The following is a 238,015-nucleotide window of genomic DNA, read 5'->3' as shown; positions in this document are numbered from 1 at the left end:
CCTTTCAAATCATTCCATTGTCAAATCATTCCATTTATTCTTTGGTTGTAATCCTCTCTTCAACATCACCAAAAAAAAATTACCATGATGGCTTTTGGTATTATTAATATTCTGGTTAGAGCAAGATGTTTTTTGGTCCCCTGGAAAATGTCTGTCTGGGTTTGGGGAGGGGGCAGGTTGTTTGTCTTTGGTTTGACATGATTTTCCAAAAGTCACAATGGCTCACAATCAAGGCCAAAGCATATAACTTATCCTTGTGTCAGGAAGCCACTTTTTTTTTAATTTAATTATTCAGTGCATGAAAGAAATTGTACAGCTGGAGGAACTTAGGGACAAAAATAAAGCCAACAAGCCTGGGAAAGTTTCACTTTCCTTCTGATAATGAGAACCTGGAAGAGAATAGAATGATCCCTCTAAATTCCTTCTCGAGGGAGACAAGTCTGCCTGGCATTGTCAATTATAGCGCTCTGCACCTGCCCCCCTGGCTCCTTTGTCTGTTCTCTATTTCTTGCTCCTGTCTCTAGATACCACCTGCTCAGAGGGCCTTGGCCCCTCCTTCAGACCCTCCAGGATCCCACGAGCCACCGAGCCTTCCCCAACTTCCCCGTTCACAATTCCAAATAATTCCACTCCTTAAACCAAAGGGAGATTGTTCTGTAAAAGAAATGCCAGAAGATTCATCTTGCAATTGAGGAACTTGATTCTTGTAATCCAGGAGACTGTTTCGCCAGTAGAAACTTGCAACAGAAAAAAAAATTCGAACAGTTTGCTAAAGAATGGGTTTAAAAGTTACCTCTTAATAGTTTGCTTCATGCTCCGAAGAACAGAACCCAAAGGATAAAGCACACATTATTTTGAAGAAAGAGTCTCTTGGATGAAGAAAACAGTCCTTGTGGAAAATTTTCTGAATACAACTTTTCTCATCAAGACTAGATTATTTTCAGTTAGATATACAGTTCATTTGTTATGTCCGAAATGATTTTATTACATTAAGAATCTAAGTAATCTGGCCGGGTGTGGTGGCACATGCCTGTAATCCCAGCGGTTTGGGAGGCTGAGGCAGGAGATCATGAGTTCAAAGCCAGCCTCAGCAAAAGCAAGGTGCTAAGCAACTCAGTGAGACCCTGTCTCTAAATAAAATACAAATAGGGCTGGGGATGTGGCTCAGTGGACGAGGGCCCCTAATTTTTTTATGTATATAATCTGAAGAGTTAATTGGGCCACTGCAGAAGAATTTGGTACTTTCCTAGTGGCTCATTCATTTCCTAACCCATGGAAGAAGGGAAGTGTGAATCACCACTTCAGGTAATGGATCTAATCAAGTCAGAAATATAATCGGCTATGAAAATTTATATTCTCCATTCAAAAACAGTCTCACAGAAAAAAAAATCCAGGAAGACACCCCCGACACACATACACTCCTTACCTTTCATCAACTACAAATAAACATATTTTCAGAATAAGGAGTTACTGACCGTTTACCTAGAGCCACCCTAACAGGCCTGCACCACCACTGCCCACCCAGTTTTCACACAGCCTGGGCAACAAGCACAGAGCCCACCACCCTCGTCTCTGAGTCCCCCTTGAGTCTCTGCTTCTGTGCTCATTGCCTTCTGTTGTAACATTTGATTTGCATTCAGCAAAACAGCATCTTCCTAGAGGTTATAGAAGAAACCAGAGAAAAATTCTAATCCTCATAGAACAACCCAACCTTGCCTTGAGCCACCTCCAGGAAGGACTGAAGAAATGCTGATCAATGGTGTGAGATCCTCGAACATCAATACATTCCAAGACTTCTCCAAGCAGGAATGACTTGGAAGAAGCATTCCAAAAAACCCATCAGGCTGTAGTGGAAAAGGTTCGGTTCTTGGTCAGAGAAACCTGACATGTGCTAGTGTTTAGCTGTGTTACTTTGAGCAAGTTACTTGACCTCTCTGGGCTTTGGTTTCATCCTCCATAAAATGGTAAATAAAATAACAGTGTTTACTAGTATGGTTGACAGAGAATAAAGAAGAATTAGTATAAAGGGTCCTGCTTACAGTAGGGGTTCCATAAATAATAATGATATTTATATCTTTATTTTCCAGTGCTTTGCACAAAATTAGACTTAATAAATATTTGCAGAAATGAGAGGAAGTTGTAGAAGGGAAAGCAGAAAGAAGAAACAAAGAGGGAAGAAGGCCTTTGAAAGACATTCAAGTCTAGCACTCATATATATCCTGACAGATATTTTCCTCTTTTTTCATTAATAACTTTTCTGGTTACGAAGCATATTTACTATCAAAGTTTTTTGAATGGCACAGACTAGGAGCACCACGGACCACACAGCCTGCAGGTCACAGAGCTCTGGTTTGCATTGTAGCCCTGCTGCCTGCTACAGCAATTAGGTCCACTTTGCCTCCTACAGCCACTTGTCACCCGTGGTCTCTGCTATCCCAGAACCCCATCACCTCTGCCCACACCAGGAAGCCCAGTTCCCTAGCAGCTTCCCCAGCACCAGCCCCAGGCTACAGAGAAGAGCCACCAGGGGACTGCCCTCCAATGCAGCGCCCCCGCTGGGACGTTCCTTCTGTTCTACTGAAGGGCGAGTTCTCTGAACCTTCCTGGTGAACATGGCCAGCTGCAGTAAATCCATTCCAGCAGACACCCTTCTGTTCCCCAATACTCTTCCAGGACAGTTCAGACATCCTCATTAATGCCAGCCACCATTTCCCCAGGCTTGAAGGACCCATCCCAATGGCACATTGGGACGAGATACTGCAACCTTCCAATGATGGGAAATGCTGAGGGCACCCCCATACGGGTAAACTCCTCTCATCCAGCCACATACTGTGTCACCTCCTCCTCAGTCCCCATGGTGCACTCTCAAGATCCAAGACCAAGGACATCGGCCAATTCCTCCTGGTTACACTGTGACATCCTGATGCTCCTTCTGTGGAGAAGCTCCTTCTTTCCTCACAAGGCGAGCCTTTCCCCAGCCCAATCGTCCTGAGACTAGACGCTAATTATTCATCTGGAACAGCGGGGACCGTAGACAGTTTTTGAGAAGGGCAGGCATCACCTCCTAAAACATCTTCCTCAGATGGGGGACCCTTATGGTCTCCAAGGAAGAGCAGGTGAGCCCCTTCCACAAGGAAACCTCAACACATCCACCTAGCTGTCCCCATTCCAGGTCTCTGGGCACCTTTCCTTCCCTACTAGGACCATGTGATAAGTGCAGGAGATCTTCCAGGGTGGCAGATTCAGTCTTTTTAATAAATGAGCCATAATAATGAAGGATACAAATAATAAATGCTGGTGAGGTTGTAGGAGAAAACAAGCTTACACACTGTTAGTGGGACTGTAAGTTAATACAACCACTAAGGAAATCAGTATGGAGGGTCCTCAAAAGACAAGGCATGAAACCGCCGTATGATCCAGCTTTACTACTCCTTAGTATTAATCCAAAAGAATTAAAATCAGTATATTATAGCAATGTATACATATGTCCATTTATAGCTGTGCAGTTCACAATAGCCAAACTATGAAACCAACCTAGACATCCATCAACAGATGAATGCAAAAGAAAATGTGGGATACATACACAAAACTTACGTAGACCTAAAAAAGAACAAAATTATGTCATTTGCAGGAAAGTGGATGGAATGGAAGAGGATTATGTTAAGCAAATAAGTTAGACTCAGGAATTCAAGGGTCATATGCTTTCTCTTATATGGGATGGCACCACTCAAGTTCAACCCATCTCTAGGAACCTTCTTTCGGATTTTCTGAGGCTGTTCAGAATTTGAGAAAAGATGCTTCCACTGGAGAGAAAAAGGGGAATAAAAGGGACCTCAGGAAAATATAAAAGAGATAAGTAGAGTCCAGGAAGGAATGGGGGTGGGGAAAGTAGGGAAAGGGGGTAGCATTTGAGAAGGGCAAATGTCATCATGAAAAACATCCTCCTCAGATAGGGGCCCTTTATGGTCCCCAAGCAAGGTGAGTCTGCAATGACCTGCAATTGTCTTGTGTACATGGACACACAGGCCACAACGAGTCTCACTATTTTGTATAATCAGAGTGCACCAATAAAAAATAGAAAACCAAAAAAAAAAAAAGTCTCATATTATATCAGGGGTCCCTCTCTGTCATTCTCCCTAGAGTATGATCACCGCTCCTTCTCTCATTCCTTCAGCCTAGGGTTTCCCAGTGCTTCCAAGCCACAAGTGCCTTGCCCTGCTGTGGTTCCCTTACTCTGCCCACACACTGATAAACAGCCTCTTCATTAAATTCTCCTACACATCCCATGCATATGTCCTCCAGGACACTCACCGATGCTGCAATCATCTTTTCTCAATTTCTGACAAGATTCAGAAAATCCTAAAGGAGGTTCCGAGAGATGGATTGAAAACACTTGAATGGTGCCATCCCATGTTGCTCCAATCATCACCCATGGTCCCAGCAAAGACCACAGCACTCGACTCCCTTTTATGGCAGGGGACCGTGGGGGACGGATACCAGGGATTGAACTCGGGGCACTCAACCACTGAGCCACATCTCCAGCCCTTTTTTGTATTTTACTTAGAGACAGGGTCTCACTTTTTTTGTATTTTACTTAGTTGTTTAGGGCCTCCCTAAGTTGCTGAGGCTGGCTTTGAACTTGTGATCCTCCTGCCCCAGCCTCCTGAGTTGCTGGGATTACAGGTGTGCACCACCGCACCCGGCTGGACTCCTCTTTATGTAGTGACTTCCTTTCCTACCAAAAAGGGTTGGGGTGAATTGTGCATGAGCCCTTTGTTCTCAGACGTTCACTCCCACATCCTGGTGCTTGACCATCAATCTCAACATTTGCTCCACTGTTTTTCATGGGGATTCATTGGTTCTTCTTTCGAGAAGACTCATGGCTTAAAGGGCTACAATGGAAACCAGAGCACTGTGTTCCAGGGCTGCATATTATACTACCTTTGGCATACCCAGAGTCATCTCTCTGTGCCCCTAACTGACCATGAAATCCGAAATTAACACTTCAGTGAAAAACCTCATAGTTCCTTCGAAGCATTCTTTGTAATGTTAGAGCAAGCAGAGTTAAGACTAAAAAGACTTTTACTGAAAATTTGTATGAATTCAAAAGACAGAGAATGCACTTTATTGGCATTAATATCGATTTTCTCAGCATATTATGAAAAGTGAACAAGGTTAAATTCAACCCCCAAAATGACAGAATGAAAGACATTTGAATAAAATTGGAGTTTAAGAAAAGTCACAGAACCAGCTGCATTAAGATTTTAGTGAAGGCAAGAGCTAGACAATCACAGACTTTTCTCGTCTGAGCCCACAGTGCAGTTTTTACCCCTACAAATGTAAAATTTCTGAATTTAATAAGTTACAATTTAAATTTAAAATGTGCTAAGGAAGGAAGAATATTTGTAAATGACCATTTCACCACAGCTTTGGGAAAACATCACATCCAAAAACATGAGTTTCAGAAGTTCTTATACCTAAATGATAGCTTCTAGCTACATATTTTTCTAGATTTTTTTTAAATCACAAAGTAGGCTCTTTATAGTAAGGATCTTACAGGAACTTAAGGAATGTTGCTGGGGAAAAGAATAAGCCAAATCCAACCTTCTTTGAGCTCTTCTCTTGATCAATTCCCTGCTATTTATCAATCTGAGCAGTCTGTTTCCTGGGTAGATACTTGCTCATTTAAAAATGAATTGGAACATTTTTCTCTAAGGAAACTTTCTTTTTGGGTAGTGAAGACTAGTGAGTGCATTGGTTTTGATAACTTCTAGCCCTTTCTTCCTAAATCTAGTCAAAGGTCAGTGGTTAAACAGAACATAAGACTTTTAAAAGACTTTACAGCCCCATTTCCCAATTCTATCCAATGCATTTAAGTCAATGCCATGTTATCAGCCCAAATTGGAAGATGATTGTGATATACAAACTATGTTCCAAGACTCAAGGCAAAGAAAAACTAATTTGTAGGTATATGAACTAGAGAAATCAATTCTGGTAAAGGAACAAATATTGTTTTGCATTTTCAATGTAAGTATACTGCATCCAGGCCTTGTGCCTAAGCTAAGGGAGACAGGTGACCACCTCCACAGGTATGGTCAGATTAAACAGTCCTTGAATGAAGCCAGGGGTAGAGCTGCCTGGGTCACCCATGCAGGTAGGTCTGTGAGGCTTGAGGCCACCAGCTGCGTCCTGCAGACCTCGTAGCTTCAGATGGTCTCACACTCCGTGGTGGCAGTGGAGCAGGCCCCGCAGTCACAGCGGACGGCCACAGGGTAGGTGTAGAAGGGGTCAACTCCAGGGGCACAGTTAGGCAGCTTGACGGTCACCTGCTTGGTCTCGTTGTAGGTACAGACGCGATGATAGGCTTCAATGTAGGGGGGTTCCAGAATGGGTTTCTGTCCCCATAGGGAGAAAAGAGAGAACCCATAAACATACCATCCTATTTCATTTCCTGTCATTACCAGACATCAGCTTGGTTTTTATTTGTTTACTTATTGCTCTCCCTCCTCCCCGTACAAAGAAAACTCCTGAAAGCAGGAAGCCGATTTTGTTCACTGCCATATCCTGAGCTCCTGGAAGAATCTACAGCACACAGGAAGTGCTAGGTGAATATTTAGCAAATGAATACTCTTGGTCAATGTATACCTGCTAACAAAGTGTCCCTTCTTCCACATAACCCTGTAACAGCACCCAAGTGATCCTCCTGAAACATCACACATGGCCTCACACCCCACACCCGCCCACTCAAAGCCCCACTCACTTCCCATCTCAGTTAGTAAAAGCCAGAGAACTGTGATCTCCTGCCAGCTCCTACATCAGTCTTCCCTGCACCTTCTGTGACAGGCCCACCTTGCTGGCTTCCTCACTAGGCTCCAGCCACAGGGGGCTCTATCATTCCCCAATCCAACCAGGAACAGTCCCAGTGAGGGTCTTTGCATTTGCTCTTCCCTCTGTCTGGAACATTCTGCCATAGGATTTGCTCCTTGGGGTTTTGTTCAAATGCCACCCTCTCAGGGAAGCCTTTCCTGACCATGCTATTTAAAACTGTAACATCCCCCCTCCACACCCTAGAGCTTCCTCTTCCCCTTCCTGCTTTTTCTCCTTACATGACATCTCAGGTATTTTATTCCTTTGTGTGACATTTCTCCTGCTCTAGAGAGTAGGCTCTCTTAGGATAGGTATTCCTGCCTATTTGCTCCCTATGGTACGTAGGCAGGTACCTGGGAGGTTCTCCTAACTGTTATAGAGTCAGCAAAAGAAGAATGCCAGGCAGTTTCCTGAATGTTCTCTGGGCCACTCTGATAAGCAAAGGACTCACTTCCTTCCTTCACCTTGTATTAACCTTGAATTCAAAGACAATTTTGATCAACAGAGCATATGGGCCAGAGAAAACTCAATACAAGGTAGTAGTTAAAAATCTCCAACCCTTACATCGTGTGCACGGTACAAATATGTAACAAGTAGTAGCACTATTATGTATAGTTATAATTATAATACACCAAAACCAAATATGGTCCTCTTCTATTCAAGAAGCTAAAGCAGGAAGATCAAAAGTTCAAGGCTAACGCAGGCAATTTAGCGATACCTCCTATTCCAAAATAAAACAAAAAGGGCTAGGGGTGTGGCTCAGTGGTAGAGTGCATGTGTAGCATGCACAAGGCCCAGGGTTCAATCCCCAGTGTCACAGGATGAAAATGTGTGTGTATGTGTGTGTGTGTATGGGTGTGTGTGTGTATGTGTGTGTGTGTGTATGCATGGGGAAAAAAAAGTCAAGGGGAAAAAATCTTGAGTCATGTAGGCAGACCTGTCAAGCTTGATTGCCAGATCTACAACTTGTTGGAGACCTTGAGAAATCAACTAAACTCCTTGAAGTCCCAGCGTTTCTATCTGTGAAACAAGACATCCGCCTCATGGGACTGTTGTAGAGATAAGGTGAGATGATATGTACCTAGCACAGATAAGTGTTCCATAAATGCACTCTGTCATTAGAAGTCATGGCAAAAATGATAACAATCTGTCAAAGGACAGTGTCTTCACTTGTTCTAGGCAAAAAAGGTAAGTGAATGGATGAATGGATGGATAGATGGATGAGTATATAGATTGATGATGGATACACAGATGATAGATACCCAAGATGAAGTCCTTGCATGATGATGAAAATAACAACCTTGCCTTCAACAATGATCATGTAGAAGAGCTAAATTTGTCCTGGGCCATTTTCTCCTACCTTCTTCCATTTACTCTGTGTCCTCTTACCCTCAGTATTCTAGGAACATGGGCAGACCAGACACTCAGCTACATTTGTATATCAGATAATTAATACTTTAGTATAAATCTTCCCAAGCAATATTTGGGACAAACTTATGCTAAAAATAGTATTTGTTGTTTTATCTGAAATTCAAATGTATCTGGGTTTCCTGGTTTTTTTTTGTTGTTGTTGTTGTTTGTTTGGTTGGTTTCACTCTGGGGTTTGGGGATTGTTTTGGGGGTGGGTAGAAATCGGTGAGTATTTTGGTTTAGTTGATTCATTTTTTGGATTTTGGTTTTGTTTTGCTTTCCTTTTGCTAAATCGGGCAATTCTAAACCCAGGTCAAAAGAAATCACTATTTGCAGCAATAGCTTCACTTCAAAAGCAAGTTCAGTCACTTTGCTATCATGAACATCCTTAAATTCAGACATGTTCCCAATACGGCTATTAAAAACCAAACAACAAACAAACAGTGCTTTTAATCTCAGAAACCTCCGGTTGCTAGGAAAATGAATCTCATATCTGTATTTATTTCCCTAGGTAACCTCCATTTTCCTAACACAGTAAAGGCACAAACAAAAGTTAGCTAAAATTAGGGACACTCTCCTTTCTTTGTCTTGGTGCTTCCATTTCTCCAGTGAGAGCACAGTCCCCGACCTCCTGGGGGTGACCATGATCCAGCTAAAGACAGTTGCCAACATGTGAGAGAAGAGAAGATGGGTTGAATGCAGAGAAACAGGAGTCTGAGGATATGGTACACAAAGAGCTGCCACTAGCCCAGGGACAAGCAGTGATCCAAAGGTGGCACTGTCAGGCCAAGCCCTGCACATGAGAAGGTGCCCAAGTTCCCTGAGTTCATTTGATGGCAACAGTTACTAAGAAAAACTGAGTTTCACTTGGCTATTAGGTCTTAAGCTCCTGAATGATGTAAAGATGAAACCAATTTGATGGGGTAGTTTCATTTAATTTGTAGATTTCTGCATCATAACCTGATTCCATTCAAAGGGTCATAATTTTATTTAAGCAATAGCAGTTTGCTCTCTGAATCCCTGAAAAATGCCTGTTTTTTCCTAAAGGAAGAGTCCTTGGGTGGTGCTCACATGCTTCAAAGCTGACTTCCATTAGACCAGAGGACAGACACCTCTAGGAAGAGGTCAGTCCTTTCTGATCAAGAAATATTTATTGAATACCTCACCCATGCATGGTACTTTGGCAAAGCTATGAAAGTTGCAACCATGAACTTCTGTCCTCAAAAACACTTAAAATCATGTGTGTGGTGGGGGAGGAAGTCAAACAAAAGGTAGAATATAGTCAAGGAATTGCCACGGAGCCAGACAAGGCTCAGAGAAGAAGTTGGCACTAGAGTTCAGCACTGAGGAATAAATATGATAATATGACAGTTGGAAATGAGATGGGATATGAGAAAAAGATCAAGATGAGATTTTATGAGGGTTGTTTAATAAAACATTTAAAAATCAGCCTGACAAAGCCAAACCTAAGAATACATGAAGTCTCTGGGAAAGCAAGCAGATGCCATATTGCTGGACCTTGAAAGTTGGTGACTGAATTGACAGCAGGGGGTGGTCATTAAAGCTTCAGAGCTGGGGGTGACAAGATCAGAGCTGGTACTCCTTCAGTTGCCAACGTGGGCCTTGTTTAGAAGAGTCAGCTAATCACTGTGTGGTGTGATTTGGTGGGTGCTCGATAGCTCTCTTCTCTTCATCCCTTTAACCAGCTCCTCGTCTGAGTCCAGTAGGATTTTAACTTTGTTTGAGATTTTTATCCCCATTTGAATTGAAAGGCCAGTTCTAATTGAATATAAAGGGGCTTCATAGATGTGTCTATGATGATCCCTGAGGGCCCCAGGGAACTGAGGGGAGCAGGGCTACAGAGGCAGCACTGAAGGAGAGGCCTAGGACCAGCCCTCACCTGCCCCACAGCTTAGGGCCTCTTTCGTGGCAAATGGCTGATTTTATCATAAATGAAGGAATACAGGAAGGAGACTGGGTCACAGGCTGGAGACAAGAATTTATTCCCAACCTGCGGTGACTCTCCTCATGACTTCGGAGCCTCTCATCCCTTCAATCCTTCCTTGTGATTTGTAAAATGGGTGAAATAGGAGCACATTTTTACTTCCCTGAGACCACAAATAAAGCTATGAATCTTATCAATGCTGTGTTACGGGGGCGACATCATGCTTTCCTGATCAGCTTTACAAGATGCTGTAAGGAGAGGGCAGATGACCCGGTTCTACCTCCAATTACTGAAACGGGGAACACTGTTTTAGAATCGGGCCTGAGCGGTCACTAGCTGAGCCACCTACCTCCCAGGTCTCACAGCGACCCCAGCAGGCATCCGTGGTGATCCGAAGGCCCCTGCAGCCCGGCTTCTTGGCCAGGAAAGTAAATTCCCTCACAGCACAGCCCACAAAGGTACGCAGGTCCCCACTGGAGGTGCTGAGGACAGAGCCACAGCCACAGAGGAGCAGGAGGGCTGTGGCACCAAGGAACAGGTATGCCAGCTTCATGCTGTTCCTCCCGAGAGGAAAAGAAATCAAGTTTAACAAATCCAGCTGCCCTCCGAGGGGTAGTCACAAACTCGTTGGCTGCTATCAAAGGGACCTTGCTCTTAGCATTTCAGGGAAAATGGGCCAAGAAATAGTAAGTACCTACAGACTCCAAGACAGGTGCCCAGAGTTCTCTGTAACAGAGTCAGTATAGATTCCCTGGACCTTTCTGGATATCCAATCCTAGACATGCATTCTAAGACTTTTCCTTACTGCAACCCAAGTGCTGGAGTTGACTTGTATGTTAAAGAAATTTGTTTCTTCAAAATGAACACCAAACATGAATAACAACAAAGGAATTGCGTATCTTGACATAATACATGAATACATGTAAGTTATTTTTATGATGGTCCAGGGTATTTGGGTCCCATGCTATATGCTTTGATCAAAATTTTAATTTTGGTGTCATGCATGGGGAATGATTGGGAAATAGATAAGTAATAAAAGTAGGCCCTGCACATGTTGTTACTAACTCAACCCATCACACAACGTGGATATGCAGAAGATTTTATGAAACCAGGCACCTGTCTTGATAAAAATAAAATAAAAACATAAAAATGTGTCCTACTTGGCAACAAATTGCCTCTACTCTATGCTTCTGCTCTAATAAGCACCTCATTGTGGTTCAAATTAATTCAAATGCAGAAAGCATTGGAGTATTTAAAAATGATCCCAATCTGCTGTCAAGTCTATCCTCTCTGGATAGGATATCTGAATGATCCTCTAGGATAGACTAGGATAGCTTCCTGTGGTCTAGTAACCAGAAGGGGCCCTTCATGCTTGGCCCATAAGACAGAACCTATGTGGATGTTAAACTGAGGGTAGAAAAGCCATTTACAGAATTCCCCCACGTCCTATTGCTTAAAATGGACTGCATTTCCAAATCTGTTCTTCCAGATCCCACCTGTCACCATGTAGTTTCTCTAGGCTTCCCGTTGGGAGGAATGAAGTCTCAAAGTGGAGAGGCCCTTACCTGATCTTGCTGGAGCCAACTCTTCTGACACTTAGAGGTGACACTTGTACCCAAGGTTTTAGAAAGTCGTAATGAGTGGTGAAGTTAGCTCTGGGTAAATGTCTCTCCCCTCTGTTACTGGGCTGCTCAGTGGCTCATATATATAGGAAAGGTCTTGTCAATCACAACAAAAGAGAGGCAGATCCTTACAGGAACTACTAAGCACATCAAAGCCATGGAATATAAAGCCAGTCTCTATTTTCCAAAACTGATTAACTTAAAGGGTGTTGTTTTGTTTCTTCACATCACCTACTGAAACAGAAAGTTGCCCTGGTGGGTGACATAATCCTAGGGAAAGAGTCAGAGGTAGTTCACCTGGTTTTGAGAGAACAAATGCAGCGGGACATGATGGATTAACTTTCCCTTCATGGTAACTTTTCAAAGTTTCCTTTAAAGCAGGGAGAAATTACCAGCAGCTCATGGCAAACTTTTTCCTTGAATTTACCATGTGCTTCAATACTTTGAAAAATAACAAAACATTAATGCTTTCTGGAAAGAACATGGGAACCTAACTGGAAGATGAAAATCACAGTGAGAACAATTTTTGAAAGCCTTAAAATTAGTTAAGTAGTAGATATTATTAATAACATTTTTAAATGACTCATATAGGAAAAAATATGAATTTTCATTTTTTTCCATATGCTTTTTAGTAGTTTTCACATTTTCTACATTGGCAAGATTTTTACTATAGAAAATCAATTAGTATTAATATTTTTAACTTAAAATAAAGCAATGTTTATGTGTTTGTACTGTACGTATTGCTCTACTAGAAATGTGCCATTAGATTTCTGGTCTTAAAAGGTTAAAATAAGAATGGAATGATTTTTGTGAGTATAGAACGTAGTTTATATTCCAATCTGCAACAAAAACATGCAAATGGATTAAAAATCTACTTGTTTGTGGCATTTTTCTGGTTGCTCTAAAAAGTCAATGAAGCAGACATCATCTATGTCCTTAGGAGTTTTCATATCATAGTAAATCATGACATAGCCAAAGACATTTAATATGCATATTAAATAACTAATGAAACTAAACATAGAAGTTAAAGCATCTCTATTTTTTGCAAAGAAAGTTATTCCTTAAGTAAATGTATTCATATAAGTTTTGGATTTTCAAAACATATAGCAACACTCAGTGAGTTCATCAATGTACCGCCCTGTCTCCAGAATCTGATTACCATATGTATTTTAAAAACGGTGGAATTAGGCTTGAAATAAAGGACTTTCTGTGAGTAGCATACATGGGGCACCATGGGGACAGACTGCTGCATGGTGTGATCTCCCTGTCTTGCTAGGCAAAGAGTTAGCTGCACATTGAGAACGATTTCTGAAGAGAGCTACTCAAGCCTCTTAGACCTGAAACATATGTACTTAGGTCTGCATATCACAAAATAAAGACAGGCAACAAAGAGAGGTCAAGAGCAGCTTCCTTTCACCATTCCCAGCCGCCTTACAAAGCAGAGCTCTGGCATCCTTGCCTTCTGCCCCATCAGCATTAACCTTACAATAATGAGCATCTGTTCCCTACCAGGCACCAGCAGTCTGCTGTGCTCTTATACACGGTATCTCTACACCTTCCAAAAATTTGTGTAAGTCAATTATCATTTCTCCTTTTTACATTGGGAGAAGTAGAGACTCGGTCATCTTGTAACCTGCCTACTTCCAAAGCCTTCAACAACACTGGGGAAAGCAACTGGGTTTATTTCATCTCTGTAACCAACTACTGTCGTCAATCCAAGTATCTGTCTGGAGCACTGCATCAAGAAGGTGACTGAAATCATTCTGCAGGCAGAGAACAGTGGCTTCTCAGACGCATTATGGCTGCAGAAAAGGGCAGTGGTGTATGGATGCCACCTTTTGCAATCCTTGCCCTCTGCCGTGCCATGCACCCCTCCACAGGCAAAGTGAGAGGTGGCAGCATGACTGCAAAGGCTTCTTAGGGCCCTGATTCCTACAGGATATCTCGGTACCATGGTCTGTGCACCTGCCACCTTTCCAGTTATACTAAGCTTTTTGCTTTCTTGAGGTAGCAAAGATATAACATCTCCAAGCACAGGCTGGGGAGAAGCTTCCCTCACTGAGCTCCATGATCATCTTCACATGGATTCATTATCACCTTGGAGGACAAATCAGAAGACACAAGTTAACTAGGGGTAAAGAAAGGGAAGAAGTGGTACTATGGCTTGGATATAGTTTGAATATGGCCCCCACTAGTTCAGGCATTAAAATGTAATACCCATTGTGAGATATTAAGAAGGTAAAAACTTAATCTGACTCAAGTGTTTAGAGATGAGGCCTTCAGGAGGTGATCGGATGAGATATGAGTGGAGCCCCCATGATTGAATTCTAGTGGCTTAATGAGAGAGAGAGAAACCAGAGGACACACATCTGCATGTACATTCCCCATCTCTTGTCATGTGATGTCCTGTGTTACCATGGGATTCTGACAAAAAGAAGACCATTACCAGACGCAGCCTCTTGAATTTGTATCTCCAGAACTGTAAGCCAAAGTATTATTATTATTATTATTATTATTATTTTAATAATTCACTTACCCTATGGTATTGTGTTATTGGCAACAAGAAATGGATTAATAGAGAGGGGTTGTTGTAAGCAATCATCTTGAGGTCTGGGGGAACAGGACAACAGAGGAGGAATGAGCAGAGTGTCAGAAGGAGTGGCTGAGCACCTGAGCCTGGTCCCCAGGGGCCTCACTGTGTCCTGGGGATGGAGGCATTGAAAGAGCTTGAAAATCTCCTGTTCCTGGCCCAGCCGTGCTGATTCTCAGTGGCACGACTTCCTTTACCTTTGGTGAGTTGCTTCTCTCAGCCTCACTTTCCTCATCTGTAACATGGCTGGTTGAACCCTACGACTTATAAGGTGCTTCCCAGCCCCCAAATTTAAGGATTTGTAAACTCTTTTATGAACAGAACAAGCTGAGGGCAAATCAGATGGAAAATCTGAGGGGTCATTTGACTACAATAAAGTCATCCAATTTGGGTTCAAATCTTGACTCTGCCAATTACCAACTTGCTATCTTAGACAAGTCTTGTAACCTTTCTGAGCCTCAGCTTCCCACACATTAAAACACCTCCTTGGCAGGGGTCACGTGCACATCCCAGTGCTCGATAAGTAGTACACAGGTGCGTCTCTTTCCTTCCCAGGAACTGCACCACCATTATAAGAAATCAAAAGCTGCCAAGAGAAAGTTTGATCACACCAACAGTTATTACCCTGATTTCAATGGTATTAGATGTGGGGAGAAATGTAAGTCTGAGAATAGAGGACACAAAGTGTTTGGGGACTGTAAGACCTCAGCAGCACTCCAAAACAAGGCCAAGGGTGTCCCAACTTGCTTCCCCCACTCAATCTGTGGTGCTTTGATCTGACACTAAAATTAACATGATTTTTGGTAGGAGAAAAAGCTTGAAGGATTAGATTTAATTTTTAAGGTCCAAATTTTTTATACTTTGGGGGTGGGGTGCAAATTTATCATAGTTGCAAAATTCAATATATTAATAAATCTTCACAAATACTAACAAAGAATTTCAGTTTTGACTAAATATGGGGTCCAACTGACTAAGCCACCAACACTTACTGAGCACTCCACCCCATGTTCTGCAGGCACCAAGGGAAGGCCCAGAGGAAATAAGTTGTTTGCTGCTTCCCTTAAAATGGTCCCTTAAGAGCACAGAAAGCTGCTCCTGCTCCAAGGTAGCTTTCCCCATTTTCCTCTCAGAAAGCCCAATGCTCTGCCCAAGGGTAAAATTCATTACCATTATGCCTCCTGTGGGTGAATTAAAAGCCACAAGCAAAGCTACAAGTTTCAAGGAACTAATAGAATTAATGATTTTCTTCAAACAGGTACAAGAAAGGTCAGCCTTGGATCTTGCAGAGTTGTACATTGCTTTTAATATCTCTTATTTACAGGGGAAGAAAACTTCCGGGTTTGCAAATGAAGATGAATGGTGAAGACGCAAAAGAAATTAATCTTATTGGAAAGCCATTTCTTCCTCTGAAAGCACTAGGTATTTGTGGCTCAGTTCCTCGTGTTATTGACTTAAAGAGATAACATTTGCCCTAGATGATGGTGTTGTTTCCATGGTAACATTTTTTCAACGAGACTAAAAATAATGAAGCCTGTGTCTGATTTACTAGGACAAGTCAAGCCTTTCTCCACGAGTGTCTGAAAGAAGTATCTGTCGGTTGTCACAGATTTATTGCAAATTAAAGGGCACATGGTTTAGGCGCTGAAGTGAAATGTTTTTATTTCCGCCTGACTCTTCCACTTTGGAGTGTCATAGATTTGCAGGGCATGGCAGACACATGCCTAATAGAGAAGAACAGAGAGGAGTTTAATGAGTCACAAAGAAGCATTCTTCATTTCAAGTGCATCCTGTATTCTCATTGGAATGCGTCTGCAAAGCTGCTGGGTCCCCAAACCCCTCATTTGTAACTCCCCAAGTAGTCACACAGACAAGGCCAAAGTTGTTGTTAGCAAGCTTTGAAGCAACAGCACTCCATATGTTAGCTATTGAGTTTGTTCCCGAAAAGTCCTGGGATCGAGGCACCAGAGTATGCATACGTGTCTGTTTGTGCCCATTGCTGAGCACAGGTGATGGAGTAGGGTGGTGGGAAGAGGGAGAAGAGGAAAGAAGAGCTGGTCCACTCTCCAGAGTATTCGTTACATCATTTAATAAATACATATTAAGCAACTACTGTGTGCAAGGCACTGTATTGTTCTAGGGTCAATGGGTTCATAAGAAAAAATTGAAAGATAATGATGTTGGACAGCTTGAGGGTGGGAAGAGCTAATGAACAGTAATCATAGATTTTGTTTCTTTCTCTCTTCTTCCTTCCTTTTTTCCATCCTTCCATATATTATTGATCATTTCATTGAGTCTTTCCATATGCCACATACATAACAATTAGATATGATGTAAATATGCATAGAGCTAAGAACCCAACCTCAAAGAGCCAATACCTAGTAAAGATGATAAATAAATCAGCATGCATATGACTAAGAAATTGTATTCTTGGTCATTTATCCCAGAGAAATGGAAACTTAGGTCCACATGAAGAAAAAAAAAAAAAAAAAGAACACCTCTCCTCATTCAAAGCAACTTTATTCATAAAAGCCCAAACCTAGATACTGCTCAGGTATCCTTCAGCAGGTGAATGGTTAAGCAAACTGTGGTGTACCCATGCCATGGGACACTACTCACCAATAAAAGGGAAAGAACACACAACAATTTAGATGAACGTGGACTGTGGGTTTAGCCCAATGGTAGAACCCTTGCCTAGCATGCACAGGTCCTGAGTTCAATCCCCAGTTATCACCAAAGGAAAAAAAAAATAGATGAATGTCTCAGGAGTTATGCTGAGTTTAAAAAACTAATCCTGAAAGGTTACATACTATGTGACTCCATTATTGTAAATTCTTGAAATGACAAACAAATGAAGAACAAACTAGTGTTTGCTCAGGATTAAGGAGGGCTGGAGTCCGGAGGGATGGGGCATGGTTATGAAAGGGCAACATGAGGATTTTTGTGATGATGGAAGTGTTCTCCGGACTATGGTGATGGATACATGAAGGAAACATAAAACAAAAATGTACAGAGATAAATGTACACACACAAATACAAGTAAAACAGGACATCTGAAAAAGACCAGAAATTGTATCAATGTCAAGAGCTTGGTTGTGATATTGTACTATAGTTTACAAGATGTTATCATTAAGGAAAACTGGATGCTGGGTACATGACTCTCTGTGTTATCTCTTAAAACTGCATTACCTCAAATGATTTGATTTTAAAATATCAACACAATGTAAAATGTGATAAATGCTATGATGAAAATGAAAATAGGATCTATGGACGCTCAAGCAGAGGGTGGGAAGATATGTTGTCAGGAGAAATTTCCTAGAGAGGTGACTCTGAAGGAAAGTGAGAAGATATTCATTCCAAGCAGAGGAACCCACTATAGATCAGGGCCTTTGTCTTGTCCACTGCTACTTCCCCAATGGCTAGAACACCGCCTGGCTGACAGTTAAGTATCAAAAACCATTTGTTGAATGAATCACTGAAGACACAGTGAGTTCTCAGTTCATAATGGTGCAGCATGGTGTGAGCTCAGGAAGAGTCAGGGAAGAGGAGGGCAGCCACTGGTGGAATGCAGATTGGGAACTGTGGGAGAACCTGTGGCCTCAGAGGGGCGAGAGACTGGAGCAGAGACCAGCTAAGGAGAGCCTTTGACCCAAGCTGTGAATGTTAGACACCCTTCAGGATAATCCCACATTGACCGCAGAGGCAGCACTCAAGCCATAAAGGGAGTATTAAATTTTCCAGTAGCCACATTAAAAAGGAAACATGAAACAGGTGAGATGCATTTCAATACTTAATCCCAGTGTGATCAAAATAAAATTGATCTTATTTAACCCAACATTCTCCAAAATGTTCACATTTTAACATGTAATTAATATAAACAGCTACTGGTGAACTATTTTATACCCTTGACATCCTTTGTGTTATGTACCAAGCCTCTGGAGTCTGAGGTGCATTAACAGCACATATAATCAGCAGCACACCTCATTCACAGTAGTTGCATTCAAGTGATCAAGAGCTATGCATCGTGGCTGTCATGGTGGACAGTGTTATGCTCAGCAAAATTCCTTCCACCCTTTTCATATGGCATATTTATTAATTTTTCCACAACAAAATCCTATAAAGTATTAATACCTACCCTTCATGATGAGGAAACTGAGGCCCAGAGAGGTTAAGCAAATTCTCCACACCTCCCAGCTAGTAGGTGATGGAACTAGGATTCAAACTCAGCTTGGACTGCCTGATTTTGGCTGTATCTGGCAGCTTCAGACACTTTGTTCCAACGAGAAACCCATAAGGGGATTATTAGGTCAGCCTTACAGAAATATCTGAACCCACGCCAGCTGAGCCCAGGCCGCTGTGCACGTAAAGTTTCAAAGCTTAAAGCAGCAAGGAGTCCATGAAACAGAATGTTTTTCAGAATGTATCAAAATGCTTATTTATCCAGAACGATGATTTCTGATCTGCTGAGCCTGATGACTTCCTTGAAACTCTCCATCTTTGGAAACATGCCCGTTTGCCTGACTGAATCACTGCTTCTTACCTTAACATAGCTGAAGAGGCTGCATCCAATTGAATCAGAGAGATTCCTCCCAAGTAGAGAGGGCCCTCACATTTAGTGAGCAATGAGGCCAGAATAATAATCAGGTCCAGAGAAGGGAAACTAATATAATCAAAAAGATGGAGTGATTTCATCAGAAAGGATAGAATTTGGGGGAAAAAATTATCACCCAAGCTGGACAGGCAAAGGCTGAGGAGAAGGAAAATACCAAAAGAGGCCCTAAAGCCATGAGAGGGGTGAGTATATTGAACAGCAGCATTTTTAAGACTGATCTGAGGTCCAGTTCTGCCTACCGCTGTGGCTCTGGGGTCCTGGAATCATTGTCTGTTGAAATCAGTCACCCTCCTTTGTAATGATGGCCAAGATTAAAGAGAGGTAGGTGGAGACTTAAGAGCCGAGCAATGTAAAAGCCTCAACCCCATGTCTGAGTTAACAAGCCCGGATGGAAAACCAACAAAGGCCCAAACACACAGCCTAAGCCCCCAGTGGGAAGCATTTCAACATCCAGTACCATTCATTGATGTCCTCACCATCCACTTCTGCTCCTTACTCGGAGGTCACAGAAACACCCCGATGTCCTTATGTTCCAAACAAAGCCCACTGTCTTTCTCTTCAGACCCCTTCCTGACCCCTTCATCTTGCATTTTCCATCTCTATAAATGATACCACTGGATTCATTCTAGACACGGTCCTGTGACATATCCTGCACCCAGACACACACACACACACACACACACACACACACACACAGCTCGTCAGTTCTTTTTCCTGAACACCTTGAGGCTCAGTCTCCCTAATTCAGAAACACTGAAGACCCTTCTTACTGATACCTCTGACTCCTTGTCTCAGTCCCCTAGAGCTAGAATCTTCTTTTGTAAACGTGACGCTGACCCTAGTCGGTAAGTTCTGGCTGAAACTCTTCACTGTCCCTGGGCACTCAGGATAAAAGAGGCTCCTCAGCCTCTCCCCACCTCTCCCCCAGCTCATCACCCTCTCACCTCTGGCCTTGACACCTGCCCTTTCCTTGTCACAACTCCTTCCTCTATATCACCCCCACCTATCATCTGGGACCTGGCTTAGCACTGCCTCCCTTGGAAAGTCCCTCTGATCCTCCAAGTCTGAACTGGGTGCCCGTGCCACCTGTGATCCCGAGCGCCTCTCCTATCATGTCTCCTTCACATCACCTCATCACCAATGCTCACTTGTCTCTGAATCTACTGGACCACTGGCTCCACGTAGCTGTGTGTGACTTTCCTGCTCACCCTATGTCCCCAGTGCCTGCCCACAGTGAGCAATCAACATCTAAGTAAACAAACAAATAACTCAAATGACTGTGGACAACACCAAACATTTTTCTCCTGATTTAAAACTTTGTCAGTCTCCGTGAAAGTTTGACATCAATTTCCAGAAGAGTGAACCGTTAGTCTGACAAGATTTGTCTCCCCAGATCTAAATGAGAACCTAGTGGGCCAGTATGGGTGTCACCATGGAATGGCTGGCGCTATAAGGTAGTGCAGCATTTGTACAGCATTTGTACAACTCACCCAGACAGCAGGGACCCTGGAAGCCCTGGCCCAGGCAGCTAGGTCAGCACCCTCTCCCCCTCACCTCCTTTCCCACACAGGACATTAAACCTGGTCACTTCCACCCACACCAATGTGAACAGATTCGCCTGTGTGGACACTCATCTGCCTCTTGGCACTTGTTGGTACCTTGCTCAATTTGGTTGGGTTTTGTTACTAATGTCCATTACTTAGGGAGATAAAAACTAAGCATTTTTCCCTCTTTGCAACTTGAACTATCTCATCAAGGAAATGCAGAGAGTATGGAAATTAGATTTGATTGACAGACAGCTATTTGCTTCCATCACGTTGCTATTCTGTAGCTCTGTTGGGATTTAAAAAAAAAAAAAAAAGAGTTTGGGCTTTTCTGACAGCCTGATGAGCAATAACATAATTGTCATAATCCTCTACCCTCAGGGGCAAAAGTAAAGAAGGAAACTTCATAATGAAATTACTGTGCCTCAAAGATGTCGCCACTAGATTCATCCTTTTTGCATTGTTCTTATCCAGGGCTCTGGAAACAAAATGCCTATTTCAGGCATGCCTGGCACTCTTGTTAATGCTCTGTTTTCTGAATTGCCTTGAAGATGGACGAGGCCTGTGGCAGCCTGAGCCCAAAGTGTGAAGCTTTAGGAATACCAGCAGAATACACGCACACACAGGCTCGGTTCAACTCTATTTACCAGACAAAAATATAGATCTAAGACTTGATTTTTTAAAAACTGTAGTGCTCTTTTAGATGCTCATCTTTTCCTTCCAGTGTTATGATCAGGCTTGGTGGGGGAACAGGAGACTTATCTCCATACTCATTTTTCCCCAACAGGCAAAAGAAACAAAGAGGGACTATTTGGCCTCTGTCTCTCTGCTCCACACTCCTACCTTAGTTTCCTACCTGATTGATGAGGTTGGGGGAATGAAAATGGTCACAGTGGTTCAGCATCCCACAGTCTGGTCTACGTTGGGATGGATTGGGCTGCAAGGTACAAGTACCAGCCACTGAAGGTGGCGTGCTATTTTTAAGTTTAAATAACAAGAAGCCCAGAGTCGGGAAGATGGAGTATGGTGTTGCTGCTTGACAACATCATCCAGACCCAGGTGCTTCCCTGTTTTCTGCTCTGCCACCCACAAGTGTTGACAAGCCTCCCAGCTCAGACTTGGTGTCCTGAAGCCACAATGTCCAAAAACAGAAATGAAAGAGAATAAAGGGAAGATAGCATCTTGTCACAAGCATCTCTCTTTTAAGAAAGAAAAGATCTAACAGAAGTTTCCTGCAGATTTTTTTTCTTTAATAACTTTTACTGTTTAATGCAGATTTTCTCATTAATCACATTGGGCAGGGTCAGGTCACCTAGTGGTGACCTGCTGTCAGAGAGGCTAAGAATGAGAGAGACCACAAGCATTTCAGCCTGGAGAGTTGGGGACCAGTGCTGCTGGCCAGGGAGCAAGGCAGGGAACTTCTGTAGGGTAGACAACCACCAGCATCTATAAATTATGCAGGTTCAACTCAGGGCAAAGGCCAATCTGACTGCCTATCAAGCTGTACTCTCTAATTTGACTTCACTCAATAAGAAAGTCAATATTTTTTTCTTCTCCTGTCAGATCCTCACATCTCACTTTCTTGTTTCCAAGCTCTGAGCAAGCAGAAGAACAGGACTACTTATCATCCCCAAATACCAACAATTACTGCCAGGAGCACTGTTGATGGCAGAAAATCCACCAACCATTTTGAGTCTCATCTTCTTTATCTAGAAAGCACCTTTGCTTTTTGGCTTTTTTGTTGGAGGAGAGCATTTCCAAGCCCCTTCCAGTCCAGATAGTCTGTAATCCCTTGACATTCAAATGTCTCCAAGCAGAAAATCAAATCACAAGTAACCTAAGAAGTGTTGAGAAAGGAACAAATTTGACTCGCATTGGCCTTGGGGATTCAACTTTGCACTCTGAACTTTGAAGGCAGAATCAATAAAATTAAGAACCAGCAAATGCGCTCCAGAATGTTATTGAGTCTAACCATATAATGGACTTACAAGAGTTTAGGAAATGCTGTCCTCTTTGGAAATTATTATTTCTCTGTAGAATAATCTCTAATGTCTACAGAGTATAGCCCTAACACCACCTTGACATAACTTATAAAAAGTCTTTCCCAGCTAAGCTTCAGTCTATGTCCATACACACTCAACGATAATAATAACAGCTAATATTTTTAAAGTTGTGCTCTGTGTTCAATACAGATAAAGCTTTATATTGTATCATCTCTCTTAATCCTCATAACAATAATGTTACAATGTCGTCTCAATTTTAAATACAAAGAAACTGAAGTCAAATAACTTGCCAAGATCTTACTGCTGAAAGTGTTGGAGCCAGAATTTGAACTTAAAGACTATGTATTCAGAGCTTGTGCCCTTAGCCACTATGTTATATTGCTCTTGTAGTATTTAAATATTATTTTAAAATGTTTATATTTCTATTTCTGCCATTAATCCAGATGGGGAAATTTTCTCTCTATTCCCTAGTAATTATACCTAATGTCTAATAGACACTTGATATGTGAATGAATGAATGACTTGTTGCATGGATTTCTCTGTTCTTTGAGTTCACTCTGCTCTGTTACACCACTGTGCCCTGGCTTATACTGCTCTGTCCAAAAGATTCCTACTTATCCTTCATGAACATGTCCAAATGTCATACCCCTGCTGTGTTCCTCATATGGAAAAGGAACTTGAGTGAGAACGGCAGAGGACTTATTCATGAATTAGGATCAGCTAAAAACAGCCCTAAAATATCAACAATTTAACACAGTAAAATGGCTCACGGTTAGCAGAAGCCATGAATAAGACTCTGCAATCACTTAGGGAGAGAGGAGCCAGCTAATGGTGTCACCATCTTGGAGATGTGGCCTGCATCACCGTGGAAGGGGATGAGAACTATTATAGAATTGTGTAAGCCTCGAACTAGCACAGAGCTTCTACCCACATTCCATTGGCCAAAACTCAGTCTCATGGCCTTGATCTAACTGAAAACAAGGCCAAAGAGTGAGGTTGGCCTGTATACCCGAGAAGATGGAATACAATTAGTGAACACAGTATGTTCCCACCATTGTTCCCTTCACTGTAATCCTGATTAATACCTTCCAAGGTTCTAATGGAAACTGTTTTTACCTTAGAATTCTATACCCAGCCAAACTTTCAGTTGAGTGTGAGAGTACAATAAAGAATTATTTGCCAGGCACAGTGGCACATGACTGTAATCCCAGTGGCTCAGGAGGACTGCAAGATCAAGGCCAGCCTTAGCAAGTTAGAGAGGCCCTAAGCAATTCAGTGAGACCCTGTCTCTAAATGAAATAGAAAAAAGGACTGAGGATGTGGCTCCATGGTTGAGTGCCCCTGGGTTCAATCCCCTTTACCAAAAGAAAAGAAATATTTAACAAGAAAAATCTCAAAAATTGTATTCTCAACATACCTTTTCTCTTACATTATGCCAAATAGTGTAAACAAGGAAGGAAGTAAATAAGAGAAGAAGAAAACATTTAATCTAGGAATCTGGACTTTAAGACTGGAGAAAGTTGAAGAGAAGTCCAGAAATAATAGGTGTACAGCAGGCCTAGAGAGCAACAAATCCAAACTGGGGAAGAAGTATACCTGCATTTGAAGGATGGAAAAGGAGAAATGGACTGCTGACCTATTAAACCACCAAACCCTGGCTTATCCTGCTCCCTCAACATCCATCAAATGGAATAGATAATGTCTAAAATTTATACATCTACAAATAAGAGTACATGAATATTTGAATATGGAGAAGTAAATTACAAGAGAAACAGCCAAAAAGAGTTGAAGATATTTTTGCCCCTGGATAGCTGATCTTGGAGGTGGGGTAGAATAGAGACAGAGAATGTTATGCTTTGTTTTAATTCTTGGTATAGCACTTGAATTTTTAACCATGTAACATATTTCTTTGCTAAAAGAGAACACAGCAAATATGCAACATATTCTCTGAATCCCTAACAAAGTAGTTTCCATTCATTCAACTCTTTTTAAAAATACTTGTTAATGACTCTAACTTCCTGAGGAGATTCAAAGGAAGAAGGGAAGGTGTGGAAAGAACAGATTGAGGGGCTGGGGTTGTGGCTTAGTGGTAGAGCACTCGCCTTGCATGTGCAAGACCCCGGTTTCGATCCTCAGCACCACATAAAAATAAATAAGTGAAATAAAGGTATTGTGTCTAACTACAACTAAAAAAAAAATCAATATTTTTTTTTTTAAAAAAAAGAACAGATTGGGCCACAAACAGAGCTCCTGGAATATCAAATACCTACCACATATGTTGGCACTCTTACATTATGCCAAAAAAGGTATTGTTGGACATTTTACACATTTTTCTGAACTCAAGATGCACTAAATCCTTCTCATTTAATGGCTGCATACACTTCTCAGAAATATTTTTGAGGGCACAGTGGCATGAACCTGTATTCCCAGCTACTTGAGAGGCTGAAGTGGGAGGATTGAAAGTTCGAGGCCCACCTGGACAACAGTGAGACCCCATCTTTTCTTTTCTTTCTTTTTTTAATTATATTTTTAATTGTAGATGAACACAATACCTTTATTTTATTTATTTATATGTGGTATAGAGGATCAGATCAAGTGCCTCACATGTTCTAGGCAAGCACTTTACCACTGAGCTATCACCCCAGCCCGAGACCCCATCTCTTAAAACAATAAAATATAGGGCTGGGGCTGGGGCTCAGTGGTAGAGCACTTGCCTGGCATGCATGAGGGGGTTTGATCCTCAGCACTACATAAAAACAAAATAAAGGTATTGTGTCCACCTATAACTAAATACACACACACACACACACACACACACACACACACATATTTTAAAATAAATAAATAAATATAATATAATATAAAAATGTTTTAAAACTTTTTGAGTTCAACATGACTTTTTGGTGAGCTCATGTTGACTGTCAAAGAGTATTGCCTCCCTAACTACTCATGCTCACATCAAGATTACCTTTCTAATTTCAATAACTCATCTTCTGATGTTTTTTAAAAATTTGGGCAGCATTTGTTGATCTCTTGGTTCCCTTGCTGCCCTATCTCAAAAATTCACTAGCAATAGTTCTGCAGAAAGTTCTTAAGCCCTATTAGAAGGCCATTTGCCTGGTCTAGATCCATGAACATATTCACTGCATGTGGGGTTTCACTGTCTCTTTCAACAATATCACCCTGAGGTTATCTACTGAGCACCATTGTAGTGACTGGTACAGTCCCTACCATTGAGGAGCTCTTAGTCTACAGGAGCAGATAAGCCAAAAATTACAACAGTGATAAACACCGTGACAGAAACGTGCAAAGGGGACTGTGGATTTGGAGAGGCACCTAACCTAGTCAGGGGAGGGAGAGAAGGCACATCTTCTGAGCAAGCGAAGAACTAGGATTGAATGTGCACAGAGAATAAAAAAGGCATTCTGGGCAAAGCATATTTAAGGACTCAAAAGTGAAGAAAACTCAGGGAATTGAAAGTCATTCAGGTAGGGCAACGTGACAGGAGATGGAGGGTACACCCAGAGGCAAGCAAGGGCAAGGATCCACTAGGAACACACTAGAGGATTTCATTCAGAGAAGTAATGTGATCAGATGAGAGTTATAAGTAGATCCTTCCAACCAGAGGGCTGAAGCATGTGTGGTAGATGATGGAGGGTGAGATTGGTGGGTAAAAGGGGAGGGAGCAACCAAAATCTAACAGGGAGGTGGACTCAATAGGATACAGTTATAAAGGAAGAAGAAGGAGCAGCTATCTCAGGCAGCCCATCGGGTATTGACAGCTAGGTAGGCAGCTGCACCACTGTCTAGCAGGGAACCTGGGGGGAACTGGTTTGGGGATAGCGGAGTTTACTTGTGCTAACTTTGAGATATCTGTCAGACACTGGAATAGACATACCTCTTCATGGGAACATGCAGGTCTGCCATCCAGAGAGAGGTCGGGGTGAGAAGACAACCGTGCCATTTGCATGTGGAGGTTGTAGAGTCCTTGGGGATGAATAGGATCTCCCAGGGAAGATGTGCAGTAAAGAAAAGGGACAAGAAGTTGAATGAGGAGCCCAACAGCTTAGCACCCAGCTAACCCTGGCCCAAGTGTTTATCCCCTTAGGATCCCACCATTCCACCACCCAAAAAAACTAATTTTTCAGTCCATGTATTATTGCCCCACATTAGACATAATTGATTTGAAGGTGGAGACCAAATTTTATTTGATTTATTATCCACAGGTTCAAGTGCACAACTAAAAATATTTATATGCTTAATACATGCTGACTAAATAATGATTGCATATTCTATAATTTCTTGAAGAGGCAGAAAAATAGCAAGTCTAACATGCTTCAAATTAACAAAGTATGAGTCTTAGCACATGATTCAAGAATTTTTAATCTAAGAAAAAACACACCTCTTGTCTCTGCCCCTCTTTCTCTTATTTCAGAGCAGAAATCTGGTTTTCTACAGAATAGGGCTTAGCAGAGCCTATGAAGGGAATCGGGGGAGAAGAGATGGAATAAGGATGGTTACTGGATGCAGGAGATACAGCTGAATAGGAGGAATAACTTAGTGTTCTATGGAACAGTAAAAAAACTATGGTTAACAACTATTGATTGTATTTTTCAAAAGGGCGAGTAAGAAGACTTTGAGCCAGGCATAGTGGTGTATGCCTATAATCCCAGCAGTTCGGGAGGCTAAAGCAGGAGGATTGCAAGTTCAAAGCTAGCCTCAGCAACGTCAAGGCTCAGTGAGACCCTGTCTCTAAATAAAATACAAAATAGGGGTGGGGATGTGGCTCTGTGGTTGAGTGGCCCTGAGTTCAATCCCTAGTACTTCCCCACAAAAAGAAGACTTTGAATATTATCAACACAAAGAAATAAGAAATGTTTGAGGTGATAAGGGATGCCGGTTGCCATAATCTGATCATTGTACATTGCATACCTGTATTGAATGCCACAATGGACCCCATAAATATGTATAGTTACTATGTATCAATCAAAATAATTAAAATCTGGTTTCTAGACTTTATCATGTGCTTCCCTTCCTCATTATGAAAACAGGAATATTTTCAGCTTCTGGATTTCCCTGGTTCACCTGAACTAAACATTAGAACCACAGGCATGGTCTTGACCAGTTTCTGCTCTCCCATGGATCCTCCTCCACCCTCCCTGGAGCAATTGCCTATCGATCACCCCTGCTAGAAGAGAGTTTATAAAGCTGTGGCTATTTCAGATGAACCTCTTCCTGGGGACAATTTACTGACGGGTTACAAAGTACTTTGATTTCATGGGCTGGGGATGTGGCTCAAGCGGTAGCATGCTCGCCTGGCATGCGTGCAGCCCAGTTTCGATCCTCAGCACCACATACAAACAAAGATGTTGTGTCCGCCAAAAACTAAAAAATAAATATTAAAAATTCTCTCTCTCTCTCTCTCTCTCTCTCTCTTTAAAAAAAAAAGTACTTTGATTTCACAAAAAATAAGTGGTCTTCTTTGCAAAGGCAGCAAGTGGTATTTTGTTTTTTGACAGATTCACCAGGCAAGAACCACAAGCTCAGTGACAGAGAGCCAAGGTTTTTCTCCTTTCCCTTAAGCCAGCTACTCAGAAGATAGTGATCTGTATTTACAGTCATGAAACTGGAGAGTTGGAAAGGAAATAAAGAATAAGGCATTTTGTCCTTGAAAGGAGGGTGCCAGGCAGGGCAGGCTCTTGCTCCTTTGGCCTACAAATCTCCCATTCCCTGGCCAGCCCACCTTGCTGGGTAACTAACTCAAAGCCAATGCAGTCGGGGGTCTGTGCTTTGCCTGTTACAAGAGCTCAATCAACACTAACTAAAGAGTAAAACAAAACAAACAGGGATGAGTTAGGGCTTTGGCTTCAGCTAGTAGGACAAAGCAGACTTGGGTCAGGGGCTTCATTTAAAACTCAGGACTCTGAGAACACCTGAGAAATGACAGCAACTAAATCAACCCTGGACTCTCCATGGGATGGTCAGGGTCTTAAGGAAAGCCCTCCCTTCATCACCCTCCCTTCCCCAAGTTGGGCAATAGATGTTCATGGTGCCATTGTACACTTAATAACAGAATATATATATCATTTGCCCATAGGTCTCAAAAGTCATAGAAAGTCTTCTACTCTCCCATTCCTGACCATTACTCTAAAGGAAGAGAACCTAAAATGAGAATAGTCTTTAGTACCACAAAATAAAAAAATAAATAGCATACATCTTATGCAGAATATATTTATCACAGTATGATTTTACAAAAATAGCAAAAGGAAATATCCTACCTACTTGGGCAAAGATAGGAAACTACGGTATGGTCCCTCCACACGATCGATAGAACAGTATTCCTCAATTAAAATTATAAGAACAGTAGAATACGGAAGAGCATTTGATATAAGGTTAAGGGGAAAAAATCAGAATGCAAAACCATACATAACAAATGGTGTAACTACCTCTGTTTAACAATTATGCAAGCCTGTAGACAAAACCTGGAAAATTGTATGAAAAATTATCATTGATTTTTTTAAAGGTAAGTAGATTGTGTTAACCACAAAAACTGAATTATCTCAAACCTCCAGGAAAAGAAAATTATGACACTAAACAATCCCAGAGAGGAAAACATCCCAATTCTGTTTACAAAGACACTATACTAAACCAGATTTTAAAACCCCAGATAAGAAAGCTATAATCTTATTTTTCTTATGAAGACTGACGTAAAAATGCTAAATAAAATATTAACAAATTGAATTCAGCAATATATTAAACAAATGATATATTATGGCCAATTTGGGTTTATTCCAGAAGTGCAAGGATGATTCAATGACAGGAAATATGTTCATATAATGATCCATATTAATGCATCAAAAGAAGAAAAACACATGATGTCATCTCAGCACAGGCTGCAGAAGCATGTGATTAAATGAATACAAGTTATTCCTGAAAAATTCTTTCTCAAAGTCATGTATATATACACACATATGTAACTACATATGTAGTTATACTGAGTTTTGATTATTCAAAACTATAAAAACTCAGCAACAGGTAGTTGGTGTGATGAGTCCTTTGGAGACTAAATGGATATAATGACCAATGAAGGCTTGAAACAATCTATGCTACCAAGAGATTATGTGGTTTTCACAGATTTTTGTCTTCAGATTTAACCTGCTTTATTTCTGTACTGTTTTTGGATGCCCTGGGCCACAAATAACTTCTATTCTCAAAATTCCCCCTTAGTTTCCCAGCACATAGACAATTCCTAGTCCCTACTCTGTCCTCCAAGGACCTATGTATGCTCACAGTTGCTTTCTTCTTACCACCAACCTCCTGGATGTTTCTAAAACATGCCAAGGACATTCCTGCCTTGGAACCCCTAAGCTGGGAACTTGAAAACTTTGAACCTGTCTGGCAAGTTCTTTCCTCAAGTGCTACAATGGCTCCCTCTCTCACTTTATTTGCTTATGTGACCATACTGTCTCAAAGAGCATGCTTATCACACATTGGACCCCCCAGCGCTCTACCTTCTCACCTTTCTTTATGACTTGACATATTATATATTTATACACGTATTGTTTTCTCTGCTACCAGAAAGTAAGTTTCATGAGATTAAATGCTTTTTACAATACAGTTCGCTGCTGCACGCTCCAGAACCTGAGATGGCACCTGGCAGGTAGTAGGAATAGGTTAAATGTGTGGTTGAAGCAAGAGAAAGCTTGACACTAGATTTAAACAATTAGGAAATTCATTGTCTTGCATAGCAAAATCTCAGTAGGCTTCAGCAAAAAGCAAGGCTTTGGCTTTTCTTCTCAGTTCTTCCCTCTTGCACGTATCAATTTGCCTTCACACAGAGGATGCCCTTAAGGTCACAAAATAGCTGCAGCAACAACTGGAGCCACAGAGTTCCAGAGAGAAAGAATCTCTTTAGAATGAGATGTCATTCCCTACAATCTGATTGGTTACCCTTAGTTCATAGGCCTGCTCCTGAACCAATCACTGGCAAGCAAGATAGTATCCCATGATTGGATCACATCAAACAGGCCTCACCACCAGAGAAGGGCATCAGGGTTGTGTAAGAAGTAGGAACTAGAGGAAATGGAGTCTGGACAGAGAGGGAAAACATGATCACTACAGTTTTCAGACTCCAAAGAAACTCCTCAAGTCCCAGGAAACTTCTTTGTTTCCTTCCTTTCCTTTTTCTTTAACTTTCCTTTCCCTATTCTTTCTTTCCTTCTTTTTTTTACTTTTCTTTCAGTACTAGGGATTGAACCCAGGACTCTATGCCACTGAATTACATCCCCAGACCTGTTATTTTTTATTTTGAGATAGTCTGGTTAAATTGCTGTGGCTGGCCTCAAACTTAAAATCCTCCTGTCTGTATTTGGGGTAAAATTGGGAGTTCATAACCAACTTGAATCTAATGTATGAAATATGATATGTCAAGAGCTTTATAATGTTTTGAACAACCAATAAAAAAAAAAAATCCTCCTGTCTCAACCTCCAGAGTCACTGGGATTACAGGCATGCACAACCATGTCAGGCCCAGGGAAATCTTTCTGATAGAGTAATCTTTCCAGTGGCCTCTCAGGATCTCAAAACACAATCATTTTGGGGGGACAGTTCTTGAGTCAAACACCACACTTCAATGAGGGAGTTTCCTCAAAATGTTTCCTCCCAGGAAAGCCTGAGCCCTGGGAGAAAGAAAGCTAAACACACCTTTTCCTTGGGAGAAGGAAATGAAAACAGCAAAACACACTTCAGATACAGTAGGATTCTTGAGCTGGTATCAAAACACAAAAACATCTAGAAAGCCAAATATTCCTACAAAGAACTAAAGGTTGTTAATTCATGTTCCAGCAATATGAATAAATAGCAATTCAATGCAGGAGAAAATATTTTGTCTGCAAAATGAGCAAGGTTGTAAATTTCTGAAAACTCTCTACCAGGCAGATACCCCAAACTGTGAAACTAATGGTTTGATTAAAAGCTTGCTCCATTACAACTCTTGCATCAAGGTAATTTCTGAGGAAATAGAGCCATATGGAAAAATTGAAAAGCCTCCAAAATATTGTCTTTCATCTGAATAATATTATAATATCTTATTTCACTTTTTGCAAAAACAGAAGCTGACTTCTAACAAATGGTCCCTGAGAGAGATTTGATCATTTTGTTCCATTGTGACTCCTTCACTTCGATGCTTTAAATCCCTCGTGATTTACTTTCTTTGTAATTAGCAGTTGAGGCAACCCCACTGGTCTTCCCATGCTGGAGGATGGAACACCACCCAGAGCAAATACAAGCCTTTTGTTTCTAACAGAAAAGATAAAACTTTAAGTCTGTTTTGTTGTTGTTGTTGTTGTCTTCTAATTGCCCTGCAAGAGTGTCTTCTTCAAATGACTTTGATATTCCCATGACATGAAGCCCAATGTTACTCAGCATTTATAAGATATTTCATGAAAAACAAGTTACTGATTTTGCCATGAATGAGAAGGAAGGGTAGACTCAAAGATGCACAATACTAGATTACTAGCCATGGAACTAGATTAACACACCAGCCGCAAGGGGCAGAGCTGGGAGCAGACTCTAGGTACCAGACTTCCAGCCCCTGGCTCCCTTTGCCTCAAAAATGCTCCTTTGGTTCTTCCTGAACCAAATTGCCAGATCCCTTTCTGGAATGTGTTCCTGTGTATATAGTTGACATGTGCATATATTGATACCTGCTCGCAAGCTACAATAAAGTGCAAATTTAACTTTGAGATTCCTTTTATCCAAAACAAAGTTCTGGTGAAGACTTAAATATCCATAAAGAGGTGATAGATGGATAGATAGACAGACAATAGATAATAAATGATAGATGAAATAGATACATTTTCATGTAATATATATGACATTAAGTTGCTCAAAATAATCATAGCTGTTCCTAACACTAAGAGACTTCCCTCATTTTCCCTCATTAAGTGTGTGATGTAGTGAACTGTGATTCTCACATCATCTCCTTAGAAAAAATCTAAGTACTGAGCCAGGTGTGGTAGCACACTCCTGTAATTCCAACTGCTCAGGAGGCTGAGACAGGAGGATCTCAAGTTCAAGTCCAGCCTCAGCCTATTAAGTGAGACCCCATCTCAAAATAAAAAGAACTTAAGATGTAGCTTAGTGGTAGAGCACCCCTGGGGTCAATCCCTAGTAGCAAAAGAAGAAGAAAAGCTTAAGCACTTAGGTTGTACCTCATGTTGTTCCTTATTGAAGGTCAATGATGTGGTACCAAAATAGAGTCCAATAAAAGAGCAAGTGGATTTTCCAATGAGGGACCAACAAGAAGTTTAGGAATTATGCATTTCTTTTTGTTTTTTTTTTTTTTTGTTTTTTTTTTTTTTTTTTTTTGTTTTTTTTAATTTTTTATTGTTGGCTGTTCAAAACATTACATAGTTCTTGATATATCATATTTCACAATTTGATTCAAGTGGGTTATGAGCTCCCATTTTTACCCCATATACAGATTGCAGAATCACGTCAGTTACACATCCATTGATTTACATATTGCCATACTAGTGTCTGTTGTATTCTGCTGTCTTTCCTATCCTCTACTATCCCCCCTCCCCTCCCCTCCCCTCCCCTCCCCTCTTCTCTCTCTGCCCCCTTTACTGACATTCGTTTGTCCCCCTTGTATTATTTTTCCCCTTCCCCTCACTTCCTCTTGTATGTACTTTTGTATACCTCTGAGGGTCTCCTTCCATTTCCATGCATTTTCCCTTCTCTCTCCCTTTCCCTCCCACCTCTCATCCCTGTTTAATGTTAATCTTCTTCTCATGCTCTTCGACCCTACTCTGTTCTTAGCTACTCTCCTTATATCAAAGAAGACATTTGACATTTGTTTTTTAGGGATTGGCTAGCTTCACTTAGCATAATCTGCTCTAATGCCATCCATTTCCCTGTAAATTCTATGATTTTGTCATTTTTTAATGCAGAGTAATACTCCATTGTGTATAAATGCCACATTTTTTTTATCCATTCATCCATTGAAGGGCATCTAGGTTGGTTCCACAGTCTAGCTATTGTGAATTGTGCTGCTATGAACATCCATGTAGCAGTGTCCCTGTAGCATGCTCTTTTTAGGTCTTTAGGGAATAGACCGAGAAGGGGAATAGCTGGGTCAAATGGTGGCTCCATTCCCAGCTTTCCAAGAAATCTCCATACTGCTTTCCAAATTGGCTGCACCAATTTGCAGTCCCACCAGCAATGTACAAGTGTACCCTTTTCCCCACATCCTCGCCAGCACTTGTTGTTGTTTGACTTCATAATGGCTGCCAATCTAACTGGAGTGAGATGGTATCTTAGGGTGGTTTTGATTTGCATTTCTCTGACTGCTAGAGATGGTGAGCATTTTTTCATGTACTTGTTGATTGACTGTATGTCCTCCTCTGAGAAGTGTCTGTTCAGGTCCTTGGCCCATTTGTTGATTGGGTTGTTTGTTCTCTTATTGTCTAATTTTTTGAGCTCTTTGTATACTCTGGATATTAGGGCTCTATCTGAAGTGTGAGGAGTAAAGATTTGTTCCCAGGATGTAGGCTCTCTATTTACCTCTCTTATTGTATCTTTTGCTGAGAAAAAACTTTTTAGTTTGAGTAAGTCCCATTTGTTGATTCTAGTTATTAACTTTTGTGCTATGGGTGTCCTATTGAGGAATTTGGAGCCCGACCCCACCGACTGTAGATCGTAGCCAACTTTTTCTTCTATCAGACGGCGTGTCTCTGCTTTGATATCAAGCTCCTTGATCCATTTTGAATTAACTTTTGTGCATGGCGAGAGAAAGGGATTCAGTTTCATTTTGTTGCATATGGATTTCCAGTTTTCCCAGCACCATTTGTTGAAGATGCTATCCTTCCTCCAATGCATGCTTTTAGACCCTTTATCAAATATAAGATAGTTGTAGTTTTGTGGATTGGTTTCTGTGTCCTCTATTCTGTACCATTGGTCCACCCGCCTGTTTTGGTACCAGTACCATGCTGTTTTTGTTACTATTGCTCTGTAATATAGTTTGAAGTCTGGTATCGCTATACCGCCTGATTCACACTTCCTGCTTAGCATTGTTTTTGCTATTCTGGGTCTTTTATTTTTCCATATGAATTTCATGATTGCTTTCTCTATTTCTACAAGAAATGCCGTTGGGATTTTGATTGGCATTGCATTAAACCTATAGAGAACTTTTGGTAATATCGCCATTTTGATGATGTTAGTTCTGCCTATCCATGAACAGGGTATATTTTTCCATCTTCTAAGATCTTCTTCTATTTCTCTCTTTAGGGTTCTGTAGTTTTCATTGTATAAGTCTTTCACCTCTTTTGTTAGGTTGATTCCCAAGTATTTTATTTTTTTTGAAGATATTGTGAATGGAGTGGTTGTCCTCATTTCCATTTCAGAGGATTTGTCGCTGATATACAGGAATGCCTTTGATTTATGCGTGTTGATTTTATATCCTGCCACTTTGCTGAATTCATTTATTAGCTCTAATAGTTTCTTTGTAGACCCTTTTGGGTCTGCTAGGTATAGAATCATGTCATCTGCAAATAGTGATAATTTAAGTTCTTCTTTTCCTATTTTGATGCCTTTAATTTCTTTCGTCTGTCTAATTGCTCTGGCCAGTGTTTCGAGAACTATGTTGAACAGAAGTGGTGAGAGAGGGCATCCCTGTCTTGTTCCAGATTTTAGAGGGAATGCCTTCAATTTTTCTCCATTCAGAATGATGCTAGCCTGAGGCTTAGCATAGATAGCTTTTACAATATTGAGGTATATTCCTGTTATCCCTAGTTTTTCTAGAGTTTTGAACATAAAGGGATGCTGTACTTTGTCGAATGCTTTTTCCGCATCTATCGAGATGATCATATGGTTCTTATTTTTAAGTCTATTGATGTGGTGAATAACATTTATTGATTTCCTTATATTGAACCAGCCTTGCATCCCAGGGATGAATCCTACTTGATCATGGTGCACAATTTTTTTGATGTGCCTTTGTATCCGAGTGGCCAGAATTTTATTGAGGATTTTTGCATCTAGGTTCATTAGAGATATTGGTCTGTAGTTTTCTTTCTTTGAAGTGTCTTTGTCTGGTTTAGGTATCAGGGTGATGTTGGCCTCGTAGAATGAATTTGGAAGTTCTCCCTCTTTTTCTATTTCCCGAAGTAGCTTGAAAAGTATTGGTATTAGTTCCTCTTTAAAGGTTTTGTAAAACTCTGCTGTATACCCATCCGGTCCTGGGCTTTTCTTAGTTGGTAGTCTTTTGATGGTTTCTTCTATTTCCTCAATTGATATTGGTCTGTTTAGGTTGTCTATATCCTCCTGACTCAATCTGGGCAGATCATATGACTTAAGAAATTTATCTATGCCTTCACTATCTTCTAATTTATTGGAGTATAAGGATTCAAAATAATTTTTGATTATCTTCTGTATTTCTGAAGTGTCTGTTGTGATATTGCCTCTTTCATCCCGTATGTTAGTGATTTGAGTTCTCTCTCTTCTTCTCTTCGCTAGCATGGCTAAGGGTCTGTCGATTTTGTTTATTTTTTCAAAGAACCAACTTTTAGTTTTGTCAATTTTTTCAATTGTTTCTTTTGTTTCGATTTCATTGATTTCAGCTCTGATTTTAATTATTTCTTGCCTTCTACTTCTTTTGCTGTTGTTTTGCTCTTCTTTTTCTAGGATTTTGAGATGAAGTATGAGATCATTTATTTGTTGGTTTTTTCTTTTTTTAAGGAATGAACTCCAAGCAATGAATTTTCCTCTTAGAACTGCTTTCAATGTGTCCCATAGATTCCGATATGTTGTGTCTGTGTTTTCATTAATCTCTAAGAATTTTTTAATTTCCTCCTTGATGTCTTCTATAACCCATTGATCATTCAGTAACCTATTGTTCATTCTCCAAGTGATATATTCTTTTTCCTTCCTTCTTTTATCGTTGATTTTCAGTTCCATTCCATTATGATCAGATAGGATGCATGGTATTATCTCTACTCCTTTGTATTGTCTAAGAGTTTCCCTGTGACATAATATATGATCTATTTTTGAGAAGGATCCATGTGCTGCTGAGAAAAAAGTGTAACTGTTTGATGTTGGGTGGTATATTCTATATATGTCAATTAAATCTAGGTTATTAATTGTGTTATTGAGTTCTATAGTTTCCTTATTCAACTTTTGTTTGGAAGATCTGTCCAGTGGTGAGAGAGGTGTGTTGAAGTCTCCCATGATTATTGTATGGTGGTCTATTAGACTCTTGAACTTGAGAAGAGTTTGTTTGATGAACATAGCTGCACCATTGTTTGGGGCATATATATTTATGATTGTTATGTCTTGTTGGTGTATGGTTCCCTTGAGCAGTATGTAGTGTCCCTCTTTATCCCTTTTGATTAACTTTGGCTTAAAATCTATTTTATTTGATATGAGTATGGATACTCCTGCTTGTTTCCGAAGTCCATATGAGTGATATGATTTTTCCCAACCTTTCACCTTCAGCCTATGTATGTCTTTTCCTATCAAATGCGTCTCCTGTAGGCAGCATATTGTTGGGTCTTGTTTTGTGATCCATTCTACTAGCCTGTGTCTCTTAATTGGTGAGTTTAAGCCATTAACATTTAGGGTTATTATTGAGATATGGGTTGTTCTTCCAGCCATATTTGTTTATTTATGTTACTAAACATGGTTTGTTTTCCACTTTGATTATTTTCCCCCCTTTAGTGTCCTACCTCCCACTGTTGGTTTTCATTGTTATTTTCCATTTCCTCTTCCTGTAATGTTTTGCCAAGGATGTTTTGAAGAGATGGTTTTCTAGCTGCAAATTCTTTTAACTTTTGTTTATCGTGGAAGGTTTTAATTTCATCTTCCATCCTGAAGCTTAATTTCGCTGGAAACACAATTCTTGGTTGGAACCCATTTTCTTTCAGTGTTTGAAATATGTTATTCCAGGATCTTCTAGCTTTCAGAGTCTGTGTTGAAAGATCAGCTGTTATCCTGATTGGCTTACCCCTAAATGTGATCTGCTTCCTTTCTCTTGTAGCTTTTAAAATTCTCTCCTTGTTCTGTATGTTGGGCATCTTCATTATAATGTGTCTAGGTGTGGGTCTCTTATGATTTTGCACATTCGGCGTCCTGTAGGCTTCTAGGATTTGGGGTTCTGTCTCATTCTTCAAATCTGGGAAGTTTTCTCGAATTATTTCATTGAATAGATTGCTCATTCCTTTGGTTTGAAACTCTGTTCCTTCCTGTATCCCAATGACTCTTAAATTTGGTCTCTTGATGTTATCCCATATTTCTTGGATGTTCTGCTCATGGTTTCTTAACAGTCTTGCTGAGCTGTCTATGTTCTTTTCAAGTTGATATACTTTATCTTCATTGTCTGATGTTCTGTCTTCTAAGTGTTCTACTCTGCTGGTAGTATTCTCAATTGAGTTTTTAAGTTGGCTTATTGCTTCCTGCATTTCTAGGATTTCTGTTTGTTTGTTTTTTATAACCTCTATTTCCCTGTATAGTTGATCTTTTGCTTCTTGGATTTGTTTATGTAATTCATTGTTGAAGTGATCTTTCATTGTCTGATTTTGCTGTCTGATGTCTTCCTTGAGACTCCAGATCATCTGAAGCATGTATATCCTGAATTCTTTATCTGACATTCCATCAGCTGCAGCTATTACCTCTTCTAAAGTTGAGTTGACCTGCAATGCTTGTGGTCCTTTCTTTCCTTGTCTCTTCATACTGTTCGCGTTCCTTTCTTCTTGGTGAAACTGTTGTGCTATTGAATTTTCCCCCTATATATTTATATTGGTCTTGTATAGTTGCAAAGTCTCCCTCGCAGGCACGGGCGGCGGCTCTGCCCCTCCGCCAATTGGGGCAATGTGCCTACCACGCCGGCAGGCCGCTGGGCCTGCTCTGCCAGTCGGTAGCAGGTCCGCCGTCCTTGCAGGCGCGGGCGGCGGCTCTGTCCCTCTGCGGGCCGCTAGGCTTGTTCTGTCGGTGGTCGCAGTTCTGCCTACTTTGCAGGCGCAGGCAGCGGCACTGCCCCTCTGCAGGCCTCTGGGGCTGTACTGCCAGTGGGTCGCAGGTCCGCCTACTTTGCAGGCGTGTGGGGGGGGGGCGGCTCTACCCTTCCTCAGGCCACTGGGCCTGTTCTGTCTCTCGGTTGCAGGTCTGACCTGTTCTGATGGTGGTCTCAGTTCCGACTACCTTGCAGGCGCGGGGGGGAGGGGGCGGCTCTGCCTCCCAGCAGGCCGCTGCTCCTCTTCTGCCGGTGGGTCGCAGGCCCGCCTACCTTGCAGGAGTGATTGGAAGCTCTGTCCCGCCGCGGGCCACTGGGCCTTTTCTGTCGGTGGTCACCCTTCCCCTACCTGGCAGGCGAGGGGGGTGGGGGGCGGCTCTGCCCCTCAGCAGGCCGCTGGGCCTGCTCTGTGTTTGGTCCCAGTTCCCTCTACTATGCCGGCGCAGGGGGAGGGGGCGGCTCAGCCTCTCAGCAGGCGGCTGCTCCTCTTCTGCCAGTGGGTCGCAGGCCCGCCTACCTTGCAGGAGTGATTGGAAGCTCTGTCCCGCCCTGGGCCACTGGGCCTTTTCTGTCGGTGGTCACCCTTCCCCTACCTGGCAGGCGAGGGGGGTGGGGGGCGGCTCTGCCCCTCAGCAGGCCGCTGGGCCTGCTCTGTCTTTGGTCCCAGTTCCCTCTACTATGCCGGCGCAGGGGGAGGGGGCGGCTCAACCTCTCAGCAGGCGACTGCTCCTCTTCTGCCGGTGGGTCGCAGGCCTGCCTACCTTGCAGGAGTGATTGGAAGCTCTGTCCCGCCCTGGGCCACTGGGCCTTTTCTGTCGGTGGTCACCCTTCCCCTACCTGGCAGGCGAGGGGGGTGGGGGGCGGCTCTGCCCCTCAGCAGGCCGCTGGGCCTGCTCTGTCTTCGGTCCCAGTTCCCTCTACTATGCCGGCGCAGGGGGAGGGGGCGGCTCAGCCTCTCAGCAGGCGACTGCTCCTCTTCTGCCGGTGGGTCGCAGGCCCGCCTACCTTGCAGGAGTGATTGGAAGCTCTGTCCCGCCCTGGGCCACTGGGCCTTTTCTGTCGGTGGTCACCCTTCCCCTACCTGGCAGGCGAGGGGGGTGGGGGGCGGCTCTGCCCCTCAGCAGGCCGCTGGGCCTGCTCTGTCTTTGTTCCCAGTTCCCTCTACTATGCCGGCGCAGGGGGAGGGGGCGGCTCAGCCTCTCAGCAGGCGACTGCTCCTCTTCTGCCGGTGGGTCGCAGGCCCGCCTACCTTGCAGGAGTGATTGGAAGCTCTGTCCCGCCCTGGGCCACTGGGCCTTTTCTGTCGGTGGTCACCCTTCCCCTACCTGGCAGGCGAGGGGGGTGGGGGGCGGCTCTGCCCCTCAGCAGGCCGCTGGGCCTGCTCTGTCTTTGGTCCCAGTTCCCTCTACTATGCTGGCGCAGGGGGAGGGGGCGGCTCAGCCTCTCAGCAGGCGGCTGCTCCTCTTCTGCCCGTGGGTCGCAGGCCCGCCTACCTTGCAGGAGTGATTGGAAGCTCTGTCCCGACGCGGGCCACTGGGCCTTTTCTGTCGGTGGTCACCCTTCCCCTACCTGGCAGGCGAGGGGGGTGGGGGGCGGCTCTGCCCCTCAGCAGGCCGCTGGGCCTGCTCTGTCTTTGGTCCCAGTTCCCTCTACTATGCCGGCACAGGGGGAGGGGGCGGCTCAGCCTCTCAGCAGGCGACTGCTCCTCTTCTGCCGGTGGGTCGCAGGCCCGCCTACCTTGCAGGAGTGATTGGAAGCTCTGTCCCGCCCTGGGCCACTGGGCCTTTTCTGTCGGTGGTCACCCTTCCCCTACCTGGCAGGCGAGGGGGGTGGGGGGCGGCTCTGCCCCTCAGCAGGCCGCTGGGCCTGCTCTGTCTTTGGTCCCAGTTCCCTCTACTATCGGAATTATGCATTTCATGGTGTAAATTTTTTTTCTCTAAATTGGAAAGCAATCCAGAGAGAGGATGGACATATACTGGGAGTTCACAGAAAATGAGTAAGTTTTAATACACTCACCTAAGACACTGAGGGCTTGAATTGAGTGTAGATAGCCAAACTGCAAAAAGACTCAGACAAGCCTGAAGCTATACTTCTGCAGAGACACTGGTTCCCAGGTCTACAAGAGTGTTCAGAAGCTGTCAGTGGCCCAGGTCAGCAAGAGTGCAGAAAGAATAGTGTCAAACTGAGCCCAGATTAGGAGGCTTTCAGGCCGGCTGGAACACTGGAGGCTTGAGAACACCCTTGCCCTCAATGTGGGAAGAAAATGAGACAGGCGTGTGAATCAGACAGATGAGGCAGCAAGGGACAGGAGAGGGCTGACAGCCCACAGGGTTCTTGCATCAAGGGATATGTCACATTCATCTTTGAATCCCCAGCACCAGCATAGTAGATGCTCAATATTATTGACTTCATGTATAAATGAATGAAATGGATGAATTCACACACCACCATGGGTACACATGCAAGCATGCACATGCAAGCATGTGTACCAGGGCCATAATTAGGTAAAATTCACATCATTCATCTTTGTTACCTATTTGGGTTCTTCATTGTTTCCTTTGCTCCATCCTTTAAAATCTAAAACTTTGACTCATGCTCTTCATACAGAGAATTCAAGCAAAGACAGGGCTGTCTCCTGGGAGACTTCTAGAAAAGTGTTTCCTTTCTGATGAAAAGAGACCTACAGGTTCTCTTCCTTCACAATTCAGTAGGATGAGGGCATGATGCCAGGATCTATGGCAGCCATCTTGCATGCAGGAGGGGACAAGCCTGTGAATGAAAGTCAGTGTGATAAGGACAGGGGAGTGGTGAGAATAAAGTCCCTGGGTCTCACTGATGCACTAAATTAACCAGTCCTCAGATGCCTAAATTTATAAACGTTCTCATTTGTAAGTTATTGTTCCCTGTTAGTTGCAGCCCCATCCCTTTTGATATGATAAGACCAACAGGAAGGAATTCCTTACCTGCAGCCTCTCATCACAGTCCACTGCTGTGACAAGGAGCGAGTATGTCATTGATTAAAACTGAAATATTCATGTCTTTATGTTAGAAAGTTCAGAAGCACAATCACTGGGAGTTGGTTCATGAGGAAATCCCTGATAAACAAATTCAGGAGAGATAGATGGAAACATAAAATCTAAGCCTCATTTTAGTCAATTATTCAAACCCAGACAACAAAACAAATTCACATGAAATGGTTTACGATTCATATTTGTTAGTCTTACTTTGTACCAGGAACCATGCTGGACACTTTGCACATATTATCTGTTTTAAACCTCAGGACGATCCTGTGGAGTAGGGAATACTAAATTCCCATCTTATAACCAAGAAAAGTCGAGTTAACAATAACCATCAGACTCTCGCTTGCTGTGAGTTTCTTCTGTGTTGTCTTCATCCTTTTGGTGTTAATGAAATAGGCAAATCTCAGGAAGTAAGAGAAAGAAGACAAAAAAGGAAGACTCCCCCAATAATCCTGCTACAATAAATCCAACCAGTGCCTGGATAAAGCCAATTTAAGAGACTAAGATAATATGGAAAAGTTGACCTTTAGGTAAGTTTCTCCCAAGTCCATTATTCAGTTTTTCTCCAGCAGACTAGGGGGTGGGGTGGGGTGGGGGCAGTTCTCATCCACTTCCATGGCTGGATCCTGGGAAAGTCTCCTTAAGGATATTTATATATTAATGGAACATTCTCCAGCTATTCCCAAAGTATCTCTTAGATAATTAGCTTTCTACCAATTCATGTTCATAAGCTGTCAATTAAATGTCATCATTAAAACATTAAACTTTGAAAAAACGCCTGTTTCAAAAAATCACAGACAACAGAGAGACATGTTTACTTGCTTCAGAGTTAACAAGGTAACTCTATGCTGTTTGGTCAACTCTTCAGCTAAACCAGGATTTCTATTATTCATAAACATGACATTTGATCAAAGGAGCAGACATGTGGCTCATCTTTCTGCACTCTTTTCCCTGGTAGTTAAGCCAAACACAAATTTCATGATCTGGTTTCTAGTCACAATAATGAGCCACAGACTGTTCCAAAATCTGACATCAAAGCTAAGAATCTTTGAGCGAGGTTGTAGATGAATCTGAAAAGAACAGAAAATAGTAGTAATAGTAGGAATCATGTGTCAAGTAAAGGAAAAAAGAAAGGTTGTGAATAGGGATTTCTCAATGCACTAAAAGACTTCTATAATCTCTCCCATTAGGAAAGTGTCACTCAAATTCACTGAGGTTCCAAGATAGTTTTAGGATAATGTGGTATCATGAAGGGTTTTCCAGCCCTCCCTAAGAAACATTCTGTAACAGGCTTTATTACTTTTTTCTTTTTTCCAAAAGCAACAACAGTGATTACTCAGGGATTGCAAGTTCGACTCATTCTTCTCATGGAGCATGAGGAAAAATGTCTAAAAATACTCCGTACATGAAATTTTTATTTGATGAGGAGGAGGAAAGCTGAAGGACTCTGCAACCATATAGGCAAGTGTTAGCAAAGCCATCAGAGAGGAATAGAACCCCCAGCTAAGCCAACATGTTCACTTGAAAAATAATAAATCAAAGCCACTGAGGGACAAGTGAAGCCATGTGTTTTACATATGCCATCTACTCCCTGTAACCTCAGGAGTTTGTAATATTAACCCCACTTTATAGGAAAAGGGAATATTATACTATTAAGAGAAATATTTAAAACTTTAAATGTCTAGATCATTCTTTGTCCTATATACATATTAGCTTAGGCTTCACTTCAACTGAGAATTTTTAAAGACTTTATTACATGAAATTACTCAGTATAATAGAAATCCTGCATTACACATGAATGAACACAAGCTTTTTGGTGAAGTTTCTCAAACTCCTTGGTCATAGGATCCCATTATTCTCTTTAAAATTATTGAGACTTCCAAAAGTTTTTGAGGATCCCAAGAGTTTTTTCTCAATATTTACCATAGTGGAAATTAATCCTTGAGAATTTTATAAAGCATGGAACTACTAGTTCATTTTAAAGGAACAATAATAAACTCATTACATGTCAACTTCAGTATATTCCAACTTGTCCTCTATTGCTTCCTTGTCTTTAATCTTCTGTTACCACAAAGCACACTGCAATGAATAACAAACTACACTGCTTTTAAACCTCATCTTTCACCTCCTGATCAGGATGAAATGTGAGCGTGCTTGTATTCTAACCCCACAGTCAGCCACTTGAGTCCTTCAGCTTCCAATCTTTCATTCTAGAACTCCAAGAAACTTAATCTTATAGTATTATTTACACAAAATTAGACAGTTGTATAAACAACAGAAACCAACATTGCCAGACTTAAGAGAAATGAGGGGGAAAGCTGGAGAATAGGCTGTCATTAGCAGAGCTAGGCTGACCTGCTCCAGATGACACTAGTTGGCCCTGGATAGACCAGGTCACCATCATCCTGGACAGGTCTAGCATCATCACCACCTGATACCAATCTGCTCTGCTTGTACCTTCTCCAGTGGACATCCAAGCTCCTGGCAGAACCTCCATCACAGTATGATGAAGGGATTTGAAAGCCTAGGAAAGGGGTAGGAGATTAGATCTGGATTTTCCCAAGGGTAGGAATGGGGTTCTGGTATTTTGGACAATTGAAATAACCTAATAATGGTACCAAACAAATTAGTAGTACAGCTGAAATTGGGACCCAGTCTCATGGCCATGAGTCTGGGCTTGTTATCCTTTGCTTCTAGTAAACTATTCTAGCTCAGAGAAGACAACACAGCTATGAGCTTGTCTGGGGCTAGAACTCAGATCTTCTGGCCCCTCCAGAAGCTCTGCCAATATCATTAGGAAAGTCCATAGATTCTCCATCATGGCTGACCAGGAATTAAGATCAGCCATTTTTTTCTCCTCTATTAACTATTTCCAAATATTTTTCCCTGAAGGGATCAGGATGTGCCTGTACTTTTAGAGGACTCTAGATGGTGAAATATCAAATAATTCAGAAGCAGGAATGTAGCTCAAAGGCAGAGCACTTGCTTAGCATGCACCAAGTCCTGGTTCAATCCCCCAATACAATAATAGTAATAATAATATTAATTAATTAATAATCATCTAGCTCCTAACTTCTATTTCACAAAGTTATAGCAACTTGGGGGCTAAGAGGAACCCTGCCAAAGCATTAGATCAATGATTCTTTTTTTTTTTTAAAGAGAGAGAGACAATTTTTTTTTAATATTTATTTTTCAATTTTCGGTGGACACAACATCTTTGTATGTGGTGCTGAGGATCGAACCCGGACCGCACACATGCCAGGCGAGCGCGCTACCACTTGAGCCACATCCCCAGCCCAAGATCAATGATTCTTAATGCTAATATTTCCAGAATGGGCCTGGGTAACTCTGTTCTGACTGGCATTACTTGTACAATTTTTTTATGGCCCCCAAGGGGGAAAAGTATATATTCCAATTCTCCAAATGAGTGGAAAATGGTAGTTTCCAATTCTCTCCACCAGCAATGGTTGTAATTGTGTTCCCTCCAAATTATCTAAGGACAAATAAATCTTGTCCCAGCAGCATGGACTCATCTCTCCTCAGAGAAGCATATTCCTCTGGTCATATTTCAAGCAAATACCTGATATTATTGGGTCAAAGCAGCCTTCGGCCCATCTTGGCTTCCTTTGGTTTCAAAGGCCTTATAATAGCCACTCTGGGCCCCTGAAACCAGTTCTAGATAAGTCTTGTCTGATCTCCAGTCCTTTTCCTTGAAGGGAACAAAGATCATACCAGATGATATTGCAAATACCAACACTTCACATCTCTGCCTCATGCCTTGTTCATTTGTTTTCTAGAACTGTCATAACAAATGATCACAACCATAATTTATTCTCTCAGAGTCCTGGAGGTTAGAAGTCCAAAAGCAAGGTGTCTGCCAGGTTGGTTTCTTCTGGAGCCCATGAGAAAGAATCTGTTTTGTCCTTTCTCTTAGCTTCTGAAAGTGGCTGGCAACCCTTGGCATTCCTTCACAACTCCATTCTTTGTCTCTGTCTTCAGAGCACCTTCTCTTCTCTGTGTTTCTTCCTCTTTCTCTTACAAGGGTACCTTTCATGGAATTTAAGCCCACTCTAAAACCAGGATGATCTCAAAACCATTAATTTAAGTACATCTGCAATGACCCATTCCAAACAAGGTCATGTTCACAGGTTCTTTGTGGCCACATCTGTTGGAGGACCAATATTCAACCCACTGCTCCAGAAGAATAGAGGAGAGTACAGCTGCTCATGGAGGAGACAAGCAGAGACAAACAGTAAGCTTGCCTCTGCTAAGCTCGTCCAGGCTGGATGATCAGAAATAATAAGATGTCATTTTACCTGAATATGAACCCACTCTTAAAAAGTGAATAAAATAATTAAGTGGCTTTCTGAATCTTCCTTTAACGAAGTTGAATTTTCTACTTAGCCTGATACTTCATGACTGCCTATGTGTCACATCACCTAAAAAATATTGTTACCCATATAACTTTGTCCCTGGGATTTCTCTTTCCTATTCACCCCCAAAAGGAAAACAGTTAACAGGTTTTAATTTAGTTGATTATGATGTTGGACAAAGGCTTCCAAGAGGTAAATACAAGGAAGGGATACCATGATTGAAAGAACCTCTCTAAGAGATGAGAGAAGTATGAATCCTTCAAAAGAGGAAGAAAATACATTCACATTAACAGTAGAGGTCAGGATCTTGGCTAGATCTAAGAAATATATTTACCTGAATGAAACAGAAACTTCTATAAAAATGGACGTTGCTCATGCAATAGCAATTTCCCATGCAGAATGATTCAGTCAGTCAACCGAGATGCAAGGACACCAAGATATAAGGACATGCCCATGGCATTCATGACATCATGCTGAATTAAGCTTGTGAGATACATACCAAGTTTGACAAGCATGATCCTCAGGGAACTGGAATGCCTATGGATTTGTCATTTTAGTATGTGCTATAGAGAAATATCTCAGATTAGTAGGGGCCAAGTATGAATGTCAAGCAGCACTCCTGAGCTGTGGGAGGCCCCCGGCTGGGATCTCAAGGCTTCTCTTCAGGATTCAACCCCAGGAGTGGACATAAGCCATGGTACCCACTGACAACACTGCTTTTTAGAAGCTATAGTGTTGCCAGGAGGGTTTGCCAGCCTAAAGCTTCTTTATCATGTGTCAGGATGTTTGTGCCCTGGCTACCACTCCAGGGGACAGGCATCACAGGAACTGCTCATCCTGCTTTAAGGTCAGACTGCTGGAGGTCCCAGGGCCTGCTGGGTAGTCCACATCTCCAGATGGGTTGGAATCATGAAGCACAAGCCCATCTCCAAATGTTCCATCCCTAATCCCCCCTAAGCCACTCTCACCCAATTGTGTCTTCCTTGATGCTAATATTTCCCAATAGCCCCAGAATCTATATCCAGTGGCTTGGCTTCAAGGGAATTCAATTCATCCTACTTACTCACCAGGGATACTGAAAAAATGCATATAAATGTGCAGGGAAAATAAACCTGTCTGTGGTGATGGAATAACAAGTTCAGGACATCAGCATCATCCTTGCCCCCAAAAATAACTATCACCAAATAGCTTTTCTTACACCTGACACCCTGTTGGGAGAACAGTAAGTTTTCACTCAATGCTTTGAGAATCAAGGTGAACCAAATGTTAACTTCCCTTACCCCAGCTTCGTGAGTAGCCTGCACAGGCCTATCAATAGAGAGTGCCCCCAAAAGTGAGAATGGCTATGAGATTGGGCAGAGGCTACAAAAGTTTTGAGTTGTATAGTAGAAAATAAACCTAGATTGGCTCAGAAAGAGTGCTAACAGAAAGAGTGCTATGAGGAGGCTGCTTGTGAAGGCTTAGAGGGAAGCGAGAAAGAAATAAAGAACAAGTTCTTGCAAGAGAGAGGGAAATGCTTGCTGTGCAGTGGCAGAAACTTAGCAAAGTTGTATCCTGTGGTTTTACAGAAAGCAAAACATTAAGGAATGACCTTCATCACTTAGTGAAAGCAATTTCCAATCAAAGTGAAGAAAGTACTCCCTAGTATCTCCTTGTTGCTTGTAGTATATGAGGAGACATAAATTAAGGGAAACCAGGTGAACAACCAAAAAAACAAGACTTAATTACTTTGAAAGTTATTAAACTTTCCAGATGGCAAAAGATGCTAATATTATTAATTTTAGTTTCTTATTACCACTCTCAGGAAAATATAGCATGGAGAAAAATCCAAGAGTGAGACTACATAGCCTGTCATTAAAATCTCAAGACAGGGGGCTGGGGTTGTGGCTCAGCGGAAAGCGCTCATCTAGCACATGCGAGGCCCTGAGTTCAATCCTCAGCACCACATAAAAATAAATAAAATAAAGGTATTGTGCCCAACTACAACTAAAAAATAAAAATATTAAAAAAAATTCAAGACAGATTAGAGGATCAGAGCCATTTTCAGGCACACAAAGAAGCCTTTCAAGACATTAAATGTGTGCCTCACAGATCCTCTTAATCATGTCAGAGGGACAGTAGGAAACTTCGAACCCTTGTCCCTCAGCCACCTCAGCAAGAGCACAAGGTAGAAAGGGTTATCTCAAAAAGATCTGGAGGCATGGCTTTTTTTGAGTGATGGGAGCCCCCATGAAATACACAGAAACCTACAATGTTTTGAAGAAAGTCATGTCAGCAAAAACAATGCCATCTTGGACTGAAAGGGAACAGAGATACTACAAACTAAAAGAGGCATGTGGAGCCCCCAGCTCCTCCTTCAGGAAGCAAGTTGATAAGTCTATCAAGCTGTATGTGTGTGCTAGCTGGTATATAAAAAAGGGTGAATGGTCCAGAGGGTGGAACCACCACCTCAAGAGGACAAAGCCAAGAGCCAAAGAGAATTATTCCCAGAACTCCTTTGTACCTCCCATCTCCTACGGTTCTTATCCTATGACTAGTACAAAATTGCATGCTGGGGAACAGGGTGATAACTTGTTTCTCTAGTTTCGAAAACTCAAAGAGTCAGGGATACTTCACCCAGAGTGAGGTTCCTGATTTATACAAATGAGATTCTAGACTTTGAACAGAAGCTGTAATGGAATGAGACACTTGGCCCTGGGAGGAATATGGGAAAAACATGCAGAAGAAATTGAATCATTAAAAGTCAGAGAGCAGAGTATGGGGGACAGATTCCAAGATGGCCCACAATGATCCCCACTTCTTGTATTCAGACTCTTGTGTAATTCCCTCCCTTTGATTTCAGCCCGGACTTATGGCTGAAAGTGATGATCTGTCACTTCTGGGATTACATCACATAACATGGCAATGACCATCTTGCTAGTGAACTCCTAGCTTCCTTCATGTAGCAGGCAGCCATGCTGGGAAGGTCCACCAGCAAGAAACTAACAAAAGCCTTTGGCCAACAACCGGTCAGAGGCTGAGAATAACACTCAGCTAATGGCCAGCCAGAAACCAAGGTCCTCCATCTTATAATTGCAAGGAACTAAATTCTGCCAATAATTACGAGAACTTAGAAGCAGAGCCTTCCTGTTAGTCCTTGTAGACAAAAACCTTGGTTTCCTTGACGGCAACCTCATGATAGGTCCCAAGAAGCAGATCCAGCTAAGCCATGCCTAGACTCCTAATCCACAGAAAGTATAAGAAAATAAATGTGTTTTAAGTTGCCAAGTTTGTGGTAAATGATTATGCAGCAATAGTTAACTAATCAAGAATTTAATAACCTGGTGGTGGGCTTTCCAGGAGTCTGAAAGTAGCGTATTCGACCTCTTCAAGGACCCATGGGGGCTTCCAAAGGAGAAAGATGCGGGCTCACCTTGAAAATACCTCAGCCTAGTATATGTTTATTATGCATACCATTTAATTCTTGCATACTAAGTAAGGACATGCTTACTAAGCACCAACCATGTACAAGGCATTATTATTTTAGGGGCTGGGTTACAGCCCTGAGTAAGAAAGTCAGTCTTGGCCTTATAGAGTTGATGTTCTAGAAAGGGGAGGTAGTCAAGAGGAAAGTGAGCAAATAAGCAAATAAATAAAAGGTAGTTCAAGCTGTGATAAGCTATTTAGGCAATAAATAAGATGGTGAGATGGGATTGATCTGGGAGAAGAGATTCTGTTTTAGATAGGTCAGAGTCATGCACTGAAGAGGACAGCTAAGCAAAAGAAAGAAAAAAGTGAAAGGCTAACCACACAAAATGGCTAGAGCAGAGGAAACAATAAGTACAAGGGCCTGGAGGCATGGTCAAGGAACAGGATTGGGCCAGCAAGACCTGGACAAGTGAATAAGGAAACACCTTGGACAGCACCAAATAACTTGTCACCAGGTAACTTGGCACCAGGAAGACTGGTAGAGAATATGGTTTTATTCCTTGTGTATCAGGTAGTCATGGAAAGGCCTTAGAAAGGGAGTCAGATGATCTGGCATTTAGAACAATTCACTGCCTTTTCTTCAGGCTTTCTTTCACTTGTCTGAATCAGTAATGAATGATGGGATGGAAATAAACCAAGTTTCCTGGAAAAAAACATAGTAAGGTCTTTATACTTATTCCTTACTTTAATAATTGGGCCCGAAGAACTTCTCTAGCGTTCCCAGGTGTGGCTTGGTGCAACCTCACAATTGGCCAGGATGTCAGGCACTGTGGGCATAACCACAGGGGGTCACGCCCAAGGAAATCCCTAATAGTCCTAGTAGTAGAGAAGATTCCAGGGAGATGCAGCCACAGTTGGCCATCAGGCACACCCTGGAACATGGCAGTCTTCTGTCACTAGATGGTGACAGTGCAGAATATAGTCTTTCCTAACCTGTATTGTAGACACTCTGGTTTCCTGTTTTTATCTTTATAAAGAAATCAATAAAAATTCAGCAAGCTGTTCATGTATGACACATGCACTTTTTTTTTTTGCTAGGATATCTACATTTCAATCAACAGTAAGAATGAAAGAATGCACACTTTCTTAATGAAAATAAAGCCTCCTAAATTGTATGTGCTTTAAAAATGATTCTCCCCAGCACAGCCCTCCCCTTCCCCACTGACTGTAATTTACCTAAACTGTTCATGGATCTTCAGAGGTTTCTCTTTGATAATTCCTCATCCAATTGCCATTAAGAGGGATGTGTTCTGAGACCCCACAAGGATGCCTAGTGACCTTTGGCTTTTAGGTTTACAGTATGCAGAAGCAATGAAGCTCCTCTACCGCCCTTGGTGGCCCTCTCTCAGGCACTTCTCAAGGCCCCTTCCCAGACATAGACATTCCTCCTGGAGCCAGCACTGGGTTTTCTCAAGAAACAGTGCTGGAGTTCTTACAAAGAAACTGGCCTTCCTCTGCGATTCCACAAGCTCAATTTGCTCCATCATCATCCCTTGACACCTCAGAACCCTCTCTGGTTATGTGAAGGCACTATTGTCTGAGACACTCAAGGTGCTAAAGTGCAATGGGGACGGTGATAATATCCCTTTTGTGTCACTGAACTTGCTTGTCAGCTCCTAACTTATTAACTTGATTTGATGTTCACTTTTCTTCATTCAGGCAAGCTAGGAGGTTGTTTGTGCCAGGTTTCTTTTAACCTACAATATAATCAACACAATTGCACAGCTCAATTTTTGACCCCCTGCATTCTCAAAAGCTGAAAAAACAACAACAAAACTAGTTATAAATTGAGGTAGGGCCAAACCCATTATATCTTGACACTTGACCTGGATCTGCCTTGTCCTTATAGATGTAATCATGCTAGCCTCGGAGAAAACCCTTTACATCAACAGGCATGTCTCAACCTGCTGTTGAGGTCATATAAGGACTGCTACACTGAGCTTTGAAAAAAAGAATGCATATCATTTATTTAACCTATTTTTTAGGTATTGAGATTTTAGTAAAAGATAATATGCCTCCTTAGTGTGATCCTGTGTTTTCTCCCCTTTTGACTACTTTTAACTAATTTTAACTTAAGCTGTGAGCAATTACTCCATTTCCAATTTGCTTATATTGCTATTTCTTGATTTAGCAACTCTACAGACATTATCTATTAATTTAGCTCACTTGTACCTCCTACCTCTCCTTTCTCATCTTAATACAGTTATTGCACCAATTTTAATTAAATCAGTAATCAGTTTGTGGTAATGTGACTGTGTAAATATTCTCCTGTCAGTCCAGTAATATACTGTGATTACATTTTCTCCCTTTAAAGCTGTTCATTCCCCAGAAGTCTCTAATTAGCTCTCCTTTTCTCTTACCCTATCTGCCATCTATATGTCATTAATCCTTTCCATATGTTACATCACTTTTTCTACCAAGTCCCTCTCACCATTTTTTCTTGACTTCCAGAGTCTGTTCTTCCCCTGCTCCAGTCTGTGCTACTGCTCTCCAGGCCTGCTCGACAACAATTCAGTTTACCTTTGTTCCACTGTTTCCTGGATCCTGTTTCTTCTGCTTTCTTGTTTTACTTTTTGTTTTGCTGGAATAGATCCTCAAGCAGTTTTGAACCGAAGTAAAATGCATAAGAATGATATGGGCCAAATTATATTGTTACATTGTGTGCATGTACAAATACGTAACAACAAATCCCTTCATTTCCAAAAATATGGAAAAAATGCATGAGAAGTAAATTTTCTGAATACTCTTATGTCTAAAATCTCTTACATTTGGTTTGTCATTCTGATTCTTAATTTCTTAAATATGATGCTTTTACCTCCCAGTTAAAGTTTTTAAAATGTCTTCTTATTCCTCATGTTTTGAACATTTCACAAGCACCTACCTTAATGAGAATCTTTTCATTCATTCTGATGGACACTCAGAGGTGATCTGGGTATCTATCAAAGGTATCTATCAAAGAGCAGGAAAAAAAACAAAAACTTGGGTTTCACACAGTGGCCCACATTGTTTATAGTAGCTTTACTCATAATACCAAAAGTTGGAAACAATGCAGATGCCCCTTAATTGGCAAGTAGACAATGACTGTTCATCAATAAAGGAATAAACTGCTAACTTATTAAAGAACTGGTTAATCCAGAGGTTCAGGCAGGGAAAATACAGAATGAGCCTAAAGCATTTTGTGGTGCCAAAAGAAATAAAGTGCTTAAAAGAGGAGGTGGAGGGAGCACATCAAAACATCATAGGAGTCAACCTAAAAACTCCCAATGGCCAAGGTTGGAACTTGAAAAAACAAAATGGTGACAGTACTAGATTATAACCCAAAAGACAAAATATTCATAAGTCCATATAGATATAAATAAATGTGAATAAATAAGGAAGAAGCAACTAGTCTTCTTTATAGAAAAACTACAATTAATAAATTTATTAGAAATGAGAGAAATAGAAAAATCACCATTTAGAACACTATACTAAAGGTTAGTGGACAACAGCTTAAACAGATATTTGCATGGTCATAAAGTATTTCACCCTAATTATTTAGTAATCATAAAAGGAAACAGTAATTTTACAGTGAAAAAAGTCCTGTCTTTAGAACTTTAGCAAATGACTAAGGTTAAAATCCCCAGTAATTTACAGGGACATCATGTATTTACTCCCTGATATCATGCACTGAGAAGCACATCACATCTGAAACATCCTTCCAAATAATGCATAACTTCAATCTAATCACAAGAAAACATCAGAAAAGCCCAATTTGAGAAACTTCCTAAGAAACAACTGAAACTTGAACTAAAGAAAAGTTCAAAAGTGACAGGTGGGAAAGATGAGACTGAGGAACCTCACAGAGTGAAGAGACTGAGGGAGACATAAGAACTAAATATAGTCTCAACTGGAATCTGGAAGAGAAGAGGCACATCAATGGAAAGACTGGTGAAACAAGAATAAGTTCTGTATGTTAGTTAATAGCACTGTATCTAAGATAGCTGTACCAAGGAATAATGTCCTATTGGCTGTAGATGTTAACATAAGGGGAAGCTGGGGGAATGGTACCTATGAATTCACCAGGAGAGCAGTCAGAGGCATAGTCTGGAGGAAAATCTATTCCAGAAGGAAGTCAACTCTTAGAAGAAAGGGTGATACTGGTTTTCTATTTTTATGGGCTCTAGGCTGAGGGTCAACCTTATGTGAAGCAGAATATCAACAGAAAACCAGTCCATCTGATCTGAAGAAGCAAACAATAGAGTTCAGTACAACCACAGCCACTGGAAAGTAAGAGAGGGGGGTCCTCCCAAGAAAGACAGAATCCAGAGGAAGAACCCAGGATTTTTGTATAACAGCCCAAATCTAAGGCTAACTCCTGATCTCTGCATGCATGGAACAAACTCTGAAGAAGGATCAAGAACTGAGGTGGGAGCTGCAGCCCCAGAGGAGTTTGCATTTTGAATGCTTCTAAGTTAACTGTTTGCTAAAGCAAAATAATCAATATTCTTCAAAGAAATATATAAAATCCAGAGTTTCCATGGTATAATATTCAAGATCACCAAGATAAAATCCAAAATTGCTCAACACATGAAGAACTAGGAAAATGTGACAAATTCCCAAGAAAAAGACTATTAAAAACAGACATACCCTGAGATGACAATGTCAGAATTTGAAAATAAGAATTTTTATGAGTTACTACTTAGTGATGTTTAGAAAAACATACAGCAAATGAAGAGATACACAGTCTTAACTGAGAAACAGAAACTAAAGATGACAAGATGGGTAATTAAGAATCAACAAAAATACCAGTAGAAAGAACTTTACTACATATTAATAAATAAAATAAAGGTATTTGGTCCACCTACAACTAAAAACAATTTTTAAAAAATCAGTGCACAGGGAGGGGTCTGGGGTTGTGGCTCAGCAGCAGAGCACTTGCCTAGCACATGTGAGGCCCTGGGTTCGATCCTCAGCACCACATAAAAATAAATAAATAAAATAAAGTTATTGACAACTACAACTAAAAAATAAATATTAAAAAAAAATTAGTGCACAGATGTGGAGAAGTTAGAACCCTTCTGCAGGCCAGAATGTAAAACAGGGCAGCTGCTATAGAAAAAGCATGGCAATTCCTCAAAAGGTTAAACAGCAATTTCACGCCTACAAAAAACACCCAGAATTAAAAAGAAGTATTCATAAACAATGAATGTTCATGGCAGCACTATTCACAGTAGCTGTAAGGTAGAAATGATCAAAATGTCCATCAGCTGGTGGGATGAATAAACAAATATGGGATTATCCACACAATGGAATATGATTCAGCCATATGAAATAATGAAGTATCAATTCATGCTACAACATGAATGAACTTCAAAACATTACCCTAAGTGAAAGAAGCTAGACACAAAAAGGTCACATATTGTATGATTCCATTTATATGAATTAAAAGACAGAAAGCAGATTAATGGTTACCCAGGACTGAGGGAAGAACAGGGAATGACTGTTTATGGTACTGAGTTTCCTTTGGGGGCTGATAGAAGTATTTTGGCACTAGACAGAAATGATGACTGCAACCATATGACATTTTTAAGTGTTATTAAAGTAATAATTAAGTATTATTGAAGTAATAAAGTATTAAATAATTTAGCAAGGTTTGACAATGTCAGTTAATATACAAAATCATCTGTATTGTTACATAACAGCAGCAAACAATTGAAAAATAAAATTAAAAACCAATTTCATTGATACATTCAAAAAAGATATATAAGACCTCTACACTGAAGGTAGCAATATTGCTGAGAATACTGCTGAGAAAAAAATAAAAGACTCAATAAATGAAGATATACCATGCTCATTATGTCATATGTTGTCACAGTACACCCTAGGTAATTTATGAAGAGAAGAAATTTATTTCTCACAGTTCCGGAGACTGGAAAACCCAATTTCAAGGTGCTTGCATCTGGCGAGGGCCTTCATGCTGCATCATCCCATGACAGAAAACAAGAGGGTGAGAGAGGGAACAAGAGAGAAAGAGAAGGGGACTGAACTGGCCCTTTTATAATGAATTCACTCCTGTGATAATAGCATTAATCCATTTGTGAGTGTGAAGTCCTCATGTCTGAGTGCCTCCCATTGGGCCCCACCCTCCAAATTTGTTTGGGATTGTTTCCAACACATTCTTTTGGGGGGACACATTCAAACAAATGCAGATTTTAAGACTCAGTATTATCAAAATGTCAATTCTTCCCAAAATTGTAGATTTGATGTAATCCCAATTCCAATGGCATTTATTTTCTTTATAGAAGTTGGTACCCTGCTTCTAAATGGTAGAAATACAAAGGACCTAAAACATTGAGAGTAATCTTGAAAGACAAAATAGAAGGGGCATAGATAACATGATTTAAGAGCAAGCTATGGTAATCATGACGGTGTGATTCTGGAATAAGGATCAACAAATCAACCACTGGAGCACAGAAAACCCAGATTTAGATTCACACTTTCATAGGAGCTTTTATACCATAATCAGGGAAAAAATAAAACTTTAATTCCCCTTAGCTAATCCATACCTTAGTTTGCTTTTTTTAAAAAGTGCCTAAAGTGAAATAATCTATTAGAAACCTCTAGTATACACACTTATGTAAAAATCTGGGAATCAGGAATTGAACAGTGAATTTACTTTGCCTCCATTTTGGTAATTATTTACAGGCAGGAGGAGACATCATGCAATGGATCTGTTGAAGTTGTCTCTTAAAACTCTGAATTCTAAAATATTTTGGTACAAGTTTCTTCTTTTGAATTGCCAAGAAGTTGATCTTCAGATCCTACAAAAGGTTATGCTTTGAAATACAAAACTGCTTGAAACTTTTAAGAGCTTTTCCCTCCTCTTCCCAGACTGAATATGAAACATTAACTGTTTTAACTCCACATGGTTCCAAACTTGATATGATTTAATTAGGAGAATATATCACACCTAAATCAAATGCTTTACATATAATCTATTCTATGATAAAGATGCCTGCAAAATATTTCACACCCTCTCAAGGATTCACAGTGAGTCTGTGTCCCCACCACTTGACTCAGGCTGTGACTGATGGAATATGATGGAGGTGAAGATTTGTCTGGGACAAGGCCTCAAAGCATGGCAGCTTGTGAGTTTAACACCCAGCTGCCATACTGAGGAAGCCCAATAATGAAGTACTGTAAGGGGGACCTGAGACTGACCACTGGTAAACTCTTAGCCAAGTCAGCACCAACTTACCAGCCATCTGAGTGAGCCATGTTGGTACTGAAAATAAATTCTTCTGCCCCATTTGAGACACCCAGATGATACTGAGGATCAGAGACAAGACCTGCTTGCCTAGTCATTGCCAAACTATAGATTAGTGAACAGAATAAGTAATTGTCATTGTTTGAAGCCACTCTTTTGGAGTGTTTAATACACAGCAAAAGACTGGACCATTCCCCATTGTTACATACCCCTTGTCATGAACTGATTTTCTCAAAATGAAAGCCTGAATGCACCAAACCCAGTGACTTAAAGTTCACCAAATCCATCTCATCTATATGACTTCAGAAACAAACAGAAACAGCCAGGCACCTGGAAACTCTTCACTGCTGCTTTATTGTGATGCACCCACAGTACAGAACCTCTCACACAGCTGTGAAAGGGGAAGTTACATTGCTTTTTGGGAGCACCTTCGTTTTTTGTTTCTATTACCACTATGAAGGAAGTAAATCATTTCCAAAGAACATTTTAAATTCCAAGTGTTTAAAGACAGCTTGCATTTCATCATGTTTGGAAAAAAAAGTAGCATGTTTTAGCCAGAGCTGGAAAATTTTTTTGTAGCCTTGTTTTCCCTTTGATGTGGATCAGAAGTCTTCACTGTCTGATTGAACCAGTCTATAATTTTCATATGTAACTTTTCATATCAAAAATGTTTCATTTTTACATCTACCTACAAACAGATGCTGTTTAAAAAAAAAAAAAAAAAATACATACACACTCACAACTAAGTTTAAAACCAATCAAGAACAACAGCATTACTAACAGAGAAAATGAACTTTTGCTGCCCTCTCCTGCTAAAACAATGAAGTACTAAAATACCAAAGATTTATGAAGCTGAAGCAAAATCCTCAAACTAAAAGCAATGGACATATCATTCTCTTATACTTCATTCAAAAATCAGACCACAACCAGAAGATGTATTGTTAATATTTATATTTGAAAGTTCCCCATTGATACATGAGGTTTGGATTACAACTTATTTACAATAAGTGATTTCAAAAAATAAAAATAAAAGTAAAGAAAGGGAAGGGGAGAAGGGCTAAGAGAGACGAAAGAAATAGAAGGAGATACAGGGGAGGGAGGAGAGCAAGGAGGAAGGAGAAAGGTGGAAGGGGGAGAGAAAGAAAGAGGGAGAGAAGAAAAGGAAACCTATATTCATAGACATCATAATATGGGATGTTCATTTCCAAGAGAGATACTACTGCTGCTATCGTGCACAAGAAGCAGCACAAATTAACATTCCACTAGATCAAAGTTTACTCAACTTTCTCTCAAGATGCACAATCCTTCTTTTAGATTTTCAAAATTAAATATAGAGGAATATAAAATGCATTGCCAATATACCTTTTACAAAAATCCTTTGTGGCTCATCCCTTAACTCCACTCAGAGAAGCAGCTGAGCCAGAATACAAAAATAAAAATATTCATGTGCAAATAAAACATCACTGATCATGTCTGGTGCCACCTTTTTGCTACAGGTGACTGTCACTTTGTGATAACATTGGTAACAGCATCAAAGAGAGAATCTCTTCATTTCCTGGGCAAGGTCAGTGCATCCAATTAATGGGGGGAAAACAGGAACATTAACAACAAAACAAAACCCTGAAACACTTAAAAATGCCAATAACATCCTAACATCCATACATCCCTTTCCCACCCCACCCCTATCCCCACAAAAAAATAAAAAAGCTTTTAAAGCTCTAAATATACTTTTTTTTTTCTTTCCATAGTGTGATTGAGCCTAGGGCTATACATTTAGGTATAGCAGGTGCAACTACAAGCAATTCCTGGCTCTGCACCCTGGAATGCCCCACGCATAGGAGGAGGTACAAAATCAATGAAATCCTTCCATTTAGGCAAAGAAGCCCAAGATGAAGGAGCTTAACCCTGCTTGTGAGTATCCAGCGGCATCAAGGGTATTATTTATTTTTTTAATTTTTTTCTTTTATTAAAAAACAGATGTTAGGGAGAGCAAAATATAACAAACTTGAAAAGGACAAAAACTAAACACTGAAGGCAAACAACTGGGGACACTTGTACAATAAGAAAAAGGAATGCATGCTTGATTCAAAGGAGATGGGTCACTTCACTCACATAATTGTTCTGGGCCCACAGCCTAAGGCCTCAGCATCATTCTAAACCACAGGGTTGTGTGTATATTTTTTCTTCCAAGGACACTCTTACTCCTACCCCTGAAACCAATATGGTAGGGATAAGGTTGGAGTGATCATCACTCACTAACGACAAATATTTGCTATTTAAAAAATATATTTATATATAGTTCTGAAAACTATGAAGCAAACAAAATATAACACAAAGATGCATTTGTCACAATTAACTCAAGTTGCAGCAACAGCAGAATTGCGGGAAGGGACAGAGAGAGGGCTGCTGCAAATGCAGCAAGTACGTCCTTAAATATGTCACATAGTGCAACAGTCAGATTACCTAAATTACTCCGTGTCACCGCACACAACATGACAAATGTCACATTGTCACTTTCAGTTTAAAAAAAAAAAAAGACAGTGTTTCTTCTCAGAAGTTGCCCTATTAATTTTCAACAGGTAGCTCTAATTGCTTCTTTATATATGTCTAAAACTTGGCTTTATTCTTCTCATTTTGGAATGATCAACATACAAAACTGACACCAAGGATAGCTGGGTCATATTCACCTCAACTCTGAGGGCAGGGTAAGGTGCAAAAAGGAAAACTAGGCTTTCTCATTTCATTCTGATGGGCAGAGATTCTTCATAAACCTGTGATTTTAATGCCTTCCATCTAAAAGATGAATTAATGGCAAATAAAAGTTTACACGTAAAAAATAACTGTAATGCAGAGTCAAAACTGGGAAGGGCTAAAACCAAAAGGGCTAAAGAAAAGATTTGTTATAAATTTATTTTTATAATTAGTATTTGAACTTGCACCTTTGTTCCAACACTGTTGAAGCAAGTTGTTTCATTTTGGGCAGCCTCTGCCAACATTATACTGAATCCCCATCAATGTTCCTTTTTGTTTGTTTAAAAAAAAATTTAAAAACTATCCATTCCATTAAACCATGTTGTGTTGGTGATGCATATGACTTTTTTTTTTTTTTACTGCTGTTTGTTTTTAGGAATAACAATGCCAAATTTTGTTTTTGATTCACTTTTTTTTTTACAATTACCTAGATGATAATATTCATAATCAGCTGACTTTTATGTACACACAATGACCTAATAATCTGGAAACATTTCATAGGGGAGAAAGGTCAGCGGCTATTTTTTTCCCTTTTTCTTAGAAACAATAAAACTGTATATTCTACTTTATATTTCAATGGAAGGAAGAAAATATACAAGCCCATATTTATATTGTATTTCTACTGAGAGCAACAATAGTTCATATGTTCGTGTTTGCTACTATCACAACTTAACATATGAACAGAGGATGAGCTCTGTATCATGAACACTGCTGGAAATGATGATTTAAGATTATCAACTCACTGCTGCCATGTCCATAAAAAGCAAAAGCATCCTAGAAACGAATCATAAAACATATCTTTTCATATATAATAATGCAACCACATTAGGTAAGCACATGATGTACACAAGTTTTATCAGCAATTTACCTACCCAAGTTGTAAGATTCTTCTTTTAATACAAAGCAGAGAGCCAATAAGATCTATCTATAATACAGCCCTAGATTTTGTTTTTTGTTTTTTTCTCAAACAATTTGGTCACGATGCACCTTTGATATAAAAGCATTTTTAAACTTTATTATTAATACTCAGGACATTAGGAATTTCCAGCTTTTTTTCAGTAGCATTTGTAGAACCACTTTTGGTAACAAATACAGTAGTTAGGAATAAGCATCCAATTCAGAATGCATAATGTTTATCCTGAATCCTTTCCGGCTAAAAACAGGGCTGGCGCTGTGATGAGATATAGAACGAGAATCTACAAAAAACACTGTAACATGTTTGTTTTTTTTCCAGAGGCTACATCCTCTTTTGCTGGAATACTTTATAAATACATATTAAAAAGTAAGGCAACAACTCCAAACAGTCCAAGCTGTTTGCTCAACTCTTTTCCCAATTAGATTCGCAATCCTGGCGATCAATTTCATGGTTTTATTGTTTAGTGTTTGTCTTTATTTCATATGGTCCAAAAAGGATGTCTTTCTGACATTTCTAAAATGTCTCTGGTATATTATGTTCAATGATGTATACAACTAATACTGGTCAGGTACTGAAGCCTGTGATGTCCCAGTGCCTGTTTTCAAAGGATTCAAGACATTGATTTGGATTCACCATAAACTGATGCATGAATCCAAAATTCCCTTCCCTACTATCTTTATCACCTCTTCTCTTTTTACTCCTAATTTTAAAACTAAAGGAGTACCAGGACTACCTGGTTACTGGAAAGATGTTCACCCCAGCAGACAAAACTTTCATCTGGGACCTTTAAAATTCAGGATCCCATTTCACATGGACATTCAACTCATGAAGATGTGCAAAAGGAAAAATGTCAAATTACAGTCAAGTTATCCAGAGGAAGATGTTATACAAACTTATAAGGAAATGACAGTCTTTTTTTTTTCTTCCTTTACTATAAATACATTTAACAGCTTAGCAGAAAGACAAGCTAAATTTAAGATTGTTCACATTTGAAAATTGTATCATACTCTCTGCTAGTGATAAATAAGAACTCCTGATAATGGAATTTTAACATAGCAATTTCATCAACAGATCTTTAAAGACTGCTTTTTTTTTTTTTTTATAAGAGGGTTAGAACAATGATTATGTTTGCAAAGTTCTGAGAAGTCCATCTACTGTCCAAACTTTGGATTGAAGTCCTTATTTTTTTCCTTTACTTACAGACAGGTATATACAGTGCTGTTGTAATAATGAAACAAATGTGAAATCTACTGTAAAGTTGCACAATACAGAAAACTGTTGCTCCATCTTCTACTACATAAATGTGACTCCACAGGTTAGTAATGTTGCTGTCATATTTTTGTTAAGTTGGAATTATCCCATCACGTCTAAGACCTCTCTTTAACTCCAGATCCTCCAATTTTTTCCATAATTCTTCACGCTCTTTTTCTTTCTTTTTCTCACTGGGAAAGAAACAAAACACAATGTAAACAGCTGAGAAGGTTTAAAGAGATTGTTCAATAATAACTGCCCCTTCACATATTATCACATATTATCCCTAAGGTATGTTGTAAATGTCTTTGAAAAGTTTGACGTTAAGTTTGTAGGCTTTACTTTTTGGTTTGTCTTTCTAATAGGGTTTTTTTTATGACATTTAAAAATATATATACACAACAGTAGTACTAATGAAAAGAACTGAAAAAGACTATTTTAGGGCTGGGGTTTTGGTTCAGAGATAGAGAGCTTGCCTAGTATGTGTGAGGCACTGAGTTCCATTCTCAGCATGACATATAAATAAATAAATAGATAGATGGATGTCCATGATCAACTAAAAAAAAAAAAAAGACTAAGATTTCAAAAAAATTTCCCATTTTATTTAGCTTAATACAGAAAATTAACTTCAAATCACTGAGAAACAAAAATCAGGATGATTTATGTATATCCGTTATTCTAAAACCAAGGACACTGAGTGATTTTAACATGGGGCCTAGGGAATCTAACTTTCTCTTTGTCCACAAATACATTCTCAAAAAGGATGCTGGTATGGTACATGCCTGTAATCCCAGTGGCTCAGGAGGCTGAGGCGGGAGGATCTAGAGTTCAAAGTTAGATTCAGCAAAAGCGAGGTGCTAAAAAACTCAGTGAGACCCTGTCTCTAAATAAAATATAACATAGGATATAGGGGATGTGGCTCAGTGGTCCAGTGCCCCTGAGTTCAATCTCCATTACCCCTCCCCCACAGAAATAATACCAGAAATGACACTCATACAAGGTGAAGAAAATATATTCTCTGTTCTTCATATCAATTTTTCCTAGGCCATGTATATTCAAATTCTTTGGCAGTGTCTAAAAACTTGTGATTTTAGTTTTAATTATTGATCTGGATGGAACTTTGTTCATATATATATAGTTGTTATTTTAAATTACTGAGACTTCAAATTTGGTTCAATACCAATTTTACTAGTGATTTCCAGACTTCTAGACTTTCATTGTTTGGGAAATTTTACCAAAAAACAGGCAACACAAAATAGGGTCAATAAATTTTACATTGCCAAAGGCATTTTAAACTAACATATATTTAAAAATAAGGAAAGATGTTTTAAATATCAACCAAGTGGGGGGTACATAATCAAAGAACATGACTATCTTATAAATTTTATATAAATTCATATGTATTAAAAATAATTCAGTCAGGCACACTGGCTGATGCCTATAATCCCAGTGCTTTGGAAGGCTGAAGCAGGAGTATTATAAGTTTAAAGCCAGCCTCAGCAACTTAGCCAGGTCCTAAGCAGCTCAGTGAGAACCTGTCTCTAAAAAACATACAAAAAAGAGCTGGGGATGTGGCTCTGCAGTTAAGCACCCCTGGGTTCAAACCCTGCTGGGGAAAAAAAAAAAAAAAATCATTACACTAATCCCTAGTTTTCTCATGTTGCAGTGAGCCAATAAAAAGCATGTGAATTCCATGAATTCAAATAATTTCTGAAAATGGTAGCTCTGCCATCTCAGGCATGGGAGAATTGATCTCTCTATACAATCTAATTTTGCAAAGATTTAACTTCAGCCACAGCACAATTTTTTACTAAAAGAGAAATTCATATAGGTTAAGTGAAATTTCCACATAATTCCAATGCCTCACACTTTTTATGTTATCACCAAAATTTTGGAAAAGTCATTACTTCTATAGCAACAGATATTTATCTTCACCCTCTACTCCCCCCAAAAAAAATCCTCTAGAGAAACCTAAGTAATTATATGTTCTCATTCCACTGAATCTTGCAAAAATATTAAATTACACAATAAGATAGATAAAATCTGTTTCATAATTGCTATTTTGATAACTTAGGCCTTGTTTACTATTGATTTCAGCTATCTCAAATGCAATTTGCATAATATGAATTTCAGTGGACACAATCATTTTCAAAGAGTTATCTAGTTCTTAATTTTAACCCTGAAAAATTGCCTTTACAGAGTAATAAGGAGCAAGATGAGATAATCCTCCAATCATTCAGATTCTTCACTATAAGCAAACTCTCTTGCAAATTATCACTTTCTGTTTCTCAATACAGTTTTTGAATAATATTAATCTAAATAAATGTTCTCAGGGGCCAATTTGAGCACATATAAATTAATCTATAGATCCTACTGAGTTTTAATGCATTTTACCTCTTTTATAAAGAAGGAAAAGGGGATGGTAAGCAAGGGCCTGGGAATGTTATTGAACTGAAAAACAGATCAACATATGTCAGGTTCACATCACCCTAACTTGCAGTTTAAACTACATATTGACAACACTTTTCTCATCTTACTGAAATACTTCACTCATGTTTTGATCAGCACTTTTAAGGCATTCAGTCCAATTTGTCTTGTGGGCTTTTTTCCCAGATGAAATTTATGCTGAGTTATAATAAAGTCTTCATACTGACAACTTTAGCTTCAAAAATTGTAAATACAAACATATTTACTGTCACCCTTATTCTTCCCCACTTTCTCCCACCTATCACTATAGGTGGGAATTTCAAAATCTAACCACACTGTCATGTTGGAGATATTGTCAAATTTTCTTCCAACTTCAATTTTACATAGAACCAATGTTGGCATATGTATCTAACGATGTTAAATACTTATTCTCCCCACCATTTTTAGATTTCTAATAATTAAAAATATGTTCTGAACTGAAACCATTAACTTCTTGGCCATCCACAGTGAAATCTTTCATTTAGTTCTTCTTTGACACTACCAAATAAATCTCTTCATTCTCTTTTCCTATTCCCAAATCTATGGAGAGACAAATGTGTTCATTTGTTTTGTATAATGGCTTATAGCTCATTTGACCAAGATATTGCTCTTCCTTTAAAATAATCTTTCTGCTCCATGCTTGTGTACCCATCCATCTTACAGACTGAGGGAGGCTCTTGTGGTGGGGCTCCTGTCTATGTGGTGGAGGGCTGCTGGAACCAGGTTTGGAGTTTCTCAGTGCAACAATTTTATAAATAAAAGCACCATGTAAGTGAAAATCTCTCCCCACTTCCATGCTAGAGGATGCCAAGGAAAGAGAACTGCTATAGGCCTTCTCTGTGAGCCCAGGAAGAGTGGATGGTCATCCAGAAGCTTAAGTTCAGGGCGCAGAATGCAGAGGTTTTTCTTGTGGGTCACCAGATAGAGCTGTGGACACAGCACAAGGTCACCCCAGCACCCTCCACCTCACCAAACACCCTATGTGGGAAGCAGACGGAATCCATTTTGGAAAATGTTACTCGCCATCTATCGGTAGGCGTGGCAACCAGCGCGGTTCTGCAGCTGACCAGAGAGATTTTGGAACTATCAAAAGCAATATAAATATATAGGGGGAAAACATTAATACAACAGTCACACAGAGCTGGAAAGAAACGTGAGCAGTATTAAAAGACAAGGAAAGAAAGGATCACAAACGATACAGGACAATTCAACATTAGAAGAGGTAACATCTGCAGCAGAAGGAATGTTAGATAAAGATTTGAGGATTGACCAGGAATTACATAAACAAATCCAAGAAGCAAAAGATCAACTCTACAGGGAGATACAGGTTATAAAAAAAAAAAAAAAAAAACAACACAACAACAACAAACAGAAATCCTGGAAATGAAGGAAATAATAAACCAAATTAAAAATTCAAATGAGAGTATCACCAGCAGAGTAGAACACTTAGAAGATAGAACATCAGACAATGAAGACAAAGTATATCATCTCGAAAGGAGTGTAGATAGCACAGCGAGACTGATAAGAAACCACAAGCAGAACATCCAAGAAATATGGGATAGCATGAAGAGACCAAATTTAAGAGTTATTGGGATACAGGAAGGTATAGATGTCCAAACCAAAGGAATGAGCAATCTGTTCAATGAAATAATATTAGAAAACTTTCGAGACATGAAGAATGAAACAGAAATCCAAATCCTAGAAGCCCACAGGACGCCGAATGTGCAAAAATCACAATAGACCCACATCAAGACACATTATAATGAAGATGCCCAACATACGGAACAAGGAGAGAATTTTAAAAGCCACAAGAAAAAGGAAGCAGATTACATTTAGGGGTAAACCAATTAGGTTAATGGCTGATCTTTCAACACAGACTCTGAAAGCTAGAAGATCCTGGAACAACATATTTCAAACGCTGAAAGATAATGGGTTCCAACCAAGAATCTTGTATCCAGCAAAATTAAGCTTCAGGTTTGAAGATGAAATAAAAACCTTTCATGATAAACAAAAGTTAAAAGAATTTGCAGCTAGAAACCCGGCGCTTCAAAACATCCTTGGCAAAACATTACATGAAGAGAAAATGAAAAATAACAATGAAAACCAACAGTGGGAAGTAGTACAGTAAAGGAAAAACTAATCAAAGAGTAAAAACAAATCAAGTTAAATAACAAAAATAAACAAATATGGCTGGAAATACAAACCATATCTCAATAGTAACCCTAAATGTTAATGGCTTAAACTCACCAATCAAAAGACATAGGCTAGTAGACTGGATTTAAAAAAAAAGATCCAACAATATGCTGCCTACAGGAGACTCATCTGATAGGAAAAGGACCTTGGAAGCAAGATATCAAATAAAACAGACTTCAAGCCAAAGTTAATCAAAAGGGATAAAGAAGGACACTACATACTGCTCAAAGGAACCATACACCAACAAGACATAACAATCATTAATATATATGCCCCAAACAATGGTGAAGCTATGTTCATCAAACAAACTCAAATAGACCACAACACAATAATCATGGGTGATTTTAACACACCTCTCTCACCACTGGACAGATCTTCCAAACAAAAGTTGAATAAAGCAACTATAGAACTCAATAACATAATTAATAACTTAGACTTAATCGAATATATCAACCAACATCAAGCAGATACACTTTTTTCTCAGCAGCACATGGATCCTTCTCAAAAATAGGCCATATATTAAGTCACAGGGCAACTCTTAGCAAATACAAAGGAGTAGAGATACTACCATGCATTTTATCCAATCATAATGGAATGAAATTGGAAATCAACGATAAAATAAGGAAGAAAAATTCCTACATCACACAGAGAATGAACAATATGCTACTGAATAAACAATGGGTTATAGAAGACATCAAGGAGAAAATTAAAAAATTCTTAGAGGTAAATGAAAACTCAGACACAACATATCGAAATCTCTGGACTCTGAAAGCAGTACTAAGAGGGAAAATTCATTGCATGGAGTTCATTCCTTAAAAGAAGAAAAAGCCAACAAATAAATGACCTCACACTACATCTCAAAGCCCTAGAAAAAAGAAGAACAAATCAGCAAATGCAGTAGAAGGCAAGAAATAATTAAAATCAGAGCTGAAATCAATGAAATCGAAACAAAAGAAACAACTGAAAAAATTGACAAAACTAAAAGTTGGTTCTTTGAAAAAATAAATAAGATTGACAGACCCTTAGCCATGCTAACGAAGAGAAGAGAACCAAAATTACTAGCATACGTGATGAAAAAGGCAATATCACAACAGACACTACAGAAACACAGAAGATAATTAGAAATTATTTTGAAACCTTATACTCTAATAAAATAGAAGATGTCACTAAGTCATATGATCTGCCCAGATTGAGTCAGGAAGATATATACAACTTAAACAGACCAATATCAAGTGAGGAAATAGAAGAAGCCATCAAAAGATTACCAACCAAGAAAAGCCCAGGACCAGAAGGATATAAAGCCAAGTTTTACAAAACCTTTAAAGAAGAACTAATTCCAATACTCTACAATCTATTTCAGGAAATAGAAAAAGAGGGAGTACTTCCAAATTCATTCTACGGGGCCAATATCACCCTGATTCCAAAACCGACAAAGACACCTCAAAGAAAGAAAACTTCAGACCAATATCTCTAATGAATATAGATGCAAAAATCCTCAATAAAATTCTGGCAAATCGGATACAAAAACATATCAAAAAGATCGTGCCCTATGATCAAGTGGATTCATCCCAGCCATTAACATTATAAATGCTATCTACGCTAAACCTCAGGCCAGCATCATTCTAAACGGAGAAAAACTGAAGGCATTCCTTCTAAAATCTGGAACAAGACAGGGATGCCCTCTCTCACCACTTCTATTCAACATAGTTCTTGAAATACTGGCCAGAGCAATTAGACAGATGAAAGAAATTAAAGGAATATCTATAGGAAAAGAAGAACTTTAAACTAGCACTATTTGCTGATGATATGATTCTATACCTAGAAGACCCAAAAAACTCTACCAAGAAACTTTACTAGAACTAGTAAATGACTTCAGCAAAGTGGCAGGATATAAAATCAACATCCATAAATCAAAGGCATTTCTGTGTATCAGTAACCAATCCTCTAAAAAGGAAATGAGGAAAACTATCCCATTCACAATATCCTCAAAAAGAATAAAATACTTGGGAATCAACTAACAAAAGAGGTGAAAGATCTTTACAATGAAAACTATAGAACCCTAAAGAGAGAAATAGAAGAAGACCTTAGAAGATGGAAAGATCTACCTTGCTCATGGATAGGCAGAATTAATATTATTAAAATGACCATACTACCAAAAGCACTATACAGGTTTAACACAATTCCAATCAAAATCCCAATGGCATTCCTCATAGAAATAGAAAAAGCAATCATGAAATTCATCTGGAAAAATAAGAGACCCAGAATAGCTAAAGCAATTCTAAGCTGGAAGAGTGAAAGAGGTGATATCGTTATACCAGATCTTAAACTACACTACAGAGCAAGAGTAACAAAAACAGCATGGTACTGGCATCAAAACAGGCTGGCGGACCAATGGTACAGGATAGAGGACACAGAGACTAACCCACAAAACTACAACTACCTTATATTAGACAAAGGTGCCAAAAGCATGCACTGGAGAAAGGATAGCATCTTCAACAAATGGTGTTGGGAAAACTGGAAATCCATATGCAACAAAATGAAATTGAATCCCTCTCTCTCACCATGCACAAAAGTTAAATCAAAATGGATCAAGGATCTAGGAATTAAACCAGAGACTCTGCGTCTAACAGAAGAAAAAGTAGGCCCTAATCTCCATCACGTGGGGCTAGGCCCCAATTTCCTTAATAAGACACTGATAGCACAAGAATTAAAACCAAGAATCAACAAATGTGATGAATTCAAAGTAAAAAGTGTTTTATCAGCAAGAGAAATAATATGTGAGGTGAATAGGGAGCTTACATCCTGGGAACAAATTTTTACCCCTCACACAACAGATAGCGCTCTAATCTCTAGGGTATACAAAGAACTTCAAAGGTTAAACACCAAAAAATCAAATAACCCAATCAACAAATGGGCCAAGGACCTGAACAGACACTTCTCAGAAGAGGATATACAATCAATCAACAAATATACAAAAAAATGCCCATCATCTCTAGCAATCAGAGAAATGCAAATTAAAACTACTCTAAGATACCACCTCACTCCAGTAAGAGTGGCAGCCATTATGAAGACAAACAACAAGTGCTGGCGAGGATGCAGGAAAAAGGTACACTCATATGCTGCTGGTGGGACTGCAAATTGGTGCAGTATGGAAATTCCTTGGAAAATTGGGAATGGAACCACCATTTAACCCAGCTATTCCTCTTCTCGGACTATACCCAAAGGACCTAAAAACAGCATATTACAGGGACACAGCCACATCAATGTTTATAGTAGCACAATTCACAATAGCTAAACTGTGGAGCCAACCTAGATGTCCTTCAGTGGATGAATGGGTTTAAAAAATGTGGCATTTATACACAATAAAATATTACTCAGCAATAAAAAAGAATAAGATCATGGCATTTTCAGGGAAATGGATGGCATTAGAGAAGATTATGCTAAATGAAGTTAGCCAATCCCAAAAAACCAAATGCCGAATGTCTTCTCTGATATAAGGGAGGTGACTCAAAATGGGGTTGGGAGGGAGAGCAAAGGAGGAAGGGGAATAGCATGGATGGTGAAAGGAGACCCTCATCATTATACAAAATACATGTATAAAGATGTGAATTTGATGTTAACATACCTTATATATAATCAGAGATATGATAAATTATGGTATAATGTTGTATTAAGAATTGTAATGCAAAAATAAATAAATAAATTTTTAAAAATGCAAAAAAAATAATAATAATCTTTCTCAGACAGGTGCAGTGGCACATGCCTATAATCCCAGGAGCTCCGGAGAGAATAGCAAGTTCAAAGCCAGCCTCAGCAACTTATCAAGGCCCTAAGCAACTCAGTAAGACCCTGTCTCTAAATAAATGATTAAAAAGGGGACTGGGGGTGTTGCTCAGTGGTTAAGCACCCCTGGGTTCTTAAGTACCAAAAATATAAGTAAGTAAGTAAATAAATAATCTTTCTCTCTTATAAGTAAGTAAATAAATAATCTTTCTCTCATTAAGAAAGTCTACTCACTATAAAAAAAAAATTCACTTTGTTATGCCAGGTTATCAAAATTTATCTATTCTTGCTCCCCTTGGTTAATCCTTATCTTTTAAAGAGATTTGACTATTTAGTTTAGCTCATAAGTGGTAATGAAAGTTTCATTATTCATTCAATATGAGCCAATTAATTTTAATATTTTAGAAATAAGTTCTTCAATACCTTTTTTTTTCATTTGGCATGCTGGAATTGAATACATTGTGTTGCACATGCTAGGCAAGTGTTCTACTACTGAGCTACACCCTCAGCCCTTTCAATATTATTGATAGGATTATATAGATTTAATCATTATTCAAGTAGGATGATAATAACGAGCTTTCTGTTGCTCTAAAAGTCAAATGCTATGCGCTACACACTCTTTAATGTTGTATCATAGTATTAAAATGTTCCCTTAGCTAACATTTTTAAAAGATTTCAATTTATGTTTGGGGCATGGAGAGTCATTAAAAATTTAATGATTTGCAACAACTGCTAATAGAGCGAATTTCAAGTTATTTCGTATATAAATATGAAACAACAAATCTCCTACTGTGTATAATTATAATGCACCAATGAAAAAGGGAAAAAGTTATTTACATTACAAGTGTGGCACGACATATCCTATAAATGATATCTATCCCAATATTGTGGTAAAAAAAATCTCAGACTCTGCTTGTTGCTAATACTTGCCACATTCTAAAATAAACTTGTTTTTCATAAGCCCCATCCCTGGAGATTTAAAAAAAATATATCAATACAATGGTCCTTTGCCCTCTGCCACCAAATCTTTCCCCTCACTGCTCTTTTTATCAATAAAACACATGTAATACATTCAAAATCAGGCAAAGCAAAAAAGCAAGGAAATGCAGGCTTTTATCCAGGAGGTTCAGTAAGGTCCTGGCTATGAACATTCACACGCACCTCTGAAATCCATGGTTTTGTGATCTAGAAAGCTTACATTTGCTTCTTGGTGGTCAAAGTCAAATCAGAGGCCTAAACTACTAAGAGTTCTCCAGACTCCTTAATTTTCCTATTTATGTCTTTTGGAAAGTTGGACATATTGGACAACAAATAACAAAACAGGAGAATTGTGTAAAGGAAGTCAAGAAAGGCTTTACTAAGCCATAAGCATCTACTATAGAGGTGTCCACTAATTTTTCTCCCTTATGGTCTCAAACATATTAAGATTCATCTAATACAGATTATGAACCTTCACATTCTTCTCACTGCCTTTAAATTGTAATGAATTTGTTGAATTCTAGAATAGAGGTAAGATCTGCACCAAAAAACTAGATGATGGTGCTTCATCCTTCCTGCTGCTGGAGTGAAATACAATATCAGCCGAATTCTAGTCCAAGCAAGTTAGGAATGGGAGTGAATCCAGATGGCAAACTACCTGATGGTCTCCTTATGTGGGCCTGAAATACCAGTTATGTGCCAGGCTCTTAACCCTGAGGCAGAACTGAAATAAAGGAAGGGAGGAAAGCAGGCTTTATCAAAATGAAACTTTCAGAAAGCTTTATTATTCAATGGCACACTAATAATGACACAGCTAATGAGCATGCAAAAATGAAAATCTAAATAAACGAAAGTGTGCTGGCTATGATTTGGGTACAACTAGGCAACTTCAGTAAAGAACAAGGAAAGAACTCAATAGTTTAATGCACTACAGACAAAAAAGCTTTAAAAAGTTACCGCTGACGATCTGACTTGTATGTGGCTGTCAGCTCATCAAACATGGTGCTGTTCATTTCCATAAATGCCTTCAACACATTGTACACTAACGCCACAATAGCCCTATGAATCAGAGAAAAGGGAACACATTGGTTAGTCTTACATAATGGGATGCTGAATGAAGAAAACGAAAGCACAACTTTTGTCTGAATGAGCTCAACTGCAAACTGTTTTCATCCCTGTATAGTTGGAACAACTAGAAGTGACCTATAGTTCACTTCCACATAAAGGGATTTAAATTCTTTACTGTTCAAGGCAAGATCTTTCTGAGGGGGATGGAAAAAGTGGGGGGGGGGGGGAATCTAATTTTACCCTTCTAATTACTGGTACCCAGAATAGATTTCCCAGGGCCACCTGATAACTTTGTTTCACCAAAAGGCAACTTCAGCCGGGAGCAGTGGTGCACACCTGTAATCCCAGCAGTTCGGGAAGCTGAGGCAAGAGGATCACAAGTTCAAAGCCAGCCTCAGCACAAGTTAGGCACTAAGCAACTCAGCGCTGTCTCTGAATAAAATACAAAATAGGGCTGGAAGTCAAGTGCCCCTGAGTTCAATCCCCAGTACCCAAAATAAATAAAATACAGCAACTTCACCCTAAAAATAAACACCTATGGTAGGACTAACCTTAGAGACCTGAAGCTACAAAAAATTTTAAAGAATTAATATACATAAAATCAAAATCAGAAGCTGTTCCCATGAAAACAAATCATATACACAGATATACGCAAACATCTATGTATATACGTAACATACACACACATTCATACTCAATGTTCATTTTTTTTCCCAGTTGTGATTTGCATCAATAATCCATCTACTCTGCTCAGCTCCTTTGCTGATCCAATACTGATGCTGACAAGACAGATAACTGGCAAGCTGGTGGTGATGGTCATTGTTAGTTATATAACATATAAAACAAAATTCTGACCCATCCTTTTTTAACAAAATGCCTTTATTTTTATGTGGTGCTGAGAATCGAACCCGGGTCCCACACGTGCTAGGCGAGCACTCTACGGCTGAGCCACAATCCCAGCCCATGACCCATTCTTATTAATGGAAGAATAAGCTCTTGGACAATGTGAGAACTATGTCATGATGGGTTTGACAGCCTCATACTAGAATCTAAATAGCTTTACCCTTCACAAAAATATACAATGTTATTTCCACCTTGCAACAAATGTGCTCTCAATACTACTAAGATGACATTGGTAAAATTAATATATTAAAAAACCATAAGTCTGATTTTTTTCAAAACATTTATAAGAAAGTAGTTGCTGAGTAGTGTCTGTCCTGTATCCATTAAAAGGAAAACTTACGGTCATTTCTGTTAAGGTTCCAGATTGACCTTCCTCTCAAGGGGAGTGGTGGAGAAGCACCAAATGCTGAGCAGTAATAGACATTCCCAAACACTACTCTCCAGGTCCTCAAGATATAATAAGACTTAACTGTTTACCATTCCTTTATTTTTGCAAGTACTATTTTCAAATTTGACAAGTTTGAAAATGAAGAAATGTGATATTTTACAATAACATGCAAATTTTTTAAAAACGCACAAATACATCTATTAATTCTTTAATTCTATATTAAATTTTCCTTCTGTTCTATATAAAATAAGTAAAGCAATTCAAATAGAGAATGCTTTAACGTTCATAGGGCTGGATTAAATTTCTTGAGGATTCTAAAGTCCCCCCCCCATAGAATATGTCTAATAATTGAGTTGTTTAAAAATAGACCTTGCTATAAAATGCAAATCTACTCAGACGACTTCCCTCTTTGAAACCCTCAGTATCTCCTTATCAACTATTTAGTTAGGATTCATGTAGGCCTAATTCCTCTTTCTTTCTTTTTTTCTGGGAGTGGGGTGGGGTACTGGAGATTGAACCCAGGGGTGCTTAACCACTGAGCCACATCCCGGCCCTCTGTATATTTTTATTTTGACACAGGATCTTGCTAAGTTTCTTAGAACCTTGCTAAGTAGCTGAGGCTGGCCTTGAACTTGTGATCCTCTGCCTCAGCCTCCTGAGTTGCTGGGATTACAGGCGTATGACACCACAGCCCCCACCCTAACTCCCTTTTCTAACCTCATCTTCCAGCACCCTGGCCCAAAGACACTGAGCCTTAATCCTCCCAACTTCACAGGTCTCAGAACTTGACAGGTGCTTTTACATCTATGTGTCTTCTTATGTGATGGATGGGCCCCTGTCTGAAAGGGATTTTCCCATCCCAAATTTTTGGAAGATTTATGGACTGCTACCCATCACCCACTCTGAAATCTCTCAGTTTCAGAGTATCCCCAAAATATATACCTTCACAGACAGGTCACAAAGACTTACAAGTAAAAACAGTGCCATTTTGTTAAAATATCTATTTACCTCAGAGTCTCCCAACCAGTCCACAAATTCCTAAAAGTAGGAATTTTATCTTTTCATATAACTGTCTTTAGCAACAAGTACATCATTTGGCACACAGTGAGCATTCAAGACATTTTATTATGCAAAAGAGGAAGAAGCAAGGAGGGGGGAGAAAGAAATCAAAAACCTACGGATTCCAATGTTCTTTCGAAATCCTATAAAGACTGGAAAACATGATGGGAAGGATGACATTAGAGTTTTCTTCTATCAAACTCATGATGTATTCATTATTCCAATAATAGAGTGCCCTTTCTGCCACCTTTGGGAAAAGAAAAAGATAACGATATAATAAGTTATAATCTTTCCAAACAAAAATATTTTAAAATCATTCAATCAAAAGTAAAAATTAAATGTTAATCACATTTTACATTTTTGTGGATTTAAAATCTCTAAAAGTTGTAAAGTAGTTCATCAATTAAGAGAAGGCAAAAAATACTGTTTTTCCTGTTATTTATATTCTCCTTTAATTTTACCCATCTCATCTGACTCCACATTTTCCCCTACACAGCTCTCACATTCCAAATATCTTTACACTACCTTTGCATACTGCACTATTTTCCCATCACTTGACCCCATCTTAGAGATCCCCTTTCCCGGCTCACCTCTCTCGTCCCACATACTTCAGAGCAACCACATGGCCTAGCATATGGTTGGTATTCAGCAACAGATGCACAGGAAAATCCACAGGTGCCCATCCCTGTAGAGCCACCATGTTCACTAAGCACCTCCTGTGGCCAGACAATGAGCCTGCACTGCAGGTACAATGTACTATCCTCACCAACATCCAAGAAGTAGGTTTCAAGAGGTTTACAGAGATCAGGTAATCTATCCAAAATCATACTGCTAGTAAATGCTTAAAGCTGTGGATGCTTAATGCTTAAAGATGGCTGCTTAGTTTCTGGACTCAGAGGCACTGGCTGCACCAACATTAGCTTGCTTTCTTAGATTTCTATTCTCTGCCCACCACATTACCAATTTATTCTTATTTGGTCTGTTGGGCCTGAGTTGCTCATCTTAGATTTTATGAATTCATACAGATTAAGAAATTATGTCTTACAAGAGACAAAAATGGTACAAGATGACCCTACTAATAGACTGAAAAATCAGAACCTTTCCATTTGGATTATTTCACTTGGTCCAAGAAAATTGCTAGGATTCACTAGATGCTAAACCCTAAGAATACAGAGAAAGCAATCATTATTGAATGTTTCTATATGCCAGTTACTGCGTTAAGTGTTCCACTCCTTTTAAACTTTACAACCAACAGAGTTGGTACCATTATTTCTATTTTGCAGATGAGGAAACTAAGACTTGGAGAAGATAAGCCATTAGCTCAGGGGCATATGGCTAGCAAGTAACAGGATCCGAAGTCTCTGCTCTTAACTTTCTTACTTTGTTATCCCTAAGGTGTTGATAGCCTGGTAGGGGAAGGAGGCATCTATGATCCTATCCAATATAAACTGTGACAGAGGCTATATCAGATACCATTTTTAAAACTACCAGAAGAGCGAGCAGAATAAATAGTCTGCAGTGAATGAATTATCTATCTATATATACCAAACAAAGGCCATGTGAGGACAGAGTAAGGAGGCAATGTGCATGCCAGAAAGCAGGACTTCACCAGAAACCAACCATGCTAGCACTCTGATTTCAGCTTTCCAGCCTCCAGAACTATGAGAAAATGAATCTGTGTTTAAGCCACTTAATCGGTGCTATTTTGTTATGGCAGCATGTGCTACCTAGACATTATCTCTTCTTTCTAAGCTTCTGAGCATCATTTAAACCTCCCCAGTGATACCCATTTAAAAGAAAACCTGGCTCCTTGACCTCTTTTACACCGAACATCCTGATGAAAAGGAAAAAACAAGGTGAATAATCCAGATGTTTGAGCATTACAGGTGCAATATGCAAATCATCTATATACTGTTCTGCAGTTTTCTATTTTTATCCAGATATGTATTATGTCACCTCAATAGTTCATGTAATGGTCTCTACTTGTTTTCTTCCACTTTCTTTGTAGCACAAACATTAGATTCTTATAAGATTGCTGCTTTGACAAAATGATACATCTCTACGTCAAAAATTAAAACAACAGGGCTGGAGTTGTGGCTCAGTGGTAGAGCACTTGCCTAGCATGTGTGAGGCACTGAGTTTGATTCTTAGTACCACATAAAAATAAGTAAATAAAATAAAAGCATTGTGTTCATCTACAGCTAAAAAAAAAAAAAAAAATTAAAACAGCAAGAGCCAATCTCTCTGCCTCTGCTGGATAATGACAACTAAAGGGAAAGTTCCCATCAAATGACTCCATTTGAAAGGTGCTTTTGTGCTGCAAACCACAATCTGAACAATCTCTTCAAAGTGACAAGCAGTCAATCCTCTAGGTTTGTGAGATGGATCTTCAATGAGACAGCAAGGGGATTAAAAAAAAACATGTTTTCAACCCTGATTCCCATTTCTTTTCTCCTATGTGGGTTCCATAGCACTGCAGCAAGGGCTCCACCATTGAAAACAGATGTCAAGGTCGGCCTCCCCCGTGTTCTCCCTGAGTGGCCACAAGGAGGCAGAGCAGGCCATGTGAAGGTCATGGGCTTCAGCAAGAAGCTACAGTTAAGATCAAAATTTAACTCCATGCCCTATTAATTTGGAACTTCGTGCAAAGCATTCTCTGAGCCTCATCCAAAAAATGGAAAAGAGCCTCAGAGGATAATGTAAAGTTCATTAATAATGTACATAAAGCATTTAGCACAGTACAGAAAGAATGTTAGGGTCATTTTTTTTCTCCTAAGTACTATTTAGTCTTCTAATAATAATTAATAATATTAACTATTAATAATAATTATTATTAATTATTTTTAATAATTAATATTATTAAAAAATAATTAATAATAACCCAACCAGCCCACTTCGTACTCAGTAATTTCCCTGAGATAAGTTATTCCTACCTGTAAATCTGTTTAAAAAAACAAACAAACAAACGAACAAAAAACAGAATGCCTTCCTTGCAGGGTATTCAGGAATTCAACAAGGCACCATTACAGTAGCCATTAGGCAACAGGTGCTCAAGATAGGGTGGCTGTTAAGAACTGTTATGTGAGGAAATTCAAATAAAAAGCAGCAAATAAAACAACAAAAAAATAATTTTTTTTTTAAAGCAGCTGTCATTCATTACATCTCCTTCAAGACAAGTGAAATCAAACCAAAACAATTCATGTTCTACAGGACACTCTGGCTCATGTCCTCTTTACTACCAACCTGAAAATGGGGACTAGATACACACTTGGCAATTTGTTTAAACAAAGGTTCTTGAATTTTAACAAATTGTGAAGGTTCAATCACATCCAAAATTTCTTCCAGCTCCCCAAGGAACATGACCTATAAGTAGAAGCAAAACATAAATGAGAGGCACTTATTTTAAAAATCAACATGATTGTTGATGATTAATGATAGTTCACCCCACTTTAAGAAAAACATACACATAAAACCAAACAAACATGCATTATCCCATTTTACAAAGAATTCATACCATAGGATATACGTCAAAAGTTCCCTACAACACTGAAAACAGAATCCAACCTAGTTTGAAAAAAGCAGTCTACTCCTACACATGCCAGGGAATAAGGAGCACTCACATACTACACCTGGCCTCTGGGAAACAGGACTCTCCCAGCAGGCTTTCCTCTCTACTGCTAGCAACCTAGCTATCTCCACCTCTCTTACCCCACCTCTTTTCAAACAATGTGGGGGGGGGGGGGGGCTATGGTATGGACAAGTAGAAATACACAGTGGTGCAGGCAGTCATCTGCCAAGCGAATGTGGTCTCCGCTACTGCAGTAAGTACTCCTATAGGATACACCAATTAACAGAATAGAAAAAAGTCATATGAACAACACAAATGAGCTAACTCACCCACATGAAGGTATCACATAAACTTGTCAACAAACACTGACCCCATTCTATGTACTTGCACACATACACATAAGCTCTCTAGAGAGCACAGTGAATCTCATGGCTTCAGCACTATGTGCCTAGAGACCAGCACTATTAGGTTATAAGATGGAACAGGAATAATAGTTGATTTGGTCAATTATATTAAATATAATGAAAAAAATGATAGAAATAAAAAACAGTTGTCACCTATTTAACCACAGAAAATAACTGGAGAAAAAAGTATGCAATTAAAACATGAGATAAGAAACTGCTGGCATATCTTGCAATGCTCTAGGTAGCAATGCACAGTTTAATTTTACCTAACAGATATCAAGAAATTAGATGACTTTTTGAAATTGCATAAAGCAGGGCTTGAACCCCTGCCATTTGTCAAGACACACATAAAAGTTTACCTAAAATTCTCACAAAATATAAAACTAACAGCTGAATTTGGTTTCTAGACCAGGTTCCACGTAGTTTTAACCTTTCAGCAGAGTGACTAAAGATCTGGGGCAGATTCAGTTAGGCTCACCTCTAAGCTGCATGCTTGAGGATTCACTTCCCAAAACCTCACACTGTGTGTGTTCCTGCTTAGGTCTCAGCAAAGATGCAAATGACTGTAGGTCAGAACCTTCTAGAGCTACTTGTGAATGAAACTAAAGGCTATTATATAATTTAAGATTATACATATTAAGATCCCATCCATACTGTGTTTTAAGAAGCATGTGAGAAGTTTGCTATAGCATCTATAGTGACAGCAAAATTTACATACTACGAAGGGAATGACTAGGAAGAGAACAACAGAATTGACAACTGAACATATAAACGGGACCTCATCTGGGGTTACCTGAGACCGAGCAACACAGTGGATAAAAGCCTCATGATCAGGAGTTAGGGAGGTGGTTTCTGATCAACTTACCTGTTCTTAGTGTGCTTGAGTGAGCTACTTCCTTCCCCTCTAAGCTTCAATTTCATTATTAATGAAAGGAGATGGACAGTCCTGCCTCATAGAGCTACAAATGAGCTTTGGATGATGTATATTTACATATTTAGCTCAATGCCTGGCACTTGGCAAAGCACTTAGTAAGCTATTGTTACTCCTTGACACTAAGCACTTACCTCTTTTTGACTGCATGTTTTAGGCCAAAATTTCATTAATCCCCTAATAACCTAATAAGAAAGGAGAAAAAAAACATGTGGCATTTAATTTTTCCTACTACTTTCAGGAAAAGTTATTTTTCTTAAAGTTAAGTTCTGAATTGAGAGGAAAAAACCATTACTTACTGGTTCTGTGAGTGAAGGATCTTTCTCCAGAAACTGGACTATACAATATGCCAACTGAAGAAACAAAATATGAAAGACAAAATTGTGAACTGTTTATACTAATGGCTCAAAAAATAGAGTATTAAAACTTCCTAAAATGTCTCCAGACTCTGGTCTTAACTGCACTATGAACTCATTTTAACTATCATAAAAATAAAATATATCAAGCAAAATATAAAGCTCTTTTTCAAAAAAAGACAAGGTCTGGCTACGCTGTGTTGCCCAGGTTGGTCTTGAATTTCTGGGTTCAAGTGATCCTCCTTCCTCAGCCTTCTGAGTAGGGACTACAGGAGCACGACATAATACCCAGCTAAAAGCTACTTTTTCTAGCCAAAGACAAACACTAAAAAGGTTCCAAAAGAATTTTTTTTTTTTTAAGAGTATTGAGACATGAAGCATCTGCAGCTAATGAAAAGCAGAAGTGAAACATTACATTCAGTATATTCTGAAAATATCATATTTACATACTATTAGGGCTTATCTCATGGGCTTTCTTTCTCTTTTTGCTAACATCAATAGTACTAGGTTTTACTGTGCTTTTCAGAAGAATCCTACAGGGGAGGTAGGCACTTTCTCAAGACCCAGCTGGTTGCCTGCAATGGCAAGCACAAACTAACAATTTCACAAAGAGATAAAAGGCTGTACCTGTCACAGTTAAGAACCTAGAGAAATGCAGAGTCCCAATCTGATACTAATATATCTAAGAAAAAATTCTTTTAAATGATCACAAAATGTGATAGCCCATTACAAAAATAAATGGCAATATGTGTGAAGGGCTTGTCAAGATTCTTAAGCAAGAAATCCACCCTCACAAACACCAACATTTTGATAGTATTCTAAATTAGAAATATAATGGATTAGTTTTTCATCAAATCACATTTTCACATTTAAAGAGAAACATTATGAACAAAATTGCTACATTTTTATGCAAACTAATAGCATTTCCACTGGAAGGAGAAGGGAATCAGAGGTTTGAAATACTAAAATTAAAAATACCCCTAGATCATCTGCCTTCTAGTGACATGCTTACCATGCAAGGTAGTGTTCACACAGAAACTAGAATGGGGACAAGACGGGATATGCTTTCTAAAGTAATGAAGGTTTTTAAAAAAAAAAAAAGTAAAAATTTTGAAAACTTGTTTACTTGTGAAAATGTTCATTTCTGTGTGCAAAGTGAAAAAAAGAAATGGTGAATGAAGTAGAAGAGGGGACAAAAGGGCAACTAATGAACCAATGCAAAGTAAGGTAGAACAAAATATTCAAGAACATTAAAAAAATTATTACACAATGTCCAAAGATCTGAATCTGAAGAGCCCACATACATTCTATTGTAGGCAATATGTTCAATATCTGTGTGAACTTGGGAAAATCATCAACAAAAAAAACAAGACTGAACACCAGCTGTTCCCACCTTATAAATATTCCCACAGTTCTTCTGTAAACAGAAAAAATCATTTATACATTCTAATTATCATCAGGGAGTATTTTTAAACTTTAATGAGACTTGTTTTTTTTTAATAAAGGTAATATCAATATCAAAACCACTGAGTTTGCAAACTTTTTATCTTGCTTCAAAAGTAATTGCACTTTAAAATTCTACCTGGGCATGGAAGAGTGATAAGCTCCTGACAGTGTGTAAAGGGATCAACACTTTCACCAGAAACTGTTTGTGTTCTGCCTTAAGAGGTAAAGCAAAGCCATTGATAATACTAGGAAAAAGAAAAGAGACACAAATTAGCAATGTTACCACAACACTTAAGACCAAAAGAAAGTGTTCTGTGAGCCTGGTTAAGTATTAATCAGTTGTTTGTCCAGAACCATAACCAAAACCAACCCGAGTGGCATTCAAGACTTTTTAGTTACTTCAAAGAGTTCATTTAAGTAGGAAGGAAGTTTAAGAGAAGTGAATTTGCTTATGATCACCCAACAAAGGCTCCAGTGCTCTTAAAACTAGTCCAATGGTTTCCAAAAGATTTTTATAAAAAGCCCTAACTTTTTCCTTCCTCCTTCTTTATCTTCCCCATATGATGGCTGCTTTGCTAACTTCCTCCTTTAATATATCTCTTTCCTTTTCCAGATATTATTCCTTCTCATTCCTGAAATCTCTGGCCAACCTTGGGAGGTCAATGGGAGAAAATTGGGTGAGTTTCATTTTCTTTTTCTCCTCGTATCAAGAGGAAAAACTAAGTCCGGCAACATTAGGCTGTGTCTTTTCAATTTGTTCCACTATGCCAGGCAGCAGCTGTTCCAGAACTACACCTGGGTACATAGTTCCACTGAAAATGGCCAATTTTCCCAATCTATTATAAACTTGCTTTCAACAGATATGGCAAAGGAGGGGTAGCCTAGAAACTATGCTTATAGAATAGAATGTTTTGGTGTGACTGGCCTGACTACAATTAGATATATTATCTCTATAGTAATAAATGAACTTTTGGCTTTTTCAGTCATTCCAGAGGAATGAGCAATGCATAATTATGGAACAAGAGGAAGAGGAAATAGTGTCTTGTGGAGTCAGTTGGGAAACATGCTAGGCACAAAAGAGAGAGACCCAGGGTATACACAGTAAGAGACCTAGATCAGCATTTCTCTGTGCCACCTGAACCCAATCTTCAGAATAATATTCACCTGAGATAAGTAATTACATAGAAAGAGCTTACCTTCCTAATATTTCCAGAAGTTCAGCTACACCATTGAAGTGTTCTGTTTCATAAACAAACCTTAAAACAGAAGAGAGAGGAGAGGGCAGGAAAGGAAGGAGGAAGGGAAGGAAGTGAGTTGGAATAGTCAGTATACTATGTTCAAATATTGGAGGCTTATTTAGTATTTCTATAAAAACATCAACTTTGCATCTCCCGATCCCCCACACTCCACTTACCTTAGAAAAATATTGTTAATCTGTTTTCGGATAAATGCTCTAAGACCAAGAAACTTGCCATAAATTCTGTGTAGAACTGTTTTTAAGTAGTCTCGTTCCCGAGGGTCTTCACTGTCAAATAGCTCCAAAAGCTGTGGGAAATGAAAGACAGTACAGCTGTCAAAAGCTGCTTCAGGAAAGAATTTAGGCATATGATCATTCATTATTTAAAATCCCTCCCTTCATTTCTTCCTTCCTCAACAAAAGTATTTACTATCTATTATGCGCCAAGCACTGTGTTAATCCAGGAATATAGTGATAAACAAGTCAGACAAAGGGCTTCTATTGCAGTGAACAGAAATACAATAATAACAATAACATTAATAATAATAGCCAACACACATAGCATTTACTATAATATAATCATCAGGCACTTTTCTAAGCAATCTACACATCTGAATTCTCCCAATGAAGTAGTTTTTATATGTCAGTCTTACAGACAAGAAAACTGAGGTATAGAAAGGTTAAGTAACTTCCCCATGGTATCAGAGATAATAAGTAGTAGAGTTAGGATCAGAACCTACCTCAAGGCCTGAAGTCCATAACCTTAAACAGTGTTTATGCTACCTACTAATCTTATGTTCCAAATATACGGTTAGGATAAACTTTCAGCTCTACCAGAACATAAGGTAAAATATCGAAAGTCCCCAGTGAGGGCTGGGGATACAGCTCAGTTGGTAGAATGCTTGCTTTGCAGGCACAAGGCTTTGGGTTCTAATATTTCATTGTGTATATATACCACATTTTCTTTATCCATTCATCTGTTGAAGGGCCCAGTTATTCTTTTAGGAAGAATGCCATTTGGTAAACTGTCTAAAATGCTCTTCAGTTTTTCATATTAAATTTGAGACTGAACTAGACAGTTCAATCCCACAAAGAAAGGGGAAAAAAAGGCCCCAGTGATACTTGTATAATATTCTTTTTAGATCTGGGTTCTTGTTACATGAGTATGGCTCATTATAAAACCGGTTCATAACCCACTTGAATCAAATGTATGAAATATGATATGTCAAGAACTATGTAATGTTTTGAACAACTAATAATAAAAATTTTTAAAAAGAAAAAAAAACAATTCATCAGAATGAATATTTATTGTTTTAGTATATATGTTATAAGTGAATAACATATTTATGTTCTCAATCCTTTATAATCTTAAGTTAATAATAGAATCCTGATAATATCACATCCACATACTCATAATGAGATCCATGCCTTCAAGACATAGCCCAAAAGAGAAAATGAGCTAAGGCTCAGGTCAAATGACAGTGTACACTACAGATTCAACTCATTCCCTGTCAAATGCTTTGACTTTACAGAAATCGACTAGTTGATCCTGTAATTTATGTGAAAATACCCAGGAGAACCAAAACAATCTTATGAGGGAAACTTTTCAATTTCAAAACTTAGTGTAAAGCTTCCAGTAACTGACAGAGAGTGATACTGTCAGGACAGACAGGCAGATCACAGAATAGAACTGAGGATCCCAAAATAATCCCTCAAATTTACAGTCAAACAATTTTCAGTGAGGATGCCAAGATAACTCAATGCAGAAAGAATAGTCTTTTCAACCAGTAGTGCTGATAACAATTGGATTTCCACACACAAAAGAATAAACCTAGATCCCTACCCCACACCATATAGTCAACTCAAAATGGATAATTAAACCTAAAGATGTGAGTTCAATGCAAAAAAGGAAAAAGGACAGTTTTTGAATAGACAAATCACAAAGAATGTATACAAATGGCTAAAAGACACATGAAACAGTTATATATTTCACTAATCACTACAGAAATGCAAAAGAAGAAGATACAACTTATTTGACAGCTCTAATTAAAAAGGGGGGGTGATAAAGAGTCTTGGCAAACAAAGAAACAATATGTAAGGGATCCAATTTGTTCATAAGAATGTAAAATGGTAATAGGCATTTTGGAAAACAGTGTGACAGTTCCTCAAAATTTCTAGTTGCTATATGATGAAACAACATCACTCCTAGGTGTACAATCAAAAGAACTGAAATCAGATATATTCATACAAAAACTTTTGTTCATAGTAGCAATATTGAAACAGTCAAAAGATGAAACAACCCCAATGTCCATCAACTGATAAAGAGACAGATAATATGTGATACAATGGAATACTATTCAGTCATAAAAGGAAAAGAAGTAGTGTGTATCATGGATGAACCTTCCAAACATCATGCTTAGGAAAAGGAGCCAACACAAAAGCCATATCATGTATGATTCCATTTATATGAAATACCCAGAATAGGCAAATCTGTAGACAAAGAAGTACAATGGGAAGTGACTACTAATGGGTACAGGTTTGTTTGGGGGATATCTACAATTATATGGTGGTAACAGCTGCACAACTCTGTAAATATACTAAAAACCAATGAACTGTAAACTGTAAAATGGTGACTTTATGTCATGTAAACTATAACTCAATAACCTGTTTCTTTTTAAAATGACAGTGGGCAAGTCCCTCTGGCTAAAGAACAAACTTAGAAACTGATCTGAGTTTTTAAATACATTCATTACCATTGCTTTAAAAGAAAAGTAATATCTTTTATAGCAAAACATTTCAAGAACATATAGGCAGCACACAAATGAAAGCAGACTAACATCTGTATCAAAAACTATCAAGACATGCATAAGCACAATTCAAGTGGTTAAAATATGAGGCTGAGATTGACAGCAAAAGCATAACTAAGTGGGTGGTAATAAAGTGAATGTGCTTCAGTATGATGCTTTTCTTCAAATGAAAAAACTGTAAAAATGATCCTTCAAATATGGCAGGAAGCACAAACTGAAGGGCAGTCTTCCCCAAAATGGGAAGTAAAATGGGACATCATTTTTGGTTCTACAGTGCCATCCATTTGTTTAAAATAAAATGAGTATTTCAGGTAAATATGTATTGGCAGCCAATGGCCAAGGAGCCAGGGATACAATAATGGTTTAGATTAGATACAATCTGCTTTTGCAGAGCCTAATCTAATGAGGGACACAGGTGAATAAACAGCACAAATAGTTCGGTAAGCTATATGATTGCATAAGAGACCTAACTACTCTATTTGGAAGAAGTGCAGTGACAGGGAAGGCTTCTAGAGGAAATGATATCCAGGCTGACCCAAGAGTGGAGTAGGGCAAGAGTGTTTGTATTTATCAATTCTTCATCACTATAATAAAATACTCAACACAGGATACTAAGAGGAAAAGGTTTATTTAGCTCACAGTTTTAGAGGCTAAAAGGCCAAACAGCATATAGCACAAGACTCTATGACCAGGGCCACCCCTTGATGGCATCACCTCATGGTGTAGGTATCAATTATGTGGGAGCAAGTATATGATTAAATCTCTAACCAGAGAAGAGGGAGAGACTGGTGTCCCATAATCCCTTCCAAAAGCACATCTCAAATGACTTACAGACATTCTACTAGGCTATACCCAGGGAACCAAGCCTTGAGGGGCACACAAAACTATAGCAATGTTCATGAAAGATTCAATAGTACACACCCTCACCAGCAACCTATCTGAATAGAAGATGCTGTTAATAACACCTGTCATCTTTCTGACCCCTTAGTAGTGTTCTTTCCACATGCCAGGGATGGTTCTTGTTGCTGGGCACACACAAAGTGTTGAACGAACTTGGAGCTCACTATAAGAGGCAATGAGCAAGTTAAAACATTTCATGTATAAAAGAGAGGCCTAGAATCCCACAGCCTCCCCACCCAACCCTTACTCAAAAAAAAAAAAAAACCCAGAAGACCCAGATGGACTCAGTATATCTTTATCTATGAACTTTCTCAAATTGACAAAAGGTATCTGACCCACCCCGTTTCATTCCTTATTAATAGAAATGATTAACTTTTCAAGTCCTATTTTTTCATTTGGTTTCTGTTTTTAAGTGTTGCAAGAGGGCTTAATGACTAATTTGTAGCCAACATAAGAGAAGGTTTGAGGGGGTGTAATCTTAGTAAAACTTGAATCAACTATGCTTATGAAGTTAATCTTAAGAGTTTAATAAACATATCATTAAATAAAAATTATTTAACTAAAGTTTTCATTAAGTTCTTGTAATGGTTAGGACTTTAACCTCATCACTGAATTAGTCCATTATGGATTCAGAGCTCAATGGACAACTGAGAGAGGATGGAAACAGGAGGAGGTGGAACCTAGTTCAAGGGAGCTAGTTCTGGGGGTATGTCCTAATGGTCCCTGGTTGCTGGCTTGTGCTCTCACTCAAGCTCTTAAGCATTCTCATGCTCTCTCACCTTCCCAGCAGACATGAAGGGAGCAGCTCTGCTCTGCTACATGCTCCCCATCATAATGTTGTGCCACAAAATAGGTCCACAGTGACAAAAAAGCTAAGACAGTTCTCAAAGTATCACCAGGTCTCAAATTAGTCATTTACAAGGCACAAATATTAATTGTATCCTGTTCTATGAGAAAGGAAGATGAACTACAATATTAAACTACTTTTCTCGTGCTCTATAGAACATAATTTTGATGATTTTATGATGTATAAGACAAAAGAGAAAGTATAATAAGCATAGATACAAAAGTGGATTTCTGTAATAAAACACAAATGTAACAGAAAAACCAATAAGAAATATTAACTTGACATTTATAAATGCCTAGGTGAACTGTGCCATCCACAATATAACAGGCAATTTGTTGTCAAAAGAAAAACAAGAGTTCCAAGGTGATTAAAGAGCAAAGACAGAGCTGTCAACATGCTGACTTCAAAATTAAAAAGAAAAAAAGCACCTTTCCTGAAGCTAACAAGGATGAATTGCATAGTGTTTTAGACAAAGAATCCTTATTTGAATGTCATAATAAACCTATAGTGAAATGAGGAGGACCGTGCCTTCCAGTTAGACATGGGGAACTGAAACTTTCCTCATAAAACCTCCCTGAAATGACACTGAAAGAAAAACAATGGAATAAACCCAAAGAGCAGAGAAGACCAGAGGACAGCAGATCAGACATGCTTGCAGATTTTTCACAGATTGGAAGTCGATGACAAGAGGTAACCATCTTAGGATTTCTGTCACACCATTCTGCTAAGTGTTTTTCCATTTTGTAGGAAGGAAGGAAAGCTAACAATGAGCATGCCAATTTACATCAGAGATTCTTAAAGGCTTAAGAATTGAAGGCATGCAGATATATTTGACAATCAGTATATGAGAAATATAAAAACAGGAGGACTGGTTGAAAGTCTCTAGAAGGAGACACGAGCCCCCTGGATCTCTGTCCCATGCAGCATTACAAAGACCTCCATTTAAGTCTAGAAAGAATAAATGACCAAGTATCTACTCTTGGAGCTTCACACACTGCTAATGAAGCATTTACTGAAAATAACAAGATTAAATAAAACCCTGCATACTTAAGAGTAAGATCTTTTCCATCCTTCCCTAATTAGGCTCTCAATTTTGGATAAGGCAAGAAATCAAAAGATCTCTTTTTGGGGAAACTAATAGCCTGAAGAGGAAAGACGTTCAGATAAACCAACATCTGAAGGGTTCTCAGTAAAAAAGGTAAGATCCTTGCCAAATTATCCCATTGAAAGTCACCAGCTGCTAAGTGTCACACAAATATATACACCTGTGGGCACATGCATGCGTGCGTGTACACACAAACACACACACAGGTTCCAATTAACTTTTTGATGAAATAATATGTAACGATGACTACAAGATCAAGAATCACCAGAATTATAACATAAAAGACCAGAAAACAAAACAAATTTAGGGAACTCAAGAGGAAACAGACACAATGCAAGGAGTAGAAAAAAACTGCAAAAAGGAACCTCTAACAGTCTCAGAGACAAAACAAATACATTGGATCCCTGAAACAAAAACAGTGCTATTACAGATAAACATTCAGAAAATTGAAAAGAGCTTTTAGAAATTGAAAATATAATGTGGATAAAAATTTCAGAAGGACTAGAACATTAAAATTAGCAAATCTACCCCCTCAGAAGTAAAACCAAAGAAATAGCATACAAAAGGAAAAAAGGATAAAAAAATCAAAGGGTTGATCCAGAAATTCTGATACATTAGTAAAAAGTTATCCAGAGAATCACAGGGACAGAAAACAGAAAAGAAAATTATCTGAGGAAGACATCAATTCAACACAATTTTCCAAGGGGAAAAAAAAAAAAGACGTATAGATATAGCTCATTGAATGCTATACACAATGAATGAAGACCCACACTAAGGAATGTCATTTTGAAGTCTGTGGACTTGGGAACAAAGAGAAGATCTCAAAAGGTTACAGAGAAAACTGATCATTGTAAAGGATAAGGCATTCTGCTGGCCCACACCTTCTTGATTCAAAAATGGAAGCTAAAAGTCAATGGAACAATTCTGTAGTAGATGAATAGAATGATATAAATTGATACCTACCCAAAATGTTAATCAAGTATGTGGGCAGAATAAAGTTGTTTTCATACAAGCACTCCGTGAAAATTAACATCTCATTCATGCTTTCTTAGGAATTATCTAGAAAGAGAAAAAGTTAAGAAAGAAAAGGCATGGCCCAGAAGAGTGGCAAAGGAAGTCTCAGGATGACCACAACAGATACAGCCTAGGGGGATGCCACCAGTACAATTAGAGCAGGATGAACAGAGCTTCCAGGAGGAGGCCTCCAAGGGAGAAGAAGGATGGGGGGAGAGCTGATAAATTAGCTGATGTATATGCCATACTGAGAAGAGCTATCTGGCCATCTCAGAGAACTAGGGGATAAATTAGTGACCAACACATAGGAAAGCAAGCAAATATATGACTGATAGGTGGTAACGTGGGCAGTGGGAACTTGAGGTTGTGGGATGTTCCATGGACTGGACTCACATGCTGAGCCCACATCCTTTCTTTTGAAAGGCAATTTGCCTGAGGCTGCTCTAACCCTCTCTGACTTGAGAATACTAGTCTAAGAACTTCCCCCTGATAAGCAAGGTACAGTCTGCCCTTGAAGGGAGACTTTTATGCCCTTTACACAGACCAGAATCCAAATGCAGGTTAACAGGATAACTAGAAGCAAAGCTCCCCAACCATAAAATCTCTAAGACTAAGTTTCAATTAGAATTGGATATTTAATGTTATTATAATAGTAAAATCTCCATACACGGGGTAAACCATGCACAGTGGATACTTGAAAGTCTGATGTGATCCTGCTGTCAGTCAGAAGTCAAGAGATGTCCTGGGTGAGATTCTTTGGAAACTTCTCTAAAACCCCCAATAAAACAGGAGGGCAAAGAAAGGAGTGCTGTCCCTGTTCTCTCTGAGGGGACCCACTTTCTCTCTTTCTCCCTTGAGAATATTCTTTTTTCTTTTCCTATCCTTTCTAATAAATTCATGCCTGCTACCCTGAGTTATTTATCTGAAATCCTTCTGGTGTGATCACAAAGAACCAGTGACTAAGGACCTTTGCAGCTCTATGGTCTTTTCAGCTCTGAATATGGTCTTGCTCTGCAATAAGGCAACTATTAGTTCCAGGGTTTTGATTTGTTTTGTGGGAAGAGGAGGAGAGGGGAGGGGAGAGGAGAGGAGGGGAGGGGAAGAAAGATGTGCTTTGAGTATGAACAACATGTATACAATCATGCTAAAGTAAACACAATACTTTGATTTAGTTGAAATTTGTGATGTAACTGTAAAAAAGGACTTAAGACTCTTCATTTTTGCCTACAAATGTCCAATGGATGGATAAAAGCAGGGGCTGGGGTTGTGGCTCAGCAGTAGAGCACTTGCCTAGTACGCATAAGGCACTGGGTTTGATCCTCAGCACCACATAAAATAAAGGTTATTGTGTCCACCTACAAACAAATATATTAAAAAAAAAAAAAAAAGCAGGACTAAAGACTTGACATCTTAGGCAGGGGTTGTGGCTCAGTGGCGGAGCACCTGCCTTGCAAATGTGAGGCTCTGGGTTTGATCCTCAGTACTACATAAAATAAATAAATAAAGCTACTGTATTCCTAAAATATTTTTAAAAAATAGACTTGACAATTTTGCCTCCATTTTTGCATCTGTCTCCTTCAGTCTGCATTTCCTTGGATTCTAGGAATAATATCTGATTCTATAAAGATCTTATTAAGTGGAAGCTACCCTCCTGGCAGCCGAGGAGATGAGGCCCCCACCTGGCCAATCCTGAGATGATGGACAGATCAAACCTGATCAAGATCACCTGCTTTGGCAGCTGTGAAAAGCCTCCAGGTTGTAAACCATCTTAACCCTTGCCCTCACACCCCCTTTCCTAAAGCCTCAGGGTCATTGTCAGTCCTTTAAAGACAAGGGTCCCTTGTCTTCCCAGCATAGTTACACTGATTAATACTACCTTTTCTGTTTGGTTTTTGGAACAAGTGGCCAGACCTGATTTATTGGATCCCCAGAGTCAGGTCTCCACCTAGGACTGTGGAAGCACAACTACACGGGATGTGGAGGGGGGAAATACAGAGAAAAATATATAATAATTTCTAATATTATATATTTCTTATATTGCGGTTTCTTGATTTTTCATTTTAGATTTTATAAAATCTAAAATGAAAAATCAAGAAACCGCAATATAAGCATAGTATCTAGAAATATGGAGTTAATAAATCAAATAAATCTATAGACTAGAATCCAGAAGATTTAATGTCTGAAAGACTTTCCAGGGAATGGGAAGGATGAGGCAGAGGACTGTTACTTTTCTTTATAAACTATACATTTGAATTTCAAAGTAGATATTACTCTTTTAATAAAAAAAAATATTTTTAAAAGTCACTGAGAGCAAAAGATTTCAAGTAAAACATCAGGCTGCCTTCTACTACAATAGAGCAGTAATTGCCCTGCTTCATATAATGTAAGATTTTAAAGAACATCAGAAATCTTTAAGTAAATAATCATTAAAACTGGTATTCTAAATGTTTTCATCCAAACCAACAAAGAACACTAAAATTAGACCTCCACATTTCTGGCTTTGTCAGCAATATTAACTTATTCTAACACCTAAAAACTAAGAACAGCCCAGAATCAAGAAACAAGAGCCAATGGTAGCCCAACTCCAATGAATCAAGAGTCAAGGAAACCCCTATAAAAAATGAAGGACAACCAATGAGAAAGTATAGTGAGGACAAGGATCAAAAGGTTCTACCAATTTTGATGTCAAGACCCCTATGGAAATGAAGTACAAAATTTTCAAAGATGAAAGACATACAAATATGAACAACTCTACCAAGTCACTCTGTTCTCCTAATTTCTTATATTTCAGGAATTCTTTCAAAACAGTAGGTAAGTCTATCCTCCCTCTCTTTCTTAAGTATTCAAGCTGATTTAAGAATGCCTTGTGATTTAAAATTTTAGGACAATTTGGACAGCATTTGAAAAAGAGCTGTTGTACTAAATGATGCACTAGTGAGATGCAGACAGAGATCAACTACAAAGTTCATGGGGCCCAGGGTAAAATGAACATACAGTATTAATAATTTCAAAACAACCACAGCAGAGCATTAAACCAAGCACAAGTCCCTTCCATTCAGAGTACTGACACAACTGCATATATTGTGTGACCGTGAAGCTATATCTGGATGCAAGAGCCAGAGCAGCAACTCCTTTTTTTAAGGTTTTGAAGTCAAATATTGGACAGGACAGGATCAGACAATTCACTGTTAACCGCTACTGGCTATCTGATAAAATTTCAGGCATAAATAAATTTCACTAAAGTTTGATTTGCTATATGATCTGAGAGAGTAATGTAAACATTTTGACATATTCGAGGAACTTGTTTGGAAAAATAACTTTTATTGGAGCTAAAACTCAAGGCTTTGTAGAATTTATTTCAGTTCAGAACTTTAATTTTTTTTTATATTTATTTCATTTTTTTACTTTTATGTGGTGCTGAGGATCGAACTCAGGGCCTCGCACGTGCTAAGCCAGCGCTCTACTACTGAGCCACAACCCCAGCCCAAGAACTTTAAATTTTTTAACAGCTTGATTTGTGTCATGTCCAATTTGTCTTGAATTTTTACAAAAACAATAACAAAAGGTCATCTTTAAGGACAGGTTGGATTATTTGCATAATGTGCATGATAATTACAGCACCTTTCAGCTAAATATAACTGTAAATGTGAAATACAAATTACTAAACAGCAAACGCCAGCAGTACATATGTTTATGGGGATACTTGAATTGTATGTCTCTTAGCAACCACTGTTTTTCAGATTTGCAGAGTGGTTGAAAGCAATCTTTAGAAATATGCTGCTAAAACTCTGACCATAATAATTCACCCAATGAAATAATTCAAGGTTTGGCAACTTATTTGTTTCTAAAGGAAAAGTAGGGAGAAACTTAAAGAAACCCAACCCTTCTAACACAGATGAAAATAATCTCTATTGAGAACAGACAAAATTGATCCATAACCTAGAGTAGTCTACAACTTGAACTTCTAGCTCAGAAGGCAGTTCACCAAGTTATGGAAGTCTAAAATCAACATTATCATAGACACAAGGGCACTATTCAAAGAACTGATTATCTGAAAAGTGTCTGACAGCCTTCTTATGTAAAGCCTTAGATGAGTGCATGAAAAATGCTAAAGGTTACGTAAATCTAGATTTAATAAAAATCACAAAGAAATTCCAGTAGGTGAGGCATAAAAACCAATGAACCCCTTCAAATAAGGACATTCAAAACCCTTGTACGGAAAAAAAAAAAAAAAAACAACCAGCTGTTTTGTCTGGCTCATACACAATCTAGATTTCCAGCTTCTCCTGAAAAACCTGAAGATCCAGAAACACTTGGCTGGTTAGTGGGAATGGCGGCCAGCAGTAGAGCCCACTCTCTCCAATTACTAGTTTCTAGCATTCCCTTTGATCATACCAAGACTACTTCATTATATATCACTTGTCTGTTCTCTGGCTTTCACATATTATAATTTACATGCTCCTGGCATTAATTAACATTCATTTCCAATATCGATTGGAAGAAACTGATTGGCAACATTGAATAGTAAGAATCCAGGGATATGAGAGACCATACATAACACATGAAAGGTCCTGACAGCCCAAGAAGAACCATATAAATAGAGTGCCAAAGGGTACCAATGATTTTTAGGATAAGAGTCAGATATCAAATAATTCATAACACACATGGTAAGACATGATAGAAAACATTGTCTGGCTTCAGACTGAAGCTATTTAAGAAAATACAGCTAAAGCATGTTCTCAAAACAAGAACAGATCTTAATAAAAATACTAGTAACAGAACAGCACAACATTTACTGACCACTTACCTGTATCAGTAACTATTTTAAGTGTTAATATGATATTCACTCTACATCTCTACAACTTTATGATCTAATAACCATATTAAGAATATTTTGAATATATCTACTTTCCAGATAAGGAAACTGAGACACAAAGAAGTTATATAACTTGCCCAAGGTCACATAATGAAAAATGTCAGATTCTGAGTTCAAGCCAACCTCTACACTTAACTGCCAATCTATACTGCTTCCTGATGGGAAAGAAAAATTCAAAGTATTGAAAAGACTCTTGAGACAATACAGGAAGCTTTCTTGTGAGCTTCAGATTTTAAAAGAACATATTCAAATGCTAAAAGGAAGGAGTAAAATGAATATTGAACATAAAAGAATGGTTCACATGGTCCTACCAAAAAAAAAAAAGGCTTATAAAAGCTAATGCACAAATTCATGCTCAGGTTTATGAAAACTGAAAAACAATAAAAGAATGTACTTGAAATTGAAATATGTTTACAATTCTTACCGATTATAATATAAATGTTCATTATTTTTTAGTTACAAGTATATATGTGTGTATGTATATGAAATAGAAAGTGACAATCACACATAATTATGCCCTTCCAGACAATTAACAATCTTGTTTATCTCCTTCCAAAATCATAATGCATACTGCTATGATCTGCATGAATCCCCCAAAATTCACCTTGTGGAAACTCAATTCCCAATGCAAAATTATTAGGTGAATTCTTTTGGGAAGTGTTTAGGTCATAAGGGTTCCACCCTCAGGAATGGATTGATGCCTCTCTAAAGTGACTGCACAAACAGGTTAACTCTCTAGTCTTTCTGTCTTCTGCTATCTAAGGACACAGTAAGACCCTCACCAGATGCTAACACCCTGACCTTGGACTTCCTAGTTTCTAGAACTATGAGAAATAAATTTCTGTTCTTCATAAATCATCCAACTCAGGTACAGCAGTCCCCCGTTAAGCGGCTTTTCATTTCAGTTACCCATAGACAATCCTGATCTAAAAATATTAAATGGAATTCCAAAAACAATTAGTTTTAAACTGCATGCCATTCTGAACAGCATATGAAAAACCTCAACGTCCCACTTCATCCTGCCTGAATGTGAATCATCTTTTGTCCAACATATCCACACTGTAGAGGATACCCACTCATTCATCACTTAGTAGCCGTCTGGGTTATCAGATTAACTGTCTTTGCAATGCATTGTTTGTGTATAAAGTTCAGTACTATCTACAGTTTCAGGCATCCACTGGGGACTCTTGGAACACATCTTTCATGGATAAGGGGGGAACCAACATGTTCCGTTGTTGTAGTACAAACAGACTAAGACAAAAATTACAAACATTCCTTTTCCCTAAAATAACAGATGAAGGCTCAAAACCTATCATGTTCTATAGCACGCATGCTTCACTTAAAAAACAAGCCTGTGAATTCTAGATAGGGAAGAGGGGTGGGAGGGAAAGGGAGGGGGCAGGGGATTAGCAAGGATGGTGGAATGTGATGGACATCATTATCCAAAGTACATGTAGAAGACTTGAATTGGGTGTCAACATACTTTATATACAAACAGAGATACAAAAATTGTGGTATATATGTGTATTAAGAATTGTAATGCAAAAAAAAAGAAGAACAGTGCTACCTTAGATTAGGTAGAGAGAAGTGGAAGGAGAGGATGTGGGGATAAGAAACATAGTAGAATGAAACAGACATTATTACTATATATATATATATATATATATATATATATATATATATATATATATATACACACATACATATATATATATATATATGACTGTATGACCAATATGATTCTACAATATGTATACTCAGAAAAATGAGAAATTATATCCCATCCATGTATGATATGTCAAAGTATATAAGTGCATTTTACTGTCATGTGTAACTAAAACAAATAAAATATTAAAAAGAAAAAACAAGCCTGTGTAACTCTATCACATTCTTTTTAATTGATGAATATTTCACTGTGTGAATGTCCAGTTTTTTCAATTAACTCCTGCTGAGGAATTATTGTTTCCAATTTTATAATAATTATTAAAAACAATACATTCAGTATATTTATGTTTATTTTTGTACACACAACTGAATACTTCTCAGGGACTTGCTGGGTCAAAATTTAATTTTGACAGAATACTACCAGGTTTCCTCTTCAGAACTTATAGCAATTTGCTGCCTATATAACATCTATTATTTATTAGTACATCTTCTTATGGGTTTTAGAGCATACTCAAAAGAGTCTTCTTCCTCCCAAGCTTCTATTATGCTCCATTTTTCTGTTCAAAAACCACAGCTTTAATTAAGTGACTTCATAGTATGTTTTATTTATTTTTTGTAGTGCTGAGAAATGAATTATTTTATTGTCTAATAGGTAAAGTATCCTACCATCAGTCATCTTTCTCAAAAATTTATTTCATGAACTCTAAAAATTTCAAATAAAAAAGCTACTGGAATTTTAATTAGAACTGCACTAAATATATAATTAACTTGGAGATTATATGGACAACTTTATGATGGCAAGTTTTCCCATCTAGAAATATGTTACATTTGTGCATTTATTCAAGCATGCTTTGCAAAAGTTTAGTGTAAGGTTTGTATGGATTTCTTAATTTTGTTTTAAGGCTGGGGATGTAGCTTAGTGGTGAAGCACATGCTTAGAATACACAAGGACACAGGTTCAATCCTTGGCACCAAAAAAGAAAAAAAGGTTTCAAAAAGTGAAGATTTTTAAATTAATATTGGCAAGAAAAATAAGATATTCTGTCAATGTGGATAAATAATATGACAAGTATGAAAATAACTAATATTTAATGAGTAACTACAATGCCCATACAGGATACCAAAAAGCATTTTTACAAGTCATCTCATTTTATTTTATTTGTGATTTATAACAGAGGTGACTCTTACCGCCATTTTATAAAAGGATACAGTTGGTCTCAAGAATAGTCATCAACAATCTGCCCAAGATTTTTACTCTATTTAAGACTAAAGTTAGGGATCCCATTTTTGTAGCCACACTGCCAAGTGAACTAAGAAGACTTAATAGTTGTCAACTTTGAAGTGCCTCCTATATTTTTTTTTTTCCCTGCCACCCCCACGTCACAAATGAGGAAACTCAGGTTTGGTAATCAAGTGTACATACTTGAAAGTCTTGCTGCAAGTAGATATTTTAAAAGGGGGGGGGGGGTGGATTTAAACGTAGCCTCTTTTTAAAAAAAAAAAAAAAATTAGTTCTATATGGACATAATACTTTTATTTATTTTTATGTGGGGCTGAGGATTGAACCCCGTGCCTCACACATACTAGGCAAGCACTCTACCACTGAGCCAAATCCCCAGCTCCTAAATGCAGTTTCTTCTGTCCCCATAGTTCACAGTCTCACCTCCTAAAGTATACTTATAGTACATAGGGAATTCAAGATCAAACCCAGAGCTTCCTAATTTTCTACTACATCATGACAAAATAGCTAAATTCTTACTTTAACTTTTGTATTCAATGACAGGTGGGGTAAGAGACAGGAAAAAAACAAACAATATATCAAGATGCTACATAAAATAAGTTTAAATCTCATGGCTGGATTATATTATATTAGTAAAGAAATTTTAAATTTAAATCACCAAACTCCTTTAGAGATTGTTGAGAATCTACAGAATATAAGAAATCTGCCCAAGAAAAGAAGAAGGTAAATGTCATCTGGATTTGCACCCCCAAAAAATAATATAAAATAAAATAAATAAATACTATGAGTGTTTCTATGTCAGGAGTGAACCAGGTACAAAACACACTAGGACCAAGTGGCATGGAAACAAGCAAGGAAAAAGTGAGGGCATAAAAAGAGACCTGAACTGGGAACGCAGAAGTGGGCAGGAGTAGCCAATATACAGGCAATTAAGATAATACAGAGGAAGGAAGGGATGTGGGCAAGATGGGGGTAAAAGAATGAAATGTCAGCAATAACCTCTCAAGCTCCAAGATCCCAGCAGGACCCAAGTCAGGACCAAACCATATAGGAAGGGAGCTCAGAACCATATAGGGAATTGAGGCTTCACTTTTAGAAGGTGTTTGGATTCCAGGATTAGTTGTCAGCAGACTAAAGGGTAAAGAAAGGAAGTGGAAGGAAAATAAAGGAGGCAAAGGTTGGAAAAAATGAAGAAGGTACTGAAACTGTAAAGTATATAAATGGTATTTGTACTTCATTTCTTCTCTTTGGCAAAACTCTGGGATAGACAGACAATTCCATGGTTTGCAAGTACTTAGTGCATGATCAAATAGCAGTAGCTCTGGGAGTTCACATCATAGCAGATGAATGGCATTCCTTTTTATGATAAAGTCATAAATGAGGGGGAACACTATAAACAACAATTCCTGGCTTTTACCATAGCATCTAACAAAATGCTCTCCTTATGATCAAAACTAAGTACCACAGGAAAGATGATAACATACTGAAGTAAATTTCTAACTACTTTAAGAATTCAAAGATTACTGATTAGTGAATCTATGTTAAAGTAAGGGCATTTCTAAAGACAAGTCCAAAGCTTCTATAAGCCTTGGGTAGTTTAACAATTTTAATCTATGACTTAGATGAGGCCAATGGTTAGCATATTTAAAGAAGATGTTGTAAAGATACAAAGAAGACTAAATAAAGTGGATGACAAAATAAAGATACAGAAAGACCTCCAAAGACTAGAAAGAAATGATATACCATGGAAATATGTCATGTCCTATACTTAGATTTAAAAAAAAAAAAAAAAAGTTGAATAACAAGAAAATAGTTTTACAGCAAAGGTCAATTATAAGTCAGTTAGGACCACAAGTTTAACATAAGTTGGCAAAGTCATGCAAAGCAAGAAATGCTAATGAGATTTTCCATTTAAGAAACTGAGTCAGCCAGGCATGATGGACGCCTGTAATCCCAGTTGCTCGGGAGGCTAAGGCAGGAGGATCATAAACTCAAAGCCAGCCTCGGCAATTTAGCAAGGCCCTGTCTCTAAATAAAATATTTTTAAAAGGGATGGGGATGTGGCTCAGTGGTTAAGTGCCACTGGGTTCAATCCCTGGTTTAAAAAAAGAAAAAGAAAGAAAGAAAGGGAGGGAGGGAGGAAACTGAGTCCAGACAAGCAGACAAGGGAATGGGAAACCTAGATCTAAGCTGTCCTGGCATGACCAGGTTCCATTCATTGTGTTCAAAGGTACATGTCATACATGAAGACAAATGGACATCCAGATGTTATAGACTTCAAAATCTGACAAATGAAAAAAGGTTGAAAGAACTAAGCACTTAGTCACATACTGGCAATCAATGATAGAGAACACATATTGACAATCAATGGGCCAGATCCAAAGCCTTCCATGTTAAGTTGTGAGCCATGACTCATTAATGCTGTGCCAAAATACTCAAATGTCCAATGATCTGCCTAGAATGAGTATACGGATGCTAATGAGTTATCCTGACCACTCTTCCCCTGCAAGACACCAAAGCTCCTTTTTAGTTCTGAGCTAAGATCTGAACTTAGGGTTTAACTCTACGGAGCCACATACCCAGGGCATACAGAGGCCTTCGTGGCTCTCGGCTCTCTGGCATTCTGTTAGAATGAACCCTATGACTGACTCTGCTATGTTCTGAGTGTCAAAAGCAGTCAAAATATCAGCTATGGCTCACCTGTCTATCCTTAATTCTAAATTTATTAATTTAATTAGAAAAGGAAATGAAGTCATCATGAGGTATCAGCCTTTATCTTGCCTCATATGGCAATGGAGATCAATATTCTGCCAAACTGGGCTGGAATTGTAGCTCAGTGGTAGAGCACTTGCCTCATGGGCGTGAAGCACTGGGTTCAATCCTCAGCACCATATAAAATTTTTTAAAAATTATTTAAAAAAATTATATATATATATATATATATATATATATATATATATATATATATTCTGCCAAATTGATGTTTTTAATCTGAAGTTAGTTTATTGGCTCCCTAGGAGATATTTACTCTTTCCAGTGTCCATTTCTATTGATGAATATCAACAAGAGGAGCAAGAAGGTTCTAAAAATTCATTGCCACAAAAATGCTCCATGTCCCAGATAAGAAGGAAGATAAAGTCTATGATTATAAAACAAAAAATGAGAAGTCAGGGAAAAACTACATTCGCTGAGAATTTCCAAAAGGATAGGTTAGAGTTAACCCTGGTGGGAAATTTTAAAGTGTCAAGCTAAGCAATTTCCTGGCAGTGAAAACTCTCCAATAACTCTCATTTTGATTATTTATTAAAGGTTACTTATGCTCTGCAGTCTGAGTTTTCCTACTCAGTTTTAACAGAGCTATGCAACAATTATTCAAGAATCCTTACAGAAATCAAAGTTTTTAAAGCTACCTAAGATTCACACACACCAAGATTATATATTTGAAATTCCTTTATAATTAAACTTTAAAAAGAAAACTACAGGCATCAGCATTTCAGGCTGTTTAAAATGTAATTTATTTCTACCACAAATAAGTGAGGTGCCTATTACTTTAAATAGACAGTAACAGAAATTTATGTGTACATGTGTGTGTATGTGTGTTTATGAGGTAATATAATGCTAGTGTGAGTTATTTTTTAACAAACATCCAAGAAAAAAATGAGACAAAGTATTAACAATTGAATAACAAATACACACAGTTATAAGAATTTGCTTACCTGTAATACAAATTTCTGATCTATGTATTTTTTGGCAATGCTGGGTTGAAATTCTTGGCTTTCCAAAAATCGTATGAAAAATTCATATACAAGCTGCAACAAACATATTAATTTCAAGTTATAATTCACTAAGAATAATATAATTCAATAGGAATAATATTAAAAACTGTAATGCTAGCCTGTTATGCCAGAACTGATAACTGATAGCACCTTAAACATTACGGGGTTGGGGGTAGGGGTGGATATTAATGAGCCAAGCTAGGTTTTTTGTTTGGTTTGGTTTGTGGCTCACAGATCCTTCTGTTTTTGTTTTAAACCTTTCAAAGTTAAAAATTAGGAAACAAAGCCAAAAAAAGAAAATAAAAATTCTCCATTAATCTTACCATTCAGAGACTGTTATTTTAATTTTAAACCTCCTTCTACAACACATCAATTTACTATATCTTAACATAGTATGGTAAACTACTTTTGCCATTTAAACAATGCACTATGAACAATTTATATCAATAATATCTAAACCATCATTCTTAGTAGATTTAAGTAGATCATTATAATTTATAATAAATAATTCTATTATTCATAATTAATTTAACCTATCTCCTATGCTTAGACATTTAAGTAGTCTCTGAATTCTCTATCAAATCATGCCACAATGTACATCATAGAACATATATCAGGGTGTGCTTCTTCAATTATTTCACAAGTAAAAATATTTCTAAAAGTGAAAATGCTAGGTCAAAAAATATGCAAACATTCAGAATTTTTGATACTTATGGCTAAATTTCCTTCAAAGAATGTAAGGCAATTTACATTCCTCCAATTAACATGGTGGTGTAACCAATATTCTCATTTAAATAAAGAATAAGAATATTCTCAGCTGCAAAGAAGAAACCTCCAATAACTGTTTTGATAAACAGTGAAGAATTATAGTTTATTATCTTTCTTTGAGTAACAAATCTATGTTAAAAGTTCTATTAGATGCTGGTATACTATACAACAATATATCAAAACCAGAGCTTTAAAGAGACAGACACCGAACTAAAAAAGCCTTACTCTATTCCTTACTATGTAATCCGAAGCAAGTTACTTTCTCTGAAACTTTTCTTCAGTTTCATAATGAAGGTGATAAGCCCTAAGGTTAAACGTGATATTACACACAAAGCTTTCTGCACAGTGAATAACACACACAGATTTACCCTCATATTGCCTAAAGCATTTGCAAATATATCAGTCTTACTCTTTACCATTAGTAATAAGTAACAAGGACCCCTGAAAGCTTTTATTTGAGATATATGTATAAATTGTGTATAATTCATCTTTATATTTAAATATAATTAGAAAAAGACAATTTTAATACTAATTTTTAAAACAATAAAATGCATTACATGTTAAGTATGTTTTTATGAACAATACTATTTTCCAAAAAAGTTATTAAGAAGTATTATTTTATATTTTAGCAAATCTCTTTAATGGCTAGCTTAATAAAAGACACATTCTCACCTGCTTCTGTGTTCACTCTGTTGTGATGTATTTTTTTGGTAAAAGTATGTTTTTTAAAAATCCTATCAATCCTTAAACAGTCTAAAGTTGAAAAACGGAGAATCTTTGAGTCTTTTCATAAAACTGTGGATATTTCCCCCCAAACTACACCAAAACTCAACAAATTTTCATTTCTTAAAAATTAGCTGCAACATGGAATCTGAAATGCTATCAATGAACTTTTCATACTTTGTTACACTAAAATCCAATCCTCTGCTTGCATTTTGAATGGCCCTTTATCCATGTATACCTTCCTAACATTCATTTGCCAACTGGAAAGTATCAGTTCCCAGAGTTAGGCAGACCTTTCAAAGGCTTTCACATTTCATTAAATTTTATTCTTTAAAAAAAAAAAAAGAAAGAAAGAAAGAAATCATATTACATCCCCCTTGCTTCAGTCTTTAAACTTTGGGAAGTGGTAATACTCAAAGTGACATATAAGACAGATACAAATTTTCTAAAATTCTATTTCTAAATTTTACTTTGACTGCTCTAATTCTATCAGTGAAAATAAATGTTGCCAACTAGTTTCCTTATTTTAGAGAATATATCAAATACACTCGTCTTAATCACCATAGTTGTTGTTGTTATTAGCTGCTCCTTCAAATAAAAATGATGTTTCATGAAAAAAACAGTAGTTCAGCCTGAAGCTCAAAAAATTATCCAAGTGTCTTCCCATAAGATAGCACACCAACTTCAGCCATGTGATTTATGTAGATTTCAACTTCATCATACAAAAAGTTTTTAAGGGGCTGGGGTTGTGGCTCAGCATCGTCTAGTATGTGCAAGGCCCTGGGTTCGATCCTCAGCACCACATAAAAATAAAATAAAGGTATTGTGTCCAACTACAACTAAATAAACAAAGGGTTTATGCTCAAGAGCTAAAATTTAATAAAATTACCAATTTTTACTACTTCTTCAAGGACTTTCTCAAATGAAATTAGCTTTTTTTTTAAAACAAGAAATATGTGGCAGTAAGGAAAACAATAACTACTTGATCAGGCAACCACAATCTTAACCATCATTACTTTTACAACAAATACTACAAACATAACAATGAATAGTCAACTCAGTGAAAAGGTCAAGTAACACAGTATTGACCTTGAAGTCCGCTGGAAATCAAGTCTCAGGCCCCACTAAGAATCCACAGATTATCATTGATTTAAATGCTTTCTACAGCAGCCTTGTGCCTTCAGACTTGACTTTACAAACAGAATGTCTCTTCACTCTCACAAAGTAAAAAAAAATTCTCATCTTTCAGGCCTGAACTAGCCAGCAAAGGTTTCCAGAGGGGATGGCAGAGTGTGCTCTCCCCTCATGTCCCTTGAAAGCAGTTGTAGTTTAAAATAGTTTCGTGGAAACACTTCAGACACATTTATTAATAAGCATAAATAAATGTGTTGTGCACTTAAGAAAGAGATTAAACCTTGGAATCAGAAATCTCCCTTGAGGGGCTGGGGTTGTAGCTCAGTGGTAGAGCCCTGGGCTCGATCTCCAGCACCACATAAAACTAAATAAACAAAATAAATGTATTGTGTCCATATACAACTAAAAAATTAAAAAAAAAAAAAAAACCTCCCTTGAGTTTCTAAAGGGAAAGACTACGGGAAATAAATTACTTTTCAAGGTCACATAAGAGGAATCTCCAAGCAATCCAAACAACAAGAATTCAGCATCCATGTTTTTCAGTCTCAAGTATAAAGCACTACAATTTCTTAATTACAAACAGAAGTCCTGCAAAATTGTACTCCGCTGGAAAAACAGACCTAATTTCAGAAAACACATAAACAATAACCAAGGTAACTGAGTTTAAAAGACACGAATACAGACAGGAGATCAAGTAACATCTTGACATATACGAAGTAAAAAATTGTGAATTTAATATTATGTATATTTTAAAATATCTCCAAAGATCAATGATTTTTTTTTATTATCAGTAATTTTGTATGGACCACAAATTTAAAACAAAGAAGAGGTATGCAGGAATAGTCATTGGGCAATGAGCCTGGCCAACTACCCAATAATTAGATTTCAACGTAATTTTGTTGTTAGCTACTACCATTCTTAGATATTTTTACTGTGCCTCCTTATAAAAAATATGGTCCAGAAGAGGAAGCATATTACTAATTATGAAGTTAAGAAAAAGTGAAAAAAATCTAAAATCATGCTATGTTTTGGTCAGAAAAAAGAGACTACTGGATCAATTAAAAAGTAAACTATTGGGGCTGGGGTTGTAGCTCAGAGGTAGAGCGCTCCTCTGGCATGTGTGAGGCACTGGGTTTGATCCTCAGCACCACATTTTAAAAAAAATTAAAAATAAAGATATCATGTCCACCTGTAACTAGAAAATAGATATTTTTTTAAAAAGTAAACTATTAAATTTAGTCATGGGTGACTATGACACAAATGACCTATAGTGCATAGAAAAAAAGATTTCTGAAATTTTCAATGAGTGCTCTCTCTCAGTTAAAACCACCTCTCAATGAAACTGGAAACGGGACTAATCGGTGCAGGAAGACTATACAAAGGAAACACCAGCCTCTTGAGACATGCCAAGACCCTATACAAAGATATCCACAAAGCAACAGATAAATGAAGGTAACAGTGCGCTTTCTGGCCTGACCTTTACTATGAATGAAGGACAATTTGTGAATTTTAAAAGTAAATTTCCTTCAATTAATCCAGCCTTACTCAGTCATACCTCCCCCTGAGCTAAAGACGGGACCTGATGGATTATAGGCTTGAACAGGGTGTCAAAACAGATGAAACTAGTCTATTTGAAATGGTTTGTTATCACCATCTTTCAATGTTGCTTTGGTTTTAGGGTTTCAGATGAACTAATGATTAATACTCCCACAGTGTAGGCTAAAATTTTGGGTGGCAAATTTAGTTTAATAACTTGAGAAATTAATTTGGTCCTATATAAGAGTCATTCACTAAGGGAAGGATTATCTGAAATACTGAGTTATTCAACTTTATTGTACTTTTGGAGAAACTTATATCTATGTGATGGCGATTTAAAGTGTTCAAAATGCTCTTCTAAATGGCAAGAGTGACCTCTTCTTTGGAATATAGAGAAAACAGTAAGTTGAAGCTTTGAGGATCTCTGTGTATTTTCTACCATAAGATGTGGGCCTTCCTCAAGGAGATTTTCTTTAAAAAAAAAAAAAAAAAAACCAACCTAAAACTTTCAAACTAAATTGCAACTCAGTGAACTGGAGCCAAGCAGTAAGAATACAACAGAACAAGAAGTCCACCCATTCAAAAGAGTTTGTTTTGGGTTTTGTCACAATCTGGGATATACCTATGAAATGCACAAATTATTTTACAAATATCTTAGACTACAAATAGTATGTCTGGCATCTTTTAAAAAAATAAAACATTGACGGGCACAGTGGCACATGCCTGTAATTCCAGCAATTCAGGAGGATGAGGCAGAAGAATCACAAGTACAAAGGTTCAAAGGCAGCCTCAGCAACTTAGCCAGGCCCTAAGAAACTTGGGCTGGGGCTGTAGCTCAGTGGTTAAGCATCCCTGGGTTCAATCTTCAGTGCCAAATAAATAAAATAAAATAATTTTTTAAAAAAAATTTTAATCGAACGACCACAGTGGCTTAACTAATTTATCTACCAATCTTGGCATTGGTAATAGGAACATATACGTATCACATGCCTAAGTAAAAAACAGCTCAGAAAGCTCTTGTGTAATTAGGAGAAAGAGCATACATACGTACCTGTAGCAACCAGGAGCTGCCAAAGCAGGACAGGCCCAAGTTGTAAATTTATGTAAAAAATTCTCAAGTGGGGAAAAATGTAAATTCAAAGCATGTCTAGATCTAAGCTTCATCTCTCTGCTGCAGTCCTCAGCTCTCCAAAATGTCAACTAGTAACCATCAGCACACTTCTACAAAGCAGCAGAGAATTCTGCCTAGGGGTAGAGATGTACAGGGTTCTACTCCTTCTCTCCATATTGTTCCTCCTGGCCATTTGTCTCCCCAGCCACTGTAGACTTTTTGATAGACAGAAACATGGCTTTGGGGCTTGATACATTCAAATCTCCTTATTCTATTCTCTTGAGAAATTATGGCCTTGAGAGAATGCAGCAGAGAAAGGACAAGCTGGAAAATGACCAGGTATACAATACAGATGGGGCTGGTGCTAGAAAAATAGGTATAGTGATACCCCTAACGCATCCTGGCCTAAGATTATGATTGGGCAACTTGGCCTTCTCAGTGCACCAGAACAAAACAGGCCATGTTTTCACTCTGCTATTTCTCCTTCTTACAACCTGGGGAAGAAATAGTGATTGCAGTTGGGATTTGCCCTTCTGGACTAAAGAAACACATTTGTGGTTATCACAAAGACAAAACATACAAACTCCCCAGGGTATTAACTGCTAAAAATGATACATGTACTCTGTGAACTAATCACATACAACTATTATTAATGTAAAAACAGTTCTGTTCATGTTTAAAATTCCAGTGTGTAGGATCACAAATAAGCTCTAAACGTGGGGAAGCCCACACGAAAGCACTGCAATAAAATTATTTTATTATGTTTATATCCTAATTATGAAGAGTGGGAAACAAAAAGCATTCTTCAGTTTTCTCATCAATATATTCTAATTTAACTTCTTGGTGAACAAAGGCCTTCAAGGAATTTCCATGCAAATCAATGAACGAGTTAATGGATCTTGCCTTTGAAACACAGGATAATTCAAAGTACCTGTAAATGTGGCCACGATGCCTCAAGGGTAGGTTCATCTTCTTCTGGATCAAATTCATTGCTGTCACTAGGAGGGAGAGTTCTGAATATATTGCAAGATACCTAAAAGTAAACAAGCATCAGAGTTAGCTGGAAGCACCTCCTGGGCAGATTTACTCATGGCCAGCCAAAGGAAACCCAGATGACAAGGTGTGGGAGCACCACCAAACTGGAGTAGGGATTTCGTTCCACAGGTTTTGAAGCTAAAAATGCCTCAAAGGCAAAGTTCAGTACAGCACCTTCCTACCCTCTTGAACAATATTACTTGTCCTTAGTTAGCAATCCCCATCCCAGGTCCCTGTGATTCTAGACTTCCCATCAAAGCCTATTCCTGGTTACTTAGCAATCAAGCATGCTTCTAATTAACATCATTACAGTAAGATATAAATAACTGTTGATGGGCTACAAGTACTTTCCTTCTCTGCCTTATTCACAATTTACAAATTTATAGTTGAGCTAATGATCAAATTTCAGGCATTCACATATACACATGCATGCACTCATGCACACACACGTGCACACACAGACACACAAATCATAAAAGGTATTTCAGGACATTTCTAATATCCTTAAAATCATACCTAATTTATCCTCGATTGGTTTACCAAAATAATAATGATGCCCAGGATAAAGTAGATCTATGCTATAAACTTCTATAAAACTAGACATTCTTTAGCCATAGGCAATGTCCAAATTAAATGCTAGTTGTTCAAAGAACAGCCGTATATTGATGACTGTTGAAACAGGGTGATAAAGAGTAAAAATTTATCATATCTACTACAACTGTATTTCTAAAGTTAAAAGCTTATTTAATTTCCATGTTATTTTGTATCCTATGTACTAACCTATCTTCTCCCAATGACCCAAATATCTTCTGATCTGATAAATAAACCATGGGGTTAGGGGAAATATGTATAGAAGGTGAAAGAAAAAGAGACATTGCACTGGAAGTCTTCCATGGATTTTCTAAGTTATGCAGATATGCTGAGCTATAATACAATACTTTGAAAGAGAAAAGAAGAAAAGTTCTGGGGGCTCCATATAAGTAGAATGTATTTATTCACCCCAATAAGCATTTATTAAGTGTCCATTATGTGTACACACTGTTCTCGGCACAAGAAAAATGATCATGAAAGAAGCAGACAAAAAAAATTCATGCCTGTCCGGGTGTAATGGCCCACATCTGTAATCCCAGCTGCTCAGGAGGCTGAAACAGGAGGATCATGAGTTCAAGGCCAGCCTCAGCAAAAGCGAGGCGCTGAGCAATTCAGTGAGACTCTATTTTTAAATAAAATACCAAATTGGGCTGGGGATGTGGCTCAGTGGTCAAGTGCCCCTGAGTTCAATCCCTGGTACATCCACCACCACCAAAAAAAAGTTTAAAAAAAAAATTTTTTTTTTTTAAAGTGGGATTGGGGCTATGGCTTACTGGTTAAATGTCCCTGGGTTCAATCCCTGGTACTAAAAATAAATAAATAAATCCATGCCCCTTGTGATAATTATATTCTAGTTAAAGTCACAATGCCTCCATTTCCTAGTTATGGAAACTAAACTCAGATGTGTAAGCTCCAAAAATGAGATTGTATTTTACATGCTATAGGAAAATAGTAGAGATCTTAAAATAGATAAATGACATCATCTGATTTTTGCTTTAAAAAAAAATCACTCCAGTAGCTATTTACAGAATGACCAAGAAGGTGACAAGCTGGCTGTTGCTGTGACAAGAGATAATGTTGGCTTAGAATAGGACAGCAGCAGAGGAAACATGATATAGATTTCTGGAGGTAATAGCTGCTACAGGCTTAGATGCATAAAGTGAAGGAAAGAAAAGAATGAAGGATGAGTCATAGTTTCAAGGCTATTTACCCAAAGTGGAGAGAACTAGGAAAGGCAAAAGGTTTTTTTCTTTGCTTGCTTGTTTTGATGGAAAGATCCAGAGGTTTCATCTAGGGATGTATTAAAGCAGCAATATCTAGTAGACAACCATACATATGAATCTGGACTTCTGAACTAGACAGGTCAGGAATGGAGGCACATAAAGACTCACCAGCATATAGACAATATCTAAAGCCACAGGGAACAGACAAAGAAAGGAACAGAAAGGAAAGGGCCCTTAAGCACCCTATAATTAGAAATGCGGTAGAAGGAGAGCCAAGAACAACAAATGAAAAGGAGCAGGGGGAGAAGCACCAGAGTTTGGGGGTCTCCAGAGCTGAGAGAAAATGTTTTAAGAAGAAGAAAACAGCAACCAGTGCTTCTGAGGCTAAGGTGAACACAGAGCAGTAGCTACTGGATTTGATAGCCCTGTAAAATATGTACTACCAGCACCCCCAATTCAACACCAAGAAAACAATGCACCCCTGTTAAGCTCCCAGGTTACAATCAATAACCTGCAGAATTACTTGGGGACCTAGATTTTCAGGATTCCCAGAGTGAATAAGGAGACACATGTTTTTGCTCTTTAGTTTGAAAGACAGAAAAAAAAGGGGATCATCTTAAATTACGTTCTTGCTATGGCTAATGAAGCAAGTATGCTCAGTTGTATTATTTTTGCCCCTTCTAATAATTATTAGAAATTACGTTTGTGAAGAAACCAGTGACATAGCACATAACTATCCACCTACAACTTCCTTCAACCAGTCAATTTTGAATCCTCATTAAACTATACATGTATTTCAAAAACTGAGTTTTCATCCCAAGTAACTTAGATGTACTGTACTCTTTAACAATTTTTTTTTTAATTTTCTTTTTCCAATGCATGATAGTAAACCATGGAAGGCGGGGGGGGGGGGGGACTTTTCTATAGTGAAAAATCTGGGTAAAAGACCAAGAAAGTACCCTTGGACATACAAACACAGTGACAGTGCTCAGCATGGGTGGCAGCAACTACTTGTTTACTTATCCATCTCTTCTTACTCATGAAGAACTGACCAAGAATATGCAACACATTTTTTTTCCTTATACTTGGCATTCAACAAATATTCATAAAATAAAATTTCATATATATTAATCAAATTATGTATTGTGATTTTGCTTTAAACTTTAAATTTCAACTTAAAGTTTTCTAGATGATTTTAATAAATCTAGGTTAATTATAAGGGTATGTTAAGTCTGTACAGTCTGATTTGATCAAAGTTTCATCTCTCAGCTATCACATCAAAAGGAGACCAGGTTGTGTAAATAATTTTAACAGTAGGTATAGAGACACACAGCTATTTCTTTAGCTGGAACTTCCCTGCCATGCTTTACTATATCTATTTGTAAACATTCACCAGGTGAGACAATTCGGAGCCGACTACACTGGTGAAGAAGACCTCTTTACCAATGGGAAAGAATAACAAAGCATATCAAGTATCGAGTAAATGGCCAAACCTTTGGTCCAGCATGGGACATCATGGTAGGTGCTTCAGAAAATGCCATGAAATAAATGAGTCATTACTTCCATCCTTGAGAATCCACCCTAAGAAACTAATCTAAAACAAGACTGAAAAGGCTACTTAAAGTTGTCATTTGCAACATAAAATTACAACATAAAACATAAAATTGGAATAACCTTTTAATCCTGCATCACACACATACATCAACTCAGTGAATTATGGTGCAGCATTAAAGATTATAGCAATATGGAAGCACAAAAAAAGTTTATAATAAAAAGATTTAGGTGGAAAGACAACTGAAAGCTGTGTGACTATAAAAAATGTAAAGGTAAATTAAAAGTTGTATTGAAGTAAAAGAAATTTGGATGATAAACTAGATAGTTGCTGTATTTCCTCTTGGGACACACCAAATAAATTCTAAATCTTTAAACAGTGTAAGTTAGGGTTGGGGATGCAGTTCAGTGGTACAGTGCTTGCCGAGCAGCATGAGGCCCTGGGTTCAATTCCCAGCACCACCAAAATTTTTAAAAAGTGTAAGTTAGAGGGCTGGGGTTATGGCTTAGTGGTAGAGCACTTGCCCCCAGGTGTGAAGCACTGAGTTCAATCCTGAGCACCACATAAAAATAAATGAAGGTACTGTGTCTATGTACAACTAAAAAATGTATTTTAAAAAAAAGTGTAAGCTAGAAACTTAACACATGAATCACACTTCTCATTTCATGATGAAAACAGACTCTTAAATTTGTTATACAAGACTATCATCCATAAAGAGCTAAAAACCAGATTCTACTATGCCTTAGAACTTAAAAGCTCATGAATGAATGGCTTAAGGACTGAAAGTATGGACACTGTATAGTTGAGCTCCAAAATCACAAACTTAAAACCAAGTCATCCATAGATGAACAGGCAGCTGGTGTGGGAGGTATGTGGAATTGTCTCTAAATCCCCTCCTGCATCTACAACAGCTTGTATGTGCATCCTATTTGCAGACAGGACCAATGCCTTTTCAGATTTACAAAATAATTCCAGTATCTAAAACAGGTTAAAACCCACTGTCCCAAACAGGAGACTTAGTCCCATTAAAATTGTCCTTTATCACCCACAGCCATTTATTATTTAAAGTCCAGGGTTGAACAAATCATTAAATAGGTAATGGTAGCTGCATGTTTATGCAAATGTATCATAACCACAAGAAACTGCTGCCATCCCTCCCCAGCACACAGAAGTTTTGTAGAGTCTATGTGGCAAGACTGAAATGCATTAAGGTTATTTCCAAAGTTGGAAACTGCCTCCATAATATATCAAAATATATTAGACTCTATTCCTAAGCTTTTTATGTTATTCAGGAACAGGTTATCAAAAATGAACAAAAGAAAAAACATTAGGATTTATTTTCAACTCTTTTATTTTAATTTATGTTGGTGTTAGTACAAAGACAATTTAAGAAATGTCTTTGAGAAAGTCCAGTTTATTTTCATTCCAAAGATAAAGTAAACACCATACATTGGAACCAAACTAAAGGCTTAAAGGTATTGGCTTGACCTCTAAAAAGTGACTATAAGGACAGAAGGCAAGGCTGAAGAGTATGGGAGGAACAGGTGTTAAAACCTGGAAAACACTTCTTCAAAGGTAGAAATCCTAAGATTAGGAACTCAGCTGCCAACTTTCTAGAATCAGGTCATGTTTGAGACTCTCATCCACTCCTTTTCCTTACAAACAGGAAACAGAGGTGCAAAAAGATTTGAGTTCTGCAAGACAGCAGAGCAGGCAGGAAGAATCTCAGGGTTCCTTTTCTGAAACACCAAATCCACCCCAGCCCGGCCCGGGCAACCATGGTTGAACCTTAGCTTCTCTATTTCTCTCCTTTTTCTCTGACTTCCCCCACTTCTTTTTATCATTTCTATTATATTCACATTTTCTCTTCTCTCCTGTTCCATCCGCTCCTTGGGTTTTTGGTCTCCAGGTTCCACTCAAAAGTACCTACAGGCACTGTTTACCTACCTGATAACCCATCTCGGCATTAACAAGAAACTGCATCACTGTGTTTGTCAAACACCTTCATTACTGCAAGGTCTCCAACTCTGGTATTGCTCTTCTTTGCATACCTTCTTCTAGTCTCCCCCAATTAGATTTTTAAGCCCCTAAAGGGCTCCTTACTCATCTCTCAACACTTGGCACCTCATATACAATACATAGAAATAACTAGTGTTGCCATATAAAATTCACAACATCAGTTAAATCTCAATTTCAGATAAACAACAAATAATTTTTAAGTCTGTTCCATGAAATATTTGGGACAGTCTTATACTAAAAAATGTTTTCACTACCTGAAATCAAAATTTAACTAGGTGCCCTGAATTTTTATTTGCTAAATCTGGCAACCCTAAAATTACACTAATATTAAGAACTTCTTAATATTAAGTAGATATTAAATTAAGTACTACAGGCAAGGGATAAAACCAAATGGCTCTTTGCTCTAAAAGCCTGGCTCTCTGTTATTATTCCAGTATTTTAAGTTTACTGCTCTCAACTGTTAACTGTGGTGCAAAAACATAAATCTCAAAGATTTGGCCAAAAGGTGAAATGGCGTGGAGTTTCCAAGTTTATGGCCTAGTAAACAAAAAAGGAAGAAGTGTTTAGGCATATTTTGATCAACTTTTGACTAAATAAGGTAAAACTTTTGTACCTGTAACAGCAAAATACAACTGCTAAATGTCCAGTTATTTAAAATTACTACAGAAAAAAATAATTCACTGTCCACAACCCCTTTATCTCCATTGAAACTACAAATTTTACACCATGACTTTAGTAGGCATTTTGTTATTACTATTGTTGTATAGAGAAAATAATTAGCAAAGATCTAACACATTATAAGAAAATGGTGTGACAATTATCTAGTAGCTACTCACCAAATACCTGCCAAGACTAATACCAAACAAAAGAAAAAGGAAGGACAAAATATACTGAAAGTTTTTAAAACTTAATAAATACTCTAAATTTCCTTTAGTTATATATCTTTTAGCAGGCAATCTGCTAACATGTCTGCTAACATATTGCTAAAGCACGCATGTAATAGAATTGATTGAGGGACCCTTTGCCCCTTGTACCACAGAATAACAAATCAGACTAAAATCATCATCTTTGTGCTTTATAGTATATTTTCTAGATGACTGGGCATTCATTGTCTGTCTTGGATAAAAACAGGTAAAACTCGTTGACCCCCAAATCATCCCCCCCTTTATCTATGAAATTATAATTTCAAACAATTACATAACAAACTTATCAATTATAAAAGCAAAAGAAATGACAACAGAATCATAAAATGAATTTTCTTAAGATTACACCTAAAAAATAAATTTTCTAACAAAAAAGAATTATAGGAATGATGTTAAACAGAGAACATTCAAGCAAACTAAAAGGTGCCATTACTTCTCCTCACTCAAGTAACAATTTCAGTGATATCCCTCTCTGTTTTTTCATCCAACTTGTTCATTCACTAATCCATTGTATACTGAAAAAAAACACAAAATAATTTTATCTACAACCACAGGGAAAACTCAGTAAATTCAATGTTAAAGCTAAGTTACCATGCTTTATTCTCAAATATTTTATGTTAACACTAACAATAAATCTAAGTAAATATTGTTAAAACTAGATTTTGAAAGAAAACAGGCAATCTCATAGGAGTTCATCAACATTTACCATGGATACCAATCTTTAAAAACAGTTACATCTGAAACAAACAATATGCGGAAGACTTAAATCTTAAATTAGATAACTGAACATAAGGCTTTTCAAATAATAAGATTTCTATTAAATATTGAACTCTAAAAATGAGAACTAACAAAATTTGCCAAGTTAAAAATAATAAACAAAATTCATATAATGCCAAGTTGCTTTTGGTAACACCAAGCTTCAGAATTTTTTTGCATTTTTTAACTAATTTTTTAATTAGGTATACATGACAGTAGAATGCATTTATGCACTTTGATATATCATACACAGATGGGATATAATTTCTCATTTTTCTGAGTATACATGTTGTAGAATCATATTGGTCATGCAGTTACATATATACATAAATTATAATGGCTATGTATTCTATTATCTCTCCTATCCCCACATCCCCTCCCTTCTCCTTCCTCTACCTAATCTAAGGTAATGCTATTCTTCTCTAGTGCCCCCCCCCACCTTATTGTGAACTAGCATCCACATATTAGAGAAAACATTCGGCCTTTGGTTTCTTGGGGCTGGCTTATTTCACTTAGCACTGGTAAATGCCATAATTTCTCTCTTCTTTAAAGCTGAGTAATATTCCATTGAGTATACACCAAATTTTCTTTATCCATTCATCTACTGAAGGACACCTAGGTTGGTTTCATAGTGTAGCTATTGTGAATTGAGCTGCTATAAACATTGATGTGGCTGCATTACTGTAGTATGCTGATTTTTAAGTCCTTTGGGTATAAACCGAGAATTGGGATAGCTGGGTCAAATGGTGGTTCCACTCCAAGTTTTCTGAGGAATCTCCATACTGCCAAGCTTCAGAACTTTTAATGACCCCAACAGTAACTTTCAAACCCAATCCTCAATCTCTTTAAATTAATTATAGATAAATAATTTATGATAAATTAAAAAAAGATAGAAAGATTCCACAGTAGCTATGCTTAAGGGGCTTACAATCAAATGGAGATAAGTATCTTTTAAGATGACATCTGATTAGGAAACAAATGGCAAAAACATCAATGTGGGAGGCTATCCTCACACTTGATTTGAGTTACCTCCCTGGCTGGGCGAGAGGCGCTTAGGCACATCTTGTGTCCAGAGCTTTCCCCACCCTTCTCAGGTGTGGAAGCGAATCTGGAGGCGAGTCTGGCCACTACCCCGAAGACCCAACCGTCGCCCCTGACCTTGGGATGCTGCCCCCCTTAATCTTCATTGGATGGGATTTTCCCCAGAATTTTTTGTTCCCCAATAAAAGTCCACTCCCTGGCGTGTTCTCTCTCTCTTGCTAGCCTCTTCAGCAGCCTCGCTATCATAATAGGTGGTTGGACGCTGGAGCTAGGAGGAGCTGTCCTGGAGCTGGTTTAAAAGTAATTAGAGTCTTGTCTCTTCAATTCAAAACTCCCTGGGGATTTCTCACATTTCGAATCTTCATTCATAAAGCTGGTGCTGGTCGTGGGCTAAACATCAAGTTTTCAATTAGCACCTATTTTAATTTACTGACCAATTCATTCAATCAATAATTTCCAAAGTCAAACTATGTCTTTTAATTACCACAGTAAATCTACTGTAGTTTTCCATTTCAGGCTCAGTCTAAATTCTCTTTATAAACCTTGTTATCAATATGAATGATCACAACTATCTAAAAGTAACCTAAACTTGTGGAAGCATCAAAATACTTTATTCTTGCATAATGGCATGTCCTTAAGCACACTATTCTAAGGAGCAAAAATTTAATCAAATCAATTTGGCTATTTCCTGGGCTTTGGCCCTCTACTACAGTTCTAACTTTATTATCTAACAGACTAAATATTATAACTTTTATGTAATATTATAAATACCATCATAATTTTCAGAAAATAATTAACAGAAGTTATTATTCCAAACATGTTCACTTGAGTTAAATGTGATTACCTGGGCCAAAACAATCGCCACTGTGTCCTTGTTTATCACAATGCATGCTGAAGCAGCACACTGACTATTTCAAACACTGTGGTGCCTGGGTGTGGTCAAGCCACTAAAGCAAAGTTGTTCCCATTTTTAGCATAAAAATGCATTTGTGAACAAAGCTCCATACCTTTGAGACAAAACTTACTGAAACAAATACACAGTGCATGGTTTGCGTGGGGCTAGGAAACATGCATTTTTGACAGCTGTAAGATTTGTTTTATGACATCTGAAAATATAAAAGAAGATTTAAAAGATTTCTAGTGAATGATTACAATGTTAGTGTTACACATGCATAGTTATACTTTAATTCTGGATTAGCTGGCTTACTAGGATATAGTGACTATTTATTTGATTTCTAAAACAAAGCAGAACTTCCTAAAAATAACAAAAAGAAGCTTAACAGGCAATTGAATAAAAAGAAAACTTTTTAAAAATTTTTTTTAAAAATCCATATTGCCCAACTAGAATTTTTAAGTAACACAGCCCATATTCAAAAACAATACTGAATATTAATATTAAATTTTTGGCATGTACTATTTTCCTAACTTGCAAAGAATATATCATTTTGGTGGGGGGTTAGGGGTTGGGGGAGGGCTACCAGGGATTGAACTCAGGAGCACTCAGGCACTGAGCCACATCCCCAGCCCTGTTTTGTATTTTATTTAGAGACAGGGTCTTACTGAGTTGCTTAGTGCCTCACCATTGCTGAGATTGGCTTTGAACTCCTGCCCCAGCCTCTTGTGCCACTGGGATTATAGGCATGTGCCACCACACCCAGCTAGAATATGTCATTTTAACCTGTTTTTCCTTTATTAAGTATTTCTTTTTTATCACATTTGGTTATGACAGTGTGTAGATTCACACAGACCAAACAAAGAAAACAAATCTGTTTTCACTGTTACTGCTGCTATTGGTAACAGGAGCCTTCAGTTGATAATTGTTGTGATGAATTGGTACAACTGGATTTTACATGTACTGACTGTTTCTGCAAATAATTCGATCCCTTTAGATGCTGGATTTCATTCAGAAGAATGAGAGAACTGTCAACTGGGAAGAAGAAAAAGGAAAAAAAAAAAAAAAGGAATCTGTCCTCAGAGAGCAAGAATAGAGAATCAATAGAACTTGAATACAGATCAAATGTAAACACAAAGCCCCCTTTTAAGCAATGTCAACATTTCACTGTAAAAGGACAAAAGGGAGAAAGTGAGTGAAGAAAAGGACATTCTTCTGTTCCTCCCTCCTTGACCTGTGGCATGCTCATCAGATGTCAGAGATGCCCCAAGGCAGGAAAAGGTGAGGGAGGATTCCAATGTAAAGAAGACATTGTTGGGTTCCCCTTCATGTTCAGCCACCATTAATGTCGACTCTCCTTAAGAAAGTCCACAGAAGCAGTATTCATAACAGCCCACAACTGAAAACAACCTAGGTGTTCACTGAACAGTGAAAAGAAATACATAAACTATAATACATGCATATAATAAAACAGAAAATAAGCTACAGCAATATAACAAACAGGATGTATTTCATACATATAATGTTGAATGAAAGAAAGCAGATACCCTCAAAAAATATATCACAGAGGAAGGGGATCAAGGGAGGGTAGAATAAAGTGAAAGCAGTAGCAGTGGGAATTGAAATGGAGAAAACTATGTTATATGCATTTAAGAATATGTCCAAATGAACCCTACTGTTATGTACAACTATACTGCCCTTAAAAATAAAACATATTGTTTAATTCACTTTATATATAGTTCAAAATCAGATAAAACTAATTAATTGAATTAACGTCACAATAGTGTCAGGAAAGAGGACTCAAAACTCCAAACTCTGTGCTCTTAACCTCAGTGCCAAATACAATGATATTTAAGATGAGGGCTCTGTAGGAGACTGGTGGGCTTACCTGTAGTAAGATTAATTGAGCTAATTCCTGACCACCATCACCCTAAGAACTCCCTTTTAACAAGTGTCTTTAGGTCTTTGCTCCTGGGCATTTTGGGTCCTTCAAAGAAGAATCATCTATCTCCTGACTCATCCACAATCTGTGAGCTTAGTGGGGAAAACGGTGAAAATATCATCACAAAGTAGCTCTCCACATTCAGAAAAATACCCATTGTTCTCAGTTGTGCCTAATGTCCCAAGTCCAGATTCTTCCCGGTTTAACTTCTCCAGAGAGTAAGCATGCGGTCTTTTACACAGATTTGGAAGGAACAGTCACCTTGCAACTTCGTTTATTAAGAGTGGGGTGGGATCAGCAGTTCTGGCCACTTATACAAACTCTCCACCACATCACCTGTTTTCATCCCTATGCACTTTTTATTTGAGAGGTGCATTTCTGCATACCACCTTAGAGTCAGGTGGTATGACTTGCCTTATTTCCAGATTTCCCCTGCTGCTGCTTCAGATTCAGCTTTCTCTGATCATTTAAGGTAGTGACCACAGTCCATTTGCTTGTTAACAAAATGTTTTATTCTGAGATCTCTCCATTTTGCTTTTCCTTAAGGGTTTTACATCTTTTCAATAATTTGATGAGATATCAAAGAGTTAAAGTAAACACGTACATCTATTCAATCCACTCTATTTACTCAAAATTTAATAATTATTTCCTATTAAATTATTTCTTCCATTCTCCAGTAACTTCTGCTAATTGAAGTAATTTCATTTCCTTACACAAGTATGTCAATCCCTTTTTAGTGGAATAAGTCTAGCAGAATAGCAAGAAACTCAAATGGCAGCTACTCTCATTTTAGCCAAGGCAAAACAAGAAATCCACATCAGCTTTCTTTCTCAGAATTAGTATCAACCACATTAGTAGTAAGTATAGGTATTAAAGTAGATTCAGGATCTCAGGGTATTGAGTACAGAATTCAAATGAATGCCTCCAAGTCATCATTTTATCCAATGAACAAATACACACACACAAAAAAAAAAAATCAGCACTAAAACTCTTAAGTAGAGCAAGGTTCAATCCTTGGTAAACTACTCTTCTTTTCTCAATACTCAGTTTTCTATCAACTTTTCCACTATGGCCTGTTTCCAGAACACATGGATATTTAAATTCCTAAAGTCCTTTATTTCAAATTACCACACAGAGCAGCAATGACATCTCACTACCACCTCAACTTTGGTCTGGTTAAAACCAATTTCTCCCCACTGACCTCCACTAATTCCTAAAGGAGAATTCCCACCTTCTCGTTCTTCTGATGGGTCACTATTCTTGTAAACCTTTGGAGGTGTCTTTAACTCTTCTTTTCCTTTTCCTACTACAAACAATTTCTCAATAAGTTGTATGATTGCTTAAAAATGATTGATGTTTATGGTGCTATTACTTCTCATAGTGGGAATCTGAAGATTGTTTAAATATCCCAAAATAGAAAAATAGTTAAGTAAACAATGATAAATAATGGCAGCCATTGGGGCTGGGATTGTAGCTCAGCGGCAGAGCGCTTGCCTTGCACATGTGAGGCACTGGGTTCGATCCTCAGCACCACATGAAAATAAATAAAAACATTGTGTCCATATCAAAAAAGATCTTTAAAAAAAATAACAATGGCAGCCACAGAATATTTTTTAAAAAATATTTAATTACATGAAAGCATGTTTATATCATAATGCTACAGAAATTTTTTTAAAGAATCTAAATTAAATTTATATTAATATTAGGAAAAACAGGAAAAGGGTATAAGCAAATTTTCTGTGGTGATGGCAATATTCTAGATCTCACTGAGGTAATGCATATTATGAGTGAATTCAATTATTAAATTCATCAAACATTCACCACCAAGGACCCATTCTTAAAACTTTATTACAGCTGGGCATGGTGGCTCATGCCTGTAACCCAGCAGCCCAAAGGCTGAGGTCCTAAGCAACTAACTCAGTGAGGTCCTGTCTCTAAATAAAATATAAAAAAGGGCTAGGGATGTGGCTCAGTGGTTGGGCTCCCTAGGTTCAATACCCAGTACCAAAACACACACACACACACACACACACACACACACACACACACACCTTTATTGTATATTAAATATATTTAATTTAAAAAATAATAATAATAATAATAAAGGGAAAACTCATTTTAAAAAATGGAAAGAGCGCTGGGGATATGGCTCAAGCGGTAGCGCACTCGCCTGGCATGCGTGCGTCCCGGGTTCGATCCTCAGCACCACATACAAACAAATGTTGTGTCTGCCGAAAAACTAAAAAAAAATAAATAAATATTAAAATTCTCTCTCTCTCTCTCTCTCTCTAAAAAAAAAAAAAATTAAAAAAAAATGGAAAGAATTGGCCAAAATGTGAACAGTAATTGAATTTAAATAATGAACCATCGGTGATTTTTCTTTCTTTTCTTTGATGATCCTGGGGAAATAAATATAGGAGGAGAGTTTCTTTACATTTTCTTTTCCATTTCATCTTCCTGACAAGGTGATGACAAGAGACCTCAACTATCCATCATCTTGGGTTAAAATGCCAGTCTTGGACTGGGGTTGTGACTCAGTGGTACAGCGCTCACCTAGCATGTGCAAGGCCTTGGATTTGATCCTCAGCAGCACATAAAAATAAATGAAATAAAGGCATAGTGTCCAACTACAACTAAAAAATATTTTTTTAAAAAATGCCATTCTTATCCTCCTTAAAGGAGCAAAAGTTTTCTTATAGGAGCTAACAAATGAAAAGTAAGAATATTATTTGTATTCCACGTCTATTCAAAACCTCTTATAACTTTCTGCTCACTATTGACAAGATTATGTCTAACTTTCTCTATTTGGCTTGCCCAACTCTCTCTCTAACCTAGACCCATCCCTGCCTCTCCACCTCATTACTCCCAAATTCCAACTAAAAATCCTCTATTCCGGTAGACTTCTATTTCAAGATTAAACATTGCTCAGACATCTTTTCTTCTGATGAAATGATGACCATAATGTTACATTAACTTTCTAGAGTCTGTTATTCCCCATACAAAACTATCACAGGAAAATGACATTTCACACAGAAACAATTATATTGCACTCTCTCCAAAACTGGAAATGTAGCAGTGGATCCAAAAGTGAAGACTGTTGATATTAAATCTTAGAATCCAAAAATAAGAGATATAAACACTGCAACAGTCATAGTGCTTACTGTGTAAATACAGCACAGGGGCCTCATGTTAGTCACACACTGGTTCCTCCCATACTCACTAGCATTACGATTCTAGGGTTTTAATGCACGTTACAATCTGTGTACTATGGATCCTAAATCCCAGAAAATTACTAAATCTGGTGAAGAAAGTGAGTTATAAAGTGCACAAGGTGATAAAACAATAATAACACAGGGCTTTTATGAGAACACAAATTCTGAATGGCAGTTTTGAACACTTCACAGTTCAAAAATCAGCTAATACTCCACGAAAAATTAAAGGTCTTGAATTTTGACTTTAAAAAAGCATACACAAAACACATGAAGCTCCTAATGTATAATTCTGGCTACTGGGTATGTGTTCTTATTTGAAATCACTAAAAATAAACAGGAAATACTGTCAAAACTGTCACTGTCTCTTACTCAGGGGTTGGTATGACTGTCTCTGTAACTTCTCATTAGTAAAACAAAAAGCCCTGAACTTATTGGTGAGTAATTAAAATGCACCTGACCTATATGTGACTACAGAGTCTGTCTATAAATTAACAGCCTCCTTGAAAATTTACTGCTCATAATAAATTGGGGAAGACATACCACTCCAAGGGAGGACAGTTGACGTGTGTTAGTTTCATCTTAGACAGCAGGTTAATTCCTCTGAAATTAAAATTCCTCTGAAGGAAACTAAGAGAGGGCTCTCAGGGATAGGGACTGCCCACAGTCCCTGTTAGCTTACATTTTAAATGTGCTTTTAAACATCACTGCTTTTTGAGTATTCTGTGTCTCAAATAACTACTACTCATACCATTCCCAGTAAGGATACAACAGTTTCCCCACTTTGTTATTAAGAGCAGCACAAAGAGAGGTGGGAGGGAAGGGGAGGGAGAAGGGGAATTGCACAGAAGATGGAAGGAGACCCTCAACGTTATACAGAATACATGTATGACAATGTGGGGGGGGGGGGGGGAGAAAGTGTGTCACATTAGATTGGGTAGAGAGAAGTGATGGGATGGGAGGGGAGGGGAGGGGAGGGGAGGGGAGGGGAAAGGGGGGGGGAGCAGCACATATACAAAACTCAATTTTCCAGCTCTATGTTGTAGAAATTTAACAAATTTTTCAAACTTTTCTAAGAGAAAAAGACAAAAGTCCCTCAAAAGGAAGAAGCCTGCATTATCCCAGATGGTGTTTTACCCTATTCTCCTAAAGGATTTAACTTCTGCAGGAAGGGCAATTCCACAGCATTCCAAGGCTGCCCATTAAGTGCCTCAATCTACTTGTTAACTATTTATCCAAAGGGTCCAGAAACAACATATTCTCCAGTACAGCTTGTTTATACATTTTATTTAAAAAAAAAAAAAACAAAAACAAAAACAAAATATGGCTGTCCAACTTCTCAGGTAATTATAGCCAGTCTTGTTTTCACTTAGAAACATCCTTTCCTGTACCTGTCATCCCTTGCTCTAATAACTATATTCTTCCTTGCCAGAACTCATCCCATTCTTTTCTCTACTGCCTTCCTCTATTTAACAATGTAATTGTGTTTTTATTCTCAAAGTGCCTTATCTTCTTTCCACTTTGCAGAAGCAACTTTCACCTAATAAATCAGTAGATAATGGATACATATTTCTTTTATTTTTCTTTTTTTTTTTTTCTTCTTCATTTACAGATCAAGTTTGGCTTTAAATATTGTTCAGCTGTCAATTACCTCCTGGAAATGACCCACTCTTTTCTTTTCTTGCTTGTTGGTTTTATTTATTTGTTTATTGGTGCTGGGGATTGAACCCAGGGCCCTGTGCATATTTTATTTTGAGACAGAATCTCATTAAATTGCAGAGGCTGGCTACAAACTTATGATCCTCCTGACTCAGTTTCCCCAGTAGCTAGAATTACAGGTGTATACCACAGTCTAATCTTAATTCTAATCAAGAATTCCACATTCACAAGGCTGGGAATATAACTCAGTTTGTAGAGCGTTTGCTTCACATGCATAAAGCCCTGGGTTCAATCCCCAGCACCACCAAAATAAAAAGGTATTGTGTCCATCTACAGTTAAAAAATATATATATATTAACAAAAAGAAAAGAATTCTACATTGAGGACACTAAGTTTCTGCAACTTTCCCCAACTAATAATACATCACTATGATGCAACTAGTTTATTCCTTAGACAATTAATCAACAAATCCCTTTCCCATTTCTATCTCTCAGCAGAGAGGCAATCAATCTGTACAAACGAACCAAGCACTAGAGTCATCTAAGACCCTTTGTACATACCATAGGCAATAATTGTTAACCACTTTATCATTCATTTTCTCGGTAAGATTTTTCCAGAAGCATTGCTTAAGCCCCTAAACCACATGTTCACTTCAAAGTTAAATTAAAAGGTAGGAAAAAAAGAAACACCAAAACGGAAATGCAATACTATAACTTACCCTGCAAATTCTTCTGCCAGTTCATGGGGGAGGGCTAGAGACAGAAGGCGAGTATTCTCATTACACTTAGATGATATTACTGGATATATTAGCACTAGACAAGTCACAGCTGTCAAACAATTTTAAGTATATTGAAAACTTTGAAGAACCTTTAAAGTGGTTAAGCCAGAAGAACTACAGCTTGTAAATGAAGAAAATAGTTGCTTCCTGAATAAAAACCCTCTCTTTAGCACATTTAAATTAAAACTAAACACTTTTAAACCACTATCAAATTCCTCAAGAGAAAATTCTTACAGGAGAGAAATGGTAAATTACTAATGTAGTAGAAACATGAAAATTTTTATTTTGGTAAACTAAGGGCAATCTACATATATAAACACATGGGCCCATGCAGATTTATAGGGAGTTCTCTTCCACACACACACACACACAAAAATTAAATTTTGAAATTTGAAAACCTGAAATGAAATTTCCTAAAGGGTAAGTTTAAAATCAAAAGCCAAGAAGTCATCTCAAAGATGACCAAAAAAAAAACCAAACTTACAGGCCAGTAAAACTTCACTATAAATCTATCTAAATATATATATAAATATATAAATCTATATAAAGGAAAAGGTAGGTTTATCAAAGGTGGTACCATGAATAATGATAACTGTGCTAAGCATTTTTCATATTTTAATTTTCACAACAGTCTTTTCAAGATCACACAACTAAGTGACTAGGTTGGGTCCAGGTCTATTTGTATCTCTTATCCAGGCAGGAGAATAAAAAGGAAAAGCAGGTTGTACATATATCAAGTGCTTCTAAGAATCAGAGGTGGAATAATGATGTGCAAGTCATCATTCAAATCACTTAACTCCCCTTGCTCCAAATCCAGGCTGATCAACCAACCAACTTAAGAATTCCTTGTCTGTCCCAACAGCATGCCTGCAGGGTGAGAAGGCATAGTTCAAATATAATCTTTGGGTGTCTATGGGGGATTGGTTCTAGAACCCCTCCATGGACGCAAAATCTGCAGATGCTCAAATCCCTTATATAAAATGGTATAGTGTTTGCATATAACCTACAAACATCCTTCCATATACTTTAAATCATATCTGGATTACTTATAATACCTAATATAATGCAAATGCCATGTGAATACTTGTTACATTATTTAAGTAAAGACAAGGGGGAAAGTCTGTACATGTTCAGTGCAGATGCAGGTTTTTCACAAATATTTTCTATCTGCAGTTGTTGGTGGAAGGGGATGCAGAACCATCAAATTTAGATAGTCGACTATATATGCTAACAGCTGTCTACTGAGAAGTGGCTTTTCTCACTCTAACTTCATACACTGGCCTTTTGAATTTCCTTCTGACTCTTGTAAGTTCAATTAAGTCAACCACAAGTAAGACTGCACATCACCCAGCTAATAGAGCTACATGCAAAGCACATCTAGGCAGAGAAGCCTCTTCTTTGGAACTTCTAGTGATGGGACAGGGAGGCAAGTGGCATGAGAAAGCATATGAACTTAGGGAACAGAATCATCTCAAGAACTGTAGTTTAGGTGGAACAGAGTGGTGTTTTGAACAGCAAAGCCCTCCTCCTGCGCTCCTCCTTAACCCAAATCAATATGTATTTTCCCATACTAGGAAGAGACTGGTAGGGTAGGTGGAAAAGCTGAGAGGCAGTGTTATCAATTTAAGAATAACAAAGAGGCAATGTAAAGTTATTGTATAGGGTGGTGAGATGGTGAGAGGAAAGGGAGTAAAGGGGAAGCTGTTTCTTAAGCCAAAATTAACATTTAACTCCAGAGCCTACTATTTAAACTGGCCTTGTCAGAAGCGGAAAGAGATACAGGGAAAGACTTTTCATCTATTTAGAACAGCTCAAGGGAAAAGGAAAAACAAAACAGTACAAAGGCAAGAGTCCAACCTTTAGGGCTTTAGTCCTGTTTGTGTGTGCACGCGCATGCACGCACATGCATGAACATATGTGCACACTGGAGGTTCAAACTCAAGGCCCAGCACATGTTAGGCAAGTGCTCTACCACTGAGCTATAATCTCAGCTCAGTCCTCATTTTTACTATGAAGAATGATTACAGGGACACATTATGGCTGAGTAGCTAAGGTATGGTATCTAGAGCCATACTTTCTGGATTCAAAGCTCATTTACCCAGGTGAGTGGCATGGCTTTGGACAAGTTTTTTAACTTCTCTACTTCCTTTCCCTATCTATAAAGTGGTATCTATAATACTACTTATCTCAGGGTTGTTGTGAAGATCGAATTAATTCATGCACTATAGTTGCCAGATTATTATGCTGCTAACAAAAAATACATAAGAGCTGGCAATCCTCTTTTATTACTACACATCTTTGTAAACAGTTTCTAAGAATTGAATAGAACTAAAACTCTAATCTGTGTAATATAACAGTTTACCAGAACCGACATAAGATAAAACAGAAAATCTGAACAGTCAAATATGTATTTAAGAAATTGAATTCACTATCAAAAACCTACCCACAGAGAAAACCCCAGGCCCAGATGGTTTCACTGGGTAAGTCATTGGGAAAATTCATTTTTATCTTTAGTTGTTGACATAAATGGAAGAACCATACTCCTTTCTAATCTTTTTCAAACTAAGCAACATCTAGCATAGATGTTTACTGCATACATGGCAAAATCAAACAATTTTGGAGTCAGATATACCTTGAAAGTTGAATCAGAAGCAAGTGATTTTTCTCCCACAAAAATACTAACAGAATTTACAAAAGTTTGCAGTCAATATCAGAGGGTTCACTGACCACATTAAACCAATCTATGGGCACCCTAAGATGCTAAGTAAATATTGTTAAATGAGCATTAACTAGAGTAGCACAGAGGGAAAGTTTAAGACAGTAATTTAGAAAGAACAAAGTATCTACCAGTCTCTCTACCCTCTGACAAATTACAAATGCTAACAATCAGCTCCCAATCCCAAGCAGTGAATTCTTCCTATCTCCTTTTAAAAATGTCTTTGGGTACCTTTCATTATTAAATCTTAACCTTTTTCCTATGCACTAAGGAAATCTAAAATTTCTAATCTAATTCTGAGGTCCTATCTCTTTAGATTTATCCTATCCTCAAAATTTCCCAATAACTTCAGTTACTAAATGACCTTCTCAGCTATCACTCAATTCTCCTCCATTACTTTTAGCCTGTAATTTCTTCTTCTTCTTTTTTTTTTTTTTTTTTTTTTTTTTTTGTAGTTGTAGATGGATAGCATACTTTCATTTGTTTATTTTATGTGCTGCTAACCCAGTGCCTCATATATGCTAGGTTGGAGCTATAGCCCCAACCCCAGCCTGTAATTTCTTTGAATCCAAAAAATTACCTCCAAGGCAAATTCTAGCCAGGATATATAGTTATTTTTCTAATAAGATGCAGGAAGAGAAAAAATGAAAAGTTCCGATTTTTCCCTAGTAGTTATCATTCCCGAGGCTACATTTAGATAGTTGTGATCTTATGGAAAGAAATCCTCTGTCCTTCAGCCAATAGCATATGTAGTGGAGTTAACAAAGCACTCTAAGAATATGTGTAGGCAGACTTTGAGATCTTTAATTGTGACTATATAACCTCCCACAACACCATATTATTCTATTAAAAGGCTAATGAGAACTATGATTTCAGTTAAATCAAAGAATTTATAAAAGATAAGGCACTTAGATAACCAAGTTACAGAATATAATTTCAGAGTGGGGAAAAAACAAAGCTAATAATGGCCAAGAAACAATATAAAGGACTCAAGGAAACAGCTCAATAGAACAGAAAAAAACAACCCTTCACCATATTTTATTGAAACTACAATAACTTTGGAAAAATCACTTGCTCTACAATTTGAGTTGTATACAGATTTTACTAGACTGGGAGTAAGGCAGACTTTGAAATGAAGACAAGCCCATGACATAAAAAACAAGAAAGGGGGCTGGGGTTGCGGCTCAGTGGTAGAGCGCTCATCTAGCACGTACAAGGCACTGGGTTCAATCCTCAGCACCACATAAAAATAAATAAAATAAAGATAGTGTGTCCACTTAAAACTAAAAAATAAATATTTTTTTAAAAAAATAGGTAAACAATAATAGCAATGACCATGTGATAAGGCTGAATACTTTCTGTAAAAGGGAAATGATAGAATTTTACTCTAATGAAGATACTATGACTATTGTGGGAGCAATCTATCTATCATCACCGTATCAACTTCCTCATGTCATCCACTCTCAATCTCCTGTACCACTGCAATGAAACATAGTGATTCTATGGTAACATCTGGAGTTCAATCATTGGTCTTTCTCTCCCCTGCCCTACTCCATGCTGACAATTATCACTCTCCATTTCCATCTCTCTGCATCTAGGTCTCTCAGGGGAACCTCAATATCAACATATCAAAAATCAACTCCTTGGCTTCTACATAAAACCTGCTTTCCATAGTGCTAAACCTTTCTTACACAAAAGCAAGTATTTACCACTTAAAGACATTCTTAGCCCAAGTGTTATCCCTCCTCTCCTCTACTTCCTCACTGATGCTAGTTTGTATTCCACATCTTCTGTAATACTCCTCTTCCCCTAAATGATTCCTCTATGTTTTCCATTTTCATCCCCTTCCAATCTATCTGCCCACAGCCATTATAATGCAAATCTGACCATATCAGTCCCCTAGTTCAAGTTTTTCAGTGGTTTTCCACTGTCTCTGAGATTCTTTCAGAATCTTAAGTGGAAATCTTCAGCTGCCACCATTCACTTCCTCCTACTCCCCAACACACACACACACACACACACACACACACACACACACAATCCCTTTCTCTCCCTCTTACTGCTGTAACAACACAGCACTCCTAGTGTTTCCCTGTATCCACCAGGTGGTTTGGGAATTCCTTTGTATCATATAATTTTTTTTCATTTCAACACTTGGAAAACACACACAATCTTAATATCCTACTAAAGCTTCACTCATTCTATAAAGTCTCCTTGACCACCTTATATAGTAATAATCAACCACCCCACTCTGTCTACTCCTTCCTTGCCTTGCATATACTTCTGAGTGTACATATGAAAAAATCTAATTAGGTAATTATAAGAGTGTTCTCTCCTTCATATTGTGAGCTCTTTGGCAGAGCAAGGCCATCTTTTTTTTTTTTTAAGTTGATGGACCTTTATTTTATCCATTTATTTATATGTGGTGCTAAGAATTGAAGCCAGTGCCTCACATGTGCTAGGCAAGCACTCTACCACTGAGCCACAACCCCAGCCCCAAGGCCATCTTTCTTAAATCATTAAAATGCAAAAGAATGGCAGTAAGCCATTTAATAAATACTACCTGAAAGTAACAAAACAATGTCTTCACCAATAAGAACTCATCTCACATTTGAAGTATCCCCAATAGAAATATTTTTGAAAAAGATATGCAAATATAAAGAACATAAAATATACAGATTTCAGATTTGAGTAAATAAAAATTTACACAAGATTACTTGGAGAACCAAAAATTCTAAGAAATCTTTCAAATGAATACTAACAACAGAACCAAAAAAAGTATAAAGTGATTTAAAACACACACACACACACACCTCAAGGTTCTTATTTTCCCATTAGATATGACCCCATGAGAAACACATGAAACATACCACTTACCTAAGCATATACTTCAAACAATAATTTGTAGACTTAAAGGCAGAATCCATCATAAATTAAGACTTAGACTATGTTTATCAATAGAGTTGGCAGTGTTCAGAGTTGGAAGGATCTAAGACATCATCATCAATTCCTTCCAATAGAGAAAATGAGACTAAAAGAAGAAATTACTTAGGTAAGCTCTCACTGCTAGATAAATGGAAAGTAAAAAATGAGGACAGTGGCTTCCACATTCATTTTCTGTGGCTCTTTCCACTATCCCCACACTATTTTTCTGTGGGTAAGTTATGTACTATTTTGTTATGTTTTGTTTACTCACAAAAGAGTTGGGTTTTTTCCTAGCAGTCTATAGGTGTTATCCAGGCTTCATTAAAACATTAGAAATGACTTCCCCAACTCACAGATTGGTTTCACCTGTCACTTCATTTCCCATCAACAGGAATACCAGCTCTCAAAGTACGGGTTCCCATCAAGTTGGATGAGCTTTTGATGTTGATGCTAACACCATACCATGTCATTATAAGTCAGTATCCATTATGGCCTATGAAACTCAGCCATCACTTCATTGATACTGCATTTAAAATACTAACATTTTCTTCACTAATCCAGTTAAGTAGTTTTATTCTATAGTACCAAGAATGAGGAAGAGATGGGAACAGAAATTTTTAATAAGCCAGATCATCCTGGAATTAGGGAATCTGAGAACCACTAAGGCAATGGAAAATGACACATGTATCTGAAAGAACATTTTAAGTCCACAGAAATCATGAGTTCCACCAATGATTGTAAAATCAAATATCAAATAACAAAATTTTTAAAACAGAAAAATATTATTGAATTCTTGTCATGTTAGGCACTGTTCTAAAAGCTTTACATACAAAAACCCCCCAAAAGGCAGGTAAGACATAGATAAGGAAAGTGAACAGCACCAGAATTTCTATACATATGCAAGGGGTTGCAAAATATAAGTAGGGCACACCAATGAAGACTTAGTTTCCAGTCTTCCTATTAAGCTTTAAGTAAACTGTTAAACTGTATGTGTATCTGAGTTAGCAAGACCCTTGATATGCAAACAAAGCACAGGCATGTTATTTAGGTAGAATATTTATGAAGTGAGTGGGAGAGACTGTGACCATCCTTCCCCCAAACCTATGGACTCCTAGCACTACACAAAAACTGAGGGCCCCAAAGATAAAAATCCCTCACTCACAGTGATGAAGCAAGTACAAGACAGGCAGAGCTGGCCCTTCAGCCCAGGTCAGTGTGGTTCCTAAGTCCTTTCTCTTTCTACTCTCTCCAAATACCTCCTTTTGTATAAATGCCCCCAGACAGTCTAAGTACCATATAAAAATTATTAACTAATAACTTTGTAGGTCATCTGCTATGAAAAATGAATGTATTTCTGAGAACCTTAAGCTAACATACAGAAAGCTAATTTTCTAATGCCTTAGAACAATACGCATACTACAATTTCAAGACCTCCTAAGGCAGAATTCAAGTACATTTCAAAACACACACAAAAGACAGGAGTCTTTTGGGGTGGGGAGAAGGGAATGAAGGAGATGAGAAAATAGTCTCTCTTAGGATATTAAAGCTGGTTTAAGGCCAAGCTGGTTAATAAAACTGAAATAATTTTTAGGATTATGCAAAATACTGGGTTTAAAAACTGAATATAATCCAGTGATATCCAATATCTTACTCATAATTTGAGAGCCTGAAATGCTTGCTTTTTAAGAGGGAATTTATTCAACAAATTTCAATTAGGCCTGGGCTAGTAGGCATTATGGAAGCCACAAAGGTATGCAAGACACAGCTCTTCCCAAGGAGTACTTGCAGTCTAATTAGAAAAACTAGATAAATGTGTGGAAGGATAAAACAAACAAATTCCAGAAGGGTGGGTTGCCAAGAAGCAGAGAACTTCAACGAAGAAGCAAACACTAGGCTTTTGAAACAGTGGCAGCACTGTAAACAAGCCCTTGAAGGGAAAATGAGAATTGGAGGCAGGGGCTGAAGGATATTTGATGGGCCCAAAATAGGCTATTAAAAAACAAATCAACACCAAATGCTGGAGAGGATGTGGAGCAACAGGAACTCTCTCACTCATTGCTGGTTGGGAATGCAAAACGGAGCAGCCACTCTGAAAGACAGTTTGGCAGTTTCTTAGAAAACCAAACATAATTGCTGCCATAAGATCCAGCAATTGCACTCCTTGCTATTTACTCAAAAAGGAGTTGAAAAACGTATGGCTATACAAAAGCCTGCATGCATGTGGATGTTCATAGAAGTTTTATTCATAACTGCCCAAACGTAGAAGCAACCAAGTTGTCCTTCATAGGTGAATACATAAACTGTTGTACACCCCACAATGAAATAGTATTCAACATAAAAAGCATGAGCTATCAAGCAATGAAAAGAAATGAAGGAAACTTAATGCATATTACTAAGTAAAGGAAGCCAATTTAAAAAGAGTATATACTGTATGATTCCAAGTATGTAACACTCTGAAAAAGGCAAAACTATGAAGATAGTAAAAGAAGATCAGTGGTTGCCAAGGAGTTGGGGGTGGGGATGGTAATGAAAAGGCAGAACACAGTGGATTTTCAGGGCAGAGAAAACACTCTGTATGATAATATAATGGTAGATACATGTCATTACGTTATTGGTCCAAACACAAAGAATAGATAATACCAAGTATGAATCCTAATTAAACAATGGACTCTGGGTGATTATGGTGTGCCAGTGCAAGTTTCATCAATTATAACAAATGTACCACTATGGGGGCTGGGATTGTAGCTCAGCAGTAGAGTCCTTGCCTAGCACATGCAAGGCACTGGGTTCAATCCTCAGCAACACATTAAACAAATAATAAAATAAAGGTGTTGTGTCCAACTACAACTAAAAAAAATATTTAAAAAAAAAAAATGTACCACTATGGTGGGGGAAGCTATCCCTGTGCGGGGCAGGGATATATGGGAAATCCCTGGACATTCCTCTATGTAATCATAAAACTGCCCAAAAAAAAATAAAATCTTTAAAAATGAATAAACAAATATACAGATATTTTCATACAAGGGCAAACTCGTGTTTATGAGCTTCTTCATAGGGCACTAGTTAAAGTGGTATATTCATAATATGGTACATTCATAAAATGAAATATAGTGTAGGTGGTTAAAAAAACATGTCAGCATAGGCTGGGGATGTGGCTCAAGGTAGCGCGCTCGCCTGGCATGCATGCGTCCCAGGTTCGATCCTCAGCACCACATACAAACAAAGATGTTGTGTCCGCCGAGAACTAAAAAATAAATATTAAAAAATTCTCTCTCTCTCTCTCTCTCTCTTTAAAAAAAAAAAAAAATGGCAGCTTTAGATGTATGATATATATTATATATTGCTAAGAGAAAAAAGCAAGATGCAGGAAAGGTGTGTGTTATACCATCGCTTGTGTGCTTACAAAATTTGACAATACTTATACAAATATGCTTGTATATGCTTATATATTCATAAATTATCAATGGGAAGATTTAGGAAAAAGTTATAAACAGTATATACATCTGTTGACTGAGGATACTGCTACATAAAACAAAGGGACTGTGCTCTACAGAAGGCAAGAGACTACAGAAAATCCTGAATATTAGGATAAGAGATTTAGAAAGCCTGCATGCATACTCAAGAGCAGGATTCTCAACAATGGAACTACTGACATTTGGGACCAGATAATTCTTAGTTGTGTGGGCTGCCCTGTAAGACTTCTAGTAGCACTGCTAGCCACTAGATACTGAACACATCCTCCTACTTGCTGTCCCTGGTTGTGACTACCAAAAACGTCTCAACGTTGCCAAATGTCCCCTATGAAGTAAAACTTCTCCAGGTTGAGAAGTACTGCTCAAGAGCTACAATGATAGTAATTTACAAAACACTGCAGCTCTATATCCTTGCAAATTAACAACTCCAACATACATTCATATATAGATCTGAGGGGCATATTTGGCAGTTTTGAAATGACCTTCATACATCAGTTTCTCAAGCTGAGATAATTCAAGCCCCTTCCCAGATCTGAATTATCATTTCTAACTATATCTACTCCATCACAAATGTCTCTTTTTTTGCTCATATTGAATCCTAAATAATGAAGCTAGATAGATGTTCAGTAGTATATGAGAACATGCCAATTCCCCTAATGGGCTTCACAATGATGCACTGACCTGTTACCTCCACAGGTTAATTTCACAAGTCAACACACCAGCCTTACCCTCCATTCCACCGACCACCAAATAGCACGTTTCTAGATCCAAGATCTTCTGAGACGTCAAGGAAGGCAATCTTCCAAAAGAAATCTAACAATCATATTTTGGCTCAACTTTTGAAAAACTAATATAACTACTGATACAATAAGAATATAATTACTCACATTATACTAAGGTTTCTTCCTATAATTCCTAATAAACATACAAAGTGTAACACAATGTCCTAAAATCGTGAAAGGAATCACCCCTGATTTCAAGGAGACTATAAAGAGAATGATTAGTTCTAAAGCCAAGAGAGGGTTGTACTAGAGTCTACAATCACAATTTTTTTGAAATATTTATTTTTCAGGTTTTGGTGGACACAATATCTTTATTTTATTTGTATGTGGTGCTGAGGATGGAACCCAGCGCCTGGCACATGCTAGGCAAGAGCGTTACCGCTTGAGCCACATCCCCAGCCCTACAATCACAATTTTTATTAAGTGTAAAGCCATTTCAAATATACCACAATGAATGAGGATGAGAAAAAAAGAAAGACATCCAACAGGCTTGAATATTTTTCAAACACAGATCTAAAACTTGGGTTGACTCTCCTGTGTCTTTTCCTTTTGAAAGGCCAGAAATCCAATAATACCCTGGCAATCTTGGCTTCATATTTTGAAGTCACTGATTCCTTCAATGCTGTTGTAGTTGAAAAGTTCTGGATTTCATCCTTATGAAATCATGCTCTTCAGATTCTAGTATTGTGCCGACTACTTTTGCTTAGCTCTCAGAACGTTGGTTCTCATTTGTGGAGGTAACCTCCAGTGACCTCACTCTGTAATAAATACATTTGTGAGTCGCTATGGAAGATGCTTAAAAGTGTCAGCGGCGAAAAAAAGAAACTCACCATTCTAACTACTTCAGGGTAAGTCTGCTCTGTCAAACAGCCTCTGCTTATTGTAATGTAGTCCACCAGTTCATTAAGAGTGGAGCGCTTGTATTCTTTCATTTTAAGATCAGATAGCGTGTCCATGAAGTCAAAAATGACACAGCACTGCTGAAGTTTCTTTAGGAACAGTTCAGGCTGCTCTGAGGTTGGAACGTCTAAGAAAAAAAAAGGAAATGGTGTAAGTCTGTCATCAATTTCTAAGTAACAGGAATTCTCTGCGAAATTTACTTCAAAAGCAAGCTCAAAAGAATAAGAATTCACATGACAATAGTGTTCTTTTTAACAGTTACACATAGGGGGAGGGGATAACATATACACTATTTCAGAGATCTTGACTCTGAAAACTATAATGCACCAACACAATTGACTCTGGTTGCTATTCTGCAACCAAAGATTGACTAAAATCCCAAGAGCCATTAGAAGTTTGAAGCAAATTTTAACAACAACAAAAAAAATAACCCTGATGTCAATACCCGTAAATCCAAAAACACTGAAAAATGTCAAATTCTTCCTCATAAGGTAAAGCCAGAAGTTTTCACTGTTGGTTTAAATTAGTTTTACTAAAAAAATTCAAAGCAGAAATGTCAGTCTATCCATTTTAATTTCATGCTGACACTCTTGATATTTAAAGCAATTATTGTGTGTGTTCTTATTTTGTTTTGTTTTTGCTTGATTTTTATGAAGTTTCTTTGTCAAAGACACTTGAAACCCCCCCCCCCCCAAAAAAAAAAGAAAGAAAGAAAAATAACAACTCTCTAAAAAAGAGCACACTAAACGGTATGGTGGCACATACCTGTAATCCCAGTGGCTGAGGCAAAAGGATCACAAGTTCAAATCCAATCTCAGCAACTTAGCAAGGCCCTAAGCAACTTAGTGATATAAATTTAAAAAAATTTAAATCTTAAAAATAAAAAGGGATGGAGATTTGGCACAGTGGTAATGTGCCCCTGGGTTCAATTCTAGGTCCAAAAACAAATAAGTAAAAATAAAAACAAAAAAGAGCACACCAGTAGTAGGAAAATAAGAGCAAATTCCCTTCATCTACACTCTCTTTTGATCCACCTTTTTCCCTTACATTGGGAAAAAACTACTAACGTCTTTATTAATATGTTCTCAGAATAGACATCTGTTCTTTTTTAAAACAAACAGCAGGTCAGACATTTGGCTTGGTTTAAAAAAAAATGTAAGAAATTTTAGGTTAATTAAAATTCTCCAGCTAGAAAGGAATCTGACCTACAATTGGATTTGAAATACACGATTGAGCTACAGACAACCAAATCCACTCCTATCTTTTCTACTATTTTATTTCCCCAAACTGGAGCATCACTGGAGAGGCAATGAAATTATGACCCACATAGGCTCTGCTGCCTTTATCCAAGGCAATTAACTCATTAATCCTCAGAACATCTTTTGAGGTAAGCAGGTAGCATGGTTATTCTTCATTTTTCAATAAGAAAAGCAGGCACAGTCATTGAGATGAACACAATGAATGAACTATGGAGCTGGGCACAATGCCCAGGTCTCTAGCCATACACCCAAGTTCCCTTTGTACTACTTCAGAAGGATTTTAACAGTGTTTGGCCGGTCACTAACAACCATTCTCAGTTGTCAATCTTCCAGTAAATCCTATACAGTGGCTTCACAGCGTAGGCCATCTGCTCTCTGAAGGAGAATGCTACATCATCTAGAACCCACCTTACAACCAAGAGCCCCAGTAGAGCGGAATGGAAACCAGCCTAGGCCTGTTTTACACATGATCCACATGACTAGCTCCATTAACTCCCATCCCCTACCCATATCCCACAACCCAAGTGACAGAGAACTAATCAAGCCACCCTGGACCTCATAGACAATTCCCCCCAAAACACTGACTGCTAAGGTTAAACCTAGCTGAAAGGAAAACAGATCTTTTCCAAAGGATATTAGGGAACAAGGAATAATAAATGCATTTGAAGGTATCACCACTACTCTCAGCATAAACAAGTTGTAAATTTGGTAATTGTTAACAGTGAGTTTCACTCTACCCCCAACCCCCCAAAGGTTCCCAGTGGCTTAATATACTTATAATCAAATACTTTGGATTTAAGGCATAATATATACTTATTCTGTGCTCCTAAAATGAATCATTTTTAAAATCTAGCTTGGGACCATAAGAACCAAACATAGTCAGATCAAGTTTTCTCTTTAAGTGCTACCTGATCAGGTGTTTAAAATAAATAAATAAGCAAAAACTAAATACAGCTGCTTATGAATATAAGTGTATATAGTCTTAACCAGTATCTAATTACATGCACAGGACCACCATGGTCCAGACTCCAGATCCTGAAACTGAATGGAGTTTTGATGCTGTAAAGGGAATAAGAAAAAGCTTATTAAACGGGGTATTAGTTAAAGGTTAAAATCTTCAGGGAAAATTGAAACTTTTGATATAACTTTCATAAAACCTAAAAATCAGATCGCTCACATGGAGAACTCCTTAAACACAGCACATAAGAATTACAAAACATCTATAAATGATAGCCTTTCTGAGAGTAAATCAACATTTAAGCAGTAACAACAATTAATGTTTGTGGTTACTGCAATAACAATCAAGAGATTCATTCATTTAGCAAGTCAAAAAATTCAAGCAGTTAACATTTAGATCCTTTTTAATGTCAGGCAATTGGAGTTTATCCTTTATTTATGCAAACTGGCATGTCATAAACAAATGAGAACCAGGCTAACCACTTGCCAGATGGAATAATGATAATAAGCGTACATTTATTGAACAGAGTTAGTATACTTACTATGTACTATTCTAAACACTTACACATATTACATTTTGATTAATATCTACAACAACCCTACACAGTAGGTACTATTTCAAGTTTAACAGATGAATAAACCAAAATAGAGATTGCTTCAGTAATCTGCCCATAGTCATACAGCTAATAAGCATTGGAGACAGGAGTCAAACACAGGCAATCTGGCTCCAGGCCTGGACTCATCATCACCATGTACCATTCAAACACAATCAAAGGCCAGAGTGATATCATATTCCAGAAAATTAGGGGGATGGGGTGTGTGGGCAATCTCCCCTCCAGACCATTCTCCAGAGGTTAACATGCAGAGCCAAAGTTATGCTTTATCATCCTTTATCACAGACTAAATTCTTCTAAAATGAACTCCATTAAATTGAAGAACTTGAGCAGTCAAGAACAACCAAAAGCTGGGGTGGTGCGGGCCAGAGGTGGGGTGGTCCCTTAAACAGGCAATTCCTTTAATAGTAACAATTTAAAAAGGAAAAGAAGGAAACTATTTCATTCAGGGGAAGGATGAACTAACTATCAAAACACTCCAAGAGCCAAGTGTGGTAGAGTTTACCCATGGTTCCAGCTAGTAGGAAGGACAAAGTGAGTAAGTAGGTGAAGCAGATGGATGGCTTAAGTATAGAAGTTCAAGCTAGCCTGGACAACATAGCAAAACTATCTCTTTAAAAACAAAACAAAAACCACAATTGCTCCAAGCAAGTACCAGTAATAGTTGGCCCTTGGATTGTCATCCCTCCTCCCGCTAGCTCTGCTGCTCCCAATCCCCCTCCTCTCATCTACCTAGCCCCTGTGGGCTCTGAAGGTAGAATTAAAAGGTAGAACAGGCCAGGGGTCAGAAAAGGTACACTCTGAGTAGTCCCAAGAGTTTCAATAAAATTAAAGAAGTTTAGTATTATGGAACCAGTCCCAGAAGTAGATATAAATATTCTTTCTAAAGAAACATTTATTAAAAGGATCAGTTACTGAGCCATAAAGAAAATCTCATAAATGACAGAAAGCAGATTCCAATCACAATGCATTAAATAAATAACACTAGCTACCCACCTCCCAAATCCAAGTCACCTGAAAATCTATAAACACTTCTGAAGTAACTTGAAAGAAAATTAAAGGTAATGGAAGGAGACCCTCATTGTTATACAAAATTACATATAAAAGGAAGTGAGGGGAAAGGGGGAAAAAAAACAAGGGGGAGAAATGAATTACAGTAGATGGGGTAGAGAGAGAAGATGGGAGGGGAGGGGAGGGGAGGGGGGATAGTAGAGGATAGAAAAGGCAACAGAATACATCAGACACTGGTATGGCAATATGTAAAACAGTGGATGTGTAACCGATGTGATTCTGCAATCTATATACGGAGTAAAAATGGGAGTTCATAACCCACTTGAATCAAATGTATGAAATATGATATGTCAAGAACTATGTAATGTTTTGAACAAGCAATAATAAAAATTTTTTTAAAAAAAGAGGAAAAAAAAACTTATACATGAAAAAAAAAAAAAAAAAGAAAATTAAAGGTCATCATAGACTCCCCAAGCAAACCAGGCAGTGGATACTTCTTTCTTTCAATGGAACTGGCCTACAAAAGCCAGCCTGCCCCTGGGGAGAAGAATCCCACAGAATCATATCATAAACAACGAAGAATCGATAAGTGGTTATGTAATACCACAAAGGTCATTAGCACAATGACTATCCATCCAATGTTAGTATGTGTTTAAAGGGGAGAATAATTGATCCAGTCATCACAGATGGTAAGAACATATCAGGTCAGACTCCACTAATCTGGAAGAACAAGTAGACAGATTTCCAGAATATGCTTCCCATCCAAGAAAAGAGTGTAGGGACAAACTAATTGTATTTCTCACTGTATTGTGCTTTGTTGTGGTGGTGGTTTTGTTGTTTTGGTTTGATTTGGTATTTTGGTGGTGGTGGTACGGGGACTGAACTCAGAGGCACTCAGCCACTGAGACACATCCCCAGCCCTGTTTTGTATTTTATTTAGAGACAAGGTCTCATTGAGTTGCTAGGACCTCACTCAGTTGCTGAGGCTGGCTTTGAACTCATGATCCTCCTGTCTTAGCCTCCTGAGCCACTGAGATTATAGGCGTGTACCACCATGCCCAGCCATTGTCTTACTCTCCTTTTTAGCATTAATCATGTCTTCCATATACATTTTAGATCATCACCTCCTAGCATCCTAACAATTGTCAACAATAAGACAAAGAAAATGACTACTACCCCTTCAAGTGTTCATAAACAAATAACTTCAAAATTTACAAGTGTGATAAGCAATGAAAAAATGAACACAGAATTCAAGAGCAAAGAAGTGTACAAATTCAGATTCAGTGGCAAAGATTCTCCTTGTATATAAAGAACAGACTGCAAGATCCATATGTTTTTAACCACAGCCCCTCTCCCTGGCCCACAGATCATAACAAGTATGAGAAAGAGAACTCCCTTTTCCCTCATTATGACTTAAAAGGTTGGTTGTTATTTACCATTTGCAAAAGTTTATTATTCCCTAGTCATTAACTCCCATTATTCTATCCTATCTAATGTTTAGGACACAAGAGCATGGATCCAAGGTCAGCTCACTTTCTCTTGAGGCTTGGCTCAATCAGAACTTTGAAAAGCATTGGCAATTTGAGAAACAAATAAGCAGCAAAAGAAAAAATAAATAAAATACAAGTTTGGTGTCTTTTAGTTTTAGTGCTATTAGACTTCAATCAACTTAAGTTACTGAAAAATCAGAATTTAAGTTCACACTTGCAAATATGCCAATAAATAAAGAAGGTACACATCACTGTATTTATTAGCCATAGTATGATAACAACAAAGCCAATTTTTTATTATTTTTTTATTATTTATTTATTATTATGTGGTACTGAGGATCAAAACCAGGGCCCCCACATGTGCTAGGCAAGAGCTCTACTACTGAGCCACAACCCCAGTAGTAGAAAAAAAAATTTTTAATTAATTTTTTTAAAAATATGTAGGCTAAGCCGGGCACAGTGGCACACACCTGTAATCCCAGCGGCTTGGGAGGCTGAGACAGGAGCATCACGAGTTCAATGCCAGCCTCAGCAATGGCAAGGCACTAAGCAACTCAGTAAAACCCTGTCTCTAAATACAATACAAACTAGGGCTGGGGATATGGTTCAGTGGTAGAGTACCCCTAAGTTCAACCCCTGGCACCAAAAAAAAATAAAACAAACAAAGATGTGGGCTATTAACTTACTGATCATAGCTATTAAAAATATGTGGGGAAATATAGTAAAAGTAAATATGTCCATCAGCTGTGGAATAAACATTTCCATAGATGTTTGCATTGGAAGCTAAACCATAACATTATTCAAAACCCCCTAATGAACAATATCTGTTATTCAATGAAATATATTTTTAAATTATATATATTTATAAATTATATTTGCAACATTTCTATCCAAAAGAACTAAAATACAATCCTTCTAAATTAAGAACACTTTTCACTTCAAAGCATTCTAAGATATTAATCACTCAACCCCTTTACTTCCATTTCTCCAACTTAAAAAAAAAAAAATCGGGATCAACACAGAATATGCGTGGAAACTATGACCTCTTAGCCCTGCCACCCTAACCTTTAGAACTTTTCCTTGAGGTGTCCATGTATGCTATAAGTCCCTCACACGACCCTTAATAAACTTTAACAAAATCCATGAAAATTTTACTTACATAAAATACATGAGTCTATATTTACAGAAAATTAAGAATAATATCTCAGGTCTAAGAAGATGCTTAGTATTAAAATACTAGAACCTTGGAAGACTAAAGCAAGAATACACCATTACATGTGGTAAAATAATTATGTCTCTGTGGTCCATCCAATTTATGTTATCTCTAAACACAGACACAGGCAAAAGCCATTTCTTTGTGAAGGAAATCTTAAAAGAACCTTATTTTACTGCTTTTGACACCTGATAAGTCACAGATCTAACCAACAATATTTCATCAAAACAAGGAGATAACTGTAAATCTTCATAATGAATCAAATAATAAAATTAGGTATCATGTCCTAGAAACTGGATCCAAACATGACATTTGAATCACATAGGAAACTTCAACAAACATAAGCAAATAAGAAACTAACACCAAACCAACCTATTAACTAAAATAAGTATTAAATTCCTGAACATTTCAATTACTTTGTTACTATATTCAAATTAGTGGGTTCAAAAATGTTTGCTTTTAGATGATGGTGATGGTGGTGTTTTTCCATTGCCACAAGTTATATCACCTCAGGTGATTTCACTGTGTGGCTAGGGTTGAAAAACCACTATTTTTAGAGCAAGAACTTTAAAATCTTCTTTCATCCCCTCTACCTTTGAAATTCTTTCTCTTTCAGCTTATTTAAAATTGACAGTGAAAACTTTCAGTTTCCAAGCTAAGGAAGGCCCCCTGAACCATCTGTAACTGTGAGAGCATTTTTTATTGACCCTGGCTATAAAACAGTAAATGAAGACTTGGCTGTTTTTAGAACTCTTGCCAATCCATTAGAAAGCTTGCCAAACACTTCATTAATTATTAGCACACACTTGTCCTATAGATCTCACAGAAAGGCTAGCACAAATACAGCAGTATCAAAAAGCATGAGACCAGCTGAACATGGAGGCACACCTGTAATCCCACCTACTCAGGAGGCTGAAGCAGGGGTAATAACAAGTTGGGGGCCAGCATAAAAAACTTAGTGAGACCCTGATTCAAAAAAATTTTTTGGAGAGGAAGGGTCTGAGGATGTGACTTAGTAGTAGAGTGTTTACCTACCGTGCACAAGGCTAGCTCTGGATTCAATCTATAGTACCACCACCACTACCCCACCCCCCCAAAAAAAGAAAAGTAGAAAAGGCCAGTACCAAAGTTTCAAGGTAAAAAGAATGGCAATGACAGTAATAATATACACTTACTCTTATAAAGCACTGTAATAAGTTAATCCTCAAACTATTTGTTAGTGGCAACTATTAATATTCCAGTTTTTCAGATGAAGAAACTGATGCCCAGAACAGCTGACTCACCTACCCAACTCACACAGTTACAGTCAGTATCTGATCCCAAGTAGTCTTATCCCAGGGTCCATACTAACAACAATAATATCCATGATAGCTATGATAAATAACAGTGACTAACAGCCATCATTACCACCACTGGAGCTATAAATATGCTTTCACTGCCAATCTAAAAGTAAAGAAAGCATATACATTGGCACATGCCTATAATCCCCAGCAACTTGAGAGGCTGAGGCAGGAAATTTACTTGTTTGAGGCTAGCCTGGCCAACTATTAAGACCCTGTCTCAAAATAAAAAGTAAAAAGGGTTGGAGATATAGCTTCAGTGGTAAAGCAACTTTGGATTCAATTCCCAGCATTGCTTAAATAAATAAATAAATAAATAAATGAAAATTTAATAGATGTTTCTTCAAATACTTGGACGCTTTAAAACAAAATGGAATAAAACAGCCCTAAATAAGTGAACAAATATAGGTGGATAAACTTAATTTTTTAATAATAATATATTAACTATTTTTCCCAGCAGAAATAATCAACATGTGTTTATTATTATTCTTTCATGGAGCTATCCAGTTCCATTTTCCAAAAGCTGACAAATACACACACTCTGATTTATAAGCAAAACCCAAAGGTCACCACTATTGCAGACAAGTATGGCAGCCTCAGAAGCAAAACCACATGATTCAGGTTTTTCATGTTATTCTGACATTATGTTCCAATCAAAATAAACAGAGGGAATGTATAAGCACACAAGTATGCACAGAAATACATAACACACATACACACTCCTGATAAATATTTGTTTTCAACACTTTGCTATTTCTCATGTGTTATGTACTAATGCCAAGGTAGTTAATGAAATCTGTCAACACAAGAAATAAAATATTTAAAAACTGACCAACTCCTAATTACAGGTGAAAATTACTTTCCTGCTACCAAACTCACCACAGGACATGAGCCACCAAAGCCTCTGACTCACCAGGTCAAAGTCTCTATTATTAATTCATTTCCTAAGGTCTTATTCCAGGGTTGGAAACATCAGCAGCACAGAGACAAGGCCTTTTGAACATGAGAAATTCCTGGAGCTTGCTGGGCTATGCCAAAGAAGGCTGCAAGACTTATACAGTATTCTACAGTATCTATATCAGTGGTTTCCTCCTTTGAGGACTTTATATACTAGTAAATTAACCAAAAAAAGTAAGTTGCCATTTTTTATTTCTCCTCCAGTTTAGGTATTAAAAAAAAAAAAAACTGGTCATGATTTATTTTCACTATAGTTTTATAAAAAGAAAAACACTCCCTGCCCCATGATGGTACTAGGGATTGAACCCACATGCTCTACCACTCAGCAACAATTCCAGTCATCCCCAACCCCAGCTGCCAGTTGTTTTTCTTTTCTTTTTTTTTTTTTTTAACCTCCCTCTCAAAACAGGGTCTAAGTAACCAAGGCTGGCCTAGAACTTGCCATCCTCCTGCCTTAGCTGACTGAGTAGCTGAGATTCCAGGCATGCACCACCAGACCCTCAGAAAAGACCTTTAAAATAACAAAAATTCCTTAGGAGAGGGAGACAGAGGGGGGGAGAGGGGGAGGGAGGGAGAGGGGGAAGGAGGGAAAGAGGGAAGGAGAGAGAGGGAGGGAGGAAAGGAGGAAGAGGGAAGAAAGGAGAGAGAAGGAGGGAGGGAGGAAGTGAGGGGGAGAGAACACAAGTGCACGCACACTTATGTATTATCTACCTGTATTTTCTACCTGGACCATTCCCTCTCCTTACTTTTCACTTTGCCCATTAATAGCAAATCCTGTGTCACATTAACTCCTGTTTCCCGCTTCTGCTAGAAGCATAAACAGCAAGTTAGTTTCAATTATATTTAAAGCTGAGAAGATAACCATATGTTCCACAGTATAGGAATGGAAGCCATGTAGCCCTTAAAAACTCTAACACAAAATTACCACAAAACTTGTACATATCTCTACTTGAACATTTGCCACATTATACTGTGATTTTTTTTGTTGTTGTTGTTTATTTATATGCAGTGCTGAGAATTGAACCCAATGCCTTACACACAACAGGCAGGGTCTCTGTACCACTGAGCACAAAGGCAGACCTTGATTTTTTTTTTTTTTTCCCTTTTTTTAAACCAGCACCTCACATGTCTTATTTGCCTTTTAATTCTCAGTCCCTGGTAGGAGTTTCTAGAATATACTACATATACAATAAATACTAGTTGAGTAAGTAAATACACATTGAATCTTATTTCCCCATGTATTCAATTTTAAATTAGAACTTATTCCTCTAGAAATAAAATGATACTGAAGAAAAAAGTATAATGTATTACTTCCTAATACATTAATTCAAAAAGTCTTTAAGTGCAAATTTAAAAACTAGGTTTGTTTTGTGTTGTTTTGTTGGCAGTACTAGGGATTGAACATTTATGATGCAAAGATGGGGTAGAAAAGGGGAGGGGCAGTGTGCATGCCTGCAATCCCAGTGACTCAGGAGGCTGAGGCAGGAGGATTGTGAGTTCAAAGTCAACCCCAGCAACTTAAGTGAGGCCCTAAGCAACTCTGAAAGATCCCATCTCAAAATAAAATAAAAATAAAAGGGCTGAGGAAGTGTTAAGTGTCCCTGTATTCAATCCCCAATACCAAAGAAAAAGATGAGACAGGCCAACTTAGTTGGGAAAAAACATAACTAAAAAAATATATATATATACAGTTCTTTGAACTATCTCCCCCTACTAATATCCAGTAAAATAATACCTTGTTTTCTAACACTGTATTTAAAAATTCTAGCTGACTTTTAAGAATAAACAGAATGGTTTATATTTAGGGATACAAGAAAAAAATTCAAAATGAAGATAAATACACAACAATTAATAATTGGTGAAGAAGCATGAATTAAAAGTGCCCTTCATTGAAAAAACAACCTGAATTTTGTTGCACTTATTAATAAGTGAAAAATGGAAAGGCCTAATGCAAAGGCTTTGCACTCATTCACCAAATGTTCACAACACACCCACTAAGGGCCAGATACTACTGGGATATGGCAGTGGGGAGAAAACATCCTGAGCTTGTAATTTAACAGGAGGAGACAAATAATATCAACTAAAAAATAAATAAATATGTGACATATGCTATGGGGAAAAATAGTGCAAAGCAGACTTCGAATACTGGTGTGCGGAGTGGAGATTGAACTCAGGGGCACTCCACCACTGAGCCACATCTCCAGCCCTATTTTGTATTTTATTTAGAGAGAGGGTCTCACTGAGTTGTTTAGCATCCTGCCGTCATCTTTGAGTTCATGATCCTCCTGTCTCAGCCTCCCAAATTGCTAGGATTTCAGGCGTGTGCCACCTCACCTGGCTTATAGGGTACAATTTTAAACAGACTGTTCACCTGGAAGATAACACTTAAGCAAATATTTGAAGGAGATGAAGTGCGATGTCAGCAAAAAAGATGTCTGGAGAAAGCATCCCTGAGCAGAGGAAGAGCAAGTGGTAGCCTGGAAGGAAGAAGGATGCTGATGAATGTGAGAATGAGCAAAGAAAAGAAGTACATGTGGCTGGAGCTACCAAGGAAAATGAGGGAGATGAGGGAAGAAGAGCAAGAAACTAATGGCAGCAGATTACCTTGGGCCTCCTGAAATGGTATACAGACTCTGTCCTGAACTCTGGAATAGAATCTGTTCTGGAATAGAATCACTCCTTCACAGTTAACTAAATAGTGAATAGATTATTTAGTAGAGCCACTTGTGTCTCTCAGTATTGTTTCCTTATCTATAAAATTGAAAAAATATGTTTTACACTGTTAAGTGAGATTAAATAAAAGCCATTTATAAGGAACTATTTTTCACAAAAAAATGTTTTTTTGACAAACATTTATCAAGCATCTTCAATACAGAATGGAATCAATTTCCTCTTTTATAATTGATGCTAAGACTACCTTCTGGAGAGAATTACTCATATTTATTTTTAGCATACCTTTAAAATTATTTTAAAAGCATTTAGAAAATAAATTTTGAAATCTTTCTAGAAATACATTTTTGTTAAAATTTTATTCTTGTTGGAAAAGGCTATCTATTTACAACCTGCAAATATCATAATTTGTCTTCTCATAAGTTTTTGGCTTATAAGACAAGAAGCAAATCATAAACTGATAAAAAGGAACAGAGCAAACTCTCTGGATGTGCCCAAGAGCATCAGTGAAGTAAAATTTTCGTTGAGCTTCAGAAGTATGAGCAACAAGAAACTCTTCAAAAAAGACTATTTTTACTTATATGACTGTTATAAAGAAATAAATTATGGGCTGGGCCTGTAGCTCAGTGGCAATGCGACTGCCTAGCATGCATGAGGCACTGGGTTTGATCCTCAGCACCAGATAAAAATAAACAAATAAAATAAAGGCATTCTATCCATCTACAACTACAAAAAAATTTTTTTAAAGAAATGAATTAGTGGAATTAAAGATTTTTCAACAAGCACTCAACATTCAGCTGAATATCATATGTGCACACACAAAATCACAATAAAAGAACACAAGTTAATTGAGGACCCTCTCCCATACGTCTACAAGGGATAAAAATGGCCTATGTACTTTCCTTTGTTTTGAGATTAACACCAATGCAAATCATTCAAAATGAGATGAACTTGCAGCTATTTTAACAGGATGATTTGAAGTTAAAAACAAATTAGATAGGCATCACATTAACATCAGTTAATCCCACCGTCTGTTAATTACAACTTAATAGTTGCTACCACTCAAAGGCACCATTAAGCTTAAATTAAATGTTTAAAACACACACAGAAAAAAAAAGAAAGAAAGAAAGATCAGTCAATCCAATGATGTAATGCCAGCTTAGAGATGCTATTCTTGGTCCTCAGATGAGACCCTAAGCTCCTGGGAGTGACATAGGACTGTAGTATAGTGAAATGGTCTCTAATCCCAAAAGTAAAAAAGAGTGTACATTTATAATTAAAGTCATAATCTGGGCAATAAAATCCATGATAGCATGTAGTACAGTACCCTAGTTATGGAAATATCCTATGCTTCATACAAAAAAATATTAATACAGGGCTGGGGTTGTGGCTCAGATGTAGAACGCCCGCCTCGAATGTGTGAGGCACTGGGTTGGATTCTCAGCACCACTTATAAATAAAAAATAGATGGAGCCGGGGCTATGGCTCAGTAGTAGAGCACTTGCCTTGCATGCATGAGGCACTGGGTTTGATCCTGAGCACCACATAAAAATAAATAAAAAATAAAATAAAGATACTTTTTAAATAAATAAATAAATAGAGGTCCATCAAAGACTAAAATAAATAAATAAATAATTTTAAAAATATATTAATAACAAATTATATACAAATGCAAGCCCATAAATATGAGTTGAGAATTCAAGTCTGAGATATATTAAGAAAAATGAAGTTTATTTCTTAGTATGTTTAGAACCAGTAGTGTTCAAGCATAAAACTATAAAGAGAAACTTCTATGTGTGTACTTAAATATATAGAGAGGTGTATATAAATATGAGTGTATGGTTCCAAAAATCAAAACTTGGAAAACAGTAATACAAAGATTTTCAAAAGGCAGTGAATGTGCCTGGAAAGCTTAATATTTCAAAACACTGAATAGTAAGATTTGACACTAGCTTCAACTGAAATATTTACAAAGTAAATTCCTTCTATGCTGCTGGCTCCTTAGCCACAAAACACTATGTCTGAAGGTAGGAGGAGGTACTAAAATCTAAAGATGTATATGCTAATAATGCATTTCTAAGAATAGTCTTTTCCTGTATCTTGATGTAATTCAGCATTCTATGTCCAATGTGGGACTCTAGGACTTAGCCAAACATGTCAACTGAGTAGTACGAACATTTTCTCTTCAGTTATAATGAAAATGACTTTCCCTTTTAGAAAACATGTTGCTGTTCATTACCATATTTTTCACTTAAGGAGCGAGACCAAATATGAGAAATTTGAGTTTGTCTTATTAAATGTAATAAAATTAAAACCAAGATGGGCAACAAAGTCCACTCTCACAAAAGTCTGTCAATTGTCATTCTGGAAAAACATCAAAGAAAGTTTTCAGATGTCAAACAAATTAGATTGCTTTCAGCATAATTGGGAACTTGGAGGAAAATAGAAACCTATTTTGCATTCTTCCAGATGGCAAAGGTAGTACTCTGGGCCATGCACAATCCTAATAAGGCACCACTATGTACCTGCTGAGCAATTTTGAGTAATGTAGTACAATGCTGAGACAATGGATACAGAGTTAGAGTGTCTGGATTCCAAGAATGGCCTTGCTTCTCTGTGCCTTTCCTCATGTGTAAATCAGGACATAAGAAATAGTACCTACTTCACAATGTTGACTTAAGAATTAAATGAGCAAATGAAAATAAAAACACATGGAAGTATGTCTGAAACACATTTGGTACTCAATAAAATTTAGCTGATAAATTAATGTTTTTAAAAAGCATTGGTAGGGGCGAGGGCTGTAGCTCAGTGGCAGGGCACTTGTCTAGCATGTGTGAGGCACTGGATTCAATCCTTAGCACCACATAAAAATACATGAAATAAAGGCATAAGACTACAAAAAAAAAATTTTTTTAAAGCATTGTCGAGCTTAAGTATGCTCTACAAAAATGAGTTTAAGAATATTAGTTCTATTAGGGATAGCTCAAGATTTCATGAGATAATACATAAAATATTTCACACACTGTCTAGAATGTGGAAAATGTTCAATAAATGTCAGCCTTCAAAAGAACAATGAACAGCTAAGCAAAGTAAGCCAATCCCAAAAAAACCAAAGGCCGAATGTTTTCTCTGAGAAATGAATGCTGATCCATAAGCAGGAGGGAGGCAAGGGATGAATGAAGGAACTTTGGATTGGGCAAAAGGGAGGGAGTAGCATGGGCATGGGGGTAGCAAAAATGGTGGAATGAGACAGACAAGACATCATTATCCTAGATACATGTATGATTGAACAAATGATGTGACTCTGCTTCATGTACAGCAAAAGAAGTGAAAAACTGTGCTCCATCTGTATACAATGAATCAAAATGCATTCTGCTGTCATATATAACTGATTAGGGAAAAAACAGTGAACAAGTAAACATATAAACATATAGGGTTTTCCCTCTTTCCTGTATGTCCAATTGGATAAACCACATTTGAAGAAAAAAAAATGCTGAGCTTGACCTACTAATAACCAGTAAGATTACTTCAGAATTCTAATATGATTAGAGGAAAGGTGAAGGTGCTGACTCAATGTGAAAAGATTCAGCTGTCAGGACATAAATCAGCATCGTGTCAAAATCCTGGAATGCAAAGACAATGAGCATTTGGATGAATGAATGGCAGATAAACTGAGCATTTGGGACAGAGAAGCAAAGATTTATAAAGAATTCAACAATAGGAGCATTGCCAATCCCAGGACATACCAGTTCTCATACATCCCCAAAGTTTCCTTCCCATACAATTAGATTTATACAAAGGAAAGAAACAAACAAGCAATGTTCAACATCTTCACCCTTGAGTGTAAATTTTAAATTAGTATCAGTACTCATGGATGTTAATACTTATAATTATTTCCTAAAAGTAATAATAAATAATTTACACTTAAAAAGTTTTTACAACAACATATTCAAAACAAACATTATTGACCTCCCACTAAAACAACATAAAATACTGAATCACTTCAAAGTATTTTGTAAACCTCTTTTCTCTTTCATATACCCTGCTATTTAAAGAGCGAAGATCTTAGCTAAAATTCTATACATTTAATAGCCTTCTTATGGCTTCAGGCTAAACCTGGAAGGAATATGATAAATAGTTTCAATCTTCCCAGAATAAGTATCAGATTAGAATCTACCATGTTTAACTAAATCATTCGTTCATTCATTCATTCATTCATTCCACAAATATTTGCAGAACACATTTTTACATGCCAGGCACAGTCTAAGGCCTCAAATATACATTACTGAGCAAAACCAAACAAGAGTCTAGCCTTCAAGAAGCTTACAGATCCAAAGGAGAATCTAATTAAGCAGTCATTAAATAAAAAACTAAAATATAAAAGTAAAATGGCTTGCACTCTAAGAAAAGATACAAGGTATTATAAAACTATATGTTGTGTAGAGAATGAAAAAGAAATAATAGTTGCTCTCAAAAAATTATAGCCTGGTGGGAAGCAAAATGGCTTACATAAATAAAAAGCAAAAAAATGCCTTCATTTACATATAAATTTCATGGACCAAGTTCAGAAACAAGAAGGAAAACAGCACCTACCATGGATATACAATATTATAGGGTAGGATACTCCTAAGTGTCTTTTTATTGAAGCTTTGCAAAAATCCTGCAAGGTAGGTTTAATATTCCCATTTTAAATAAAGAAAACAGAGGTTTCAAGATATTCAGTTTTTATTATTATGAATCAATGCTAGGGTGTATAAGCAGCTGCACGACACAGAACCAGAAGGTATGATGAACTTGATCAAAATGGAACCCTTCCTCAACATTTATTTAAGACAGGTATATATGATAGCAGGAATTTAAACTGCAGGGCAATGAATTTGTCCTCCTCATCCTCAGTCTTCCTTTATATAGCTCACCTCCAATCCTCCAAGCCACACACAAATACTTTCATCACAATCACATCGTATGCTAACAACCTGCCCACACTTTAAAAAAAAAAAAAACTGCCTTGCCTAATGTGGTAGTTGTTACAATATCTGCTAAAGGGCTAAGTGAATCTATACTATCACAAGAACTGCAGAGTAACAATAACAAAATGGCATCATCCAATGGGATAGTTTTAAAAATGAAAATTTCAAGCATCAAACAGGCAGATTATTTGAAGCCTCTCCAGTCACACTATTCTGCGTCTCAAGAGCATAAGGCAAAGTCTTTATCATCAATTTTTTCTTAATTACCTTGATAAAAAAGAAAATATCTCATTTTGAAGTTTGAGCAATTGACATTGTTTGCTTAAACACTGAATTACCATGATAACAAAAAGTTGACCCAGCAATAGCTTTGAGCTACTTTTTACACTCCCTAAAGTCAAAACACTCATGCTATGAAGCACTGCATACTGATGATAGACATGATGTCTCCTTGCAAAGGGCCAAATGCAGCAAACTCAAGAGAGTCTTTACTTTGAAAGACATCTATATTCCAGAAATTCTCATATTACATAAATCCAAAAAAACATGCACCAGGCTCTCTGTAGGAATGGAGAGTATACATTCTGTAGGAATGGAAATGTGTACATTTCAAACTTCAGATGAAATCCGATGCTTTGTGTACAGATGGTTCCCACATCCAGAGGAGCCAGAAGATCCTCATTAACATAATCCTCAATGGAGTATTTCTCAGAATCTATCCTTAATTAAAAATATGATGGCCTCTGATAGACAATCTGCCATTTTAGGATCTTTAATACTATAAACAATGTCAAAAGATATTTGTTAATGAATGTATATACCAAAATAAACACAAGTCACTGAGGGTAGGTCAGTTATGAAAAAAAGAACTCACAGTCTCAAGTGCCATTTCTTATTTCAGAATAGTTCTTTCTGAAAATGAGTCATCTTTTCCCAGTCATATCACATATAATATAATAATAGTAATAACTTAGTAAGCATTTACTCTGTAGCGGTCCCTATTCTAAACAGTTTACACAACTCCTATCATCCTTTCCACATTGCTGTGTGATAGATATTATTATCTAAAGGATAATTTTACATATAGGAAATTGAGTTACAGAAATGTTTAATAACTTACCCACCATCACACAGCTGGAAATGGGCCCTGTTTAGCTTCAGAACAAAGCAATCTGGGACCTGTACACAGTACACCACTTCTGCGAATGAGTAACCTGAATAGATTTATCAATAACCACTTATATTTTTTTCATCTAATACTATAATGTGCACTGAAGGAACCACTTAAAAAGGTTAATCTTTTTAATAGACTCTTTAACACAGACCAAGGCAGACATACATTCATTCATCTATGTCCTTTTTGTACCAAGCAAAATGCAACTACCAAGGTGACCAGAGTCTCCAACTGGCTTATTATTTCTTTTAATGTTTAAAGAATCCCTTTATGTTGATGTTAAAACTCTCAAAAAATAATCTCAAGTTTTCTCTGGCCTTCCAACATTCTCCTCTGCACCTAAACTGACTTGTTTCAAAGATTTCAACATTCTTTGTTTGGATTTAATTTATTCTTCAGGGAAATGTAACTATACAGAGGTTTCATTGTTTCATTTTGTTCCAGAACACCTGACAGACCTTCTAAGTTTTGATATGTGGAGTCTAATTGAGTGTTCAAACTTGAATTATCATTATTACAGCTTACAAGAAGACATCCGGGTAGGCTGAGCTGCTCATAGCTCAAGACATGAAGTAAAGCATGAGTAGGGCAAGGAATAAACAAAGGGAAGGCACAAGTACATTTGAGGCAGAAATAGCACATAAGTGAAATAAGCACATTGTAGGGGAAATGAGAGAAGATACACAAGTGTAAGGCAGAGCTGACTGGAAGTAGTAGGAAACCAGAGTGAAGAATCAGAAACACCTTGGTAAAAAGAGAAAATATTTGGCCATGATGGATTTGGAAAAATGTTGTGTAATGTGAATATCATTTAGCTAAAAATAGAGAAATTTGGGCACAAGCAAACATAATGAAGAAGTGTTTTACAGGTGTCTGAAGAGAGACAATCAAACTAACTAAAACACTGTCACCAAAACCAAGCCTAAAGAGGGCCTATATTGAGCTGATGGCCAAGAAAGAATACAAGGAGTCTAAGATACATTTAGAAGGCAGAAAAACGAGGGGGGGGGGGGAGGAGACACACATTAGCCATAATGGAAAAGATAGTCAAAAATTACTAATGCTTCCAGGTTGAGAGAATGATGATAGTGCTAAAAATGATATCACCAGAAAAGTTAGTTTATCAGAGAAGTTCAGAAGTTTTAGTCTTTAGACAACTGAGTGTGAGATAACTCCAAGGCATCAGACAGAAGAAAAAAATTTTAAGGTAAGATTGGAAATAGGGAACTAACATAGGGAATAGGAATCCCAGAGGTGAAAGCTCAAATCACGGAAATGGATAAACTCAGAGAGCAAATGGCAAACTAAGAACAAAAGGTTAAAAATGAAACCATAGGGTAATTCAGAAAAAAAAAAAAGATAAAGAAAACTCAGTGAGGCTGAAAGCTCTGTATGCAATGGGACAGAGAACCAAGAAGATACAGTGTTACCAAAAATAAGAAGTAAAGCTTCTTAGCCAGTTCCAGTGCTAACAGTGTAACTTGGAGACACAAGAGTAAAAGCTTTTCTTTCCCTAATGCTAATGAGACAATCCAAAGCCCTCAAAGAGGTCTGAGAAATGTAAGAAAATCAAAGCTTGAGGGAACTAGAAAAAAGCTAGCTGTGATTTTTGTTATGAATTTTATTAAATTAAGGGGAGAAAAAAAAGGGATGGGGTGGGTGACAAGCTCATTCAAGTTTTTAGAAAACTTGAATTTTAATCCACATATTGGATTTTAATATTAAATTTTAATTATATTGTCAGAAAAATTGTGTGAAAAGCCAAGGTGAAAGCTTGGGGGTATAACTCAGTGGTAGAGCACTTGCTTAGTATGTGAAAGGCCCTAGATTCAAAAAGAAAGAGAGAAGAATGAAAGACAAGAAGAAAAGGAAAAAATAAAAAAATAAAAAGCCAAGGTGAAAAGAGAATAAGAAAAGCAAGGGAAGGAGTTTGGATTTAATTCCAAGTGCAGTGAGAAACCATTACAGTATTAAAGCCTGAGGGAGAAATACAATATATAATCTGGATTGTTATAAAGATTACTCTGGTCACTAGGGGGTGGAAAGAATAAAAGGAGGGAAGATAAAAAGTAGGAAAACCAGTTAGGAGACTACTGCTACATAGAAGGCCAATGGCAAAAGTCACAATAATGACTGAAAACAAAGTAGACAAAGTAGAGATACATAACGGAAATAAAATTGACTGTACTTGCTGATAGATGCTATTCTGAGGAAAGGGTATAGAAGTAAAAGAAGAGTTTATTGTCTGGTTTGTACCTCTGGGTGAATAGAGGGGACATCAAGTAAAAGGGAAAAAATTACTTGGTGGAGGAAATCAGGTGCTTCACTGAGAACACGTTAAGTTAAGAGATGGTTAAGACATGGAAATGCTCAGTCAGCAACTGTAAATAAAAAAACAGCACTTAAAGGGTCAAAGTGGAACCAATAGTGTATAGAATGGACTTGAAGCCAAAGGGATAGATGTGACTGACTATGGTAAGTGCAGAGAGTAAGCCACAAGCCCTGAAGTAATCTAAAACAAGCTGAGCAGATGAAGAGCCAAGGAAGAGAATGAAGAAAAAAAAAAAAAAGGTAGGAAGAAAACCTGAGTAATGTCACCCAAGCGAAAAAAGAATATGTTTCCCCTAAGGAGAATATGGACAAGATCACCTGCTGTTGACAGACACGTACCCATTTGGAGATAGCCCTAATGAGAATAATTTCAGTGAAGCAATGATAAAGGATGATCAACTTTCCCATCGTTACTTTTTTTGTTTGTTTGCTTGCCTCATTTTCTCACAACTTTCAGCTTCTGTTCTTGACTTCAGCTGATCTTTGTCAAACCCAAACTTCCCTAAAGACAGGTTCTAACTGGACCACCATGATAACCTCATCTGTTGGGTAGAGCCTTTGGGGCAGATTACTGCTTTGAGTAGAGGTCTTGGGTCAGGTGGTGATTCAATAAGTTATCGAAAATTAGAGCACTTGATACCACATGACATTCATTAGAAGAGAGTCTGTGAGCATAAAGAGTATTCTATCTCTAACACACTTTACTAATATACAGAACGAAAACCAATGTACACATTTACTGATGAAAGTCTAAGGAAGTTTATAAGCTACAAGCAGTTTACTCTATCTTAACTTAGAATGGGTACTTAGGTGTTCAATATGTCTCTGGTTCTTTATATCATAAAATTAGTTTACAAAAATTATAATTTTAAATTTGAATGACACATTGAAGAATGATAATTTTAGGAGGCAAAACTATAATAACATAAAAATGTTTCTAAATATGAATTCACAATATTTAATACACTTAATGATTTAAAGAAAGTTACATAAACTGGTTTTTAAAACTTCTGTGATAAAAATGTTATCAGTTTTTTTCTTTTTTAATAGCATACATTCATTACTAAAGAAGGAAAAAAGTTTCCTTCTAAAACATTCAGGCTCTATAATTTTATCCCACAGGAAAGCCAAGCTAAAATGAGGGGGTCGGGGGGACCAGCCAAAATGAAATTCAAAATGGAAATGCTGACAAATACTTACTACAGTGTCATGAACAGCACTGCTATCACATGCACATGTCCATATATTCAGAGTTAAATACATACATTCTTCACTGTAATTAGTGGTCAAAAAAAAAAAAATAGAGGATTATGAAACTTAAGGCTTATACTGGCCATTGATGAACCTAAACAAAAAGCAAAAAAAATTAAAGCCATAGGACTAGGGTTGTGGCTCAGTGGTAGAGCGCCTGCTTAGCATGTGTGAGGCACTGGGTTCGATTCTTAGCACTACATATAAATAAGTGAATAAAATAAAGCTCCATCAACATATAAAAAAAAATTAAAGCCATAAACACAAACTGGTGTCAAAACACTCCCCAAACAATGCTCTTGCATTTGAAAGTAGAAAGAACATTAATTTACATTTGTAGAGTACCAAAAGTTTTCAAGCATCCTCAAAATGTATTATTTCAATCACTGATCCAAACAACCTTGTGAACAAGGCTCACTAGCTTTGATACTCATTTTGTAATCAAGGAAATATCCAGTACACCAAAGATACATGATATGTTCAAAATTATACACATTATAGGTAACCAGAACCACATTCATCTTGTAGGTTAAAAGTGTTTACAAGTGTTCCTTCCACTTAAATTTTTATTAATATGTCCCTCAATAAAGAGGTTTCAAATCCCTGCTAGAATTGGTTCACGTATCACATACCATACTCTGATTTTTAAGCCACACTCAAACTATCTACTCAAGTAATATATTAATCATTAGATGACTATCAGTTCAGAAGCACTGAATGCTATACTACACTGGTGTGTTATTATAAAGCCAATTGATAATTTATTATGTGGCTACACTTTATCTTAATGAACACACAGAACTCATAGACTGCTGGCATAGAAATCATTATAGACATTGTGCTACCATTATTTCTTAGAATTTCAAGTGCTTTCAACCCCATTAACAAGGAAATCCATAAAGTACTTTTCATGATACTCATAAATAAGATCACATATTTAACACAAACATAACAAAACATAAAGCTGCTTGACTCTGACAAGTGTCCACTAATAACTGAAAACAAGAACAGGATGAATCGTTTGGACCATAAAATATTAGTCTTTTGTTATATGACTTTAAAATACACATGCACACACACATACATCCCCCCCATACACTTTTTTGGTACTGGGGATTCAACTCAGGGAGCCACATTCCCAGCCCTATTTTGTATTTTATTTAGAGACGGTCTCAATGAGTTGCTTAATGACTTTCTTTTGCTGAGGCTGGCTTTGAATTCATGATCCTCCTGCCTCCCAAGCCATTGAGATTTCAGGCACGTGCCACCACACCTGGGCTATATCTCCTTTTTTTTTTTAATATTTTTTACTTGTTGATGTACCTTTATTCTTTATTTATTTATATGTGGTGCTGAGGATCGAACCCAGTGCCTCACAAGTGCTCTGCCACTGAGCCACAACCCCAGCCCCCTATATCTCCATTTTAAAGTGGTTATTTACAAGGACTAAATCTTCTCTCCACTTCCATTTAAATAATGGGATATTCTTAGGAATATCCTTTATGAAGACCACAATATCTACTAAATATGAGAATCACAGCCATGAAGCATCAGCTTCTGCACCGTTTCATTAAAAAAAAACTCTCATTGAAAAATTAAGAAAACAGGGCTGGGGATGTGGCTCAAGCGGTAGCACGCTCGTCTGGCATGCGTGCGGCCCGGGTTCAATCCTCAGCACCACATACCAACAAAGATGTTGTGTCTGCCAATAATAACTAAAATAATAAATAAATAAATATGTTTAAAAAGAAAAATTAAGAAAACATACAAAAATACTATTTCACATTTGCCTCAGCCAAACTCAATATACCACTTAAAAGCAAAAGTAAAATATAGTAATATTAAATAATACAAACAACTACAACTCACTGAGTACTCAGTACATGTCAAGAACTGCCAACCTGCTTTAATGATAAAAAAATAAAATAATAGCAGCTGACATACACTGAATCTTTATAGTGAGACAGGCAATGTTCTATATGCCTTGCAGAAATTATATCATGGCATCACACTTCACAAATAGAAAAACTGAGACATGTAGAGACCAAGTATTTTGCCCAAGGTCACAATGACAGTGAAAAACCCTGCACCAGAAACTGTGCTTTCTAAAGTGCTTAGAACCATGTCTGGCACGTAGACTCACTCAATAAATGCTAATAATTTTTTACAAGTGTTATTGAATCTCCCACAATCATACAAAATGAAAACACGGAAAAAATAAGGAAATCAGAGGAGAAGAAAACAGATCTACAAACAACATTTCCAGAATAAAAAAGAAAGTCAATTTAAATGATGTCTGCCCAAATCTTTGTATTAAAATGTCTTTTTCTATCAACTTACTTGATTATTTTTGAAGAAGGAAAGAAGGAAGGGAGGAAAGAAGGAAGGGAGGAAGTGAGGGAGAAAGGAAGAGAAACAGAAAGAAAAAAGAGAGAAGGGAGGGAAACAAAGCATAGTAAAACAGTGGCAGAGAAAGGAGATAGAAGGGGAGGGGAAGAGGGAATAAGGAAAAAGTGAAAAAAAAAGAGAAGTTAGACGTATTGCCTATAAAAGTCAACTGTCAAATAAATTCAAAGACTAATTTTAAGGCAGGCCCTTTCAAAGAAAAGTAGAAACATAAGGTAGCCATAAGCTACATAGGGTCTTTCATCTAATACAATACTATAGCCTACTGAAAAAGGTCTGCTTCATTTTACTATGTGTGTGTTTGTGAGTATGTTTGTGTGTGTGTGTGTGTGTGTGTAGTCCTAGGGATTGAACCAAAGGCCTTGCACATGCTAGGTAAGTACTCTACACAGAGCCACATACCCAGCCCATCATTTAATTTTTCTTTTGGTCATATGTGCACTTTTGCATTAATATATATGTATGCACGTACTAAAGTCAGGATGTAAAATAAATTCTTTACTGCAAATATCAAAAAATTAGAAAAATACCATCCTAGATTTTCCAAGAAAGTTCTATTTTTATGCAATCTTCTATTTTCCAATAAAGGTAAAATGAAGTATATTAATTAAATGAGATCTCCATTGTATACGTACGTATATCAAAATTCATGAAGAAAAAAATCCACCAGAAAGTAAGTTCAATCTATTGGTTAGGAAGAATACAATCACAGTACCCACTTAAAGTCTAGGGCTTTTGAAAAAATACATACAGAATTGCACTAAGCAAGTCACCCTACAAAACTCAGGTCAAACTAAAATCCTATGGCTTACATGTTGAGCAGCTTTCTGTTATTGTGACAAAATACCTAAGATGATCAATTTAAAGGAGGTTTCAGTCATGGCTGCTTGGGTCCTGTCACTCTGGGCCTCTGGTGGCACAGTATATCATGGCAGCAGCTCATGGAAGAGCTCTGTTCAACTCAGGGCTACCAGGAATAAAAGAGAAAGAGAAGAAGGGCCAGGATACCAATATCTCCTTCAAAGGCACAACCCCAATGACCTAACTTATTTCCACTAGGTTCTACTTCCTAAAAGTTCTACCACCTCTTTATAGCATCACAGGCTGGCAACCAAGTCTTATTAAACACACAGGCCTTTGGGAGCCACTCCAGATTCAAACTATAGCAGTTAAGTAGTGTCATTCGAAACATAAAAATTACTTAACAGCTTCAATAGCCTTTCAACAGCCTTTGCCACAGATTTTTCACCATAGGTCATTTTAAGGAAATCCATTTCCAAAGTTTTAAATTCCTTATGTACTCCTTCTTAAAACCTATCAGCCTGAAATCCTGTCTGAGATTAAACTGAGGGCCTCCTTTTCCAGCAACCCTTTCAAAACCTAACATAAAAATTACTGAGCATCATTAATTCTTTTGTAAATTACCACAAAATAATCGTGCAACATTTCTGCAATTCTTCAGGTGAAGCTGGAAGTATCAAAGCTAAGTGTACATTAGGTATTCAAGACCACCAAGGGTAAAGTTCTTTAATGAGATCTCTGACAAAAAAAATTCAGAGGCTAGTCAGAAAAACAAGAATATTGTTTTAAGTTATGGACATATGATACTTACACAAGCAAAAAATAATTCAAAGCAAAAAAAAATATTCCTGGCGATACAGCGCAGTTGGTAGAGTACTTGCCTCATATACACCTGGGTTTAATCCCCAGCACCACAAAAAAAAAAAAAATACATTAAATGTTTGATATCCTGATAATTTTTTAAAAATTAAAGAAATTAAACTAACATGTAACTAAAATACCAGGAAATTCTAGGACAGCAATTTTCAATCTTTTGGTCTCAGGGTACTTCATTATTCAAAATTATCAAGGACTCCAAAGAGCTTTAAATGTGGATTAAATCTATCCATATTTATCAAATTAGAAAGTAAAACAGGGAAATTTTTAAATATTAATTCATTTAAATACAATAGGGCACTGTGACTAATGTTATCAGTGGTATCAAAGAAAATGGTTCTCAAACTGGAACATTCATATAGTAACACTTTCCAAAGCGAATTGTTGCTTTGGTTACTTTTTAATATGTAAATATTTAAATATACTCATAAGTAGAAAGTATAATCCCTGACATACCCGCCACTCAGCTTCAACAGCCTTTAAACAGCCTTTGCCAATCCTTCACCATAGATCATTAAAAGAAAATCCATTTCTAAAGTTTAATTTTCTTTTTTATTCCTTCTTAAAACCCATCTGCCTAAAATCTTGTTGGAAACTGAGCTGAGAGACTCCTTTTCCAGCTCCCCTTTTAAAATCTTCCATTTACCACTTTATGAAAGGGAGAGACACACCAGTCACTGATCCCCAACCTTAGCACAGCTTACTTCATTTGCTCTCATCAAAGAGCCAATTGAGAAACTGATGTCCTATTAAGAAAATGAATAACTAATAATTGAAAGCAAATTCTTTTGTAACCCTGGCAGTTTCTCTGCTTTCAACAATATTGAAAGAGTGTCTAGTTGTTTTCATGAAAAAGAATCTTTGGCGATAGATTGATTTTTGACATATAACTCAAACAATTTGAAGGACTGAATGACACTACAATTATAGAATTCTGACTATGCCCATCTTTTATTTACATAAATAGGACTTGTGAGTGATTTTTAATGACAGAAGAAAAAAAAGAAAGATATGGAATAGAATTGATGCTGAATCCTCAGTCTGGAAATAATCAATATTCATCCGAATACTAAAGGTTTATCAAAAAAAAAAAGGAAGAAGAAGAAGACGCACAGCGTTACTCACCTCCTTAACAGGTTTATTTCCAATAAATACTCAATTTTTATTTCTAACATTTATCAAAATGTGTAATTGCTTTATTTGGTTTGAATTATATGGTAATGACAACAAGTTCTGTTTCTTCTGAACTGAATTAACATTTAGAGCCTTATGATCACAAGGCATTTTCTTTCTTTTTTTTTTTTTTTTTTTGGTTAGAGAGAGAGAGATTGAGAGAAAGAGAAAGTTTTTTTTTTAAGTTTTTTTTTATTTTTTAGTTTTCGGTGGACACGACATCTTTATTTTATTTTTATGTGGTGCTAAGGATCGAACCCAGTGCCCCGCGCATGCCAGGCAAGCACACTACCGCTTGAGACACATCCCCAGCCCTTCTTTTTTTTTTTTTTTTTAAACCTTAAATTGATTTTTTTGAAAAGGTTCATCATAAGACTTTCAAGTATAAAATATGTTTTTTATTCTGATACAATTTTGCAGAGTCAAACAGAAATATAACTTCCAACAAGAAAGGGCTAGAGCTGGGGCTGGGGCTCAGCAGTAGCACACTTTTATGGCATGTGGGAGGCACTGGGTTCAATTCTCAGCAACACATATAAATAAATAAAATAAAGCTCTATTAACAACTGAAAAAAATTTTTTTAAAAAGGGCTAAAGAGCTTTTTCATTGCTTAGGAGACGATGATGGTAACAAATTCCTCTGGCTGCATATTTAAGAATGAAACAGTCTAGATTCTTAAATATTGATCTTTATAATATACTGGAAATGACATGCTATGCAACTATCTAAATGTGAAAAAAATCAAAATCAATACAAAAATGCAAAATTCTTCCAAGCTTACACAAGCAAAAACACTTGAAATATGCTGTCATGGGGCACATGTGATTTTGAACTCCATGTGGACGGTATTCTGAAAGCATGAGCTTTAGGGAAATATTATCTTAAGTTATTTAGTTGTTGAGTTTTAGCTTATAGAAGAAAGAGGGCTATATGAGTGGATGTGAAACACATCTCAGAGTAAGACATATGAAACTAATAGACAGAACCTCAGACTTACACAAAAGAAGGACTTTGTTTTAATGCATAAAATCATTAAAAGTAGCAGGGCACAGTGGCGCACACCTGTAATCCAAGCAGAGCACACCTGTAATCCCAGAAGCTAGGAGGCTGAAACAGGGGAATCGCTGAGTTCAAAGCCAGCCTCAGCAACAGTGAGGCACTAAGCAACTCGGTGAGACCCTGTCTCTAAATAAAACACAAAACAGGGCTGGGGATATGGCTCAGTGTTTGAGTACCCAAGTTCAATGCCCGCTAACAACAACAACAACAAATCCTTAAAAGTATTTAATTAGATGTACTTCTAAGTACCAAACAGGAGCACAGGCAGACATCTCCTAGGAAGTCTAATAGAATAAACTGTTCACCATCAGTTCAATTTACCGATGCCTACTGGAAGTGGGAACCTGGACATACAAATACACATTTCTTCCAAAAATATTTGTATTTTTTAAGTATGAGACACAGTAACAGGCACTGATACTATAACAGCAGACAAAAGAGATGAAGAGCTCTACCCCAGTGAATTTATGTTAAAGCAGGGTACAGAAATAAATATTACCAAGAAGACCTTTACAAAGTATGTTGAAAGAAGACAAGAGCAATAGAGAAAAAAAAAAAAGTAGAATAAGGAAGGGAAACAAGGAAAGGCAAGGTCACAATTTGAAATAAAATAACTTAATAGATTTATGGGAAAAAGACATTCACCTAATTATGGCACCAAAGCAATAAGTACCATAGAATACTAAAGCCAAGTGGGAAGGAAGAGAAGAAGACACAATTCCACTTATGATAAATGATATCTGAGCCAAGTGTTGAGAGAGCCAAAGAAATTGGCCAGAAGCATAAGAGAAAGACAGGCTCTCCAGGCCAAGGAATCATCCTTGTGAAGGCAGAGAGGAATAAGAGGCAAATTCATTCAACCCAGACACAGCTCCTGGCAGTTAGTCTACCAAATTTGCAAATGGATATAGGGAGCCTCAGAGAGGGAGGCAGGGGCAGTCAAAGGGTTTCCATTTTCTATGGTGGAAGTCCATAGAACATTCTATCAACTCATGAGGCAGCTCTGTGAAAGGTAGCTCAAATGGGGCCAACCTGGAGTCAGAGAGACCTACTGGGGGCTTCTGCAATAGGAAAAATGAAAGCATAGCAGTGATGGGAGGACAAGGCAGGAGAGGCCCAAAAAGCCACTGAGGGTTTGGCAGAAAGATTCAGGACCAGAGAGATGGAGTTCAGTCCACAAAAGAAGGCATGGTGTCTTTCCCTAAAATGGTGAATCACAAAAGAAGAGATGCTGGAGAAATGTGCACATGCTAAATTTGAAGTGCCAACCAATATCTAGAAATGCAAATCTGGACTAGAGAAAATTCAAGCCTAAAGACAGAGACATAATAGACTAAAAGGGGAAACTGGATGCATCCAAACGGATGGTAACCCTCCCCTGACACACACAGGATCAAGTATAAAGAGTACCAAGAGTTTCTAACCATTCTCTTTTTCAGAAAGAACTTGCCTGCATTAACACTACTATTAATATTTTTTCATCTGTCTTAAGCATGCACTGATTCCATTACCCACAAATACTCAAGAGTTAAAAGCAGCTCCTTAAGAATGAGACAACGGCAATTATGAGGCTATTACAAATCATTTTCAGGACCACAGAAATAATACTATAATTCAAACCAAAAAGAAATATTCAGAACTTACAAAGTCAAACACAAATTCTAAAGCCAAGCTATTCTAAAGTATATTTTGAAGTCCTTCACAGTTTTCTCAGGCTATTGAAGATACAGGGAGGTTTAAAAGCATTTAACCAGCACCACAAAGTTTAATTTTGATGGCTTAATATTTTAATGATCTATAATAAACACATGCACACCAATGACATTTTTTAATTTATAGCAATACTAAACAGAAAAAAACAATTGCCCTTAGCAAACTTGGCAAGCTTGCTCACCTCACCTCAGAAATTACACTTCTGACAATATTCTGATATTAAGGAACGATGTCATAGCACTCCTTACTTTAAAAAAAGAAAGAAAACTTTCCCCTGAAGCAATTACTATATCCAAACTTAACAGTCATTTCTTTAAATAGCTTTTTCTTTTTCAGCTTCCTTGTTTTTACAAAAGTAAATGTTCTATCCAATGAAGCATCAATTTCTTTTGTACAATTTTGGCCTGATATCACTCAGATTCACAAGCAAGTTGGTAGGGCTGCTATTCAAATCAAAGTATACTAGCTACAAGGTCGACTATGAAATGTGAATAACCTCTTCCCTGTTTTCTTTTTTTGTTTTTCCAAGTATAAAAAAAATCTACAGATATTTTAATGTATAAGAATTTTTTATTGTGTATGTAACCACACAAACATGACCAACATGTGTGAGAGAAACCCCCTAAAGGCATTTCCTCTAAAAGTTGTACCCTAATTACCTGTAATTCTAGCTCCTCTCTCATACCTCCTCTTTACTTTTCTCTTCTTCCTTCTCCTCTGTCCCTTACTTTCTTTCTCTCTCACATTCTATAAACAAATATATACTAGGTATATATACCAGCATTCTTATTGTGTGATATGTACTAAATTATATGCATACTAAATATAAAACCCACCACAAGTGTTTATTAACAGCATTGTTAGGGTCACACCACAATATAAAGCTGCAACACATGAGATGAAGAGTACTCCACCATCCTCCCCTTCCATTTCCTTTCCTATCCCATTCCTGCTTTCCTGGTACCTCCTTCCCTGCTATATACCATATAAACTCTATACCCCAGTCAAACTGGGGTTACCATGGCTCAGTTAAAAGCTCATACAATAAGCTGGATGCAGTGGCATGTAGCTATAGTACCAGCACTCCAGAAGCTAAAGCAAAAGGATCACTGGAGCCCTGAGTTCTAGGCCAACCTGGACAATACAGCAAGAACCTTTCTCAAACACCCAAGCCTTCATCCCCCTGGTCTGGTCATATCAGATGCTTCTTCCCCCTCTCTACCCATTCACAGATGCCTCCTCAAATGCTGCTTCCTCCATAGAGACTTTCCTAGCTGTTACCCTCAGCCTAATATGATTTCTCCCTTCCTTTCTGCTCCCTTCCTTACACCTCTCTTAGAGCGCTTAATTTGACCTCAAGCTGCAATAAGATATACCCTTTTGGAATTAAATTAATTATATCTATGTCCCTATAGTACCTATGATACCAGCACATAACACAAACAGAGATAAACTGTCTCAAATCCACATTTCTATAATAAGTAATTTATTTTAAACACAGTTGCACATAAAGCCACACCTGTACCCACTGTACCCAGCCCCTGCAACAAACACAGCTACTAACTCCCTTCATTTCATTTTTATATTTTTTTAACTCCCTTCATTTTTTTTTTTTATTAAAAAAAAAAAAAAAACACGTTGCCCAATAGGCAACTAAAAAGATCTAAAGAATCTACCTTTTAACCTCTGGTTTTGCAAATGAATCAACAGAAACTCATATACATTAACAAATTACCCCAAATCACCTAGATGGTTAATGACAGGACCATAATTATAATTTAGGTCTTCAAACCTCTTCACTTTTGTGTACTATTGGTGGTTTGGGGATCTAGATATTTTTCTTTCCTTTAGACTTCTTTCCTTGGGAGTTTATTTCTGATTTAAAAAGTAATACAAGCTCACCACAGAACATGAAAAATGAGCATAAAACATTGATTCAGAGCAATACTGGCCAAATTATGTGTTATATTATGTACATGTATAAATATATAACAACAAATCCTATCATTATGTACAACTACAATGTATCAACTGAAAAAAAAGAAAAGTATAAGAAAAAAAGCACACTGATTCATCATTCAAGTGTCACTACCTCTCACATACCTCAATCAATACAATCCATTTTTGTCCCAAAACTCCAAGTTTCATTTACTGAAGTTTAAATCCAACTTAGTCCTACCTTCAACTTATAAAGTCATTAATGGAAGTGGAGTCCATTTTTTTCTTCATGAATTTATGTAGCATCACTCAATGTTGTTCACCAAAGAGCAAACTTCTGTATTTCACTAATGAACAAACTTCTTGATAACACTGAGGTTTTAAATGTTTATATCATTATATGTTACAATTTAATTCAATAAAAAGTCATTTTCCTTTTCTTTGGATGATGCTTTATTCATCTACTATACCTGTTTTCAAAGAACACATCACTGAAAAATTGGAGCATGCACAGTTATAAATATAATAAAGCCCATACCAGTTTATGCCATCAACTACAACACTAAAACATGATGTTTGGGGTGTTTCAGATAATAATTGAGGTTATAACATACAAATGTATGTATTTTTCTTATATGTGTGTTAGTATATGAACACCTTTGCCTGAAAATCCTGTAACTATTAAGTATAAAATTCTTTCGGAGCAAAAATAAACTAAGATTATGCTATCCAATATGGCAATTGCTGGCCCACATGCAACTACTAAACACTCGAATTTAACTAGCTATAACTGTGATATGCTATAACTCAAAAATACACATAACATTTCAAAGACGTAGTATTAAAACAAGAATGCAAAATCACTCATTTTTATATTAGTTAGATGTTGAAAAGGTAATACAATCAGCCCTTCATACACATAGCTTTATTAATATCCATGGATTCAAGGACCCTGAACTACAAACATTTGGGGGAAAAAAATTGTGTCTATGGTGAACACGTCCAGACTTTTTTCCTCATTGTTAATGCCTAAATGATATAGTATAATAACTACTCACAGCATTTATACTGCACTGGACAGTATAAGTAATTTAGAGATGATTTCAAGTATGCTAGAGATTAGTAGGTCATATGTAAATATTATGCCATTTTATAAGGGACTTAAGCATCTGTGGATTTTGGTATCTGCAGCGGTACTGGAACCAACCCCCCTCATATACCAACAGATAACCAACCATATTTTAGATATAATGAATTAAATAAAATATATTATGAAAATTAATTTCATCTGTTTCCTTTTTTTATTTTTTTAAACCTGGCTCCTAGAAATATGAATTATATTATGTGGTTCACATTTCAGGTTTGTATCACATTTTTTACTGGGGAACATGAAACAAGATAAGAAACAAAGGGAACAAAGAAAGACAACAAAACACAAAAGGGCAAACTTACATTCCCTTGGGCCTAGGTAGCCCGGAAAATTTCTCCTCTATGATCATAAAACAAACTCAATGTCTCTTTGTTCTTCAATAACAAAACAGTTTAATATCTCTGAACAAGAATTACAGGTGTATCTTAAGTAAATATGGCTAAATTTTTACACCCTCATATATACTTCATATATTAACCTAAACCTAAATTGTCTTGGGAAATGAAGAGCTATCTATTTTATTTATGAGCATCCTACTCACTCAAAAGAAAAAGAAGTTCATGAGACTCTCTACCACAAATGGCTTGTTCTTTCCAGTTAAGAACTCAAAAATTCCTGTTTCTATCTTATATGATGGTTGATAACAGAAGAAATGTTGCCAAATATAAAGATGTCCTTTGAAAGACTTCTACTAAACAAGCAACATTCCATGTTGTTATAGCTCTGAGGCCTCTTGTGAAGATTTTTTAAAGGGTCATAACAGGTTTAAATTAACCCCATGGAAAGAATTCGGCATTTTAAAAGGATCTGATGACTCAAAACATTCTTTTGGACCCTCCCAGCCTCTTCGCTGAAAACGCATTAGGACAGTCATACCAGTTAGGTTTCTCTTACACTAGCCTAGGTCAAGTACAAACATGAAATGTGGAATAAGAATAGTTACTTTAGGCTCACCTTGCTCACTAAGTGTTTTGTTTTCATTTTGGGATATTTTGTTTTGATTTTGATTTGGGGGTTAAGCTAAGTGATTTTTTTTACTTCTGCATCTGAATGGAAAGATACTTACTATCAAAGTAATGACAGCCAATCTTCTCACCCAGAAATTACCAAAACTCTGAAGCTAAGTCTTTAAACAACCCAGAAAAGAAACCAGGCTTAATTCACTTTGTCAAGCTATACCTAACTACCTGCCAGTCTCAATTGCCAGTCTCAGTCTCTGAGTAAAATATTTTTTAAAACTAGAAACTGCAACACAGTCTTCAAAAGTAACCAAGTTACAGCCAGTTTTCTCACCAGCACACACACAAAAAAGTAACCAAATTAGCCAGCCACTCTAAAAAGTCAGTCTGGCATGTAGTCACAAAAAATGAGTAAGAAACAGTTTAAGGAAAAAGATAACTCCTTGGTATAGGACACAGTGTGTTAAGCTTTCTGTCCCTATAACAAATACCTGAAATAATTAGAAAAGGTTCGTTTGGGTGCACACTTTTGGAGGTTTTAATCCATAATCAATTAGCCTCACTGCTTTGCACCTGTACTGAGGCAGCACATCCTAGCAGAAGCACTAGTGGAGCAAAAGCACTCACCTCATGGTTGGTAAGTGAAAAAGACAGGAAGAGGCTAAGGTCTCATTCTCCCCTTCCAGGGCATGCTCCCAATGACCTCCAACAATAGCACCACTCTAGGGAACAAGCTTTCACACATGGACCTCTGGGAGACACTTAAGATCCAAACTATAGCACAGGGTTTCTCAACCTCAGCAATAATGATGATCAACTACACAGAAGAGATAATGTTCCTGTCCCTAATTGTCAAGTTATTTGTTCTTTTTTTTTTTTTTAAAAAAAAAGGACTTTTTATCGTTTTACAATAAAAATTAGATACCACTTTCTGACTCATCCAACTAACAAAAATTAACAGGACTGAGAATATTCAGTGAAAGCCTGACTATAAGGAAAAGTACAATCTTATTTGTATAAAAATAATAGACAAATTAAAGAGTCTGAAAGAATATACACTAATTTGGTTTGTTTGGTTTTTTAACAAGGATGTAAGCATTTTTTCTTTTCCCCACATTTTTTTTCTTTTTCTTTTTTCTTTTTTTTTTTTTTTAAAGAATTTAACCTTTATTTTATCTGTTTTGTTTTGTTTATGTGGTGCATTCACCACTAGGTGAATGCTCTACCACTGCCTAGCCCCTTCCCCACATTTTTTATTGTTTTATTATAGGTGTTCATACTGATGGGATTTACTATTATATATTTGTACATGCACACAATATACAATTTAACAACATAATTTGACCAGTATCACTTCCCAGCACTTCCCCCCACACACTATCTCCAATTCCTTAGTACCTTTCCTCTACTGATCTCCCTTTGATTTTCCTTAAATCTACCCCTCCCCATCTTTCTTTTCCTTTTTCCTCTTTAGTTTCCACAGGAAAGAAAACATAATGACCTTTAACCTTTTAAGTTTGACTTATTTAACATAATGGTCCATTTTCTTGCAAAGGACATAACTTCATTTTTCTTTATGAATGAAAAAAATACATACACACACATATACATACATATATATGTGTGTATGTGTACACACACATACACACACACACACACCACATTTTCTTCATCCATTTATCCACTGATGAATATCTGGGCTGGTTCCACAGTTTGGCTACTGTGAATTGTGCTGCTATAAGAATGGGTATGTATGTATCACTACGTGTTCCTGTTTTTCCACATCCTCTCCAGCATCCATTATTATCTGTATTCTTTTTTTTTTTTTTTTTTTTTTTTTGGCAGGGGGTGGGGGTAGTGTTACTGGGGATTGAACTCAGGGGCACTCAACTACTGAGCCGCATCCCCAGCCCTATTTTGTATTTTATTTAAAGACAGGGTCTCACTGAGTTGCTTAGCACCTCACCTTTGCTGAGACTGGCTTTGAACTCGCAATCCTCCTCTTAGCCTCCCAAACTGCTGGGATTACAGACATACACCACCAAGCCCAGCTATTATTTGTATTCTGATGGCTACCATTCTGACTGGTGTGAGATAAAATTTGTTGTTCTCAATGGCATTTCCCTAATTGCTAATGATGCTGAACATTTAAAAAATGTGTTTTTTAAAGCCTATTATAATATTTTTTAAGACCCAGACTTATATATGAGTCTACAGACCTTAATTTTCAAATATAAGTCTCAGACTTGCTTTGGTGAATGTTACCACTTTCATGTCAAGTTTTATGGATTATTCTAATACATTGGAATGTATCAGTGTTCATAATTTATCCATCAACATTATACTGACATTGCTAAACCCTTAAGAGTAAGCCACTTAATGGGTAATTAAATTTGCCAAATCAACCTCAAAGAGTTAAGAAACCTCACCCAGCTGCCCTCTTGAACCACAGCAAACAACAGCTAAGAACATACATACAGAGTAGTTTAATTTAGCAAAACCTTACATGTACATTTAAATGATTCTAATTTTCCTTTTCAATTTATTGACCTAAAAGATCAAAACTAATGGATGTGACTTTTCTTCTCCTACTTAAATCTTGAATAAATAATCACAGAAGCAAAATGTTTGAAAGATTGACAGATGTGACAATTAATAAAAAAATAAAATCTTAACTCTAGATTTGGAATAAAATAGATTTTATCTAGATGCACAGTAAAAAAGGCAATTTTCAAGAAAATTTTCTGGTTCTAAAATACACAGGCAAACACACTTCAAAACAAAATGTCAGGCAACTCACCATTATAGCGATGGCCTTTAAACCACTCCAGAACCCCTCCCCCTTTCCACAGCTCTAGTCAGTTTAACTGCTTTTAAATGAAACATTCTAAATTGGTAAAAATAAACTCTTTTCTCCTACTTAAGTTTTCCCATTTTTCCATGATATTTTGACCTTTATTCAAGTAATTATTACAAATGTACAATATCCATCTCATATCATTTCTAAGCACCTTATACAGAAATGCATAAATGTGGGTGTGACAGTATTTCCTGTCCTTTGAAAAAAGCAAGGAAGCAAAACAACTTTGAAGAAAATCATCAGCCAATTAGAACCCTGGCTCTGAAGACTAACTCCATGGGATTTCACAAATGTTAGCTCCTCATCAAAAGACTGCAATATTTTCTTCCCTGACTGTGAGTACCATCTCTGGATTTCACCACACCTCTTCCCCTCCAAATAGAACTACCAGAATACAGGGAAAATAACTGAGAATAATATAAGAACCTGCTCAAAGTGTATCCAGAAACTGGTAAATCATCAATCAATTCAAGATGTCATAGAACATGTTCTTTTAATGGCCAGAAACACACTTAGGGTAGTGGTTATCATTTAGCATCTCACTCCTCTACTGTTCAAATTCCAACAAATTTCATTTTCTTATTCACAAAATGATAATATAATGGCTGTTACTTTTGATAGTAACTGAATTTCTTATTTTGATTTTTTTTTCTTTTTTTTTTCCTTTTTATCTTATTTTGAGCAAAATGCCAATGAGTCAAAAAAAACTAACCATCTTATCAGAAATGGAGTTACTATCTTTTCTTTATAACTTAAGCTGTCTAGATAGAATCAACCAACTCTTTTCTGAATGTTTACTGTTTTTTGTCTTGGGACTTAGAGGTCTTTATCTGTTAAAAAGACAATGTATGTTTTATTATGTAACAAAGGTTGCTTAAATTCTCTTAATTTCTGTGTACTTACAACAGAAACTCCTTAACAGGTACTTACATCTAAATGAATGTATAATTTCAGGTGGTCCTTCTGACCACTTTACTAACTTCTTCACATAGTTTAAGAAAACAAAATGTAAACTTCATGTATGTGACTCATTGGAAAGATTTAAGGTTTTCTTGGATCTTCATATAATGGCAACTGCATCACTAATATAATTAAAGAAAATATGACATATTTTTATAAACCAAATAAGTACTTTTAAACAAATCTTTTTTAATCACATGTAAAAAATATTTACACCCAAGGCCTACTATGTATTTAGTCTGCACTAAATGAGGATTCATTTGAATGCTGGTCCCTTACAATGCCTTCACATACCCCTTCAGTTTTTGTGGCCCACAAGTGGAAACCAGCATCAGAAAGTATGAAATACAAAACCTCCCAATTACAAGCAGAATAATTCTTTAAAGTAAATATCTGGAATTTTAAGTGAAAAATTATTGTGTGTCAGGTGTCAATGATTTCCCCCCATAAAACTATTAATTCCAAATTTAAAATGAAAATTTCACAAAAATCATTTATATACAGGCATATACTTCACAGGTAATTTTTAAGAAATGCAACTACTTGTAAAAAGGTTTCATAACACAGTGGAGCTGGGCACAGCTGCACATAGCTGTAATTGCAGCTGCTCAGGAGGCTGAGGCAAGAGAATAGCAAGTTCAAAGCTACCCTCAGCAATGGTGAGGCACTTAGCAACTCAGTGAGACCCTGTCTCTAAATAAAAAAATAAAACACAGTGGAATACAGAAGGTGCCAACTTCCACTTCCACCACCAAAAAAGGAAGGTTATTTAGTCCTGAACTCCACTACCCAGCCAGAGCATCAGTTAACTAAAAACAAAGCTGCCTGAAAAGGAGGGAATATACATGGTGGCATATATTATATATATTATATATATATATAATATATATATTAAGAACACAAACCATACAACAGCTATCTCACTGTGAAGCTAGAAAGGCTATGGTAGTAACCACAAGATCAAAGAAAAGTACAGTAAAAATACACATTCTTCCATATCCTTCTTTTACTAATGCACAGAAAACCGATCAACAGTTGGTAGTATCTTGTTTCTAACTATAAGAAATTAATTAATTTTCCCTCTGGATAAGCCCCATGAGACCATCTATTTCAATCCAATTGTCTCATTTCACAGATTAGGAAAAATGTCACCCAGAGAACATAAGAGGCTAGCCCTAGGTCATTCAGCAGACTGGTACCAAGTCCTAATCCCAGATCTACTGGTTCCTACCCAGTGACTTCAGTTTTTTTGGCTGATATTTTACAATCCCTCTCACAGATTTTAATCTCAATTCGATTCATATTTTTATTAAAAATTATTTTGACAACAAATTACTATTTTCAAGAGGTATTTCTCAAGCTTCATTGAACTAGCTGGCAGATCACTTAAATTATCTGTAGTTTTATTGTGTATGGAGGTGGTGGTGGTGGGTATATTTTGGGCACTGTCAGATTTATAAGAATGTGTTTTCTCTTTGATCCAGGGGAAGTCTGAGAAATAAATGTGTTTTTTAAAAAATTAATTTCAAAAGCAACTTCTCAGCAAAAAACTCACTTTAATGAAGAATAAAACATGGGTTTTCAAAAAACAATGCCCTAGATTTACTTTGACTTTAACTAAATCAGATGGGTGCATCATCTCTCATTCAAATAAATTCACCAAGGTGCCAAATGAAGATGCATAATTACACTGCCAAATGCTGCAATTCTTTTCACCAACTAAGTCTTTGTGACAGAATATAGTTTACAATGACTAAATTCTAAACTCAAGATTTAGGACACAATATGAAAACTAATTTGAATAATTTTTATATACGAACTTGAAAGGTTAACTGTTAACAACAGAAACAAACACCAATATGGAAGACTACAAAATGAATCAATTAGAAGCATGACAGATACTAGCACAACAGCAGCTAAAACAGATATTTACTGGGGCCAGAAAAAGCCTTAAGTGCTTTGAGCACGTTAACTCATTTGTACTCATAACCCTCTATGCACATACTATTATCATCTCCTAATTTACAAATTAGGAAACCAAGAAGGAGACAAATTAAATGATAAATGCACAGGGAGACACTTGCATGAGGGACAGCCAGGTTTTGAATCAAGGGACTGTAGCCCTATCATCTACACAGAGAATGTGCACAAGATATAAAGATGGTAGAAAAGTACATGAAATGCCCAGAAGAAGTAAATATAGAAATAAAGAAAGTAGATTGGTGGTTGCCTGGGGCTGGGGAGAAAGTAGATAGAGGAGTGGGAAATGACAGCTAATGACCTGGGGTTTCTTTCAGAAGTGATAAAAATGTTCTACACTTAGATTGTGGCTCTAGTTATACAACTCTGTGAATATACTAAAAATTAATGAATTATATATTCTAAATGAGTGAACTGTGTGATGTGTGAATTGTATCTCAATAAAGTTATTCTTAAAGACAATGGTAACATCTATTCAAAACTAGACAATCAGAAGAAAAGATGGAGAAGATGGTTCTGTAAGTTGCTAGTATTAGAAGAAGCAGTTTAAATTCTCTATTTGTGCAACTTTGTGGGAGAGGAATACAGGGGAATGATCCCAGGGACACTTAATCACTGAGCCACATCCTCAGATCTTTTTATATTTTACTTAGAGACAGGGTATCACTAAGTTGCCTAGGGTTTCTCTGAATTGCTGAGGCTGACTTTGAACTTATGATCCTACTGCCTCAGCAGACCTCCAAAATATTTCGTCCATTTAGAAATAAATTCAGAATTACATAAAAATAGAGCCACTATCACTAAAATAAATAAATAAATAAAGCTTAAAGACTACACACCAAAATGTTTGAAGTGGCTATCATCTCTGGAGATGAGATTGTTACAATCTTCTTTTAATGTTCACCTGTATTTTTTACAGTAACACACACACACACACACACACACACACACGTATGTATATATGTATATATGACTTCTGTATCTTTTAAAAACTCTTTTATAGTAAAACACACACATGCCTACATTCAGCTATTTATATATTAACAGTTTATACTTTTTTTTCCTTTGTGTGCTGCTGAGGATGGAACCCACTAGGGTTCTATACCTAGCCTCTGACTTTTGTTGTTGTTGTTATTGTTGTTGTTGAGGGGGCAAAATTCAGAAAAACCTAGTTCAAGGGTTCTAACTGGAATCTTTACATCAAATCTTTAGCAATGGGGCTGGAGTTGTGGCTCAGTGGGAGAGCACTTGCCTGGCATGTGTGAGGCCTTGGGTTCAATCCCCAGCACCACATATAAATAAATTAATTAATTAAACAAAAGATCCATTTACAACTAAAAATATTTTTTTAAATCTTTAGCAACTAATACATTCCATAAAATAATATTCAATCAATAGAACTTCAGTGGTTCTACTTGATACACACCTATCAAAATGTAACAGATACAAAACACTAGTAGAAAAAATAACACTATAAAAAAATTTTTTCAACAAATGTAAGGCTCTGTGGCCAATCTGAAATCATTGGTTAGCACAATCTACTCTTCTAATTAAAAGATAAATCATATCATCATATTTTTCTACTATATGAAATAATATAAACATTAGAAGAAAAAAAACTAAATATAAAAGTTACTGGGTGCTATGAAGAACAAAAAAAATTTAAGATTATTCCTACTTTCAAGGCATTTAAAACTTCATAGAGTCGAGCACAGTGCACACACCTGTAATCCCAGCGGCTTAGGAGGCTGAGGCAGGATGATCACAAGTTCAAAGCCAGCCTCAGCAATTCAGTGAGACCCTGTCTCTAAAATACAAAGTAGGGCTGGGGATGTGGTCCAGTGTCCCCTGAGTTCAATCCCTGGTACCAAAAAAAAAAAAAAAAAAAAACCTCATAGAGTGAAATACATGATTTTTTACATTAAAGAGAGAGGAAGCCAGGGTGGTGGTACACACCTGCAGTCCCAACTACTCTGGAGGCTGAAGCAAGATGATTGCCTTAACTCATGAGTTCAAAACCAGCAGGGGCAAATAGGGAGAGACTCCACCTCAAACACAACAACAAAAGTTGCACATAATATTATACCATGTAGGAGCTGAGGTTATGGCTCAATGGTAGAGTGCTTGCCTGGCATGTGTGAGGCACTGGATTCCATCCTCAGCACTATATAAAAATAAATAAGTAAAATAAAGGTATTGTGTCCATCTACAACTGTGTGTGTGTGTGTGTGTGTGTGTATATATACACACACACACACACATATATGTGTATATATAGAGAGAGACTTAAAATATATAGTATACCATGTACAACCTGACACTGTATATATAACTAGTATAGCAAGACAGTAAATGGAAATGGTCTGATGAGCAATACAGACCATAAATCAAAAATTATACACTAAATACCTAAAAGAATCACATAGGGAAAATTGGCAATATTTTATAAAACTACCTATGCATAGAGGTTGGAGGAAAGCACCATCAAGGAGAACTAGATTAGACAGATAAGATTTTTTAGGAAGCCCACCTCCTAGGCCAAGTTCTATGAAGATAGAAGATAGATTTCCATTGTAGGGAAAATGAATATAGCAAAGGCACTGAGGCCATCAAAGAATATGGGGTATGAGGCACCAGCTGGCCCAAGTAGGATTAGAAAAGAACATAGTGATATTTCCAAATAAACAGCCAATCTGTGACTCATGGCATCCAAACCATCTGGCCTGCACCTCCCCAGGTAAGATGTACTGAGTAAGCAAGACTAGGAAATATAGATGAAAAGCAACAACTGGAGCCATTTCCTCAGGTGATTCTTCTGCACAGTGGGATTTGAAAACAACTGTTCCTTGGGCTGCGGATAATGCTCAGTTGGTAGAGCGTTTGCCTCACATGCACAAGGCCCTAGGTTCAATCCCCAGCACCAAAAAAAAAAAAAATTAAAAACATATGTTCCAGAGCAAGGAGATAACACAATAAGAAAGTAATAAAAGCAGCTGGGCATGGCAGTGCACACCTGTAATCCCAGCAGCTGGTCAAGCTGAGGCAGGAGGATCACGAGTTCAAAGCCAGCATCAGCAACTTGCCAAGGCCCTAAGCAACTCAGCAAGACCCTGTCTCTAAATAAAATATTTTAAAAAGGGATGGGTATGTGGTCAGTGTTTAAGGCCCCTGGGTTCAATCCTAGTACCAAAAGAAAAAAAAAGTAATAAAGGCAAAAACAGTACACTAAAATCACACACTTATACTGCAAGGAAAGACACTGTCTTAAAAGATATTGTTTTAATACTTCCTACTGTTATCCTTCACCTAAAGCATTTTAAAGTATTACATATTTTAATGAATTTCATAGCTGAAAACCATAAACAATTTGTCTCCTCTTAGATATAATGAAACTATGAGAATTGTATGAGGGCTTTCAAAGCCCTTATTTAGGAGGTTCAGATGGATGAATAAGAGGGAAAACATTTGGAAAAATTCCCAATCAGCTCAAGCACCTTGTTAAGGCCCAAATGGGCTTTACTAAGAAAGGCCTGGTTTTAAGAGCAAAGCAAAGCAAAACAGAAAAACCTCTTTGAAGTTCTGATTAAGCAGGCAGTTCTGAAGTCGCATGCCAGTGTCCTCTGAGTCCAAAATCTAAATACATAAGTTTATTATTCAGAAATGAAATCTGTTTAAAAGTGCTAGAAAGTATGAGAAGTTCTGAATGATTCTATGAGCTACTTCCAAACTTCTTTTCCAAAACAATCTGTCACAAGGACAGATTATTCCTACCATACTACCTATAGAGGCTTAAATGCAAGAACAATCACTTGCATTTAAGCCCTTATATCTACTGTACAAATTATAAAGTTCTGATTTCTCCAAACACCATTTGTTTCCTTGGAAGAGTTTTTCACGGCAATCAAAACAACTCCATCTAAGAAGTCAATCAAGTGATTCTTGAGGACTATTTACTCAGCATGTTAGATGTTTAGAGGAATGAAATAGAAAAAATAAAAATCTTATAGTCTAACTGGGGAAGGAAAACCAACACCCATGAAAAGCAACAACCTGCAGAGTGCAAGTTCCTTGCCCATCTTAATCATACTCTATCCCCAGGCATAGCATAAAATATGTGTTCAATAAACACTGTTAAACAAAGTGAGTCATTTTTGTCACTGCAGCATCTAGCACAAAGTATGCTGAATAAACACATGATACCATGCTATGTTTTGTATGACTTAGGTTAAGAAGTCAGAAATCATTGAGGATCAGTATAATCAAAAAATGTATCATGGGGGGCTGGGGTTGTGGCTCAGCGGTAGAGCGTTCACCTAGCACATGCAAGGTCCTGGATTCAATCCTCAGCACCACATAAAAATAAATAAATAAAATAAAGGTATTGTGTCCAACTATAACTAAACAATAAACATTTTAAAAATGTATCATGGGGAAGACAATCTCTTTAGTTGTGAAATCTTAGAACTGAAAAGAAAAAAAAAATTTTTTTTTTTTGGTCCCAGGGATTGAACTCAGGGGTACTTAACTACTGAGCTACACTCCATAGTCCCTTTAATTTTCTATTTGAGTCAGGGTCTCATTAAGCTGCTTAAGGCCGCCTCAATAAGGTATCAAGGCTTGAGATCCTCCTTCCTCAGCCTTCTGAGTTGCTGGGATTGTAACAGCACACCAGCACAAACTGCTCTGAAAGAAATCTTAAAGCATTACTAAAATCATCTAATCTTGTAACTCCCAAAGAAGTTCCCAAAGTTACTAAAATCAGCTTTATGGCTCTAAAGATAAAAAGGTAATTAAACTTGGTAGTGATTTCTTTAAAATAGAGGAAATCCACATGAACTGATGTTATCATAATATAGTGACAATAACCGCCTGCTCACACACTGAATGCTTCACCATTCACTCACCCCTCCCAACACTCAAAAAAACAGGCAAGGAGGCTGTGGTTTTGGTGCCAGCTATCTCCAAACAGTCTCTGATAAAATCTGGAATGCAAACCGGAGAATATTCTTTACTGAGCATTTAAGTCTTCATAGCCTTCTGAATATACTCTACAATTATAATCTAAGCTGGCTAGTGAAAACTAACAACCAGTAATCTAAAGTAAATGTGTTCCCTTTAACTTGACAAGAGTTCCACAGAGCAATTTAAGCATTCTATCAGAAGATATTTACTGATCACCTTATACTGTACCATTACACCTGCCAAAAACTGAGGTGGGGACACAGTGGACAAGTTATCAAGTGAAAGAGTAAATACTATAAATAAATTACTAATCAATATGAAGGTTATTATAATATGAAATATATACCTTAGGAATCCAAGCAAGGAAATAACAACTTTGCATAAAAAGCCAGGCGAGGCTTTCAAGAAAAGGTATTGTTTATTTCATTCATTCATTCAGCAAAAGGGCCACCAGACGTGCATAGTACAACATAAACATTTCTTTAGATTCTGAAAGAGTATTTACCTCATAAAAAGAGGTAGGGGATGTGGAAGGCATTCTCAGTGAAGAAAAGAAAAATTCACAGAGTCATGAAGTAGGACAATGATATGACTGATTTATATTTAGGTGAGACCTTCAACTTGAGATGGAGTGCAGAGAAGATACGCTGAAAAAATAGAGTGGATCAGTCTGTAAAAGTTTTAAATGCCAAATAAAAGCATTAGATTTTATCTTTCATGGACAGGAAACAGAAGAACGTTTGTGTAGAGGAAATAATATAATCAACTTCGGTTTTTGAGGAAAATATCTGGGGGGGGGGGGCGGGGCGGGTATTGAACCCAAGGGCACTTTAACACTAAGCCACAGTCCTCTTTATTTAAGACAGGATCTCACCAAGTTGATGAGGCTGACCTCAAACTTGTGATCCTCCTTTCTCAATCCCCCAACCCAGGTCACTGGAATTATAGATATACATCATGCCCAGAAGAAAAGATCTCTTTTGTGGAGCACAGATTGGTGTGGCAGGGCAAATCATCATGAACATGCTGTCAACCAGCATGTTTATGGCAAAACTGACTAAAACCCAGGTATTCTGAATCTTAACACAACAACTCAAAATCAGTAGGGGTTAAAAAGCAATGAACAGGGCTGGCGTTGTGGTTCAGTGGTAGCACACTGGCCTAACAAGCGCGGGGCCCTGGGTTCCATCCTCAGCACTACATACAAACAAATGAAGGTATTGTGTCCAACTACAACTAAAAAATAAATATTTAAAAAAAAAAAAAAAAGCAATGAGCAAACTGGGTACAGTGACACACCTGTAATCCCAGCGGTTTGGGAGGCTGAGACAGAAGGATCGCAAGTTCGAAGGCAGCCTCAGCAAAAGCAAGGCGCTAAACAACTCAGTGAGACCATATCTCTAAATACAAAAATAGACCTGAGGATGTGGCTCAGTGCCCCTGTGTTCAATCCCCAGTACCCAAAAGAAAAAAAAAAAGCAATGAGCAAAAACAGTCAACTAAAGAAAAAACAGATAATCGGTATATAGAGAAAGGACAAAGCACTGAGTGGCAGAAAATATCCATATGTCATCTTTTTGATTAGAGACTTGCTCCAGAATACAAAAAGAATTCTTAACCCAGGTTAACTTAAAGAAAAAAAAAAAGGGCAAAGGATTTGAATAAACATTTTTCCAAGAAGATATACAAATTGGCCGAGAAGCTCAGGAAAAGATGTCAGGGAAATGCTAATCACACCCAGTATGATGGCTATACTTGAGGCAGGGGTTGTTGCTCAGTGGTAGAGCATTTGCCTCCTATGCCTGAGGCACTAGGTTCGATCCTCAGCACCACATAAAAATAAAAAATAAAGATATTGTGTCCATCTACAACTAAAAAAAAATATTTTTAAAAAATGATGGCTAAAATCAAAAAAGAGCATGGCTTAGCAAGGCTGTAGAGAAACAATCCCTCAGAGAGTACTAGTGGTAATGCCAAATGGTGCAGCAACTTTGGAAAACAATTTAGCAGTTCCTCAAAATGTTAAACAAAGAGTTATCTTATGACCTAGCAATCCTGCTCTTTTGTTTACCCAAAAACAAACTTGAAACTATGTCCACAAAACTGGTACATGAACATTCATACTAGCATTATTCATAAAAAACAAAAAGTGGAAACAACCCAAATGTTCATCAAATGATAAATGGATAAACAAAATGGGTATGATGGAATATTACTTGACAATAAAAAGGAACAAAAAAACTGCTAAAACTAAAACATGAAGAAATTTTAAAACCAGATGCTAAGTGAGAGACCTTAGTCACAAAGGGTCACATATTACATTATTCTGCTTATATAAAATGTCCAGAATAGCCAATTCTATACAGACAGAAAGTAGATCAGGAGTAGCCTTGGGATGAGGTTTGTCAGGGATAGAGGTACGAAATGAGGCATGATAAACAATGGATAAGGAATCTTTTAAGAAGATAAAATGCTCCAAAATTGAACCATGGTGATAGCTGCACAACCCTATGAATATACTAAACATTGTAAGTTGGAGAACTGTATGGTATATAAATTATATCTCATTAAAAATGTTAAAATATAAAAGCTATCAAAAAGAGATTGGGTATTTTAGGCCAGGGAAAAGAAAATGGGAGGGCGGAGAGAAGTCAATAGAGTGAGTAGCAGGAACTGCCTCAGAAATGCAGCTTAGAAACACCACACTGTCTGAGAGAACAAGAATATTAAACACACACCCATTACTTCCTGTTCTAGGTGCTAATGCATGCTAGGGAGGAAAAATCTCAGTAGCTCAGGTAAGCACTGAGCAATAAAGAACTATGAATGGGCTTTCAAAACCTACTCAGATACCTTGAAGTTATTTAGGGCGTAAGAAGCCAACTTTGAGTAGGAAGCCCCTGCTAAAAACCCATCTTTCCTGCCATCCAATTGCTAGTTGCCTTCAGGGACCCCTTTAAGAAGTCACAGGATAAGCTTGGAACTCCTCCCTGAAACAATTAGCTTTACTAAAAACAGCAACTTTTAGAATGAAAAAAAAAAATCCACAAATTGAGCACTAATCTGAAAATCCAAAAAATGTTCAGTGCAATATGACCTCACAAATGGAATATTCCAAACATGGCCTATGTAACAAGTCAGTCAAAAAGCAAGCACACTAAAAATAGTGCATAAAATATATCTTTTATATGTATAAGAAATATATGAAACATAATATATGAAACATAAATGAATTTCATGTTCAGACTTGGGTTCCATCCTCCAAGATATCTCATTATGCATATGCAAATATTCAAAAATCTGAAATCCAAAACACTTCTAGTCCCAAGCATTTCAGATAAAGGATACTCAATTCATAACCAATTATGAAATGCAAAACTCCCCAAATTTTTAAACTAAAAACTAGACTTCACAAAGAAATTACAGGGTCATTCTCTTATGCCTCGGGGCACTTGACTGGTTAACTTTGAGAAACTAGGCCTCTATCATAAACCAACAGGAAAGACTCAATTCTTTCTCAGCCTTAGTTTATTTATATCATTCCTGTTTGTGGAAACCTAGCTTCAGGGGTTCTATTTGCCCTTGGAATCCAAAGTGATTGCCTGAACCAAGCCTGCAAACCCGCTGTTAAAATGCCCATCCAGCTCCACTCTCAAACACACATGCTCTTACACAACACAAGGTTTCTCTCCCTGCCCATCTAGCTCTTGACCTTGATTACCAGGTGTGGGGTTTTCCCTCCTTGCATACTTTGCATACTTATTTGGAGCCACTATACACATGTAAAATGTCCTGCCCATTCCTCTACAAAGCATGTCACTGACTATTCCCAACAGCTTCAGTCTTTTGAATGCTGAGCAACCTCCTCCCCCTGGCTATTACCCTTCATTCTTTCCCTCTCACAAACTGCATTCCATATTCTTGTAGGGGCCAAATGTCATAGAAGACTATGCTCTAGGTACCCGTTTAAGCCCTTGTAGTATCATCATTTTCCTGAATTCTTGAGAAAAATATGTCCCCTAAATATGAGGTAATACTTACTGCCTTAGCATCTACTATGTGCTCTACTTTGTGATGATAGTAATTAGCCTCTTTACACACAACATTTAATCTTTAGAACAACTCCTAAAATGCAACTCAACTGTGCTACCTCAGCACCTTTTTTTTTTTAACTACCAAGGAAACTGAGACATATAGAGGTAAAAGTTAAATAACTTTTCTAAGATCACTCCAACAAGTAAATAGTACAAGTGGATTTAAAACTTTAGCTGGTCTGACCCCAGAATGTATATTCTTAGCCCTTTCCTTTCCTGTCATAATAGACCAGAATCCAGAACAGTTCCATAATCCCTGCAGTCATTTTCAGCACCCTCATTTCACTGAATTATTTGCTTTGATTCCCAGCTTTCTAACTCAACCAGCTTGCTGGAGATGCAGTGGCTCATGCCTGTAACCCCAACAACTCCAGAAGCCGAGGCAAGAGGATCACAAGTTCCAGGCCTGCCTCAGGGACTTAGCGATACCCTGTCTCAAAATTTAAAACCCAGCTTTAGGATAACAAAACATAGTACACACCCATCCACTTCTGAATCATTAGACAGCTCCAAACAGAATTACCCAAAATAGCCAGAGAAAGGAAGCAATAAGTTTCATGTCTCAGTTTATCCTCTTCGAAATTTACATTTTAGACTTCAAAAATGATTCTAATCCAGTACAAGTTAGTACACAGGAGCATATTTTCAGATACTTACAAATTGGGAGGATTTAATACGAAAATCAGTAACTAATTCAAATCAAAGGTTTGAAAAAATTAGATTTCTCAGATTCTTCAAATTCTGAGGCAAATAAATAATGCTGCCGGGCACAGTGGTACACACCAGTTATCCCAGTGGCTCGGAAAGCTGAGGCAGGAGGATGGAGAGTTCAAAGCCAGCCTCAGCAACTTAGCAAGACGTTAAGCAATTCAGTGAGACCCTGTCTCTAAATACAAAATAGGCTAGGGATATGGCTCGCAGTCAAGTGCCCCTGAGTTCAATCCCGGGTACAAAAAAAAAAAGAAAAATTGCTGATGAACTTAGATCATCCCACTGTGAATTAGAAATACTTCCATTATTAGACCAGTAGCGTAGAGGAAAAGGACTAGGGGAGAGAAGGGAAAGAGGAAGCATTGGGGACTGAAATGGAGCAAATTATATTCCACACACCTATGATTATGTCAAAATGCACCCCACTATTATGTATAACTATAATACACTAATGAAAGCATTAAAAATAAATAAAATAAAAATACTTCCATCATTTTGCTTCCATGGCTCATGTCCCAGTTATATCTTAGTCTATCATATGCACTATAATTTTTAAAAATCATAATTGTCTTTATTTTAAAATATTCTGTGATTCAGATTATTTTATGAAGCCAAAGTGCCTTTCCTCCTATTCATCCTTATCCATCTCATTATTCCAAATAAGTGGTCTAGCTATGTTACAAACACATGCCTGCATATGGTAAACTGTGGATGAACAGAATCCAGATTCAAAGCCTGATAATCAGTTATGGGAAAGTCAAGTGAGGGACAAATTACACTTAGAGGACAACAATTTCATACCTGGGGTGGGTAAAGCTCAGAGGAAATTTAGCACAGTGGGACATAAGCAATTTGATACATAGGACTGAGTAAAAATCACTTTGGGGTTTACAGGAATTTCAAGATTACCAGGAGATATTAACAACTACCTTAGCCTCTAAGGTCCAGCTTAGAGTATCTGCTCCATGTTCCACCCTCCTCATAACACATACCTATATATATTTATGCATTTACATAAACAAGAAGTCTACAATGATTATATTCCTAAAGACTAAAATATCATCAAACTAAAAATCTGTTAAAAATTTTTAAGAGGGATAGGATGAATCCTTCATTAAGATCATTAGGCTAGTCTAGCTGAGCATCAGAACAGGGGAGATCAGCTGCCTCTAGCCCAGCAAGATTGAGACTCAGCCATCATCTCAGCTATCAGGAGGAGCCGCCACCTAATTTTTTTTTTTTTTTGGGGGGGGGACTGGGGATTAAACCCAGGAGCACCTTACATCTGAGGTAGCTACATACCCGGCCCTTTTCATTTTTTATTTGAGCCAGGGTCTGGCTAAACTCTTTAGGACCTCACAAATTTCTGAGACTGACCTCCAATTTACAATCCTCCTGCTCCAGCCTTCTGAGTTGCTGGGATTACATTAATGCCCAACTTGAGTTCTAATTTTAAAAGTTTACCATGGCTGCTCTGTGGAGCATAAGGACAAAGATGGAAGCAGAAACCCTGTTAGGAGGCAAAAGATGATAGTGGTTTAGGAGGTGACAGAGGATGCAGTTAAGAAGTGAGTGAATTCTAGATATTTTTTTGTTGTTATTTTTTACTTTTTTTTTTTCCTTCTCTCTCTCTCTTTTTTTTTTTTTTTTTTGGTAGTGCTGGGTATGAAACCCAGGGCTTTTGCATGCAAGGCAAGGACTTTACCAACTGAGCTATACCCCAGCCCCCTGAATTCTAGATAAGTTCAAAATAGAGAATATCCACTGAACCGATATGATGCCATCAAGAACATTTATAGCAGACTGCAAAAAGGGCCACAGATTCTTTCCATCCTTATACTCATGCCACTTGTAGTACAGTTTTAGAGCTCCTCCTATGACAAGTGGGGAGTCTTTTTCTACCCTTGGAATTTCCAGAGGCCTTGTAACTTGCTTGGGCCAGTGAGATAACAGCAAACATAATGCAAATAAAAATGTGAAAAGTGCTTACCACATGTGCACTTTACCTCTCCTGCTGCTCTAAAGAAGTGCACAATCACCATGTGGAGAAGCCCACGCTAACCTGCTAGGTAAACAAGACTCACAGAGCTCAGGGACTCCTGCAGCCCCAGCCAACCAACAGTCAGCCTCAGATACATGAGTGACGCAATCAACTGCCAGCTGACTACAAGTACATAAGCGAGACTGCAGGAGATAAGATCCATCACACAGCTAATCCCAGGCCCAATTGCCAAACCACAGAATGGTGAGCTAAATAAATGGTTGTTGTTTTAAGCCATCAAGTTTTGCAGGGGGTTGTTAAGCAGCAAAATCTGATTCAGTAACTAAATATCCTAAAAATCAAATGCAAACCACTAAACTCTCTTGATTTCTCTAATGGCATTACACAAAAAACAAAATTTCAATCTTAAAGTAAATTTACACAGAATGGGCATGGTGTTGATGAGCTGATGAGTAGAAAAGGAAAGAACATAATTTACAAATTACTGTGTAGCTCGTTAAAGTATAGTATGACAACCAGGAAGCCGAGTACTTTGAGCAATGAAATCACTAAACTAAGAATTTCAGAAAACTTTGAGAATAAAAAATTTCATACCAACAGACTGACTTTTTAAAGTCCTACACACTATTTCTTAAAACTACCAAGTACTTGACCCTCCTGCCAAAGATCGAAAATAATACTTTTCCAACTTTACCTGTATAGATGAACAACTTAGTTCTCGTTACAGAAAAGAAACCAATTATGTCAAAGAGGTCTCAAGTTGTACTTCTCTTTCTTAGCTGATACAGTTGGATAGGCAAAAGGATGATGGGTGGGTAGATGGAGGATGGAAGGACAGATAAACATATATATCTCAAATAATAGAGCATAAGCATTTACAATGTATTGAAAGACTCCTCTACAGGAGGAGTCTTTCCTCACATTGTAACTTACTATATAAAGGCTTAATCTAATGATCACCAGTGTTCATATATTTTTGCTACCACTAATTTGCTCACTTCCTATTAGTTGGAAAGCAGCCAGACCTAAAACACATGACTACCCTTCTGCTTTTTTAGCCTTTTTAATGTCAAGGTAGAAAGTAAAATCTCCCATTCCTATACCTCAAAATTGATCACTATTAACTGGGCATGATGGGGCACACCTTTAATACCAGTGCCTCAGGAGGCTGAGGCAGGAGGATCACAAGTTCAAAGCTAGCCTCAGCAACAGTGAGGTGATAAGCAACTCAGTGAGACCCTGTCTCTAAATAAAATACAAAATACAATGTGGCTCAGTTGTCGAGTGCCTCTGAGTTCAATCCCTGATACAAAAAAAAAAAAAAAGGATGATCACAGTTTCCTTGAATCTCCTTCTATTTTTAAATCTAATCATCAGATGCTACAATTTTTAGAACTAAAATATTATATATTTATAATTCTGGGGCTGGGAATGTGGCTCAGCAGTAATGTACTTTTGCTACTAGGTATCAGGCCCTGGGTTCCATTTCCAGCACTTCAAAAAAATAAATAATAAATTATTTTTCTTTGCTCCCCTTGCTGCCCCTGTGGTCAAGCAGAATGGTCCCACATGAGTAATCTGCCATCAGAGCTTTCCAAACTCTGATGTTCAGTTTAAGCATTAAAATGGCTTGATTTCTCAAATAGCTCATCTATGATCACCAAAGAGAAGCAGTAAGACCCCACTCTCCCTAAAAAGAAAAAACAAAGAAGAAACAAAAAAGGAAATTTAACTATTAAATAGCTTGGGGGGAAATTACCTTTTTTGGATCTGAAACCTAAATTGTTTGGATGGCTAAATTGAAAATACTCACCAGAGTTTATGGACCCAGTTTATATTTGACATGTGGAAATGAATCTCTTGGAAGAAAGAAAATTCCTGGAGACAGATCCTGATTACCCCTGTTTCTGAATATATACGCACAAAGAAAGGCCTCTCAGGGTCATGCACTAGCCTATTTAGAATATATACTGTACCACTTTCAAGTACAAAGCACAAAGACAAACTGAGTCTTATCAAATTATGCATTTCTCAGGAAATGAAGAGCCTGGAAAATGAGTTTCTAGTAATAAAGAAAATCTCCCCAAATACTTTAAAATCTTTCCAAAATATGAAACACCAAGTATGCTTCTCATGTTAAGAATTTAGAGGACCACAATATATCCTTCCTGCCACCTCTTAATTATACACCATAGTGAAGGGATAGAAGCACAGATTGCCTAAAATTCACTTCTTCCTGGGGCTGGGGATGGGGCTCAAGCGGTAACGCGTTCGCCTGGCATGCGTGGGGCGCTGGGTTCAATCCTCAGCACCACATAAAAATAAAATAAAGATGTTGTGTCCACCGAAAACTAAAAAATAAATATTACAAAAATTCTCTCTCTCTCTCTCTCTCTCAAAAAAAAAAAAAAAAAAAAAAAAATTCAATTCTTCCTGTGTATTTAAAACAAAAAAAAAAAGTAACAATTGTGGTGGTTGAGAGGCTGGAGATAGAAGGAGGAAAGAATTCCTAACCCAACAAACACAAACTTTTCCATTTTACATTTTTTTTCTTTTTTTTTTTTTTAACTATTTTTGCTTTTCTAAAAAAAGTCTCCTTTTTAGTTACATTTGTTTAAAGAATTAAAAGAAGCTTTTTAAATTTCCTGAACACTTATTAAACAAAAAATATAGACAGGCTGTCCATCTAAGAGGAAAGAGAAACTACACAGAAGACCAGAATAGGAAATTTATAGAGCTTATCTTTCATTAATCATGATGAGCCAGAACTGGTGTCTGAACTGACATATATCCATATAAGGCAAGAGTGGCCAGGGTGAGAGAAAGTACTAGAATACCATCCTCTGTCCCGTAGCTCACTCCTCCACTCACATATGCTCCATGTACTCACCCAGAGAAGACTGTATGAAGACAACACTCTATAGGTCCTGGATTCTAGATTAGCATTCCCTATGGTGATTTCAAGAAAGGAGTTGCTAAGTGCCACATTAGTGCCAGCAACAATTCTTAAGGAATGGCAAATACCTACCTAGTCTAAGAGCAAGATGTAACAGGATACTGAGTTGGTTTTATTATCAAGGTTGCACTGAAACTCATTTAATGCCTGTATACTGTTTTCTGCTTTTCAAAACTAATCAAATAAATTCTACCCAATAAAGACCCCATTAAATCTTGATATATGAAACACTGTCACATTCATTTATTCAAGCAACATTTTATTCCATATCTCCTACACACTAGACACTGCCAGCATCAGACACAGCTGAAGAGACTGATAATAAAACTAGAAAAAGAAACTTCCTCTCAAAGCCTTTCAAGTGTTTGGCAACCTGTGACAATCTCAGCCCTTTCAAAGACTATTCTGTCCAAAGCACCTGACCACCTATGGAGGTGGTCACAATCACAAACCTTTGTCTTTAAAGCTATACTCAGTTGATTACACAAATGTTTTATACAAAACACTATTTATAAATTTAAAAAAAAAAAACTCTAGAAGAATATTTAAGGGCTGGGGATATAGCTCAGTTGGTAGAGTGCTTGCCTCCCATGCACAAGGCCCTGGGTTCAATCCCCAGCACCATTTTAAAAAAAAAAAAAAAAGAACATTTAAGACATAAACTAGAAAATAAAAAAGAATGAAAATACTGTACTAAAAATTAGTATAGCTTTATATACAATATAAAAAGGATGGTTTCATTCAACAAGTACTCATTGAGCAGTGAGGATGTAAGGAGATACTATCCTAGACATTGGGAATGGTCATGGACCCTGACCTCAAAGGTGGAATAACGACAACTGTCAATGAGCAAGTACATACTACATGTCAGGTACTGCTCTGGGAATTTCACACACATTACCTCTCAAATGAATCCTGAAAGGAAGATATTATCACCACTTCACAGATGAGCAAACTGAGGCACTGAGAAGGTCATTTGTATAACTAAGATCACCCAGCTTACAAGGAAAACTGGATGCAATTCCAAGATGTCTTCTAACTCATAAACCTCTTACCAGGCTGGAGTTGTACCTCAGTGATAGAGTGATTGCCTAGCATCTCCGACACTAGGTTCGATCCTCAGCACTACATAAAAATAAAAGAATAGCCACGTATAGTGGTACACACCTGTAATCCCAGCAGTTCAGGAGGCTGAGACAGGAAGATCCTGAGTTCAAAGCCAGCCTCAGCAAAAGTGAGGCGCTGAGTAACTCAGTGAGACCCTGTCTCTAAATAAAATACAAAATAGAGCTGGGGATGTGGCTCAGTGGTTGAGTGCCCCTGAGTTCAATCCCCAGTACCAAAAACAAACAAATAAATAAATGAATAAATAAAGGTATTATGTCCATCTACAACTACGAAAATATATTTTTTTAAAAATTAAAAATAAACCTCTTCCCATAACTTTAAGCATCTTTGTGTCTTAATCATCAACCTCTCTAGCATCCCAGATGCTTCTATTTCTAACCTGGATATAGTTCTGTATAGCCTAAATAAGCCTGCAAAACAACTAAGAGAGGGAAAAATATGAAGAGGAAAAAAAGATAAGTCAAAATGTATTTTTCCAGTACAATCTGTCTTGTCCCTCTCCCTCTATGTCTGTCTCTATCTCTCCCTCCCCGCACCCCCATGCCCTTCCTGGTTCCATATCCTGAGCTGCTTTTCTCCAGGGAATAGGCTATCTATGGACTGACACCTATAAAATCATTACAAATGCTGCTGCCAACTGTACTAGCCAATGACTACATCTCCAACCTTTCCTCGTGTGTGTGGAGGGAATGCATTTACTCAGTTCAACTTTGATGGCTGCATCACTTCTGCACTATGTATTCTAGAAGGTTTAAAGACTTATCTCTTATTCTCTACATTTACTTTCAGTTGTTTTGTTTTCACAATTTTCTGTTAATGATTATTTAGTTTTCTAGTTTGTGGAGAAAATTATTGGAAAACTGTTCTTCACTTATTGTCATTTCTGAGAGTATAAGATCAATTTTATAATTTTGAGAAAAAAATGTTAATGAACAGAGAGGGAAAAAAAACTACAGACACTGCTCCTCAAAGGTCAATAAAGCTGGATTCAAACAGTACTTACCTAAAATGACTAAAGCTTTCACTTTCTAGTCTCTGGGCCTTTATTCTTTTTTTTTTTTTTTTTTTTTAGTGGAGACTGAACCAAGGCACTTAACCTCTGAGCCACATCCTCAGTCCTTAAGATAGGGTCTTGCTAAGTGGCTTAGAGACTTCCTAAACTGCTGAGGCTGGCTTTCAATTTGCAATCCTCCTGCCTCAGCCTCCTGAGCTACTAGGGTTACAGTCCTGTGCCACTGCACCCTCAAATTCTTTAGTAGAACATAACTTCAGCATCTACCAGCTCAAGAAGGGAACATGGAAGAGAGACTTCTGGTTGACATCTCAGTCCAATCACACTTACTGAACTGTCAATGACTTCTTAAAGCCTTCATTTCTCTTATTATATGCCTACTTCAAAAACCTGTATATGTTACTTTTATGAACATGTTCATTTGGCCACTTATTTTATTTGAATTCATTATGAAAGAAAAAAATCTACAAGGTGAATACATTTTCTAGCCTTGATAGAAGCTGTAGACATGTCAATGACAATAGTCATTATCTTGAGATAAGTATAAAAAAATTAGTGTTTGGGGGGCTGGAATTGTAGCTCAGTGGTAGTGCGCTTGCCTAGCACATGTAAGGCCCTGGGTTTGATTCTCAGCACCACATACAAATAAATAAAATAAAGGTACATCTACAACTAAAAAAAAATTGTTTAAAAATTAGTGTTTGGAACATTATAATAACCATAACAGTCCATGAAGGAGAAAAATAATTTAAGTGTAGAAAGACTAAATACAGGTTTCACTGCTAATCAAAATTACATGTGCACAATCATAATTTCCGTGCATAAAAATAACTAAGTAAAAATTCACAGATGATGAAACTCATATTCTAAACCACCAGCTTCAAAGATACTGTTTTGCAAAAAACTCCTTCTAACTTCTTCAGATTTTTTTTTAAGATTTTTTTTTCAATGTTCCCACTTGATAAAAGTGCAATGTTAACAGCTACTTCCTAAGTATATGCTTCACAATTATCACAAACATCCAACTCCCCAATCTCTAACCCCTCCAACTCACCACATACACCAGTTGGGAAGACAGGTGAACACAATGTTTAAACATCTGTCAAGACGCAATCAAGCTCACACTTGGCTAGACTAGTCCTTGTGTTTACTAATATACTAATTTTGGCAGTTTCCAAATGTTACTTCACTCAAAAACTCTTTTTAAATGCTTTTTAAAGTTTATCAAGCAAATGTAATAGTGATATATTATTTTATTTTATATAATCAACAGATGAACTAAAATTTTTTTAAAAAATAAATACCCACTTTCCTAAACAAAATATACAAAAAGAAATCATCTTTACAAGATCAACTTGAGAATGAAATAATAAGACTCAGATAACAGTATTTATAAATAGATAATAACAGCAACAATGAAAAAGACAACATTTATACAGATATAGATATATGTATATATCTCACTTACCATGAACTGGGACATGTTCTAACTATTAGCTACACTAACTCATTCACTCCTCATAACTACCAGGTTCTTTTTTTTCTTTTTTTTAATTTTAATGTGTCTTAGTTGCTGATAGACCTTTATTTTATTTATTTATACGCAGTGCTGAGAATCGAACCCAGTGCCTCACACGTGCTAGCCAAGTGTGCTATCACTGAGCCACAGCCACAGTCCCATAACCACCAGGTTCTTAACTACTCATGTTCTCTAAATCAATCAAGTAAAACTTCATGATTAGCCCACCAAGAAAAAGGCAAATACGTGGTCAATTATCCTCACATTTATGGACAGAAAGGGTATAAAATCATTAACTACAATACCCTGATGTGAAGAAATAATTCTCTTTTTTAATTATTTTTTTTAGTTGTAGATGGACACTATATCTTTATTTATTTTTATGTGGTACTAAAGATGGAACCCAGTACCTCCTATGTGCTAGGCAAGCACTCTACCACTGAGCTAGAACCCCAGCCCAAGAAATTATTCTTTTAATAGAGAATACACAGTTGTAAACAGCCTTCTCAAATATATATATGAGATACTCTTCTAACCAAGAAATATAAGTGAAATATACTACATTATCACAAATGAATAAGAATATACCACTAAGTAAAATTGCAAAGAAACATTTCACCAAGATTATTTTTAATTTCACCAAGATTATTCTAATATCAAGTATACATCTGTACTCACCAGAATGCACATTGTCCAATTAAGTATGACTAAAATAATTTTGAAATTCACTGACCATTTAAGTATAAAAGTGGTCATGGAAGAACTATCAAAAACTCCAGACTCTATGGTCTTTTTATTTACTTTATTAAGACTACCACAGGTCAGAGACTGAAATAATCAAAGCTGATGCTTTTTTCTATATGTAGACCATCACAAATCCAGTTCCACTTCAAGCATTGGTACTAAAACACATTCCATTCCATTTTTACCACTCACAAAAATGGAGTAGAGATAACTCTCAATAATTTACATTACAACTTTTCAAGAAAATTTTAAATTGGTGAGTGACAAAGAGGTGGGCACTCCACCGCTGAGCCACATCCCCAGCCCTATTTTGTGTTTTATTTAGAGACAGGGTCTCACTGAATTGCTTAGCACCTCACCGTTGCTAAGGCTGGCTTTGAACTTGCGATCTTCCTGTCTCAACCTCTTGAGCCACGGGGATTACAAGGAGGCGTGTTCAATTTTTAACTTCATTCCATTTGTCAAATTTGAAATACTTTCAATTATTTATTTTTCTAACCTTCACAATAAGCATAACATCATAAAGTTCATTGCTTTGCCTGTGTATGTTTTTACTAATGCTTATACTCATTTATTGAACTCCAATTGGTGCTGACAATTTTAGTTCTAATATTCTAAACATAATTAAATCTCCTGTACCCACTATTCAAATAGTAATTCATAACACAGAAAATTTAAAACACCCAAAAACTTAAAATTATGCACTTTAATAACCCAGTGTCATCTATACAGCACAGAGATAAACCTACAGATGAATTTCACTTACATTTTAAAAAGACAAGATATTTTTTCCATTTTCAAATTAAAATTGTCATTTTTCCCTAAAACAAACAATGATTAAGTGATTTGTTTTCAAAAAAGCCACAGGACCATAATATATGACAAGCATAATGCCATCATGACAAAAGAACTTTTTAAAATCACAACTCCAACAATAAAACTATCTCAAAGTAACCTTCCACAATAATGCTATTAATTATCACATTGAACATGGAAAAAAAGCATAACAAAGAATATATAAACATGAGAGGAAATGTTATTTCTCATAACTGACAAGGAGTCTATGTGTAATATATATATTTTGTGGTTGTATTACTTATGGATCTACAAATGCCCTTAAGAGGAAGGATAAACTCTCCACCTCAGCCTGGATTATGTGGCCCCTGACAACTTTAATAACCCACCCAGTCTCTGACCTCCAGCTCTCATGACCTTGAGAAGAAACTCATCAACCTACATGCTCCATCTTTCAGATTTCAGCATAAATATCACTTCCTCCAAGAAGCCTTCCCTGAGGCTACCCAAGTTTCCCAATAGAACTTAGCATTATTGGAATTGTCTTTTTAGTTAATTCATGTCTTCTCTTTCTAGAATAACAGACACCAATCCAATTTTGCTTATCACTAAGCTCCCAAAACAGTGTCTAGTATACCAACAGCTCAAAAGAAATTTGTTGAGTGAATGGATCACAAAATATTATGCATATTATTTAAATAAGAATTTAAGTTCATTGGAGGAGACTCAATTAACCAGCTCATATGTAGATTCCTTTCATAGTTGTTTACTTCATACATGCTTTGAAAACCATTTACACACAATCTTTTACAATCAAGCCTCCCCATAATTCAAGAGAATAAGTGAAATCTACCATTCCCAAGCTCTAGTATCTCAAAAGTATATATGACATATAGAACATCCCATTAAACCAGAAAAGCCAAAATTCCACAATTATTTGAAATATGTTTTACAATGTTATGATGTAAATGTAAATACAAAGAAATACAGCTGTCCCACATTTTGAGGGAGGGAATGCTGGGGATTGAACTCAGGGGCACTCAGCCACTGAGCCATATCCCCAGCCTTATTTTGTATTTTATTTAGAGACAGGGTCTCACTGAGTTGTTTAGCACCTGGCTTTCGCTGAGGCTGGCTTTGTACTCACAGTCCTCCTGTCTCAGCCTCCAGAACTGCTGGGATTACAGGCATGTGCCACCATGCCTGGCTGCAGTTTTGATTTTTATTTTCCTAGTGGTAAATGATGTTGACATCTTTTCTCATGATAATTGTCTGTATGTGTTCTTTATTCAAGTCCTTTACCCATTTAAAATTTGTTGCTGTTGTTGAACTTTTGTTCAAAAATAAATAAATAAATAAGCAAACAAACAATATAATTTTTAATTGTATTGATTTTTATCGAAACATCACATTAATAGATAGCATTTTTATGTACCAGCTAAAAAATAAATATAAGCTGGACATAGTGACATGTGCCTATAGTCCTAGCTACTCAGGAGAATCACTTGAGCTCAGGAGTTTGAGACTAGCCTGGGCAACAGAGGGAGACCCTGTCTCAAAAATAAGTAAATAAATAAATAAGCAAACAAACAATAAATATAATTTTTTAAATATATTGACTTTAGGGGCTGAAGATTTAGCTTAGTGCGAAAACACTTGCCAAACATGTTCAATGGCTTGAGTTAAATTCCCAGAACAAAAAATAAAGGAAGGGAAGGAAAGGGAAAAAATAAATAAACAAACAGCATACCAGTTAGTTCTATCAGCTGTAGACACAGCTGAAAAGGTAAATGTAGACAGATAGCTAAATGGAAGACAGCACAGAAGGGGGAATACTAAAACTTCCTTTTTACTTAAAAGGTTCTGTGGTCAATCTGTTTCCAAGTTTTTTTGACTATTGTTCAAAATTAGGGATAAACACCACACCTTCTGATCCATGTCTATCTTTCTGAAAAACTAATTTAATGAGGCAAAGGGTGAAAGTAACCTTTTGACCACCAAAAAACTTCCCTTTTCCTATAAATGTCCTTGGTTTCAAAATATTCATTCAAAAAGAAAAGTGTTGTGTGCCTATAATGTGGAAGGCAGGCAATAGCTGTGATTTCTACAATGCTAAGACAAGATAGCTCCTTAGGAGCCTGAACTCACTGCATTTCCTCATAAGGTATGGCAGAGGAGAAGCCCCTACCACTGCCAGACATTACCCTCTGCCCTTGGTAAAAGGCCAATTCCAAAGCCTATATTTCCTTATTAGAAGATGGTACTTCACCTGAAATGATGCCAAGTCCCAATCTTTTTCCATGTTCTTTTTACTGTTTTCAACATATTACTTTGAACAGTGTCTTAGGCACAAGCAACCCTGAATTAATTAAATTAAAATTTAACATTGCTGCACGCACTGCATATTCTGAACAAGATCTGGATCCACACAGCTGACTTCAAAAAGATCAATGGCAAACAGAAAGAAAGAGAACACATATTTATTAAGCAACTGACAATGCATCACCCAGTCTGCCCACCTTACCTCCCTTACTCCCCACAAAAACCTGGGGAAATAGGATTTCAATTTTACAAAAATGGAAATTAAAGCTCAAAGAGGTTAAATAAGTTTTCTCAATGCACAAAGCCAGAATTAGTGCCCAGTCTTGAGCGCAGCCCTTTTCCCACAATAAGTGGGTTCCCCAAAGACAAGAAAGATGAATGAATGATAAAGGACACCACTGCCGCAGTGTACCAAACCCTTGTGCACAACCCTGTTGCTGTCATGCCTTTATGGGGCCAGTCTTGAGTCAAATAGGAGTCAGAGAAGCATCTTCTCCCTCTCTACCCCATCCTACTCCCTACCCAGCCTGCTCAAGGAACCCAGAGTCCTGGTCTGCTACTGTATCATGACTCTTCCCCATCACCCCCAGAGCGTTGTTGCTGGTTAGCTGTTCCCATGGCTCTTCTCCAATTTCTTTCCTGCTTCAGTCTCCTCACAGTTTTCATGGTTCTTACAAGAGTTGATACAACACAATTCATTTAGTACATCATCCCAGCACAGAATGAGTGAGAGCTAGGTTGGCTCCAGTTCTCATCTGGGTACCTTTACTGCTAATGGCCACAACAGAAAAGGCACTGGCTTTGGAGCCAGAAGAGCCTGGACCTGGAGTCCCAATCCCAGCCGTCTCTGCAGGAGTGGGCAAGTTCCTTGGTTCCCAGTTAACAGCAAACACGCCTTTGCTACTGGTGTTGCTGGAAGGCTTAAATGAGACACCATGTGGTACACTGCCTGGCACATAGCAGAGCCAACAGATATTAGTTCTCTCCTTCACAGGCTGCCAAGATATTTCTTTACCAGCAAAGACAACCTGAATTTCCCCTCTCAACTTCTAGGTCCACAGCTGTTCTGGATAAAAATGCTCTTTTACAGGCACACTCAATTTTACCACTGGTACTCCTATTTACCCAACTTAAATTTTCAAATGATACCGATCAAAAAATCTGCAAATAATTACACTGCAGTCACACAGCAATTTCTATCTTCAAACACCTTTTAAAATTCTGTTTGGTACCAAAACAAATGAAAAACTCGAAACAACTTACAGAACAAGAAACTCCTAGTCATGAGATCTTCTTATACAGATCTGGATTATAATAACAAATTCTCTCTAAGAATTTAAGAAAATCTAAGAAAACTGATGCCCTCCCATCCAGAGCAGTAATTGCTAGCCTTTGGTGAACTCCTTGAGAATCTAAAGAAAGCTTTACATCTTTGCCCAGAAAAATGTCAGTCTGCACAGAGATCCAAAATACTGGCTGAAATTTCAAGAGGATCAAGGGCCCTCTAAAACTTATCAATTAATCACAAGGTATGAACCCTCAACTAAGAACCATGTCTGATACTCCTTACACTGGTAAAATTCTCAGTTCAGACTTTGTTTCTTAAGGTATAATAAACTCAAAAGCCCAGACAAAAACCTCAAGAAGGCAAAAGGCAAAAGACAAGTTTTCTCATTTGACTATCCCTGACTCTCTGTGGTTCAAAACAAAATGCAACAAAACTAACATGTTAGGTTTAAAACCACAAGAGAAGGTTTTCTCTCAATTTTTGGCAGTACTGGGAATTGAACTCTGGGCCTCACATATGCTCAACAAATGCTCTACCACTGAGCAATATCCTCAGGTTTTTTCTGAAAATTTTAAGACAGGTCTCACCACGTTATCCAGGCTTCCTCAAACTTGCCATCCTCCTGCCTCAGCCTCTCAAATGACCAGGATTACAGGCTTGCACCACCACACCCAGCAGAAGGTTCTCTCTTTGAAGCAAAATCTCAAAGCTGTGTCCTGGCCAGTGGAGGATAAGCAAAGGAAAAGGAGGTGCAAAACTTAAGTATTAGAACATCTACTTTACTCTTCATTATCATCTTTTTGAAATCTGTTTGTATATGTTTTAATGTATATTATATAGTTGTATATTAGCACAAATGTAAGGGAAATACTTAGGTAGAAGTAAGAATCACAGTAAAGTCTGGAAAGCCTTCCCTGGCAGACAATTACCAATATTAGTTTACCTAACAATAATTTCACCTCATCATTCTCTACAAATGGAATTTCCCTTAAAAATAATTTTAGGGCTGGGGATGTGGCTCAAATGGTAGCGCACTCGCCTGGCATGCGTGTGGCCCGGGTTCGATCCTCAGCACCACATACAAACAAAGATGTTGTGTCTGCAGAAAACTAAAAAATAAATATAAAAAAAAAAATTCTCTCTCTCTCTTTAAAAAAAATAATAATTGTAATAGCCACTGTAGGTTCTTATTTCTGAAACAAGAAGTCAGTCTGAAACTGACATTAACAGAATAGTAATACTAAGATTATTCCATAAGAACTAGTTCTCCTTTTTACTTTAAAAGTCTAATTCTCAGGGATGGGGCTATAGGTCAATGGTAGAGCGCTTGCCTAGCATGTGTGAGGCACTGGGTTGGATCCTCAGCACCACATAAAAATAAACAAATAAAATAAAGGCATTCTGTCCATCTACAACTACAAAAAAATTTTTTTAAAGTCTAATTCTCACAGCTCTATATGCTCATATTTTCTTCCTTGAATATGAATAATCTATGTATTAAAAAAATAAAAAACTGAAAAAGGATTTGCTATTGTGAAATTTTTCCAATAATTACAGTAGTTAATATTCTCCAGTTTCTATAATGTACCCAGACAGAACTAAATATTTTACCTGTGAAATTTTTCCAATAATTACAGTAGTTAATATTCTCCAGTTTCTATAATGTACCCAGACAGAACTAAATATTTTACCTGTTTCATGTCATTTAATCTGACTCTATGAGACAGGTCCTATTACTCTCCCAATATTACAGATAAGAAAATCAAGGCATAAAAGTCAAATAGCTGTGAATAGTAGACCCAGAAATTAAATCCTGGTAGGAAGAAGGTGTGACCCCAGGCCTTACATTCTTACCTGAAAAAGGCCATCTGCCTTACTTGAGTAATATATGCAAATTACACTGTTCAATTAAGATGTTCATTATAGCCTGTAATCCCAGTGACTCAGGAAGCTGAGGCAGGAGGACTTCCAAGTTCAAGGTCAGCCTCAGCAACTCAGCAAGACCTAAGCAATTTAGAATGACCCTATTTCAAAATAAAAAATAAAAGGGGCTGGGGGTGTAACTCAGTGTTTGTGCTTCTGGGTTCAATCCCCCACACCAAAAAAAAAAAAAAGTTCATTAAATGCTCAATTATACTGTAACATGAAAATAAAATTCCATCTTTGTTTCAAACAATCTTCAAATAAAAAAGGTAGAAAAAGGGGCTGGGGTTATGGCTCAGTGGTGGAGCGTTCGCCTAGCTCGTGCAAGGCACTGGGTTCAATCCTCTCAGCACCACATATAAATAAACAAAATAAAGGTGTTATGTCCAACTGCAACTAAAAATTTTTTTAAAAAAAATTTTAAGTGGCTGTTTAAAAGAAAAACAAAAGTAGAAAAAAAATTTAATAGTAAGAAGATGCCATCTTTGTGAACAAAAAAATCACCAGAGCCTTTTTGAAATTATCTAGAAATTTTACTGATCTTTTTCAAGCACTACAAAATCTAATTACTAATAAGCCAACATTATTAGTTTTACAAATGAGAGAAAATTATCCATAAAACTCTGCTCTGAAAGTCCATTATAATATTCAGATATGCTAATCTCTCTTAAACTATATGAAGTTTGGTCATCTGACTAGCCGATAATTGAACCCCAAACACTAAAAGAGAAAAGGGATTCATTGTACTTAACATCTTTACTCTGCAACACAAAATGATAAACCCCAAAGTAATGGACATAAGATCCATTCCATCCTTTCTCCACAACATTCCACTTCATGTTTTAACCTAAAACATGAAAGGATTACCAGGACACAAAACCACTCTCAGACCCTAAGTGCATATATAATTACATGACCGGTTTAACTCCACATCATGTACAATGAGAAGAATGAGAAGTTATACTAATGTGTGAGGTGTCAAAATGCATTCTAGTGTCTATATAACTAACTAGAATAAAAAAATTTTTAAAACAAAACACCCTTGGGATTTTAAGTGAACACTCAGCATTTGATTCTTAAAAATAAAAAGGATTTATTACATTGATCCACATAATTTGGTGTAAATTATAAGTTAAAACAAAATTTGCATTAAAATGTTATTTTACTAAAATAAGCTGACCTGGATTTGGGGGAAAATGTTTTAATATTACTATTACTAAACTGGCCAACTAGATGTCAATTAATAAGAAATATTTATTGAATGCAAACTATGTACAATACTCTAATAGAGGCCACAAAGAAAAATAAGATTTCTACACCAAAGATTATATTTTTTTAATGGGGGAAGAAAAATAATATACAAGTGAACAAACAGATTAAATAATTTCAGATAAGAAACAATAGGATGATAAAAACTCTAAGAAGACTATTCTTAAAGATCATCAAGGAAGAAACCCGAAGAGGTCTCATTTGAGCTAAAACCTGAGGAACACTATGCAGTCAGAAAAGAAAGTCCTAAGTAAAAAAGGACAACCTCACCTTCATGAGAACATTCATTTGGAATTTCAATATTTATATGCCATGTTTTAGTTACACACTGGACAGACCCATATCATGATTTCTTTTTACAGCTTATAACACTTTATGGTGAGTGTCCACACATACACACAACTAACAAACACAATACTCAGAAAATAACAATAATTCTCAATCTTTTAATCTAAATCAAAAGCTCTTAACTATGGGGAAAGAAAAAGAATGGAAGGGCTGAATCTTTGAGAATTTGATGAATGAGATAAATTCTCTCCTCCAAATAAAAATGCACACAGAAGGAAACTTTGGAGATTCTTGGAAACTTGAATCCCATCCATAATGCACTGTCCCAACCCAAAACCATGAACCTTAGGTTAAGAACTAAATGTAGGTCCAGCATCCCTAATCCAAAAATTTGAAATCCAAAAATTTGAAATCCAAAATGCTACAAAATTTAAAACTTCTGTAACACCAACATGATGGCACAGTGGAAATTCCATACCTTACCTCATACCATTCCATACATGTGACAGGCTGCAGTCAAAACACTTTTACACTAAAAATATTGTATAAAAGTACCTTCAGGCTATGTGCATGAGGTATACATAAAACATAAATGAAATTCATGTTTAGACTTGGGTCCCATTCCCAAGAGGTCTCATTATGTACAGCTGACCCTTGATTTAAGCTCTGCAGGTCCACTTACATAAGGAATTTTTTTTTTTTGGAGATTTGCAACAACTTTTTTTAAAAAAGATGAAACTCATAGTCTAGAAATGTCAAAAAATGAGGGAAAATGTATGTCATGAATGCATAAAATATATAATACTCAATTTTATAATTTACTACCATAAAGCATACACAAAATTATAAAAAGTTAACATATCAGAGTTATGCACACAAATACAAATGCACAAGGCACCATCCACAGTCAAGAGAAAGGAAAACAAACATAAAAATGAGGTATTAAAACAAAACTACATAAAATTCACCATAGTACACCTGTAACAATTTCAGAGCCATCACCTATTTCCTGCAGTGAACTCAAAAGTAGAGACTACTGGTTTAAAGCTGTGTGATACCTCCATGCAAACACTGCCTTCCTCCAGTAAGCTTCAAGGTGCCATCAAAAGTGGTATCTTAGGTCAGGAAGATAGCTCAGCAATAGAGCACCAACCTAGCATGCAAGAGGCCCCGGGTTCAATCCCCAGCAAAACGAAAAGGCGGGGGGGGGGGGGGGGGGGGGGGGAGAGACAAGTGTTATCCCATGTATCATGTGTATTTTTCACCATATATAATCCACAAAACATTAAATATGTACAGCATGCCATTAGTATCAAGGTTTTTAGACAATCAAAATTATACTGATGCTGAGTGCAGTGGCACACATCTATAATCCCAGTGACTCAGGAGGCTGAGGCAAGAGGATCATAAGTTCAAGGCCAGCTTAATGATATCCTGTCTCAAAATAAAAATTAAAAAGGGCTGGAGCTGGGCTGGGGCTGGAGCTCAGTGGCAGAGCACTTGCCTAGCATGTGTGAGGCACTGGGTTCAATCCTCAGCACCACATAAAATAAATAGATTAATTAAATAAAGGCACCCCTGTGATGTGCATAGCATTAACAACTGTCCCTCAACAACTATATTTTTTAAAAAAATTTTTAAGTGGGGGGGGGGGGTGCGGTGTGTGCTGGAGCTGAGTGGTAGAACACCCCTAGGTTAAATCCCCAATGCTACAAAAAAAAAAATTCACCAAGTTCATTTGGTAGTAAGCTGACCCCAGAGAGTCCTATGCTCAACCAACAGCCTAGTTGCCATTATGCCCAGAGAAGGAGGAGCAGCACCCCTGCTGGCCACAGGCACCATCACCATAAGTGTGAGCAGTATAAGGCCAAGCCCCAGCAACAACCCACCCTGTCTCACATTGAGCCCAGCACCACGGACAGCAGTACAGGAAGCGCAGCTGGGTAGTAACTGCTGACAGAAACAAGAAAGTCATCACAAGGAAGGTTTTTGGATTTTTTCTTAATTTTCATTTATTCATTTTAGTTATATATGATAATAAAATCTATCTTGATATATTTATACAAACATGGAATATATCTTACTCTAATTAGGATCCCTGTCTTGTGGATGTATATGATGATGAGATACACTGTGGTATATTCAATATATGTACATGGGAAAGTTATGTCAGATTCATTCTACTGTCTTTTACAAGGAAGGCACAGTAAAACAACTCAACATTTTACTGATATACTTTTACTGATATGCTTTCATGAGATGAAGATACCAAGGCAGAGGTACCTGTATACCAGACTACCAGAAAGAATAACTCCAGGAAGTAACTGCACAGTGTAATAGACTGTGAAGCTTCATGTTGCTGAAGGAGAAAAGGATGTAGAGGTAACAAATGTTACAGGCCCAGGTGGAGTTCTAGTTCAAGGCAATAAATATGCAGAAGACCATAACTATGACAGATGCTATGCCCATCACAGGGGTTCTCTAGACAATTATCAGAACAGTAAGAATGAAAAAAGAACACAGAAATGCTCCAAAGGCCAGCCCAACAATGCTTGTTTACCACAGGTGAAGGTTCACACTTTATTAAAGTGAAGTCCCTGTGGGCCTCTATCAAAGTACTCCAACCCTCCTGTGTGGAGAAGAGTGATGGAGACAGCCAATAGCCAGGTACAGGAGAACAAGGTTTGGGGGATATAGACCACAATTCTACAGGGCCCTTCTCACCAAAAACTGCATGAAGAGAAAAAAATGAAGAGAATAAGGGAAATCAGCCACGCCTGTAATCCCAGCAGCTCTAGAGGCTGAGACAGGAGGATCGCAAGTTCAAAGCCAGCCTCAGCAACAGTGATGTGCTAAGCAACTCAGTGAGACCCTATCTCTAATAAAATACAAAATAAGGCTGGGGATGTGGCTCAGTGGTTGAGTGCCCCTCAGTTCAATCCCTGGTACCCCCCACCAAAAACAAAAAAAAGGCGGAATCATACAGATGAGACCTCAGGCCAGCAGCTAACTTAAACATAAACCTCAACTTCAACGACTCACACAGATGCTCAGAAAACCCTACACCACAGATGACAGACAGGAAGGCAGCACATGCACCATCTGAGTATGTGTGCACTCCCCTAGCTGAGTAAACTGGGGCTGAGTAAATGTGACCTTACCATAGCTACCATCATCAAATCACCCAAGACGACGAAATGAACAAGAAATTCCAGCAAATGAAAAAAAGATGAGAACTTAAACCAGGTACAGTGGTACACATCTGCAATCAGAGACAGGGGCTAAGGCAGGTGAGACAGAGACAGGTAGATCACAAGTTCAAGGATAGCCTCAGCAACTTAGCAAGACCTAGTCTCAAAATAAAAAATGAAAAAGGAAGAGCACACCTGGGTTCAATCCTCAGTGCTAAGACAAAAAATAAAGATGGGAGCTCAAGACCTGAAGTGCTTGCTTTTTGCAAGTTAATTAGATAAGATCACTATTAACTATGTAGCATGAGGTTTTTATTATTTTTATCCAAAGACAGCTCTTTTAAGTAATAGATTGGTTGATTTTGAACCTAGTTTTTCTCAAAACACTCTTAAGGATTTTTAAATTGTTTCATATCTAGTCAAGTTGAGATTTTTTTAAAGTTGATTTTTAATATGTAGTAAAAATCTCCAACTTGACTTTTTCTAAAAGTCAAATTGCCAAGTACCTAATAAGGGCTTTAATATTTCTTAAATTCTATATCAGATTCTCAACTGCATAGGGGAGGAGGTAGGGAGTACCTCTAAATCCCACATTGTTCAAGGGACAAATGTATATGTAAATATTTCAAAATCCAAAAAATATCCTAAATTAGAAACACATCTAGTCCTAAAGCATTTCGATTAAGGGGTACTCAACCTGTAATTATCAAATACAGATAGAATGGAATATGAATATATATTCCCTACATAACTATATGGGAATTTTCTCTGTACTACAGAAACAAACTATTATTAAAGAAAAAATACTCCCACCTAAAAGTGAACAAAATACATCTTTGCTACAACTAAGTGTAATCTTTTTTTTTTAAGTGTAATCTTTCACACATGAAAATAATGTATTGTTTGGCATTGGATTTATTTAGGATCTTTTAATTCTTTCTCCCAAAGAAACATTTTACCAGTCTCTCAAAAGGGTACAAAACTGAACTTTAACATGTTAACTTACAGATGTTCTTCCAGTTCAAAAGCAAAGCTTATGATTATTTTCACACACACACACCAATTTAGATGCCAAAAGAACATACATCATGCTGGGAGCAGTGGTGCACACTATAATCCCAGTGGCTCAGGAGGCTGAGGCAGGAGGGATAGCAAGTTCAAAGCCAGCCTCAGCAACTTACTGAGGCCCTAAGCAACTCAGCAAGACCCTGTCTCTAATAAAATACAAAAAGGGGTTGGGGATGTGGCTCAGTGGTTAAGTGCCCCTGGGTTCAATTCCCAGTACCAAAAAAAAAAGAACACATGGGCTGGGATTGAAGCTCAGTGGTAGAGTGCTTGCCTAGCTTGTGTGAGGCACTGGGTTCCATCCCTGGCACCACATAAAAATAAAACAAAATGAAATAAAAGTACTGTGTCTATCTACAACTAAAAAAAAAAAAAAAAAAAAATTTAAAGAAGACACATCATTAATCCCAGGTACAAGAGATCAATGATTTTCAAACTATTTTGAGTCAGATACGCTCTGGAGAATCTGAAAAATGGTACTGAATGCCCCATTTAAAAAAACAAACATCAACCACGCGACCAGCACGCTAGCTTCATACTAGAGGTTCATAGCATAGAAGTTAACTAGTGAGAGCAAAATAAACACACAAAACTCAATTTACCTTTTTCTTTGACCAGGTCTGAGACGGCCCTCCCTCTGGCTCCTGCCTCAAGCCACCCCTGTGGGGCAGCAGGCTTACTCAGGATTAGCAGGAGAGAGAGAGAGAGAGAGAGAGCACGCCAGGGAGTGGCCTTTTATTGGGGAACAAGAAATTCAGGGAAAATTTCCATCCAATGAAGGTGGAGGGGGACAGCATTCCAAGGTCAGGGTCAGTGATTGGTCTCAGGGTCAATGGTCAGTCACACCCCCAGAACGCCTCACACCCAATCAGGGAGGTGCAATCATGTGCGAGAATGGCTTCCCACACAAACACATATAAAATGTTCATTTAAGAATCTTGGGCAGGGGTTGTGGATCAGCAGTAGAGCGCTCACCTTGCATGTATGAGGCCCTAGGTTCAATCCTCAGTACCACATAAAAATAAAATGGAGGTATTGTGTCCAACTACAACTAAGAAATAAATATAAAAAAAAAAATCTCTATAACTATTATAAAAGAATATTATAACTAGTTGCTTCTGGGTAAGGAAACTAGAAGAACAAGATCAAGAGGAAGATTTTTCACTACACATCCTTTTGTACCTTTTGAAATTTAAAGCATGTACTTAACCTATGCAAAAAAACAGTTAAAAATAGAGTTACACTAAATAACATGGCAATATATCCGTGTTATATGTGAAAATCATCTGATAAAGTTGTTTAGAAAATCTAGCTTACTATTCAAAACATTTACACATTTTTTTAATGTTTTGGTTTAAAAGGGTTCATGACTGCAAAACTATGCTCCCAGTTTATAATTTTCAGAGAAATTTCCAATTTTGATTTTTTGTTAGGAAAATGTCAGAAGAATTCCGTATTATTCATATTCTAACTCCAAACTCCCAGATAAAACAACAACAGCTAGTAGCTATTGAATGTGGCACTGCTACATCTATTGATTTTTATCAACCTCTTCACTTTATAGACAACCAAGACTTTCAGGAGTTAATTCACTTGCCCAAGACAAACACAGCTGTGGGTGAGCTAAGACTCTTTCAGGCCAACAAAGCCCATGAAATTTCGCCTGCACCACGACGCATCACAAAGCATAAAGATGGTAAACACTAAAACACTTTAAGAGACTATTATTATAAATGCACCTTAGTACATTAGCACTTTACAAAAATATAGAATTATACTGCACATTCCTGTTTTACACTACAAAAAGCAGATAAAAAAGACAAGACTTCAATCATTAGAAAGGCATAAACACCACATTTAAATTGTAATTCTTACAAACTGTCCCCCTCAAAAGTAAGAATGTAAGCTGAATCTTAAGCCTAAATATTTTTCTTAGTGGTTTTGGGACTGGGGTAGCTCAGTGATAGAGTGCTTGCTTAGCATATGCTAAGCCCTGGGTTTTATCCCCAGCAAGGAGAAAAAGGGGGAAAAAAAAAAAAAAAAGTATTTTCATTAGAAGAGTATCACTACTCAGGGGCAAAAGTACCCTCTGCTGAATGGGGAGCCAAACATCAACAAAGATGTTGCAACATTTAATACCAAATGTCCAAACTACCTACAAAATGTCTCAGAAACAAAATGGTGAGGCTAGAAATAATGACACCACTATAATTTCATCTTGAAGGAAGTAGTGTTTTCAAAATATTCTGCTCAAATATAAACTTATAGAACCATTTCAAATCAAAGAAAGGAGGGAGAATGTGATGAGAAGGAAAACATACATCCCCTAACCAAGTACTACTATTATTACTCATTAAGAGTGTGTGTGGGGGCTGGGGATGTGGCTCAAGCAGTAGCGGGCTCGCCTGCCATGCATGCGGCCTGGGTTCGATCCTCAGCACCACATACAAATAAAGATGTTGTGTCTGCCGAAAATTAAAAAATAAATATTAAAAAAAAAAAAAAAGAGTGTGTGTGGGCTGGGGATGTGGCTCAAGCGGTAGCGCACTCTCCTGGCATGCGTGCGGCCCGGGTTCGATCCTCAGCACCACATACAAACAAAGATGTTGTGTCCGCCGAAAATATTTAATATTTAAAAAATTAATATTAAAATTCTCTCTCTTTAAAAAAAAAAAAGAGTGTGTGTGTGTGTGTGTGAGTGAGAGTGTGTGAGAGTGTGTGTCTGCCTAAGTGTTAAGTTTGATTGTCATTATTCTGTAGACTTACCTAGATAATTATCAAAGACTGCTTCATGTCCTGCTGTGTAGATATAAAGAAAAGCATCCAAGTCTTTCTTATCCAAAACCTAAGGTTTAAACCTCTGCTGGGTTTTCCTTATCAGGAAATATGGGTAAGAATCCTTCAGATTCAAAAATGTTAGGACTCTCTAAAAACACAGTCAGAAGTAAATCAAAATGGAAAAATTCAAATGTCTATATTTGCAAAGTTCACCATGTAATTTCATTACACATAGCTGAGCCAAGTCATTCCCTACATATTTATACAGAACTACATGCTGCTGCTACTGTCTACAGAAAATAACAATAATGCAAAATTCAAAACCCCTCCTATTAGAAAAAGGCAAAACAGAAAACTTTTCCTTCACTTTATGTTATGGTACTGCCAGGAAACATACTTAAGATGCTAAGAATTAATGTTGTATTATAAGTCTGTCAGTCAAACAATGTGATGCATATAATAAACATACAAACAATAATACAAACAAATCAAGTGATTATTAATGAATATTTAATATTTCTGAATTTCAAAAATTACATATTAAAAACAATTATTATGCTTATACAATTTTCATATTCAAACACTCCTGAAATTAAAGAGCTTGACATGTGTCCTTTACTTCATTCTTTAAAGCAATTCATAAAATACAATTGAATTTTATTGTACCCCAAATAAAGTTAACTCAAACCTTCTAATTTAGTGGAAGAAATATTACAGAAAATGAAATCAATTATCTATTGCTTAGCATGAATATGCAATTTATTCTGGTCTTTGCTAAGATATTGCCAAAAAAAATAAATCTTGGAAAACAAACTTTCTATACTATATAAAATTAATTCCAAAAAGAACACAAAACACAAATAAGTGAATCCACTATAAGGAAAACAAAGGTCATTTAACAACTTTTACATACACTATAAAAATTAAGAGCAAATACAAATTTCCAAAGTCTACACCTAATTGTACTTCTTTACCTTTTTATAGATGGATATGGAAATCTAATTTGTGGAATATTTTCCAGAATATTTACCCAGAACATACTTTCTACACAATAATCATTTTTAATCAGTCTAGAACTATGTTTGTGGGTGTCTAGTCCTGTTGTTTTCTAATTCTCCAATGCTGGCAAAATATATAAATTCACAAAAAATATTATTCTTGGAAAGAAGAGTTCTCAGAAAACTTTTAATACTACCAGACTTTGCTTTTGAAACTGAGAAAAAGATACATATACAGACAATAGCATGTGAAAAAATATGTTCAATATTATTAATCATTAGGTAAACACAAATCAAAAGCACAATGAAATGCCACTTTGCATCCCATTTTTAGGAAAAAACAGAAAATAACAAGTGTTAGTGAGAGGATGTGGAGAAATAAAACCCTTGTGCATTGCTGATGAGAATGAAAAATGGTGCAGCTGTTCTGGAAAACCGTAAGGCAGTTCTATTTCTAAGTATGTTCCCAAAACAAATAAAAGCAGGAACTTGAACAGATATTTCTACAACCATGTTCACAGTAGCATTATTCATAACAGCCAAAAAGGTGAAACCAACCTAAATGTCCACCAATGAAGAAATGGGTAAACAAATAGGGGATATATACATATACTGAAATATTAGTCAGCCTTAAAAAAATAAAATAAAATTCTAGCCAAGCCTCATGGTGTAACACCTATAATCCCAGGGAAATTTCCTGCTGAGGCAGGAAAATCACAAGTTCAAGAACTTCCTCAGCAACTTATCGAGGCCCTACACAACCTAGTGAGATCCTGTCTCAAAATAAAAAATAAAAAGGACTGGGAATGTAGCTCAGAGGTAAAGTGCCCCCAGGTTCAATCCCTAGTACCAAAAATAGTAATGATAATAATAATAAAATTCTGACATATGCTGCAGCATGAGTAAACCTTGAGAACATTATGCTAAGTGAATTACGCCAGTCACCAAAGGACAAATATTGCATGACTCCACTCAGAGGAGGTACCTAGAGTAGTGAAGTGGTTGCCAAGAGCTAGGAGTTAGGGGAAAACAATTTAGTGTTTACTGGGTAAAAGAGTTTCAGTTGGGGAAGATGAAAAGGTTCTGAAAATGGATGGTGGTAATGGTTACACAACAAGATTAGTATAGTCAATGCCACTGAACTGCAAACTTAAAAATGGTTAAAAAAAATGGTTAAAATAGTACATTTTAGATTATATTTTACACAATTTAAAAAAAGGGATAACAGAGTATTAATACATGTCCAAGTTTTTCTCATGCATGTCTCTTTCACTTCCCATAAAACCAACACCTTAGCTATAAGTGGTCAGTTACATTCTAACTTACAAGTTTACCATGAGCCCTGAGAAATTAATATAATAATTAAGTTTTAAAATTACTTCTCCTCCTAAGTTTAATCTAGGCTTCCGAAAAATAAACCTTCACCAGATCTAGATGACCATAGCTATTACATGTCTACTTCAGATTCAGTGTTACTATAGAATGCAATGTGTCTCCCAACTGTGAATTTCAAACATGGGTGGTTTTTTTAATATTTATTTTTTAGTTGTAGTTGGACACAATATCTTTATTTTATTTATTTTTATGTGGTGCTAAGGATTGAACCCAGGGCTTGCACATGCTAGGTGAGTGCTCTGCCACTAAGCCACAACCCCAGCCCCAAACATGGTGGTTTTATCCCAGAATTTCTCCTTAATTTTCCTTCTGAAACCTCATACAAACTATTGTCATTCTGGCCACCAAAATCTTTATAGGCAAAAGCCTTCTAAATGACAGATAAATCGTCTTTACAATATTAGTATTTATTTAGTTTCCACTGACTACAAACATAAAAACAGAAGTTTGAAATATCCTAAACAGTGAGGATTCTTTCCAGTCACATTCCAGTTTTTCTTATAATACCATCTGAAAACAAATGTGCATTAATTAACTAGTAATTGTCTGATTTCCTCTGAACTACCAAGTCCATTGTGTTTTTCATGTTCCCTTCCTCCCCACTCAAGTATTCAGCAGACAAAATTCCATCTTCAAAGATAGATTCTAAGAGTTTCCACATTATAACAGCCATTGTTCTAATCATTTCAAGTAACGTCTATTCATAAACATGAGGCAAATAGATGAAAATTTAAAGGGACAAACAGTATCCATATACTAAAACAAAAGTTCAAAGGTCTAATTTAGAAAAATAACAGTTCTTAATGGACTCCAAAAAAAACTATTAGGCAAGTATGATCATCATATACTTTGTCTATTTTTACTCTCGGAAAACAAGAATGTATTACTCAATTATAAATTTGGCTTTTAAAAATAGATTTTTTTCAAAACCATTTCATATAAATTATCATCTCCTTTACTTCCTAAGACAGCACAGTTTGTAGTTGTCATTCTATATAGTGCATCCACCTAAATGTTAGCAAAAGAAAAAAAAAAACCACAGACTCTGCCATTTAGTTTTTTTAACTTAGTGTGAGAGTCTCCACATAAGTTTCTTTTCATTTGTCCACAGATATTTAGATTGAATTGAGCTCTTTAAAAAGGAAAATAGGTATACTTGGTCAACCACAGGTAACTTTGATATATCTGAGGCCACCTATCCTTTCAACTTGCAACACAGAATTTTAACAGATATGAAACTGTACAAAAAAAGGAAATTATATAGATACAAAAGATTCATTGAAAAAGAATCACCTGGTCACAAGCCTTACCTTTTAGCAGCGGCAGAGGTGTTAATTCAATAGGCTTGCCTTGAGACCTAAACTGTGAGGAACTTTGTGACCTCTTCTGTCTGGCTTTTCTGACGGACTTCCGAGAAAATCCGTCTACTTTATCCACTGATGGAGGAGTAGTTGGTGCTGAGGACATATCCCTACTGAAAAGAAAGAGGTATCATAAACATATTCCCAAGGTGGAAGCATACATGTGAGTTACACAAATTCTAAAATTCTCACATATAATAATCATGAAAATAAGAATGTGTGCTAAAGTAAGTAAATAAGCCAGACATGGTGAGGCATGCCTATAATCCCAGCAACTGGTAAAACTGAGGCAGGAGGATCACAAGTTCAAGGTAAGCCTCAGCAACTCAGCAGGGCCCTAAGCAACTTAGCAAAATCCTGTCTCAAAATAAAAAATAAAAAGGGTTGGTATAACTCAGTGGTAAAGCATCTCTGGGTTTAAACCCCAGTACCATTTAAAAAAAAAAAAAAAGTAAATTAATTAATTAAAGAAAGTCTTAGGAAGATGAGAAAACATAAGAATTCGATGAAAAAAGATTACTATCATGTAAACAATATCATAACCCAAATGCTTTTACTACTTCACTCAAAGAAAGCTCTTCATCTGATTCTTGTAATTTTGGAGTTATTCTGCAGCTGAAAAATCCCCACAGGTATATTTTCCTAACATATTTAATATTATGAATAGACTCTGGGGCTGAAACCCTTACTGTACTTCAAGAATTTACACCAATGTATCACAGCAAGGTGCATTTACAATTACTGAAACTAAGCATGACTTTTAATACAATGTGCAGTGTTTGCTATGATAAACCACTACACTGCAAATGAGGACAGACTAGATTTCTTTAAACACACAAAAGGCATAATTAAAATCATTTTAAAGAAGTCTTCTTTTTGAATGAATCCATCTTAAGTTATTAAAGCATAATGATCAAAACCACTAGAAACCACACACCAAGGTGAACTGAAAACATAACTTCACTATCTTCTTAGAAAACCAAGTTGAGTTCCCTTGAGGTTTAGACTTTGAAGTTCAAATATCAATTTCATTCCATCAAACTAATGGAACTGAGTAGTTCTTTTACTTTTTTAACCCTCTCAAATAATTAAAAATAAAGGCTTTTGAAGGCTATTTCCTAAAAGTAACAAGCATTACACTCAATTTCATTCACCAAGTTAAACAGATGCCATCATCTCCGTGGCACTGAGGCTCCATGCAAGATTAATGGCAGACTTAGATAGAAATAAAGCATACAGGGGAAATACTGAAATGTAATTACTCATCTGTCATTCCAATGCATAAGACTTTTTTTTAACTTCTACATATGAGTATGGGAGTTTCTTCCTGAATGTGCAAGACTAAAAAGTTACCTGGATTACCTGCATTCTGGCAAAGTAAAAATAAAAGCATGGGGGGACACCTATGAGGTCAAGGTATTGAAATTTGAAGACTTCCTTGATAGTCTTTAGTTAGGAAATGTTTTTAAATGTACCTAACTTATCCTTAAACATAATGTGACATTCAAAATGGAACTGCAAACTATGAATCGTATAGAAAATGTATGCTCACTTTAAAATAAAAATGACTGCATCAGCAAAAAGCGACACATCACATTTGTATGTTGTAAATTTAAGGGTGGATTTTCCAATTTCGCAAGTGAATTATTTAGATTTCATTCTAACCCTAACACAAGACTTCTGTTAAATCCTGTTCCTCCATCACTCTATCTCTTCTTTAGTCTTCTCCCATCTCTAAGGACGATCTGAAGGTGGCTTTTTTTTTTTTTAATCATTTGCCAGTTAGGCCCGCAACCCAGTACAAACGTCAGGATATCAACCCTAAAAAGCCAAGCAGAATTGAATTTAGGGGAACAGCGGGTCCGTGCAAAGCCCAGGGAAACAGGTTTCACCTAAGCCAGGGCGCCTGAAGCTTTATCATCCTCTCAGCAGCGGGCGCGGGGCAGTTCCAAGGCTCAGGATAATCCCGCGGGGCGGGGGGGTAGCTGTAGGGATGCTCACTTATACCCCAAGCCCTGGAAAAGATACGCTGCTACAGAATCCTCCTCACTACACCAAACCCCCCTTTTTCACCAACCCCGCCAGTGGATAAAGGGGAACAAGAAAACGCCTCCAATCTCAAAAGGTGGAGAAAAAGGGGTGAGGGAGGAAGAGTGAATGAGGTAGCCTCAGACACATCTGCAGGTAAATCAGACAAGTGGGACCGGCGCTCCCTCTCCCGCACCCCACCCCACCGCACCCCTCGCCTGCCTGGGCCAGGCCTTCCCAAGTCCGGTGCCCTGCAGGTTCCCCAGGAGAACCGAGAGGAGGAACGGAAGCGGGCAAGCCGCGGTGTTGGAGGGACGAAGTTACCTTGAAGCTTCTGGGGAAGAATCCAAAGATGATCTGTGGTTTCGAGGGGCGGGAGAAGGGCGAAGGGGCCGCGGAGGGGGCGAGCGGTGGAACCGGGAGGTGCAGGGAGGAGGGAGGTCCGGGCAGCTGCGGGGAGCCCGGGGCGACGGCTGTCCGGTGCGGCGTCCCTCCGGTTCCGCGGTGGCGGCGCTTCTAGGCCTCAGGGCCGGACCCGAACCTCAGCGCTCCGGCGGCAGCGGCGGCGGCGGCGGCCTCACGATCCTCCCCCGCGGGCCCGTCCCATCAAATCGGCACCGACACCGTTGCGGCTCCGCCGGTGGCTCCTCGCTCACATTCCCGGCGGGCGGCGCCTCAGCTCGTAGCCCCGGACCCAGCGGCGGCGGCGGCGGCGGCGACGTGGGGAGGGGGGGAAGGGAGGGAGGAAGACTGGATCTGCAGCGGCAGCAGGCAGAGGAGTCGGGAGGAGGAGGAGGAGGAGGAGGAGCCGCTGAAGCAGGAGCCGCCGCTGCCAGAGCCGCCGTTCGCTACCCGCGGTGGGTCCCAGTCAATGCCCCTTTCTCTCTCTCCTATTGTCAATATCACCGGGCGGCTGGGTCCATGGCACACGCTCAACCGAACCTCTTAGCCAGCAGCACCCGCCTCCGACGCCCGCCCACTGGAGACTTCAAATGGGAAGCGAGACCTCATTGGCCGTCGTCTGCCTTCACTCCCCAGCCAGCATGTTCGGCTGAGAGCTGATCAGGGACTGGCGGCGGGGAGAGGCGGAGAAACAGGAGGGTGGGAAGAGAAGAGGCCGGGGATTGGTCCGAGGCGTGAGGGACCCGGATGCAGCCGCGAGCTCGGGCCGCGCGGCCGCAGCTTCCGCTAAGCGGCTGGGTGGGCTGAAGGGAAGAAAGTAGGGGGCCGAAACTTTGGCTGGGAGAAGCTCCGTAATTCCGGGAGGTGTGCGACTGGCACATCAGCAAGAGAGGCTCCGTGCAATGTGAGCCTTTGGACTGCTATCCTCTTCAACCGGAGGATTCCGAGGGCCGGGGTGGGCGAGACCCTGGGCCCTGAGTCCGCCCCGTTCAGTGACTAGCGTGTCCCCTCCGGGCTCGACTAGTCCCATTCAAGACTGAACCACACGCCGCATAGAAAGTAGTGATGTGCCCCGCCCGCGCTAGCGTGCCACTGCTAGTATAAATGGGTCCCTTGAAGCCCGCTGGGAAAAACCCCAGCCGCCTCTCTCCACAGAACCTCGTAGAAAGAAGGCCTGAGCCTGATACGGGAATTTAAACCCCCAGGGCCCGACCGAGGGTTGGGTAACGCTTTAATTTCTCTCTCACCTCATCTTTCCCTAAATGTCTGTTTTGAATGTGGGCTCCCTGAAGCTCCTTGCAAGTCTCCATGGTGGCCAGGGTTCAGTTAAGGCAGAAGGGAACACCGTCACCAGGCTCACCTCATTGGCCTGCTGGCTGCTTCAGCGTCGGAAAGACCCAACTGCAAACTGTAGGAACTTTTAATTGGCAAGTGGAGTTCCTAACAGTTTAACCAAGAAGACTTCACCTCTATCCAGAACACGTGATAAAATATTTACAAATGTGCTTGCATCTCTGGTGAACCCTAGGCCAAAATGGTGCATTTCCAGACAATGTTCTGGGATTGTCCATCTGTTTGAATGCATGCTACATACATTTTTTGAGGCAAAGAAAGAAAGAGATCCTAAATGCGAACTACAAATATCAAGCCGCCAATTGTTTGAAACTCGGACAGTGGGGGAAGGGCAGATAAAAAAATAAACATTCACAAATCCTCAACTCAAAGATAACCACTGTAAGCATTTTGGTGTACTCCCTTCTGGAATTTTCTTCCTTTTATGTTAACGTGTTGTTCTGTAGCATAATTTTCCCCTTCAGTATTATATCATGTTTTCTATACACTTAGGGAATGGAACTATATTATAAAGTTCTTTGTACCATATATACAAATGACAGCCCCCCCCCCCAAAAAAAAAAAAACACACATTTGTGTTTCTCTTGTCGATCTAACACTCAATTGTTGCAAATTTATATGCCTGCTCCCAAAAATGACTCGGGTGGAAAAATGATTTTTGTATCATGAAAGATAAATATATTCCTGCTTTAAACTGAAATGGGAAATGCCAAAAGGTGAGTCTTAGATGGAAACCGGCTCCCCCTACTGTCTCCAGATGATTGGCCACTGTATAAACTTATGCCCATTTTTGCTCCGATAGTTATGGTTACCAGTAGGCCAGATAGAATACCACCAGCCTGTTTGCTACCTTCAAGAAACTTATATTTCCATACCTCAGTCTTCATGAAAGTTCGGTAACTCAGCCAAGCAGAACCTATTTCCTCAATCTCTGATTGAGGGTAAATGTAGAATTAAAACCAAGAAAGATTTTGAAGCCAACTCAATTTCCCTTGGCAACAGTTGAACCGTTAAAAAGTAGTGCATGTTTGAAATGCTCACAGCTGTTGCTTAGAACATTTCACATTTTGTAGAGTGAGGGTTTTGCTTGCAAATTATGGATCTCTATAAAGACAATTCATTTCAAAGTCATTTCATTTCTATAAAATGGCTGAGCAACTGAAATGAGCAGGGTTTTTGGGTTTGGGTTTTGTTTGTTTTTTTTGTTTTGTTTTATTTTTTTGTTTTTTTTTAATGGAAACATCCTTGCCTATGTGATAATTTGTTTTCTGAGCCAATAATTTCTTAAGGCAGTCGATACATCCTAGGGGTGTGTATACTCCAAGGATAGTGCCAAGCAATCCATTTGGGACAGGAGAAAAAAAAAAAAAAGAGGGAATCTACTTATGATTAATTTTGCTCTTTAAAAAAATAGCATTAAGCTCACCTAATATATACAGAACAAACAGCTCTTCTCTTGGTCCATGAAATGGTCCCTTGGCAAGAGCAGCATAAGAGATGTCCTTAGGAAAAAAAGAGAGGTACTCATTCCCAGAGGCTGACAGTGGTGATCCAATCTAGTCAACCCCCATCAACCTGTTGTGATTTACTGCAGTTTTCTGGGTTAAATTAAGTGTATTTACTGATTAGATTATCTAGGTTTAATCTAATTAAACCCTCAAAACAGATAAATGACATTACAAGTGTCTTCTGCAAGGAAACCACAATGTATAACAAGTAAATGATAGAACTGAGGCTTTTAGTATCATTTGGCAGGCTGATCGGTACCAGGAATTCAACTCAGGGGTACTCAACCGCTGAGCTACATCCCAGCCCTATTTTGTATTTTTATTTAGAGACAGGGTCTCACTGAGTTGCTTATCACTCACTGAGTCCTCCTGACTCAGCTTCCTAGGCTGCTGGGATTACAAGCGTGCACCATCACCCTGGCTTAGCATCAAATTTTTGACAGCCACATTTCAAAGTTAAAATGACAATCTAATAAATCTAACCAAATTTTGGCTAAATAATAACAAAATCATCAAAAAGACTATTTGAAATGTGAATTTACATCTACTATCATTAACAACGGCATCCTAAATATAACTATATCATGACTGTTATAAGCTATATGATGGTACCATATGTGTATTTTATGACCAAATATACATATACTTAGAAGAATATACCCACAAAAAATATACTGACAGGAATGCATGATTAAAAAGTTGTGAAAAAAAAAAAAGCTTGGCGACCTGTATTCTAGATTATATGAAAAGAAATATTTTATAACCATTTGGGAGAACAATATTGACAAAACACAGTTTGTTGTTATAAAATGAAAATATTCACTTCCCAGATATGAAAGCTGAGCTTATTAATCTACTGGCCAGCTGGCCGTGTGATTAGAAGACACAGACAATCAAATGGTGGCTGACTGGTAAACTAAGGAAGGGCTAAGGTAATAAACAGAAGTAGCATCAAACCAATTATCAATGAGATACCATCTTCAGAGTTAGAGAAGCCCAAATTGGCTGTGTGGAAGGTAGGAGTACATGAGGCTGGTTGTTGTAAAAATAATGAAAAAGCTGAGACAATGGCTGCTTTCTTTGGGGGAAAAAAAAAGAAATATATACACAACTAGTGTAAAAAAGGAATATTGGTATCTTGTTTCTTTGAGCCACATCTACCCACTAGGAAATACCTTCAGCAGCGAATTTCCTGGGTCACAATTTAAATATTACAGCTACATTTTTGGATGTACTTCAAGGTTGTAGCTTTTTCGTAGCTTTCTATGATTAACGTTCATAATTATTGCTTGAGATTTAAAATGCTTAGATACTCCAGTTCTCTACTTAGCAATTTGAGCTGCAATTCAGAAATGACTATCAGAGGACCTTTGAATTGTTTTCAGGAGAGGACTCATGTCACCCACTAGGGTCAAGGCAGGGAGAGCAGTCTTCTATCACTAAGAGTGAAGGAAAGTTGGGGGAATGGGAACAAGAAGAGAAAAACAACTTCAACAGTACTTTATTTCATACAGGATAAAATGATGTGCCAGAAACAATACTTTTGCTTGTAAAATAGTCAATTTACACAATTAAATGGCCTAATTATAAGCATTATGAGAAGAACACAGACTCTCAGATCAGAGGTTATCCAGCTCTGACAGGAGCTAGAGCAAATTATTCACTCCCCCCAAACCTGGTTTCCCCACCTGTAAATAAGTAAATTAGGACTGGGGTTGTAGCTCAGTGGTAGAGTGCTCACCTCTTATGTGGAGGGCACTGGGTTCGATCCTCAGCACCACATAAAAATAAAATAAAGGTATTGTGTCCATCTACAATTAAAAAAAATATTTTAAAAAAATAAGCAAATTAACAGTTCCTAAATGATAGGATGGTTATCAGATTTAAATAATGTTATACATTTACTACAATACCTAGTATATGTCAACTGCTCAATAATTAGTTGTTGCCACAATCATCCATTTGCTTATTTTTAATACTCTTTATCCATCTTGAAATTTTTCCTTAAGCTTTCTTCCCCTGCCCCTCAAAATTTTATTCTGGCATATCTCCTGTAGCATGAAGAAAATAAGGAGCAAGGAAACCAGAGACATGCCTTTCGATCCACTTCCTCACTAAATGATAGAATATATGTAGGAGCATTCATTAGCAATAGCAGGGGGTTCATTTTACAATACTCATATATATTTCTGAAAGTAAAAAGAAATAGTTGACTTAACATCATTTCAGAGCTATATCTTCATTTCTAATTTATATTCCCTAAGAGTCTCAAACTAGTTTTTTTTCTAAACTTACCTATTTTTCCTCCCCACCATAACTTCTAGAACTGCCCTAGGACTGAAGCTCTAGTTTCTATCCTAACCCTGTCTTTAATGATGGTCTAGCCATCATTAGTGTGATGATCATATGCTTCCCACACACCCCCTTTTCCCTTTAGGGACCACACTCTTGGTCACAAGGCTTCCCTCTTCCTTCCCCCCAGAGAAATGGGTACATGAGTCAAAGGAATCAACTGGACCTTCCTAAAGATTTACTGTTTACATGCTGAAAAAACAGACTGAGATCAGAGGTTATCCAGCTCTGACAGGAGCTAGGGCAAATTATTCACTCCTCCCAAGCTTGGTTTCCTCACCTGTAAATAAGCAAACTAACATTTCCTAATTCACAGGATAGTCATCAGATTTAAGTAAAGTTATATATTTACTCTAGTGCCTAGCAAATGTTAACTCCTCAAAATTACTAGTTATTACTTGCTATTACAATCTTTCATTTTATTATTTTTAATGATCTTTATCCACCTAGAAATTTTTCTTTATGCTTTCTTACCCCTATAGAAATGATGTAAATTGGAGCTAGGTGGGGTGGTGCACGCCTATAATCCCAACAATTTGGGAGGCTGAGGCAGGAAGATCCCAAATTCAAAATCAGCCCCAGCAACTTAGCAAGGCCTTAAGCAACTTAATGATATGGCTCAGTGGTTCAATTGCTGAGAAGGAAGGAAGGAAAGGAAGGAAGGAAGGAGAAAAGAAAGAAATATAGAAAGGAAGGAAGGAAGGAAAGAAAGAGAAAGAGAAATCATGTAAGTTGGAACTACTTGTGACTATAAAGTGGTAAAGCTACATCCTGTAGGAAGCCAACCCTTGGAAGAAACTTGAGCAAACACCAAGTTCTAACAATTATTGGAACTGCTGGATTCAGCTATTCATGAAACTCATTTCCCATATATAAGCCTCCTCACCAAATTTTTCCCCTTTTTTGTTTAATCCATTGTGGAGTAGGAGTTCTATAACTTACACTCAAAGAATTCTGAATAATAATGCCCAGGCAAGTCACTTAACTGCTCCTTGCTTCAATTTACTTTAAGTCTGGAACTTGGGGTTTTCTACAAGTTGAACTAAATGAAGTATTTAGATTAAATCTAATGTTGCTGGGCATAAGAGCCCACACCTATAATTACAGTGACTTGGAGGCTGAGGCAGCAGGATTGCAAGTTCAAAGTCAGCCTCAGCAATTTAGGGAGGCCCTAAGCAATTCAGCAGGACCCTGTCTCAAAAATAAAAATAAAAAGGGCTGTAGATATGGCTCAGTGGTAAAGCGCCCCTGGGTTAAATTCTTGGTACCAAAAATTTAAAATAAATAAATCTAATCCTATGCATGAAAGGGAAACATTTAAAGTGACCCTGCCAGGAATTGTTTCCTGATGTAACTCATCAAGTTTAATTTATTCGTGTGAGGTTTTTTTTTAAAGTTCAGATTTAAAGTAGATATTCTTAAGAATTACACTTGAAGAGTTGTGTTGTATAAGTCCCTCTAGAACACAGATATATAAGAAAGGAACAGTGTAGAGACCTACCAAATGTAAAAATCACTATTCTTTAGCAAACTGCCTTTTAATAAGTTATTTTTACTTTGTCTTTTGAAACACTAAGGTCATATTTTCTGTAATTCAATCTAGTTGAAAGTTACAGCTAGTGTTCTTTTTCTTTTTTTTTTTTTTAATATTTTTTTTAAGAGAGAGAGAGAGAGAATTTTAATATTTATTATTTAGTTTTTGGCGGACACAACATCTTTGTATGTGGTGCTGAGGATCGAACTCGGGCCGCACGCATGTCAGGCGAGCGCACTACCGCTTGAGCCACATCCCCAGCCCAAGTGTTCTTTTTCTTAATATTTATTTTTTAGTTGTAGTTAGCCACAATATCTTTATTTTATTTATTTTTTTATGTGGTGCTGAGGATCGAACCCAGGGCCTTGCACCAGCTAGGCTAGTGCTCTACTGCTGAGCCACAACCCCAGCCCCCTTATCTATCTCGTATAGAGAAAGAATGTTGCTTTTAAGGTGATAAAATTGGGTAAAAATCTATGAACATGTAAATCATAACTAAAGTGTTCTAAAACAGCAAGACAACAAAAAGAGGGTACAAACTTAAACCCGAACACACTGTTACTAAAACAAAATAAACATTTAAGATCAATGTATATAATCTTACATGGTACTGGTAATTACAACTGCAAACATCTGCATAGCAATGCAGTGCACTTTCATATGTACTATTTAATTTGAGCCTTAACTCTGCTGGCACATATTATTTTCATCTTTGAGAATCAGGGAGGTTGCCCAATATCAGATAACTAGTAACTAGTAGAATCACAATTCAAACACTTCCAAGAGCCAGACCTCTTCATACAATATCAAGTAACCTCTGTCTCTTTGCTAATGATGGGTCCAAGTAATTGAATATTATTTTTTTGACACAATACCTATATTTCACTTATTTATTTTTATGTGGTGCTGAAGATCGAACCCAGGGTCTCGAACGTGCGAGGCAAGTGTTCAGATTTAAAGTAGAACCACAACCCCAGCCCCAATTGAATATTATTATTTCCATCTTACAGAAGGAAAGACTACTAAAATACACAGGTTAAATATCTTCTATGAGGTTATAACTTAAAGAAAGTAGAAACAATGGACGCCATCTTCCCATCACCACCATGAACTCCCATTTGTTGGAAACTATGAGCCAGGAACTTTGGCGAGCACTTTATATGTTTGATATTGTTTAAACTTCAAAATAACACATTGACAGAAACATTATCTCACTTTACAGATCTTGAAACAAAGATACAGGAAGCCTACGATTCTTTTTCAAGGTCATACATCTAGTAGAAAATCTTGAGTAGAAGTTAAAACTAGAAGTCAGGCAGTGAAATTCCTTTCCTCCCCTGCACCCCATCCACCCCTAGAAAGTCTCAAAACAATATAATACGGTTTATATATAGTGCTGGGGCTGGAGATGTGGTTCAAAGGTTAAGTGCCCCTGAGTTCAATCCCTGGTACCAAAAAAAAAAAAAAAAAAAAAACTTATATATGGTGCTGTGTAGAATATATAGAAAACATGAAGCCTTTCCAGCACATTTCCTTGATACTTAAGACTCTCCCAAAACACAAAGAATCTCCACTCTGTCTTTGATGAAAAACACTTTTTACTGGTAGAGTTAGGTTGCAGAATGGATCCAAACCAACCTCCCTCTTAATGAACAGAAGATTTTCTAGAGAATTTAGGTTTAAAGATAGAGGCAGTAGTCATCTCCAGTACTTGAAAATGTTCTGTTTGATGGTATTTCTAAGTCAAGAAAGCTTATATTCTCAGAATGGGGAGGTTGGTGACCCAGTTAACAAACCAGTTGGCAACTAGAACAAAGTATTTATGGAAAAGTATCTTTTGAAAAACAAGCATTGGATGAGCCTCATTGAAAACATAAAATCTCAGCTGTCCTGACCTCTAAGGGGAAAAAAAAAGTTATTAGCTAAAAAGCCACTGGCTTCACAGGCAAACTATAGTAAATGTTCAAGAGAAATCATTATCCTCAAGATGCTCAGGACATTTCTACAGATATTTTCAACACTTAATATAGGAGAATTTTCCTAACCACATTTTCATTCTTTTTTTTTTCACCATGAACATTTTCATTCTTTTATTTAACCATTCTCTCATATATTCATTCTAAACATTTAGGAACCCACTCTGGGGAAATTCAAATATGACTATGACACAGTAAGTGCTCTCAGTCTAGGGTATTACAAGATGTTATGATCAAGGGCTAATTATTATGGGATCCTGGTGCAATACCTTGTGATCAGGAGAGGGAAATGGAAAAATAAAAAGGGAGGAAAAGAAGGTGACACTGGTAACACTCAGAACTCTTGTTCACTTCTGGCTTGGGACATGCTTCCTTTGTTTTTTGTTTGTTTAAGGTGTTCTTTCCTGTAGACCAGGAACTATCCAAAGTGGTTCATATAGAATATTTATTTTCATCTTACTAAATGTGTTTGTTAGTCAGCCTTTCAGCTATGACTGAAAAAAACTGACAAGAACAATTTAGAGAAGAAAAATTTATTTTGGCTCACAGTTCCAGAGGTTGAGTCTATCGTTAGTGGAGTCCATTGCTCTGGGTCCAAGGCAATCCAGAACATCATGGCCAAAGGGCCCAGTGGAGGAATGCTTCTCCATTCGTGACAGCCAAGGGAGCAGAGAAAGGGAAGGGGAAAGGAGAAATGGAAGATGAATCCTTCCAGAGCACATCCCTATTAACCTAGCTCCTCTAGCCATGCTGCCCACCTGCCTACCACCTAGTCAGTCCATTCAAACTTTTCAAGATGGACTGATTAGGTTACTCTCATAGTGTGGTCATTTCACCTCTGAATATTCCTGCATTAACACAGGAGATTTTAGGGGACACACCAGATCCAAATCATAAAAATCAGTATTAATGTCCTCCTCTTTTTCCTTCAGAATTGGAAACTACAAACAAAGAAAAAATTGTAAATTAGAACCCTCACTTTACTGGCTTTCTATGCTTTGTGATATCAAGGTACTGAACAGATTTGGGGGTTCTTGCTCTTCAGTTGGAGCAGCAAGAACCTTACTGAGGACATACCGGGGTTGATAGAAGCCAAGAGAGGAACATATAATTCAAATTCTGGGCAGGGATGCACCTACCCACAGCAAACAGACACTAGTGGCAGGATAGAGGAGGCCTCAGGCCCTTTTTGGTCTCTATCCCTTGCCATAATTGTACTTTTTTCCTTCTTCTCTTGCTTTCTTTGGGGGTGAGACTAGGTAGTACAAAATGGCAGGTCAAGCTCTCACATTTGTATTGCCTCCACTTAAGAGGACAGCCAGAACTTAGACTAGAATCCTTTATTTGTTTTGTGTTTTTTTTAAAAAATATATATATATTTTTCAGTTGTAGGTGGACACAATATCTTTATTTCATTTTTATGTGATGCTGAGGATTGAACCCAGTGCCTCCCATGTTCTAGGTGAGCACTATACCACTGAGCCACAACCTCAGCCCCTAAAATCCTTTAGTTTTAATTTAAATTTCCTGGAAAAGATACTCTCACCTGGTCCAATCAACTATGGCCAGGGTATTATAGTCATATTGCACAAAATAAAAATTGGTCAACAAATCCTTTGAGATATTTTTTTCTATTGCTAAGCATAAATTCTGACATTTCCATGTGTGTTGGGGAGAAAAAAAAGAGAAGAAACCAGAGCCCTGAAATGCACCCAATTGTCTGCTTAGAACATCTTTGATTATTTCTTCAAATTAAATTTAGAATAGTAGGGTTCTGTTTTTCATTTGTTTGTTTTGGATACTGGGGATTCAACCCAGGGGCACTTTACCACTAAGCTACATCCCCAATCCTAAAATAGTAGACTTATTTTATTTATTTATTTATTTATAATTTTATTTTATTATTTTTGGTCCTGGAGATTTAACCCAGGGGCACTTAACCACTGAACCACAACTCCAGCCCATTTTTTATTTTGAGACATGGTCTCACTAAGTTGCTTAAGGCCTTACTAAGTTGCTGAGGCTGACTTTAAACTTGTGATCCTCCTGCCTCAGCCTCCCCAGCCTCTGGGATTGCAGGTGTGCACTACCACATCCAGCTATGATGGTAGATTTAACAGTCTAAGGATCTGAATGTTTTGAGTTCTTGATAAAGTTTTGCCACATTATCAACCCTATAACTCACTTTCTCACCTTGTCTACATTTATAGACCAAATATTTGAAACTAATTATAACTCTCATCCCTTTAATTACACAGGTAAAATATTTAAAATATTTTCCATGGATTTAGTAGTGATTTGTATTTCTTTTTCTGCAAATTGAGTAATGGTGTTTTTGCTTATTTTTTTTCTATTACAGTTTTAGTGTCTTTGTGATTTATTTACGTGAAGTAAATTGATTTTACATAGAAGAGTATAATTTATTGCCTTTGGAATTTTTTTTCTTTGCTAAGCATAAATTCTTAGAAAATCTTTCCCTTAAAAATTTCTCCCCCTGGAAATCTTTCATACAAAAATATTCCTAAGGTTCACAGGGATATTCATTGTAGAATTTTAATAACAAAAAATAGAAACAACCTAAATATGTATTAGCTGAAGGATAGTAAAAAATTGTGGTGCATCCAGACTATGGGATGCTATGTAAGCATTAAATATAAAGGAAATGTCTATCATATGGGAAAATGCTTATGATATTAAGTGAAAAAAGAGCAAATCACAAAATTATAGGTAAAGTAGTATCTTATTTATATTAGGAAAACCTGAGCTATGAAATACATACATAGATCTATACAAAATAAACCTGGGCATTTAGGGTAGACATAACCCCTGTAAATACCTAGAAAAAGGTCTGGGATAGGCTGGGGATGTGGCTCAAGCGGTAGCTCACTCGCCTAGCATGCGCGGGGCACTGGGTTCGATCCTCATCACCACATAAAAATAAAATAAAGATATCGTGTCCACCGAAAACTAAAAAAAAAATTAAAAAATAAAAGGTCTGGGATACAACAGTAAAGACTTTGGGGTATGGGTTGAATCCTTTCTGCCATAATCCTTTAGTTTTAATTCAAAGTTTCTGGGAAAGGGACCCTGGCCCAGCTGGTCCAATACACTACACCTGAGCAGTGAAGTCATATTGCACAAAATGAATGTTAGGTGGGGGACTTTCTGCTGTTTCCATGTGTTTATATTTTAGGATTCTATTAGCTGGTATTAAACTGTATGTTCTCTTCTATAACCTAATTTTTCACTCAACATCATATTTTTCGTTTGTTTTCTAAGGTACTAGGGATTAAACTTAGTGGGTGTTTCTACCACTAAGGTACATCCCCAGACCTTTTTATTTTTATTCTTGCTAAATTGCCCAGGCTGGCCTCACACTTAAGATCTCCCTGCCTCACCCTCCAGAGTCTCTGGGATTAGAGGTATAAGCCACTTTACCAGGCTCATCATGTTCTGAACTTGACCATATTGACATGAACACTAGATCACTCACTCCCACTGCTGTGTAGCATTCTATTTATAAATGCTCTGTAGTTTATTTATCCTCTTGTTTGTGTGGCTTGGGTTATTCCCAGCATTTTACTACTTTGAACAGTAGTGCTGTGGACATTCCCGGGCACATCTCCTTGTATACTGTAGTGTGTCTAGTGTGTGTATCTAGAAGTGATACCAAGTAAATTGATTTCCTTAACAATTGTACCAATTTACAATCTACTAGCAGTATCTAAGATATTCTAAGGCTTAAAAAAAAAAAAAAAAAAAAACTTATTCACCCAGAGTAGACATTTATCTATGTTATCTTCTAATTTTTGTTTTTATTTTTCTTTTCACTAAATTCTAATCAACATTAAATTAATTTGGGTCTGTGGTCTGTGATAAGAACCTGAACTGATAACTAATAAATAACCAATTCTCCTGCTATCATTTATTGACAAACCACATTCTTCTTCATTATACACTTCCCTGCCCCCACAACTAGGGGTGGAACCTAAGGCCTCACACAGGCTAGGTAAGCATTCTACTACAGAGCTACATTCTCAACCCTTTTTTTTTTTTGTTTTCATTTTTTAATATTTATTTTTTAGTTTTCGGCGGACACAACATCTTTGTTTGTATGTGGTGCTGAGGATCAAACCCGGGCCGCACGCATGCCAGGCGAGCGCGCTACTGCTTGAGCCACATCCCCAGCCCCAACCCTTTTTATTTCTTATTTTTATTTATTTATTTATTTATTTTTGTGGTGCTGGGGATTGAACCCAGGGCCTTGTATCTGTGAGGCAAGCACTCTACCAACTAAACTATATCCTTAGCCTTTTTTATTTTAAGACAGTCTCACTAAGATTCCCAGTTTGACTCCAACTTGTGATCCTCCTGCCTCAGCCTCTTGAGTAGCTGGGATTACAGGAATATACCACTGCACACAGTTTTTTTGTTTTTGTTTTTGTATTGGGGATTAAACTCAGGGACACATGACCACTGAGCCACATCCCCAGCCCTATTTTTATTTTATTTAGAGACAGTGTCTCACTGAGTTGTTTAGTGCCTCACTATTGCTGAGGCTGGCTTTGAACTCTCGATCCTCCTGCCTCAGCCTCCCAAGCCACTGGGATTACAGGTATGCGCCACCATACCCGGCTTGCACCCAGCTTTTCTCTTTTTCTTATTCTCACCTGATGATTCATCTAGTTGAATTTCAGTATCATTTTGTAGAGCTGTCCTAAAAAACCCATTGGAATTTCACTATAATTACTTTGGGCCCATGAATAATTTGAGAATGATCCTCTCACGTTCTCAAACTTAAATGACTAAGCTCCTCACTGCACAAAATCCAGTGCCTTCAGCCTGCAACTCAAGTCTCACCCACAATCATGTCTCAGGCTCAAATTTTATATCAGAACTGTGTCCTCATCCTCCTGTCCCCTAAGCATTCCTTATTGATTTTCACTCCAACCTTTTGCCCATAAAATTCCCTCCCACCAAGAATTTGAACCCTTCCTTCCACTTCTCCTTGTTTTGTTTATTCAAACCTTTCCTTCTTCCAAAGGCTGGCCTGGCTGCATCTGTATCCTCGTTAGGAGTCATCTCACTATCTCACACTGCCATCCACTTGCCTCTCATGTCTGTCTTCGAACTCTCTGATTCTCTGAGTTTAAGCAAAATAAGGAAAAAGAAACATGTAGAACTTGCCTGGAGAGAAGTCAGTAAGAGCAGTTGCTGGTGAAAGGAGCAGCAGCCAAGTTAGGCATTCCACTTTCCATATCTGGAGCCCAGAAGTAGAGGAAGTACCAGGATAAATTGGAAAAGAGAAACTGGAGCTAGTTCCTCAATAGCTCACCATGCCCAGCTATGGCCCTGAGGTCTGCCAACTTGCACACACACCAGCTCATTTAACCTTTGCAAAACTCAATGCAGTAGGCAGCATTATCTCCATTTTACCAATCAGGATAAAGAGGCTTGCAGGTTAAATGCCAGGTTATGCAGCTAGGAATGGATAGTGCCAGGTCTGCAATTCTACCTTCTAATTGACATCAGTTTACCATTCTTTCTGCCATATCCACAGCTGCTTCCCCATTAATCATGCTAATTTTTAAACATTTTGGATTTTTATTTTTAATCCTGGTAACAAAACCCACATAAAATTTACCCTCTTGCTGCGTGTGGTGGCACACACCTGTAATCCCAGCAGCTCAGGTGGCTTAAACAGGAGGATCAGGAGTTCAAAGCCAGCCTCAAGAAAGTGAGGCCCTGAGCAAATCAGTGAGACCCTGTCTCTAAATAAAATACAAAATAGGGCTGGGGATGTGGCTCAGTGGTTGAGTGCCCCTGAGTTTAATCCCCAGTATCAAAAAGAAAAAAGGAAAAAAAGAAAGAAAATGGTTAATTTGTTTTTTGTTGTTTTTTTTTTTTGGGGGGGGTGGTACTGGAGATTGAACTCAGGGGCACTCAACCACTAAGCCACATCCCCAGCCCTTTTTTTTTTTTTAGAGACAGGGTATCGCTGAGTTATTTAGGGCCTTGCTAAATTGTTGAGACTGGCTTCGAACTCTAGATCCTCCTGCCTCAGCCTCTTGAGCCACTGGGATAATAGGCATGTGCCAATGCGCCTGATCCCTCTTAACCATTTTCAATTGAACAGTTCAGTAGTATATTCACATTGTATAACATATCTCTGGATCTTTTTCATGTTGCAAAACTGAAACTCTACAACCATTAAACAGCTTCACATTTCTTGCTCCCACCAGCCCCTCCCTGAGAACAACCATTCTACTTTCCATTTCTATGACATTGACTACTTCAGATGTTTCATATAAGTGGAATCATAGAATATTTGCCCTTTTGAAATTGGTTTGTTTCACTCAGCATAATGTTTCAAGGTCGATCCACATTGTAGCATGTGACAGGATTTCCTTAAATTTTAAGGCTGAATAATGTTCCCTTGCATGCGTATACCACATTCACTTTCTCCATTCATCTGTCTGCAGACACCTTGGCCGCTTCTGCCTGCTGACAGTCATGATTATTCTGCAGTGAACATGGGTGTGCAAATATCTCTTTGAGTTCCTGCTTTCAAATCTTTTGGGTATATATTCAGAAGTGGGATTGTTGGATCCTATGGTAATTCTATTTTTAATTTTTTGAGGAATTATGTTCACTTTTGAACAAATAGCCCATTCTCATGGACTCTACTGCAACATGGTAACAGGCGGCATATTGCCTTCCCTCTAATTAAATTGAAAATAGCAATCATGCTCATATATAACCATTAAAATATGTTTAAACTTCTTACTTAGGATGCATCAATTACACTGTTGGCAACTGTAGACACTTCCATTTCCTCCCAGTCTCAGTTAACAAGCTGTTCTTCACTTTTAACAACCCCCGTCCCCAATATCCAGGGTCACTGGAGCAGAAGATGCAGGATAGAAGAGCCTGTTTTGTTCAATACCATGCCCCAGAGAACTAGCATATAACACACACTCAAAAAAAAAAAAAATTGGATAGAAGAGCAAGTAAGTACATGAATGAAAAGCCATGTTGCTGAGCATAGTTTAAGAAATTGAATTTAACCCTGGAGGGAGGTGTGTGTGGAGCAGAGAATAGTACCTCTTGTTCCCAGCAACCAGGAAGTAGAACACAGATGGCAAAGAGGCAGTCAATGACATGATTTTTGCCAGAATGATGATACCATCCCTAAGACAAATTCAGACTAAAGCTCTGATCATAAGATCATACCAACCATGAGCAATAGGGAGTTTGGGAATCTGTGAATTCTAATAAGGTCCTGCCGGGTTGGTAGAACTGTGCTCTAGGAAGGAAAAGGCAGGAGAGTACTAACAGTACAGAGCCACCTTTCCCATCTCTCCTGCCCACAGGCAGAGAGCACTGGAAGCAAAAACATTGTCACACCTGGTAGCAGATTCCTCGATGGCCAATTGGTGATCACAAGGTTGACTGACATCCTCTGATGGGACCTGAAGCATGAGGGCAGAGAGAGAATTAATTCAACACACTGAAAGTAGTTATTGTCTCATGGAGGGAGCAAGCTCTCCTACTGTCCTTCCATCTTTAGAGTGGATGCATAATTTTGGGGAAAGAACTATAGGAAATAGGATTATACTGAATTAATAAACATTAAATAGACTGAATAAAAAGTACACAGATTTATAAACAGTAAAGATCCTAGAGCAAATTATTCAGTAGAAATTATGCTTGCACATATTTTAGGAGTTAATGAATTATAAACTCTCTTCCATTCAGATGAAGGGACTGAATTCAAGAGAAAAGTATTTTGTCCTCTAAAAGGAATGAAAGACAAGCTTAGGTTGCTTAGTAACTACGTGGAATCTTTTCTTATTCTTATTCAGGAATTTAAATTCACACCAGCAAATCAATACAGTAAATAGTGAGGACCTTTAATATATTGCTTTTAGAGGAGTCAGCATGGCTAAGTGGAAAATCAAATAAACTTGGGATCAAAACACTTGACTTCAGGAATTGGTACTGCTTTGACCACTTTAGACTTTTAGAAAATTGTCCAATTGTCATCACCTATTATCCACATCACCAGTAGAAAGATACAAATCTGATCATGTTTCTCTCCTACATTTGTCTACAGGGCAAATTCCAAATATCTCTGTATAGGACATTCCTTCATTATCGGACTGCAACTTATGGAACCATCCTTAACTTCCATAATTTGCTGCTCACTTTTATCAAGCAACACTGTATAAACATATTTAACTCACACCTCCTGTGCTCTAACACCTCTTCATTGATTTGGCAAACAAACTTGTACTCAACATTTCTATCTCAGCCCTGACTTTTCTCCTAGACTCCTCTATGTCCACTGACCTTCTCTACATTGTCTACACCTACACAGTGATGACTGTATTATAATTAGTTATTTTCATGATCATAGTAATAAGATCTGCCTCCCCATCAAATTCCTTTTCTCACTAGCTTTTCTTTTTCCTTTCTTTCTGTCTTCTTTTTTTGGGGAGAGGGTGTTGTTGGGGGTACCGGGAATTGAATTCAGGGACACTCGACCACTGAACCAGATCTCCAGCCCTATATTTTCTATTTTATTTAGAGGCAGGGTCTTACTGAGTTGCTTAGCACCTTGCTAAATTGCTGAGGCTGGCTTTGAACTTGTGATCCTCTGCCTCAGCCTCCCGAGCATGTACCACCACACCTGGTTACCAGCTTTTCATTTTTAACTATAAAAGTGGTATATTTTGTTGTTGTTGCTCTGGGGACTGAACCCAGGGCCTCTAGCATGCTAAACAAGCACTTTACCAATGAACTATATCCCTAACCCTTAAAAGTGATACATTTTTAATCATATAAGTTCAAAGTACAGGAGGCAAAATGTCTCCTGTAAAATCTCCCAAAGACCATTCTTGTAAACATAAGAGCAGGAACCATGAGTTTCCTTCTTCAGATTCTCAGAACATAGTACCTAATAGATAAGAGTCCTTCATAAATAGTATCAAAGGAATGAATCTATAAAATGAAGATGATATAATTGTCAGTACTAGTCAAAAGTGTTGCAGTGATGGGATCATGCAAGATAACGATTGCAAAAGTTCTTTAGACTGGAAAGCATTATGCAAGTACCAAATAACATAATCAATGGCTAATACCTCTGGATCTGACTTCATCTGGCTTCCACTACCTGGCAAACTTGGTTTCAATGATGATGACAGTACTGGTGGTGGCCAACACTTACTGAGTACTTTTTGAATCCCCAGCACTATGAAAAGTGTTTAACCCACATTGACTGGTTTAATTCTTATTACAACTGATAGGGATTAAGAGATATTAATTTTCCCATTTAAAAAAAAATTTTTTTTAATTGTTGATGGACCTTTATTTTATTTTTTTATACATGGTGGTGAGAATTGAACCCAGTGCCTCACACATGCTAGGCAAGTGCTCTACCACTGAGCCAAGACCCAGACTCCATTTTTTTTTTCAAATGAAGAAACTAAAGCCTAGAGAAGTATTCTAATTTGTCCCTCCTGCCCCTACCCCAAATCACAGAAATAAAGAGGATTTAAATCTAGGAAACCTGGCATCCATGTCCACACTCTTTTTGTTTGTTTGGGTACTGGGGATTGAACTCAGGGGCACTCAACCACTGAGCCACATCCCCAGCCCAATTTTTTATTTTATTAGAGACAGAGTCTCAGTGAGTTGATTAGTGCCTCACCTTTGCTGAGGCTGGATTTGAATTTTCGATCCTCCTGTCTCAGCCTCCCGAGCCGCTGGGGTTACAGACATGCACCACCACGCCCGGTCTCAAACACACTCCTAACCACTTCATATGACTACCTCAAATATACGATTCTGAGGATAAGCCCTGATCCTAACAGGAGCCAACTACTTCTCATCCCTACGTAGCTCCTTGTTCCAGTTTTGAGTCAGAAGCAACATCCCTATAAGTCCTTGTCTCCTCAATATGTAAAGTGGGGATATTAATGGTTCCTAACTCACAAAGTTGTTTGCAAGGATTATCTCTGACACCACCTCAGGTCACAATGACAGGAAGGGGATCAAACCTAGAGCCGGAGTCAGCAACTGATTGCTTTGTAACAGGTACAGCAGTAAAGAGAAGCGAAATAACCATCCTGTTACAGAGAACAATGAATCCTAATTGGGGAGGAGCTAAGTATCTATTAATGCATTCATTTAAATGTCCAAATGACACTGAAGTCTAGCAATCTAATTTAGGCCTTATCAGTCATGGCCTAACAAATAAGTTCTCATGAAGAAAATAAGCATTCAAAAGATGAGACATTCATTTCTGAACTTGTTGGCCTTATACACCAGATGGAACAAACAGAAATGGAAATAAAAATCCATGACATGTCATACGTATAACAGAGGTGTGAGTAAAGAACAATGCAAGCAGAGAGAGAACAGCACCAGACGGTGCTTAGATCCAGAGTGGCCCTTAAGTCTTGTTTAAAAAAAAAAAAAATCAATCCACCATTAAAAGGAGTTGCCAGATAGAGAGTTGCAACTCCATCCAGCCAACTGAAGGTAAGATCTCTGTGGGAATCACAGCCACTGAGGGTCTCTAGGGTGAAAAAATTTGGTTAAACTTCCTACTGGTATTTGTTGAGGGCCACGGCCGAATGGGGATAACACATGGCATTTTGCCAGAAGAGAGGGGCTGGGGATGGCTGTGGCCCTCAACAGGGATTTAATTTAATTTCTGAAACAAGGTACATTATTTGTAAAGGTCCTAAGGAACCAGGATGTTTTTGTTGCTGTTTCTTTTTTTCAATCTAAGCTAATTATTTAAGCTATTTTCCCCCACAAAGGGATGGAAGATCCCTATAAAGGGCATCATTTGTTACAAGCAAGATGAGCTTAAGGTCTGGTACTTCCTTGATCTTCATACAGAATAATGGTCTAAACCAGTGCGGTGGTCCCAGTGCCTGGGTAATGGACCAGATTCTCCATTCACCTTCACAACCAGTTGGAAGTGAATTCACTTAAGGGTTATGGAATAGAGAATGGTTACCATCTCCCCAGGGGGAAGGCCTTGATTCTGATGTGGAGACCAGGAAAGGCCTTGAACTCAGGTGTCTCATGCTTTCTGTGGTGCGACTCAAGGAAAACATTCAGCATTCTCTCTCTCTCTCTCTCTCTCTCTCTCTCTCTCTCTCTCTCTCTCACACACACACACACACACACACACACTAACCCCCCACACCCGAGGGCGATAAAGTAAGAGAGGGCCTTCCACACACAAGCCAAGTCCTCCAGATCCTGGGCGCCAGCGGACACAGGCTACCACACCTGCAGGCGGGACCGACCTCGCAGCCTAGAAAGCCAGGATGCAGAATCTGCCGCCACCACCTTTTTGACCTGGACCCAGAATCCCTTATTCTGTCCTGGAGCAGAGATCTGAAGGCACAGAGGCAACTTCACACATATAGTCTAGTTCAATTATTGAGGACGCTACAAGAATCAAAAAGAATGGACTCCAGCTAGACCAGTGCACCACTGCCCCTGGGCTGGGCCTACACACAGAAGCAGGAAGCGGAGGAACCTGCTGGTAACTAGAAATGGGCAGGTAAAAAGTAAGCAGGCTGGGTGCTGTGGTGCTCCTCTATAATCCCAGCAGCCCAGAAGGCTGAGGCCGGAGCCTTGAGAGTTCAAAGCCAGCCTCAGCAACTTAGCGAGGCCTTAAGCAACTCAGTGATACTCTGTCTCTAAATATGATACAAAAAAGTACTGGGGACGTGGCTCAGTGGTAGAGTGCCCCTGAGTTCAATGCCCGGTACCTGCCCCCTGAAAATAAAAAGTAACCAGGAAGTTTTTATAAGGCATTCTTGCAGATGCTCTGAATATTAGAGAAAAGAATGAGCTTTGAGAAGGAATGTGCACAACTTCAAGATGAGTCAATGGTAGGCCTTGAATTGGCACTAAGGGACATTTTCCCAGAAATAGTAATATTAACAATTTCAGCTATTACCTAGTGGTATTGAATTTAGGGAACAGGCTTGAGGAAACACTGTCCTCAGAATTTAAATAGTGCAGAAACAAGACATAAAAGATGACACGAGCCATCTGCAGAGGTACCTCACCCTAGGAAATGTTTTATGAATGTGTTTGTTCAGAAACTTGGGAAGACCTGAGTCCAATGCTTATGACTAAAATTAACCACGTATTTTATGTCTCTGTGCCTTTGCACAAGTCATCCCTTCTGCCCATTTGATCTTCTGTTACCCTTTTCTTTCCTTTTCTCAGTCTATTGGATAAACTATGTTTCTTTCAAACAGCAGGCCAGGCATCATCTTTTCATACCCTGTGGCTAAGAAAAGAATGAATCATTCCCTTGTCTCTTCTCCTTATGCACCATGTGCCGTTATTATTATTTGAAGATCTGTCTCCCCTAGCACACTGCAGGCTCTATAAGGACAGAGACTAAACCTTTTTCCTTAGCATCACCTACCACAGTGCCTGACTCAATAGGTACTTATTTTTTTTTTTCCATTTTTCTGTGTGATAACAAAATACCCAAGAGTGGGAAATTTGTTTTTTTTTTTTTTTTAAGATTTATTTAGCTTATAGTTTTGGAGGCTGAAAATTCAAGATCGGGCAGCACCATCAGTTTGGCCTCTAGTAACTTCCCCTGGTGGACAGCATCACAATGTCAGCAGCTTATGTGGAGGAGATCCCATGATGAGACAGAAAGCCTCAGAGATTCAGGAACAAGGCTCACTCCTTTTATAACAATCTCCTACTGAAGGAAACTAAACAGGGTCTCCAAGAGAAATATATTACTCCTTCCTAAGGGCATTACCTACCTCCCACTAGGCCCACTTCTTGAAGTTTCCAACTCTATATTAGTCAGCTTTCCATTCTGTAACAAATACCTGATATAATAATCAGTTTATAAAGAGGAAAGGTTTATTTTAGCTCATAGTTTTAAAGACTTCAGTCCATGGTGAGTTGGCCCTGCTGCTTTTGAGTCTGTGGTGAGGTGGTAGTCATAGCAGGAAGTGTGTGGTGGAACAGCAGCTCACCTCATGAAGCCAGGAAGCAAAGAGAGAGACAGTATCCCAGAGTCCTCTTTGAGGTCATACCGCCCCCCCCCCAAAAAAAAAAAACTTGCTAGGCCTCATCTCTTATTAAAGTTTCCACCACTTTCCAGTAATACCAAACTACTAAGCCTTTACACATATGGGCCTTAGGGGGACATCTCAGATCTAAACTGTAGAAACTACCTCTCAACATTACCTTATTGGGAGCCAAGTTTCCAGCACATCAGTCTTTGGGAGATACACTTAAACCATATTCATACCATAGCCATATTCATCTCAACTGATCGCAGACCAGGAGAGGGGGAAAAGGAGAAGCCTACCCAAAGAGGTACATCAGAATCTGAGTAGGTAGCAATGGTTTGTAGGATAGGCATATTGAACTACAGTAGGTTTGAAGGCACTATCAGAATCTACATAAGCTGTGATACTTTGAATTAAAGGAGAAGTCCAGGTTGTAGGTTGCTTGTTTTTCCTTTGTGGTGCTGGGATCGAACCCAGGTCCTTGTGCATGTGAGGCAAGAACTCTACCAACTGAGCTATATCCCCAGCCCCATGGTTGCTTGTTTAACTTTAGTGAAGAAAGTGGTTTAATAAGAGGACAAATGTATAAACAAAAAAGTATTATTTGCTATAAAAGTATGCCCAAGATTAAAAATCAGAATAAAGCAAAGGGGGAATTAAATCCCTTGTTGGATATCAGAAAACATTTCGTAGTAGAGGAAATCTATTGATCTAGGCGTTGAAGGATAAATGGGAGTTTGTCAAGTGTAATGATTAATTTTAGGTGTCAACTTGACTGGATTAAGGGATATACAGATAACTTGGTAAAGCATTCCTTCTTGATAATGTCTGTGAGGGTGTTTCCAGAAGAGATTGATATTTGAATCACTGAACTGAACAAGGAAAATCTGTGCTCATCCAAAATGGACAGGAACCATTCATCAGCAGATGATCTGGATAGCACAAAATGGCAGAGGAAAGGTGAACTCTAACATATCCCCCCACTCCTTCTCCCCTTCTTTCCCCTCCCCCTCTCCCATCTCAAAACTCAGTTTATAGAATTGATCAAGCGGGTGTGGTAGCACACGCCTGTAATCCCAGTGGCTTGGGTAGCTGAGGCAGGAGGGTCGCAAGTTTAAAGCCAGCCTCAACAAAAGCAAGGCACTAAGCATCTCAGGAAGATGCTGTCTCTAAATAAAATATAAAATAGGACTGGGGATGTGGCTTAGTGGTCAAGTGCCCCTTGGTTCAATCCCAGGTACCAAAAAAACCCAAAAAGAATTAATCAAATTACTGAGTCAGTTATAGTCTTATAACTGAATAGCATACACAGTCTTACCTTTATGATCTGATCTCTTGATTATCTTCCTAGCAGGTGTTCTTCCTGCCTTACACTTTATGAATAAACCAAAAGAAACTACTTAAAACTTCCTGAGTGTACCATGAAAATAATACCATCATTCTTCCCCCTCCCCATCTTCTCTCCCTCTCCCTCTTCCCCCTGCTTCTTCTTCCCCTTCTTCTTCTCTCAGAGCTGAGACATCTCTCTTTTCTTGTCCTTGGATATCAGAACTCTATCAAACTCTGTCAGAACTCTATCTTCAAACTCTGGGACATGCACCAGTGTTCCCTCACTTTCTCAGGGTTTTGACATGGAACTGAGTCACACTCAGTTGGTTCTCAATCATTCAGACTTGAAATAAATTATATTACTGACTTTCCAGTTTCTCTTGCAGGTAGCATGTTGTGGGATTTCTTGCCTGCCGTAAGATTGTGAGTCAATTTCTCTAATATATCCCCTCTCCATCCATCCATCCATCCATCCATCCATCCATCCATCCATCCATCTATTCTACTGGCTCCATTTCTCTCTTTATATTTCAGGCAGCAGAAAAGAGGGCAAAGGACACTCAACAACTGTTATTTTATGTAAATTCTTAGAAGCTTCCACCTACATCCTATTACCCCAACATAGTCTTATAACCACAATCAACTGCAAAATACCCTGGGAAATATAGTATTTATTCTGGGCATAACATCACCTAAAAATTGGGGGTTCTATAATTATGGAAGGGGAGAATAACTGATGGAGACAGTTATTTATTTATGTCACATATGCCACATACACTTAAGCCTATTTTTTAGAAGACAAAACCAACACATTATTTTCATGGTGCACTCAGGAAATTTTAAGTAGTTTCTTTTGGTTTATTCATAAAGTGTAAGGCAGGAAGAACACCTGCTAGGAAGATAATCAAGAGATCAGATCATAAAGGTAAGACTGTGTATGCAATTCAGTGTACTCAGTGATTCAGTAATTTTTTTTTTTAAAGAGAGAGGTGAGAGAGAGAGAATTTTTAATATTTATTTTTTAGTTTTTGGCGGACACAACATCTTTGTTTGTATGTGGTGCTGAGGATCGAACCCGGGCCGCACGCATGCCAGGCGAGCGCACTACCGCTTGAGCCACAACCCCAGCCCCTGATTCAGTAATTTGACAATTCTATAAACTGAGTTTTGAGATTGTTCAGAAATGGAAAGACGACCCTGGACAGCAGTGACCATCTTACT

The 238,015-nt window shown here is 37.7% G+C and overlaps 2 protein-coding genes across 3 annotated transcripts; both read right to left on the bottom strand.

Annotated features, from left to right (window-relative positions):
• Positions 1-6,163: 6,163 nt before the first annotated feature.
• Gphb5 (glycoprotein hormone subunit beta 5) lies at positions 6,164-10,775 on the bottom strand. The gene is made up of 2 exons (XM_027929382.2): positions 10,572-10,775; positions 6,164-6,395 (listed from the first exon to the last, which is right to left on the bottom strand). Exons 1-2 carry the CDS (start codon positions 10,773-10,775, stop codon positions 6,207-6,209), a joined length of 393 nt encoding a protein of 130 aa, XP_027785183.1. The 3' UTR covers positions 6,164-6,206.
• Positions 10,776-57,035: 46,260 nt separating this feature from the next.
• On the bottom strand, positions 57,036-214,221 carry Ppp2r5e (protein phosphatase 2 regulatory subunit B'epsilon). Of its 2 annotated transcripts, none has more exons than XM_027929450.3 (14): positions 213,583-214,221; positions 211,180-211,343; positions 134,247-134,443; positions 106,832-106,933; positions 100,569-100,661; positions 82,576-82,706; positions 82,358-82,417; positions 81,298-81,406; positions 79,659-79,712; positions 79,494-79,544; positions 77,700-77,819; positions 74,576-74,703; positions 71,996-72,097; positions 57,036-61,809 (listed from the first exon to the last, which is right to left on the bottom strand). In XM_027929450.3, exons 2-14 carry the CDS (start codon positions 211,334-211,336, stop codon positions 61,710-61,712), a joined length of 1,404 nt encoding a protein of 467 aa, XP_027785251.1. In that variant the 5' UTR covers positions 211,337-211,343; positions 213,583-214,221; the 3' UTR covers positions 57,036-61,709. The 2 variants fall into 2 exon arrangements, with proteins under 2 accessions (XP_027785251.1, XP_027785252.1); XM_027929451.3 differs by having other exon boundaries at positions 211,180-211,340.
• Positions 214,222-238,015: the final 23,794 nt, after the last annotated feature.

Source organism: Marmota flaviventris, chromosome 2 (genome assembly GCF_047511675.1).
Source record: "Marmota flaviventris isolate mMarFla1 chromosome 2, mMarFla1.hap1, whole genome shotgun sequence".
Lineage (NCBI taxonomy): Eukaryota > Metazoa > Chordata > Mammalia > Rodentia > Sciuridae > Marmota > Marmota flaviventris.
The sequence above is the reverse complement of the archived record's forward strand: the minus strand, read 5'-3'. Positions and strand labels throughout refer to the sequence as shown.

Bases quoted from the DNA above. Each gene is read 5' to 3' on its own strand.
- Gphb5 (XM_027929382.2), bottom strand. From the start codon at position 10,775: ATGAAGCTGGCATACCTGTTCCTTGGTGCCACAGCCCTCCTGCTCCTC. The intron at 6,396-10,571 runs GTAGGTGGCTCA...CTATGGGGACAG, and splicing joins GTCGCTGTGAGACCTGGGAG to AAACCCATTCTGGAACCCCC.
- Ppp2r5e (XM_027929450.3), bottom strand. From the start codon at position 211,336: ATGTCCTCAGCACCAACTACTCCTCCATCAGTGGATAAAGTAGACGGA. The intron at 106,934-134,246 runs GTGAGTTTCTTT...GTTTACTTTTAG, and splicing joins ACCCTGAAGTAGTTAGAATG to GTATCTTGCAATATATTCAG. The intron at 77,820-79,493 runs GTAAGTGCTTAG...TTCTACTTATAG, and splicing joins AAACATGCAGTCAAAAAGAG to GTCATGTTCCTTGGGGAGCT.